Source organism: Lissotriton vulgaris, chromosome 3_1 (assembly GCF_964263255.1).
Source record: "Lissotriton vulgaris chromosome 3_1, aLisVul1.2, whole genome shotgun sequence".
NCBI lineage: Eukaryota > Metazoa > Chordata > Amphibia > Caudata > Salamandridae > Lissotriton > Lissotriton vulgaris.
The window spans coordinates 700,500,464-700,788,821 of record NC_141689.1 but is presented as its reverse complement, the minus strand read 5'-3'; the positions used below and the strand labels follow the sequence as shown (position 1 = coordinate 700,788,821).

General features: G+C 45.1%; 1 protein-coding gene and 1 pseudogene across 3 annotated transcripts; both read left to right on the top strand.

Moving 5' to 3' along the window:
- The first annotated feature begins 50,341 nt into the window (after window positions 1-50,341).
- PJA2 (praja ring finger ubiquitin ligase 2) lies at window positions 50,342-251,822 on the top strand. Of its 3 annotated transcripts, XM_086961005.1 has the most exons (10): window positions 50,342-50,386; window positions 72,498-72,709; window positions 126,641-126,844; window positions 141,980-143,063; window positions 164,049-164,228; window positions 178,809-178,994; window positions 190,681-190,792; window positions 203,743-203,857; window positions 228,249-228,370; window positions 251,179-251,822. In XM_086961005.1, exons 2-10 carry the CDS (start codon window positions 72,691-72,693, stop codon window positions 251,302-251,304), a joined length of 2,148 nt encoding a protein of 715 aa, XP_086817131.1. In that variant the 5' UTR covers window positions 50,342-50,386; window positions 72,498-72,690; the 3' UTR covers window positions 251,305-251,822. The 3 variants fall into 3 exon arrangements, with proteins under 3 accessions (XP_086817131.1, XP_086817132.1, XP_086817133.1); XM_086961006.1 differs by lacking the exon at window positions 72,498-72,709; XM_086961007.1 differs by lacking the exon at window positions 164,049-164,228.
- On the top strand, window positions 201,889-203,165 carry LOC147726935 (actin-related protein 2/3 complex subunit 1A-A pseudogene; annotated as a pseudogene).
- Window positions 251,823-288,358: the final 36,536 nt, after the last annotated feature.

The window sequence follows — 288,358 nt, the reverse complement described above, 5'->3', positions numbered from 1 at the left end:
TCCTAACTATAACAACCCTGTAACCCTTGTTTTTTTCAGTGAATTTCCTGATTTTTTAAAATATAAATTGTACTACGATTTGACCCAAAAGTTCAATTTACTAATATACATTTTCACAAGTTTATAAAGAAATTGTATTCACATATTAATTCTTATTATATTATTTACCATAAAAAATAAAAAAATGTATCTAAGACAGCATGTAGTCTTTCTATAAAAGCAATGCACCCAGTCTTTCTCTTCTTTAAGTTCATTTTATGTATCTGTGGATCTGTCGCAAGATCTAGCTTTCTGCCAAATTAGGTGGAATTCCGTTCAACAGTTCAGGCAGTAGCAGTGTCTAAAATCCCTCATGGAAATTGCATGGGGAAAGGGCGTTTTGTGAGCCCTGCCTTTTCCTTCCACCCCCTCACCATCTTGACAGATCAACCCAAACCTTTCTAGACAGCATCTGAAGTTACCGGCACACTAGTTTAATTTTTTTTTTTAAAGATTCGTCAAACTGCACCAAAGTTAGTAGCAAAACAAAACAATGCTTCTTCTATGGAAACTATGTCCTAACAAAAACTACCTACTGTTTACTACAAATAGGTAATATGTGTATATCCATATATATGTATACACACACATATATATGTTGTCGCGATTGCAAGCAGCGCTACTACTATTGCGCGCCACTAACCTGAGAACTCTCGATCAGCAGGAACGATGCGATGAATGTCCTTCTGACTTATCTAGACACCTCACCCAGTGGTGTCTTTGAGAACACCTTCTGAATGGGTATTTGCGAGAAGCCGGGAGGATAAGGCGCAGGGGGGCACACGGATCGATGGAAGGGTCCTCGGGGTCTGATACGGCAGAATCCGTAGAGAAGGGACGTACTGCAGCGTGGAGAAATAAAGGACAGGTATAAGTCCCTGTTCCACAAAAGTATACTTCCTTCCCCGACCCCAATCTCTGGCACTTACCAAGGAACACTTCAGATGTTCTATAAAGGAAATAACAATGTGTTCCTCCTTCCTCTGCGATAGGCAAGATGGTGAGAAAGTTATTCGTCACTTTCTCGTAAGGGTAGAATCCTCTTAGTCTCGGCTTTACCCCTGGGATAGCGGAAAAGTATTTTCAATCCGTATTTTTTGCTTCCTCAATACAGCTTGAGAAACAAAGGAATAAGTCTTAGCACACTCTACCAAGCTACACACTCAAACGCTTGGAATTACTGAATGCGCATCAGGATGCTAGCAGGAACTCGGACAAACAATAAACAGAGAGTAGAAGAACGATCCCGTTCTTCTAGGGTTATACTTGCAGTTGGTCGGAAGTTACTTCACTCCATTGACCACGCTGGCTTTTGATCGGAAAAGGGCTTGAACTAGGCTGGCCACGCAGGCTCTTGATCGGCGATGATTTCCTGAGACTGAACACGCAGGCTCTTGATCGGCGATGATTTCCTCTCGCGCACTCCGGCGGGGATCACCATCCGCCAAAACCAAAACCATGAAAACAATTGTCAAGCGCCGATCTGTTTCCAAGGCGGAGTTATATAGGCTCCGCCTTCTTTCCTTTTCTCTAGAGCCGCTTGGCCTTCTGGGACATGTAGTTTAAAGGGATCCCTCGCACTTGTTTCCCTTTCCTACTTTCCTTCGCTGCGGCTGTGTAAGCGATCATGACAGAACCCCCTCTCGAGGACTGCCGACTCGGCGGTCGACCCGGTTTCCCAGGGAACTGCTCATGAAATGCGGCTACCAAATCAGGGCAATGCAAATGATCCGCGGGTTCCCATGTTCTGTCCTCCGGACCATACCCTTTCCAATCTACCAGATACTGGATCCGGCCATGCAAAAGACGAGAGTCCAGAACTTGTTGTACTTCGTATTCCTCCTGGCCATCCACCTCTAGAGCAGGGGGCCGTACTGGCAATCGCATGTTCAAGGGACAAGGCCTGAGGAGGGACACATGGAACACCGGATGTATTGACCAGGAAGGTGGAAGAGACAATCTCATGGCCACTGAGTTCACCACCTCACTGATGCTGTAAGGCCCCACAAACTTAGGTTTAAGTTTATTTACTCCTTTTAGATGAATGTTCCTTGTGGAGAGCCACACCTTGTCCCCCACCTGATATGTCGGCTCCTCGGACCTCCTGCGGTCCGCAAATAGTTTATGAGCTGCTTGCGCCTTCTCCAAACAATGTCTTGCATCTATAAGGATGGCCCTCAGATGGGCATGATGTTCCTGAATGGAGGGAACCAAGGATTCCGCAGGCCAGTCGAACGGAAGCATATTTGGATGGAAACCATACAGGCAGAAAAAGGGGGAACACCCCAGGGTGGTATGAACTGCATTGTTATATGCGAACTCCGCCAACCACAGAAGGGTGGTCAAATCCGAAGCATTTTGCATGGTGAAACAGCGGAGGTACTGTTCAAGCGTTTGGTTAAGCCGTTCGGTTTTTACGTCCGTCTGCGGATGATAGCTCGAGGACAGTCGGGCATCGATTTGCAAGATGGCACAGAGAGCCTTCCAGAAATGTGACGTAAACTGCGTGCCACGATCAGTTATAATCACGCTGGGCAAACCGTGAGCACGCACAATGTGTTGCAGGAATACCTTGGCCAATTCCACAGAAGTAGGTAAACCCGGCAAAGTAATGAAATGCCCCATTTTCGTTAGATGATCTACTACCACCAGAACCACGGTTTGATGAGCGCAGAGAGGCATCTCCACTATAAAATCCATGGATAAGGTGTGCCAAGGTTTAGGAGGAATGGGCAACGGACGGAGGAGACCCGCTGGTTTGGTGTGAACTGATTTCCCCTGGGCACAAATAGCACAGGTTTGCACGTACTCTTTCACATCGGCTCGAACCTCTTTCCACCAGAAGGAACGTTCTACATTAGCCGTGGTCTTGAATATCCCCATATGTCCGCTTAATGCTGAGTCATGCGCCCACTTCAGGGCTTGTTGTTGCAACTGTTTCTGGGGGACATACAACGCATGGTAATGGTACGCCAAGTCATTCTCCACATGTCGATGGTCCGGGTCTTCCTGGATCCAAGAGACGATATCTTGATCGGCGATGGCTACTTTCAAATCCTCCAGAAAGTCCGCAGACGATACTAGAGCGAGGGATGCACTGTGGTTGTCAGCTTCCTGAAGGATGAAAGGGGGTTCTCCGAGTTCAACCGCATCCTCGACCCCCAGACGGGATAAGGCATCCGCCTTTCCATTGCGTGACCCTGGCCGGTACTTAATGACAAAATCATAATCGGAAAAAAACAAAGTCCATCGGAGCTGCCTCGGAGTCAAGGCTTTCGCCGTTTTGAGGAACAACAAGTTGCGATGATCAGTGATAATTTCCACCGTGTGACAAGCACCGAGGAGATAATGTCGCCACTCCTCGCAGGCTCTTTTGATCGCCAAGAGCTCTTTATCAGTGATAGTGTAATTTATCTCACAGGGTGTGAGTTTTCTCGAATAGTAGGCCACAGGGTGCAGCTGTCCTGTTTTGGGATGTCTTTGTGATAAGATGCCTCCGAGGGCGGATTGAGAGGCATCGGTCTCCAGGATGTATGGCAGCTGAGGATCCGGGTGCCGGAGAATGGGGGCTTGCGTAAATCTGCATTTGAGGAGTTGAAATGCCTGTTCTGCTTCGGTTCCCCATACAAACGGGACGTTTTTTCGCAGGAGGGATGTGATTGGATGAATAGTTTTAGAAAAGTCTTGAATAAAGCGCCGGTAGTAATTGGCAAAGCCAAGAAAGCTCTGGACTGCCTTAACATTGTGTGGAGTTTTCCAGTTAAGGATTACCTCGACTTTGCTGGTGTCCATCCGAAACCCTTGGGCGTCTATGATATATCCCAAGAAGGCGACCTCCTGCACATGGAAAAGACACTTCTCCAACTTGGCGTACAACGAATTCTGTTGTAACTTCCGTAGTACAGTCTTTACATGGACAATATGTTCTGCCATTGATGTTGAATAAATCAGGATGTCATCTATGTATACCACACAGTATGTTTTCAGACATCCTCGCAGAACTTCGTCCATGAAGAATTGGAAGGCAGCAGGGGCGTTGCAGAGACCAAAGGGCATTACACGGTATTCAAATAAACCAAATTTGGTTCGGAATGCCGTCTTCCATTCATCCCCCTTCTGTACGCGAACGAGGTGGTAGGCTCCCCGAAGATCGAGTTTCGTGAAGTATTTCGCACCCTTCAACTGGTCCATCAAAACCGGGATGAGGGGAAGAGGATAACGGTTTTTGATCGTCACTTTGTTAATCGCACGGTAGTCAATGCAGGGTCTCAACTCATCACAATCCTTCTTGGTAATGAAAAACATTGGTGACGATGCAGGGGATGTAGAGTGGCGGATAAACCCTGTAGCAAGGTTGTCATCTATATATGATTTCAAATACTGGGTTTCCTTCTCCGTTAAGGCATAAACCCTACTGCAAGGGATATCGGCCCCCGGAACGAGGTCAACACGACAGTCATAGACCCGATGAGGTGGTAATTGGGCAGCCTTTTGTTTGTCGAACAAGGCCTTATACTCCTGGTATTCGGCGGGCAGTACCGTAACGCAACAGAACCTTTCAAAGGTACAGGCGTTCGCCAGATAGGAGGCCGATGAGGGTACAGAGAGGGATGGTAAAGGTTCGTGGGTTCTGCAATGTTCCTTGCAAAAAGGAGAGGTCATGTTGACCGTACGAGCTGACCAACTGACAAAAGGATCATGTAGCGTAAGCCACGGCATTCCCAAGATGAGTCGGAACTGCGGGGCGTCTATCAGGTCGAACTGGATGTGTTCCCGATGATCCTCACCAAACTCCATCAATAAAGAAAGGGTGTTGTAAACCACCGGGCCTGAAGAAAGGATGGTTCCGTCGACTGCCTTTACCGTCTCGGGGCGTAGCTTTTTCTCGCACGGGATGCCCATCCTTAACGCGAAATCCTGGTCGATATAATTACCAGTGGCCCCGGAGTCGAGAAGGGCATCAACTTGCAAGGGATCGTTGGTAGCTATCCAGAGAGTCACACTTATATTTATATGGGCCACTGCGGGATGAAGGGTATTGGCAAGAACAGGGGAGATCATAGGGAACTGGTATCTCGAGTCGGAGACCTCCTTCGGACTCGAGATCTTCAGTTTTCCGACGGTTCAGCCTCCTTCTGTGTCGCCTGGACTCGGGGAAGAGTAGAGCGCCCGGGAACATAATTCCTGGCTCTGCATTCTTTGATAAAATGTCCTCCCTTCCCACAATATAGGCACAGTTTCAGGCGTCATCTTTTGTCCTTTTCTTCTGTAGTAAGGGGGCCTCGAACCCCTCCAATTTGCATGGGTTCAGTGTTGTCAGACACCTTCGGTTTGTCTTCTCCTCCGGATCTAGATCGAATGGGAGGATAGTAGAAGCGGTTCTCTCCCCTTGGTTTTTCCCCTCTTCTTTCCAGCAGACGATGATCTAACTGAACCGTCAGATCTATGAATTCAGATACCATGGTAGGTAGTTGCACCACCTGAGCTAGAACATCCTTCAATTCTCCTCGTAACCCTTGATAAAAGAGGGAAATCCGTTTTTCCGCTGGCCAATCAGTTTCCACCAGCAAGCGATTGAAGGTAGTGATATAGGTCAATAAATCCTGTGAACCTTGTTTGAGAGTCATGATTTCCCTGTCAAGGGTGAGCATATGGGATTTTCGATCGAAGAGTTTTCTCAACTCAATACAAAAATCAGAGAAATTATGCAATACAGGGTCGTTTCGCTCCAACAAGGGAATTGTCCAACTCGAGGCATTCCCACCCATGTAGGACATCATGAATGCAGTTTTCACTGCTTCCTCCTGAAAGACTACGGGTTTACACAGGAAATGAAGCCGGCATTGGTTCAAAAAAGTTTCGAACTTGCGAGGATCTCCGAAAAACCTCTCAGGGGGGGCTAATGGAATCCCTTGGTTCTGGATCACTTGAACCGTTGGTAGTGCTTCCGTGACTACCGCGGGAGTAGATAAGGGCAAAAAGTACCCCCCGGGTCGGGAAGAGGAAGGCGGTTGCAATGTGGCCGGTTTGAGTATGGGCCTGACTACTGGCTCCTTCTGTGCCAGATCAGACATATCTTTGCGCAGTTGTGCCACTTCTTGATATAATGCTTGGTTCTCAGCACGAGAGGTAATGACCTCCTGTCGTAGTTCCGAGAAGCTCTCCAACAGGGAAGCGAGAGTAGCGTCGGCGTCCATTGTCCGGGCTGAAACGTATTCTTGGGCTTGACAATCTGTCGCGATTGCAAGCAGCGCTACTACTATTGCGCGCCACTAACCTGAGAACTCTCGATCAGCAGGAACGATGCGATGAATGTCCTTCTGACTTATCTAGACACCTCACCCAGTGGTGTCTTTGAGAACACCTTCTGAATGGGTATTTGCGAGAAGCCGGGAGGATAAGGCGCAGGGGGGCACACGGATCGATGGAAGGGTCCTCGGGGTCTGATACGGCAGAATCCGTAGTGAAGGGACGTACTGCAGCGTGGAGAAATAAAGGACAGGTATAAGTCCCTGTTCCACAAAAGTATACTTCCTTCCCCGACCCCAATCTCTGGCACTTACCAAGGAACACTTCAGATGTTCTATAAAGGAAATAACAATGTGTTCCTCCTTCCTCTGCGATAGGCAAGATGGTGAGAAAGTTATTCGTCACTTTCTCGTAAGGGTAGAATCCTCTTAGTCTCGGCTTTACCCCTGGGATAGCGGAAAAGTATTTTCAATCCGTATTTTTTGCTTCCTCAATACAGCTTGAGAAACAAAGGAATAAGTCTTAGCACACTCTACCAAGCTACACACTCAAACGCTTGGAATTACTGAATGCGCATCAGGATGCTAGCAGGAACTCGGACAAACAATAAACAGAGAGTAGAAGAACGATCCCGTTCTTCTAGGGTTATACTTGCAGTTGGTCGGAAGTTACTTCACTCCATTGACCACGCTGGCTTTTGATCGGAAAAGGGCTTGAACTAGGCTGGCCACGCAGGCTCTTGATCGGCAATGATTTCCTGAGACTGAACACGCAGGCTCTTGATCGGCGATGATTTCCTCTTGCGCACTCTGGCGGGGATCACCATCCGCCACAACCAAAACCATGAAAACAATTGTCAAGCGCCGATCTGTTTCCAAGGCGGAGTTATATAGGCTCCGCCTTCTTTCCTTTTCTCCAGAGCCGCTTGGCCTTCTGGGACATGTAGTTTAAAGGGATCCCTCGCACTTGTTTCCCTTTCCTACTTTCCTTCGCTGCGGCTGTGTAAGCGATCATGACATATGTATACACACATATATATGTATATACACACACACATATAGTGATGTTATCAATGATGTCATTTGAGATGTCATAAGTAATGTCTTCAGTGATGTCACTGACCATATCATGAGTGATGTAATATGTGAGGTCATAAGTAGTGCACTCAGGGGCATACGCTATAGTTAGCTCAGGTAACTTAGACTGCTGAATTTATATGATTTATTAGTGAAATGTGAGCCTAACTATAACGTCCCTGTAACCTTTGATTTTTTCAGTGAATATATCCAAAAGGTTATTGAAAATTCTGCTTTCCAACTATAACATCCATACAACTTTTGAAGTTTTCTGTGATTTTGCAATTTTTTTGAATTGTGTTTTGTAACTACTTCCTTCTTTAAGTTTCACCAAACAACCACCACATCCAAGCAGTGCATATCTTCCTTCTTTTATATTTCAGTAGCATTATTTCTATATGTATAGTGCTGAAATATTTCATATAGGCACATGTTTTCAAGATGTGTACTTCTTCTTGTGTAGTGTGTATCTAGTATGTTGGTTTCTAGAATGTCTCTACTCTCAGGTTCAAATTGAGCAAGATATTGTATTTCTGGGAAAGGTTTTAATACTCTGTTAGTGTTTGCAAGCCCCAGCCTCACCCATACAATTCCTCTTCACTTAGAGAATAAACTATCTTAGCCTAACCTGTCTGAGCATTCATATGAACCCTTTTCTCTGCGGGAAAGCATTTTCAAACTAAACCTATATGATTTCTTTGTAAGACTTTTATAAGCTATAATCTCCTCCCACATCTTTTTCATTTCTGTCTTCTTTGACTTTGTTATATATGAAGTGACATAGCAAGCAACATCACTAGAGTTGTCTGCATCAATCTCTAAATCAATAGATACATTCTGCATCTTCAGAATCACAGGGTTGTAGTCATTAATGTACTTGGAGGCCTCTGTTCTTCTTCGGTTGTGTGTATTTTTTATTGATTTCTGTGTGATGGTATATCTGACTGCAGACAAAAAGCTGTTCACTATTTTTTCTGAGATGACAGGTTGTGGAAATCCAAACAGACATCTTGTATAAAATTGCCCTTTTTATCTGTATCTCCTACGACTGTATTTTCCTACATAGCTATGAGGTTGGATTAGTAGAACTTGTTGTCTTAAGATCTTGTCACCACTGTCCTCTGGGATTATGCACGTCACATACTGCTCTATAAAAGACAACACAGACTCATCAGTATTTGTTCCAAACTTTGGGGCATCTTTTACCCATAGCAGCATGTGAATATGTGGAACACCTCTAGCTTGGTACTCTTTGAGCCATAAGAAATCAGTCACTTCACCAAAGAATGATTCGTTTTGTTGAGGATAAAAGCCATCATGGCTTGAAATTGATGGTTAAAATATCTGCAAACATTGGCAGGGCCCAATGAGAAGAGTTTTCCTGGTGTCTTCAGATTGATGTTTTTCCCATTTGAATTTGCCTCTAACAAGAATTCAAGCAGGTCATCCCATGCATACTAAGCAAACTGAGTGTTAGAAACCATGTAGGTAATCCAAAATTTCTCAGCATGCCTTTCAGCTCACCATGACGACGATACCGATATTTGTTGGTCGCACTTTGACATGCCATTAGATTATTCAAGTTGCATTTCAGTTGTTCATTTTTCAGTGAACTTTTGCAACAAATTTACTTTCTGATATATTTTGCAAATTCCCACCTGTTTTTACAATGTGATTTGCAGCATAAGACACCCCAGACAAGTAACTTTTAAATAGTAGATAAAACATGTAAGGGATACATTGGCGAAATCTAGGGTCCTCTGAGTAAAGTCAAGTAGATCTGCACCTACCGCTGAAACTTGTTCAGACCGGTCATCGTATTTACCATCCAGTCCAGTAGGAAAGAGATGTGGGAAACAGCGAGCTTCTAAACTTTTTTACCATAAAATTAAAAGATCTCCTTTTGCTTTTTTCAATTGATACAGATCAACAGTATCACCAATAATTTCTTTAGAATGTAGAGGATGGATGTTATAATGTTCATAAATGTATTCTAATCTGGATCGATCCACTTTTTCCATCTGACCTGTCGATGGTGATGTGCTGTCCTTCAGATGTGTGATATTGTAAAGAACATCTTCGTTTCTATAATATATGTTATTTTGTACCGGATATGACATTCCCTTTTCAACTTTAGTAACATCTACTAACACTTGCCATATCTTCTTACTCTTGATGGAGACACCATTTACTAGAATAACAAGTCCCTCTTCCAAATGTCTCTGCACACCTATGGTTTCAATATTTTGCTTAAAATCTAATAGCAAGTATACAACTCTTCCACACACAGAACCCTAGAGCTTGCTAGTGAGGAAACTAGAGGATATGGGGTGTTCAGGGTGAGCTGGCCTCCAAACCTAATATGCACATACAAAAGAAGCTACCCTGAATAAATCTGTGATGTTATACACAAAGGGAAGCACTCTACACTTGATTAAGTGTTATGTTATGTTATGTTATAGATTATTTGTATAGCGCCTAACACAGCCGGTCTCTAAGCGCTTAAGTGGGGTGCTGGGCATCTCAAAAAATGCGAAGGAGTGTCCTAACACACCACCAGGTGTCATGCTTTATCATTGGCAGTCCTCACTCTCTAGAAACTGTGTTTGGTAGATAGCGTGCCTACACCTGGAGACAGGGAGGCACTTCTAAAAGCTCAGTGCAGGCCGGTGATAAAGTGAAAGGTTAATAATCAATGTAAGCACTAAATACATTTACTTGTTAGTGTTTATAAGATATTAAAAATCAAGGGTGGGGAGCTAGTACCCCTTCACCATCAGTGTCGTCAACATGTTTCTGCCACATTGGCCCAGAGGGCTATACAGTCAAAATATCGAGTTAAAAATATCGAATTGCATTAATATCGAATTAAAAATATAGAATGGACACAATATCGAATGGACAGAATATAGACAAAAAAAATATCGAATATAATAGCAGTAATACCGAATTCAAAATATCGAATGGACAAAATATCGAATGGACAGAATGTAGACAACAAAAATATTGAGTGGACAGAATATAGACAACAAAAATATTGAATGGACAGAATATAGACAACAAAAATATTGAATTTGAGGCAAGTAAGTTAATATCTATTTTTTAATAATATCCAATTTTTTAAAGTTTTTTTTAATGTTAGTATATGTGTGAAAAGTGTATCTTTATTTTATAATTTATTTTAATTAATTAATTTTATGGTATTTAATTTTTGCGTAATATAATTCTGTAGCGGGTTGTGGGTTTATAGGGGAATAGGATGGGAAGTAATTTAATTATAATTAATTAAATACTGTAATGTATTTATTGGTATGTATTTTGAATTAATTGTTAATTACATTTTTAATTGGTAATTAATTAAAATATAATTGGTAATTCATTTTTAATAATTGATTAATTTAATAATTATGTTATTTTATTAATTTATTTTCAGTAGCGGGTTGTGGGTTTATAGGGGAATAGGGTGGAAAGTAATTTAATTCTAATTATTAAATGTTTTAATTTATTTATTGGTATTTATCTAGAATTAATTGTTAATTAATGTTTAATTGGTAATAGATTAAAATATAATTGGTAATTAATTTTATTAATTGATTAATTGATAATTGTGTTAATTTTATTAATTTATTTCCTGTTGTGGGTTGTGGGTTTATGGGGTAATAGAGTGGGAAGTAATTTAATTGTAATTAATTTACTTTTCTAATTTATTTATAGTTTTTTGTTTTAATTTTTATTTCTTTTTAATTGTTAATTAATTAATTATTCATTGGTAAATAATTTGCATTAATAGGTAATTATTTTTAATAATTAATTTTTATTTGTATTTTTAGTTTAATAATTATTATAATATATTACATTTTTAATTACTTTTAATTAATTTGCAATTGGTATTAATATTTAATAGATTTGTATTCATATATGAAGTATTTACTTTCCCTACTGTTGCACTCTCTGGAGTGGGAATAGTAATTTTTACTCCTACGCTATCCAACACTTTCCCTACTGTTGCACTCACTAGAGTGGTAATAGTAATTTTTACTCCTACGCTATCCAACACTTTCCCTACTGTTGCACTCTCTGGAGTGGGAATAGTAATTTTTACTCCTTAGCTATCCAACGCTTTCCCTCCTGTTGCACTCTCTGGAATGGGAATAGTAATTTTTACCCTCCTGCTATCCAATGCTTTCCCTACTGGTGCACTCACTGGAGTGGGAATAGTAATTTTTACCCCTACGCTATCCAACGCTTTCCCTATTGTTGTACTCATTGGAGTGGGAATAGTAATTTTTACCCCTACGCTATCCAACGCTTTCCCTACTGTTGCACTCTCTGGAGTGGGAATAGTCATTCTTACTCCTACGCTATCCAACGCTTTCCCTACTGTTGCACTCTCTGGAGTGGAAATAGTAATTTTTACCATCCCACTATCCAACACTTTCCCTACTTTTGCACTCACTTTAGTGGGAATAGTAATTTTTACACCTACGCTATCCAACGCTTTCCCTACTGTTGCACTCACTGGAGTGGGAATAGAAATGTTTACCTCTATGCTATCCAACGCTTTCCCTACTGTTGCACTCTCTGGAGTGGGAATAGCAATGTTTACCCTCCCGCTATCCAATGCTTTCCCTACTGTTGCACTCACTGGAGTGGTAATAGTAATTTTTACTCCTACGCTATCCAAAACTTTCCCTACTCTTGCACTCTCTCGAGTGGGAATAGTAATTTTTACTCCTTAGCTATCCAACGCTTTCCCTACTGTTGCACTCTCTGGAATGGGAATAGTAATTTTTACCCTCCTGCTATCCAATGCTTTCCCTAGTGGTGCACTCACTGGAGTGGGAATAGTAATTTTTACCCCTACGCTATCCAACGCTTTCCCTACTGTTGCACTCACTGGAAGGGGAATAGTAATTTTTACCTCTACGCTATCCAACGCTTTCCCTACTGTTGCACTCTCAGGAGTGGGAATAGTCATTTTTACCCTCCTGCTATCCAACGCTTTCCCTACTGTTGCACTCTCTGGAGTGGGAATAGTAATTTTTACCCCTACGCTATCCAACGCTTTCCCTACTGTTGCACTCACTGGAGTGGGAATAGTAATTTTTACCCCTACGCTATCCAACGCCTTCCCTACTGTTGCACTCTCTGGAGTGAGAATAGTCATTCTTACTCCTACGCTATCCAACGTTTTCCCTACTGTTGCACTCTCTGGAGTGGAAATAGTAATTTTTACCCTCCCACTATCCAACACTTTTCCTACTTTTGCACTCACTTTAGTGGGAATAGTAATTTTTACCCCTACGCTATCCAACGCTTTCCCTACTGTTGCACTCACTGGAGTGGGAATAGTAATTTTTACCTCTATGCTATCCAACGCTTTCCCTACTGTTGCACTCTTAGGAGTGGGAATAGTAATTTTTACCCTCCCGCTATCCAATGCTTTCACTACTGTTGCACTCACTGGAGTGGGAATAGTGCATTTTATGCCTACGCTATCCAACGCTTTCCCTACTGTTGCACTCTCTGTAGTGGGAATAGCAATTTTTAGCCTCCCGCTATCCAACGCTTTCCCTACTGTTGCACTCACTGGAGTGGGAATAGTAATTTTTACCCCTACGCTATCCAACGCTTTCCCTACTGTTGCACTCACTGAAGTGGGAATAGCAATTTTTACCCTCCCGCTATCCAACGCTTTCCCTACTGTTGCACTCACTGGAGTGGGAATAGTGTATTTTATGCCTACGCTATCCAAGGCTTTCCCTACTGTTGCACTCTCTGGAGTGGGAATAGTAATTTTTACCCTCCCGCTATCCAACGCTTTCCCTACTGTTGCACTCACTGGAGCGGGAATAGTAATTTTTACCCCTACGCTATCCAACGCTTTCCCTACTGTTGCACTCACTGGAGTGGGAATAGTAATTTTTTTTTTTTGTGTAAGACGTTTATTGCACATTTCACAGGTGGAGTCACAACTTCGCGCCTACAACCATAACAGGCCGGCTACATTCGTATACAGTAAATGCATGATGGTGTTAGGTGTACACAGCCCATCAGCCGACATCCATAGGACCGGCGGCGTTGCCACAAACAGCATTTGCGTTGTAGTGCAGTGCATCACATTCATTATAGCATGTCCATACTCTTACATTTTGTATTTTATCTTTTCCTTAAACCTTGAAACAAAAAAAAGTAAGAACTATTTGAACCTTAATCACTGTGTCACAGCATTCTCCCTCCTCATTCTAAGGATGGCAAACGTTGCACCCCTATATCATCTATATGGCAATCCATCCTATTCGTATTATTCGTCTCGGGCTAGTCATTGAGCCTGCAGATATTCCCTCAAATACATCCAGCAATATTTAGGACGTGATCCGGCAGGCAATTCCTCCTCATACGTTGCCAGCGTATCTCTGCAATATGTTAAGCCTTCTAGCCAGTTTTTCAACTTCGGCCCCTTTGTACCGTTCCAATGCATTGAAACCCTCCTTTTAGCCATTAAAAGTGTGACCACACAAAACTTTCGTTTCTTCGCTCTGAGCTGCGGGACAAGGCCTAACAAACAGATTTGTTCAGCCTCACCCCAAGCATTTCACTGACAGCCTGCACCACCTGTACCCAGAACCTTGCCACTGAGTGACACTGCCATGCTAAATGTATGAAGTCCGCGTTATCTTGCTTGCATCGTACACATCTCGAGTCTTCTCGTAACCCATACCTGTGAAGCCTCTTAGGCGTGTAGTACATTTGGTGTATGTATTTATAATGAATAATCCTAAGGTTTCCACTGGGCGTTAGCATACTAGTGAGTAAGCATGTTGTTTCCCATTCTTCCTCTGACAACGTGTCGTCCAATATTGCGCACCATTTATCTCTCATCCCTTCAGTGTTCCCCCCAATGTCCCTCTGTATGCTTGTGTATAACCTTGATACTAGGTGCGCGGTGTGTGTCGTCAGGACCAGTTGCAGTGGGGCCAGGGTCTGGGGCTCCTCCGGAAAAGTGGCAAAGTGTTCTCTCACTGCTCTTTGCAGCCTGTAGTAGTTAAAGCCGAATAACAATGTTGGATGACTAATGTACCCCAACTTGTCTAGTGTTTGAAAAACCCCTTCTTTGTACAAATCGCCCATTGTGTCAATACCAGCATGTCGCAGCAAGTCCATCCCCACCTGTTCTTGAGTAACTGAAAGTGCTGGGTGATTTGCTGACGGGAGCGCTGGTGCATAAAGCTGTAATCTTCCAGCTTTCTTACCCATCAGCCTCCACGCATCGGTGGTGGTGTTCACTGGGTTTATGTCCCGCTCGTGTAGTCTAGTTCGCATATGTGGCAATATGTTAACTAATGGGATTAGGTCAGCATCGCCCGTTTCCACCGCTACATGCGTTAGGAAGGGAATCTCGTGGAAACAGTAATGCGCGAATTGCGCCTGGGCTCATAGATAATAAAGATACATGTCTGGGACCTTGAAACCCCCCTTTGCATATGGCAGCATCATCGTTTGTAATTCTAATCTAGCTTGCTTGCCCGCCCAGAGTAGACTCAGTACTAATTTGTTAATGTTACGGAACACCTCTGCTGGAGGGTTAATGGGGATGTTAGCAAACAAATAAAGGAACTTAGGTAGTAGCACCATCTTCACGATAGCAGCCCTGTCCGCTAGCGATAGTGGTAATTTATTCCACCGTTTGATTTTATCGTCTAGAGATGATATCACTTTTCCATAGTTGGTTCTGATGACTAGTTCTGAGTCCCTATGAAACCATACTCCCAAATTCCTGGTCGGTTCGTCCTGCCACTCTAGTGGGTAATCCAAGTTGGATGGGATAGTGCTATCTGTCAATGCCAGGATGAGAGATTTTGTCCAATTTATCTGCAGACCTGAGTATCGGCCACATTTTATGTATTCACGCAATAAAGGGTTGAGGTTCTGTTCTGGATTTTTTACATAAAGAACCATGTCATCTGCGTACAGTGAGATGTGTATAGGGCGTGTTGGGAGTTTTATGGCCGAATAGTGGTGATGTTGGCTTATTTATTAAGCTAATGGCTCTAGTACTAAATCAAAAAGCATCTGGGAGAGTGGGCAACCCTGTCTCGTCCCGCGACATATTGCAATCGGCTCTGAGACATGTTTGTTTACCCAGATACGTGCTGACAGGTTCGTGTAAAGCATGGAGATACACTGTGTGAATATCGGAGGAAATCCCATTCGTAACAGTACAGTGTGTAGAAAATTCCAGTCTATCGTGTCAAACGCGTTGGCAGCGTCTAAGAGTACCGCCACAGCTTTGATCTCTGTTGCTAGATAATGGGCTAGTGCAAAGAGCGTGCGTGTGTTATGTGTTGTCGATCTATCCAGGATGAAGCCGGACTGGTCAGGTCTCACCAGTAATGGCATTAGTGGTTTGAGTCTTGCCGCTAAGAGGCTCACTATTATTTTTGTGGCCACATTTATAAGGGATAAGGGGTGGTAAGAGTTGCATTGTTCCTCATCTTTTCCTGGTTTTAGCAATGCAATCAGCATGGCTTCCCTCATTGATGCCGGGAGAGTTTGTGCCTCGTGTGCCGCACCATAAAGTCTCACCAGGTGTGGAGCCAATAGATTTGCAAATGTCAACATTTCTTCCAGTGGCATCGAGGGACGTGCTTCATATAGTTGACCGTAAGTGGCCATGAATTCACCCATTATGACTTTAACGTCACGCGTGACTGTCCCCGCTTGAGTTTTGAGTGTAGCAATATGCTGAGGCGCTCGACCTGAGCATATTTTCTCAGCTAGTGCCCTGCCCGGCCTGCCTCCCTCACCATATACTCTGGCTGTTTTGCGCTTGGTTATGTATTTGAGCTCCTCTGTCGCAAATTGCTGGTGCTCCTTTAGGAGCAATTGTATTTCCCCCAGTAGTGCGATGTCCCTCGTTTACGTGTACCTTTGTTCTAATGTTTGTATTGCGTTTTCACGTGAATTTAATTGCTGCTGTATATCTTTCAACATGCCCGTGGTTGTGCTAATGCATACTCCCCGCAACGTAGCCTTAAAAGCGTCCGACAGGAGACAGGGGTCATCCGTCGTGGGGCAGTTGAGGTCAAAGTAGTCCACTATCGCCTTGTGTATGGTGTCAGTGTATAGCGGGTCCCGTAAGGCTCCAGCATTAAATCGCCATGTGAAAGGTGGGGGCTCGTAATGTGGTATGTGCACTGCTAAGAGCACAGGGCTGTGGTCTGATAGAGTTCTCGGCAACTGTTTTACAGAGACGATCTACGCTACCACTTACCGTGTGCCTAGCCAGTAATCCAGCCTAGACCAACTATTGTGTGCCGCAGTTATGTGCGTCGCCACGAGCTCCCCCGGACGATGGACCCTCCATATGTCAGTCATTTGTAAATCTGTCAGTGCATCGTGAAGTGTCGCTCTCGCACGTGTATGCAGCTTTAGTGCGTTTGGCGACCTATCTAACCCATCCCGTAAAGCTATGTTGAAATCACCTCCCCATATTATGTTCTCGACCTGGAAATTAGATATGGTTTGCCATAATTTCGCAAAGAACCCTGGGTCATCCGTGTTGGGGCCATATGTGTTCACCAAAGCAACTTGACAATGTCTCACCATGCCTATGACAATAACACTTCGCCCTTCGGTGTCCCTGTGCACGGTCGAGATCTCAAAGTGTACCCCCTTCCGTATTAAAATGCTGACCCCTCGGGAATAAGAGGAGTAATGTGAGCTGGTTACGGATTCTGACCATCTAGCGCCCAGTGTGGAGGTGGTGTTGGCAGCCAAGTGCGTTTCCTGTAGAAAAGCTATGTCTACATGCAATCTATCAAAGTAAGCAAATATCTGTTGAATCTTCTTCGGATTACCCAGCCCTCTAACGTTCCACGTGATGAATTTCAATGAGGTAGACTGTGTCATGTCAGTGAGGTGTGACGTCGTCTTGACATGATGTGACAAAGTGCTCCAGGCGCAATCATTTCGCAATGCCCAGGCCTGTGCTTCAGTATACAGTTTTTCGCAGTGCTTGTGGTGATAACAGAGGTCGCAATGCTTCTCAGACACAGTGAATCAGTTTGAAAATCCCCCAGATCCCAACCCCTCCCCCCGCCCACTTCAGCGCCCAAACTTTGCCAAATAATTTTAGATTTGACCTATATGAAAAAAACATAAAGGTCCATTTTTTAATTTACGTCACTAGTTTATTTATTTATTTGAACACTAGTGGAAAAATTTGTTTTCATTAGTAACCAACTTTTGGTGTATATACAAAAGACTAGTACAGTGAGCGTGTTGGGGAGGTGTACACACTCTGTTTGGAAACGGGTTGCAAATGCAAATCTTTATACATTTTTTACTCTCTCCACAGACAATGCCATTAAAAATTTTGGTCTAAGGTAAGCTTGTTTGCCTTTCTGGAATGACCTTAGTCTGAGCACATTAGTTGATACATTTAGAAAGTGTGATACATAAATGTATGTTATGTCTTCCTACTTACAGCTGTCTATCGTCTTAATACCATCTACTCTTGGAGTGCTTTATTCACAACATTAAGGTATGGGCAGAGCCAGTCATGGGAGTTGTGACTGTAATGTTGAGAATGGATTCCTAAGGTTATAAGTTCTAAAATATGTTTGTTTGTCATTGTAGATTGTTGGTCCTGAGGAGAACTCCGCATTGGGGAGTTCGAAACGCGTCGACCAGTTGTGTGGTCCTTTTGTCAAAAATTGAAATAATTTCTTTAAATAGGTCCAATTAAAAAAAAGGTTCAAATATCACATTTAGAAAAAAAACGTTGAAATGTTAAAATTGTATATATGTACATTTAAAGAAATCGATATATATATTTTGGTTTTTTTGACATTAGACCTTTAAGATTTGTACTGTTTGTGTTGGATGAGTGTAGATGGATGAATGGTTTGGTCAGTGTGGAAGTTTGGATGTGTTTAAAAATTGTTTGTAAATTGTCTTTGCATATTATGAATCACTTGTAAATATTATATTGTACTAGTCTTTTGTATATACACCAAAAGTTGGTTACTAATGAAAACACATTTTTCCACTAGTGTTCAAATAAATAAATAAATAAACTAGTGACGTAAATTAAAAAACGGACCTTTATGTTTTTTTCATATAGGTCAAATCTAAAATTGATTGAGTATATCTAGTATTGGCATTTGTTTCTTTGTTTAGAAGTCTTGGACTCAGCCTTACTGGTCAGGAGTCACGACCCTGTGTCGTTGTTACTGGTTTTGTAGCGGACGCTGGTTCGTAAGGTCGTTATAGGTTTAAGTGATCCTTTTCTTCTCTTCCTCATACTTTCTATAAAGTTAAGACATCTTTCTATAGGTGGTCTAGTGTGTATACGTGTATTAACATTGTCTTAAGTGTCGTATTTTGTGTTTTGTGTGTAAGTGTTATGTCTGAGAAAGATACATTCTCTTATAGCGAGGATCACATCCAAAAAACTAATCAGTGCACCTCCCATCTTTGCCTCTGCTACACTTTGGGCTCGATTCCGATCCGGTAAAATGCGCTCCGAATCGTCGTACGGAGCAATTTACCCCGTACGAATCGTACCCGTACACGTCCCCGTACGTACGACGAAGTACGATCCGTACCAGGAGCCAAAGACAGTACGAGTCGTACAGGACTCCGTACGACTAAAATATCCGTACGAGTCGCACTCGGAACCCGCTGTACGTGACATCGCAATGGTTCGCTGCTGGTTTTTACGACCCAGCAAGTACGATTCGTGTCGGGTACGCAACGTACGACCCTTTTTTATACGGGAGCTGGAAACAGCCGTAAACGCATAGTTCGGGCCGAAACAAGTACAGAAGGCCCCCCCGGGGACGCCACGTACCCCCCATGATCGCCGGGGTACGCGCCGTACCCCTGCGATCATGGGGGGTACGTGGCGTACACCCAGCGTACATGGGGTACGCACCGTACCCCATGTATGGTGGGTGTACGCCACATACCCTGTGTACGCTGGGTGTACGCCGCGTACCCCACATGATCGCAGGGGTACGGCGCGTACCCCGGCGATCATGGGGGGTACGCGGCGTACGGTGTGTATGTGATTGAGCGCTTTTCCGTACGAATCGCCCTTACCTGACGCAGACCGTACGAATGGCGTCCTGATCACCCGGTCCGGATCGTACTCGCCGGGTCGTACGGTGTGTTTACGAGTCGTACGGATTCGGCTACGAATACGATTCGAACGGGGGATTTTTTTTTTACCGGATCTGAATCGAGCCCCTAGTGTAACAGCAAAAACTCAAAATGAGTCTGATAAATTAATCAGATTACGAAAAAAACAAATAAGGACAGACCTTCATGGTCCCTTTTTACTTTTACATCTACGAGCTGGTACAATACCATGAGGTTTACAAATTAGAAACACCCCGATGGTGTTCACTGATGACCCTGAATATAAAAAGGGTTTCAATGGCATTGAGACGAAATGCAGTGGAGACTTAATGGTTCGCACCATTGAGACTGCGCAGAGGCTCTCTGTAAAAGAATTAGCTGAGATCTCAGCATTAGAGTCGGCAATCCAAAACAATCAATTAATTACGGATGCAAAGGGTCTTTTGGAAAAAATAGAAAAAGAAATATTGGAATTTAAGGATTACTCGGTAACACAAAAGGGAGCAAATTTGATCTAGATCAAAAGAATTTCTCATTAGAATCTGTCTACCCATATTTACAACCGGATTTCTATTCTAGACCAAACCAACGTCGATTATTTCAGGATAATCAGGGTAGATCAGGAAATAAGTTTTTGACTTTTTCGGATACTTCATCCTCCTCCACAGGGGGTGAATCTGATGCGAGTGACACAAGAGGGAATCAAAATCAGAACCCTAGAGGTAACCAACAGAATCAACCACATACATCTCAACCTTTTTTATCAAGAGGCCAACGGAGAGGCAGAGGCCGCAACCGCCAAAACTACCAGCCATGGGAAATGCGGACGTAACATCACTATTACAGGAATTAGACCAATCACCTGTATTCAATTTATCTAACCGGAATTTAACATCAACGGAAATGTCGATCCTAAGGAAGGGACTATCATATGTCCCGGTTCGCCCCACGGACTTCCCAAAAATTTAATTAGAAGCTCTGGAATTTTGTAGAAAAATCAGGCTAAAAACATTCTTTGCGGACACAACTTTCCAAACATCTACAGAGGTAACGGGCCTCCGTAATAAATCTTCATTCATTCCACCAGGTTCCAAAATCCCAAAGGAGGTTATTGCGTTTGAAAAAACATTATTATCAGGAATATCATCCTTAGAAAACAAAAAACATTATGTTAAATATAACATATCCAAAAAGGAGAAGGATGCCATCTTTTCACTAAAAAATGATCATTCTCTGGTGATTAAGGAGGCTGTTAAAGGCGGCGCAATAGTCCTTTGAGACATAAATAAATACAAGGATGAGGTGAAACGTCAACTGAGTGATCCCAGATGCTATAGGTGGATCAATAAAAATCCAGTGGATGACTTGCAAAAGGAACTCTTTTCTTTTATTCAGGAAGGATTTGACAGTGGCATTCTTGGTCCTAAGGAATTTTCATTCCTGCAAAACAAATATCCAAGCACACCTTTATTTTATGTTCTACCCAAACTTCATAAAGATCCAAATAATCCACCAGGCCGCCCAATAATATTGGGGTGTGCATCCTTGATTGAGCCAGTCTCAAAATACATTGATTTGTTTCTTAAACCATAGGTGGCAAGTGTCCCGGCACATCTGAGGGACACTACAGATTTTTTGAATCAGATAACATCGGTTCCATTTGAGGAAACAACACAGCTTTTGGTAACTATGGATGTAACTTCGTTATATACCCAAATACCCCAAGACCAAGCCTTGGAAACCCTTACCTATTTCCTTGACCAAAGGGAGCAACCTACACAAGTACCTACTTCGTTTATTACAGATTTTTTGAATCAGATAACATCGGTTCCATTTGAGGAAACAACACAGCTTTTGGTAACTGTGGATGTAACTTTGTTATATACCCAAATACCCCAAGACCAAGCCTTGGAAACCCTTACCTATTTCCTTGACCAAAGGGAACAACCTACACAAGTACCTACTTCGTTTATTATACAGCTTGCTAAGTTGTCTTTACAAAGAAACTATTTTTTGTTTGACAAGGATTTTTATTTCCAGACAAAGGGAGTGGCCATGGGCTGCCACTTTGCGCCGCAATTGGCGATATTGTTTATGGGTCTGTATGAAAAGAAATGTATTTACAATGACAATCCATATTCTGAATATATCACAAAATATCTTTGATTTATCAATGATGTTTTCATCATCTGGTCAGGAACACAAGAAAAATTGGAGGAATTCATGATTTGGATTAACAACAGGACGGAGGATATAAAATTCAGTCATTGCTCATCCAATAAGACCATTACATTTTTGGATATAAAAGTATATGCGTCAGAGGGCACATTGGGAACAACATTATTCAGGAAATCCACAGACCGGAATAAGGCTTTACATTATACTAGCCATCATCCCAGAAGCCTGAAGGATAACCTCCCTTTTGGGCAATTTCTTCGGATCAGGAGAAATTGTTCCAATAGGGAGGAATACTTTCACCATGCAAATGAACTGGTACTGAAATTATCATCCAGAGGTTACCCAAAGAAATTGTTAAAGCACACGTTAAAACGTGTGTGGTGGATACCACAGGAGACTTTGCTGCAGAAGAAGATACATTCAGAACAAAACAGAATTGTTTGTGTGTCTACCTTCAGTCCCCATGCAATTTATTGCGGAGATTGGTAACCCAAAACTGGCATTTAGTTAAGGACCTCAATGGTGAACTCAATGAAATCCCACTCTTCGCTTTTAAGAAAGAAAGAAGTATTGCACAACATATTGTTAGGGCATCATTGCCCCAAGCAGAAAAAACATCACTCAGAGGAATGTTGGGGCTTCCCCCAATTCAGGGACATCATAAGTGTGGCAACTGCTTATGTTGTTCACAAACTAAGGAAGGGTCAGTGTTCACTTTCAATGGGATATATTGGAAGCACAATACATTTACCAATTGTCTCACCAAAAATGTGGTCTATGGGGTCACATGTCCTTGTCCTAAGTTGTACATAGGGAAGACAACTCAGGTGATCTGGCATCGGATCACGCAACACAAATCCAGACTCAGAAAGGAGACACCAAATGCACCTTTGGTGCATCATTGGATCACTTATCATCAGAAGGAGGAAGATTTGCAATGGACTGTAATTTCTAAAATTGAGAGTGACACTCGCGGAGGAAACATAGAGGAAAGATTGAATCAACGAGAGGCCATGCTTATAATGAAATTTAATACCGACATTACAGGACTCAATGAAATCTCGGAAATTATGAGGGTGGATGTATAAATTTTCTATACACCAATATATCCTCAGCGTTATCTGTTGGGGGTGTTTTTCAATTTGAATCTGTAAATGTGCAACAATATTGTATATATACTGTTCGAAGGTGGACCAATTTACAGAGTATGGAGTCACCTGTTCAATCAATACAAACAACTCTGGCAATGGTCTAGATAACAACTCTGGCTAGTGTTTATGTGTTATAATGATATACAATTGCCATCAATATATTGGTCCTTGCAAGCTTCATGCCCCATATTGGCGTAGTAACTTTGTAAGCACAAACAGTTTTTGCCTTAAATTTACGGAGCATGTGACTACGTCATGTTCCGATTTGATTAAAACACAGTGTTGTCTGATTAAATATGTTTATTAGATATCATGCAACTCTGTTACAAGCATACGATCAATAAAGCATTTGTTGAAACCACCCCTTTGCGGTCAGTAAAACTCCTCCAAGAACACTACGGAGATTGCGACAACGTGACCGCACGTATGGCCAATAATAGCGCTGGTTATTCAAGACCGTCTCTGTACACCAGGCAACTTGATTTTTGGATGCGGGTTTCTGCAATCCTTGGTAAGTGAACACCTTGTTGTTTGAAATGAGGGGTTACCACCCGGTCAGGAACATTAGTAATTTCGGAACCTCGATTCTTTTTCCTGTATGCCTCGGGTGATTGAATCATACGTACGCCGAAAATTGAATAGGATTGAACACCTCTAATTAACGGTGAGCGTGTTGGGGAGGTGTACACACTCTGTTTGGAAACGGGTTGCAAATACAAATATTTATACATTTTTTACTCTCTCCACAGACAATGCCATTAAAAATTTTGGTCTAAGGTAAGCTTGTTTGCCTTTCTGGAATGACCTTAGTCTGAGCACATTAGTTGATACATTTAGAAAGTGTGATACATAAATGTATGTTATGTCTTCCTACTTACTCCTATTTACAGCTGTCTATCGTCTTAATACCATCTACTCTTGGAGTGCTTTATTCACAACATTAAGGTATGGGCAGAGCCAGTCATGGGAGTTGTGACTGTAATGTTGAGAATGGATTCCTAAGGGTATAAGTTCTAAAATATGTTTGTTTGTCATTGTAGATTGTTGGTCCTGAGGAGAACTCCGCATTGGGGAGTTCGAAACGCGTCGACCAGTTGTGTGGTCCTTTTGTCAAAAATTGAAATAATTTCTTTAAATAGGTCCATTTAAAAAAAAGGTTCAAATATCACATTTAGAAAAAAAACGTTGAAATGTGAAAATTCTATATATGTACATTTAAAGAAATCGATATATATATATATTTTTTTTTTTACATTAGACCTTTAGGATTTGTACTGTTGTGTTGGATGAGTGTAGATGGATGAATGGTTTGGCTAGTGTGGAAGTTTGGATGTGTTTAAAAATTCAAACCGAATGTGGTCCATCACCTGTTTTGTTTGCAAATGCCGCCATAAGTGCGCTGGGGATGCTCAGACGTGGGTCCCAGGCACTCCACACCACTGGAGTCAAGCTAGCCGGGCTGATGAGAGGTGTTACCTCGAAACCGGTCCGGTCCTCGGATGCTTGATTCCGTTCTGGGAAGGACATGGCTTTTGTAGTTCGGACTGGACTGTTCCCATGGGGCACAGGGTCAGAGCTGATTTGCATATCGCCATTGTCTAACCCAGGGTGGTGTGAAGTGCAAACAAACGATGGATTTGGGCCCAGATCTTTGGACTGGGTTGAATGTGTGACATTGATCCACATTCGGTCCATCACCTGTTTTGTTTGCAAATGCCGCCATAAGTGCGCTGGGGATGCTCAGACGTGGGTCCCAGGCACTCCACACCACTGGAGTCAAGCTAGCCGGGCTGATGAGGGGTGTTACCTCGAAACCGGTCCGGTCCTCGAATGCTTGATTCCGTTCTGGGAAGGACATGGCTTTTGTAGTTCGGACTGGACTGTTCCCATGGGGCACAGGGTCAGAGCTGATTTGCATATCGCCATTGTCTAACCCAGGGTGGTGTGGAGTGCAAAAAACCGATGGATTTGGGCCCAGATCTTTGGACTGGGTTGAATGTGTGACATTGATCTACATTCGGTCCATCACCTGTTGTGTTTGCATATTCCGCCCTAAGTGCGCTGGGGATGCTCAGACGTGGGTCCCAGGCACTCCACACCACTAGAGTCAAGCTAGCCGGGCTGATGAGAGGTGTTACCTCGGAACCGGTCCGGTCCTCGGATGCTTGATTCCGTTCTGGGAAGGACATGGCTTTTGTAGTTCGGACTGGACTGTTCCCATGGGGCACAGGGTCAGAGCTGATTTGCATATCGCCATTGTCTAACCCAGGGTGGTGTGGAGTGCAAAAAAACGATGGATTTTTGGCCCAGATCTTTGGACTGGGTTGAATGTGTGACATTGATCCACATTCGGTCCATCACCTGTTTTGTTTGCAGATAGTCTTTGGGCGGCATGTTCCGATTGTTGGTTTTGTCAGTTTCGTTCTCCTAGCAGTACTTTTCGTGGGTTTAGGCCGCTTTTCCCTGCACCCGTCCAGAAGAGCTGACTCACGAGCCAACCATCCTGCAGTGCGCCCTCTAGCGCCCCCGGGAATAGTAATTTTTACTCCTACGCTATCCAACACTTTCCCTACTGTTACAGTCTCTGGAGTGGGAATAGTAATTTTTACTTCTACACTATCCAACGCTTTCCCTACTGTTGCACTCTCTGGAGTGGAAATAGTAATTTTTACCCTCCCGCTATCCAACGCTTTCCCTACTGTTGAACTCACTGGAGTGGGAATAGTAATTTTTACCCCTAAGCTATCCAACGCTTTCCCTACTGTTGCACTCACTGGAGTGGGAATAGTAATTTTTACCTCTATGCTATCCAACGCTTTCCCTACTGTTCCACTCTCAGGAGTGGGAATAGTAATTTTTACCCTCCCACTATCCAATGCTTTCCCTACTGTTGCAGGGCTAGACGCGGTCCCCGGAGCTCCTCCGCGGCCACCCTCCGTTTCCAGTAATCCGTCCCCAGTAATCCTGTTTTCCCGGGCCCCAGACACCGCATTCAGTTGCGGAACAGCCGGAGCCCACTTGTGAGCGAGATCGGGGCTGTAGCGAGATCGGCACGGAAGAAAAGTGCATTTTCTCGCCCGCAGCAGCCCGTCTGACCGAGACTTTAAAATGGCGGCCCTGCACGGACGAACAGACGCCTGGTGAAGGAGGCAGATTCGGGAGCATCTCAAAGGTACTGCGGCAGATCCTGCGGAGGGAGCCGGACGGAGACGGCAGGAAGCGGGGCAGAAGGTGCCCTCGCACAGTCCGCTGAAAACTAATGGATGCTTCCTACTCCACTCCCCTGATGAAACAACAGCCCGACCAGGATCCCCCTGCAGCACGCCTGGAACGTCCTCTGCAGCCCCACAAGAAACCACCAAGTGAGACCCCAGTCCGACCTAAGACTCAGCCATGTGCACGGACTGCTGATCTGCTGATCTTATTTTTGGAAGGTTTTAAGTCCAACTCTCCACCGGAGCAGCGCCTGAGGTAGGACGCCTGACCCCAAAATGGCCGCCGCGCGCGACCTCACCATCAACAAATGAAGCCCGCCGACTCCCAATGCCCCCAATTTGATTAAGTGGAGCACATGCTCCCTGGGGAGAACAAAGGGGAACCATAAAAAACATAATCGATCTTGCCACTGTCCCGTCAGCAAGTATGGACGCACGAAGAGCAATCTGACTTTAAAATGGCCGCCACTCACGACCTCCCCAACAACAAATGAAGCTCGCTGACTCCCAATGCCCCTAATTTGACTAAGCGGAGCACAGACACCCATGAGAGCACAAAGGGAACCCTTTGGAAAAACTAATCGCTCTGGCCATCGCCCCGGCAGCAAGTCTGTACGCATGAAGAGCATTCTGACTTCAAAACCCTCCTCTGGTCTCCGGATTGTTCTCCTCTGCCCCAGCTCCTCATGAACGATGAGGCTGCGACTTTGCTACGGACTGCTTTTCTCCCCCTGGACCTGCTGGCTATGCCAGCCCTCTTCCGGAACTGTCGGACTTGGACCTTCTTGCTCCCCGCCATTTTCTCCGTATGACTTGCCTCTTCTTCTAACGTTCTCTTCCGGCATTTTAGTGATCTCTCACTGTCCTTTCGACTTTCCGATTGTCTCTCCTGTTGCCTCTGACACACTCCTCACTTTCATTTTCACCACTTTCTGCTTCCATCTCTCGTTTATCTCACATGCTTGCCTTCTCTGTGACTCTTAGAGTATATCCAGTCCTTTCCCTTCCCTATGTATATAGAGATAGCTCTAATCACTAGTATATGCTGTAGAACATTTCGAACGTTGTTTCCTATGTTGATAGAGATATTACTAGTATAGGCCTAGAGTATATCCATTTGTATTCCTTTTTGTTACACTTGTAATCCCTGGTCCGCATGCTTTTAACTGGTTCTTTTGTAATGCAAAAATTTGCAATCATTTTACGCATGTAACCGTCAGTCCTTATGTTTTCCACTGGATCCTATGTAAAGCGCTCTGACACCTTCGGGAAAGTTCGTTATCTCTCGTGCCTGCCCTCTTTGTGACTCTTAGAGTATGTATCATATGCCAACTGCCTGAGATCTACAATGAGCAAATCCCTACTAGCTTTCCTCTGAACATTCGTAATAAACAGGGGCAGCTGAAATTCCAGGAGCCTAGTCCCGACAGCTCGACGACTTCGGAGGGCTGGAAGAGGTCCCCCGCTACACGGCGGAGGAGGGCACTGGACATCGAATGCTGTCTCATACTTTGCGACCTATTGTTCCACTACACCTCCCCGCCCGAACTCTCTCACTCAACCTTTCAGTACTGTTATTAATTGCACACCACAGGGACAGTTGAAATTCCAGGAGCCTAGTCCCGACAGCTCGACGACTTCGGAGGGCTGGAAGAGGTCCCCCGCTACACGGCGGAGGAGGGCACTGGACATCGAATGCTGTCTCATACTATGTGACCTATTGTTCCACCTGTCTGTCTATGCTCCCCCAGGTACTTCTCTTGTAAAGCGCTCTGATATCCGCAAGGATCTTGTCCGCGCTATATAAAACTTTCTAAATAAAGTGGGAATAGTGCATTTTATGCCTACGCTATCCATCGCTTTCCCTACTGTTGCACTCACTGGAGTGGGAATAGTAATTTTTACCCCTCCGCTATCCAACGCTTTCCCTACTGTTGCACTCACTGGAGTGGGAATAGTAATTTTTACCCTCCCGCTTTCCCTATTGTTGCACTCACTGGAGTGGGAATAGTGTATTTTATGCCTACGCTATCCAACGCTTTCCCTACTGTTGCACTCTCTGGAGTGGGAATAGTAATTGTTACCCTCCCGCAATCCAACGCTTTACCTACTGTTGCACTCACTGGAGTGGGAATAGTAATTTTTACCCCTACGCTATCCAACGCTTTCCCTACTGTTGCACTCACTGGAGTGGGAATAGTACGTTTTTACTCCCACGCTATCCAACACTTTCCCTACTGTTGGACTCTCTGGAGTGGGAATAGTTATTTTTACTTCTAAGCTATCCAACGCTTTCCCTACTGTTGCACTCTCTGGAGTGGAAATAGTAATTTTTACCCTCCTGCTATCCAACGCTTTCCCTACTGTTGAACTCACTGGAGTGGTAATAGTAATTTTTACCCCTACGCTATCCAACGCTTTCCCTACTGTTGCACTCACTGGAGTGGGAATAGTAATTTGTACCCCTACGTTATCCAAGGCTTTCCCTACTGTTGCACTCTCTGGAGTGGGAATAGTCATTCTTACTCCTACGCTATCCAACGTTTTCCCTACTGTAGCGCTCTCTGGAGTGGAAATAGTAATTTTTACCCTCCCACTATCCAACACTTTCCCTACTTTTGCAGTCACTTTAGTGGGAATAGTAATTTTTACCCCTACGCTATCCAATGCTTTCCCTACTGTTGCACTCACTGGAGTGGGAATAGTAATTTTTACCTCTATGCTATCCAACGCTTTCCCTACTGTTGCACTCTCAGGAGTGGGAATAGTCATTTTTACCCTCCCGCTATCCAATGCTTTTCCTACTGTTGCACTCACTGGAGTGAGAATAGTGCATTTTATGCCTACGCTATCCAACGCTTTCCCTACTGTTGCACTCTCTGTAGCGGGAATAGCAATTTTTACCCTCCCGCTATGCAACGCTTTCCCTACTGTTGCCCTCACTGGAGTGGGAATAGTAATTTTTACCCCTACGCTATCCAACGCTTTCCCTACTGTTGCACTCACTGGAGTGGGAATAGTAATTCTTACCCTCCCGCTATCCAACTCTTTCCCTACTGTTGCACTCACTGGAGTGGGAATAGTGTATTTTATGCCTACGCTATCCAACGCTTTCCCTACTGTTGCACTCTCTGGAGTGGGAATAGTAATTTTTACCCTCCGGCTATCCAACGCTTTCCCTACTGTTGCACTCACTAGAGTGGGAATAGTAATTTTTACCCCTACGCTATCCAACGCTTTCCCTACTGTTGCACTCACTGGAGTGGGAATAGTAAGTTTTTACTCCCACGCTATCCAACACTTTCCCTACTGTTGCACTCTCTGGAGTGGGAATAGTAATTTTTACCCTCCCGCTATCCAACGCTTTCCCTACTGTTGAACTCACTGGAGTGGTAATAGCAATTTTTACCCCTACGCTATCCAACGCTTTCCCTACTGTTGCACTCCCTGGAGTGGGAATAGTAATTTTTACCCCTACGCTATCCAACGCTTTCCCTACTGTTGCACTCACTGGAGTAGGAATAGTAATTTTTACCCCTACGCTATCCAACGCTCTCCCTACTGTTGCAGGTACTGGAGTGGGAATAGTAATTTTTACCGCTACGCTATCCAACGTTTTCTCTACTGTTGCACTCACTGGAGTAGTAATAGTAAGTGTAACCCTCCCGCTATCCTACGGTAAAAATATTGTATATTTTTTATTATTATTATGTTCATATATATATATATATGTATTAAAAAATGTAATTGTATTTTTTTAACTTACATTTTTATGCATTAATTTTAAAGTTATTTAAGTATTTTAAGTATGTTTAAGTTAATTATATTTATTATTTCATTAATTTTCAATTACCTTTTAAGACATTTTAAAAAATTCGATATTTTGACTAACTATATTTTTTACAACTGTATTTTTGATTCGATATTTTTGTACTTACCTGTTTGGAGATAGGCATTCAATATTTTCCATTCTATATCTTTTCCTCGATATTTTGGTAAGTCTATATTTTTTTGTCATCGATATTCTTTCAGTGATCCGCCTAGAGGGTCTGTTGCATATAGCTAGGGTTCCTATCTAATCTCGTCTGGTACCAACAATTACATCATGCATATTAACAAAATTACTCATCGGATGTGGAACAAGTGTCACTGTGAACGTGGCGTACATACATCGTTGAAATCCGTAAGTATTATGAGACCAGATCACATTCTTACCCCAAGTCAGGGTCTAAGTTGCCTCATGGGAAGGGGGACTGAGGGACCCCTGTAGTCACACTCTAAGGTTAGAATAAAAAAATAATGGAAGGTAAAATACGAATGCACTATGTACACTTACTCTAACCAGGGGCTCAGAAATACGAAGTCTCTGGTTTCTCAAACATACACCATGCACACTCTTACTGCCTCAAGGTGCATCCCCCACCGTTCTCCCCTGCGTCCTCTTGTCTACTCTTACAGACCTCCGGTCCTCACCCTGAATCCGCATCATTGAGACAGTGAAACTGTTACGTAGAATTACTTTGGTTAAGAGATAAATTATGATGAATAAACAACTTTTGACAAAATTTTCTGTCCACCCTGCACTTTATCATATAGAATGTATACAGATATAGATATATTCTATATCAATGATGCAGGGAGCTGCACTATTATCGTGAAATGATAAAGTGCAGGGTGGACAGAATATTTTGTCAAAACTTGTTTATTCATATATGTTTCAATGCCTAACTGTAACCGAAGAACAAAATAAATGCAGGACCTTAGCGGCACATTGCAGTGTATGCCCACCTCTTTCAGTATGCAGTGGTTACTACCTATTTAAAATGTCCATCTGGCGTACACCAGGCGGATACTATTGCGCTGGGATGCGCACACTTTCATGGCATTCCTGCCTCTCTCACTAGCTGGCATTAATTATTTCATATCAGCTCCCAGGAAAGAAGTGGGAAACGTGCTTGCACACACATCCCCTTCAAGACTGCGAAACATTCCAGAAGGTGCCTCAATGCCACCCAAGGACTTCCTGCATCACCTAGGGAATTCAATGGTTGGTCTGTGGTGGACCTTGTCCTTTTTGCAGGGTTATACTAAAATGTTTTGCCTTCCTCCTGTATTTTTTCTGACCTGTTTATGTTGGTTTTACGACTCTGGGCACTTTACCGCTGCTCACCAGTGGTAAAGTGCATGTGTTCTCTCCTGTAAACTTGGTATAAGTCGGCTACACCTGTTTGGCATATTTAACTTACCTGTAAGTCCCTAGTACAGTGGTATCCCATATACCCAGGGCCTATAATTTAAATGGTACTAGTGGGCCTGCAGCACTGCAGCACTGCTTGCGCCACCCACAGAAGTAGCCTTTCAAAACTGTCTCAGGCCTCTGACAGTGCAGGGCCTGCGTGCGGAGTTTACTGCCACAGTGACTTGCCATTTAAAGTGCTTGCCAAGTCTGAAACTCCAATTTTACTACATATAGGTCACCCCTAAGGTAGGCCCTTGATAGCCCTATGGGCACAGTGATGTGTAGGTAAAAGGTATGACATATGCCTTTCTTGTGTGGCATATCCTGGTAGTGACAAACATCCTATTTGGTTTCTCACTACTGTGAGGTGCTCCTCTCATAGGCTTGCATTGGGAATTCTCTGAAATGTTTTTCAGTGGTAATTTCTATTTTCATATCCTGTTGAGTCTTCCTGGGCTAGAGTGGTGGGAGAAGTTGTCACTTGCACCTGAATAAGGCTGTGCATGCCTTTCACAATGCTGTCTCTGCCCCCCTGTAGTGTGTCTGGAGCCAATGGCTTGGGATTGAAGGGGGGTGTTGTGTACTGCTAAAGTTCTTCAAAGTTACCTTCAGAGCAAAGACAGTTGGAGTATATGTACACGGGCTGTGACCCCATGGTTTTAAACACTGAGTGGGACTTGTACCCAGACACTGCTGGCTCGACAGACTGCACCAGAGGATTGCTGTGCTGTCAGGACAAACCACCACTTGGACTTGGCTCAGTTGTGCTGACCTGCTGCGAAGGACTGCTGCTTCACCTCCCAAGAAACCTGTGTGTTGGCCTGTCTGCATTCTCACCTGAATGCCCCAGTGACCTCCCAGAGCTTGGTGGCCTGCCCTGTGCTATTTGGAAACCCAGTGCCTGGTAAATGTGTGACTCTTTGGTCCTTGTCTTTGAAAGTGGTTGTGGAGTGCTTCAGTCTTTGCTATAAGGACAGAATGTGGTTGTTTTGGCTGTCAAGAGGTGAGCAGCGCCTGGTAAATGTGTCACTCTTTGGTCCTTGTCTTTGAAAGTGATTGTAGATTGCTTCAGTCTTTGCTATAATGACAGTGTGCAGTTGTTTTGGCTGTCAAAAGGCGAGCAGTATTCCAGGCTCCCCAGACAGCATGGCAGAACATTTTTCCCCCTTCAAGTACTGAGAGCTAAGGAGCGCTTAGGGAGCGCACTCGAACATAAAAAGAGACAGCATGTGTTTACTCTCTGGGTCTCCCTGGCTAGAGCGGTGTTCCAATACGAATTGCCTCGCCCTATCTGATGAAACTTGTCCGACTGCTTTTATCAGTTCCAACGTGCTGAGCGTGCCTGCCTCGGGCTCTATGGACATGGCTGACAGAGGTGCCCTGTCCGGCTGCCGAAGCAACTACAACAAGCTGGACGCGTGTGCAGTGCTTAATTTGTAAAATATGAAGTCCAGGTTCTCAAATGTTTGTGGGAGGCCACACCCACTTATTCAATTAGCTAAGCCTACATCCCCAACTGGCACTGAAAGCGAGATGTAATAGCAACTGAATTCCTACCTTGGTAAAATGATGGATGACTTGAAACAAGTATTGGTTTTCCAGCTCCTTGGGAGAGATATCTTAATAAAAAAGGCAACACCGCAAAAGAGACTAGATGTCATGACTTTTGGAACCGAGCATAATGAACCTTTCCGACCACAAAAGTCCTGACTCTAAGGTTGCGCTGAAATGACCATCTACTTCTGTTGGATTTTGTGTCTCCCCAGGTTGGATTTTCAAATAACACTCCAAACTGCCCGGGCCAGTCTAGTAGTAATGTTGCAGGGATTCTGCTCCTACAGAGAACTGTGCACAGAGAACCAGGACATCAGTGTGGACCAAAAAACTCACCTCAGTACCTAGAACACCTAACCGACTAGCATAAGTGTCACATTAGCTCTTCGTCCTATAGCAAAGTTAACAATGATTAGACAACCCAGAACATGCAACTTAGGTTACTCTCAGGAATGGTGGGAATCAAGAACACTCTTTCGTTATATTCTCATACCAGTCCACAACATGGGTAAAGAAAGAGACACAATAAAGTTTAAAATATTTATTTTAACGCCGTGCTCTAAGATGCAGTATTTTTGCGAGCATAAGCAGACATATAATTAAAAATATTACGATCAGCATTGTTATAACTCCATAAAACACAAAAGGAGAAATCATATTATAATGATGGTGGGAACAGGTTATATAGCACCTAGTATGCCACCCTCCCTAGCTAGGAACTATGTTTTATAAAATATAGAGGGTCTCTTAGCCTTGAATAGGGGACCCCATACCTACAAGATCAGCAGAAGTGAATCACATCAGGATCTGCAATCGCGCTCGCCAGGATTTCAGTTAGCTGCAGCTGCGTGCATGAGACGATCAACCTGAACAACACCGAACATTGTTTTGATAACCTTGGAGGCTTCAGCACTCACTGTGCAGACTAAGGTTGAGCTGTAAGTCTAGGGACGTTGAAATCAAGCCATTTTCATGTGAAGCAATTCATGCAGCCTAACTTACAACAACAGTTACATATAGGGGTCGATTCCGATTCAGAAAAAAACGTCCGTACGATTTGTATCCGGAGCCCTCTCCGTACGAATCGTACCCGTCCGTCCGAACCGCGTAGTACGATCCGTATTCCGTGAATCGGTCCGAATCGTCGCGATCCGTACGTATTGCAAGGCTGAAACCGTGAACCGTACGACTCGTACACATGCCGTACATGGGGTACGGCTCGTATACCCATCGTACATGGGGTACGGCTCGTACACCCATCGTACATGGGGTACGGCTCATACACCTCATGATCGCAGGGGTACGGGGAGTACCCCTGCGATCATGGGGGGCGTTCCGTACCTCTTTCGGTGCGAACTCTGCTTTTACGGCTGTTTTCAGCTCCCGTAGAAAAAGGGTCGTACGGTGCGTACCCGACACGTATCGTACTTGCTGGGTCGTAAAAACCAGCCGCGAACCATACAGATGTCACGTACAGCGGATTCCGAGGGAGAATCGTATGGAGATTAGAGTCGTACGGTCTCTGTACGACTCGTACGGAGTACGGCTCCTGGTACGAATCGTACTTTGTCTTAAGCATGGGGGACGTTGCAGGGTACGATTCGTACAGGAAAAACGCTCCGAGCAGCTATTCGGAGCGGTTTTTCCCGAATCAGCCCCAATGTGTTGTGTGTAAAAGCAGCAAAAAGGTAAAATGGCATTTAAAATTGTAATAAGCCTATGCTACCATAGCAATGTGCGCAAGTAAGGCCCAGCCCTCACTACACCCTCCCTTGATCGGAACACGCACAGAACGGGGGCAATTTGAAACTCAGAGTTCAAGTTCTGTGAGACAGAACCAAGTTCAAATTTTGCCAAACAGTAGAATTGAGAGTAATATTCCCAATCAGATATATAAAAAAAGTTTTCAGTCTACACGATGCAGGGGCCATATAGTGTTCAAGGCGCAGAATGTGAACTGAGAAAAAAAATAGAAAAAATCATGTGTCACAAATGTGTTTGAAGTTGAAACCACTTCAATCCAAAAAAGTATAAGCACAGTACGTTGCAACTGCTTCCAAGAGGAAGTCATTGTTCTCATCCGAAAACATTTCAGCCATCCAATTCAATAAAGGGAAAGAACACACATGTTCTTCGACAACTGGAACCTCTAGGACCATCAGAGGACAACTTGGGTGTACTTCAAGTTAACTGCGTGCTAGAAAATCATGGGCTGCAGACCATATGTTGCAATTACCTAGGGCTCCATGTGCCGCTGCGCAGGTCATTATTCCAATACCAGAACAGTCTAACTCATGAGCAACTAAGGGTCTCATTAGTAGATCATAATCTGGGTTAGGAAACACTGTGTTGCAGAGACTCAAATCCGGATGTACGTTGTTACGACACATGCTTTTACCACGCATGCCTTTACAACACAGGTTTTTCAATGCAAGTCGTTACAACGACTTGCGTTGGGGGGTGCTGGATAGTGAATAGTTTAATTTACTATTCCAACTCCAGTCCCCGTGGATAGTAGGGAAGGTGTTGGATAGTAAATTAAACTATTACCTATCCTACAGTGCCCCAGCGCAATTCGTTGTAATGACTTGCGTTGAAAAACCTGCGTTGTAAAGGCACTGCGTGGTAAAAGTTGCATCGTAAAGGATGTTTCCTCTCAAATCCAGATCCCATTTGAAACCGCAATCCAGGCAATGGAAGACAGGCTGCACGCATGTAAAATGCGAGAACTGGAAAGATAATTCATACGCCACACTTAATGTAGCCAGCCGGAGCGCTCCATAGTAATCAAGCATCCGGTTACTAAGATGGGGCAGCCGGGGCATGTTGTCGTGGGGCACAGACTGGTCAGCCATTTTTTAGTAAGAAATCAACAGCAGTATACCAGTAGCCAAGGTGAGAATTAATGGTAATCCGTCGAAGACGCTGGAAAAAATAGAATGAAAAAATGCAGGTATCACACCAAATATAGTTTGGAATGAAGTCACAAAGCCAGAACTTACAATTTTAAAAAAGTGTGCAAAGCCTGTGGTCGATGAGGCATTAAAGACAGTGTGAATCAAAGCCCCAAAATGCAGGGAGAGATCAGCATTTAACAGGGCATGTACCTCGGTGCGAGTGTTTGCCACTTGAAGGACGGATGTTTCACGGGAAGATGTAAGGGCGACTTCTTTGTGAGACAAAAGAGCCCTTATGCGACTCATCTTGTTGAACTCTGCTTTCAAGGTCAGAATGGAAGGCCAGATGGATACATCGAGCTTCCCATGTGGAGGAGGAAACAGCACATTTTTGCAGCAGACTACATGTTGGGAACTGTCACAATGTACGGTATTCCTGCCAGCATACCACAGCAGTTTTCATTATTTAAAAGCAAATAACTACAGTTTGCTAGCAACGTGAAAGTCGGGGTTATTGCTGGGACAGGATTTCCTTTTAAAATGCACGCTAAATTTGGGGCGTTTGAATTACAAGAGCCGTGCAATTGGATATTCTTGCAAACTAATAAGTGGCACCTATAGGTAAAAGGCAGAGACCAAGCATCATGGAGATAAGCGCTACCTAAAGGTTCAAACCTGCCTATGGCATAGTACTTCATACATGAATCAAATCTAAATAGCGGAAAATTCAATGTTATTAAACCATGAATGAGCCATACAGCTGAATTAGATTCGGCAACCGAAAAGGGCAACATTTCTAACTTTTCAATTTGCAAAAGTGAATAGGCTGCATCCTTCATCGACATGATTAGTTGCTTTACAGTCAAATTAAATTATAAAAATAGAAAAGAAGTATTCATGTAGTCCCAAAGCATTTTACCAGCCTTCAACATTTGTAATTTCCAAGCAACTTGCATAATGGAACGTAATTGATTTTGACCATGATACAAAACAGACACTTCAACCTGGACGATATCTACAACATAAGAAACGATATTGTCCAATGTGAAAATTCGGGAAGAAAGGGTTTTAATGCTGTTATTAATAAATGCAAGCACTTTTTCTAAATGTGCTTGGTCTATTTCACGCAATCTAGAAGCCGCTTCAATTTGAGACAGTTTCCAAACCTCATTGTAAACAGCATATACCCATCCTTTCGTTCTGCCTCCCACAGGGTCCTTAACAAAGTCATTCAGATCACCATCTTCAGTTAATTTGGAAAGATTGTGTTTGACTGACACTAAGGTTGAATGTTTGAGCCAGTTCTGACATAACTTGCCTACCGAATAGGCGAATAGGTAGTAACAGAATTATCACTTTGAAAACGGGGATCTACTCTCACCTGTGTATAGCCAGGGGTCAGACCCAGAAAATGATGTTGGAATAAATCAGAACTTTTTTGCCATAATAACCAACATCGGGAATCGAAACTGGAAATGTTAAAATAAGAATTCAGCAAAAGAGACTGTAAGTCACCAAGTGCCAAATCTGTATGATTGTACCATGTCAGGTATTCTCCTAAATCAGGAAGAGAAAGAGCATTTAATTTTTTAGAGGTAGCCAATCCAAAGCAGGTTGTCTGAGAAATTGTTGAATTCAAAAACAACATATGGTTCAGGATGAGACACCCACGATGCAAAGCCTCAGTGCCTTTTACTTGCCAATCTTTAGAACCCCAAAAAGATTTAAGATTGATAGTATCTTTCCACAGTTCATAGCCCCCAACTGCCAATTGGTCAAGAAAGGACTTAGAATATAATAATTTAGTGTGGGTAAGTCTAACTTTGGAAGAGGACTCGCCAGTCACCTTAAAATAAAAAGTGTCAGGATTTGATTGATTAAAATCAGTAAAATATGTACATTTTTTCAAAAGAGTTTTTGAGCTGCCCTCAATGGGAGCTGGACAATGCTCTCATTCCGTGTAATTAACCACATTCCTATATGTGTTAGCTTTGTGCAGAAAATGGTTGCCATAGTGCTGGAAACAAAATAAATCAGCATAATTTGCTGAGTCCAAATACAAATCTTCAGCATCAAAACAGCATAATATTTCAAATCAGAAAACCGAGCCTGTATGGGCTGGACATCTCAATCATCAGAGTGTATATTTTGTTTAACCACATCCCCCATTGAAACATGTAGTACATTTGGAACATTAATAACCTCTTTGGGGCCATGGATTTGAAATCTAACCGCATCCCATACAATCCCATCTAAAACAGGCTAAGCAGTGATATTAACAAAAGTCTGGTTCCTCTTCATGATGTGAGAAAAGGAGTGGGGTGCCAATGTTCCATCAATTAACCAAATTGAAGTTCTTTCTTTTACTAAGGGGCCCATTCGGATGTCGGGCAGTGGCACCACTGCGGTGGTGGTGGGGTGGAAAAACAGCTTTTTCCGCCCGCGAGCGCGGCACTCACGTCCGCAACATTAGGATAGCAGAACATAGGTCATATACCATCCGCCGAGGAGCGCCGCGCACTGCCATCAAAGTGCGCCCACCACCGCGGCGGTGGGAGCCAATTGAGACTCTCCGCCGTGCGGAATGACGTCCGCCCGCTCAATAAATTAGGATGGCCCAAACAAGTCTACGCACCGCAGCGGAGACACTGCCCAGTTTAAGCAGGCAGAAACTCAACAGCGGAGCGAGATAGCCGAGACCCGGACCCGAACGCCATGAACCCAGCCCTCCATATGCACCTGGGATGTTCCTCCTACAACACTATCATCAGATGGGCCACCGCGGACACCGCAGCAGGTACGCAACTACACAAATGCAACACACAACACACAGACACCCTGCTGGGGGTCACAACACATCCACAAGGGCACCCACATATCACCCACCTGACAACATGGCACCCCTCAGCATCCGGGACACACATTGTCCGCCAACCAGCAGCAACATCCCGCTCCCGGTCACGTCACCGCCGCAGTTGACACATGCGCACCATGCATAAGGCAGGGCCACTCCAAGGCATGGGCAGGGCACAAACACCACAGGTCCACACCACCACAAACCACACTGCAACACACCCCATCAAGTCACGGGCCAGATGCCCATCCCATGCACACCAACAAGCACTGCAACAAGCAAGCACAATACACACCCTGCACCACACAACAAACAACCAGGGAGACAGCCACTGCAGCAGTGGCTGACAAGGAACACACAACACCAGTACCACACACACTGAAGGCTCACAATCCTTGCCAGCACATACACACACAAACAAACACACACCCTGGGTGTAGCCACAAACACAACACACACACAGGGATGCCTCAACAAATGCCTGCACAAGAACAACACACAAACACTACAGGAACACATACTGAACTCCAACAGAAACAGCAATACCCTGTACTCCCAACTGGGGAAAAGCAATGGGAGCACAGACACAACAGGAGTACACAACATCATCACTCAGGAACAAAACACACACACCATAACACAAATCACACAAGAAGTGCATCTGGACAAACACACATTGCCACATCAAACCTGCCACAGATGCACATCAAACACCAATCAACAAACACCACAAGGCATCAGGGGATGCACATCAGGCAATGCCCAGGCCACATACACACAGCACTGCAGTGCGTACAGAACAAGCACAACAGCCACACACACACATGATCAACACAACCACATCACACACATTACAATTCAGCATTGCACAAATACTACAGCACACCCAGGAACTGAACCAATACCACAGCCAACACCAACACAACAACTACACATGCACCACTCCGTGACTCAAGAGCCAATCCACCTCCACCAGAGCACTGGACAGCACACACAGCTGAAGTGCACATGACCACCACAGAATGACTAATAGCACAATGACAGCACACATACACCATTGTGGCAATGTCTAGAGTGGAACAACACTTATGTCCCAAGAACTGCACCACAAAGCACAAGCTCACAAATGAAATGATGGGGAGGCACACACACATGGAAACCATGGGGACAGCTGACATCAAAGTGAAATACCCTGCATGCCAGTAGCAGACATGTAATGGATGTTCCACACACAAATAGAGGGAGGGAAGACACACAATGGCAATAGCGTAACACCACACACACCATGCCATACAGGAGGAGAAAAACCACCATGTGCCTGCAATGCATCACAAACACAATGCCAGTGTGGAGCAGCAGGGCGACACAGTCTACACAAACACACCTAAGACACATTGAGAATCACCCAAACACAACACTGATGTGCAACTCACGCACTTTGCACACTTCAAACTTACAAAAACAACTAGGAGGAGTCACACACAACTGCATGGACACACCAACACACGGCACAGTGCACTACAAACAGCTCACACAAGTGCATACAATCTTCTACACAGGGCAAGACAAAACAAACAACAGGCATACAACTCCTGGGTGACACATGTGTGTCTCTCACAATACAGGGGCACACATACATCCACTACAAACCGACACCCTTCACACTGCACACCTCTGCTATACCCAAGACCACGCATCTCATGTAGGCCTTGGTACCAGGACTAAGGGCCAACACAGGATGACAATACACATACACGGCTGGGCACACATAAAGGAATCCACACACATACATCATGACATATCCCAACCTGCTCCAAAACTTTAGCACAGCATCACACCCTGTGCTGGCAGTGTCCCACAACCTGACATGTGAACAGTGTATCCAACAATAGCAAATCAATAAGAAGATAACTGCATGGCAGGTAAAATAGCCATCACAGATTACACCATAATCAGGGTCAGAATGGACTGAAGACCCTGTCACCCCTGTCTTAAAATCTGATGCCTGCAAAGAGCCTTGCAATGTTGAAGTGATACATAGAGCATGGGGCACAGCCAATCAAATGCAAACACAAAAAGACCTTTAATCAGCAAGGACACTGACAAAACACACAACACAAGTAACTGTATTTATTCATATATTGCACAGATGTAGCAGTAGAACAATAGTAGACAACAGCAAGGCACAAAATGATGTACACAGTCAAGATAATATGCACAGGTGAAACACAAACAGGAAGGCCAGTGTCCATAGCACAGGTGAGAAGCCAACACAGCAGAGCATCAGGGCCAGCGTCCATGGCAGGTGAGAGGCCAACACAGCAGAGCAACAGGGCCAGTGTCCATGGCAGGTGAGCCAGCAAGTAGATGAGAGGCTGCATAGGGGAGCGTACAGCACAGCAGAGCAACAGGCCAGTGTCCATGGCAGGTGAGCCAGCAAGTACATGAGAGGCTGCATAGGGGAGAGTACAGCACAGCAGAGCAACAGGGCCAGTGAGTTCAATAGTAGTACAAAGCTTTATTTCGATATAGAAATATCTTAAAAGCATATAACACTTAATAAATAGTTTAAAAGACGAGTTAAAACAGTATTAAACCATTTACAGCTTTGGGTTAGATGAAAAAAGAAAAACAACGGATTGCCTAAGAAAGGGTTCATCACATAGCTTTAAATCTGATCACCCACGCCCAGCTAAGAAATTTGGCTACCCAACACACCAGTACTGTATTAGGGTTAGATTGTAAAATTCTTAGTGCTGGGGCATAGCCTCTGGTCTCAAGTAGGCGACAGACAGGTTTTAGCCATTTGGATCTAGGCTTATTGTAGGCAATGCAGACAAAAAAACATGTGGGATAGTTTTCAGTTCAGTGCTGCAGTGCGGGCAGGTGGCAAGCGTCTGATAGGGGGGTTTCCATTTAGAGGTGCGTTCACGGACTGGTAGGGTTCCCATTCTAAACTGAACATATAAGGCCCTATCTTTGGGTTTTCTAATAAAGTCCATGTAGGGTTCAAGCAAGGGTACGGTCTTATGCAGTCGAAACTCATCAGTGGGTCTGCCCAAGTTATCCGCTCTAGATTCTTGGGCGTCGACCCACCGCCAGTAAGCCCGCTTGACTTCCAGTTTAGATAATGAAACACCGGACTCCCACGCCACCCATAGGCCAATGGCCGTCAGAAGTTCCTTCATTTTAGAAAGCCAGACTATTCTGTGTGACCCCTGCAAGCTCATGACTTCTTTAAGGCCGTCTGCGTAGCTCTCTAGCTCTGGTGTGCGCCACAGGCGAGCCCAATAAAGAAGCGGACGCAGAATTATAAGATCTTTAATAGATCTGCGTCCAAGGTCGTATTGAACGGGCTTGCTAAGGGTACTCCTGGGGACGGACAATAGCTCCTTGTAAAATTTGTTTTCGGCCATTACGAGGGGGTCAACATTATTTAAACTCCAGAGCTCTGCCCCGTACAGTGCACTGCCTGCAGCTTTTGCAGAATAGATCTCTAAAGCAGGAGCTGTGGGTCTTGATACTGAGGATCTGTGCTCTCTGCTTATGGCGCCCACAACCCGTTTATGGTTTAAAGCCATTTTTTCAATGTGGGGGTTCCACTTGAGTTGGTCGGATATCCTAATCCCAAGATAATCGAACATTTTAACCCGCTCTAGTGGCTCTTCGTTAAGAGTGAGCGTACAATTGGCTTTTCTACTGGGATTAAAATGGAGGAGCTTGGTTTTAGAAGTGTTAATAGCCAAGCCCCTTAAGTTACAGAAAACACAAAACCGATCCAGCAATTTTTGAAACCCTGTGGGCGTTTTAGAGACTAGTAACGTATCATCGGCAAAGAGCATGGCAGGGACTTTCACACCGGCCAAACTAGGGGCATCAGCATCAATGTCAGATAAGAAAGAAACCAACCCGTTAACAAATAAGGAAAAGAGGGTCGGCGCCAGAACACATCCTTGGCGGACGCCTCTGTTCACCGGGATTCTTTCTGTTATCTGCTTCTTCGTGCCCCACCGAATGCGTGCATAAGTTCCATCATGCATGCGGGCCAACAAGTGCAGAATGGGCAGAGGGAACCCCATCTCATGGAGAACCGCCCACAGGCGGCCTCGGGGGACCAGGTTGAACGCGGTCTTCAGATCGATGAAGGCCAAGTACAAACCACCCTTGCTAATCAAGACTGTCTTCCAATGAAGTAATAACAGCCTGAAAGCCTGATCTACGGTGCTTGTACAGGCCCTGAAGCCCGCCTGGAAGGGGGAGATACAATTGTTCTCCTCTGCCCAGGAGAGGATTCTTTCAAGAAGGACTCTGCCAACCACCTTCTGACCAGCATCAATCAAGCTGATCGGACGATAGTTGGCAGGGTCGCCCCTTGGCCCCTTCTTATAAATAGGGATCACTTCTGCTCCCCTCCATGAGTTTGGGACTGGAGACCCAAGGAGGAGGGCGTTAGTCAGAAAGGAGAAGAATATGGCCCATTGCTTAGGGCTGGCACGGAACAGATCGGCAGGAATGCCATCCTGGCACGGTGCCTTGCCTTGGACAATTTTACTGATTGCAGACTCTACCTCCCTCTGCCCTATAGGATCAATAGGTGGGGGTGCATCGTGTTGGGGTAGTATGCATTCTGCTGTCGCTTCGATGTTCTCGGGGACCCCTACCCCTGCGTACAGTTTCCTAAAGTGATCGAACCATTCTCTGTCCGTGATATGGTTAGGTAATAAATCTGTTCCATTTTCATTATTTTTTCTTACTAGAGCCCAGAATCGTTTCCCGTTCCTATTCTGACTGGCCAGTTTTAGCTCTTCCCAGTGGGAATCATCCCAAGCCCTCTTTGCCACTGATAGTGCACGCCTGTTCGCGGCTCGGGCTAGGCGAACCTCGGTTGGATCTCGGGTTTTGATGGCGCAGATCAATTTAGACTTAGCCCCTCGACATTCATGGTTATACCACCTGGCTGTGGGCTTCCTACGCTTCTGCTGGCTTACCCCACATCTATCAAGGAAGAGAGCGGCCATCCTGTCTATTGTCTCCTCGTAGACCGTGTTGGGCTGGGCTGAGCCGGGATCATCAGAACAGAGTGTAGAAAGCTTCTCCGTCTGATCTCTTACAATTTCCCCCAAGACGTTTGTCTTTTGCTCGTTGATGGCAAATTTATGCCATTTGATGAACCTTTTGCAATTCGAGGGTACTATTTCTCTAGTCGCCATTGTTAATCTATTACTAGACAGGGAGGTCCCCACAGTTATGACGTTGCACAGGCTAAGGGATAGAGGGTTATGGTCGCTATGGATAGATGGAATAACTGCCATATCTGACACATATCGCCACAGTCTCTTATCAACCAGAATGTAGTCTATTCTACTGGGGCAACTAACCCTATTATAGGTACACGCACCGGAAAAATCAGAAGGCGTGCGCTCATTCACTGCGACCAGAGCATGCTCCAACACCAAGGCATTCATTTGGATAATGACCGGTGTCCACTTTTTAATCGGCACCGTCGTCAATTGCGGAATTCCCCATCTCGCATCTTCCTCCAGTAGACCTACCGAGCCGTCGGCAGCCAACGGCTCATATGTGCAGTTGAAGTCGCCAGCAATTAACGGCAGAGTATCTGGGGGGCAGTTACAGAGTGAATCTGCAAGTAAGGCTATGGTTGGGGATTTACCACCCCCTGGTATACCTCTAGCATAGATGTTAAAAACTTCCAGGATCTCTGGGGCTTGGGGAACCCAAATCGTTAGCCTCATCATGTCATGGGAGATGTTAGGGGAGTAGGAGATCTTACAGTTTAGTGATATTTTGACCCAAACAAGCAAGCCACCAGACGGTCGACCCCTTCTAGAAGAAATTGCTGGGACATGGAAAGTGGAATAGCCAGGCTTATACACTGGTTCCAAGCACCATGTTTCTTGGAAGATGCACAGGTCATACCTTCCTATAAGTTTATTCTAATCGGGAAGAGCTATTTTGTTCCCAAGACCTGCGACATTCCAAGAAACAACGCTCAAATCTCTACTCTTACCATTGATGTATAGTGTGACAGGTTCAATCCCATGATCATCGGTGGAGATCGGGGTGTTGAGGCCGGCGAAAACTATAAGCTCCTCAGGCCCAGCGTTACCAGTATCCAGCGGTGTGAAATAATCCACCTCGGTTCTTCTCTCACATAAGGTACGATTGATGCCCTGGGCCTTGTGGTTGTCATCCCCGGTTACCAAAAGGGAGAGCATTGGGAGTGGGTTGCCACAGTCTACATTTGCCCTCTCTGGACTGCTGGTTTGGTTTTCTGCAGTCTCAGTTGGAACTATAGAAGGGCAAGACAATCCTGGAAATTCCATGAGTCAATCGACAGCCTCCAGTGCGCTGTACCGATTGTAACAGGAAATGGGGGGTTGGGTAAACTGGGGGTCATACCATTCATCGCTGCACTGACTACCGCCATGGTTAGGCCACCCTCCTCTACGCTTTATTTATTTATTTATAACAACATTTGTAAAGCGCGAACGTAGGCCCTCGGGATCTCGGCGCTAGGTAACTGCAATGTTAGCCAACAAGGGGAGCTGAAGTTCATTATTTATTTATTTATAACAACATTTGTAAAGCGCGAACGAAGGCCCTCGGGCATCTCGGCGCTAGGTAACTGCAATTCTCGGCGCTAGGTAACTGCAAGGGATTCCATCCCTTCACTCCCCCGCCACCTGGGATGAAGCAGTTCAAGTCCCTACGCACCTCATGCCTCCTCCCTCCCCGGGTGTGGTTGGTATCCCTCAGCCAACTCCAGCCGTTATCCTGCTGTTCCCCAGGCATATAAAAATAGGACAGTGGTCTGGCCACAATCGCAGTACCATTATTTCCTGGTTTCCCCAAACAAATGTGCTCTACAGTACAAAGGATCCTCAAAGGTCACTACTACACAATCTCCCTGCATGACTTTCCTATTGGGGCCCACCCAGGGGGCTCTCTCAACCATCAAGATGTTACTGCGGGTGTTGGGTGGTAGTGGGTGGATGTTTGCTAGCCAGTGGCATACCTTATTTTTGAGCGCCCAGAAAGGTTCTAAATTTGTCGGGGCCAGTTCGGGTACACCTGTCAAAACGATTACAAAGCGACAGGCTTCTGGAGGTAAATTAATATTTCGACGCTTCTGGCTCTTAGCGAGATGGAATAAGTCCGATTTTGGAGTGGGGGCAGCGTGACTAATTATCTTAGTTTGATTAGTGGGCTCAGCTAATACGTGGGACCGGGCATCCCCTTTGTTGGACTCAGGATTGGGGCAGGTCGGCAGTGGGGTCTTAGGTATGTTATTTTTTGCTACTGCTGGGCGTTTGTTGACTTGTTGGGTATTACTAGCTGGGGCAGTTGCATTGGTTGCCCTATTCGCTCGGTGTGATACCTGGGGTCTTAGATCCTTTTTTAATTCCTGGAGCAATGTTTCTATTCCAAGAAGCCTAGCTTCTAGGGGAGCAAGTAGGGTTTTAATGACATTGGTCAGGGCCTGGGCTAAGGGCTCATCCCCTCCAGCTGAACCTCTTAGTCTATCAGCTCCTGATCTATCAGCTATAGGGCTGTCTTCAAGGATAACAGCCATGGTGTTATCCAGGATGGTATCATCGAGTATGCTCAATGGTAAGCGTAGGGCCTCATTTCGAGGCTCTTCGATCCCCATGTTGGTCCCATTGGCTACTCTATTGGGTTCCCTCACCTCTTCTATGCTGTCTCTCTCACTATTGGGAATGCCAGTGCTTCCGAGTTTTGTTCCACTGGCTTTCTTGGTGATGGGGATAGTGGGCTTGTGTTGCCTACATTTAGGGATAGCCCCCTCCCGCTTCCCCCTCTTACGAATAGTTGAGTTATTGTTTTTGGGGTCAGCCAAAATGGCTGTTGGACTAGAGTCAGGTTGGGTTTGGGACAGGGACTGAGCATCAGGAGGTGTAAGGTCTAGTGCTGCTACTGCTGACTGGCTGTTGGTAACATTATGAAGCTCAGCATGAATCAGTACAGTATTGCTTATAGAGGTGTTGGGGGTACGTACAGAACTGATATGGCCCAGGGATGACCTTTTAGCTGCTATTAGTTCTTGGGAGACCCTTCTTTCCATCAATACAATTCCTTGATCTATTAAAGAGTTAGTGCGGACGATAAAATCGTCAAGAGTTCCAGTCAGTTTTTTCCTAGCGCCCGCCGCAGCCATGCTTCTAGTTTCCCGGCATTCCATAGGCTATACCAAATACTGGAAGCGGTAAATCTAAGAATGGGAAAAGGAAAAAAAAAGTCCCACTTTCAGTACCCAACAACGTTTGTAATTAGCGCCAATAAGGGCCCAAGCAGAAACCACCATAGGAGGATAGATATAACCAGTGGGGGCTTACAGTTCTGATGGATGAGAGTTGCTTATCGGATATGAAAGGGCAATTATTGATAGCATTACAGCAACCTTTTCTTCCAGTGACTCCGGCCACTTTGGCAAGATGGGCGCATTGGTTTATGAGTGAAGAAGTATTGATGTCTCCATGTGTGAGGCCCACTCGGCTCCAGGAGCTATGGCTTCCAAGTTTTTTGCGTTAGGACCCAGCCATTGGAGGAGAGGGGCGTCACTGCCACAACTCCGACAATGCCATTTATTTAATGATTAAGCTATTGGCAATGTAAATGACAATGTTATTTATTTATGATTAAAAAAAATCAAATCATGAGCAATGCCAATAGCTCTACCTTTAATAATGCCGAGACCATTGCATTGTAAATGCTTGTTTGTAAAAGGGGCTGAATTTCAGAGGAGATAATGCTTTGATCTTGATGGGAAAAAGACATTGTTGGAGGGGGAGGGACATTGCCTGGAGGAGCTATCCAGTTCTAATTTGTATCCCTGCACTGTCTCCAGTACCCATGCATCCTGCGAGATCATATGCCAAACATGAAGGAAGGAGTAAATTCTGCTCCCCAACACTACTTCTGAACACAGAATGAGTCTCACCTGTGTTCCCTGAATCCTGGGGCCCTCCTTGATTTCCTCCCTATCTACCTTTTAGGAGGCGATTGCTGTTGGAGCATCGGGTTGGGTAGAAAGTGGGGTTGTTAGGATTCTGATAACCCAGACGTTGTTGCTGGTAATAACCTTGTGGGGGCCTTGCTGGCAACTCCGGCCAAACTAACACCCTCTAAATTGCCCGGACCTGTCGGAAACCGGTCGGAAGGCTTCACGGAGGGATCCTTGTGCCTTGTCTAGGCCGCTGAAGGTGGCAGCGACTTTAGTCCATTTCTTGAGGAATGGTTGACCAAAAAGGAGGCCTTGGGCCGGGGGGGCGGCCTCAGAAGTGGAAAGTTTGGAGAGTTTGGGGTCTAATTTCAAGAGGATGGATTGTTTCCTTTCACTGGACATAGCGCAGTTAGCATTTCCCAGTCGGCATATGGCCCATTGCACCCAACCGATTAGCTCTTCAGGGTCTTTTGACATGGCCGACTCCTTTGCCCTGTAACCTAATTGTAGTATTTTAGTTAAGGGGCCTGTCATGTCAAGGAGTTTCTCCTGGCAGGAGTGCCAGGCCATATCTATCCCTTTCTTAGGGTCTTTAGAATATTTTTTGAGGTAGGCAACCATTGTGGGGTCCACTTCTGGGGTGTCCGCTACCTTAACCTGGAGGTCCGGTCTGGGGCATTCCGAGCGTAATCTAGCCCATACCTCCTTAACAAAAGCTTGACGCAGGTGAGCCTGCACATATTTGGCTACTTCCTGAGGGGCTGTGGGGGGGGGGCAACCAGGCTGTGGACTTGGGATGAACTTTCAGAGGCACAAAAGTGAGTAATTTAGGTTACATGGGAAGGTCCACATGGTGCTCCTTTTGTGAGCGTTTGCTAGGTCTGGGGGCATCTTCCTGGTCCGAGCTGTGGTGGGAAGAGGAACCTTCGTCGACGTCTTGGAATGGGTTGGGGACCGCAGCTGCCAAAGAGGTGCTACAGTCACATTCCCTCATCATGCCACTGGCAAGTTTGGCAAAATCCAGTGCATGGTGCCCCTTGGGGGACTTCCCACTGGGTCTGGCCTGCACTGGATGGATAGGTAACCAACCTTGTTGTTCTGGATAGCCACATCGGTGGCGCTTCAAAGGTTCAATCGCCCAAACCAAGGACTTTTTTACTGAATGCTGCACCCCCACATCCAACACATTTACTAGGTCTTGCTAATATTCTTCTTCATAAAATTCTGCCATCTTTCTGTGAAAAGATCAAGGGCCACCACACTGGATACTTAGGGTGCTTTCACCTTGAATCAGGAGCTATAAACCTGCATGGGGCCCCTTGGGGAACTTCCCACTGGGTCTGGCCTGCACTGGATGGGTAGGTAACCAACCTTGTTGTTCTGGATAGCCACATCGGTGGTGCTTCAAAGGTTCAATCGCCCAAACCAAGGCCCTGTTTACTGAATGCTGCACCCCCACATCCAATGCATTTACTAGGTCTTGCTCCAGGGACTCCGAGGGTTCCTCGTAAAAATATTCTTCTTCATAAAATGTTGCCATCTTTCTGGGAAAACACCATGGGCCACCACTGGATAAGGTGAGTTTACCCTGAATCAGGAGCAACAAAACGGGGAGTAGAACCAACCCCAACCAAGCCAAAATACAGAATCGCTGTATAAAAATATATATCTATGGTGGAGGGAGGGCTTGTCTGCTACTCTAGGCAGAGCCTATGCTAAAATATCCAACCCTGCTCAGCCTCTTCTGCATGGTGTCAATAGAGAGCAGCCACAAGAGTTTTTCATTAAAGGAGCAGTTATATGCAGCTCTCCGCGTTCTATTAAAGCCTTCTGATCACTGAAGGCTGTTAAAATGGCTGCAGCGCATGTGCAGTGCCCGCAACTCGAGGAAATAAAAAGAGAACCGAGAGTCAGTAAGATTTGCGTTCTTGCTCCCGTCTCCCAGTCCACACCAATTAGGATGCAGGCGCCGGAAGGGAGGCGGGAGGCAAGGTGCTCCTTGCACACACAGAAAGACTTGCCGGCCACGCGAAGCGAAGAGCACAAGTGTCCTGACAAACCAAATATAAATAAAAACAATATCACAAAATATAATTAGAGCGAATTGCGCTATTATCCTTAACACAATGTATCACTACAATATCGTCAATAAAGGCATAATTAACCACATCTCAAGAGATAACATTAGACGTGTACTTAACGGTCTGTGAAGCTGCCAAGAAAGAGGACACTGAAACGCTATGAAGGGCTTATATAGGGCACTGGCTCTATAGTTGATCACATGATATTAGGGTATCATGGGAAATGTAGTATGTTCAAACTTTATTTTAATAGGCTGCTATATAAAGTAGTAAAGGAATGAGAAGTATAATCGAAGCCTCCGGTCCTGACATAGAATTCTAACACCTCACCTTAATATAAATGCACAATTTACGGGTGCGTCCTACTCGTGGTTATTATGCAACCCGACAAATGAAATGAGATTTCGGCTTTATCAGTTGCAAGACTGAAATTAAAATAGTAAATAAGCCTTCAGGGCTGTTATCGGGGGACGGGCTTTCTCCAAATAGCTACGCCTGGTGTTTCCGCACATAGTCTTCTAGACCTGGAGTTTCTATAGCAGTAAAATTGCCTTCCGAAAGTCCACAAACCCACTGCTGCTACCTTTGTTATATGGGTTGAGCTAGTTTCGAGACGTTTTTGCAAGCGATTGTGCTTGTTCTTTAATCCCGCCTGGCAACACTGGTGACGCTCCCGGTGACGTCGGGTGTGGTGAGCAGCAGCAGGCCGGAGTGGCGGTAGAGGTAGGTGTTCGAGGGGAAGGAGAGGGCATCTAGATCGGTCGCCGATGAGGGTTGTTTGTGTTCACGCGGACCTAGGGGGGTCGGTAATCATCACCGAGGGCACTAGAGAAGGAGGGTTTTTACAGGTCTGCGTAAGCTCCGCCCCCTCCGACCACAACACAGGCCTAGAGCGGACCAGGAGCTCCGTAGAGACTCCCGATATCCAGGAGTGTAAACCTTCTCCACCCCTGCCTATACCTGTAGATGCTGGACCAAGGTCGTACCAGCGCAGTACCTACATAAGCCATTATACAATAACACCTCTGAGCTACACACAATAAAAGGCGACCCCCGCCGCCCAAGTTTCCTATATCAGTCAGTGTGTATGTGTAAGCTGCACAATGACGACTTCCATATGCATACTCTTGTCACCTACAGACCCGAAGTTCACATGACAATGGGCCCGATTTAGGCTGGAGAGTCCAGATGTATTAAGACACAGTCGGCTTTGTTAGCTGTCTCCCGCCTGAAATTGCCCCTTCTTCAACAGAAATCAATGGGAATAAACCATTTTCGCATTTATTTTCTCAAATGTTCCCACTTTTCTGTTCAAAAACTTGGGCATGTATGCATAAGAGCTGCTCATCTGGGCACATCGTCTCCCTTCCCCGACAAAACCCGCCCACCCAAAAATATAAACCAGCTTCTATAGATTTCGGTAGAAAAATACATTAGAATCTGTTTAGCAAAGTTATTTGAGGACCGCAACTTTGTTTTGTCAATTCTCGGAGAATCCTCAGAAAGACGCCCCACACCTTTTTATTGATCAAAGAAAGTATGTGTTTAGTCTGCGCTTGGGTGTCGGTGCCGATGGCTGTTTGAGGACGCATGCGTGAACAGGTTTTTAAAACATTGAGCTGAGTGGGTAACACACCTTATGTTGGGGTGTGTAATTGACAAGCAATGTGTTTGATTCCGGTTTCATCTTTCTTCTCCCTGAGGGTTTGTAATCTTTCTGCTTGTTAATTGCTCTTCCAGGATTATTCGTGATGGTAAATATAAACAAAATCGTTATTATGACCTTGTAATGAGCCATTGTTATATGGGGTATGTAATTGAGCTAATTCCATGCAGATATGTTTACGTCTGCTACCCAGGATGTCGCAGACAATAGGCATGTACAGGTTTTAAACAATTGAGCTAAGTGTGTTAGTACACATGACGTTGTCGTAAGTGACAGACAATCCACATGTTTGATTAATGTTTGATCTTTCCTTTCTTTTGAGATTAAGTGTCTGTCAGTTCGCAATATTGCCACTTGTTAATTGCTCTACTACGACTATCCAGTTTATTAAATAGAAAATAACATAATTGTTGTTAGCACCACATATTGCGCCTCTCCCTTATGCAGTGTATATTTGAGCTGAATCCATACTAGAAGCCACTAGGCTAAAGAGCTGGCAAAAAAAGTAGTTGTCTTACAATTTTATATGGAAAAACTGGTGTTCTTATGTGCAAAGGGTACTCTTATTATTCCTTTAGCTCTAGGATACATCAAATGTACAGTGCGTGGGATGTGAGCAAATTGTATGAACAAGTCGCTCAAACAGAAATAGTGCCTTTTAACAACATACCTTTTAACAATAATGTTGTTTTAAATTGTCTTCCAAAACCCACTTCACAGCAAGTGTTAAATATTTAACAACGACACTGTCTTTAAATCATGTAGAAGTATGTACTTAAATTGTTCAACACTGCTTTGGCGAGAATGGCCATATTCTCTGTTATGGCTATTCCTAAATATCTATAGTAATTATAGGAAAAAGGAACTTGCGCAATTGTTGGTGGAACGTGTTGTGCACAAAGCAGCATATTTTCTTTGCTCAAATATTTTGCACTGGTAACCTATTATTCTTAATTACAATGTAAGTTAACCCCTTCCACGCTGATGATGAGCTGGGCACGTCATGACGTAGCCTCCTCGCACGCTGATGACGAGCCCAGCTCGTCACGTAACATGCAATTTACAAAATCTCAGCGTGCAAGCGGAATTCCGCTAGCGCGCAAGAGGTTAAGCTATTATTGACCAACCCAAACTTATTGATAGCAGATTAAGGCTTTACACGTTTTTGCTGTCATATTACAGTAGTTTGAAAAGACAGGACACATTGAGGCATTATCTATGCCACACAAAATTGCTGGTGTTCAGGGGAACTACCGCTGCATAGGCACAATTTTAGTGAAAACACAAGACCCTCCTTATAGCAAAATCTACATATGTCTTATGCTGCACAAATGATAAAGGTAACTGTGGGAAGCCATTTAGGCTTGTCTGCCCCCCCCTCCCCCTTGCACTAGTTGATAAAGGAACGCCGGGTATGCAACATATCCCTGAATGTTTCAGGTGACTAGTTCAGTAGATGATGTGACTCCAACAGAAGGATTCAGGCCTCTCCCTTCTCTGCCTCAATGGTTTGTGCACGTTTGCAGCCAGTTTGGTAGCTCATTGTCTGCCCCCATAGGATGGTTTTCATGACCTCACTCAAGGTTCCAGAGGAGGAGACCCTGCCCTTGGCTGCAAAATAATCCCTTTCCCTATGTGTGTTCTACCATCATCCTCTTTCAGAGTCCAAGTGCTCAGTCGCCACCTCCGTGTGAGGTGTAGTCCACCAATCCCAATGCACAATTCCACAGGGGAATGGCCAGATAGATTCCGAGCCAGGATCCTTATCCCAAAACCTCCATGTTTCTCTGGCAGAGGCAGTAGGAAATGGTCATGGCATGAAAATGATCTGTGGGCCCTGAAATAAAAGATGGATCACTGTTCCTGTGTCCATATATTGATGAGGCCTAAATCAGCAATAAACTGCGCCATCAAGGTAGTGTGTCTAAGTCACACTAGGTCTACCCCTTCTATCTTAAGCTTCGTCCACCATACCAAACCAATCCCCTCCCAGCAAAATGGGCCTCAACCACAAGTCGCCCAAAAGCCATATTAGCAGTTTCAGAAAGGTTGTCATCAGAGGTGGTGGGCTGTAAATATTTATCAGGATCAGTGGTCTGTCGCTCAGGAGGCCTGAAATACCCAAATATCTCCCCAACTTGTCCACCCATTCTGGTTGCACCACAAAGGGGACGTGTTGTCTATCAATTGTTATCTTGGTGTCAGTCTCTTGCAAACCATGTACATTCTGTTTTTGGCCCTCAGTGCGAGATGCCTGTTCAGGGCGGTTTGATCGTGATTTAGTCCTGTAGCGTTGACTGGTGCATTGCGGCCACATTGACTTGTTGATGTCAGTTTTCATAGGGGAGTCTCCTTCCATGAGCGGGGGTGTATGGGTGTAAAGCAGCCTCCTCTCCTCCACCCATTCTCGTACCTGCTCCGGGGTATTGAAGAAAAATATACAGGACTGGAAAAGAACTTTAAATTTAGCCGGATATATTAACATGCATTGGATGTTAAGACTGTGCAGTTTTCGTTTTGCTTTCACAAATGACTTTCTCTGCTTTTGTACTAGCTGTGTACAGTCGGGGGAGAAAAAATTATTTTGGATGGTTCGAACAACAGGGAATCTTGAGTGCGGGCATAACGCAGGACTGCATCACTGTCATGGTAGTTTAACATCTGAGCTATCATGGGACTCCAGACCGAGCCTGTTCGCTAGCACTATATGCGTTCGACTATGAAGCATGGGGACATTGATTTTGGAGTAAAGATCTGTTTCAAACAGCGTTCCAGAAACGGTCCCGTGGCAACCCATCGCATCCTTCCAGGAAAACCAAAAAATGTAATTGTTTTCTTGCACTTGTCCCTTTGCATTGACCACCCTTGCCCCCAACTCTTCAGAGGTGCTTGTCAAGTGGGCAACCAAATGCTGCAAGGTTTCCACTGTATTCTCCAACCCAGATACTCTGGCTTCTGGCTTGGTGATCTTGTTGACTACTTTCCTTAAATCCTGCCGTAGTAGCATGACATCAGCCCCCCCTGCACCCGCTGTTGTGTGTATATTTGTCTATAGTACTTTACCTCCCTTTGCCATGGGGTTTGTCTCTCACCATGATGTATTTTGCTTGAAGGCCTCAATAGGTGCAGAGTTACTCAACCTGCCCCCTACCCCCTTCCCCCAATCCGTCTGGTTGATGTCTTAACCCCCAAGCCCTCCAAGGCACCATCCCACAGGCGACATAGTGACCGTGCCTAGGAAGGGCTCAACGTGAACCAAGTGAGAGGGTTCCGAAGCAGCTGTCATTTTCTCCGCCAAGTCTTGTCTCTTTTTGACCCGCTAGCCCTCCCTGACACACAGCCAGCAGAAGTGTTACAAGTGGTCACCAGGCTCTGTATGCCAGCAAAAATGCTGGGAGGGAGAAGGGACTGAGTAGGGCAAGCAAGGGAGAAGTCAACCAAAGCAGTGACTCCACGAAGGGTGCACCAACCAGAGTTTAGCGCCGCCCGGGAGTCCAGGCGCCTCATCGCTGGCGCGAGTGTATGGGTCGCTGCCCCTCCTCTCCCGTTGTGCAACTTTCGTAGTGGAGGCCTCACTGGTCTGTGCAGGGGTTCCACCCATATTGTTCGGTTCCCAACTGCAGGTGCTGTTCCCTTGTTCGGAGAGAGTGGTGCTCTCACCTCTCTCTCACTGCCACTTGATCAGGGCAGGACCAGCAGACCCTCTGACATCTCATTTGACATTACTGATGACATCACTGATGACATCATCCAGTGACTGTGTGTTTCTGTAAAGTTTAAATATGTTTTATATATTGAAGAATGAGTGGATGTATAAGTGTCTGGATGAAGGATTTAGTAGGTGCGTGACTGACTGTATGAGTGAGTGATTAAATGTGTCTTACTAAATGCTTGGGTTAGTGACTAAACTGTCTGAATGTGTGCATCAGTATGTCTGTTGTTGTGTAAGCTGCTGCATGTGTTGATCATTAGCTATATGAGTGGCTATATGGGTTATTGATTGGTTGCCCAAGTATTTGAATGGGAGACTGAATGTGTGTGTGGGTGGCTGGGAGGTGTGTGACTCTGTGCATAGATGTGTGAGCAGTTGATTCACTAGGTGTATGAGTTCAAGAGTGCATGTGGAAACAGCTATATGGGCGGTTGACTGTGTGCATGGGTGTGTCGGTGAGTGAATGGATATCTTAGTGCTACATGTCCAAGTAAGTACATATGTAAAACACAGTGCATGTGAGAGTTGCCATACATAAATGACTATACATGAGAGCCAGTGAATGTGCGAGTGGCTGTATGGATCATTGTGTACTTGTATCAGTGATTGTATAAGAGAGTAAGTATGTGTTAGTATATGTTTGAATAAGTAAGGTGTTGTGTGTATAACTGTATAGTTGAGGAAATGGAAGTGTGATTGATTCTTTGCATGACTGACTAGGTGTGTGAGTAACTCCATGGATGAGTGGCAGTGTGTGAGTGTCTGTATAGGTGTATGAGTGCATAATGATAGTGTTGTATTGATGAGTGACTGTATGTATGAGTGATTCTATGGGTGAATGAGTGAATGTGTGTGTAGACCTAGGAATCAGTAAGTGCGTATGTAGTAACTGGTATTGGTGTGTCAATAGTTTCAAGAATGGTAGTCTGTATTTAACACTGGGTGTATCAAAGGTTATATTAGAGTGTGAGGAGGTGCATCGTATTATCACATGAATGATATCATCAGTGATGTGATCAGTGATGTCAAATGAGATGTCATTTGAGATGTCATCAGTGATGTCATTTGAGATGTCATCAGTGATGTCACTGATCATGTCATGAATGATGTAATATGTGACATCATCAGCAGTGGATTGCGGTACACGAAATATAGTTAGTACAACTAACTATATAGGAGCAATTTCAATGGTTTTTTAAATGCTAATTCCTAACTATATAAGGCTTGAAGCCTATGGTTTTTTAAGTGAATTTGCAAGGTTTTTAAAATGCAAATTCCTAACTATATAAGGCCTGAAACCTATGGTTTTTAAGTGAATTTGCAAGGTTTTTTAAATGCTAATTCCTAACTATATAAGACTTGAAACCTATGGTTTTTTCAGTGAATTTACAAGTTTTTTTAAATGCTAATTCCTAACTATATCAGGCGTGAAACCTATATTTTTTTTCAATAAATTTCAAAGGTTTTGTAAATGCTAATTCTATTAGCGGATAACGTTTATATATGTTATTATCCTTCTGGGACCACCTGAGCAGCCATCTTGTTTCTCAGGAGAAGTGAGGCACAAGAGAGCACAAAACAAGAGTGGAAAATGCGAAAAGGGGGCAGGGTTGAGACCCCCTAGCCCTTCTCAGGGGGACGGTGCGCGTACCCCGTGATTTTTTTTTTCTGCCCTTGGGGATCCTTTTGGGACCCTCTGAGAAGGGCTAGAGGGTTGGGGGTTCTCTACCCTGCCCCCTTTTTCTTGTTTTCCACTCTTGTTTTGAGGTCTCTTGTGCATCAGTTCTCCTGAAAAACAAGATGGTGGCCAACACTTCCTGGTTTGGAATGTTGACAGTCGACTGCCAGCCAATCAGAAACTTGCTCGCGCACGTAAGGGTATGCGCACGTACCCGTACGGTACGCGTACCGTACCCTTACGGTGCGCGTACGGTGAGCGCATATAGATATATAATTTGCTCAAATTCAATTTTCTCAACAACTACTGGAGGGATTTTCACCAAATATAGAAAAGGCACTACTGCATACCTGTCCCTACCATTTTGCCAAGTTTGGTGTAATTCCGTTTAGCAGTTCGGGCTGTAGCCGTGTCTAAAGGTCCCATAGAAAATGGCATTTGAAAAATTTCAAATTCAATTTTCTCAAAAACTACTTGAGGGATTTACACCAAACATACAAAAGGCACTGCTGCATACCAGTCCCTACTATTTTGCCAAATCTGGTGTAATTCCGTTCAGCCGTTCAATCTGTAGCCTTGTCAGAATGTCCCTATCCTATGGAAATTAACATGGGGGAAAACAGGTTTTGTGACCCCCCTTTTTTCTCGGCCCCCACTTGACGAATCCCCCGAAACTTTCAGGGAAGGACCGGAGCGCAGCGAGGCAAATTTAAAGAAAATTCCAGGCAGATCCCTCAATCGGCGCTAACGTTATTCCCAATAGAATTTTTTTTTTGTTTTTTTTTTTTTTTTGGGTGTTCAAACTGCTTTATTTCGCATTAGATATAGTACACTGCTTCAGTCGCCTACAACCCGGAGGCCGGCAGCGTTAAATACAAACTCATAGAGCACATAACACTTATGTAAACACAGCCAAGTAACCGGCATCCCGGGGGCCCGGTGGCGTAGTATCGCCCTATATTGTGGTCATCCGACACCCAGTGCAGTGTAAAAGACCATACATAAGGATGTGGTGCAGTAGAACAGATTTTTTGTGTAGTTTTCTCCCTTCCCAGTTCCCAACAGTAAACAAAACCAGAGAGGCATCGTAGGCCTTTTCAGATAAAGGATCCTGAGTCAATACATGTTATAACAGTTCATTGATCGTTCCGTGCTACACTTTAAGCTGTCTGTAATATCGATATCAAGTGTGCGTCTGTTCGGTAAAGGTCCCGCGTACCGTTCCAAGGGGGGCACCCAGTGCGGTGATAAGGGAGCATGGAGTGAGCAGGGCAGCGAGCACTATTTAGGGGGGCAGGGGCTCTGTGGTTCTGTCAGCATGTACAGTGTCATGATGGTAGTAGGCAAGTAGCAGAACGGGTCTGGCATATGGCACAGTGAGGCTGCGCCCAATCTAGAAGTAAGCAAAACAATTTGCCAGTACTGTGCAATGATTTACGACAAATTTATATTTGAAGAGCTATTAATTGCTCTATCAAACTGACCACTTCTTCAGTCAATGAAGATTTTGAAAAAGAGACTTTTGGTAAATCTTTGTTTATTAAATTATGTTTTGACTTTAAATAAACTTGTTTTTTTGTGTTATTTTTTCAAGGATGCATTAGCTATATACAATAATATACAATGAATTGGAGGAGAAACAATTTCATAGACGAGAGGATAGGTCAATAAAACATATTGGACAACATTTAGACACTAGACACACAACAAACATTAGACACCAGTGAACACTGAATAGTACATAACAAAGTTTAGCCTATTTAGAAATAGGCTAAACTTCACATAGGACAAAGAATGATTATTTTTCCTTGATAAACAGTTTGAAATAACGCCAACAACTTCCACCGCCCCCACTTTGTTATGTACTATTCAGTGTTCACTGGTGTCTAATGTTTGTTGTGTGTCTAGTGTCTAAATGTTGTCCAATATGTTTTATTGACCTATCCCCTCGTCTATGAAATTGTTTCTCCTCCAATTCATTGTATATTATTGTATATAGCTAATGCATCCTTGAAAAAATAACACAAAAAAACTTAGAAAACAAGTTTATTTAAAGTCAAAACATAATTTAATAAACAAAGATTTACCAAAAGTCTCTTTTTCAAAATCTTCATTGACTGAAGGAGTGGTCAGTTTGATAGAGCAATTAATAGCTCTTCAAATATAAATTTGTCGTAAATCATTGCACAGTACTGGCAAATTGTTATGATGGTAGTAGGCGGCACAGTGTTATGTAAGGTGGAGAGCTGTAGAGGATAGTGTAGAGTATGTCGGCAAGGTGGGAGAAGTATGTCCCTTGTGCATCAGCGCGTAAAGCTCCTAGCTTCAAGTGTCATCAAGGAAGCTGAAACCTGCCTGGGCCAGCAAATAGTCAGTCAGCGGGCTCCAGATATCCTTCGGGCGACTAAGGATCGGCAGTAATTCAGCAAAGGTAACGTGCTGCTCCTGACAGTGGCTAATTAATAAAAGGGATGCCAACGGTATTTTGTTAAGGAAGGTTATTTGTCAAGACAAATACTACTAGTCTCATCATATAGTATATTGTATAGTAAATATCTCATCTACTACAACGTTCATCTACTAGCCATTACCAACAATTAATACTAAAAAGAAAAAAACATACGACAAAAGATTATTTAACGTATTCCTTTAGAAATCCTTTTTCATGTTTTTACATCATACATACAATTCAAACAATATTTAATCTTGTGTGGAAAAGCTAATCAAGATTCAAAAGCAATATATCTTGTACAGAATCCAAGAAATCAAATATCATATTATTGTGGATCCTTAATCCAAGGGTTATATGGGTGGCCCAATAATTTGTGTACAAGGAAAATCTGGCAATGTCTTTTCTTGGCCTTATTTCCTTTTTCGAACACCCAAAGAACAAGGGGCATGAAGAAGCCAAAACAATGTCTTTGTGGCTTCCAGTCAAAATAATGCTCCAAGTGAATATATCCAAATGGTTTCCAAATGAACAGAAGGTGTCAAAATAAATAGTAACTGTCGACGCGTTTCAGCCTGTCAAGCAGTTTCAGGCTTCATCAGGACAAAGGGCAACAATAATCTTAAAAGAAATCCACAAAATAGTCTAATCAATTGCCAGCTGATATCAACTAGGGAGGTCTGTGACTTCAAAAGTAATCCAGGAAATCAATCATAGCAAGTAGGAAGAACTTCCTTTACTCGGTACGTCAGTGCTCATCCGAATGACAGATGTCTCCGAGTTTCATGTTTCTCACCATTTCAGTAGTTTCAAAACAACCTGCTTTCGTCCGGAGATTCAGCCTACACAAATCCTCCAAACCGCGCCCGAGTCATCTACTCCTTGGCGCTGTTCCCAACTTCCGGACAACGGATGCCCGATTAGGACAATTCAAACATGTGGGTCATATCTACCAGCCACTCCTTAAATTTAGGTGCTCTGCCTCGGCCCCAGCGACACGCCACCCGGCGCTTCGCCAAGAGCAGCGCGTTGTCAATAAACTTCCTACAAGTTTTCGGGATGTGCGGCGTGTGCCCAAGCAGCATAAGTGGGTCCTCCGTAATGGGTTCCTTAGTCATCGCCGTGAGAGCGTCAGTTAACTGTTGCCAAAAATGCGGACAGGTGGGCACTCCCAGGCCAAGTGCAAAAAAACCTGCGTGTTCGGCGTTACAGCGTTCGCATCTGTCAGTGTCTATCAGGTGAAATCTGTGCTTTTTAACCGGTGTGTAATATAACCTGTGCAAGAATTTGTAGTGTATCATTTTAAACCTACTGCTGGTCGATATCCAAGCAGTAATGCGCAACAGTAGTGCCATTGGTCATCAGTGAGCGCGGTGGTCAGATCAGCGCTCCAATGCCCTCGCCGGCGGCGGCACGCCAGCCAATCTGAGTTGACGATACAAGCCGGAGACTATGTGCTTCCCTTCCTGTGAGCACAGCAGAAACTGAAGTGGAAGAAGGGTCTCGGGTTCATCCGGGGATTCAGGTAGGATATCCTTCATCCCTTGTCGTAGACGCAGGTAGTAGAATACGTCGAGCGGCGTGCGGCTCTGGGAAGCAAAGAACTCATCTGCAGCCTTAAATTTCCCGTTGGCGAAGAGATCGCCCCAGGAGGTAATCTGCAGTCGGCTGCAAAGCAGCTCAAAGCCTCGTTCCTGCAATAGTGCTAGGGCAGGATGGAATGTCAGTGGTAGTTTAGGAGAATATAGAAAACCGCAGGATAGCCTCTTAGTTATGCGGCGCCACGCGTCCAGAGTACAGGAGACGGAGGTATTGGACGTTTGGATCAGCGCCTCCGGGCAGTGGAGCAGGCCATTGAGCGGCACGGGATGCACAATCCAATCCTCCACCGCTAATTGTGGCATGAAGGGCGTGGGGGGCCATCCAATGATAAGCAAAATGTGAATGTGCGCACAGGTAATATGCCTCAAGGTCAGGCACATCAAAGCCTCCTGAGTCATATGCTGGGTCAACATGGTCCATTTCAACCGTGGACTCTTACCTCCCCAGACGAGCCGACAGAGTTCTGATTTCAAGGTTTTAAAGAAAAAAGCACCCGGATAGTATGGGATATTGAGGAAGAGGTAGAGAAATCGGGGCAGTACCACCATTTTAATGAGGGATGCTCTGCCAGCCATGGAAAGCGGAAGGGTGATCCAGCGATCCACTGCAGCAGTGAGTTTTGTAATCGCCACTCCGTAGTTGGAGCGGATCGTCTCATCTTTATCACACGATATCTGTATGCCAAGGTATCGGAGCTCCGTCCAACGCCACTCGAGTGGGTAGTCAAGGGGGAAGGCAGTGACCGCTTCCGTAAGAGGGAAAAACTGCGACTTAGACCAATTTATGTGTACCCCCGACATACCTTCAAAGCTTACGAATTCTCTCAATAGCGGATTGAGGTGTACCTCAGGGTGCTTGACGTAGAGTGTAATGTCATCAGCATATAATGACACGTCTATCTGCCTCTGGAGGCATTGCACCGCGCCCTCTCTATGCAGCTGGCGAAGCCTACAAGCTAGCGGTTCAACCGCTATCGCAAAAAGTAAAGGGGATAGGGGACATCCCTGACGCGTTCCCCTGGTAATGGCAATGGAATGTGATAGCTGTCCGTTGATGAGGACCCTCGCCATAGGCTGAGTGTAGAGGAGCTGTATCCAGGAGATGAAAAGTCTAGGAAAACCCATGGCGGACAGGACAGAAAACAAGTAGGGCCACTCTACGGAGTCGAATGCCTTGGTGGCATCGAGGAAAACAGCAGCTACAGGCAGTTCAGGGTGGACGGTACGAAGCAGAGAGAACAGTGTACGCAAGTTGTGGGAGGTAGACCGGCCGGGGACAAATCCGGATTGATCAGGTAATACAATTCTAGACATGAGTAGGGAAAGTCTGGTGGCCAGGACCTTCGCTAGGATTTTAACGTCGCAGTTTAGGAGGGAAAGTGGGCGATAGGAACCACATGAGCTAGGCGTCTTGCCCGGTTTCAGAAGCGAGTGTATGACAACTTCCCGCATGGATCTAGGGAGGACGCCGTCAGCGAGTGATTCTTTATACACCTCTCGGAGAACCGGGGCCATAATGTCGATGTAGGCTTTATAAAATTCGGCGGGTATGCCGTCCAGCCCTTTCCATTCCCAAGTGACATGATGGCCTCACCGATTTCATCGAACTCAAAGGGGGCTGCTAGCAAGGCCCTGTCTACGTCGCTGAGCCAACAAAGTGCAACGTCTCCTAGAAATGCCGTGTAGGACGTATCCGCTGCTGCAGCAGTGGTGTACAGAGTTATGGTGAGATGTGAAGGCTTCTAACAGTGCATCTGAGTCTCTGATCGTGTGCCCTTGTTAATCAGTTAGTTCAAGTATGGTGTGATGATCTCGTGGGGGGCGCGTTAACACCGCTAGAGCTCTCCCGGGCCTATCCCCCTCGCAATATTTTCTGGCTTGTCAGTGTTTCCCCCTGAATTTTGCCTCCCTGTTAGCCTCCTCCTCGTATTTTGATAACTCGTCCCGGAATTCTGCATGTACTTCTGGGCTGTCAGTCTCTACCATCCTAAGTTCTAGTGCCCTCAAATCCCCGTGCAGTGTACGAATAGTGGTCTGTATGTCCCGCAGGACCCCAAAGCTCTTAGATATGCAATAGCCTCTAATGGTGACCTTGAAGGCTTCCCAGATGTGTTCCACCGATTCTACTGACCCCTTGTTCCTAGGAAAGAAATCAGCTATCTCTTCACCCAGTTCGGTACGAAATAAACTATCCAATAGTGACGCCGGTTGGAGCCTCCATTGTGATCTAGGATTATCCCACCCCGGGATCTGCGTGTGCATTAAGACAGGGCTGTGATCCGAGTATGTTCTCGGTAGGTGTCTAACCCCAAGCACCTCTGGAGTGATTTCTTTGTTGGTAAGGAAGTAGTCCAACCGTGCCCATGCGCCCGTCTGTGGTGTGAAATGCCTACCCTCTCTCTTAGTCGGGTGAAGGTGTCGCCATGTGTCTACCAGTGCGCCCTCAGCAATGATGCCTCCCAACGCCTCCCGCGCTCTGGGTTTGTAATGAGTTGCCCTGTCCGCCCTATCTAGGTGAGGCACTGGCGCCAAATTGAAGTCCCCTCCCCAAATAATGTGCCGGAACCCCACATTCACTATCTTGCCCCAAAGTACAGTAAAGAATGCAGGTACGTCTGTGTTAGGCACATAACAATTAACAAACGTGACTGTGTCGCGGTCTAGCCGCCCCTATAATAAGGCGTAACGGCCTTCGCCATCGGTCAGGTCTCTGCATTTCTGAAATTATACATTGCATCTTAGAAGAATGGCAACCCCTCTCGCGTAGGTGGAATAAGAGGAGAATGTACGAATTCCTGCCCATTTGCTGGCAAAGGTGGCTCTCGTCTGCGGTGACAAGTGAGTTTCCTGCAGCATGGCAATGTGAACATTATGTCTGTTAAGATATGCTATCACATTGCGACATTTTTTGGCATCGTTAAGCCCTCTAACATTCCATGACATACAGTTAAATTGAGCAGCAGTTCCTAAGTGTGCCTTAGCCAATGTATTTTCGACATTGCGTCCCCCAAGGGTCATCTCTGAGCCCCACCCTCTTCAACGTCTACATGAGCCCCCTCGCGGCCATCGTACGCAAACACAACCTCAACATAATCTCCTACGCCGACGACACCCAGCTGATCCTCTCCCTGACCAACGACCCCGCCTCCGCCAGAGCCAACCTGCACGAAGGGATGAAAGAGGTAGCCGAGTGGATGACAACCAGCCGCCTGAAACTGAACTCTGACAAGACGGAGGCCCTCATCCTGGGCTCTTCACCCTCCGCCTGGGACGACTCCTGGTGGCCTCCCGCCCTGGGCACCGCACCCAAACCGACAGACCATGCACGCAACCTGGGCTTCATCCTGGACTCCTCCCTCTCCATGACCAGGCAAGTCAACAACGTCTCCTCGGCGTGCTTCAACATCCTACGCATGCTACGGAAGATCTTCTTGTGGATCCCCACCGAGACCAGGAAGACCGTCACCCAGGCCCTCGTCACCAGCCGACTGGACTACGGCAACGCCCTCTACGCCGGTACCACCGCCAAGCTCCAGAAGAGACTCCAGCGGATCCAGAACGCCTCAGCCAGACTCATCCTCGACATCCCACGAACCAGCCACATCACCGGACATCTGAGAGACCTTCACTGGCTCCCCGTCAACAAAAGAATCACCTTCCGCCTCCTCACCCACGCACACAAAGCCCTACACGACCAAGGCCCGAGCTACCTCAACAGCCGAATCAACTTCTACGCTCCCAAACGCCACCTCCGATCAGCCAACCACGCCCTCGCCGCCGTCCCCCGCATCCGAAGAGCGACTACGGGAGGAAGGTCCTTCTCCTACCTGGCCGCCAAGACCTGGAACTCCCTCCCGACCGACCTGCGCCTGACCCAAGACCACCTCTCCTTCAGGAAGAAGCTGAAGACCTGGCTGTTCGAGCAGTAGCGGCACCCCCCCCCCCCAGCGCCTTGAGACCCTACGGGTATGTAGCGCGCTATATAAGTGTCACTGATTGATTGATTGATTGATTGATTGACATGTTCCCTCCTGGAGGTCTGGGATCCGCAGCGACCAAAACGTTGAGACGAGTCAATGTAGTATAGCATTTTATGTCACGATCAAACAGTCTACGTGTGCCTCTCAGTTCCCCAAAACATTCCGCCCCCCCACCCACTACTGCATCCCAATCATGCAAGCAGCCATCAGTACCCCCTCATCTCCCCCTTCCCCCCCCCCCTCCCCCTCAACTTCAACAACATAAAGGTTTGCATGGGGAACACCCTGTAGGGATACAACATAGAGTTCGCACAGCCACTTCAGCCGCTCATGACCTCCGAATCTGTACCGCCCTTAGTGGAGGCCAGGGTCAGGAGAGTGGTCCTTGGATTACGTTACCACAGGAGTGATGAGTCGGCGTGGGTCCGTCGTGCGTGGTCGCCTCTCTTCATGCACTCGAAGCAAGAGTCAGTGTATGACAGTGCAGATGAAGCAAAAGTTCAGTAGATGCAAGCGATCATTGTTCATCCGCTGCCGAGGATAGGTCTTCGTCCTCCTAGATCCGCTGCAGCATTGCGCTCCTCCCTACGGGCCTTACGGATCGACTTTAAGAAATCTTCTACTTTTTGAGGGTTCGTAAAGAAGCGCTGTTTCCCCTGGTGTGTGATCCGCAGCTTCGCCGGGTAGAGTAGAGCATAGTCCAATTGAGACTCTCGCAGCTTCTTTTTCACAGGGATGAACTTGCGTCTCTCTTCCTGTACCAGAGGGGTGAAGTCCGGATATATGGAGAAGCTAACGCCCTTGTATTGTATGGTTTGCTGAGATCGGGCCGCCCGCAGCGCGACATCGCGATCTCGATAGTTTAACAGTTTAGCAATGATTGGTCTAGGCGGCAGTCACAGGTGCCAATGATCGGTGTGCTCTCTCGATTATAAATTGAGGTGAGAAAGCGTCCTCTCCGATCGAGCCTTTGAGTAGTTTTTCAACATAGAGCTCCATCCTGCCCGTGTCCGAGGATTCCGGGATGCCCGTGACGTGTATGTTGTTGCGTCGGCTACGGGCTTCCAAATCCTCGTTCTTGGCTGCTATGACTCTGAGCAGGTTGTCCATCCTGGCCAATTGTGTGGTGTGGGTCGAGGTGATATAGTCCTTATCGGATATGCGCTGTTCCGTAGCCGTTAGTTGCTCTTCGTGGCGATCCACTTTATGAACCAGGGCATCCAGCCTGGCGGTGATGCCGTCAACCTTTTCCACCGCAGTGGCAAACCCCTGCCTCATCTCCTGGAACAGACTATGCAAGTCAAGGTCTTTAGTGGGAGTAGCAACGGCCTTCGAGGTCTCATCACTTGGCCCGGGGTCGGCTGGCACCGATTTCGTGCCTCTTTTGGCGCCATCAAAACTCAGTTTCGTTTGGCGATTTTCGGGTCGCACCATGTTGGTGACAGGACGCGGCCTCTCCGCCGCCTCGTGTCCGACCGCTGCCGTGTGCCCAGGTGCCCGCTGAGGGGGTGGTGATGCAATCCCCAACAGGGGGCGCGTCTGTGTGCAGGTACAACTCCGTGCGCACCCCCCAGTCACTCTTCGCGCCCTCAGTCTCTCCGGAGGAGATAGTTTACAGGGCCCGGTGGCAGCAATGTTACAGCTACAGTCGCCTTGTGGGAAAGTAGGCCCAAAAAATCAGCCCCACTTTGTGAGGGTTGGTACACAGGCCAGCAGTCCGTGGTAATTGTTTAAGGCAGCGTCCAATGCGGTTATGACAGTGGCAGAAACCCCCCTGCAGCCTAAGCGTGGGCTACGACCAGTCTCTGCAATCCTCCGGCGGGGGGTGATGCAGACAATGAGGTCTCTGGGGGTCAGTGTCACCTCCGACGCGGGCAGGCAGGGAGCATGTAAACACAGGATCATCGGGGGGGGCATCCCGCAGCCCAGCGGGCTGGTTAACACGACAACGCTCGGCCGCTTGGTTCGGGCGTCTCTCACCGCGCGCAGCCCCATGGAGGGTGCTGCTTAAGTCCGGCTCCTCACCGCAACTCCAGTAGTCACCACGCAGCCCTGAGCTGTCCCGCACTGTTCAGTGTTCCGCTACCACAGCCAGGCAGTCCCGAGTCAGTCCCCCATGGGAGAAGGATACTGCCGCACTCCAGCCTCAAGATCCCACGCAGATGTCTCTCGGGCTCCAAGCACTCATTCGCGACCCGGGCCTAACTCCTCGTGGCCAGCCTCGGGGTCGCGCAGTCTGCCACAGCCGCTCTCCTCCGCTTGTGGTCTCCGCGTGTGCTAGCGGTCGAACTGCAATCGGCGCATTCCGCTTGTGCGCCCTCTAGCGCCCCCCCATTCCCAATAGAATGTTCGAAATTTCCTATGGTAAGTAGGTCCTAACTATATATACCTACTGGCTATATATATATATATATATATATATATATATATATAACACATACCTACACACCTCTGTGTGCAATTGTATACGTGCTGGGGATAGGGTATTGGAATCGGGTGGACTTCAGCGAGTTTCTTAGCCAGTATTCATTTAATTTCCCTAATAAATGAGTAATTTCTGGTTATTTTACCCTACTCAATAGATGTGTGGTTTCCTTCCAGTTGTCATATTAGCGTATTCATACTCTGTATTTCCTTACTGCATTTTGAGGTTGATGCTGTATATCTATTCATATACAGTTATTTTTGCACTTTATTATAGATTATGCTGCTGTGTGTATAACAGTGTTATTATTTTCCGGTTTGTCACTTTTTGCACTTTTTAAGCACATTGCACTTTATTCTAACCAGTGTCCGCTATTTATACCATATGTTTTTCATAGGTATTTTAGCTCTCTTCATATTATGATTTTAATATGGATTGTATTGCACTTTAATTTTGTAATTCCTATTTACTGTTATTTATTCCTTTCATGCCCCCATAACTATCCTTAATAGAGAATCATGTATTAGGACTTAGATTCAATTGGTATACATATTCGGGCACTTGCCCTGTATTAGCCCTATACCCTCATGATTTTGTTATTGCCTTTATTCTAGGATTTGAATATCTTGGCGTAATCATTAGTTTACATTGTGTAAATTGATTATTCAGACAGTTCATGATGGTTATACTGGAGATTGTATTATTACCCTTCTCTTGTATTTAATTGAATGTTTACCTTTTTTTGTCCTACTATTCATTTACACTCCTAAATGTTATAATGGAGCATTTTCTCTGTTTATGGTGAGAAGGAGGTGGGGCATGAAGGGACCTATCAACAGTATTTAAACCTTGGTCTCTTTGAGCATGTCATGTGATCAAGTCTGGGTTCTCCGGACGAAACGCGTCATGCTGCTGCTGCCTATTATGGAATAAAAGCACTTATTTGCACTGTCTACGCTTGTGGTCTGTACCGGATTTCTGCACATCTCTTCGTGCCTCAGGATTGTGGATTTTACATATATATATATATATATATATATATTTACACACATACATATACCTACACACCTCTGTGTGCAATTGTAGTATCATGAGTGTTGGGGTATTGGAACCTTTGAGGTTACAGCAGGTAGAAAAATGGACAAAATAGGTAGGCTTATTAACCCAAACTGAGCCTTATAAATACTTAGCTATGTACATGTATGAATATCTATATAATATAAAGACTGGGGAAATAGAGTCCTGATTCTGTGTTGTGCAGCATTGGGGTGATAATTATAGCATCTTTATAATTACTACTCCACTAGCCTGTAATCTATTCTGGGTGACTGATTACCTTCTCCTCCGTGTTCCCCACTGCAGAAGGAGCTCTAACGTGTGAAATCAGTGTTTGTACACTGGTTGTCTCATGTTTTTCTTTTATATTCTCCTGACCAATTTTGCCAGGTCTTTCCTGGTTTATCTGTTATGGGAAAATGATGGTGTGTAGTAAGTGCTTCACAACTCGCATACCCGATCCAAGGGACAGAGGCCAAAATGAACACTGGTTCCTCAGTTCTAACGTTGGCAGCTCTAGCGCTGGGCCACATTGCCTCCCTAATATATGGATCAAAGATGCCAACTTTGGATCCCAGTTAAGCACTTGACTCCACATTGTGTGAATCTGGGCAAATCACTTAATCTCTGTGTGCCTAAATAGTGTGACATGTAAGGTTTGATTTGTATAATTCCCACTTGATGTACTTGTTTTTGTAGACCGTTTCCCAATCCCCCAATTAATGTACACTGTTCCATTGCTTTCTAGCTAGGTTTCTGCTTAATAAATAACAATATGTGAATAGTAGCCTGTGAGTGCATTGTGGCCTACGTTTGGTGCTTGTGTGTGGCGGAATCTGTTCAAACTGAAGTGTGCTAAGGCACCTGTTCATGGATCTGGAAGAAAAGCAGGATAAAGTTGTGCATGCCAATGCCTAAATTTTGGGAATACTTTTGGGAGTATTCGTAGACTAAGGGACATGGGAAATGCTCAAAGATGATGGATGGGTGCTACCTTTATTCATGCAGTTAAAAGGCACAAGAGTTCACCCACTTGCCCTCAAAACAGGCTGTGGAAGGAAAGTGTTGCATGCACTTCAGTATAACAGGGCCTACAGCACCCATAATACAGTTTGCTTAAGATAACGATTACCTGGGATGATGGAAGAAGACTGACTTGGCGAGCTAGAGTATAAATTAGAATTATTGATAGAAACTAGTCTCAATATACCTTTTTCCACTTCAGTTTTTGTTTGAGTAGTCTCGGTTATGAAGAAAAGTTTCAAGGTGCTAAGAAAATGAGACAAACCTGACAATGAAAACAATACGTATTTTCTAATTCCAATCCGTTTTAATGTTTGGGAAGGTGAAGATTATAAAACGCTCTCTCCGTTACATTCTGAATTCCTCTTGTTTTGTCTATCTTTTGTGCAATATGAGAGTATGACAAGGCACGTCCGCTGACTATTCTTTCGTGGGCGTTGTGTGATAATTGAATCTTTCATCCCAGATGATCTATCCTCCAGCACCTTGCAAATGGGCTACTTAGCTAGAGAACTGAGATTGCAGGAGGCAATAAAAAACACAAAGCCTCCTGTAGCTATAAATGGGTTTTGGACGACCCGCGAAAAGCTTAGGGTGAAGCTGAGTTTGAGGTCCCAGCCCAGTCACACATCCGGTAAAAAAGTGCGTGTCCTGGAAGCTGGAGCAGCCTGATCCAGGGCACCTGATTTGTGAGTTCCTTTTATTCTCGTGGCGTGCTCCCCTATAGACTGAGACACGCATTGTTATTCCCCCCGTAACGCTCAAGACTTACAACTATCAAGGGGGATAATACCCACTTTCGTACACTCAAACTTCACTAGTAAACAAATGGTTCCAGTATTTTTAGGTTTCGCCTTTCGCACAGGCGAAATCTTATGTCTTACACTGTGTGGCTTTGTTCCGCCTCTCTGTTCCATTGGCTAGCTCCATAAATGGAGGCTAGCCATTGGAACAGACATCTGTCCGTCATTGCCGGAGCAGATTCGTGGGCGTTCCCGCGATTTTTACTCATCCCGCCCCTTTGCGATCATCATGCGGCGGTGGTTTATTTTTATTTTCTTTAAAGTTTTTTTGGGGTCATTCCTCCAGGCCGACCGCCGCCGGAAGAAGTCCTGGTGAGTGCTCCCCTCCCCTCCCGCTGTCTGTGTGCCCGTTCCCGCCCCCCCTCCTGCTGTCCGTATGCCCGATCCCGCCCCCCTCCCGCTGTCCGTATGCCCGTTCCCGCTCCCCCCTCCACCTCCTCCCGCTGTCCGTGTCTCCGGCCCCCTTGTAAATGCTTGTTCTTTCAGTGCGCGCGTGGGGCAGGTTTACCCAGAGAGCAGCCGAGGATTACATGAACACGCTGCAAACAAACGTCTGAAGTTTGAGACTTTCCGACCTCCGCCCTTGCAAAAGCAGTCTTGAGTGAGTGTGCCCCGTCCCACTCGTCAGAGCGGATGCACCTTTTAGTGAAATGTTTGTGTCCAGTTCACAGTAAAGCTCACTGTGGGCGAAACGTGCCTACGTTTTATTTATAGGACCGCTTTGATGTTAAATAGATGTCAGCTGAAGAGAAATGTTAACCTTTTCAAGTACAGGTCTAAGGCTTGAAGGCCCGGACTCGGGCTATCTCCGTACGATGTCGAGCTTGCCCTGTGTATGTGGGTGTCAGGTCCGCTCGGGTGGCCGCTGTCCAGTCCCCCTGGGGTACATCTTGCGTTTGCAAAAGTCTGTCTCCGGCTACTATAGCGCTTCCTGCAGATCTTCTATTGGAGGGGAGGAGGGCAGCGGGCAGGCCTGTAGATAACAGCCGTTCTCTAAACACCCATTAACATAAACGGGCATTTGGCCCACGGAAGCGCGAGGCGCTACAGATAAACTTGAGACGGCCATTCGGTCAAAACTTGTGTGTGTTCTAAAGGGATGGGGGTGTTGTGTCGCCCTTTAGCAAACGAGTGTTCACACCCGACCAGAGCACGGTTCACCGGCACTACAGTGCGGTTGAATTTAATGTTGCTTCTTTGAGCTCCCTCCCCACCCCAGGAACACGGACACGTGTTTCGTGGGTGCTCCGCCATTTTGTCACTGTCTGGGGGCTCAGACACACGAGTGGTATGTATGTGCCTCCAGGCCCTCTAACCTGAGCGCCAAGAGTTGAACTTGCGCCTCAGTTCCCTCTTCTTGCCGTATCTACGATTGGTGCAGCAGGTGCAGTGTCACCGGGGCTCAGAGCCCTTGGAGGCCCACCACTGAACTCCTCGCTATTGTTCCTCATGCGTGAGGGACGGCCGGTGTTGTGGGTGGGCTCACATTAGTTCAAACACTTGTGGGAAATACTTTGCTTCCTTATTGGGCTTCAAACCGCATTGATGCCGTTTCTAAGCGCTGCAAAAAATAATAAAGTGTAAGAGTACATAACAATTAACCTTTACGACTTGACGACGTCCTAAATTCGCCGCCATAATAGACAATGCTGACGTGGTTCAACATAGCAAGCCCACACTGGGCTCCTCGCCCTGCTGCATTTAAACAGTTCAATGGCGCCCACTGCACACTCCCGTGGTTTCCGAGGCCATTCTCCGGCGCAGAATCTTCTTTTCATTTATAGATGAATACTTGTTTTTTTTCAACACAGCGTAGCCCGAGGAGTATCATTAAAAGTAATTTCAACTAGCGTGCACCTCATTAACATAAGCATGCTCGGTTCGTATTGAAAACAAAAAAAAAATATAATTTCTGACTATGGAGAAAGTCCACTTAATTTGTTTTCGGAATAATACCCAGAAAAATAATTCTTAGTTATGTTATAGAAATATGTGTACTTATATATATGTATTATTTGTCATTTTCGAAAAAATGAAAATGTTTTGGGTGTTGAAATATTCGTACCTGTATGGTATTGGTATGAGTATGTGCGCGGTTGTTTGTGTGTGGAGGAAGTGTGTGTGCGCGCATGCTTGCCTTTGCCTTACAAGTGTGTTGAAACCGGATGCCAGTGTCCTCGAGCAAGAGACATTTTAGGGCCAGGGCAAAGTGGGCTCTGGCCCAGGGCCACAGCCTTTCAGGGGCTCCCTGGTAGACCCACCTCTGCTCAGCATAGTCTTGCCCCGATGGCACTGAATACTTCTTAAACAGATTGTTTTAAATACTACTTTACTTTATTGTCATACAGGGTGATATGTGTGTCTGTTCCATTTTGTAGAGAAATGTTGTGTTTATATTTCATGCAACATCCAATGAAATGGATTCTTTTATATCAAATCAGGACCTCGTATATGAGAGATGGGAGGGGGTCACACAGATTATACTGGTGACACCACCAAACTGTGGCTCCAGCCTGTTTACTAGCAGTCGGTGAGGGACCTCCGAGTTATGTTGGGGAGACCGAAGAACATGTAAGCCCGTTGAGCCCCCCCATTCCAATGAAGAACTCCATGCAAGACTCACTATTGTAGGATATGAGAATCAAATTCTCAGGTAAGATTTATTTACAAACAAGATTAAATCAGTCATTGAAATCTAAGGTTCTAAACATTTTACACAACAATTAGTGAAAGAAAAGCTAGGCATTTGATCTCTGAACTAGCAGATTCTCCAAAGTCGACCACCTAGTTTGCCCTTCTAATATCCGCTAATTGACTTCAGGTCCCTGTCGCTACTCCTCGGACCCCAGTAACTGTTTGATGTAATCCATGTCATCATGTTATATGATTCACAAATTAATTTCCTAGTCTCTCGTCATCAACAGGCAAGCGTATAATGTGGAGCTCTGTGTGGGTGTGGGTGTGGGGCTCTGTGTGGGGCTCTGTTTGGGTGTGGGGCTCGGTGTGGGGCTCTGTGTGGCTCTCTGTATATATGTGTGTGTGTGTGTGTGGCTGTGGCTCTCTGTATGTGTGTGTGGCTGTGTGTGTGGCTCTCTGTATGTGTGTGTGTGTGTGGCTCTCTGTATGTGTGTGTGTGGCTGTGTGTGTGTCGCTCTCTGCATGTGTGTGTGTGTGGGAGCGACAGCAGTGTGAGAGCGACAGCAGTGTGAGAGAGACAGCAGTGTGAGAGAGACAGCAGTGTGAGAGACCTTTTATTTATGTTTTGGTTTTTGAAACATAAATAAAACGCATTATCTGCAATATCATTAGCTCAAACTCGCGTAAATACGCGACCTATTGCATTGCAAATGCTATAGGTCTCGCATTTGCGAGAGATTAAGCTATTGGCATTGTAAATGACAATGCCATTTATTTATTTATTTTCAAAACCAACACATAAATAAAAATTTTGTCATTTACAATGCCAATAGCTCAAACTTTTCAAAAGGCGAAACCATTGCATTGTAAATGCTTGTTATTTGTGTCTTTAATATTTTTGTAGGCCCTATATTTTCAGAAAAGCTGAAGTTTAACGATCCGGTACACCGTGTTAAAGGTGGGTGAGCCAACAACTTAACAGGGAGAGCTGAACGAATGGTCGGTCTTGGTTCTAAGAGCCCGTGCACCTGAAAAGGTTTATATAAATTGTGCAACAAATCTCATGAAAAAAGCGTGTTTCTTTAACATGCATAAGCGTTTCGTGTTAGCATATCAGATTATATCACTGCACTGAGAGGCATTTATTAAGTGATCGCTTTTAAACATGAACTTGTAAACATTCATGCCCCTTCCCCGACAACAATGCCATTAGTGAACTAAAAGGAAAACCAATTGTCCAGTGTAGGTTGCTTACATTCTATGTTGTATAACATGGAGCAACATTATTGTCTATAGATTCAAAGCCAACAGAGGTTCTTGTAAAGAGTACATACTGAACTTCGATATTTGCAGGTGCCCATCAATGCGACAGTGAAGAACAAGTATTTTCAATGCAATAGGTCATGCATTTACGAGCGCTGGAGCTATTAGCATTGTAAATTACAATGCCTTTTATTTGTGTTTTTTTAAAAACAGATAAAAAGCATTGTCATTTACAATGCCAATACCTTAAACTCTTGCAAATGCGAAACCTATTGCATTGCAAATTCATGTGGCGCCCATGCTATAAAGATTTTTTTTTTTTTTAAAGCATTGGAAGAATGTGTGTGCTGCCTGTAACAGGAGTCAGGACAAAGCTATTTGAGAAAATAGTGCTCTGAGGCTGTAATTAAAGCCTACAGAGTAACAACACACGTAACAGGGTGTTTCATCCTGGGAGGTTATAAAATAAGACAAGGCAGTACTATTAACCCCTTAGCTGCGGCGGCTATTCCGCCGCAGTGCTAAGGGGGAGGGAGGCCGCGCGGCGCTCCCGTACTCGTGACGGAACCGCTCCGTCACGAGCCTCGGGTGGGCTGTGCTTGTGACGGAATGGTTCCGTCACGGCCCGCCCGCTTAATAGAACGCGCCGCGCAGGCGCGAAATCAGCGCGGCAAGCGGGCCGTGATGGAACCGTTCAGTCACCAGCACAGCCCACCAGAGGCTCGTGACGGAGCGGTTCCGTAACGAGCACGCAACGGGTTAAGGGACTCCTAAGCCTATTGTCTAATGAAAAGACACAGTTTACAGTGGACAATGACACATGCAAATGAAAAATGTGAGCGAGTCCATACTTGAACACAGCATGCTTCACAGAGAGGCACATGCTCTTCCCAGGCTTGACCTAAAGAGGATGTGCAATTAAATGCATTATTTGACTGGGATGTCTGTTTGGTGAAGCTGCAATTGATCCCAGGATTTCTAGTTTCACATTCATTAATACAGCTTAGGTATCTCTTGATCTTTCCCGTTGTATTCCAGAGTAATAATTTGCCTTTAATGCTTGGCGCATGACATTACATTTTGGGTGGCTGGCCGTGCCACATGAAAGCCTGGTTCGAGCTTGAGGGTCCATGCAGAGCTAAACTGAGCCAGAGCCAGACATCTGGCTCAAGCCTGCACTACACCCTGTAATGTAGGAACATTTATAAAATCCATCTTCTATGCTTGAACCGTACCCCCACTCATTCTTCTGTCACAAACTACCTACTATCACTTCAATCCTTGAATATTCTTTTACTTTTTTGGTTAGTGGGCGCGGGCATGAATATTGCCCACTTCCAAACCCTCTCCATTTGGCAATTACTTTTACTACTCAGTTGCAGGAAATCGCTCAAATCTAATGTTTGTGCAACCCAATCCTAACCCTTCTCAAGTAGGTTTTACATATAAAACTGTCAATATTCCAAAATGTGCAAATCTGAAGTAAAAGAGGCAACAAAAACAGTGATTGCTGAAAATGCTAAATCCATGTAATCCTGTAATAAAAAATTGAAAGATACAGCTATTTCCTTCATAGTGCGAATTCATGGTCTATGGGCCTGAATTTGAACCACACACTAAACCTTTATAAATGCATAGGATAAAGAACATGGTAATAAGTGAAATGCAATAATTAAACAAACAAAATTTAAACGAAACAACTTACTACTTTTTTTGAAATAGGTATGCTTACTGTACAAACGTATAATTGTATCAAGATCACTATTTCTTTTGGCATTGACGTACCATTATGATTGGTTAGGATTATTTTTTCTTGCCGTTGTTTTTTAAAAAACCACCCCACATATACAAAGGCAGTTCCCCATTGCAGAGGAAGGGATCCTTTGGCACATATGTTTTGTGAAGATTGAGGGCCTGATTTGGAATTTGGCAAACTTTACTCGTGTCTGTCAGAGTGGTGGAGGACATTAAGTCTGCCACCCTGACAGACAGAAGACTGTCATATTTCGAGATCACAGGTGGCCTAGTGGTTCTCTGTATCTTCAGAGGAAAGTCCGCCCTGAACCGGTATATAAGCAATCCAAGACCAATTTTGCCATTATTGGGGCCCTTCCATCAGGTGTTGCTTGGTTCCAGTGGCATAGTGAGCAAGGGACTGACATCTGGACATACCCATGGCCACTTAGGGCATTACATCATACACACAATAGGAAATTGGAGGAGTTGCAATATCTCCACCCAAAGCGGGTGGAAAGCAGAAACTCTGGCAGGGTGCTGATGCAACACAGAAAAGCTGGTGAGGGAGAAGATCGCAGGCAGACGGCAAAGGGTGTGGAGGGAAACAGGCTAGGGGGGGGGGACGCGGAAGCAACACTTGGGGTTGATGCAATACAGGAGTCCAAAAGCAACCTGGAGGGTACCTGTCGGGAGGGAAGCAACACGGCAGGCATGGGGGGAAGCAAACAGGTGATCGGTAGAGTAAGATGTAGCACAGAGAGTGGGATAAAAAAGCAAATGCTTGAGAGAGCATTTGGAACTGGGAGAGGGTAGAAGCACACTGGCAAGAAAACAACATGGGCGGGAGGAGCACGCAAAGGCATGTGCATCAAGGGTAGTGACTGCGGAGAAGCACACAAACGAAAGAACATACGAAAGAGAAGCACTCTAGGGAGACTGCTGGAAAAGCATGCCCTGTTTGAGTGCTTACAAAAGCAAAAAAAAATCCCCTGAAAATCAAGCAGTGTAAGGTCACATTAACATGTCCATTCTCCAGTGGAGGGACAGACACAAGAAGTGGAAGGCAATAATAAGTAAGCATATGAGGGTGATAATGAAGCCAACAAATAGTAAGCAACTGATGGGCTCTAAACCCCCTATAAGCTAACAATATGCTTTGCAACAGACTGGGCATGCGCTGTCTAGTAGGTGATACTTAAAGAGTAATGACGTCAGAAGCTGGGGTATTAGTTGATGGGGTAGGTACCCACCTCAAGCAATACCCACAATCCTTCTTTTGGTGAACCACTTCAGCCACTCAGTTACACTGAGCTCCACTCCCTGGCAGCTATAACACAGGCTTCTTAAAGGCAATGTGTTAAGTTAATTACTATTGTGACTCTTCTGTGTACAAGCTAATTGGGATATCAAACACAATTTAGACGCCCAAAAACTTGAGCAGCTGTGTTGCATGGGTTCAGCCTCAACCTGTTCAAAGCCTTCATTAGAAAGCATTTCTTTTCTCTTGATATACCTGCGTCAAGGTCAACATGCTGGAGCAGCTATAGGACTTGATTTTAAAATCTTAAGATTTTACTTCAACAAGGACTATGAGCTACATCCACATCAAGTAAAACATGTTTTCAGTGTCGATTAGGACAGAGTCCTAATTTGAGATAGCACATTCACAGAATGAATTCATTTTAAGAGATATTTGGAACAGTGCGACAGATGAGAGGTTGAGTTCTGAACGAATCATCGAAGGAGTTGTCGAAATGAGACTGTTGACTAGCCGCTTTGCTGCAGCACACATTCACCCGCTGTGCTGGCAAATTTCACGCGTGCCCAAATCGGACGGCCCCCAGCCATCCGACGCACGGAATAGGTTAAAGGTCTCACATCTTGTATACAGATGGTTTGCATTTCATCCAGATTCTTTTTACTAGAGCGAATTAAAACTAGGATAAGTTTTGATCTCAGAGTGTGGATTAATGGGCTAATTGCTTGTCGGCCATATATTATGCAAACATTTTTATGTCTTTAGTTACTGTGGATGATTTAGACCACGTATACTCATTGTATGGCCCGGTGGCAACATGCGGCCCGCCAGGCCCTTTCTTGAGGCCCTGCTTGTGACACAAAAAAAGTAGGGTTTTCTGCAAGTAGACAGTGGATATACAAGTATTGTTTTGGAATCCTGTTTCCCTCCTTTGAAAGTGTTCTGTAGGTCTTATATGTGAACCCAGCAGACCTGTTAATCAGGTTTTGTCACTGTAATACCAAAAAGAGGTTGACTGTGATTGGAGCCTGCCAGATAGGGGGAACAAAGGAAGGGGCCTGTCCAGGTGTCGGCTAACATTTGCCTGTCACAAGGGAAGCCTCTTTGTGTGAACCCAAGTGTCTACTTGCAGACCTGTCGAGCAAGGTTGGGCATTCAAACAGAAGTTGACACTTTAATGTAAAAAAAGATGCTCGCCCCGCATATTCTATCAGGTACAAAAGGGTCATTTTTGTTGATTCAGGTAAGCATTTGTTTGCTCCTGAGAGGCATTCCATGCCTATTCAGATGCTAAGTACTGGCTCACAGAAGTGGGAGGGGTAAATGCAGATTGACCTCTGTGAAAGACAGGAGAGGAAAAGTAGCGTTCTAAAAGTTACTTTTACTTAATTTTTTGTAAAAAGTTGACTTAACCATTTAATTGGATTCTAATAACTAGTAAAAATAGCGTAATTATTTTTTAAGCTAGGCCCATTCCTGAGATAAAGTATTAGAAGTTAATGTTGTTTTCCATGGATTTTCTATAGATCAGCCAGCTCTGCTACAGTGAAAATAGCTTTTGGGGCATTTTCACTGTAAGGGCATGTGTAACATTACATTTCTACATGTCCTACTTGTAAATACCTTGCACTCAGCCTTATGGGCAATAAAACTACTAAGTGGTGACTTATAAATATTTAAACATATTTAAAAACAAGGTTTAAGCCTGTCAAAAGGAGTTATTTTGATAGATTTGAATTTGCAATGTAAACCTACACAGCCAGGCCATAGAGGGTAGGTCTGAATTTGTAGTTTAAACCTGCACAGCCAGTCTACAGAGAGTAGGTCAGTGATCATGTTTACATAGTCCATGTAGTGGATGGTACAGTGAGTGCTACAGTTCACTTGTGACATTTAACTTCCAGGCCCCAGGATATACTCTGGTATCATATGCTAGGAACTCATCAGTAAGTTAAATATGGCAATTAGGAGTATCCCGATTTGACCATGTTGAAATGAGGAGCACAATCACTGTCTATAGTTAGCGGGGGCTAAAGTTGTCTGGGTTATACAGCCGGCAAAAATATAGGGTTCAGTTAAAGGTAAAAAATCCAGGGTGATGACGCAAGGAAAGGTGAATATCCTATACATGTAAATCTGTGCATCACATCAACCGTAATCATTGGCACATATTATTTTTTTATTTGTAGTTATGTTTATTGACATTTTCAGCTTCCCTGTCTGCATCTTGACCCGCTGACTGTGTGCAAAGCCTGCATACTGCATACTAATCACCTGGCTTACGAGAACCTCAGACCCTCCCGCCTGCCTCCCGCCGCCCAGCCGCTCTATTACGATCTTGAGCGGGGCCGCCGAGTGGAGTGTGGCGGGGGGCTGCCTACAACTCCCGGCAGCCCTTGAGGTCTCAGCGTCACTACTCTGCGCCAGGAGGCGCATAAAAAGGACACTAGCTCTGGGGAGCGGGGCTTCCCTGTCTGCATCTTGACCCGCTGACCGTGTGCAAAGCCTGCATACTGCATACTAATCACCTGGCTTACGAGAACCTCAGACCCTCCCGCCTGCCTCCCGCCGCCCAGCCGCTCTATTACGATCTTAAGCGGGGCCGCCGAGTGGAGTGTGGCGAGGGGCTGCCTACAACTCCCGGCAGCCCTTGAGGTCTCAGCGTCACTACTCTGCGCCAGGAGGCGCATAAAAAGGACACTAGCTCCGACTCGCGGGACGCCGGGCGAAGCCCGGGCCAAGGGCGGGCCCGTTGTTGCCCGTTAGGGACCGGTAAGACTGGACCGGGCCACCCCCCTTTTCTCCATCATAAGGTAAATTGGTTTTCCTGTTCGAGGTTTATCCTCCTTTCAGCCAACAAAAACTGTATGAATTTAGCTGATCTTATATTTAAGAACTGCCTCCAAAGTTCCTTCAGAAAATCTTGGAAAATACTGTAATCCTTTGGCTAGGTCATCATGTCGAAAGGCACCAGGAGCAAAACTGTAACGAGCGTCGCCCAGATTACAGGTCCAATTGACCAATTCATTTCTCGAACTAATGAGGCCATTGATCAGAGTATATCTCTGCTGGAGCGCAGAGTATCCCAAGACCTTGCGAATGCACGACGCTCATCCATGGGCCTTCTGGCTTCAGCGATATCACCCATTCAGCAAGGCACTAACCTACCATTGTTGATTCCACCACAAACTATAGCAGTAATTCATACCGTCCCCTCTACGGTGGACCTTTCAGCCACGCAACCCTCACTAGATTCCCACGTGCTAGAGGACCTTGAAACTACCCCAGACTTAGAGTTATGTCAATCGCAGGACACTGAATCAGTCAAACAGTCCCGTGCGGCTAGGGAGGGTGCTGTTCCAAAACGGGGGAAAGGCAAGAAAAATGCTTGCCCAGCTAGATCTGGAGCCCCACCTGCGACAGAGGGGGGGGGGAAATTGTTCAATTTTGACTGTCCGATCCCAATGCTATTAATCCTCCTACTATTGACTTAGTTGATCCGCCCGATAATCTTTCCATCACGGGCCAGGCGGAGGGTTTCTGTAGGACCTGCAACACTACCCCTCACCTATTAGCTAGCATCAGGGAACTTCTTATCCACCATTTAAAACCATTGGAATCTAGTCTAAGGCTCCTTGAAAAACAGTTTGCGAAGCTTTCTGCCACTCCACCCACTCAGTCTAGCTTAGTACAAACAAAACAGGGGGGGGGAAATCTAAACCTCCAAATACAGTTCCCCAACCGGTCCAATCAGATCACCGAGGGTTGCAGACCAAAGCCATTAAGGCTCCTACTATGCAACCTAAGCCTAATACTCCATCTGCTTCCTCCCAATTACTACCTGACGCAGGCTCGGACTCGCATAGCACGACCATTGCTGCATCACAGACCCCCTCAGGACAGGTGAAAGGTTCCGTCCAAATAGTTAACAAAAACCAGACATCTCTTACACCTAAAACGCCGGGATTAAAATCCTCGGGGGAAGACACAAAGGGAGCGCGGCCTAGGCGCCCTATACATCTTCCTCCGGAGGCGTCTCCCACCTGACTGAAGGCCATACTATTTCCCAAACAATTCTGACTACTTCAAATGCTAATAAGGTTAGAACTATATTAGAAACCTCCCCTGACTATTCCTATACAATGGTGGATAGATCCCCGGCGGTTTCTATCTGTTTAAACTCTCCAAGCCATCATCAATTTCAGCTTAAGGACACACCTGAGAGGTTAGAGACTATGGTCTCTCCGGCGTGTTCGAGTTTGTGTGCACCCGACCCCTCTACAGCTAAAAATTTAACTCCCCAGCCAAGTGAATTTCTGCTTACCACAAACCTGACCTTTTCAATCTTGTACTGGAACGTTGCAGGTTTACGTAATAAAATGACTCTGCAGCCATGGTTAGACACGGTAAATGATCACCAGGTAGTCTGCCTCCAAGAAACGTGGTTAACTACCCCCCAACATCTAGTGGGTTTAGGGTTACAAAACATTCCACATACCAGCCAGACAGGGGGTTATGGGTAGACCAAAGGGTGGACTGGCAGTTTATGTTGCCAACACTCTACCACTCATAACGTTATGTAGATCCAAAGAAGAGTCAAGCTATCAAATTTTACAATTAACTTTTAACAAAAATAGTACTTACTTTTTGGTTAACTTCTACAATAATCTTGAAACAATTGATTGTATAAATACCCTTAACAAGATTACCACTTTTTAAATAATTCAGCGTAATAAGCTTTCATCAATCCCAGTATATGTGGTCTGGGGAGGTGATTTTAATCTTCCATTATGCACCTATTATAAAAATGGAAACTGTGGCCTGCTGGACGAGCACGGTAGTCCTTTGTCTCATTTTGCACATACTATCTGTGGAAATAGACTAAATGAATGCCTCTTCTCACTAGAGCTTGACTTTGTCAATGACCTTGTAGAGCCCCCAATTGACTTTTCACCAGCTTTTCATGGTAGGGGCCTCTCAAGTACCATTGATTACATCATGTCTTCCCAGAGCTTGAAGGGACAAGTGGCAAATTATCAAACTGGGACTGATGTCAGTAGTGACCATTTCCCCATCAGTGTCAAAGTTATACCCAAAAATGTTTCTTTACTATCTAACGTCACCAGCTTGTTAACTCAAAATTCCTTAACTATGAACAAGAAGAATGGTTACTCTGTTAAATGGGCAATGATAGACCCAGTTGTAATCACTGAGAGGGTTCTTGAAAAAGCCAGGCCCCTGGCCCTGGATGGTACAGTGAGTGCTACAGTTCACTTGTGACATTTAACTTCCAGGCCTCAGGATATTCGCTGGTATCATATGCTAGGAACTCATCAGTAAGTTAAATATGGCAATTAGGAGTATCCCGATTTGACCATGTTGAAATGAGGAGCACAATCACTGTCTATAGTTAGCGGGGGCTAAAGTTGTCTGAGTTATACAGCCGGCAAAAATATAGGGTTCAGTTAAAGGTAAAAAATCCAGGGTGATGACGCAAGGAAAGGTGAATATCCTATACATGTAAATCTGTGTATCACATCAACCGTAATCATTGGCACATATTATTTTTTTATTTGTAGTTATGTTTATTGACATTTTCAGTAAAACATTACAAGAACATAAATCACTACTTCATATGTAACCAAACTGCAATGTTCAGCTGGTCAATCATTTTGGGTCACAATAGTTATTAAGCAGCTTTTTCTCTTAAATATTACTTATGACATTCAACTATAAATTTATCTCTGCCAGTTTCCCAACAATTTCTCTCTGTCGTCGTTCAGGGAGGCCTGTTTTTTGGCGGCTTCATTATATTGCAAAAATTAGCCCCTCTTCCCCCCCCCCCCTCCCAAAGCCCCGGGTCACCGAATCATCTACCACCCTGCCATTTCTATGGGTGAGTTTAATATTTTGTTTGTCCGCAAGTGCCCACTCTAGTAAGTTTTTCTTCTTCCATAGTCTCACCTCTAGGGCTAGGGTGCAGTTGTCTATGGAGTCTGTGGAGAAGCGTGGCTCAGTGGTTAGAGGCGGCAGACCCGGAAGCTGAGATCGACCGTGGACCAGGGTTCGATTCCCCGCCTCAGCGGGTCTCGGGCTCAAAATTCCACGGACTCGACAATTCTCGCTCTGGTGCCTACTCAAATCACGGGGTCACACTCTGCGACTCTGGGCAATAGCTTGCTTAATCTCCACTACGGCCCCTCGCGGCGGGATGCCTGGCTTTCACCTTGTGGACACCCTGCCGTGGTTTCTCACAGGGGAATACCAGGACGGGTTCCCTAAGCAAGCGCCGGGACGCTTACGGGCAGCTGTGCGCTTTACAAGTCCAGCACATTTACATTTACATTTACATTTATGGCAGTCCCGCGTCTTGCCGGGCCTATGTCATGTTCCACCAGTCCTGTATCCTTGGTTCATATTCAGACATAAAGTGAACTCACAAATAAGTACATTTTCTGTTAAGTACACTGCATTCACATCTGATCTTGATGTGTACTATAAGCGTGAACATATTCTTTCAGGTATGTTTCACAAATGGCTTTGTTACTGCCAGAAGGGCAGTCTTTGCACCATGTAAACACCCAGATGGTTAAGGTGCTTGCATCTTACAGGCCTAAATCGCAGCACGACAGGCTCACATCTTTGCCCTTCTAAGATTGGTAAATTGAGCGTCATTGATTGGATAGTATTGTCTATTGTTTATAGTTCCATGAAACCACAAGATTGGCAGCAAGTATTCATGCATATGTGACAGAAACTTGATTTCCCTTTTAGTAGACAACCTCATGGAGTGTACATCTGTACTGTGTAGATAATTAATGCGTCCTTCCTCGGCTCTGCTACTACCTGGTGCTGTTGGACAGATTTGTTTTTCTGTGTAGCGGCTATTGACTTATTCTATGTGTACATCTTTTGCAGATGTCCCTGTTCAACTCTCAGGCTTCTTCTCTTAGTAAACTCAGAGAAGCTTGAAATAGTGGCCCCAAACACTCACAAAAGGTAAATTTGTTTTTTTTAATTGACCATCTCTGAGCTGCAGATTCCTTGGTCATTAATCAAGAAAGTAAGAATATGAAACCATAACCCAGTGCCTCTGAGTTCTGTGTTCTGCTTCAAAGCTTAGTAAAAGCATCCCTAGGGGTTGGTGGAAACGCCCATTTGTTCTGTGAACTGAGATTTCACTGGGGTTGCTTGCAGCTTTTCCCTTTGGTGGACAGACACCCTCATTGAGAAATTAATGCTTTCCTGTACACACAAACAAGATCTCCATTTTTAGTTCTCACCTTCCGGATCACTTTTAGCTCTTGTCAACATATCAAAAACATACGCTTTGCTTAGAGCCCACCCATTGCTCATCATTTCTTTGACTTAGTCACTCTTTTGCTTGCCTCTTATTCAGTGGATTGCCTTCATATTCTAGTGCTTGTTCCTCCCACGGAGCATAGTCTCTGTAGCATTCGTTTGATTGAATGACATATTATTTCCCTGTTCATAGTTGGAGAACTACTAATTTATTCTTTTTTCGGCATTCCATTAAATTGTATGTTGTTTTTCTAGTTCTCTCCCTCCTGTCTGTTGGATTAGTCAATGTTAGGTCTGAATGCTAAGCTCAATTTGAGCTTCCAGACATTTTGCACAGCCACAAATGCTTTACCACTTCTCCAACTCTCTCTTGAAGACCCATGTGCCACAAGAAGCTAATAAATCTTAAGTGACTAAAAGGATTGCTATTTGCCAGGATGTAGGCGATAACCCTGTTTATAAAAATGCGCTCATAACTAAAAGTGTTAGACTGCAGCTCTTCTCTAGGGGTATGTGAAGGAACAATCTCTGAAACACATGTCCTGACAATAAGTGTCTGAACACCATATCAACATCCTACTGTTGCGGCGTCCACAGGTTCTAGACCAAAGGTATTGACGAAGGTTATGAAATATCAAAGTAGTGCCAAGCCTTGCTGTGCTATTATAGGCTGCATTATAGAAATCCATGTTAGGCATTCAGGGTTCTTGGATCAAAAACCAAGAAATTTCTACCTCCTTTCACTTACTATTACTCTTCATTAGGTGGAGTATCAGCGTTTCATATTCTGAAGTATCTGGGGATCTTCGAAAACTACATCCTCCATTAGCAAAATGTAATCCACCCCCTCACACACGTCTATAAGGCACGTCGAACTCGTAAGCATTGCAGTTGGTCCAGCTGCTCCCATCCACGTAGAATGACAAAGACTTCTACAGCTCAGAACCGGCTGTACCCCGAGAGATTTATTCCTGACATTCTGCAGCTATTCTGTTGTGCTTCTGCACTGATGGGTCTACGAAGTGCTCCAGCAACCGTGATTGCTTTTGGCAGTCACCCACGGGGCGTATTTATCTACTATGTTTCTTAATCTATAGTTGGTGGCAAAACGCTAGGATATGTTTCTTCTCCCTTGCCTCGTTCCTCTGCAGTTATGTATAGGAAAGCTGTCTACTGCCTTATGCCTTCTTGTACAGCGTGTCAAGGCTTGCTGTTTAACCATGTTTTAGTTGACAACAAAACGTTAATTTTCTCTTCTTCGAATGTATGCTGCTTACACGTTGCATTCTAATCTCATTTTAAGATGTGTTTTTGTGACATGACATTGAGTCTTCTATGCCCGCTGTTTCAAGTTACTCTGTGTGTAAATTGTTTGTGGGCATATAAGTTTACCGTGGGCTTTGATCTTCAAATGTGAGGGGGTGGGTGCTTGCCCCTTTCAGACATAAATTGCACGTTATCTGAAACAGCGAAGGACATGTTTTGTGATAACATTTATTTTGTACGCAAAAACAGGTCGATGGTGTTTAATTAAAGTTCAGTATTAGATGCCTGGTTACGTTAGCATTTGATTCTTACGTTTAATATCACCAGATCAATACCATATGCCAACATCTTAAAGTAGTTGTATTTATTTCAGTCTGTGGGGTCATGGCCATTGGAGTACACCTCGAGTGAGTCCCTGAATGATAGTATATAAACTATGTTATAGTTAAGCATTGGCACTTTTGATTAACAACAATAATGTAATACTATGTGAAAGGGAATTGTTACTCGTGTACCATATGTTTTTGCATACACACTTAGTTGCTGGTTTATGCTTTTATGCTTTCATCCTTTGTATTTTAAACCATTGTCATTGCTTCTTTTTACTGTGTTCTTTTTATTGCTGCTGCACCTTATATTGCATATGTATTGATTGTTTTATTGTGGTTGTATGAATTGTTATTCGAAATAAGCTGTTAATGAGTATTTATTTCAATTTGTAGCTTGAAATTCCACAAAGTGAGCAACCTTTAACTGTTTTCCACTTTTTTAGGTCTGGCTTGACAGCTTGGTGCCTTAAAATGTTCATAGGGTGGGGCTTTGGCTTCTCCCACAGTAGTATTTCTCTCTCACCTCATGCTATATATTGTGTGTTTGGTGTAAAATTCCAACATTTGGCAATGCATCATGGACCGTTTTATTTCTCAAATGTACACGGAATCAGCATATTTAAATCTTTTTATCATACTTTCATTGTATATTGAAAGCTATAGTGTTTTGTTTTGTTTTTCTCACCGCATCCGGTATTTTGAAATACTTTAGTTTCTAAATGCAGATCAGGCCTATTGGCTTTGCCACTGCTTGTTTTAGGTTTGTGTGCCGTTTGGGAACATTGTTGGAAGGTATATTACTGGAAATGGACGACGTGGTAAGAAGAATCTGGATGCCCCATACTCTTGCTTTACCAAAGTAGGGCTTCCTTTGGTCTGCTAGAACAGCGAAGCATCTATTTAGTTTGATGGTGACCAGTTGATCCTACTTTAGCAAATAATGCTTCACCAGTGTTGAACCGCATTCTCTCCATTTTCTAACAAATTATCGGCCAGATTCATCAAGCTTAATTGCGCTCGCAAAGGGCCAGATTCTGAGAATCTGGCCCTTTGCGAGTGCAATTTTTGCATTTGGGATTCATCATCCCAAATGCAAAATTCTCTAATAAAGAATTCGCACATTTGCGAGGAATTGCATTTGAGGAATCTCTATTTGTGATTCCTTAAATACAATTCATGAACCATTTTTAAATTGCGAAATCGCAATTTTGGGCCGCTATTTACCGCGAGGTCAAACCTTGTGGTAATTAGCAAAAACTTAGAAAAATGCATTTAAATGCATTTTTCGAAGTTGCATGTTACACACACACATGTCCTTTGTACATGTGTGTGCGCAACACCAATGTAGATTACATTTCAAGGGTGCTACAGGGTGTCCTTTGGACACCCCTGGCACCCTTGAAATCGCATCCTTATTTGCGATTAGCAAATTGCTAATCGCAAATAAGGAATAACTCCCCATTCATTTCTATGGGCCTTTAGGAATCGCTATTAAGGACTTGCCTTTAGGCCCATAGGAATGAATGGGGAGTTATTCCTTATTTGCGATTAGCAATTTGCTAATCGCAAATAAGGAATGTGTAGGAATCGCAATTTATTTAGCGATTCCTACATGAATCCCGTTTTGCAAGTCCTTAATAGTGATTCCTTAATAATCGCCATTAAGGACTCGCAAAACGGCACTATGATGAATCTAGCTGTATATTCAGTATTTGCTCTCACCTTACTTTTTTTCCTCATTAGTTTTCTGGATGTGGATTAAAATGATGTTCAGAGTGGCTGATGTTACATTTTAACAGTTTTGTTGGGCCAAGAGACATTTTGCAGGTCACTCAGCTGTAGTTCAGACAATATTTTAAACCACTAGACTAGGGCTTTCTCAGAGCTTCACCTCTCTGTTGCCCTCTCTGCTGATTGCGCTGCCTCCCTCCTCTGACCTGTTTCTTTGGCTGCCCCTCCCTTTGCTGCATTTTCCACCACCCCCATAATACCCAATCCCTGTCTGTGTACTGTTTGCTCCTGCAACTCATTCTCAGGCCCATAGTAATCAGTACCAAGTCCTCCTGGACTTCCTATGTCTGTACTAGTTTGAAAGAGAGAGGGAACCAAGACTGGCACAGTCCTGCTGCAACTGTTATACAAGAAGGCAAACCTTGAATTACTGCTGGACGATCTGTACCTGCTCTTTGAGAAATAGGTGCATATATAGTGCCTTTTCTGTGAGAGAGGTAAGCTGATACTGCTTGTGGCACCTGTCTCCCCACACTGTTCTCATTTGCTCCTCTTGTTCAGTCCATCTGTGTCTGCCTCCCCTTGGGTGTGTTCCCCTGTTACCTGTTGAGCTGTGCCCTGTGCTGCCCCATCTGCATCCTTCTCCCTTTGGAATGAACTTATGTGGCCCACTTACATGTATCCTGACACAACTTCGCCCATTGTGTACCTCCCCTCTACCTGAGGTGTAAGTTTCTGTGAGGAAGGGCAGGTTGCAGTAAGGCTGCAGGATTCGTGCATATTCTTATAAAATGACACTTTTGCACTGCACTTTTTTTGCAAGGAAGGAAGCTTTGCTCTTTTGGTGGTCGTGCTGTGCCTCTTCTGTGAGGGAAGGTAACTTGCACTGATTGGTTTTTGTTTACTTGCCCATATTTAATTGAGTATAAAGATAGTGGCTGGAATTAGATTGCTTATGGTGAGTATGTCTCTTTTGCTTTGTAGGGTCTGACTTGACTGTTGTTAGGTTGGGTGTTTCGGATGGACTTGACCTATATTCTTTGGACTTGCTATATTCGCCTTTCAACTACGAAATGTTGACATACATTGTCGTAATATATTCCCATATTTGGGATAAGATCAAATGGAATTCATTGTGACTAATTAAGGGTGTGCAATAACGGTATTCTTTGTATATTCTTTAAGGTGTTAGGGTGCCTGATTACAAGTAATTTTATGCATTGTATTGAAACCCACTAATGTTCAAAGGCGTCTTTGTAATTTGTTTGCTAAATTCGAGGAACACAGTAGGAACTTTAGAAGGACCGTCTGCCTTACTGTTGGCTTCTTTCCATGCGAAAACAATGGTTTCTTTCTAAATTCCAACATTAAGGTGTTGTGTAGTCTTTAACAGCTGAAATCTTTTGAAGTTAACCAGGACTGCATATTCCAGAACACATTGGTTTATTATTAAATAACACCTGCAATATGTAGTTCCATAGATTTGCAGCAAGCCCTAATACTTACTGTGGCAGAGCAGGTGAATGGTGTCCATGGCAAGGATATCTTCAACAATTAAAAATAAGTTACATGTGGGCATCCTGGCCTGTTCTTTATGCATGCCTCAGTTTGCCAAGAGCCAGTACTGGGGAACTAAACAGAGTGAGATACTTCTTTTCAGTTCTATACTACAAACGCCATTGTGTGTACAGACGGAGAAATCAACAGGTCCTTACTTCGTAAAATATGTGCACTTTAAATTAAAAAGAAACTCCTTACACATTCAGGTTGTTGGCTGAGCTGTTTTAGTGGCACCTCAGGGGGGTAAGAGAAGCGCATGAAGAAGCAAACCACAGTTAAAAAAACAAGCGACATGAAAAGGGGTGGGGAAGGATACATCAACATGAACAACAGATGAGTGGTGGGGGAAAAGAAACACGAACAACAGGTGGGTGGAGGTGATAAAGAAACATGGACAACGGGCGGGTGGTGAGGAGAAAGGAATATGAACAACAATAAAGCACAAACAACAATAAATGACCTCGAATGACTCACGATAGAAGAACAACAGGGAGATAAGGAGGGGGGGCTAAAGAAAGACAGACAACAGAAACAGGACCCGAATCACAGCCTGATAAGAAGAAGGACGCTAATGAATATGAATAAATCTGAGCTTGGTCTTTTCTCAAAAGAAGAAACAGGAAGTGGTGACAAGGCACATGCTGGGAAATTAGGAGGAAGTAAAGAAGAGTGATAATTAAGCCAATGAGTTGTAAGCACAGGACGGTCTGGAAGCACCTTATTGTACACATTAGTGCCTCGTAAGCGAGAGCTCATTCGCCAATGTCTGTTACTTACACAGGCTTGACCCTAGAAAAGAATATCCCAAAATATTTTAAATCTTCTGTCTGAGATCGTGCAAACAGTATTGCAAGAATTGTGTGGAGGGGAGAACTACAGCGTCATTTTGCAGATATTGCAGTAAATGTAGGCATTGCATATTTATTAAAGTACTATATGCCACCTAACCGAGCCATCTTAGTGCTTTAAAACTTTGCAGGAGAATTTACACAGCTAACCGTACAATTGGACAGTACCAGTATCAATGCAACAAATTAAACCAGTTATGTCTTCTCTGGACTACCCTCCGGGCAGGAGGTGGAGACAGCATTGTCCAAGGCAGACCAGGCCCATTCAGGTGCAAGGAAATCTCCTCCCACTACTCTAACTGCAACCCTGGTCTATTCAGCCCTGCCCTGATTTATCCAGGAGAGGAAGGTAAAACTTCAACCCTCCCAGTGGGTGTTCTGAAAGAGAATGCACATTACCAGCTCCTGTCACTCTAAAGCCAGGCAGACTATCCACAACCCAGCAGAGGCGCACCAGACGACTCATCAAGATAATACCTACTTTCTATAAGTGATATTTTCAAACACAGAACAAAAATCATCCTTACTAAAAGATGCATTTCTACATTCTGAGATTAGACCTACTAAACTCAATTTCTCTATATTGTCCCAATAGGAAGATGTACTCATAAAATGTTATAAGTAAACTCCCATTCTATCCTATGGGACAGATAGCCTTTCAATAGTGAAAAACGAGATACACTGTATTTCACTTTCAGGACATGCCACCTATACGAGTACATGTCCTACTTTTCACATACACTACACCCTGCCCATAAGGGTACTGTGGGCCTACCTTAGGGGTGACTTACATGTAATAAAAGGGAAGGTTAGGGCTTGTCAAGTGTGCGCACTGGCCAACTCAATATGGCAGCACAAACCGCACGCAGACCCTTCAGTGGCAGGCCTGAGAGTCCTTTGAAAGGCTGCTCTTGTGGGTGGCACAATAAGTGCTGCATGCCCACTAGCAGTATTTGCTTTACAGGCCCTGGCACTCTAAGTGCACTTTACTAGGGACTTACCAGTAAATCAAAAATGCCAATCATGGAAACACCAATCTATAATACAATTTACAATAGGAGAACTTGTACTTTTAACACTGGACAGCAGTGAGAAAGTACGCAAAGACACTACACGAGCAAAAACGGAGACAAAGCCAGGAGGTCAGAAAGCAATAAGACAGCGGCAACACGTCAAAAGATGCTAGATCTAACCTTTGACTTCTAACAAGTTTAGAATAGACCAAGGGCTTCATGTGTTTTGATTAATGAAACAAGTTATATAACAATACTGCATCTCACTTTTTAAACATAAAAAAGTACAACATTCTTAAAAACTAAAATGGCGCAGTTGGTTCCCATTTTGAAGTATTGACTGAAATGGAAGCAAGACCATTGAGATTTGGTGTTACCATGTAATTAGCGTTCCTATACCTTGAAGTCAAGATCACCTTCCCAATAGCCGATGCTCCACATGGATCAGAAAATGGAAGATGTGGCTCAATATGAAAATGCTTAAGGCAGCTTTAGCAATTTTTTGAGTCAGTCTAAAAGTTGCTTAATATAATTTGTTTTGATGAGGCGAGACTGTGCTTTAAATATCCATCAGAGAGTCCATTTCATCCATCTTGAAGCCAATGTAGAACTCTCAGCCGCCTGCAATACTGGTTCGACTGCTTTCCAGTTAGGAGCTCAACAATTTAATGTAAAGCAACACAGTCACAACACCCTTTCTTTAGAGGTGACTGTGGCGGAACCGAGGAATCAAGCTTCATCAGTACTAAACACTTACAATAACAAATGCATAAGAAACATTGCTGGTTACAGGAAAATCTGTAAACGATCAATCACAAATCTGTAACCAAAGGAAAAAGTAGATTGAGAATATTAAAGAAAACCAGAAATTCGAAAAATTGGAGTGTGTGGGTGCTAGTCTACTTGCAACAAATGTGGCCTGCAGTTCTTTATTCCAAGGTTGAGGAATAGTGTCCATGTCAAGAAGTGCCCAAGTGCTTTGGGATGATGTTAAGCCTGTCCTGGTTTAGCAGCCCTCACCTACAAGCATGCTGGGACTTTACCCACCGTGCGTGTGGCTTACAAGCCCAAGGATGCTATTTTTGCTGGTTTAAAAGCCCAAACAGGCTGAAAGTCAAAAGTCATTTCCTTCAATACCTCTATGGCATTTTGCAAACGTGAAAGTGACTGTTGGTCCTGCCCATGAGTATTCCACTGAACACAGTCTTCGCACAGCACAAAATGCCCATGCAATCTCAGTGTATGGCAGTGCAATGCATGACAGCTGGAAAGACTACGTGGATCCTTTCACATCATCTCATGCTCCCACTGAGCCATGTGACAGTAATAATATTAATACAGACACTTATCGAGCGCGACAGCTACCTCAAACAGCGGTGTACTGGCGCTAAAGCGATCGGCAGTGCGTAAATGGCGAGCCCGGCAGCCACACCCCCCGGCCCACTTACTCTGCCCTAAAGAGCCAGGTCTTAACCAATTTTTGAAACAGGGGTTCTGCATCTATATTGTGGAGATCACAATTTTTTCCTGCACCAACCGTAAAGGATCTGCCCCCATGCCGGTCTCTTGAAACGAGGCGTGCAGAGTAGCTTTAGAGAATTGGACCTTAAAGATCTAGACTGCTTATATCTGGGTAGTCTATGTTTTAGGTATTTGGGACAATTACCATGAGTGGCTCTAAATGCAAGCGCCAGGGCCTTGAACTCAATTCTTTTAGCCACTGGAATCCAGTGGAGTTCTTTTAAATGCGGAGAGACATGCTCGCGGAAAGGGACACACCTAATCAGCCTGGCAGCCGCATATTGTACTGTCTGCAGACATCAAACTAAGTACTTTGGCAAGCCCAGATAAAGGCCATTCGCATAGTCTAATCTAGATGTTCCTAATGCATGGACTATGGTTTTCCAGCAATCTTCTGGCAGCAAGTGCAGGAATTTCTTCAAGTTTTTTCAGTTTACAGAAGCAAGTGGCTGACACCTGCCAAATATGTGCTGAGAAGTCAGCCTCCCACCTAACATCCAGATATTTTTATGCAATTAGCAGGTGAGGGGGGAGGACCCCTTTCCCTAGGTCACCATAGAACCGATGCTGGAGGTGGCTCTTTCCCGAAGAACATCACCTCTGTCTTTTCTGCGCTTAAGTTTGTTGTTGTTCATCCACAACGCTATATCTCTCAGGCAGCCCTTGAAACTCTTGAAGGCATCCTCATGCTCTTTAAAAGTGAAGACCAACTGGGTGTTGTCGGCGTACGAAATCGCTTTGACTACCCATTTGGCTATCAAGAGAACAGTGGAGATTAAACAGGAGTGGACTCAGCGCTGACCCCCGAGGAACTCCACACCAGAGCTGTTTCGGCCTAGTCTGCAGCTCGACCTTCTGCGAACGAATGGTCAGGTAGATGTTGAGCCAGGCCAGTGCCTTTCCCCCAATGCCTATTTTCTGAAGTCTCCTAGACAGCAAAGTGTAGTCAAATGTGTCGAATGCCGCAGATGGATCCAGAAGCACCAGCATCGCAGCTGCCCCTGAATCCACCGACTCTGTCACCTCCAAAAGGGCCGTCTCGGTACTAAAGCCGGAACGGAAGCCCGATTGGGTGTCGCGAAGGATGCCCCATCTCTTAGCACAGCCTGTCAGATGTCCCTGCACCAGTTTTTCCAGCATCTTGGCTGGTGCTGGTAGCAGAGAGAGAGGCCTGTAGTTGTTCCAGTCTCCTGGTTTCCCGTTTGTTTTTTTCCTCAAAGGGACGAGTGTGGCATGTTTCCAGATATCTGGGAAGGTGCCAGACGCAAGGGTTGAATTCTATAAGTGCGTCAGGACGTGCTTTCCACAGCTTGGGGGGCAGGGGTCATCCGGTGCCCCAAACTTACACCTCAAAATCTCTGCCAGTGCATCCTCCTGGGAAATAGGGGTAACGTCCGTCAATGGCGGCTCTTGACTACTGCTTTCTTTACAGTCGACTCTTGAATACTGCTTTCTCTACAGTCCAATTTCTCTGTCTCCAGAGTTGCTGAGAATGACTTGTACACTTTCTTAATTTTTTTGTAAAAAAAGACGGAGATGCTTTCGCACAGAGAGAGGGAGGGTTGCATATCTATCTCTACTGCTTTAGGTTTGAGAAAGGAGTTGACTACCCTAAGTACCTCCTTGGTTGAGTTGTCAGCCTTGTAAATGCAGCTAGCTAGGTAGTCCCTCCTAGCTACCTTTATCAGATTGTGTATTTCTTTCAGTGCGTTTCTATATATGATCTTGGCCGCCTCACAATAATTACCCTCCAATGCCGTTCGTCGTTTACAACTGCTCTTGGCAGACCTCCGAGATTCCGAGAACCAATGGGCAATGGGGGAAATCCTCGCAGATCTGGTTGTCAAGATCCACTGATTTAAAGCGAGGGAATCCATATTAGGATCGGATGATATTCTGGGTTGGCTGGCCTGTAAGATAGGATCCAAGGCTGGTGCTGTTAGGTTTTCCACCTTCTTTTAATATAGGCTTGGTTACCCTTCCTCTGACGGGGCTTGTCCATCCTAAAAAAAAAAAAGGAATTAGATCGAGGTCCACCCAGACCAGTCTGATAGGGGTCATTGTGCGAAGAAAAGCTAAGTTGGAGATTACGAGGTCCAGGGTTTGACATGTTGCGTTAGATTGGCACCCCCGAGGTAGAGCACTAACTGAGTTGCCAGCATGCAGGTAGGGTCATTTACATGTACATTAAAATACCTTAAAACAGTCAAATTTGAGTATAATAGCGATTTCTGGGCAATATAATTGCAAAGCTCTTGGAATATGTTGGGTGCACAATCTGGAGGTCTATAACCACATCGCTGCTGTGGTTATTTTTCCCCTGTGCTGGAAATTGCCATTTTGCTGGTGTCATGACGAGCTCAGCTCGTCATCAGCACAGCTCAACTGTGCCTCATGACGAGCTGAGCTCGTCATGAGCATGGAAGGGGTTAAATAAGGATGCCTGAGAAGGAGGATGAGCAAGCAAAAGTTAAGACCCTCTAGCCCTTCAGGTCAAGGGTAGCTGAAGATGCTAGGAACCAGGAGTCTTTAAATATCAGGGCTACCCCTCCCTCTGTTTTCCCACTCTCCCTATAGGCGCAACACAATTTAAAACCGAGGGGGGGGAGGGCAGGACCACTGTTGCGACAGTGTCGGCGTTCAGCCATGTTTCAGTTAAAAACATGGCATCCCAAGCGTTATTTGTTAGCGACAGCCAAATATCCTCGGCATGTTTACGCAAAGACCTGCAATTTATCAGGCATACCTTAATCCTAGCCGGGTGGACGCCATGCCCTTGGATAGTTCCCACCTCGTTATTACTCCTAGCCTGCCCAGTGTACTCCCTAGGCTCCCAGGTGCAGTTGGTACGTGTGCTTGTAAGCATATCTGTTGCTAAGTTAATGGCGTGGACCCTAGGACACATCTTACCCCTGTGGGACAGTAGGTCCTCCCTGGACCAGCAGATCACCCGACCCCTGGGCAATTGAACATTATGACTGGTGCTGGCGGCGGTCTGGATGCGGACGGGCGCAGATGTGCTTGCTTCTGGGCGCCTTGTGGTGGTGGTAAAAATGCAATTTGGCCCATGTCTTGAGAAAGTCTATTTATTGAAGCCATTATGCAAAGGGCACTAGAATCCACATCTTTCAACAACACTTACAAGGAGGAAGCATGGTTACCAATCAGTAATCAAGCAGATTACATTTCGATTGACTTTTATTGCGAAGAAAGAAAACTCAAAACTGTGTTATGTAAACTGCACAAAAAAAAACCACAAACAATATAAACACGAATAACTTTAAGAAACACTATTAACTGGCAGGTGAGGAGGGGGATAAAGAAAGACGTACAAACAGTACCTGAATCCTAGCAGAATTAGCAGGGGACAATAATTAAGATGAATAAATCTGTCTTTGGTTCATGCTCCCCAGATGACACAGGAAGTGCCGCCAAGACACATGCTAGCAAAGTAGGAGACGGTAGAGAAGAATGACAACACTGCAAGCAGACAAAAGTCTTCAGTGCAATAAAACGCAGTAAAGCACCGCTCCTAGGCACAGAATCAGATGACGCAACACTCAACAGCACGACGGAAGGACACCTGGGGTCAGAAATGAGACAAACTTGACATTGCCATAGGATAATGGCCCAAGGATTGGTCGCTTGATGTCATCGACTGAAATCTGGTGGCGAAAATCAGGCCCTCATCTCAGCCGCCCATCTTTCCGAGGTCAGCAACTCGAGTACAATTCGACGGGATAATTGTAACACTTGTTATTTACCGTCAAAACTGTAAATGGCCAATTGTGGTACAAAGCGCTGCATAACAGTATTATTAGTGAAATGACCGACCCAAACACGCATACAGGTTTAACAGGCACGAAAGTGAAAGCTCATTGAGGCACGTAAGGCTTAATGAGCCTTGACAGAAACCCACATGGCTGCTGCGTGTGTGCACTCTCGCTTAAACGCAAGTGACAGGCCACCAAAAGCCTGTGGCAGCACTTTGAAAACCCCCACACTAAATGTCTCGCACAGCAGCGCATGCGCTTTCTCAGCAAGACCTAAACACAATGTTACCCAGAAACCCTGAGCATAGAGCTACCAACATGACATAATAATAGTATAACCAATACCTCAATAATTATCTTGACTGGGAGCAACAAATCCTCTTTTCTTGCCAAGAGTCAATAAAGACGAGTCACAGAGATCAATAAAAGCACAGAACCAAATGTCAGCAGGAAAGTCAACAGGTCCTTAAGGAAATCCATTAAGAGTAGAGGAACAACATTCTGAATGGGTGGAAAAGAAGTGCAAAGCCACCAATGGAGTTCTAATGGATATGTGGATCCAACATTATTAAGTTGACACAGTAGTACTAGTTGATAGTACTGGGAATGCAGAAGAAAGAAATCAGGGAGGGTTCATAAAATAATGGTGGGATAATGCTCGCCTACATTTCTTTAGTAAAATCTAGACTTTCTGACACCAAGGCTAGTAAAATCTGAATTTTATTACATGAATGTGGGATATTATGCTTTCTCAAAGCATTGAAATTACAGATAAGACACTTGAGCAATTGGTGTACATTAAAACGTTCCCGACGTATTAACCGTTGACTAGTCTGCAGATTTGAGCATGTCCTGCACACCTGCTCTTGCCTAAAAAGCCCTACAGGCCATTGTTCCTCTGGGTGAATAAGCACCAAAGGAAATATTGTTAATGCCAGCTAAAGATAACCCATTCAACCCAGATGGCCAAAGTTGAAGCAAAGACTGGTTTGTGGGGTTTCTGAAAAGAAATGAGCAATTGAGAAGACTGAATTCCCAGAGACCTTCGGCAAGGTTTGAAAGAAGTTTGAATTTTGTACCACCGAGATGGTTTATATGTCTGACCACTAACGGATTGTCCCTCCGTAAGAGAATTGTGTAGCTTACACTGTCTTTTGCAAAGGTCTGGATGGCAAAGAAACCTGCATGCATCTCTAAACAATTGATGTGCAAGTTTGACTCCTGAAGAGACCATGTACCTCCAGGCGAGAATTGACCACATCTTGCACCCCAGCCAGGTGCATTGGATTTTAAGACCATATCTGCGACGGCAGAGAAAAATTGTTCCCCCATTCGAGGCATGTAAGTGACTTGGCCACCAAAAGAGCTCTGCCATGGAATCTGGATCTAGGGTTACTGGATCTGAGAATGCCAAACCTTTGCGAAGATGACTTATCTTTAACCTTTGCAAGGCTCAATAGTGAAGAACGGCTAGTATAAAAAGCTGGAATTGAAGATGCAAAAAGCCCCGCAGACAAGCCAGAGATCTGAGAGAAAAATTAAACCTGGTTAGAGGGTGATAGATTTCCTACCTAATTAATTAAACCTTTTGTGGAGGGGTTTGGAGGACAGACAGAGAAGTGTCTATTAGAAAACCCAGAAATTGTAGACATTATGAAGGAATGAGATTAGGTTTATACATTTTGATGAGGAAGCCTAGACTTAAAAGACACAAATGAGAGCGAGAACACAATTTTTGTCCTGATCCATTATCAGAAAGTGATCAAGATATACAATGAGCCTTACACTCTGGGTTTTGAGGGAGTCTACTACCAGTTTTGAGTATCTTGGTAAAACACCAAGAGACCGAGAAGAGCCCGAAAGGGACAGCTTTGAAGCAAAAGAAGGATTGGCCCCATTGAAACCGTAGATATTTGTGGTGAACTGGAACCCTCAGGTACGCAACTTGAAGATCAAATCTTACCAATCAATCATCCTGAGGGAGAATCTCTCTGAGATGGAAAATAGTCTACATCTTGAATTGATGATGCACAGTAAAGTTCTTGAAAGTTTACATTGATTACTGGCCGAAACTTCTTTTCTTTTTCTGAACCAAGAAGATGGTACTGAGGAAACCTGTGGGATCAAAAGAGGTTTGTTCGATAGCTTGTTTTGATAGACTTCTACGTGGACCTGAGCAAACTGCTCCTGTGAAAAATGCAGAGAACTGGTAGGTGAAGTTATATAGGAGTCTGGTACAAATGTATATAATAATCTTGAATTGTCTAAATCACCCAGAGATCTGTTGTGAGAGAAAACCAAGCATTTAGATAGAGAGCTAATCTGCCCCCTAACAGAGGAAAGCCAAAATTGAAAATTCTTAACTTATTGTGTTGATCTCCCCTAATTCTGTGCCCCCCAAGCCCAGGGTTAGAAGTGAGGCTTGTGGTCCTGGTACTAATCCTGCTGGGAACCCTTGGTTGAAGGACCCTCTGTTAAAGGAATGTCCCCTTGTGGGATAAAGGTTGGCAAAGTGACTTCCTTTGCTGGCCCTGCCAAATACCCAGAAAGAAAAAATCTTCTTTAGAGAAAAATGGGCCTTAACAATTGTGGTGAAAGTGGAAACATGTTTGCCCATTTCCGTAATGAAGGTGATTTGTAGAATCGGCCCGTTTGCGATTTGTAAAATATGTATTTCTGATGCAGCAAACCCAATTTTGCAATTCGATAACCTGTTACAGAATTGCACAATGGGTTTGCTAGTCGCTATTTGAAAGGGGCGTGTTTAGGGTGTCCCTTCCAAACAGCGAATCCTAATGGTATGCAATAATGTTTTGTGACCGTGAATGCTGTCGTAAAACATTCGTATATTACCACCTACTTCAAGTAGATGGTAACCCATTCGCAAATGGGAAGGGGCCTCACGGGACCCCTTCCCTTTGTGAATGTTAGTAAAATAATTTTTCAGGAGCAGGCAGTGGTCCCACGGACCATTGCCTGCTCTCAAAAAATGAAAATTAAATTGAAAAGTAGAAGAGTTGTTTTATTAAAAAGCAATCACAGACATGGTGGTCTGCTGAGCCCAGCAGGCCACAATCCTTGTGATTTCTGCAATTCTTAGAGGGTCGAAAATTGCGACCTACCTCATTAATATTCAAGAGGTCGGTCATTTGCAATCCCCTAGGAATCGCTAAAAGTGTTAAACAATTTCATACATTCCGTTATGCGATTTCCTAATTGCGAACCACAAAGATTCACAATTAGGAAATCGCAAAACAGGGCCTTCATACATCTGGCCCATAGCCTGTTGAGCCAAGTTGGATAGTATCCGGATCAATTTGTGTTCCCTCAATTTTTTGCCTCTGACTAAATCCAGCAACCAAGTTAGGGGGCAACAAGGTCTGATATCCTGTCCTGACAATTTGACTAGGCCCTGTCCACCCCTTTTTTCGGATTTATGCAGAGTCTAGTGAAAAACAGCATGTTAGGGGGTCTATGACAGGGGTAGCAGCAACGTTGTTGGGAAGGGAAGTGCAGTGACCTTCAAATTTAAATTTATTTCTAGAGTCCTGATCAAGGAAATGCCTTAGGTAAAAGGAATCCTAGTCCAAAAAATGTTCAAATGGGAACCACTCAGTAGAGTTAGGGTGGTGTATTAAAGAAGGGTTGAACATAGGTTCCCCTAAATGATCAAACAGATCATCAGACACTGGGTGAGAATCACCACCAACATGAAGAGAAGTATTACACATTTTTTTCTGGAGGCCAATTTGTAAAAGAATCAGAGGATTTGTTAAAACTGTTCTCGTCACCCTGGGCATCATCACCATCATCCTCAATGTCATGTAAATGGGTAATATTAAGTGGGGAAGATAGAAGACTCAAAAAAGAAATCTCTCTCTTCGGAGGACCAGTTTTTTGAAAAACAACATAAAGAATCACATTTTGTGATGCTGCACGATACTTTTCCTTCTTGGAGGGAACCTCAGGAGGGATAAGCAAGCAGTTTTGAATTGGAAGCCGCTAAGTTGTTGGAAACATGCAACATTGAAACAGATATGGCATGCTGTACTGAGTCCTTGATAAAGACTTGGGCTTCCTCCTCCTCAGACATTGTAAATTATTAGTAGGGCCAAAAAACACTGATAACAGTTAAATAATAATAAAGAAAAACCAGAATGTGATGTAAAGAAAACAGCTTGAAAGGGTTAAGCCTAATAAATTAAAGGGGCAGGAGCCTTTATGGGTAACGACTGAGGAAAATATGGGCGTGGTAAAAGGATAGTTACCAGCCAGTGGTTGGTAAAGCTCAGCTATTCACCTGTGAGGGTCACGAGGCACTTGGGGGTGGTGTGGTGATGGTGGGGGGGAGGAGGTTGGGTGGGGGAGGCTGGGTGGGCGTCAGCTCTGTTAAGTGCCTCCTTCGCCCCTAAGCCTGCTTAGCTGCGCAGCACTTAGTGCCAGCTGCAACGTTTAGGCCTTCATTGAGATTCCCAGCTGCCCAGCAAGTAGTGGGCAGCTGCCACGTTTAGGTTTGAGCCAAGCGCGCCCCGTGACTTTCGCTGCTTAGGCAGCAGCCCTGACTTTGTGGACAGAGGGCATTTGAGCCCCTTCGAGATGGCCAGTTGGCCCAGGGGACTCTTAGGTTTATAGGGCGCAAGGCCCTAATGTCATTTCTATATAGGTGCTAGGAAATGTAATGTTTGTAGTATGATTTATGCACCTTGATTTATGCTATAGATTTGCTTTTACGCTTATTAGGTTTTACCTATTGTTTTATTTCTCTACTGTGGTCTAGGTTTGATTTATTCCCTACTGCAGGTGATGTTATTAAGTTTATTCCCAAATATGTTCAGGAGTTGTGGTCTATTATATTTAGACTTATGAGGTTGGCGCAGAATAGAGTTCTCGCCTTATGTGATACAGTACCTGTTCTGATTTATGTTACAGGTTAACACTGAGTATAGTGTCTGCCAGTGATTACTGGCTGTGTTCTGAGTTCATATATATTCTTACTTTTACTATTTCTTTACCAAGTGCTAATTCTGACAGTGGCCCACGTGGCCCTGTCATGTGTAAATAATCCCTTGTAAATATTGCCCATGCCAGTTGGCACAGTGTATATTGTGTGATTACTATCTGATATTTTTTTATTATAATCCAAAGGCTATTTTTATATTATCTTGTGTGGAGTTCCTTTTGTGGTGTGCCTAGTTTGTTGTTACTGTGTGTGTTGTGAAAATGCTTTACACATCGCCACCGAGATAAGCCTAACTGCTCGTGCTGAGCTACCAAGGGGGTGAGCAGGGGTTATCTTTGGCGTGTAACTCCCTTTCCCTGACTAGAGTGGTGGTCTCTGCCTGGCTTTGGCGCAAGCCTTACTCAACCAGAGATCCCCATTTGTAACAGGGCCCTTGCATAGTAACTGCGTCATCTTTATGAAATTGGGTTCAATACCGATTCTGGCCATGGTCCAAAATAAGTACCCCCACCCAACCCTATAATAGGCCTTTACTGCATTGAGGAAGAGGACCACTTCTTGGTCCAGGTTGTTCCAGCTTTGCCGCATTGCCGTAGGGTTCGCAGACGGATCCTGGGGCAGCGGCTGTGAACAAAGCCTACCTCATTTCTGTGAATAAAGGCAGGAATGAATTCATTTAGGCTGGAGGCAAGCACCTTAGGTAGGATTTTCATGTCTCTTTTGATCAATGATGTAAGACTGTTGTGCTCACATTCCATTGAGCCTTTTCCTCGTTAAGGTATCCAAGTGATTAGTGCTTTGTTGGATTCTGTTGGTAAACTTCTTGATTCTTTCGTGTCTCTAAAGACTTGTTTGAGAAGTTAAATAGAGACAGGATCCATTATCTTATAATACGTGAAAGTAAAATCCATATGCTCCGGGTGCCTTGCCAGTGGGGATCAACCTGATAGCTTCTAGAAACTTGCTGTCTGAAATAGGTCTGTCAAGGTCGTCTGGTATGGGATCTAGCTCATTGCAGGACACTGATGGATGCTGTAAAGACGTTCTTGCTGGTATTGTCTGGTGGTGCTTCAGGCAGAGAATGAGACTAATTAATATGCAACGTCAAAGTGAAGGGTAAGCGGATCTTTCTGCCGGTTATTAAACGCAACAGTAGTTGAACTGATTTTGCACTGTTTACGTTGAAATACCAAGAGCCTGCCTGCTTTCTCTCCATGCTCGTAGTGTCTGCCTTGTGGAAGGTGCAAAACTTTTTCTGCTTGTGTAAAGAGTTTATTGAGCTCAAATTTCTTGGAGAGTAGTTGTCCGAGGGTGAAGGTATTCGTGAAAGCGCGGTATTAACATTGTAGTTCTGTTTGTTCTAGAGGTGCTTGTCTTTCTCTCATGTTTTTTTGGACACTGTAGAATTGAAATTAAATTAAATTAAATTAAATGAAAAATGTACTTATATAGCGAGATTGCTGCCCTGGGGCGTCCAAGCGCTACAAGAGAGAGACACCACTAGTCAACGACGGTCACCTTGGTGAACTAATTGTGAGCTTTGAAAAGAAAAGTCTTTAATTGCTTGCGAAAAGAGAGTAGGTTAGGATTGGCCCTAAGCTGAAGGGGAAGCGACTTCCACAGTCTAGCGACGTTATAAGAAAACATCCTGCTTCTAGCTCTCTTAATTCTGAGAACTGTGGCCAAAAAGGCCTGACTAGAACGAAGGTGTTTTCTGGGGTGGTACTCTGTAATTAGCTCACGGCTAATTACCGGGCCCTTTTGCCAGAAGGCTTGATGGGATATACACATTGCCTTAAAGGAGATTCTTTGCCGCACTAGCAGCCAGTGTAGGCTCCTCAGCCCAGGTTTAGCTGACAATCTGCGTGGCAGCTGAAGCAGTGTATGAGCTGCGTAGTTTTGGATAATCTGCAGCTTGTGCAATGTGCAATCGGGGGCGCCTAGATACAGGGCGTTGCTAAAATCCAGTCGAGACTGGATCAGGCCTTGAACGGCTATTTGTTTGGCTTCCATGGGTAAAAGTGGGAGAACCTTTTTCAGCATCCTAAACAAGTTGCAGAAAGCTTAGTAGCCTGGGTGTTGAAGGTCAAGGCTTTATCCAGCCATACACCCAGGCTTTTCATGTTATCCTTAGGTACAGGTGGTGTGCCTAGGCTTGAGGGCCATAAGGAGTCGATGTTCGTTACAGCAGGAGCATCAGCTCAGTTTTATCCCCGTTAAGCTTAAGGGAAGATGTTGTCATCCAGCTTTTTACTTCCTCCAAACATTTCAATAAACCCATTTGTCCTGATTGGCCGTCCTCCTGCGCAAGGGAGATCACTAGCTGAGTGTCGTCCGCATATGACATGATCTTAATACCGAACGGACGGACAACCTCAGCCAGTGGTCTCATGTAAACGTTAAATAACGCAGGGCTCAGAGATGAGCCCTGCGGTACCCCACAGCTTAGAGGTTTACTAGAGGAGACCGTATCTCCCTCAAAAATCTGAAAAGTCCTATTGCTTAGGAAGGATTTAAGCCAGAGTATTGCTCTACCTGATATTCCCACATCAGAGAGGCGGTGCAGCAGCATATCATGACTAACCGTGTCGAAAGCTGCGCTTAGATCAAGCAGGACCACTGCCACTGATCCCCCTTGTTCCAAAATCCTTCTGGTTTCCTCGGTGACTGCCAGTAAGGCAGTCTCCGTCCCATGTCTAGGTCGAAAACCCATCTGGGTGGCATCAAGCAGCTGATTATTCTCGAGGAAATCCATCAGATGTCTGTTGATATGCTTTTCGAGAATTTTGCTCACCCAGGGGAGCAAGGAAATGGGGCTTTAGCTGTTAGTCACCAGGATCCAGATTCGGTTTCTTCAAATGCGCACGCACCATGGCCCGCTTCCAAGGAGGCGGGACTGTGCCAGAGGTGATGGAGGCATTAAGAAGGTTCATAATAGTGGGGAGAACAACATGGATTACTGAAACCAGTATATCAGGTGGAGCTGGATCACATGTAAATGTAAATGTAAATGTATAGGCATTTATATAGCGCACTACTTACCCGTAGGGTCCCAAGGCGCTTCGACCGCTGCGAAACCCTTCCTGGCTTCCCTGAGAGATGGTCCCTTAATGGGTATCTCCAGGGTGAGACCAGGCATCCCCGGCGGTCTGGTGGGGCCGTTAGTGAAGATGAGGCAAGCTAATGCCCAGAGTTGCCGAGTGTGATCGCTGGTCAAAGTGGGCACCGAGGCGAGAGAATTATCAAGTCCGCTGACCCTGGTCCAGAAACCTGCCGCGCCGGGATTCGAACCCTGGTCCCAGGCCGTCCTCTGCTCTCGGGTCTGCCGCCTCTAACCAGTGAACCTGACTTTATTTGACGAGCTACAGATTCCAGGGATTCCAGATCTAGCAGTGGGAAATGATCTAAAATTGCAGGGGCCTTAGGGGAAGCTTCCGCCGGCCTTGACCGTACCAGAGCACAGGGATCTAGGTCCGTGGCAGGAAAGGAAGCGTAGATTTGGTATACTTTTTGATGAATGAGCCATTGTTTTACACGTGGGCATGGAGGAAGGGCGAAGTTTAGTGAGGCTCTTTACTATCTGAAAGATTTCTTTAGGTTTGGATTTTGCCTACGTAATTTGTTTTGAGAAGTAGGTCGATTGAACAGTTTTTATCTCAAATTTGTAGGCTCTAATCGCCTCTCTATATAAGATTTTATCATCAGGGGAATGGTCCAAGCGCCACCTTCTTTCCAATTTCCTTCAGTGCCGTTTTTTAGTTCCCCGGAATACCAGGGGGCAGTTTTTCGTGGGCGCTTCATAAGTTTTGCGAAGGGGGAGTGTGGCCTCAAGAGAGTTCAGGAGCCACTCTTCGTATTCCTGATTGGCTACACAAGGATCCCCGTTAAAAAGGGGTCTGTAGACCATAAGACTGTTGGACCAATGCTCTACTGGAAGTCTAGACCAATTTCTAGAGTTCCTCACGATGGGGGTTGAGTGGGGTACCTTGCATGTGGACCACGTAAGAGGGACAAGTGAGTGGTCGGTCCAAGGAAGACAAATGGGCTGCCCGACCTTAAGCTCGCTACAGTTACTAAAAACTGGGTCCAAGAGGTGGCTCTTGATATGAGTGGATGAGTCGACCAATTGTTCCAGTTGTAAGGCCGCTAAGTCATCCGTCCACTCCATAGCAGTGTGGTCGTAGGCGACATCGAAATGAAAATTAAGATCGCCTAGCAGTGTATAATTGGAAGAAATTGTGACAGACTCAGCCATAATCGATGGAAGAGCCTTGTGAAACTGCTTTTGGGGGCCCGGCGGCCGATATATGAGTGCCTGAAAAACAGTTGTTGTGGGAGAATTCAATGCTAAATGCGAGACCTTCGCAATCTGGTATAGAGTCAAAGGTACATCGACACAGATACTGCTCTTTATATATTATTGCCACGCCTCCTCCTTTCCCCACGGCTCGGTATTTCCGCATAATTTGGAAGCCCGGGGGCAGTACTGATACTATGTCTGGATCGGAATCTGGTGTTAGCCAGATTTCTGTTAAGAAACTGCATCTGGCATGTAATCCTCCAACATGAGGGCAACTTCCGACCTATGTTTGGGTAAGGAACTACAGTTTATGAGTAGCATATTATAGTCCCGCTTCCCGTCCTGAGGCTGGATAGTATTCAGCTTCTGTTTACAGAAAGGACAGATCACGGGCCACTCGAGGGCTTGGAATGAGTGCATACAACCTAATTCTCCCATAGTCCTCATGCTAAGGAGGGATTTAGAGCTGTAATACCTTTTCTGTAAGGAGAGAGATGTTGGGGTTGTGGCCCCTGGACTCCGTCGGTCGCGGACGGGCGCAGACGGCTTGCCTTTGGCGCGCAGCCGGCGCTTGCTGCGCTCGTCCGCTGCGCTTCCTAGGTGGAGGGATCATTTTATGGGAGCGCGGGCGGGAGGGGCCGAGCACTAGACCGCTCGCCTGCTCCTCACCCAAGATGGTGAATTCAAAGCTAGACCCCGGCAGCGCCTGATCGGCTGCGGTGGGGACAGGCGGGACAAGGTAAGAGCAAGGTGGCCAGAGACTATTATTCAGTACAATGGCAGAATAATCCCAGTAAGTCAATTAAAAACGAACAAAGTGCAAAAAGAGAAACACGAGTGCAATTTAAAAATGCAATTAATGCTACTTCCTCGCACATAATCAGTCCCAGCTTTCCGCCTCAGGACACTCACACCCGCGTGCACACTCTGTCGGTGCTCGCGGGCAAAATTGGTGTTTTTATGGGAGCGCGGGCAGGAGGGGCCGAGCACTAGACCGCTCACCTGCTCCTCACCCAAGATGGTGAATTCAAAGCTAGACCCCGGCAGCACCTGATCGGTTGCGGTGTGGACAGGCGGGACAAGGTAAGAGCAAGGTGGCCAGAGACTATTATTCAGTACAATGGCCGAATAAGCCCAGTAAGGTAATTAACAAGCATTTGCAATGCAATTGGTCTTGCAGCATTAAAGTTTGAGTTATTGGCATTGTGTATGACAATGCGTTGCAATTTTTTTTAGCAAACTTTGAATTGGTGAGCAGTGAGAGTGTGTGCAAGAGTATGCTGTTGCTCACAGCTGTTAATATTCACACAGTTTGCTGGGTGGTCGGGTGATCGGACCTCCCATCCTACTATGACAGCCTCTTCCTATGCATCGGACTACCTCAAAACAATGACTGCTGGCAATAGCGATAAGTGGCTGGATACCAATACTGACGTAACAGTAACAGTACTTTGTCTTCGGTTCCTCTTTGAGAATGATCGGGTACCCATACCTGTGTGAAAGAGATCTCAAATGCTCTGCCTTGGGCATCCCAAGATTTTGGCGACCCAGTTCGTTTGACTTCATGATTGAGCTACTTTTTTCTCTAAGCTTCATATTTTTCCGCTGCTTTTCTTCACAGGAGAGGGCTGGTTTCGTTGATTTCTGTGCTCTGCCGTTGCGTATTTACCTGCTTCTGTAGTGAGTAGGGTGAAGAATGGTGTGCACATGGCAGGGTCAGCACTGCGGTGGCATTTGGGCAAAGGAACTAACTATTGTGATGCGGCCAGAATAATTACCAGTGACTGAGATTAATGCAAGCATTCCATCCATCAGGAGCTAGGCGGGTGGGTGGGGGGGTGGGGACACCATCACATGGGGTGACACCGGCAGTCTAACATGCTATACAAACTCATTCAAATCGTGGTAAAACTAAGGAGTATCGCTTCTCAATTATTCCAATAAAACATAAATGTATTTCACAGTCAGGGATACTTCGGTGCACAATTCAGGGTTATAGTCGCTTCCACAACAATTGCTTCACTGTACGATTGGTATGAGTCTGTGCACTTCTAGTCCATCCTCGTTCTGAACTTAATGCCCTTTTAAGAGGAGAACCAGCATGGAGGTGGACGCAAGATTCGCGTCCAAGCGGCACCCGGCAGTGAATTATGCGGCAGGAGCGTTCTCGCTTGCAATAGGTGAATTTGGAACGGCAGAGCAGAAACTTCAGTGTTTCAAGGTGTTGTGCGCACCTTCTCTGCCGAGCAGAAAATGTGCAGTGCTGCACGTTACCGAGACACTAATAGGTGCGCCAGCATTTTGGCAGGTAAGGGAACTGTGAAGCCACCAGAGATAGTGACCTGCACAAAGTCATACAATTTGTGCACGTAGAGGAGGCACGATTCTTACTCGGGTCTCCGGGTTCACTTAAGAAGGGCAAAAACCGAAACAGTGCTACAGAGTCAATTGGGGGTAACACTGAAAATACGTATGCTCAGGCATAATGCAGCTAATTACGATTTTTCAATGTGGATTTTATAAAAACCCATTTCTACCCCAGCGTCCTCTTGCATTTTTAAACAGATGAGTGTTACCTACCGAAATTTGTTTTATCGACCTTAGAAGGATAAAAGACAAAGTGTACTGCCGGGGTGAAATCTGTGAACAGGTGAATTGGTTTGCGAGTCATATTCCGCATAGTTGGGTTGAAACAATGCACCTGGCACCTTGCAATGAACATCAAAATAAGGGCGACATAAAATGGTGAAAAAAACGGGACGATAACTGAGGGGGCATATAGATGTGCGCAATAAGACAAATCAGAAATTCGCTGACTGTAGCATTCAGAAATACTGGGTTAGTTCCTAAGAAGACAAGGGGCAGCCGCAGCACGCACGTACACATACATGGCAATAGTATCTCCAGGAAGTAGCTAAAGAAACTTTCGTAGGCAAACATGTTCCTATCTCACCTTCTTCCGCGTAAAATCTCGCCTTTTCCAATATCGCTTAAAGAGCAAATATAATGTTTGTTTCTGTTGCAAAAGCGGTCTCTTGGAGGGAGTGAATAGCGTTGTAAAACGTATGAGATGCTAGCAGACATGCCAACATTGACTAGGACTGGGACGTGGGAGATTTAAAAACAAAAAAAAACAAGACGTACGCGCGCAGTCATGAAAAAGAAACCTAGCGTGGGGGCGGGACTTCTGTCTTGTGCGCAAAGCAGCGCCCACGGAATGCCTGGCCCGAGGAGCAGTGGTAACGCGGGGCTCCCATGCCCGAAGGAGAGCCCAGCGGAGGCTACAGAACACCGGCTTGGCGGTAAGTGGGACTGTATTCGGGAGCGGGGGCGCTCGTGTGTGTATGTGTGCACGCACATGTGTGTGTGTATGTGTGCGACGGCGGGGGTGTCTCTGTATGTGGCGTGCGTGTATGTGCGCTCGTGTGTGTGTCTCTGTGTGTGCGCATGCGTGTGTGGTGTTGGAGCTTCCCAGAGACAGCAGCTGGCCACAGCGAGCGCGTTTGCGCGCTCGTGTCCTGCACCGATCGCCTTTTTGGAGATGCGCGTGGCCAGGTGCTGTCTCCTGGAAAGCAGACCCAGCAACAATAGATCTCTGGCGGAGACAGCGCTTACGCACTGTTCAACTCCACGAGACCTAAAAACGAACAAAGTGCAAAAAGAGAAACACAACTGCAATTTAAAAATGCAATTAATGCTACTTCCTCGCACACAATCAGTCCCGGCTCTCCGCCTCAGGATACTCACATCTTCGTGCACACTCTCAATCGCGCCCGGATTGTCCCTTAACATGATGCCTGAAAGATTTGCCTTACATACTGCCCATAATGAGTGATAAGATTAGACATTGTGTTTTAATTTGAGGCCATTAAGTGTTTAAAGTGGGACAGTAATTGGTTTTTGCCTAAGGCAGCTTACAGTGTAGCTTATTCATCCTCCAATCTTTGTTTTCAAAGTTTGAAAGTGGAGTTTCAATTATAGGAAAATCGATGCTTGATCAGAGTTTCCACCAGATTCGACAGTGCACCAAAGAATGTCATGGAGCAGGGCAGAGTGTGTTAGAAAGTAGTCCATCTTGGTTTCAGTGTCATGAGGGCACGGCAAGAACGTGCACTCATGATCTTTGGGGTGGAAAAGCCTCCATGTTTCGGCCAATGAGAATGGTCTTGCAGCAGATTTTTTAGGAGGGATCTGCAAAGTTTCGGTTTGCCAGATCTGTCCAGTAGCTGGTTCGGTGCCAGATTTCATTTCCTTTTATTACCACCTGATGTAGGTAGACTCCACCAACAATGTGAGTTTTGAAAAGGAAGAGGATTTGGTCTGCCTTGTAACGGTATTGTAATGAATGCTTATCAACCAAGGGTGTCTGACCACGTAGTTTGTGTTTTCACTGGTAGTTTGTGAAAATTTGCAGCACCACTTTTTTTTTATGGTGTAGCGTTCCATGAAGTTGTATACATGATTTGATCAAAGTGGTTGGCAAATAGGATGTCTGACCAAATCCTGTTTAGGATTCCTCGGGGTATAGAAGTGTCTCCTGAAAAGGGTATGTCTGTTTTGTTTTGGCAATGAGGTAGGTTGGTCCTTTTTTCTGCAAGTGTAGTTTGTCATGCCTTTAACATTCAGTGACTGTATGGATAACACCATGAAAGAGGACATGAGGGAGACTAATGTTAAGGTGGCTGTGTTCTAAGATTAGGATTATTGGTGGGATGGCTCCAGGGGTCGTAGCAGGAGTGGCTAAAACTAATGAGAATAAATGAAGATAAGCCAGTACTCCGAAATTGAAAGTACATTTTGTGCGAGTGTGTTGACTCTATCAGATGTCTGGGAGACTGTTATGGGAACTATGTGGAGTATAGCGTCCTAGGGTCAGGCAAATGAGAACTGTAGTTTGTATGTAAGCGAGATTGAATATGATCATGGTTTGAGGGGGGACCTGGATTTCTCTCTGTTCCGAGACGAGTCTTCAGCCTTGTCACAATCTCTGCCCTGGGATCACTATTTCTAACTTTGAATAGGCTGAGATACCTAGGTAGGCGCAGGTGTATCCCAGTGGTAAGATGACTAGATCCTCGTTAATTTATTCAGTGATGATGCAGTTTGAATGAGACCTTGGTTTAGAGTATCAAGAAGGGACTCTGGTTCCTGAGGATGTACAAATGTTCTTGCTTTTCTGTTTATAGTCCTTAGCATTAAAGCAGGGTCGAGTAGGCCATATCTCAAGTCATGATGTTTCAGTATTGGTCTTAGGGCAAGGAACTTTCTCTGAACAATGCTGGTCTCAAAAGAGAAATCTGCTGCTACAGTGATATATGGTCCTTGTTTGTGTATAAGATTCATGTCGCTTCTCTGCCTAGATGATTAAGCAGGCTCGAATGAATTTGTCAAAATCTCATCATATGTGATTTCCAAATTGTAGATATGAATATGATTGTATTTTAATTAAGCCATACACATTTTTTGTATCTGAGAAGGATCTTTGTCATGCATTAAATGTAAAGAATAACAAACACAAATTATAATGAATATGAAAAGCATACAATGAAAAAAATGAAATAAACTATGTAATGAGAAATAATCCTTTTTCTGTGTAATTAAATGTTCACGATGCCCCATTTCTGAGCTACCTTTAGCCAGCATCCAAAGTATTTTTAGGTCTGGAGGGAATTCTACTGTTGTAGTTTATAGTCTGATATACCAGGGTGCTCCTTCCCTTAGGATGCCCCTGCAGTCACCAGATTGCTGTCAGCGCATGTAGCTTGCAGACTGGTGCTGCAATGATGTGCTCAATTAGGCTTTTCTCCTGATGGGGAGGTGAAAGGATCTTGTGGATTCCTGACAGAGGTTTTTTGGGTGGACTGCATGTGGCCCTCTGGTCAAGGCTGAGAAGGACATTCTTTCAAGTCTATAGACTCCTAGATGCCGCAGTCGGGATGTGTTTCACAGTGCAATGGTATAGTTGCCTCAGGGCGCAGACCCAGAGACGGCCAGCAGAATTCTGGTTCTGCAGCCGATGACGCCTCTTCGTCAGCGGCATAGGTATGTTCCTCATCTCCCAAAGTAGTGGGTGATTCTTCGCCCAACATATGTGAGGACCCTGTTGACCCATTATAATAAGAATGAAAGGCCCGTCGCACAGAGCCAATCTAAAAAGTGGCCTCCATAAATGCTGCCAAGTCACACATCCTGCAAATGGCATGTTGATCTCAAGTGAGAAGGATATGCCTAAAATGAGATGAACATGGACTTCTGTATGGCTTGGACAAAGATTCTGATTTCTAAGTTTGAACTAGTGCGATATTTCTTATAAGTATTGAGCACTCAAAGTCTTGGATTTTTGTAAACATTTATAAAGAATTTAAAGAACTCTGAGGGGAGATCAGTCTTAATTTTGCAATGATAAATGCATTGGAGTCACAAAAGCTTGTCAAGTCAATAGGGAAACATGGCGGCAGCTAGTTGAGCTGCTGCGGCGCTCCGAACTGTATTCCCGTTCGTCTTTCGTTTACTGGCATTAGCACGCTCTCATACCGTCCCAATATGCGGCGGATTTGATTGCAAGCTAAGCTCTCCCCAATTTATGAACTTGTGAGGCTTTTTTGGAGGCTCTCTTTGCTTCGTGTAATTACACGGCGAAGCTCGCGAGTACAGAGGGTCATGTGCGTTGATGGGGCGTGCCGGTCCTGCTCGGAGTTTTACGGTGTTTCAGCCGCGCCTCTTCCACTCCCTCAGCCCGAACAGCGGTTCCAGACTAGATTCAAGCCGCCCACAACTCGGAGCCTGCTGCCGATTTCACCGGTATTGCGAGCACCGATATTTGCACAAAGTACGCAAGGTACGCGGCAGGCTGCTTCTGGCTTGCAGCATTGGCACTCTGCAGCGCTGGAGCTCTGTCGTGGGAGAAGGACCCGCAGCCTCCTCCCAGGACCCCGAGGCGGCTCAGGGCAGTCTGGTTCTGGCTCCAGCTCCAGATCCAGTTTCTTTTCACGCATCGGTAAGGGGCGGCTGAGGAGGGTGGAGGAAGAGGAAGATATCGAGACAGATCTTGAGAAGGTGGCAGGCACGACTAGAGCTGCACTACCTGCACTACTTGAGGCTCAGAGTCAGCAGGTGGGTCAAGTTGTTAAAAGCTGTGAGTCATCATGCAGAGAGTTGGAGGATCCTGGTCTGTTGCTAGTCTCAGAAAACTCTCTCAAATTTAATCTAAAGCAGGTAGACACAAAGGGGACAGGGGGTCCCAGTAGAGAAGAGACTAAAAACACTGGGAGAATAGGCTTCGAGACTAGCATAAGCCCTGACCCCTGTAGTAGCAATAGTAGTCACCAGTCTCAAGCTTCATGTCAGATAGCATTGGGCGCCCTCTCAAAGAAGAAACTGTCCTCATATTTATCCAGAGAAGTTAAGGCTAAGCGAGCCTTCACCTCCAAACCAGCAAAGAGTGCTAAAAAGAGCCCTAAAAACATCAAATCAGCAGCCAACTCTCGATCCAAAATAACACAGTTGTTGCGGTCCTATTTTAAGGCGGTCCCAATGATTTTGCGCCTCCCTGACCAACCGCTTTCCGAGGATATTCCTCTTCTAATGGCTTCATCAGAGTCTCCGGGGCTTATTGTACCAACTACTTAAGAAATTACTCCTGCAACTGAAGAAATAGCTTCCTCTACAGTAAACGAGATGCAGGATATAATGGTTAATGCAGAGGGAGGTGCCCTTAGTAACAATGGGTCTGAAGATGGAGATGGAGCAGCGATTATGGCTGAAACCGAGGGGGGGTCTGTCAACATTAAGGTTGGCACCTTAGCCCCAACTTTGATTACTACTCAGGTGATGGAGCCCTCGCCTCCCTCTGGGTCACTGACTCTTACACCTCTTTCACCTTCCCCAGTATTATATTCAGCTACACCACTGCTTGAATCTCATTTGGAACCTCACCTAGCTTCACAGCAACTTGGGCTCTCAAATAACAATGCGCCTATAGAAGAAGATGGGCAGCGGGGGGCAACAGCCCTTCCAGATTTTAACATCGGTAGTGGGGATGATCCGGCTTTGACCTCCTATTTGCAATCAATGTTTTCATCTTTGTCAGTAGACATTAAGAAAGGCTTTGAGGACTCCGCTTCCATTCAATCGGACATTCGGAATTTTTGCGAGTCCTTGGATAGAAAAGTGGGCACTCTTGCATCAAGAACAGAAGGTCTGGAAGACACAGTGTTGGGTCTCTCATTGCATCTGGATGAAGCCAAGACAGATATTGTAAAGCTTAAGAAGGAGGATCAGATTTTGTCAGGAAGATTGGAGTCACTGGAGAACAACGCACGTCGAAGCAACCTCCGTATTCTTAACGTACCAGAGGGCAGTGAGGGGTCCGACATAAAGCAATATATCATTCATTTGTTAAAAGACTGTTTGAAACTAGATCAATCTGTGGAAGAATTGTCTGTGGATATTAAACGTATCCACAGAGATCCCTTCAGGAGGAACCCTCAAAGAACCAAGCCGAGGAAAATATGAATACATTTCCACACCTATACTCTCAAAGAATCTATATTAGGTCTGGCACTAAAGCAGAAATCCTTAAGCGGGAAGGGATTCAACTTTCAAATTAGGTCCGACCTTTCGAGGGCAACGCTAGACAAACAATGGGAGTTTGGTAGAAGGTTTGAAGCTTTCAGGAGCCTAGGGGCAATAGCCCATCTGGTCTTTCCGGCGGCCTTGAAAGTCATGCATAATAACACAATGCATAACATCAGGTCAGTGCAGGCAGCTGATGAACTCCTGCGGTCCTTGGGCAGAGAAAAAGATAAAGATAAAAACAAGGGTTCTTCAAGTTAATCTATTAGTCCCCCGGAGATTAGTATACTTGGGATAGGTAAGATCGCTTAAACCATGAGTTGGTGAAGGAGGTTTAGAAAAGGAGAAAAGAAAAGAAAAAGGGGAGAGGAAAGGATTAACAGAAAGGATAAAGAAAAAGAAAAAAAAAGATACAAATCAGGAGATATAGAGAGGGAGAGAGAAGGAGGGGAAAAAAAAAACAAATAAGGAAAAAAAAGAGAAGGGGAAAAAACTTTTGCACAATTGGTTATGTCAATATACTAATTAACAAACTTAATATAAAATGTGATATCTATAATCTTGATTCCCTTCCACTTGAAATAGCCCTGTGTTTTATTGTTTTTTCTTTATTTCCTCCTCTCTTTTTGGCCATGATTAAAGGTCTATCTACAGATAGGACGGGAACACAGAAGGGGTGCTATCTTCTGGTATATCCAGATAGAGTAGGGGTTTCCCACGGGTGGGGGGAGGGTTCTGGGGTGCTTACGGGAGGGGGGCAGCGGGGAAAATTTCTTTAAAAAGTCCTCATTTTTTGCTCAGTTCTACTTTTTATGTCCTTGTTGGGGAGAGCCATATATTTTATGGTAAACATTAGCTTTAATATTAAGGGTTCTTTTACTCTGGGTACTGGTTATGGGGTGATGGGGTGGATGTTCCCATGGAGAAGATAGGAATTCTCACCTGGAATATAAATGGCCAACGCTCTAGTCCCAGAAAATGGAAAATATTGCAGTATTTGCGAGACTCAGATGCTCAAATTTTTGTACTCCAAGAGACCCATCTTACAGAGACTGAGATCACCTCTGTTGTTAAAAAAAATAGATGGCTAGATTTTTGTGTGTCTACTACACAATCTCTAAACTCCAGAGGGGTGGCGATCTTCTTCAAAAAATCTTTAAAAGCAAGGTTAATTGATAAACTCGTAGATCCAGGAGGTAGATGGGTAATTGTCTCTGTGACGGTGGCGGGAGCTCCGATTACAATAGTAGGTTACTACGGGCCCAACCATGATGACCCCTCGGTATTGAGTATGGTATTTTCTCACCTGCTTGCGTATCCGGAGCCCACGATACTGGCTGGAGATTTCAATATAGTTTTGGACCCTATACTGGATAAATCCCCTACTAATAGATCAGTAATCCCCTCAAAAACAAGGGCCCTTTTACTTGACAAAATGAAGGAATTTGGCTATGTAGATATTTGGAGATTAAGATCTGGGCTTCAACAAGGTGTCTCATTTCACAACTATAAATACCACCACCAGTCGAGAATAGATTATATCTTAATCAGTCAGCAACTAGTTAAACAGGTACAAAACATCTCTCATCTCCCATTCCATTTTTCCGATCATGCGGCCATCTCTCTAGAACTGGGCGGGCTGCTGAAAAACACACCTAAAGTTTGGTCATTTGACCGTTCATTACTTACTGCTCCCGATGAAATTACTGCTTTAAAAATTGAAGCACAAAGTTTTTTTGATAACAACATTGGGTCCGCTTCCCCAGGGTGTGTTTGGGACACATTTAAAGCCTTCTTGCGAGGCATAATAACAAACAAGGTCTCACATAAAAACAAAATCTATAGAGAATCTGTCACCTTATAGGAATCTGATATGGCTAGGGTGCAAAAGAAAATCTTGTTACATCCGGCCGTTCCCCCGGAAACTATGAAACGTTGGCAAGATGAGTTATCTACCCTAAAAGGAGAACTGGGCTCAATTATAAATACTCGAGTCCTTCAGAGATGGGAGGCCAGTAAGCTAGCACATTTTCAATATGGAGAGGGGGCCGGCAAGCTTCTGGCCTGGAAAGCCAAAACTGATCGAGTTAGAAATAACATAGCTCAAATCAACGTAGATCAGGCGACTTACTCAGCAGATGCTGACATTAGAAGTGCCTTTTGTGATTTTTTTTTAAGAACATCTATCACGAGGACAAACATGTTGAGGCTTGTCAGGTTGACGACTGGTTAAATAGGGTGTCTCTCCCCTCTCTTTCACCTGAACAAAGAGCCACCTTAGATAGACCTATTACGCAGGAAGAGGTTAGCCGTGCCATCTTAGACAGCAAGAAGGGTAAGGCATCTGGTCCCGATGGCCTTCCTTCAGAGCCATATTTGACCTTGTTGACAATAATAGTTCCTCCTTTAACTTTGCTGTTTAATCAGATCTTTCAGGTAGGGCTGTCTCTCCCTAATTCGTGGAATGATGCTTCTATTACTTTGATTTTGAAACCAGGTAAACCAGCCTCAAGTTGTGGGTCTTATAGGCCTATTTCGATTTTAAATGCGGATTATAAGTTTTTCACATCTGTTCTTGCCAATAGACTAGGGGTAGTGGCACCTTCTATATTACATCAGGACCAGAGGGGCTTTGTGAGGGGTCGCCAACTCTTTGAATTGACCTATGATCTTATTGGGGCCATAGATATGGCGACGGCGGACTCTCTTCCCCTTGCTGTCATCACGTTGGACGCCACCAAGGCCTTCGACAGGGTCAATTGGATGTTCCTGTCGGGGGTCTTGGGTAAATTCAACATTGGGGGGGGCTTTCCGCAGAGCGGTGAGTCTACTCTATCAGAAGCCTATGGCCTCTTTACTGGTTAATGGCGAACTGTCAGCCCCATTTAATATTACTCGGGGTACGCGGCAGGGCTGCCCCCTCTCCCCTCTCCTATTTGACTTATATATAGAGCCCTTCGCCCAACGGTTAAGGGACGACTGTAACATTTTTTTTCATATATGGGTTGGGAGAGGAAAGTGGCCCTGTATGCCGATGACATTCTCATCTTCTCTTCAGACCTCCGTACCGCTCTTCCCTCTATAATTGCTCTGGCCTATGACTATGGTGAGGTATCCGGATACCAAATTAATGCATCCAAAACTGAGATGATGCAGTGGAACGACCCCGAGCCAGTGGCAGGGGTTCAATTGAGTCTTTCTATGCGTTATCTTGGCCTCACTATTATTAAAAACATAGACAAAATTGCAACGTTAAATTTTTCATTGATAGCAAGAGAATGTAGAAAACTTATGAGGTCTTGGTCTACACTCCCGCTTTCTATTCTGGGTAGGGTTAACCTTGTTAAAATGTCTATTTTGCCCAAAATTTCTTTTTTGTTTAACACTGTTCCGCTTTATTTTGAGCCTTCTATCATAGCAAAATTCCAAAGTGATATTAGCTCTTTTATTTGGAATGACCTCACAGCTCGGATTTCATGGAAAAAAATCAGGCGTAGGAGAGAAAAGGGGGGTCTTGCAGCTCCAGATTTACAACTATACGCGTGGGCTTTTCAATTCTCCCACGCCAGGATGCTGCTTAAGATGCCCACAGTGTGGGAATAGGCACTATGTTCTCCGCAATACTTAGAGGAGAGGGAGTTGGCCAACAGGGTTTTTTGTTTAAATTTGGGGACCCTAAGTTTTTTAAAAAGGTGAAGGTATTATTGGGATTGACAAAAACGTGGGTTAAGCTAAGAGGCTCCATAAAACTGGGATATTTTGCAGGCAGGTCTCCAATGTGGGATTCCCCGGGATGTCCAGGTTGGCTTCTCGATAGCCAGGCAACACCACTGAGGGAGGCCGGGTTGGGGGACCTGTTTATAAATGGGTCTCTCCTCCCTTGGGAGCTTTACTAGCTAGAGTAGGGCCGGGTCTTTCCAGATTCAAGTATATACAGATTGCGAGTTGGGCTCACTCACAGCGTTCAGCTAGGGGTAGATACCAACTGGGAGGAGACAGCAGCTTAGTGGCCCTGATGCTGGACAAACTTCCTGTGAGTAAGGAGATCTCAGTCTGGTATAACTTATTATTGGAAGAGGTTGACGGGGATTTCACCCTACCGGAGACACTGTGGAGCGCTTCCTTTATTGAGCAGGACACTGATAACATCTGGCACGCCTCTTTTAAAATCTTGTGGGATATAGTGAAACCAGCCTGGTTGCGTAGGAATCATCTTTTTACCCTACACAGGGCATATTATTCACCACAGCGGCTGTCGAAATTTTCAATAAACTCCCTAGGGCTTCTAGCAGCCTCTGACATACACATGTTTTTTGAATGCCCACTCTTGTTCTCCTACTGGGATTCAATTAGTAAACTATTGACTACATCTTTAGGGGTAGCAATCTCAATCAATGCAATGACCGTAATCTTCGGATTATTTTCGGGAGTTCTAGGCCCTGCTAAGAACCTTCTTTTTTACTGCATGTTATTGGCCAGAAGGGAAATCTGCAGGAAATGGAAAGACCCAGCACCTCATACGTTGTTATACTGGCGTATCTCAGTCCTGCAAACATCCAAAGTTGACCTCACAAGATCTGGCAATCCCGAAAAACGTAAATTTTGGCTTCTCCTAAATTTGAATTAGTTGGCTTTTGACAGTGGGGTTTTTTTGTTGTTTTTTTTCCCACTATCCTATGATTAAGCTGCTGGTCTATATTTTTCTTTTCGGTATACCCAATGGTTTCCCCAAACGGCAGTGGGTATCGAATTGCAGCAACATCTCCCTGCTACGGTTATATCGGGGTGCTTTATGGAGAGATGTGATAATGCTGAGTGTCAACATTGAATTATCGGTGAAAGCACTACCAGTATATCTGTGATGTATATTCCTCTCTCCCAGAGCCTGATGTGATATACCAAGGGCGAAAATGAGGACAAAAAAAAAAAAAGCTTGTCAAGTCATAAGGGGCTATGTCCTCCTTATGCCAGTGAAAGGTAAAATACATTGAAACTATCCACCATGTACTATTCTATGTAATACATTTTATTGAAGTAAACCAATGTAGCATTTCGAAATCATAAACTTATTTTTTGAGGTGTACTCTTTCTTTGTAAGTATTGTAACCTTTTAGTAGATGCTACTTTTCTACAAAGAAGTGGAAAGACAAGTTTGTTTTCAATTGTACAGTAGAATTTGAAAATATATAGACATTCTTATAATTACGAATTGTACACTACTAACACATTTTAAACCATTTGTGTATCTGGTATGCCCCTATACCTTCAGAAATGAGGTTTCCTACAGCATTAGAAAGAAGACTCTACTGAAGTCGGCCACTGGATTTTAGTAACAATTGAGGAGTTTGTCAGTCTGAACCAACCTAGTATTAAACTCAATCAGGTTTGGAAATCCCAATCCAAACAAGCATTGGCATAGCCAATAGGTCTCGCCTTTGGGACCTTATAAGTGTTTAACCATGCAACAGTCTATGTTGTTGCACCAAGGATATTGTGCCGCATAATAAATACTTCTAAGATCCCAAAAGCGAGACCTATTTGGCTATGCCAATGCTTGTTTTATCGTGCCCAGGCTGATATTTAATCCCAATTCAACCCTGGTCACCAGTCAGGTGACCCTGCAAATAAAAGGGGCAGGCCGCACATGCCTAGGGCCAGTTACCAGTCCTTATATGACGGTGTCCGTGTGCATTATTTCTTAAGTATTTGGGCTTAGCGCTCAGCACTTTACACAGGCCAGTAAATATTTAGGGAGAAGCAGTGAAATCTGACTTTTTTTCCCCTTCTCACCCAAAAACAGGACACGCATGAAGAAATCCATAAACATGACAGCTGACTGCATCCTTTCAAATTAATTGTTAGAGTAGGAAAATTACTGTGTTGCAAATTATATATTTACACGTAATCTCCCCGTGGGTAGTAAAAATGAATGTGCTCTTCTGTAACGTTACTGGTGCTCATGTAAAAGCCTCCAGTACCTTAGTGTTGAGTACGCGCTATATAAAACAGCAAAAAAAAAAATCTTGCATTGTGTGTGATTTAAATCGTTCAGCACCCTGCAATTTATGTATCCTTCTAACTGCAAATTTCGAAGGTGCATTCATTATAGAGCACGGACCGGGCGGTACGTGAACTCACGTAATGAACGGAAGTGAACATCGTTTCTGTGCAGAATAGTTGCCATGGGGCGGCTTTGCTGCTGAGAGTAGACTCACTGCCCATGTGCTGCCTTCGGCTACTCCATCTGTCATGTAACGCTTCCTGTCACGAGAAGGGACTCTTCATCATGGATTTACAGTGTTGCTTTCTGACTGTGCTCTGGTCCAGGCTCTCCCTGACACGAGCGTGGCGACACTAGGAAAATACTCCATTCCGAAAAGAGATGTTGCTGGTGCTGACTGAGGAGCAGAAGCAGCACCTGAGCTTCCCTTGCCGGGTGGAGGCTGGGAGTGAGTGGGGCTGACCTGAGTCTCCCGGGGGGCTGGATTTGGTAGCAGAGGGCACAACCTACAGTAACTGAAGTGGTAGAATTCCTTGTTAACCTCAACGGCGTAGTTAGAAAGTTGGAAGCTTACATAGGATGTGTTTAATGACGTGCTCCTGGTCCATGCGTGACTAGATGGCTTAGGCCCATTTTTTACTTCGAATTCCGTTACTAGTAGTTTTATTGTCATAGTATTAATCCAGGTGTACAACTCCCAGCATTCTTATAACAAGCACAAGCGCTGCGTGTGCATCGCGCGGTAGCGAGGGGAGAGAAGAGGGTCCTGCGCGATTCCCTTGCGGGAGCGAGCAGAAAGCCGTGATAGTTGATTACATATGGCGCTAAACTGCTTGCTCCTGCAAGGGAATCGCCAAATGTGCGCGCGTTGCCATTGAAGGCAATGGAACGCGTGAACGTTTTTGGCTGAAAAGCGGAAGGGATTGCTAAAGGTTTTATGCCTACCAGCTCATGCGCACTGTGTAGGTGAGACCTAAACAAGTGTGATGTCAGTTGTATTCAACATTCTCATTACAGGGGATCACCTATTTTATGAAGACCCATATTTTGCTTATTGTCAGCCGTACTAATTATCTTTGTTGGTGTAATGACTAAAAGATCATTTTCAGTGTAACAGATTATCTGAAGCTATTGGAAAGCTTGGATGGAACCAAATGCATATCTGGTTGAAAGCCTGTCCTTATTTATTAGTACATTTGAGTGTGTTTGCATGGTCTGGGATACCTAGTGTAGAGAGGACAGAAACTTGCTTTATCATGATGATTTTTTTTCATATCATTCTTGATTAGAAAACAATTATAATGCACAATGACATTGCCATGCGATTAAGAGTATCAGTTTAGGGTAGATCTCTTGTTCATTGTTCTAGTACCTCCAAATTGGGTAATGAAGACTGTTGTTCTCCAGGATTTAGATAGTCTTCACTGCATCATATGTAAGGAGTATGTTTTGGATGTTGGACGGTATACAGTGCTTGACCTAAACAAACCTGAAGCAGGCCTTTCTTTAGTGATCACTTTACTTTTCAAATTGAGGGAGTGTATAGGATTTTGAGCTTACCATGCGATGTGTTGAACTTGTCTCTTTTTGCAAGGCCACCCTTAACCTTTCCCCTTGTGTTGCTGGGCCATTTTTTGTTGGCTTTTGGACTCTTTCCCAGCTAAACATTTGTAAAGTGTTTGCGCTTTCTCCCTAAAATGTGGTACAATTTGCATATACCTGATGGGTAACCTCAATTTACATTTAAGTCCCTAGTGAATGGTACTAAGTGTATCCAGAGCCTGTAAATGAAATGATGTTAGTGGACAGCGAGACTCATTATGCCATCCATTAGAGTAGCCTTTTCAGACATGTCTCTAGCCTGCCACTGCACCCTGTAGCGCAGTTTTAAACTGCCATTTCGACTGGCAAAATAAATGTTCTGGTAGCCCTTAACGTACTTTTTAATACTTACAAATCACCTGGAAGGTATGCCCTGAAGGGCAGGATGCATAGTATTTAAAACGTAGGACATGTGGTTTTATGTTTTACATGTCTAGCAAGTGAAAAACTCCTTAAGTCGTTTTTCTCTGTTGTAAAGTCATCTCTCCTGTTGACTAACACTGGGTTACCTTACTACATTTAATACGTGCGAACTTTAGATTGGCAACAGATAGATATGCTGTTTACACTCAAATAAATTGTAATTTGAAAAAGAAAGTTGGATTTTAAGTTGCGATTCTGAAAAAGTCACTTTTATAAAGTTGGTAAATTTTTGTTTTTTTACCTACCGTTTGTGCATTTTGCCAGTGTCCTGAGTGGCATCACTATGAATTGCTCTGCTTCTGGAGAGTGACAAGAAGGGGCTTTGGTGTGAACAGGATGGCCCGCCCTGGCAGGGTGGCTGAAGGAGAAACTGGGCTTTGTCTCTTGCGCAGAAAGAAATCTGAGATCAGGTCTTCCTGCCTTTAGTCACGTTCCAGGACCAGATGTGGGGTTATGACATAGAGTCCATACACACAAAGGTTGGCACCAAGTAAAAATATTGGACCTCCAGAGCCAGTCAGAGTACTACCAGATTTGTGGAAGTTAGAGAAGGACTACGCTGTTGCTTGAAGGACTGCTTTGCTGTTTGAGAAGGAAAACTGGACCCGATTGCATTCATCCCACGGTAACCAGAATGACTCCAAGGGTCAGACGTCTGACCTGTGTGAGCTACAGGGCACAACAAGCCTCAGAGGCCTCCCTGCAAGTGTTCAGCTGATATGCTACAACTGGACCTGCCTAAGCCCTGTTGACCTCTGCTTAAGTGAATCCATGGTGCCCCAGAGGTGCCTCCCCAGAGCCTAGTCCCTTGGCTGACATGAAACTGTACTCCTGAAAGCGCCAAGGCTGCTGTCCGCAACAACTGCCAGCACAAAGTCCAGTGAAACCTGCTACTTGCTTTGAGAAATACAGTCTGCAGTGACCGGCAGTGTGGGAGCTATATTTTGCGCTACAGCGCCAACAGCCCATGGTGACTGCCAGCGTGAAGCTCCAGTAAAAACTGGCCACGATGCCCAACCAGCTCTTTGCGCTACAGCAACAACCATCCACAATTCTCTCCTTACTCCACGCAACCTCTTCTAACGCGAACAGAACCCTTCATGCTGGACTTGGAAAGTAATGTTTCAGCAGGACTAACCTGGTACTGGTACCAGTCCATGCTCCATCATGGTTGGCCTGAACTTGTTTTGTGACTTCCCCCTAGTCTAGCACGAACAGAGATGACGGTTAGTGGCACTTTGTGCTTTTAAACACAATTTTTTACTACAAACTTTAAAATGTAATTCTCTAGTTCTACTAGGTAGATTGTTGTTCTTGTAATATTTTCTGTTTTCTTTTTATAAATTGGTTTGGGATTTTTCTTGTGTTGTGTTTTTCACTTTATTACGGTTTGTGTGCTGCATACATACTTTACCCATTGCTTCTAAGTTATGGCAGACTGTATTTGTGCCACTCTACCAGAAGGTTAAGCACAGGTTAATTTAGTGCATTTTGTGGTTCACCCTGACCTGGATTATGGTTTTTGCCTGAGTTGCCTGTTGCCTGAGTGCCCCTCAACAAATAACCCGATTTCTTACACTATAACATCTCAGACACTAAACACTTGAGAATAGACTTAAGCTCTTATTTGTCAGTTATTTTTTCCATTCTGCTGATCTGATCAGTTCTTCACTTCTGCAGAATCTGCTATTGAAAAGATGTCAAGGTCTGTCAAATCTGTGTTAGCCTCCTACACAATGGTATGGTGAATTCTTAATACTTCCCCCCTCCATATTGGTTAAACTGTTGTGTTTAAATGGTGCGAAAGATTCTCTTTAGTTCAAGGTAAGAGGAGTGCAATTATTCGCTGAATGGCAACCTCACTGACTGCTATAATGCAGTTTTGTCATCAGTTCTCGCCATCCCTTGCAGAGGAGGCGGGATGAGGAGGCAATTTGAATCCAGCCTTTCACAAGAACTATCACAAGAGGGTCAGGTTGATGGAATAGTTTCTTATCATACTGCAAGTGGTGCATATACTTGGTAGAAAATATAGGGAACGTCTTTCCATGATTCCAGTTAAGCCGGGGCAAAGTTTTTTCTGTTGATGTGTATTTCTTTATAGTGTTTGCAGTAAATGTGGGCTAACCTTTTGAGTTTGGTACGATTGAACATTGTGTCTGTTAAATAGAGATGTCTGCAAGTTTTTGACGTTTCTCATCTCATGGACTTGCCACAAGGATTTGGATTCAGCTAGTTAACGTAGTAAGACAGGATTGCCTTTTGCTGTTACCGTTACACACAGCCATTGTGTCTCTTGAATGTGAGTTGTAGCATTTTGCTTGTGCACATGACCATTCACCTAAATATAATCCGCTTGGTCAGGGGTGAAAGGCCAATCTATAATTGTCTTTGATTTTAAAACCATTGAAAAATGTGTGCTTTCTCAACTAAACACCCACATTAAAAAGTACAACCTGCTTGACACCTTCTAATCTGAGTTCAGGAAAGGCTTCCGTCCACAGACTGCTATACTAAACATCATCGTTGACCTACACAGATCTTTGGACGAAGTCCGGACCTGCCTCCTAGACCTCTTGGCTGCCTTAAACACTGTCAACCATGACATCCTCTTCAACACCCTCTCAGCGTGTAGGCATCAAGGGGACTGTCCTTCAGTGGTTCACCTCCTTTCTAAGCTAGCGCTCTCAGCTAATCCAGTTCAACCGCTTCACTTCAAAAACAGCACCAGGAATCCCCCAAGTGTCAGTCCTAACTCCTACACAATTCAACCTCTATTTAGAAATTCCTTGCAATGATCCTGAAGCAAGCTAGAATAGCCTACCATCTGTATACAGATGACACCCAACTCTACGTGAAAATCTGGTCAGTCAGACATCCAGTACCTAAATAACATACTCCTCACAGTTCAAACTTGGCAGACCAGCATCTACCTGAAACACAACCCCAACAAAGCTGAACTCCTTCTCATTCATCCTAAAGAAAAAACCTTTCCACGTAGACAGCTGGCTCGGCAACCTCACGGTATTAAACTTTAAACTGTCCGTCTCCAACTCTGTTAAATTCCTGGGGATTCCACTTGACCGCTACAGAAGCATGAAAGACCATATTAATGCCTCAGCCAAAAGGACATTTTTCATGCTGACAAACCCTAAAATGAAACCCTTCATCCCGATTGAAGACCTAAATACTGTGGTGCAGGCCTTAGTCCTACCCAAGCTGGATTATGGCAAAGCAATGGTGGTGGTTGCCCCCAAATCCTGCCTAGCCCCATTGACAGCTACACTCGACTAGCTAGACTTATATCTGGGTAAAGGCTCTTTGACCACATCACCCCCACCCTCAAGCAACTGAACTGGCTTCCAGTCGAGGCAAAGGCCATTCTAAAAACTCCCTGCATAACTCACAAAGCACGCTACACTGCAAAACCAATCTACCTCACAATTGAATTTTCAAAAGCCTGTCAAAAGAGACCTCTCGAAAGCTCTAACAATCTACTCTGATTCTTCCAAAATTTAAGAGCGAAATCTCTCACCCTCTCTTTCTCTGGGACTGCTCGTAGAATCTGGAACTGCGTGAAAATCAATTCTTCCCTCACTTCAAACAGAAATTGAAGCTTCTACTCTTCAACAAATAACTAAACTCACCCCCTTATAAAGCACTTGACAAGCCTGCGGGCAGCCTCCCCGCACTCTCTGAAAAAATCTGTGCAGCACCACCCTGAGGAAAACTGTGCCTCCAAGTCCCCCCGTCCTCATGAGGCCTTACCCCAGCTACCTCAGAATTACAAAGTCCATTTGTACTACTATCCATCTTGTTATTACCGTTTTACTTTTACTATGTATTCTTCGATGTACCCCTCCTTTAATCTCGTACAATTGTCACTGTGCTCTGTAAAGCACTACGTATGCATGTGTAACGTAACTACCTCAACATTGTATCTGCACCTTTCCGAAATGTTTTTGTATACCTAGTCACTGTCACCATGTATCATTATTTACTCCAAATGTATCTTATTGAGTTGCTGCTTATGCAATTCCTTGTATACCTCATCAGATCCTGTCACTATGTATCAGTACTTGCTCCAAATGCATCTCAAGTAGTCGCTGATTGAGCTCACTATATGAAGTGCTCTTATGCCCTCTGGTCAGGTTTGCACTTTTCAAAACTCAATAAATAAAAAAGTAATTGAATAAATAAAGTAAAAATAAAAAATACGTTTCTTATTTTTAAAAAAAATATATTGTACTTAATTTTTTTAAAAACTTATTTTGGTTTTTGCAAACATGCATGCCACATTTAGACAGCACCATTTTCAAATTCTGGTTTTACTTTGAGGTTTATTGCATATGTTTGTGAAAAATAAAAATACAGTTAAAAAAAATCATTGGCTGCCCATGCCATTTCCATTAATTTTGTGAATGCTTGTTTGCTTTGAAACACTGTTCGTTTTTCATCCGATCCTCTTTTTTCTCTTTCTCCTCAGCCATGGGTCAGGAAGCAGGCAAGCAGGCGGCCTGGCCCAAACCAGCAGGATGCTACCAGACCATTACTGGGCGCAGGTATGGAAGAAGACATGCCTATGTCAGCTTTCGACCTTCTTTGGCCAATCCAGAGAGGACATCGAGCCCGCAGAGCAGAGAATGTGAAGGACTTGAACTTGATGATGTTCGAAAGGAAACCCCCCTATGTGTGTGCCTTGTAATTCCGACTCTTGCTGCGATCTTTCGAATTTAATTTCAATCAACGAGGTTAAAAAGTGAAGAAAGAAAAGTCAGATTGGGAAACTTAAAGTTGACACTTACTTGGTGATAATAGTCGTTGAGGCATGGGGAATGCAACAGCAGCGAGGCAGTGGCCTTGGAAAAAAAATGCCAGCCACTGAAACTTAGTATAAAGATACTTAAGTTGCCCGCAGGCAGATATTGATTACTAGCTTTACTTATGTATGTGTCTTTGATTGGCATGGGCTCATCCTTTAACTTGAAATTTGAATAGTGTGTTCCATCATATTATACCATAATTATGGTATTCCTGATATGTTGTGGATTTATTTAGCACCTATGTTTAACCTTTTGCTGCCTTACCCAAGGACATGTTGTGACCAGCGTGGTTCGTTACAGTTTGGAAGCTTCTCCCGTGACTTAAATATATCGCTTTGCAGTAGTATGTTCTTTTCTCATCTTTGTTGGTGTGTGAGTGTGTATTGAGAAGAGTAATTAGCGCACCATAGAGAATACAGCTAATTTACGGTTTCACAAAAGATACACAATTGATGAAGCGTTTTACTTTATTGCATTTCCCGCAATAAAGAAATGAAAACATTTGAAGAGGTGTGGCTGTAAAAATTACCAAGTAATTGCTCTGAAGGGTATGTCCAGCTGAGACTAGTTAATACAGGCATTTGAATATCCTTGATTAACCCATTTTGGGCATCTTGTGGCGCAGTGTCTTCTGACATGGATGAGAGTGTAGCTTGCTGATGTAAATTTGGATTCCTATGTGCTACTTCACTTGTTCGGGCACCACTAACTTTTTTTATTGCAGATGCATATATCACCAATTTGAATAGTTGATTTAAACAGCTTCTGATGTAGATTTCCCATGTTGGAGAAGAGACCAAAGTCAATAGACAGACACATCACTCTATTCTACCTATCCAATCCTAACATCTAACTGTTATTGTACAATTGACCTTAAAACCAAGTCTTATTATATAGCCAAATTCCTTTTTTGCCTAATCTAATGTTTCCAAATTGCAAAAGCCAATATTTGTCACTGTTGTGGAATAAGCTGTTGGTAAAGTTCTTCAAGGTTTACACTTATCTCTCAAATCATTAACACTTAACACGTATGGCTGTTAGCCCTGTCCTCTCTGCTTAACTGTTTAGAGTAGTTGCAGCAAAAACTGATCTGGAAACCATAACCTTGGTATGCAGGGGTGTGGCTAACCCCGGATGACTTATCAACGTAGCAGCTATGGGAGGGGTTTGTGGCTTCCACATATCCTAACAAAAGTGTTTCGCAGTGCTATGCAGAAATCCATAACAGTTTTTTTTCTTTCTCGTTTTCACAACATTAATTACCCTGTTGATTTTGCTCTGTTATGTGAAGTTAATGGTTCCTGGGTTCACTCTGACTGGCTTTCCTTCAAGATGTAAAACATACCTCCCCCACAACCAGGCTATTGTCCCTGCCCTGAAGCAGGTCTCATGCCTCATTATGGTCAAGCACTGGAATACCAACTGTCCCAACTGTCAATAGACTAATGCTAATTAAACTACTTGAGGTTCAGACAGGTAAAAGGTAATTTTCTAAGTTACTTTTACAAAATATTTAATAAAATCTCAACTCTATATTAAAACGGGTTTGTTAAATATCAAGAATAGTATGACTGACTTTTGTAGCTTTTTCCTGGCAAACGTTAAAGATTAAAGTCTATATTCTTTACTTTGACATTTTCTAGGATTCAGTAAACACTGACAGTAAAAATGGCTGGTTTGATAGGCTGTACCTGTTGTACTGTTTAAAGTGTGGCCATAAACTGTTGATTTGTGTTTTAACTGGAGAATTCGATTCACCAGCACATGCATTCGTGATAATTCCATTTGCATAAGAAATCTTTCTTTAGAAAGACAGTTGCCAAGAGCCTGAGTTATTCGTCCGCACACAAACTTTGGATCCTTTAGAATATTCTCTCACAGCTATTCTTAATCTTATGTCATTTCTACCACAAATGTAATTTTGATGGGGCATTTGTAGCTTTTCAAAATTTGGATTGATTTCTAAAAGAAGTGACACTCTAGCATATTACTTTGCCCTTCTTGCTCCTAATACATGCTCTCATTTCGTTGCAAACGTCAGTGCTTTAATTGAGGCTACCATCATCCATAATAGATACTGTTTGCTGTACTTGTGCTGCATGCACAAATCAATCCAAGGTTACCAACTTAATTTTTAGCTTCCAGTTTCAAATTCACACACATTTGTAGAGCATTTTAACATTTTAATTGAGCTTTTTAATGTATATATACTTAAGTAATCTATCAATATATATGTTTCTAAACAGTTGCATAACCCCTAAGTCAGTTAACAACTACTGATATATCAATGTGAAAGCAGCAGACAAAGGATCCCGTATACACTGGTTTGTGTCGAAAGTAAGAGACTATTTAAATTATATGCTAAGCCGCTGTCAGTTTACAAACCTAAGTGTGACGCTGACATGCTAATTATGCAAAAGTAAAAGTTGCGTCCATTTTAAATGCGACATGTGCTTGCACATGAATAGTCAAAAACAGCCTTGCGCAATTGAATGTCTGATGTATTCCTGCAGTTGACATTTGTGTGCATAAAAATACCTTTATCATTTTTTTCGAAAATTGTTTTTTATTCACTTTTAAAAAAGTGAAGTCAAAATAAATCTTGCATTATTGCTTAAAGTTCTGTGGTATAATGAAGTGATCTCCCATCTAGGCAAGGGTTAAAAAGTACCTTTGTTGATTGCTGTACCTAGGCCACCAGCCCTGCATCCCCTGTGTTGGTTAATTATTTATTTGATATCTGTAAACTGTACTGGTTTTGCAGATTATGCACAAGAGGGAGCTGGTTTTACCATCCCTTGAAGACATGAATGCATACTACGGTATGTTCCTTTTCCAAGTGATGAATATGTTCTCTCTCTGCATTGTTGATCGCAGTACCTAATGGGTTTCGGTGGGAGAGTGCTAGAAACAGAGGATTTCCCATAAAAGTAGCTTTTCATTATGTATGCATGCAACCAATGAGAGAATTGAGGGCAGTTTCTTAGTTCACACGTGCCGCAAAGTAAATTTGAATCCTGGGTGCTTATCTATTTACTGAAATTAAACTGATATTGCTGGAGAGGGCTGACTATAGATGGGCTCTATAGTCTTCAAAACCTCGTTGAAATCTCTGGATACCTATGACTCGCCGAAAGTAAATTGTAACAAATATTAAAATACTGGCATTCACACTTTTACAAATCTAGGTGCATGTACTGCACCAATTGAATTAGTTGTGCAATTGGCCTGCTAGCTAGACAAATGCATTCAGACTTGCGTCCAACAACAATTGCCAGACCAGAATAGTAAGTAGAGATCAAAATTACTGTTGCCTACATTCAGGGGATATTCCAGTGGTCCCCCTATGAGACAGGAGTTCTGAATCATGAGTCCCAAGAAGCCACTGCTACAGTGCAGAGAATCTACATGGCCTAATTTGGGAAGAGATGAATTCAACGTTATGCACTGCCTTTGAGGAGTTCAGCAGTGTCGCTCGAGAGCTATCCCTTCTTCTTTACATGGCTATCAAAATGCAAATACAGTCCAAGCATGATATAGAATTCATAGGCATAGGACACATAGGAAACTTTACACCTTCACAAAAATAGTGCTGTTAAAATGAATTAACAAAGTTGTTGCCATACATTTTTAGGAACGTTTATTTTGACATCTACAAAATGCATGACACCAAAGGAGTCTAATTGCTATGCAACATAGCCTATAAAGGAGGGGAGAAGTGTGATTTGGAAAACACTTGAAAGAGGTGGGTAAGCAGCATGAAATCGGTTGTAAATGCTTCTGATTCCCAGTGGAGTTTATTTAGTGTCTTTGCTCTGCTCACATGTTTGTATCTCCCTGTTACCAGTTCAGTACACCCGCTTTAAGACTGGTAAAGGTCTTTATTTATTTATTTATTTATTTATTTTTAAGGTTTTATATAGCGCGGACAAGATCTTTGCAGATATCAGAGCGCTTTACAGAAATAGGAGGTAGGGTAGACAAACTCTTGAAACAGTACAATATTCGGAAGTGAATGAGTTGCAAGGTGAGGTAGCAATCACAAAAGAGTATACATACTAATAACAATCAGGAAACAATAGTATAGAAGCCGTGCAATGTCGAATCGAATAAGATTATAGCACCCCAGAGGGTGAGTAAACACACTGCTGAAAACAGTATAGTAGTCAGTAGTAAGTGAATTGCAAGTTAGTAGAGCAATCAAATCATAGTATAAACCCTAATAAGCAATCTGGAAACCACTAGTATAACATCCGTGTAATGATTTTGATCCAGTAGCACTCAAAAAAAAAACATGAGTCTAACACAGATAAACATTCACGTAGCCGATAATGTAGGAGCCATGTAATGTTATTGTTCCAATAACAGTAGGGTTCAGGTGAACTTAGCCATAAGGATGGCTTTTACCTCTTTCTTGAAGAGTACAGTGGAGGGGATAAGCCTGGTTTCTGGCGGGAGTGCATTCCAGATCCTAGGTGCCATTCCTGAGAAGGAGCGTTTGTATGTTTTTTCCTTCCGGAATCTACGGGGTTTCAGGAGGAGATTTTTTGTGCTTCTGTTGGATCTTGAGCCTCCTGATATATTCAGCTTGTGAGTGAGGTAGTTGGGTGATTTGTGGTGTACGGCCGAGTGTGTCATACAGGCAATTGTCAGCTGAACTCTGGCTTCAAAAGGCAGCCAGTTTAGGGCTTTTAAGTCAGGGGATATATGCTAGTGTTTTCTTGAGCCAGTGATGAGTCTCGCTGCCGCGTTCAGAGAGGCTCTTAGTGGTGCCGTTGTTGTTAGGGGGAGCCCGCTGAGAGCCACAATTCCGTAGTCTATGCGAGGAATGACTAGTGCTTGTGCAACAGTTCGGAAGTCCTTGGGTGGTAGGAAGGGTTTGAGTTTTCTCAACGTGTTGATTTGGAAGTTGGCACCCTTAGTTGCTTTGCTAATATGCTGCTGCATGTCGAGATTGGAGTCAAGTGTGATGCCAAGAGATTTCGCAGAGTCCACGATGGTGGGCTGGACATTGAGTGCGGTTAGCTGATTGAGCCAGGTTTGGGTGATGGCCTTTTTCGCAGGAGGTGAGATCAGAAGGAACTCCGTTTTCAGAGCATTTAGTTTGAGGTGATTATCGGCCAGCCATGCTTGGGTGTTTCTTAGTGTGGCATTCAAAAGCTTGACGTCTTCAGGCGATTGTAACTTGAGGTAGAGTTGAGTGTCATCAGCATACATATGGAAGTGTACATTTGATGCTTGAAGCAAGGTAGTGAGTGGTTCCATGACGAGGTTGAACAATGTGGGGGATAGGGAGGAACCTTGAGGGACGCCTAGTGTTAGGGCACAGGTGCGGACAATGCGTTGTTGATCTTGAACTTCTGAGACCGGTTGTGTAGAAAGGACGTGAACCATTTGAGAACAGTCCCGGATATGCCCATTCTGGTATTTAACAGCTCCAGTAGATTCTCGTGTTTGATGGTATCAAATGCTGAGGAGAGATCAAGAAGGATGAGGAGGCAGGACTCATTGTGATCCAGGATTTGGAGGGCGTCATCAATTATGTGTGTCATAGCCGTTTCCGTGCTATGTTTTGCTCTGAATCCTGATTGGTGAGGGTTGAGGAGGTCAAACTGATCTGGTCTTTAGGAGCTCTTAAGTATAGGGAAGTGCAGCTGTCTAATTGTTATCCCATTGTGGTCTGGGTAGTGGTTTTAGATCCTCTTCAGGGCAGAAAAAAGCACATTTTTATTAATGTCTTACTGGATTAATTATTCATTAGTTATTTAGTAACTTTTCTTCATTGCAAGAATATCTTGGTTATTGGACTTGGCTTCATGTTCACTATAGTCTCCTCAATTGTGAAGGATGCATGCAGGGATATGTGGTAAAGTGCTGCAATGGTTTTAAACCAACTAACATGTCTGTTTTCGGCTGAGCTAAATGTTTTTCATCCTGCTTTTCACTATTTTGTAGGTTTGGTTTACTTGTGTGAGGTTGCAAAATGTTTTTCTGCCATCTTGATTTGCTACGTGTATGATTGAAAACATTGTTCTGGTTAATATAGGACATTGTGGAGATAATTTTACAACTTTTTTGTTAAAAACAAAAACTAAGTTTGGATCCTTTCAGGAAACCTAAGAAAGCTTGGGAAAGGCAATGCTGTGCTGACTGTTCTCATAATGCTTATGGATTTGAACCAATGCTTAGAATATGTGGACACCTTTACCACTTGTTTAGGAGGATTGATTGGTTGGGGATATACAAAATAGCAGATAGATCTAATAGTATGAGAAGCAGTAATTTCTATTAATCTTGATATTTTCTGTTGCTGTAATCCTTTTTGTCCATTAGATGTGAGAATTCATAGGATTATCTTGGAGGTGATGGATCGCACCATCTTTAGCATTAGCAAATAAGGGCTTCTTGAAAGCAGCCACAATACCAGCACCAGCCAGTCAATGAACGTGTATCCCTAGGGCATCCTTTTACTTTTCTTGTTCAACTGAGGTGTGTTTAAAAAAAATATATAACTATATAGTTTTGTCTCTTAAAACTTCCCCAGGTTTTAGTTCGGATAAAATACCTGCACATATGTATTTAGCTGATTTAAAAAATTTCAAAAACATACCTATATGCAGAATTATTTTGTTGGAAATCTATCCGTGATATTTCCTTTTCAAGTATGAATATGCCGCTCTTAAATGTTGTAAAATAGTGATCTGTGCCACTGTGATTAGTCGAGTAATCCTAAACTATTTTCCACACATTGATCTCTGCTATGCCCTCCGAGACTTAATATTGGCCTAGAACCTCTATTTAAGCAGCTTCTTAGTGCAATGACTCGGGTTAAAATATTCTTTCTTGATGATAACACACTATTTGTCCCTCCTAGAAGATGACAAAACTTCAGACCCTGCAAAATACAGCGGCCAGGCTAGTTCTCGATCTCCCCCTCCCCCCCCCCCCCCCCCCCCCCCCCCCCACTTCATCGGCCCCATGTCTCAGAAAACGACACTGGCTCCCCATAAAAAAACGCATCAAATTTAAAATATGCTGCCTAGTCCACAAAACTATCAATGGCCAAGGACCTAAATATTTGGAAAGAAAACTTTCTGATTACTGCCTGACTAGAACCCTCCGCTCCTCAGACAAGCACCTCCTAGCGGTCCCGAAAGTCCGCACGGTCAGAAATGGGGACAGATGTTTTTCTAAAATAACCCCAGAAACGTGGAACACTCTACCCCTTCAGATTAGAATAGACCCTAATCACAACACATTCCACAGAAACTTGAAAACCTGGCTCTTTTAGGTCCTCTAGGTCTGCCCTTCCCTCTGTTCTCTCAATGAATTTCTGCAAGCGCTATGAGAACTACGGGTGATATATGCGCTATATAAATTCAATTTCAAATTCAAATTACTCACCTACCTCCTATAGTAAATAACCATACAGTTAATTCATATACCATTAAAAGGAACTATACAATTAAGAGCTTTTAGCCATTATAAAGTGCATTTCCAAATCTTCCAAAGCAAAGTCCTGGTCGTATGATATGATACAGTACAATCACATGTTTAAAAAATGTAATTCATCAATAGATATTATTCATAAAACAATTAACATTGGAAGAATAAATACAAGGATAAAAAAAATGGAATCGTAAGTTGCTAGGACCGTGGTTGCTACTTTAAAAAGGTCCACTGTGCACGCCAAATTAAGATTAGGAAATGAGATACAGCGAAGACGATGGGGGCCTGGTTGTCATACTTTAGAACTCAAAGTTCCTCGGTACAATGTACGAAGCCTAGATTCTTGCAAAGTTTAATGAGACAGGGCTGCCGGGGTAATAAGTAGCCAGGGCAGAAAAAAAGAGCATGTATCTCTGTCTCTTCCTTATAACTACAGGCAGGACATCCACCAGGTTGAGTTTTGGACCATTTATTTGAAAAGGCACGGAGCGGTTGGATCCCAAGTTTAAACTGTACATACAATTTCCTTGCCAGAATTGGTTGGTTCTCATCCTGGAAAGATTCCATAGTATACTTGCTTTTAATTAATAAGAATTCAGCTGTCAAATTGCCGTAGGACAAGCTTTCCTGAATGTTTGCAAGTTTATATCTCCTAAAGGATTTGACCAATTCCATCCGCGAGATTAGCGGGCATGATACCTCAGAAGTGCACCATAGACCTGCTTTACCCAGGTTGTTACAGACAGCCTGTATATATACAAGCCAAGGTATTTTTTGGTGCCCGGGAGACAACAGTTCTTTGAGCTTAGATCGATAAGTGGCCAGTTGTGGGGTTGCCCACAATCTCCGCCAGAAAGTTACGGGTCTAAGGGCGATCTCTTCGCTAATGGGCCTAATGCCCAGATCCAGTCGTAATGGGGTGAGGGGGTACTGGGGGGAGACCTGGCAACTGCCTCATGAAATTATTCTCTAACTTGGTCAAACTGGTAGTGGAGCAATGCCCCCATAGTTCTGCCCCATATCGTGCAGCACCCCTTGCTTGTGCTTTGTAAATTTCAAGTATAGGCCCAGCTGGTTTGAATGTAGAAGTTCTATATAGTTTTGCAAGACATCCCACTGTCTGAGCTAGCTTAAGGTTTGCTTTAGTTATTTGTGGCCCCATTCCAGGTATTCTTTCAGGGTGACACCTAAATATTCAAAGACCAACACTCTTTCAAGCCTGGTGCCCTTCAGAAGGGGGTTAGTGCAATACGTATTGGTAGTATTGAAAACCATAAATTTGGTCTTCAATGTATTGATTTCCAACCCCGTAGTTTTACAGAAGGCAACAAAGCTATCAAGAATTCGCTGTATTCCCATAGGCGACTTAGAGTAGAAGGGTGTCATCAGCAAACATTATTGCTGGCACTTTGCCAGATGTTAATCTAGGGACATCATTGTCCTTGATTTTTTTAAGTTGGTTAACGAGTACATTAATAAATAAAATAAGGTAGGTGCAAGGACGCAACCCTGCCGTACCCCTTTGTTGACCAAAAAGCGGCGGGTTAATTCACTGTGTTTCCCATACCTTACTTGGGCAAACTAAACTACATGGAGCCTCATAAGAATACTAAGGAGGTAGGGTGGAATCCCCATATCTCTAAATACATCCCATAGTTTGCCCCTTGGTACGGGAGCAGTAGCAAACTTCAGATCTACAAATAGTAAATAAAGACTCGCAACCTCTATTGTCACCGTTTTCCAGAAAAAAGAAGTTGGAGTCTAAATATCTGGTCCAAGGCAAAGGTGTTTTTCCTGGCTTGATAGGGGCTTGGAGTCTAAATATCTGGTCCACGGCAAAGGTGTTTTTCCTGGCTTGATAGGGGCTCAGAATCTCTTGTTCTCCCATCCATGCCTGAAGGCGATCAAGAGGTACCCATGCACAGAGTTTCTGGGTATCGTCAGTCAAACTGATCGGCCTATAATTAGTAGTTAGAAGTGGTGAACCCTTTTTAAGGACTGGGACTATTTCTGCTCCAAGCCAGGTATTAGGGGGTCCATGCCATTCATAATGGCATTGAATAAGGCCCATAGGCACGGTCCCCAAATTTTTGGTTTCCCTTAGAAGAGATCCTCCTGTAGTTTATCTAAACCTTGCTCTTTATTGAAAGGGGGATTATTGATTGCATTTAGGACTTCGGACATGGTAATCCCCGTCACCTCCTGGGCGAGCTCAGATAATGCTATTAAAGGTTCAGCGCTAGCGGTCACAGCTTCCTTTAATACTGTATAGGGCGTGGCAGTGATTCTCCCATGCTTCAAATGCTGTGTTTGGCTCAAAGGCTGGCTTCCCTTCATTATCAACTGTGGTCCAAAAAGCCTTTGAGTCTTTAATAGATAAGGCAGATTTAAGGGCCTCCCATCTTTCCAATTCCCATTTTTTTTTTGCTTGGTGGTTGCTGTCTTTGTACAGCACCCAATTGAGATAGGTTAGATGTTTGTCCTTTGCTGGCTTCCAGCAGGCCCTGCTTGGCTTTCTGGCAATTAGCGTTATACCAGGAACGTTTAGGTCGATTTTCCGCCCTATGAGGTACCACTGGGTAAAGTATATCTGCCAATTTAGATGTTGGCCTAGTATTTAGTTTTGCATCCCTCTCAAAAATTTGGGGAGTACCCTCTGAAATTGTAGCCTCCCCAATGTTTGTGAATATTGGGATTGCTGACTGGGAAACTGTAGCCAGTTTGTGGGATGTCTGTTGGATTTGCCCACACCTGATTTTCCTTCTTTTATAGTAACGCCAATGAACTGGGTGAAAATACTTCGGCTCAAACCTGATACATTGTCACATCTCAAGGAGGGTTATAGGTTTTAAGATGTTTCATGTTTGCAACAAGGCTTTATTGTGCCTGCAGTTTCTCCAATGCTCTTTGGTCTGTCTCTTTCTTCACTAGTGTAGCATTGACCCAAGTTTTTGCTTAGTATTTTTCTGGTTCCTTTCACTCACAATCATAGACTAGTTCAGTATTCTGAATTACCAGGAAATGTGCATTTAGATATTTGACACGTATGGCTATGCTTCTGTAGATTTGTTTATTTTTCACCTACCTCCTATTGTAAATTGAGAAACCCATCAATGGGAGCACTGCATTTGCAAAATAAAACCAACACTGTTCCAAATGCCTGTAAGATCATGGAGAAACTTTTTGTTTGCCCCAGAAATATTCTTCACCATATTTCAAGTCTTTTAAGATACAGTCAGTCAGTCAAAAAATACTTTATTTCGGCTATACAGCCATAAAAGCACAATACATTTTACAATCTATAAAATAGAATAGAACATTACACTGAAAAGGGCGATTAGGGGTAAATATTCAAATAGCCATTCCTTAATAAACAGAGATAAATTACATCTTTACCACAACTTTGGCTGTCATTAAATAACTACCCGACCCCCGAGATAGTGGCCTGCAAGATGTCAGTAAAACCCAGGTCTCTTAGCTCCTAATAAAAAATATTTGAACACAAAAAAAAAAAAAAAAATTGTAAAACTATTAGAAAGCAGTATCAATACAATTTCAGACTTGATTAAACTACTCATTAGAAAAAAAAATTAAAAAGAAAAACATTAAAAGTTACATTCCTACACAAAAAAATGAACAACAATTATTGTGATCACGTTCTCTGGATGATACTATATAGCAGCAAAGGGTAGTAGAAATATCATATACAGGGCAGCATCAACTGTTGCCCATCTCTTTCCCCTTTAGGATTCCTATACGTATGCACCACATTGCAAAGAGGAATTTCAAGGTAGCGACTACAAATAATGGGAGTGTTTCGTATTTGAGTAGTCCGAAAACCTCAATATGGTTTCTGAGCCCCAAATTACTGCATAATTGGAAAACCCACTTCGATCTAGGCCTATGGTAAGCAGGACAGAAATTATGCAACTTCAAACAGACTCTGTTTGAAAAACCAAGGTGCACTGTTCACGAACCATATTAGGTGCTTCTAATCTTGAAAGAACGCAAAACATATTTATTGCTTCATGGCACCATTTATTTAAAATTGATTTGACTGATTGAAAACAAGTTCTTAACTATTACCGATATTCAGAAGTAAGATATTAAGGTGTGCAGGTTAGATACCCTTTTTGAAGCAGGACAGAAAAGCATTACATGGAGTTCTGTTTCTTCCGAAGCTGAGCAGCCAGGACAATCTAATTTGGCTGCTCCCTTCTATTTGTTCGTGAATGCACGTAATGGAAGTGTACCGTGTTTAAATTGTAGAAACAATTTTTGCCATGAATGGTTGAATACTGTCCAAGGTCAATTCCAGTTTATACTGCTGCTTGACATCCAGAATTGATGTCAAGGAGCATGAGATCGTACTATGAATCAATTGGGCAAGTTTAAATTCCTTCAGAGCTAGAACTAGGGTCTTTTTGGGAGTACTGGAACAGGTCTTCTCCGGATTTGACCACAAGTTACCACACCCCAATGAAAAACAAACACGCCTAACATAGGACAGCCATGATAGGTTAATAGCCCCCAGTTTGCGCATAACATCCCTCAATTCCTCCCTATAATTAATTAACTCTGGCATGCTCCAAATGCGACGCCAGAAATGGCGAGGACGGGAGGCAATTAAATCTGAGATAGGGCCGATACCAAAATCCATCCTGAGTGGAATTAAGGGCGTACTTTTTGGAAGACCCAACAATTGCCTAATGAATGTGTTCTCAGTCACCAATAAGGTGTGAGATGGGCAGTGGCCCCAAAGTTCGGCACCATAAAGGGATGCTCCCCTTGCTTGGATTTTGTAGATTTCAGCTGGGGGATCAATCACTTTTTGGAAACAGTTTTTGTGGACTTTAAGGATTCCTCCCATTGACTGCGTTAATTTCAAATTGGCCTTCATTATTTGTGTCCTCCAGTCCATTTTAATATTCAATGTAATGCCCAAATAGTCGAAGATGGGCACTCTCTCTAGGGGCCTACCATCCATTTGGGGGTGTGGGCAGTTGGTGGTTTTGGCGTGGAAGGCCATATATTTGTTTTTTTAACATTTATCACCAGATTCCTTTTCCTACAAAATGCACTAAACTCATCCAAAACACGCTGCATGCCCATAGGTTATTTAGATAAAAGTAGCGTGTCGTCAGCAAACATTAAAGCTGGTATTTTCCTATTTGCTAACCTTGGTGAGTCTATGTCCTTCACAGCTAAAAGAGTATCAATTAAGCCGTTCAGGAAGAGGGAGAAGAGGGTTGCCGCTAGCACGCATCCCTGCCTCACCCCTTTCTCCACAGGAAAAGGGACAGTCAATTTTCCATTCTTGCCAAATCTTACCCTTGCATAGGTGCCTTCATGTAGGCGCTTTAAAAGCTGGCAAAGGTAAACCAGCACCTCCAGGTCGTGTAGGAGTCCCCATAGCTGCTCACGATGGACCACATCAAAGGCGGACTTAAGGTCCACAAAAGTCAGATAAAGGCTACCCCCTTCAAGGTTACTGTTTTCCAGTAGATTTGTTGCAATCTAAAGATTTGGTCTATGGTCGAAATTTTAGAGCTAAATCCTGCTTGTAAAGGGTTTAGGACATTTGACTCGTCCATCCATGATTGCATTCGCCCCAGAAGAACACGAGCAAATATCTTTTTAGTGACATCAGTGAGACTAATAGTCCAATATTTTGCCGGATCTAATGGGGGCCCCAGCCCAAATCGCGGGGAACTCCATACCTTGGATAATAGCATTAAATAAGTTCTGCAGATAAGGTGCCCAGACAGCCTGTTCAGTTCTGAACAGGTCACCAGGGTTTCTATCCAGACCCGGTGCCTTATTAGGAAGTATCTTTCCCAATGCCAGAGTGACTTCCAGCAGTGTACAGGGTGGTGGATCCATATTTAGTGGATTTGGAGAACGTCTACTAACCCATGTGCTACAATATCATCCAGGGACCCAGACTATAACATTTTAAAATGCCATCTCTAGGCTTCTTCCGCTAGATTTGGAACAATAGCCGAGTTTCCTTCGGAGTGGCCAGTCTTCACTAGATTCCAAAAGCATCTCATATCTCTAGTGTCCAAAGCTTTCTTGATCGCTTCCCATTTTTCGTTCTCCCAGGCTGCTTTGACTTCTGCCATGGTGCTTTTATAATGAGACCTGGCTGCTCTGGTACCTAGGACATCCTTATTCTAAACTCTGTGTACCAGTGCGCTTTTAGCTTCCCTGCCGCCTTATTAAACCATGGGTGTTTCAGTTTGGGGTCGAGCTTGTTGTTATTTTCATGTTTATATTAAAAAAAGGCTGCCAGCTTTAAAAGCATATCCCAGTGGTTGTTTTTTATCAACAGCATAGATTCTTGGCCTTGGTAATTTTCAGTTGCGCAAAAAGCAAACTCTAAAAAAAGGATAATCTCAGTGTACAAAGAGGCCATTTTTTCGTCTGATGCAGCTAATGTACCCCAGCAAACTCTTCTGCCACCTTCCCTTACAATTAAATCTGGAGATGGGGGGTGGGGGGGGGGGGGGGGGGGGGTTTGCATTGGCTATCCCTGGTTTTTCCTGAGCTGGGGGAAAGACCTCTCAAGTATTAATGGGTTTTGATCGCTTTCACATCGTGGTTGGACTGTCAAATCCTTGATTTTGGACCAAAATCGATTGTGGAGGCCTGTCCTATTTTATTAAAAGTTGGGTTTCCCGGGCTATCTGAAGGGAATCGACCATTACAGACCCTAAGTGAATAAGTGAGTGTGAGTGAGGTCAACTGAAGAACAAGGGGGGACCACCCTCTTGTTGGATAAATATTACAATCCAGGATTGACCATACAGAGTCTTCTTCACTTGTAATATTGGAACTTATACCATTGAGAAGTTCAAAATGGCAATTGAAGTCCCCCCCAAACAACTAGATGGGCGGGAATATACATTTATGATAGCCAATTTAAATTGGTTATCAAGTGAGAGGAGAATGCAGAGTATATCCAAAGATCCAGTATCAAGGACTTTTAATTGTACACCCCAGATGGGTTGCAACCAAAATACATACGCCCCTTGAGGGTCTCCCCCTAAGGCTCTGCAGGGCTGGGAATGAGTAAGCTACATATCCTAGCCTATATAGTGGAACAAAAGACCATGTCTCTTGAAAGAGGCATAGCTCATGCGTGTCAATGTAGGCTCCCCAGTCAGGATGGTCCAGCTTAGAAGCAAGGCCTGCTATGTTCCATGAAAGAACCTTTGTGTTGTGTAAGTCTTTTGCTTTTTCAGTGAGAAGGTCGAGAGTTTCCACCTCCTACTGAAGTGTTAGGCAAAGTACCACCTCACAATCTTGTGTGTTTCCCGAAAGGTACCCCAATGTATTCAGGGCTGCTATAGCCTTAAGTGTTTTCCCGAAAGGGCGAACCCCAAACTCAGATCTTTCACAGTTTTGTAGCAATGGTGGGTGGATGAATATACCTTCTAATTCTACTAGGGGATCCAGTCAATCGACTAGGTCTAAGCTGCTAAATCTATTAAGATACACTATGTATACTTTTCCATTTAATAATTCTAATCCTTATTTTCTTGTTGCAGGGTCCTCAGAAAGTTCTTGTCCTGTGATTCCTAGTCCATATGCCTCATTCACAACTAGACCTTGTTTACAAAGTGTCAAACCTGAAGCGTCTGTCTGTGGAGGTGTGGCGAGCCCAACAAGGAGAAGTGATTCAATATATTCTGCAGTCCGACGGACTGGAACAGACCAGTGGACATTGAGCAGCAGTTACGAGCGAGTAAAGGTTTCACAAGACTTTCATGTACAAACTTTAGAGACCAATAGACCAAATGGGATTACTTTTGTAAACATGGACTCCTATGAGCCAGAGAGCAGTGAAGGAGAATTGGATGAGGAATTCACTGAGGATTGTTTGTATCTAACTGAGGAGGAAGGAAAATTACGTAAAACTCTTGACCACATGTTGTCCGAGCTGGAGAAAGATGTGGAGACTTTGAATGGTCTCCAGTCACAACTGCCTTCTTTAAATCATAGGGATCAAATGGAAGACTTGGGGGAACTGACCTCAAGTCAGTCCACACGTGGTATGGATTTCACTCTTCAGAATAATAAAAGGACACTACAGAGAAGAAGCTCAACTTTTGAAGCGAATGTCTCTCCCGATAGTGTGAACAGTATCACTTTGAAATGTGAAGTGCATCAGAACAACAAACCTGATTCCTCCGGCAGGAACACCTTGTCAATTTATAATGACTTAAATACCACTGACAAATCCTCATCATCAGATTCATCTGAGCTTGTGGTTAGGCCTAAAATTAGAAAACAGTCAAGTGGCAGCCAGATAGATAAGAAAAAGCAGCGGTCTTCTGAGGAAGAGCAGAAAGAGGAAGAAGATAAAAAAAAGTTAAGGAGTTGGGAAGACCGTGTGGAGGTCCCTCTTGGCAGACCCAAGGCTCCTGTGAGGACAGCCAAAGAAACAATTCAGAGCGATATGTTCTTTGACCCTCGAGACTACATAGGTGCTCAGGAGCAGCCAACTGATGTCCTGGAAAAGCAAGTTAAGGGGGCAGAGAAGGACAAAAATGGCGCTATGGATGAAGCCACATTTTGGGAGGATTTTGAATCTTACAGCAGGAATGTTTCTAGTTCAATCAAGGACGACAGGTAAATGTTAATTTCTTGTTTTTCATCTTTGATTCTTTTGCCTTGTTTTTTCCTAGCAATCCTTCTTTCACTAACTTAATTTTTTCAATGATGTTAGCACTATGTTGTGTGTTTAGAGTTTGAATAAAATCTGGCCTGTTAAGTCTGATGTATTTATAGTTCATTCAATTTGGGCATGGTTCAGACGGCTTTAGCTTTTCTGATTTAAAAAAAAACTAACACTTTGGCCTCAGTCTATGCTCTAGACCGCTCAATTGCTGTTCAGTGGCTCTTCTATTTAACATCTGAAAAAGTCTGTCTCGTTGCTTATAAAACGTTTGCTTGGAAAACTGTACCAAATTATTTTTCATGCGCCATTCAATGAGATAATGATGAAGGGTAATGCGTGGCAGAGAGAGGCTGACTCGGCCCACACCTCGTTTAGGTGAAGAGTTTCATTATTATAGAGCCTTCACTCCCTTCCTTCAATCTCTTGTTTACATAGATGAAAAAAATTACATGGAGTTCACAGGTCTCTGCTTGATTGTTGCTGATATGAGTACTTGGTTTTCCAATATTTGTATGCCACCAAGACCATTCTACGCATTACACCTATAGCAAAGTATTCTTTTATATATTTTTTTTCCTGTCTGATGCCAGTAAACTAGTGGACAGTGTAGAAGTGTCTCCGAATAAATCCCTTAAAAACCAAAGATCCATGCAATATTTAAGGAGTCGGCTGCTGTTCTGAATTCAGCCCTATCAGTTTTGCGACCTTAATCACAACAGCCAGCAGCTTGGGTGTTCTCCCTGACCAGAATTGTTAGTGATTGCCACCAACTGACCAAGTTGTAAAAACTGTCTTTATTCATCTCAAAACAAGTGTCATTTCCTTACCTGGCTTCTCCTTATAAAGTTCAAACACGATTACTTTGATCTCTTAATGAAACTTGTTTTGTTGTAGCTATTTTCTATAGCACTCATTCTGGCATTAATATAGTCTGGTGGTGCACTCAGGAGGTCAGTAATGTTCCACAGTGTTTCAATGTTATTATACAAATCCATTGTAATTAGCAACGTTTCAATACTAGATTAAAAGAGTACATATGTACAAAACACTGCCAACAAGGTATTGGAGAGCTAGGATAATGAACCTCCGTACTCTGGACACAGATACACACCAGGATAGGCACAGTGTGTTGCTGACTTCGTACATCTTTTAATTTCAATCCACCAGGAATATACATCTTGTAGCATTGTTCTACATCCAAGCATTTACCCTTTAACCAGCCCCTGCAAGTGATCATATTCATTGGGAGTACCTTAAATTTGGTGTATTATTAGAGCAGGTACACACGCTGTCTGTGTTGCAGACAGCAGAATGCCTGCACAACTGTTGAGCAGTCACCCAAATGCTGATTGCTACCTAATATTTTTAGACTGGGTTGACCATGAGTCAAAAAGACTGGGCTCTCTGGACAGAAGAGCCAAACCTGCTCATAGATAGAGGTCTCTTGAGTCTGCAACATCCTGCATCTAAAAGAAACCCTTCTAACTCCTTGCTCTGTTATTGCCGAAGGACTGCACTACCAGAGATGGACACAGGCTAGAGAGGTGATGCTGCTGGATTTGGCTGTTGAAACATGTGAAGAGGAACACAAATTTACAACTACTAGCCAGGATGAAACTGACCGAAAGCAGCTGGGATCTGCAGTTTGCCAGTGCAATTCTTTATTGGGTGGCTACAACTACACAATGAGAGTAGGGCCTGTGACCTGTAGCCCTGGGCGACAGTCACACCATGAACATTCTCAGTCACTCCATACTGCTCAAACGAATGAGCTAGGTCAGGAGCTGGCAAGGGGAGTGGGTAGGTGACAGCCACGCAGAAGACCAGGATGATGAGCCTGTTTGCGTGTTGGTTTAAAAAACGGTCTACAGACTAGTGGTGAGCCTAGACTAATTGAGGCTTCATAGACACTGAAACAGTTTTCTTGGAGAGGAACAAGATAATGTGGTCGTAGCTGGGGTTCGAGATCTGCCTGTGGACTTGTACCGCTGTGTCTCCTGTTTTCCTGGATGAGTTGGAGGGCCTGGTGGGTCATAAATTGAAATCTTATGGTGTTTTGGGGCTAGCAGTGGGCTCATTGTGTAGCATGACAAACCCATAGAAGGGCTTTTGTCTCAGTGTGAATACTCAATCGCTGCCCCCCTTTCAATTTCCCCTTCCTTCCATACCCATCCTTACCACTCTCACCTTAAGGGATAGGGGGGTTTCAGATCCTGCTGGATCCCTTTGGAGTGTCGAGGTACCATGCTTGCCGTCATCCTGGGCACAAAGAGAGGGACAAGACTAAGCACCCTGGATATGTATGATTTCTTAAGGCCCCCACAAGTAGGCCGAACTGACACGTCTCAAAATATGCACCAACACTACCCTGTCTCATTAAACCGAGCTATCTCTTATGTGAACAAAAATGGCTCATGAAGATAGCAGTTATCACTCTCTGCATTTATTTATTCATTTATTGTTATTGTTGTTGATAGAATTGCTTTCCTGAATGGTCTTAAGGACCCTGAATTGAGTTGGTAATCAAATGGTATTCAGATATTCCTGAAGAGGAAAACTCTGTTTGCTTTCTTTCAGATGAGCTTGCACCTCCCCCACTGAAGCTTCCCTAATTTTTAAGCTATTTTGACTTTAAAGCTAAGCTAGTTGGTCTAGAATGCTATCTTACAGGCATCTAAGAGAGTGGGTCCCAGCCTTCCTATGAAAATAGGGTGCAGTACTTCATCCTAGATTTTACTCTGGCTGTCCTGAATCTGGCTTGAGAATGTCACACCTGAGAGGAGATGTGAGGCTTCTCTACAAATTTAGGTATCAGATGGAAGTCAGACCAGGGAGATATTAGTATTTTGCAGAATTTCTAGTTGGCTACCTCAGACATGTCTGTACCTGGTGAGGTCTGATGGACAGCTTGCTCGTGGTGTGAACCAAATGTGAAGGACTCAGAACACGGACATCCCGTAACCATGGTCTGTGCTGATATGTGATTGTAATAGATGAAGGGCAGTGGGATAAGACATACTATCATGTCTTCATGGCCCACCATGAAGTGTGCTGCCTTTTTAAATGCTGCACGCAGTCACTCTAATCAAGGGTGCTTCAGTTTTCTTCCTAACTGCATTATGAGAAAGGAAAGCAACTATAAATAGATGATTTTTTTTTTTGATGTAATCAACTGTTGCAGAATTGGTTCAGAGCTCCGGGTGCCCACTACTGTAGATCATCGAATAGTGACTGAGATCCCTTCATCCATTGCTGATTTACTACCTAATTTCCCTTGACATTTTGTATTGTCTATTTTGATGGGGGGAAATGGACCTTATTTGTGCCTGTCCTGAAGAAGGTAAGGATTGAGCTCACCATTTTTGGTGATACCAAATGTCAGAGGCCCTGATTTCCAGAAAATACCTCGTTTGGAACGTGTGCTGGTTAGAAGACCAAATGAAACGTGGTATTGCCACCAAGTGTTGCAGAGATATCGACTAGATCTGGTTTCACTCCAGGAGACAAACATTTTAGGAAACAAATGTTAGTTTTAGGGTTGAAGATTCCGTCACTATACCTGATGTTCTGTGAAGTGGCTTGTTTAAAAAAAAAAAAAATTTTTGAAGGCATAACAGTGGTGTTAGGGCAATTGCTGGATACCGACCGTTGATGAATGTGTGACTGTAGAGGGCATCATGATCACCATTACTTAGGAACTACTACCCCATAATGCAGGGTTTTTCCTCATACAAACAAACTGTGAGTATTGACCGTTATTTACAATCTAAATGTATACATCTACACAGATGGCACCCTTTCCAGAAAACTGGGATAGTGATAGAAGATCATTTTTAGGTCCTAAAGAAAGCCACAGACCTGTTGTGGGCTATAAGGGGTGGCTGAAACATATTGACCAATTGATGCCGTCCGTCCTACTAGTGACTTGAGTTGCATTGAACTTGGTTTTCAAATTTGCCAAAGAAACCGGCTATAAAATAGGCTAGGATTTATGTAGGCAATTTAAATCTCTTAATAATGGACATGAATCATCACTTCAAGGTCTTAGTTCTAATTCATCGAGCCTATTTTTAAGTTCTTGAAGAGCTCTGAAAACATTTGAGCTTTTCCAATTGAACTATATGTCCGCTCTGGAAGAGGTGGGAACCCACCCATGAAGCATGACAGCTTTGGCATGTGATTTTCACACCTTAAACGAACACAGTTAGTGTTACATTCATGATTATGCTACTGTTGTCTTTTAGTTATTGATTTTGGAGAGTAGTGAATCCATCCCTCTATTCTCCCATCTAGTGTTTTATGTTATCTACCATAAAGCCATGGTCACCTGCAGGTAAGAAGACGTGTATATTCAGCATAGGACATTCTATAATAATATAGAAGGTACAATGTTTCTGCTTGTCTGAGATCCTGGAGTATATATTTTTTTAAATTTCATGATTGCTTATGAAATACTCTAACAAGTAAAAGAAACATGTCTAACATCAATCCAAAATAAAAGTTAAACGGATTGCTTTACTGAAAACACCAACTAAAAAGAATGAAACGAAACCCATTAAATGGTGCCATAATGAAAGCATTACACACGCAAAAATTTACCCGTCTCCATTAAGAGCCTTGGAAGAGTGCACTGTTCCACAGTGCCAAGCAGGAAGGCTGGAGGTTTTTTTTTTTTCTGCTCTGTGGGGAATATCTAGAACAATATTGTGCTTTATTTAAAGCTGGTTTTGGCTTTATATGTCCATTGCAGATTTCGACTTCTGGCTGTGGATTGGTGAATCTGCTTCAAACTCATAATTTTGCTGTCACAAAATTTGTTTTGCGACTGCTGCCATTACAGAGCACGGCGTTGTGAAGCATTAACATAAAAATTGCATAAGGGCTTATGATGAGATTACTTGACCCCCAGGCCTATGTATTAAAATTAATATAAAAATAAGATTTTTAACGCTGGAGTCACAAATCCAAAGCAGGATTTGCAAATCTGCAAGAAAGTAAAAACAAAAAAAATGTGATGCACTGCAGCTGCACTTGGCCAACCCCCTCTGTACATAGACTTTGGCTGTGCACAGCAGCGATTGGCCTCTCGCAGAGGTTTGAGTGCAAGGCCTTACTGAAAGCCAACCCTGGAGGCCATCTCTACTGTGCACAGCATTTGTCACTGTGCAACAGTGATTGGCCATTAACAGAAGGTTGGGCACATGGCTTGATCTTAGGTCTGGCCCTGCAGCCAACCCCTGGGGTACACGACGTTTGCCCTTGCACTGCAGGGTTTAGCTGGCCCTATAGGGTTTGGCACTGGTCGCTCCGACACACATGGCAGAAGGGATGCACTGCAGATTTTGGCCCCAGGGGTGGGTTGGGCACACGTTCTGCAGATGAGGTACTGTGGGCCTGTGGCCAGTACCAGTTGAATGCAGCTGAAGCCTGTGTGCAGCAAGGGTTAGCCATAAGAAGAAGGTGAGGTCCAACTTAAAGCTTCATGCGGGGTATAATTTAAAAATAAATACATTTCCCTGAGCAAAGCAACGGTTAGAGTGAAGTTATGGTTATCTTAGCTTATAACAACTGATGAACGAAGCCATGTGTGAGTGCCACTTGTGCGCGGACACTAGTTCCTTTCTTTCTGTTCCATCAAATGTGGATCAAAAACCTGCTACACTTTTTTTTTTTCTTTCTCCCCTTCACTTGTGAAGATAATTTTTTTTTCCTTCCAACAAAATAATTTCCTATTTGCAAGGGTTGTCACCTCAAAGTTTACGCTTTGTACATATTGTCGTGAACAGGTCTGTGACGGTTCCAGAGGCAGTTTGCCCTTGGTGCTTGGGTTAGTCACACGTCTCCAAGCCCTGCAACCGCTGCACCCAGGAGCACTAAAAAGCCATCTTAGATCCCAAGGCACAGCTCTAAGTGGCAAAGCACCAGAAGACTACTCGCAGGTCCCACTCCAAATTGAAGTCAAGAGTGGGGACCCGATCCTGCTGCTCCTTGAGTCATTCCCGAAGCCGATCTTCCTTGCGGTCAAAGTATTCTGGTAAGTTAAGGAAGAAACACAAAAATATCCAGACAGGACTCTGGCCTCTTCTCACCATTCTTAGGAGAAGGCGCAAGTGCAGTTCTGTGCCCCTCTGTCTCTCTCCTGATTTGCCGAGGAGCAGATTTTTCTCTAGTCCCAATGCACCCTGGGTTCCCGGGCCCTTCAACGAAGCTGCAGCAATTTGAAGCCTTTCTAAAAGCCATCTAGTGCTACTTAGGTAAATTTCCGGTTCCCCATGGCAAAACTATGGACCTCAAGGATCGCTGGACACTCCAGTCGAGTTACCGCTGGTGGGTTTGCTCTTGGCAGCACTTGACGCTGGCACTGGAGGAGGACCTATCATTGTGTCTGAGCTGGCTTCAGTACATCTTCAACCGAATCCATGACTAGAGCTTGACGTGCCATAGCCTATATTGAAACTATCGAACTAAGACATAATCCCACTGACACGTGGTTGCACAAATACATTGAAACAGCATTTTGGCTCTAAACAGAGCTAGCCTTTTAGAGCCAACATTAGACTGGACAGAGAAGAATTTGCCCCTCCTTATGTAGATGACTGGTACATGGAATGGACACCTCCTCCGAAACTGGGTTACCCCCTCCCCAACTCTAATCCCCCCCAACAAGAGTTCCTCCTTCACCACAGTAATCCCAAGGGCTGCTGAGGTCCTTAACCATCACCTCCACATTCTGGAAGTTGAAGTAAACCTCCTTGAAGAGGTTTTACTGCCTGGCCATGCACTGACTGAAACTCCTATAACCTTCAATTAAGCTTCTGCTGATACGCTGCTGGACACTTGAGCCAAGCCATGCCCTGACCCCAGGTCGCTGTCCACCATAAACCTACTCCAGATGACCCAGATTTTTTAATCCCAACATCTGACACCTGAGAGTTTGTGGTACAATGATCGAGCAGTAAGTTAAACCCTAGTGATTTTTCAACTCAGACCCGGGGGTATCAGAGCGCTTTACAGCAAACATAAAAGTGAAAACATAAGCAATAAAGTACAGTGAGAATCACGAGGATATTGGGCCCCAAGAGTAACAAAGTCATTGTCCGGAAGCATAGAGGTGGCGGTTGAGGAGAAATTCTTTTAGTTGTCTCTTGAAGATCGTGAAAGAGGGATTTGTCCTGATGTTGGTAGGGAGAGAGTTCCAGATTTTTGGGGCATTCCTAGAGAAAGAGCAGGAGAGGGCTTTTTGTTTGTCTTTTTGGGGGGATTAAGAGGAGTGAGTTGGAGCTTCTTAGGTTTCTTGTTTGACCAACTTTTGTGAGTTTGGCAGCGAGGTAATCCAGTTTGCCTGTGTGCAAGGCTTTATGTGTGAGGCAGGCCGTTTTGTAGGCGCAGCGTGCTTCGATGGGTAGCCATTTTAGAGCCTGTAGAGTAGGGGTGATGTGGTCAAATTTCCTGGACCCTGAGACCATTCTTGCTGCAGCGTTTAGGGTGGCTCTCAAGGGGGCTGTGTGTGTTCTTGCTGTCCCGGTTAGAGTGGCATTACCATAGTCAAGTCTGGAATGAACTAGAGATTGGGTTGCAGTTTTTAGGTCATTGGGGGGGTATGAAGGGTTTGATTTTGTTGAGGAGTTTTAGGTTGTAGAGGGCGCAGTGGATTTGATGTGGGAACTCATGTTGAGGCTTGGGTCTAGAGAGATCCCTAGTGATTTGACTGAGTTTGCTGGAGTGAGTTTGCAGTTTAGAGTGGTATGGTGGTTTAGCCATTCTTGGATCTGAGCGGGTTGCTCGTGATTTGAGAAGACAAGGATTTCGTTTTTTTCTTGGTTGAGTTTGAGGTGTTTGAGAGTTAGCCAATTTTCTAATTTTGAGAGAGTGGAGTTTAGGCGGAGGATGTGATTGATGGAAGAGACTTCGAGGTACAGCTGGGTGTCGTCAGCATAGAGATGGTAGTCGATGCTTGCTTGTTTTAGAATGGCAGTGAATGGTTCCATGTAAATGTTGAAGAGTGTGGGGGAGAGGACTGAGCTTTGAGGAACACCTCGAGTTGAGGGGGAGGTGTCGGACATTGAGTTTTTGATTTTTATAGTTGTGAGCGGTTATGTAGAAATGAGGAGAACCATTTTAGGACATTGCCATCAGCTCCTACGCGTTTTTGAAGGGCGTCTAAGAGTAGGTTGTGATCAACCGTGTCAAAAGCAGCTGATAGGTCGAGGAGGACAAGTAGGCAGCATTTGTTGGAGTCAAAAGAGTTGTCAATGTCGTCTGTAATGCTGAGTATAGCGGTTTCTGTGCTGCATCCTTTTCTGAACCCAGATTGGTGTGAGTCGAGTAGGTTATTAGATTCCAGGTGTTGGTTCAGTTGGGAGAGAACACATTTCTCCAGGATTTTGGCTAGGGAAGGGAGGTTGGTGATGGGTCTAAAATTTTTGAGGTCATTTGGGTTGGCCTCAGGTTTTTTTTAGGAGGGGGGTATCTTGGCCTAGTTTGAGGCAGTCGGGCATCAGTCCCTTGTATTGAGAGCTGTTGATAATCTTTGTCCACAGTGGGGTTAGGGTGAGGTTGAGGTTCTTGGCTAGGGGGCGGGTAGAGGGTCTGCGAACTATACCAGTTGTGAGGGTACAGGTGCATAAGCCCTGTACCCCTACAGCATATAAGCCAATTCTTCGACATTGTAAGTGCAGCAATGCCATTGAGACTGCTGGTAGTTAGTCATTACGAACGCCACAGCACCATAATGGGTTTACCGAAAACTGGGAAGTTTGGTATCAAACGTCTCAGCAAATTAAACCCGCACTGAGGCCAGTGTGGGATTTAATGAAAAATGCACTCGGAGGGCATTTTGGAGATGCCCCCTGAAAAACGACCAGCCTCTGGTGGATTACCAGACTGGTACACACCAGTCTGCCACCACAAGACATGTTTCTGGACCCCTAGGGTGGGAGCCCAGGAGACAACCATGAGAGCCACAATGCGACCCTGAACACCAACCACCCGCCTCTACAAAATTGCGGGTCTGTCTAGAGAGTTGACTCTGAGTCCCGTGGAACTTTGCCTGTGGAACTTTGCCCCCAATTATCCCTATAGTCCTCACTAAATCCCACACCCCGGATCGCCCAGAGCTGCTAGTCCTCTCCTGGAACTTAGCTTGGTTAAATTCTAAGATAGATACCCTTGAATGGGGTCAATTCAATGACCAACATGAGATCTGTCTGCTCCAGGAGACATGGGCAAGGGGGGACGTCCAAAACCCGGGTTTTGCCAGCTTTAACATTCCTGCAGTATCCGGTGGAAACGGTAAACCCTCAGGTGGACTAAGTACATGGGTGGGGGTTCACCTAGGCTGTTCAGCTAAAAAGATCAAAACATCCTCAAATGATATTTTGTGTGTCCTCCTTCACTTCCCGCCAGAGACCACTATAACCCTAATTAATGTGTATTCGAGACCAGTCAGCCAGGGCTAGAAGTCAAAAATACTTGAGGAACTAATGTCCTTTCTAACTACCATCTCTGATAACCATACAGTGATCATAGGAGGGGACTTTAATTTCCAGTTTGAGACATTAGGTGTGCCAAAGGATAGTCCCTGTGAAGAAGACCAACATTGGGCTAGCCCGGAGACTGCCTGTCCTTCAGTCAAAATGTGGTCCCCTCTGGTGATTCAGATGAATTGCCTTGCTCTAAAATATTCTCGAAGGGCATGCAATGGAAGAACAAAGTTTGACACATCCTGCAACTTCACTTTTATTAGAAACTGGAGAGGTTCTCTACTGGATTATATTTTAATTGATTCAAAATCTTGGCATAGGGTATCCAATTTTAAGTGTGACTGGTGGTGCAAAAAAATTTAAAAATTTCGACTAGGCAACCATATGTACAATTACACCGAAAAGTATATAATGGAAAACACAGGCAAAGGTGAATTAGGTGCAAAGAAAGAACGTTTTTTCTTAAAAGAACCCTCACTCACCAACCTGGTTGGTGACATGCTTCATCATTGGGTTCCCACTGGGGAGACCTAATGTCCCCCCAGTGTGCTTCGACGCCTGATTTACAGCGGAGCTGGTTTTTTCGTGATAATGTGGTGAGGTGGTGTTCAAAGTGTAGTATAAGTGATTTAAAAGATGACCAACTGTACCCCGTACTGACTTTAATAAAGGGCCAGCCGGCATTAATAAAAACAAGTGAGACGGACACTTGGGGGTTCATAAACTTGAAACCCTGTGTCCTACAAAGTAAAGGTCGACATGTTTCTGCTGTTATGTGCCTGTTTTGCTCAGCATTCTTCAGGACCAAGGATTATCCTCCGGTGGTGTACGCACGCTAAGGCGCACCCTATCCGTGGGGATATGCTTGTTTAAAATTAAAACAACTCACAGTTTTAGCCGTGTGGGCTCACCCAGACTTCACCAGGGCCCGCAATCTGCAAAACATAAAGATAATGCGAGGACAAACAACATGTAAAAAGAAATATATCACATGGTAGGGAAATTACCCAAATGTGCCACTCACTGTTGTCCCTTAGATGTTCATTACACCGTCTAAAATACCGCTATCACCCATCTGTGCTTCAAACACCAAATGAACGAATATAGTGTCAGAAATTCTCCTTCTTAAGAACTGGATCTAACCAGAAAAATATAAGGGTTAATGATTAAAGATAAACTGTATTCTCAGCCGGGTTAAATGTGCATATAGTTACCAAATTCGGTTATGTGCTCCCGAGTATTACCATGATTCATGGGTACTTGATCTACGATGAAATTAGATCAAAAGCGCATGCCCCGTAAAATGGTCATTCCCAAATGGAAAAGGTGGTAAATAACATTTAATAAGTAGAATCATTTGCTTACTTGGGCTCCCACGGCAGGGGTAGTCTTCATGCCGCGCTTAGCCTGAGGAAAACATCAGAGCAAGCACGTTAGTCACCTGCCCCAATCGCACTTAGAAGTCCCATAATCACCTAAGGTATTACGATTTCACTTACTTTAAAGTCGGCTACTCCCCATAGGCTACCTACTTCATAGCACATCCGCGGCCCGAAATACACAGAACGCCGGCGAGATGCAGAAGTAAATTGCATCTTGCCGCGGTCACGTGTGAGGCCGTCAGAACGACGTCTTGACGTCATAGGTGCTTAAAGTGAAAGGAGCCTTATTTCTCGAGTGCCGATAAGTTTCAATTACCAAACTATTAGATAAGGCCACAAAGCCTTGCCTATATTGTCAGCTTTTGTAAATAAAAGTTTACAAGAAGGCGCTGGTATTCGCTCTTCAAGGGAGGCATGATATTTGCGAATGCAAGTGCCGGGTGGGGCGGGTCAAACCAAAAGCCTTCTCCAGTGTGAAAAACTTAGGTATAAGAAACTTTATTGACAACGTGCCATTGAGTACAAGGGCAGGAGGTGTCAATGCTAAATTCTCCTTAGGGAGATGTAATTTTACAGTCATCCCAAAGGGGGAAAAAACAGACAAAGCGCCTAATTTCAGGGACACAAATGCTAAGCTCATATGATTGTAACTGCACAGAGCTTATTTCACTGATAGTCTCTGTAAGAGGCAGTGAAAAAAGGGGGGTGGTGAAAAAAAGGGGAGGGGTGGTTTTAAAGCCCCTTTATATCTTGGAGGAGGAACAAAAGATATGATTAGAGCCACACTCAAGTCAAATTGGATGCTAATTTTAAGGGATATTAACAGTATACCACGGGTTGACTTACTATATACTATAGTTTACTGGTAGATGGCAAAAAACCCGGGTCCTACACTGCCCCTCCGCTTTATGTTTCCCTTCTGCCAGAGTGTCATCGCCTCATCACTGTCCCCCCACGGAATATCGTCATTAAGACCTAACAGATGGCTGGACAGGTGGTAAATCCACCTTTGTTCTTTTTCAAACAGACCACTTTCAGTACCCTGATGGAGTTGTTCAATAATTGTCCATCTGATGTCGTTTGAGGTATGTTTCATTTCTAAAAAGTGGGTCGTTAATTTGGTGGTATTTCTCTGGCATCGGATGTTACTGTGATGTTCGCAGATGCGTAGTTTGATGCGTCTCTTCGTCATCCCCACATATTTTAGTCCAGTCCACAGGGGCAAACAATCAGATATACAACGTTGCATGAATTGCAATTAGTATGGTTTCGTTGTTGTCATTGTTTCCCTGGTTCTAGGTCTAAAGTCCTGGTATTTGTGGTCAAATGGCACACGCTACATCCACCACAGGGAAAATACCCTGTGACTGGAGTTAGCCCCCAAGCATTCATAACACTCTCCTCTCTACCCTTCCCTACCTAATATTTGTAGATCTGAAAACAGCGTTCAATCTGGTCCCAAGAGACAAGCTCTGGTCAGTCCTCCATGAGATGGGGGTTCCGCCATACCTGTGCCAAATCATGAAGCGGTTACATGAGGGTAACTATGTGCAAATCAGATTTGTCAAGGAAGGAAAATTCACGGCCCACATCCCTGTAAGTAGAGGTGTCTGCCAGGGATGTGTCCTTGCCCTGGCTCTTTTTAGCCTTATGTAAATGGGCTATTGATTTTTTACTTAGTAAGAAAGAGCTGGATATCCCTAAGTTGGCATCACGTAAAATTCCAGCCATGATCTTTGCCGATGACATGCTGTTATTGTCAAAATCGCCCATGGGAATACAGAGGGTACTAAATAGATTTGAGGCGTTTTGCAGAGAAAGAGTGCTTGAGATCAATCTCCAAATACAAAATGTATGGCATTCAACTCAGCCAAAAGTACCAGACCAAACCCAAGTTACCAAATTCGGTTATATGCTCCCAAGTATTACCATGATTCATGGGTACTTGATCTACGATGAAATTAGATCAAAAGTGCATGCCCCGTAAAATGGTCATTCCCAAATGGAAAAGGTGGGAAATAACATTTAATAAGTAGAATCATTTGCTACATGGGCTCCCACGGCAGGGGTAATCTTCATGCCGCGCTTAGCCTGAGGAAAACATCAGAGCAAGCACGTTAGTCACCTGCCCCAATCGCACTTAGAAGTCCCATAATCACCTAAGGTATTACGATTTCACTTACTTTAAAGTCGGCTACTCCCCATAGGCTACCTACTTCATAGCACATCCGCGGCCCGGAATACACAGAACGCCGGCCAGATGCAGAAGTAAATTGCATCTTGCCGCGGTCACGTGTGAGGCCGTCAGAACGACGTCTTGACGTCATAGGTGCTTAAAGTGAAAGGAGCCTTATTTCTCGAGTGCCGATAAGTTTCAATTACCAAACTATTAGATAAGGACACAAAGCCATGCCTATATTGTCAGCTTTTGTAAATAAAAGTTTACAAGAAGGCGCTGGTATTCGCTCTTCAAGGGAGGCATGGTATTTGCGAATGCAAGTGCCTGGTGGGGCGGGTCAAACCAAAAGCCTTCTCCAGTGTGGAAAACTTTGGTATAAGAAACTTTGACAACGTGCCATTGAGTACAAGGGCAGGAGGTGTCAATGCTAAATTCTCCTTAGGGAGATGTAATTTTACAGTCATCCCTAAGGGGAAAAACAGACAAAGCGCCTAATTTCAGGGACACAAATGCTAAGCTCATATGATTGTAACTGCACAGAGCTTATTTCACTGATAGTCTCTGTAAGAGGCAGTGAAAAAAGGGGGGTGGTGAAAAAAAGGGGGGGGGGTGGTTTTAAAGCCCCTTTATATCTTGGAGGAGGAACAAAAGATATGATCAGAGCCACACTCAAGTCAAATTGGATGCTAATTTTAAGGGATATTAACAGTATACCACGGGTTGACTTACTATATACTATAGTTTACTGGTAGATGGCAAAAAACCCGGGTCCTACACTGCCCCTCCGCTTTATGTTACCCTTCTGCCAGAGTGTCATCGCCTCATCACTGTCCACCACGGAATATCGTGATTAAGACCTAACAGATGGCTGGACAGGTGGTAAATCCACCTTTGTTCTTTTTCAAACAGACCACTTTCAGTACCCTGATGGAGTTGTTCAATAATTGTCCATCTGATGTCGTTTGAGGTATGTTTCATTTCTAAAAAGTGGGTCGTTAATTTGGTGGTATTTCTCTGGCATCGGATATTACTGTGATGTTCGCAGATGCGTAGTTTGTTGCGTCTCTTTGTCATCCCCACATATTTTAGTCCACAGGGGCAAACAATCAGATATATAACGTTGCATGAATTGCAATTAGTATGGTTTCGTTGTTGTCATTGTTTCCCTGGTTCTAGGTCTAAAGTCCTGGTATTTGTGGTCAAATGGCACATGCTACATCCACCACAGGGAAAATACCCTGTGACTGGAGTTAGCCCCCAAGCATTCATAACACTCTCCTCTCTACCCTTCCCTACCTAATATTTGTAGATCTGAAAACAGCGTTCGATCTGGTCCCAAGAGACAAGCTCTGGTCAGTCCTCCATGAGATGGGGGTTCCGCCATACCTGTGCCAAATCATGAAGCGGTTACATGAGGGTAACTGTACAAATCAGATTTGTCAAGGAAGGAAAATTCACGGCCCACATCCCTGTAAGTAGAGGTGTCTGCCAGGGATGTGTCCTTGCCCTGGCTCTTTTTAGCCTTATGTAAATGGGCTATTGATTTTTTACTTAGTGAGAAAGAGCTGGATATCCCTAAGTTGGCACCATGTAAAATTCCAGACATGATCTTTGCCGATGACCTGCTGTTATTGTCAAAATCGCCCAAGGGAATACAGAAGGTACTAAATAGATTTGAGGCGTTTTGCAGAGAAAGAGTGCTTGAGATCAATCTCCAAATACAAAATGTATGGCATTCAACTCAGCCAAAAGTACCAGACCAAACCCAAGTCTAAATCGTAAACCCTTAGAGAGAGTATCTGCCTTTGATTATCTCGGCATAACTATCTCAGAAACAATGGAATGGGGGGCGCAAATTAAAAAATCAACCTTGAAACTGGCCCAAAAATCGGGGGGCTTGCAAACATTTTCAGAAAATCCAGCTACAAACCTGTGAGCCCAGCAATAGAAATATACTGGGTTCAAGCTAGGGCAGCAGCGCTCTACGGAGCAGAATTATGGGGCCACCATAGTTCCGAGAGTCTCACACAGACAGAAAATACCTTCCTCGGGTAACTGTTTGGTCTCCCACAAAGCACCCCACTAGCACCGCTCCAAATGGACTTGGGGGTTATTGCTGAAGAAGTTAACCTCAGAACCCTTTTAGTTTGGCGACGTCTGTGGGTCAACCCAGAACTTTTACATTATAGGGAAGAACTAAGAGAGGTGATGAGTCTACCGGGGGCTGGCAAATTACCCTGGCTCTCCTACATCTGTCAAATTTCAGGGCATTTGGGACAGGACAATCTCTGGGCTGACCCAGAAGAGGCATGTGCCACCGTGTCTAGGAAAGATCTGAAGGATTGTAACTGGGAGTCCAAACTGGCCCAACTCCAGAGCAATCCTTCAGTAGGCAAGCTTACTGCAGCTTTCTTGGAAATCAAGGACTGGTACAGCCTAGAGCTGGCACTAAATGATATTACGCCAGCAACTGCCATATTTGCAGTTCAGACACTGGGCTTTGCCCCTCCGCTCCTTTACAAACAGATGGTCGGGCTCTCAATCATTGGGCTGGCTAGCTTGTGACCGCGCCATCAAATCAGAAACCCATGTTTTCTTATGTTGCCCCGGATACCATAAAACGAGAAAATGATTGTTGTTCCAAATCTGCAAAAACGTAGGTACCAGGCTCTGTGACGAGGCTTTTAGAATACTGAAACGTGACACTAGCCTCCCAATTGCATACTCTGTAGCAGACTTTTTATTCTCTATGTGGTGCACTCGTAGAGCGTTTATAAAAAAAACAACCCTATAAATAAGACCTATATTCTCCTATATTAATTGCCTAAATAAGATTTTCCGAGGGATTACCAGTTTTATCGCATATCAGAGAATGATTTTAATGATCTACCATATTTATATTCTGTATTTTTTAATAACTGGGCTGCTATTTGATAGCTTTGGCCACCTCTAGTGACGAAACCAAAGCTCTTAACTCTTAAATCTGGACCGATGACCTCCTCAATCGCATTGTACATGTACACTGAATTGTCATTCATGTTTCTGCCTTTGATTGACATTGCGATCCATATGACCAGCTCCTCTTCCTATTGAGCCGCAGACTGACTGTACTTTACTTATACTGCCCTAGGTTGTACCCGGCTATGTTTTATCTAATTGTTTTTAGGTCTCGGCCTGCGTAGGCTGCGCTTGCGCAGTCTCGCTGGCGAAAATGTTTGTTTTTCAGTAGGGGGGCTTGAACCCGCCCCTCTTCTCCATTGGCTGGCTTCCTAAATGGAGGCCAGCCATTGGAGGAGAGGGGCCTCACTCCGTTCAAGCCCTGATTCGGAGGGGTGTTTTTTACGTTCTTTCTCTTTTCTTTCTCTCCTCTTCCCGCTGGCTGGAATTGTACCTTCCAGCCAACGGGGAGAGGAGAGAAAGAAAACCACGCCCTCGAATCCCAAAATGACCGTGCGTTTCTCCAAGGCATTTCTGCCTCGCCTCGGAGGAACATGGTGGTGTTTCCAGAGCTGCTCGGCTCGCCTCCCCCACTTCCCTCTGCCCGCAGCCCTCCTCCGTCCCGCTCTCGCCTCCAAATTGCTTCTGTGCTGGTTGTATGTTCATGGAAAGACACCCACGTGCAGGGGCCGAAACTTTACTTTTCACTGTAACGTGAGTATGCAGCAATAACCAATGCAGCAAACACAAACTACATCTGCGGAGGACACAGCCCTCTGCGCAGCCATTAAAAGTTTGACCCATATCAGCACTTGCTCCCTACAACTCTCCAGAAACTGTTGCGTCGGAGGCAGGCCCACAGATGCCAGTGGTAGGGTCCCGGGATTAACAACAATCGGTACCTGGCAGTTTCCCCGCCAAGTGCTTGCCGCGCCCCGGCCCCGGAGCAGCTGCAGCAGGAGGCGGGTGCTGAGGATCCTGCAGCTGCCGGACATGCCCAGGAGCAGGGGACCATAAAACGAGCCTACTCCTCTGCGTCGGCAGGAAGTGGAGGGAAGGGAGCTCAGGCGGGTCCGCCTCCTATCGCCGCCCACTGTAGGCAGAGGGACTCGCACAGCAGTACCCCCCGGGGTCGAGGTGGCTGCGCCTGCTTTCCCCACACGAAGGGCAGCGGAGGAGAGGCGGTGCCAGGCTCCGCGGTCGTCCGAGGGGAGGGTGGCTGAGGGCCGGGTTACGGCTTCTCCCAGTGTCGCCATCTTGGGCTGGGAAGCTCACTTGTTTCTCTTAGTGTACCTGCCAGCTGACGGAGAATGTTTCCAAATGAGAGTAGTGACTGTCTTCGACAATTTTCTTGCCAAGCGCTTCATCATGTGAGCAAAGGAGATCTGGATGTTTGTTTATCCTTTACAAATAAGTTGGTTGGCGACTGCAGCCTCCGCGCCCCGTCCCCGGCGCCTTCCACCTCCTTCTCCACAGCCTCCTGCTCGTCGTTTGCCTCCTCGCACTACTCGTCGTCCTCGTCCGACGAGGAGCTGGAAGACAAGCTGCTGGAGCTGAACCCGCGCCCGGGCTTCGAGAGCATGTGCCTGGGCTCCTCGGCGCTCGACCGGGACCTGAACTTTAGCCTGGAGGCGGGCGCTGGCTCGCACTTCGAGTTCCCAGACTACTGCACGCCCGAGGTGTGCGAGATGATCTCCGGGGACTGGCTGGAGTCAAGCATCTCCAACCTGGTGTTCACCTACTGAGGGGCAGGCGGGACAGGGCCCAGCTGTGCGCACACCACAGCCAGGAACCCACCTGGGGTCAGGGGGCGACACTACACCCCAGCACGGTCTGCTTTCCTGCCGGAGCTGCCAAGGGTAAGTGCTTGTGCTAGATCTTCTTGCCTCTGTTCCCTGTTTCTTGCCTCTGTTCCCTGCTTGTTGCCTCTGTTCCCTGCTTTTGCTCGATTTTCTTGCCTCTGTTCCCTGCTTGTGCCTCTGTTCCCTGCTTGTGCCTCTGTTCCCTGCTTGTGCCTCTGTTCCCTGCTTGTGATCCGGTTTTCGTGCCTCTATTCTCTGTTCGTGCCTCTATTCTCTGTTCGTGCCTCTGTTCCCTGTTCGTGCCTCTGTTCCCCTTTCGTGCCTCTGTTCCCCTTTCGTGCCTCTGTTCCCCTTTCGTGCCTCTGTTCCCCTTTCGTGCCTCTGTTCCCCTTTCATGCCTCTGTTCCCCTTTCGTGCCTCTGTTCCCCTTTCGTGCCTCTGTTCCCCTTTCGTGCCTCTGTTCCCTGCTTGTGCCTCTGTTCCCTGCTCGTGCCTCTGTTCCCCTTTCGTGCCTCTGTTCCCTGCTCGTGGCTCTGTTCCCTGCTCGTGGCTCTGTTCCCTGCTCGTGCCTCTGTTCCCCTTTCGTGCCTCTGTTCCCCTTTCGTGCCTCTGTTCCCCTTTCGTGCCTCTGTTCCCCTTTCGTGCCTCTGTTCCCCTTTCGTGCCTCTGTTCCCCTTTCGTGCCTCTGTTCCCCTTTCGTGCCTCTGTTCCCCTTTCGTGCCTCTGTTCCCCTTTCGTGCCTCTGTTCCCTGCTTGTGCCTCTGTTCCCTGCTCGTGCCTCTGTTCCCCTTTCGTGCCTCTGTTCCCCTTTCGTGCCTCTGTTCCCTGCTCGTGCCTCTGTTCCCTGCTCGTGCCTCTGTTCCCCTTTCGTGCCTCTGTTACCCGTTCGTGCCTCTGTTACCTGTTCGTGCCTCTGTTACCTGTTCGTGCCTCTGTTACCTGTTCGTGCCTCTGTTACCTGTTCGTGCCTCTGTTACCTGTTCGTGCCTCTGTTACCTGTTCGTGCCTCTGTTACCTGTTCGTGCCTCTGTTCCCTGCTTGTGCCTCTGTTCCCTGCTTGTGCCTCTGCCTCTGTTCCCTGCTTGTGCCTCTGTTCCTGCTTGTGCCTCTGCCTCTGTTCTTGTGATCCGGTTGCTCGTGCCTCTGCTCCCTAGGGCGTTACTGGCAGAGAGCTGTGTGTGTGTGTGTGGCTCTGTCTGTGTGTGGCTCTGTCTGTGTGTGGCTCTGTCTGTGTGTGGCTCTGTCTGTGTGGCTCTGTCTGTGTGTGTGAATGTAAATGTACATGTATTTATATAGCGCAAATCACTGACCGAGGTCGGTATATAAGCGCTTGCTTAGGGAACCCGTCCTAGTATTCCCCTGTGAGATAACCCAGGCAGGGTATCCACAAGGTGAAAGCCAGTCATCCCGCTGCGAGGGGCCGTTGTGGAGATTAAGCAAGCTATTGCCCAGAGTCGCAGAGTGTGAACCCGTGAGTCGAGAAGGCACCGGAGCGAGAATTATCGAGTCCGTGGAATTGTTTTTTTTAGCCCAAGACCCGCCGAGGCGGGGAATTGAACCCTGGTCCAGGGCCAATCTCAGCTTCCGGGTCTGCCGCCTCTAACCCCTGAGCCACACTTCTCCACTCTGGCTCTGTCTGTGTGTGTGGCTCTCTGTGTGTGTGGCTCTGTGTGTGTGGCTCTGTGTCCGCTAATACTCTACTACTCTCTAATGCTCACCTATTGCCATTGTAAATGACAATACCATTTATTTCTGTTTGAAAGAAAAAATGAAAAAAATGCCTATAACAAAGCCGAGACCATTGCATTGTAAACGCTTGTTATTATATGTACCCGGTTCTGTTTCTCTCGTCTACTTTTATCTGATCTTAAAGCAAACGAATTGTATGTTATTTTACATGTGCTTTTGTGGCCAAATTGACTAAAATAAAGATTTGATTGACTGATTGAATATCCCCAGGTGCTAGACTGAATCAGGAATATTCAAAGCAGTCCGTGCTGGCAAGGGCACTGTGAGACCGTGTGTCAATGCTCTTCTGCTGCAAAAGTGACAGACCTAGCCTCACGTAGTTGCAACTAATGCGTAGTGACATCAGTTTCATACATTTATCTGACTTCACGCTCAAATGCCAAGCCAACTGAAAAACCAATGTGCAGAGTCCTAAACGGACCTTTTTTTGGATGAAAGAGACCCCTACCACAGATCCAGGAGGCAGGAGGGTGGGGAGGAAATCTGTGGTTAGACAGAGTATCCATAACAAAGAGCGTTACCGAAAGTAAGTGACTTTTAATGAGCACTCCTAACTGCAGATTCCTCAACTTGTGAATGGATACCAAATCAGTAACACCCAGGTAAGCATGTCGAATGCCTAAAACTGAAACGTCCTGCTGGACATATGAAATGATTGTCGTTCTGTTTGCTTTGAGGAATATTCAAGGCTAGGCCCTGCAGGGAAGGGCATAGTTCGAGGATGGGATCTATGGGATGACCTTGTTAATGTCACACAGGAAGTGTTACCAACCAGCTTTGTAGGTCTTCATTGTGCAATATGTTGCAGTTAGTGGGTTTGACACCCTACCGCCACCCTCTAGGTATGTGGATGGGGTTTGTGGGACAGAATACAGGAGTAACTTTGCTCAAGAAGATGCCCCAAAGTAGTTCCTTTTATTCTGCAGCAGGCAGAGGTTATTGCCTCTCATTTCTGTGCACCTTTGAGTCAGTAATTCGGATGTAAATGTGCTCTAGGCCCAGGCAGGTAAGGCAGATAATAGAGTAATGTCACAATTGGTACAAAGATGTAGCTGATGGAATTGAGAAATTCCTTATGCAGACACTTAAGTTGCTTAGGTTGAGAGGTCCAACTAAAACTTCAAATAGTCCGTAGCGGCAGACAAGAGCGCTAACATACAGCTCCTATTTGTCTCCTCGCCAGTGGGATCTTAACTATGGTCTGAGGTCCAATCAACCCAATTATAATTTGTAAAAAGCTGCTTAATGGTGAAATCTGATTGTTTTGCTCTTGCCAATATTGCCTTGGCCATGGAGAACAGTTTATTTATAGTTACTTTATTCGCAGTTAAAGAAAAAATGGTTCCAGTGTTAACATTGATTAAACACTTATGATATAAATGCTTATAATTTTTTTTTATTTTAGCTCTGACTTAAGTGAAGGAGAGTGGTCTACCTGTTTGCCTTCTTATTTTACTGCCGAAAACTGCCACTCCTCCAGTGATGACAGCTGGGAGACTCTTCCCAGCAAAGATCAAGAACGTGAACTGCAGAGCAACAGCAGTGGCTTGGAGGAAGGACAGGTCCCCTTCTGTTTCCAGGCAGAGTATGCATTCTTTAATACTTCTTTGCAGAATACTTCCTTATGCCTGAGGAACGTATTTGCAACGTTCTGAATGCTTTAAGGAATCACCATCCTTTGGTACCAGTGTTAAAAAAGAAACATCATCATCCCGGTTTCATTATATACATATCGCGACAGGGAACCAATTTGTTCAGTTTCGATTTGCAAGAATCAAAAGCCTGTATGCTTGACTTCACACCAAACTATTTTTGTGTATTACATCGTAGGGTGTTGCAGCTCTATAGCTTGATTGTGTCTCATTTTGTTTACATTACTACGGCAGAGGATTCCCTTCTGCTACTGTTCAAAAGGAATTATTTCATTAAGAGACATGAGTTAGACATGTTCCTTGTTTTAAAAAATTTCGACATGATTATTAATCTATGAAACAAAACAAAGAGCGTTTCGTACCATGTTTTGTTACTATTAGAGATTGTTACAGAAGCATTTATCCAACTGAACAAACACATATTCTGATTTCAAACAAGGTAAGATCGCCTCTGACATGCACACTCCTTTACTGTGAACCAAGAACAACGCACAAGGTGAGTTAACTCGTATTACGATAATGCAATTTCTTAAAATGATTCTTAGGAATGTGATGTAGGCCAGTAGTAAGACGACAAGTGTAGGGAGTGGACCTAATTAGCATAGCCCCTTTTAATTAGTTGTTGAACTCTGGAGAGGACTGCTGTAGATGGAAGTTAAACAGTAAGGAAGTCCAGACAGGTCATCTCTGATAGCAATGGGGTCAAATGTGTATGAACGTGTATCGTGATGGTTCGTTGCTGCTCTCAAGATTTCACTTTTATGTATTACACTGTCCCCTCTGGTGGAGTAATGTAATTTGCCAGCAGTTAGTATGTATGTGTGCTGTGTTTACGTAGCACAGACGTAGCTGAAAACCAACAGAGAGCTCCTCATGGTCAAAGGCAAGTTTTAGTCTTTGGGTGATAGGAGAGGAAGCAGCCTTATCTATCATGTATATTGTCCTACCTAGCTCAAACAACCTGGAAGGGGGGCTCCCCATTGTATCCCTTCCCCTATATTTTGTTTGTCATTGTCACATTGTTAAAAACATTTTGTTTTTAGAGGTTGCATAATCGATGTATGTTTTTGCTTGTTCTTGATTGACGATGGAATTAAGGTTATCACAATCTGTATTTTATTGTGTTTGAAATTCGAAAACATTCTTGTTTCTTTGGATACATGTAATTGTTATAATCTCTGCTCATAATAGTACATAGTAAGAAATGCACTGCTCATAATAGTACATAGTAAGAAATGCACTATGTCTTGTTTACATTTTTAAAAAGAGCAATAATTATGGTTATATTTGAAACCAGGAGCATGACTAACTTGAGTCTCCAATAGAATTTCTTGGGGTTCTCTGTCACAGTTTTCATTTAGCAGGCCATATCCCCAGCTGTTTTACCAGGCGTAGCCCCACATCGTTTTACTGTTTTTTAAACCACTTTATTGAATTACTTCATATAAAGTTCTGAAATTCACATACAAACATTGTATTATGTTGCATTAGCACTTTAACATTATTTAGATGACAAGACTTATTCGAGTAGAGGTGATTTATTAGCCCTACTTAGAATCCTATACCCTTATTCTTTGAAGGGAACACAGGAGGGGGGTATAAAAAATAAAGCATAATGAATATAACATATACATTGAACGCACGTTGTTTACAGTAATTGGATCGATTCTGCTGCGTAATTTGTTTAGATTTTATTAGTGGAAATCCCAAACTCTGCAGATTAGCCCAACACCATGTGACTCTGGGCAAAAGCTTGCTTAATCTTCCTGACGGCCCCCAGTGCCTTGAGACCCTTAGGGTGATTGTTAGCACTTTACAAATGCGTATTATTATTATTATTATTAAAGTTCACAGTCCTATATTTGGGCCCACACTTTTATCAGTCTTGACCCTGTACCTCATGGGAACAGTCCAGCCTGAACTGCCAAGCCAGGTCCTCCCTGGACCAGAAACAAGCATCCTGGGATCGGTTCGGGGCAACACCCCATATCAGCCAGGCTAGCTTAAATCCAATGGCACATTGAGCCCGGGGGCCCACATCTGGGCATGCCCGGCGCACTTTGGGGCGAGGAAGCAAAACACACACAGATGATGGATGGAATGCAGATCAAATCAAACATTCACCCCAGTCAAGAGATCTGGGTTAAATCCATTGTTCTTTTGCTCACCATGCTACCCTAGTTTAGACCCAGCCATATGCAAATCAGTCCAGGGAGGACCTGACCTGGCAGTTCGGTCTGGACTGTTTCCATTGGGTGCAGGGTCAAGACTGATATACCTATGGTGGGTTCAAACTAGAATGTCATGGGGAGCAAAAAACGATGGATTTAGGCCCAGATCTCTGTACTTGGTTGAATGTATGACATTGTTCTGCATTCTGTCCATCAATTGTTCTTTTTGCATGTGTCACCCAGAGTGGAACGGGTATGTCCAGACGTGGGTCCCGTCCTCTCCAGGCCCCTGGAGTTAAGCTATCCTGGCCTATAAGGGGGAATCCCCGAAACCGGTCCTAGGATGCTTGTTTCCAGTGCAGTGGGGACCTGGCCTGGCAGTTCGGGCTGGACTGTTCCTATTGGGCACAGGGTCAAGACTGATTTGCATATGGCTGGGTTCACACTGGAATGGCATGGGGAGCACAAAAACGATGGATGTAGGCCCAGATCTCTGTACGGGGTAGAATGTCTGCCGTTGTACTGCATTCGGTCCATTAATTGTTCTTTTTTGCAGTTGCTTTTTTCCAGGCATCATCTATAGCCTCCACCCATTTGTATGGAACCTATTATGGGGCATGCCAGTGACTTCTAATTGAGTTCCATTTAAAGTTGAAACTGTTCACTTCTCACCCTCTACCGTTAACAATGATTGCACTACCTTGTTGATATCTGGATTGACCACTCCTTCATGCCTGGTCAGGTTTGGCCGCCTCGATAAGGCAACTGTTTCCCAAGAATTGTTCAGTCGTACCCCTAATCTGTCTTTATTTTTCCAAAGGTGCAAAGAGTTCTCGAGCATTGCATATCTCCCATCATTACAAATGATTCTCACAACCACCTGTCCGCATCTCTGGTAGGCAGTAGCCCTACGAAACTAGTTTAACATGTCCAGGGGAGCTTGTCGTCCTAAGACACAGCCAACCTATTTCTTTTCAGGTATTGATTCCAGACGGATCTAGGAACCTCAATAAACCCGAAAGGATGGTAGATTCCACTTAATAGTACCTCCATACTGTATTTGAACATAAGCACCACTTTCCATCAAAATTGTTCCCCCAGAAACGAATAGGTGGTGCATTGTATCCATTGTGAATTATCCTATGTCATGGTATCCTTCATTCCTTTGCTCAACCTGCCAACTCCTTAAATAACATTTGCGGTACGATCATCACTATTTTATTGACAAAATATGATATATGGGAAAGTATCGCAATTTTAGCGAGTGAGACCCTAATCATCGCAGAACAGTGAACATTGTAGGCACTCTTTAAAAACCTAATCACGCTCAAGACTGTATAGACTTTAGCCAAAATCAAGACTGAATCCATATGGAATACTTGAACCCCTCACATGTTTGACTTGCAATGACCTGTGACTACGGGGATCGGACCAATATCATAAGCATGTTTTTTTTGTCCAACCTCAATGGAATAGGCTTGATTTCATCCATTTAACACGAAGTCCAGATAATCTACTAACATATCCATTATAACCGACAACTGTGATACAGGATCTCAACAATATATCACTGGCATACAAAAAATTAAATGTTAAATACTATTGCCATATCTTTATCAGTTACATTATTTCTGAAATGTCACGCAGTGAGTGGGCTCTCTGTTCAATGCAAGTAATATGGCGGGAGGAGGGAACCAGGAGGTACTGTCCAGTCCCGGGTTTCAAGTCAAACTGTTAGGAGTAAATCAGATGTGATTGCAGAGCCAAACCCATTTTTTTAACACAGCATATAAACAAGGCCACCCAAAAGTAATGTATGCTTTGTCCATAGGTACACGGCCTGAACCCCGTCCCCATAACATGGCAGACCAGGCGTCTCAGTGTAATTGAGTGTGTAGGGCCTGATAGTACACCCTGCACCATCAATCTCTCATCTCTTTGTAACCCCTCTCTTACTTTTTCAGTAGTGTCTTTCACTTGTGTATTTCACTTAGCTTAACACTTTCGTTTGATTGTGTCTCTGTCATCTCTTGCACTCAACTCTTTAGCTCACCTACCTTTGTATAATCTGTTACTGCAAGAGACTATTAGTTATAGATTCCTTACCTTAGAATTACCCCCAGGCGTCAGACTGGATCCGGAGAATTTTTTCTTCAGCAGTACCCTTGCCCGTCGGTAGGTGGCGTCTGTCTACTTCACGTACGTCGTTGGTGTTGTGATTGCCAGAATGATGACGCAGTATCTACTTAGACACTGGCCCTGCATGCTGACGTCAGTTCTTTCTTTTTCTGCACCAGCCAGCCCAGACTCTGAAGAGAGAGGTACCCTTAGTCATTTTTTGACTAGTGTTATTCGACTTTTGTCGACATCTTTTTTTGAGTCCTTCGACTCCTGGTGCAACCAGGGATGTCACATCCGCGGATTAGCTTGAAGCATTGTGACTCTTGTCACAGGCTGATGTCGGTCATGGATCCGCACCTCTTGTGCTCTTTTGGTGCCTGGAGCGCGACCACGACCCGAAGTTGTGCTCTGATTGTCAGGCCATGAACCCGAAGTCTTTGCGGGAGCGGTCCCGAAAGCTTCTGGAGGCCCGGTAGTCAGCTCCGTGCCGCCCAAGGTCCAGGTTATGAGGGAGGTTACCACCATCACTCCTCATCAAAGTCTTTGTTTTCAGGTGCATATAAGCACAAGAAGAAGGTAAAGAACCACAGTCGCTCTTCGCCGTCTCCCTATCCGATGGCCGACGTGACATGGGACGCGGAAGGTCATCGTCCTTCGGCTACCCCCGCGGATCCTACAGGGACGGCTCTGAGCTACCCTCCCTTCCCGGGAGCCAGAGCGTCCCCCTCCCAGCTTCGTGCATTTTATGAATCCCTCCGCTACAACTTTGGGCAGCCTCACTCCACCAGCGTGCCTTCGGGTCCTATGGACTCGGCTGGGGGCTCTAGGCCTTCAATGCCGGCGGCACCGGCCTCGGTGCCGCAGGGCCCCCAGGGATCCAGGCCAGTCGACCTCACGACTCATCCTCTTGTACTGATTCCTCTGACGGCACCTCTGCCACCTCTGATGCTGGTCTTGTCCCTGGCCGGCGTCTACCCCGGCCTCCCCCTCGTCTTGGACACAGAACCGGACTGGCGCCGACCGGTACTTTTGTACCACTGTTCTCTCCTGGCATTTCCTATTGCCCTGAGTGGCAGCCAGAGGAAGGTGTGGAGGGCTGAGAGGCGTTTGTTGACCCTTTGGGAGACCAGCTGGAGGAGCCGGACTGGAGAGAGAAGTGGGGTCAAGCCAGTGGTCTGGATACCTCTTCAGACCTTGACATGCTTTCTCCCCGTACCGTGGCCACTAAGGAGGGAGTCTCCTATGCTGTGGTGTTGCGTAGGGTGACAGAGGTCTTGGGCCTTGAGCTTCCTAGGGTGGCAGTCCGGACAAATAACCTGACTGAGGTGCTTCAGCCGGAAGCGTGCCTCTTCGACGCTGCGGCTGCCGTTCAAGGAGGCCCTCACAGACATCCGACTAGGCACTTGTTCCAGGCCTAGCACAGGGGCTCCTGTGGGTAGGATGATTGCCTGACCCCACTGCCAGGCCCCATGCGCCCCCGTTTTCCTCTCCCAACACCCTACTCAGTGTGGGATACATTTACGCAGGTGCTGCCACAGTGCCCGGAGGAGGCCTGGGTTTGCAGTTGGGAGAGTTGCTGCAAAGTTTGCCGTCCGCTGTGGGCTGGACACCGCTGGGGAGAACGATTCCTACGTCAGTAGTCCTAAGAAGCTTTGCCTGGCTGAGAGCCACTGGCTTTTCTGGGGATGTCCAATCGATACTTTTGGACATGCAATTTGATGGCCGTCGTCTGTTTGGTGACAAGGCGACATGCGCTTGATCGCTTCAAGGATTCTAGAGCTACGGCCAGATTCTTGGGCCTCACTGCCCCTTTTGTAGCTACTGAAGGGGTGCCCCACCACGTTCAATCCAGCATAACAGGCGGTGCAAGCTACCCAGCCTCTGCTGGGCCGTGGACGTGGGACCCAATGCAGTGGGTCTGGGGGCCAGTGGGTGGGCCAGTCCACCTGTGCCCCCTCTGCAGCATCCTCTAAGCCTTCCTAGTACGACATATCAGGGCCACCAGTTGCCAGTGGGCAGCAAGGTCCACATTCACCATCCCCACTGGCACAACACCAGGTCGGACAGGTGGGTTTTGCAGATTTTACGAATGGGCTACTCCCTCTTCTTCGAGACTGCCCCCTCCCACCATGCAACCAACACTCCATCGCATGTCCGAGGATCACTTGGCCCTTCTCTGTCAGAAAGTTAAGTCTCTCTTGGCCAAGGGAGCTATTGAGCGAGTCCCTGTCCCAGAAGTAGGTAGTCGCTGTTACTCCCACTACTTCCTGGTGCCCAAGTAGAACAAAGGCCTGCGTCTTGGTTTTCAGGACGCAACCGCTTCCTCCGGAAGGAGAAGTTCAAAATGTTGACATTTGCTCATGTCCTGTCTGCCCTCGACCCTGGAGACTGGATGGTAGCGTTGGACTTGCAGGATGCTTATTTCCACATTTGGGACTTGAAGTACCAGTGGGTACAGCATCAGGGGATGGGGTTCTTTCCAATGTCATCCAGATCCCGGAGGGCACTGCACACCAATTGCAGTGGTGGCTAACAAACCAGGATTGGGTCAACAGCAGATCCCTTCCCTTCCCCAACCAGACTCAGATGTGTCACTTCTGGGATGGGGCGGCCACATGGGAGAAGTGGAGATCAGAGGCCTCTGGTCTCCGGCGGAGTCCGGGCTCCACATCAACCTTCTGGAGCTCTGGGCGATCCTTCTTGCACTAAAAGCATTCCTTCCTTCTGGGAAGAGTAGTTCAGGTGTTCACAGACGCCACCGCCATGTGGTACTGCAACAAACACAGCGGGTGGGGTCGTGGACCCTATGTCAAGAGGTTCTCCACCTCTATATGTGGCTGGTACATCAGGTCACGTCCCTGGTGGTTCAACACCTAGCAGGTTCCTTGATCGATGGGGTGGACAAACTCAGCCAACAGCGCATGATGGATCACGATGGCGTCTTCACTCCGACGTGGTGCAAGGTCTCTTTTGGCAGTTGGGAGAGCCTTGGTTAGATCTGTGCAATGTCAGCAGTTCTACGCGTTGGAATTTCCAAGGCAGCACTCGCTCTGCGGCGCTTTTGGTTGCGAGTTGAATTGAGGTCTCCTATGCTCCTTTCTGCCGATACCACTTCTGCCCAGAGTGCTGAAGAAAATCAAGCACGACTGGCCCCAAGTCATTCTAGCGGCTCTGGATTGGTCACGAAGAATCTGGTGTCCCGAGCCCTAGAACATGGCCATCGATCCTTCAATCAGACTGCCTCTTCGGGAGGATCTTCTGTCGCAGCAGCAGGGGATGGTCCTCTGTTCAAAGCTGTCCAGCCTCCACCTCCTTCTGTGAAGATTGAGCGGCAATAGTTGACAGATTTTGACCTTCCTACCGAAGTCGGTAATATCATCTTGGCAGCTAGGCATCCATCCACTAAAACGGTATAAGCCTGTAGATGGAACAAGTTTGTGGCATGGTGTGCAGCACAGGCTGAGGATCCCCTTTTTGCCTCTTTCAGAGGTTCCTCTCTTCATTCTTTCTTTGGCCCAGCAGGTCTCTGCTCTGGGCACCCTTAAATGCTATCTTTCAGCCATTTCGGCTTTTTTGGCCTTCTGATCAGCCTTCTGTTTTCAAGTCCCCTATTGTAAATAGATTTCTTAAGGGCATTACTCACCTCTTTCCTCCTATTCCTTTTGTAGTTCCCCAGTGGGGCTTGAATCTGGTCTTAACTTACCTTATGTGTGCTCCTTTTAAACCACTACATCATTGTCCTTTCAGACACTTGACCTTTGCCAAAAGAAAAAACAAGGACATTTTTGAAAATTAAGTGTATTTAAAATAAAATAAAAATATTGGCTTAATTTTTCCAATCACTATGAGTGTCATGAGTGATTGCGTTTGAGTGAATTTTAGAATAATATATCAGTACTGGCAATGCTTTTTGTTATTGTGCTTATAGTTTGGTCCAGCCTTACTGATTAAGGACCAGAATCCTTTATTGATTTTTGCATTGATATAGCCACTACCAGCTTTAGGCAACTAGCTTGTGCAGCGGTCTTACGGAGACCTCATTAGGACCTGAAGTCCAATCTAAGATCCTGGACTAGGCTTATGATGGCGATACTTTGTTCAGAAAGCATATTGATGACTCCTTGCTCGCCATCCAGATAGGAACTGATACCGCCAGATCTCTTGGCATCCTGGTATCGGAAGTTGCCCTTTCGCGGAGCACGTAGACATATTCTTGTAAGTGGTATAGGTGCATACCAACGCTTCGAGCAGTTCCAGCCATATCAGCCACAGTATAGACAGGATTATCAGCAGCCATTATATTGGCAACCATCTACAGCGAGTTTCTCCAGACAGGGCTCCAGCAGAAGACCACTGTCTCAGAGCCGCAACACAAGTCGCAAGCAGTGACCTCAGTCAGGTATCGCTTATTACCACCTCCCGTCCAGTTGGTGTGAAAATCTCTTACCATGTCCTTCAGTGACAGAACACCACAACGAACAGATGAGTATTTGATTTATTCACCTATGGCCATACCCTGGAGTTTACAGAACAACCGCCAAACACTCCGCCCAGGGGAGCTTAACCCCCCTTGTCTTCACTTACTGGAATGAGAGAGAGAGAACCTTCTCTATTGCTCCAAAGGAGCAATAGAGAAGGTTCCTGTGGCTCAAAGGGAGGAGGATTGTGCTCCCTTTTTTCTTCGTATGCAAGAAATCAGGGTGAGAAGAGACCTATTTTAGATCTCAAGAAACTCAACAAATTCCTTAGGAATACCTTCAGGATGATTACACTCTCAAACCTCCTTCAGCGCCTCAACAGTGGAGATTATAGGACCTCTCTAGCTGGAAGATGCTTATTTTCATATACCCATCCACCCCAAGCATCGAAGATACCTCAGATTCACCATTGCTGGAGCCCATTACCAATTCAAGGCCCTCCCCTTCGGCCTGAAATCCGCTTCTTGGATATTCACCAAGTGCATGGCCCCAGTAGATGGAGCCAGTGCTGGTTTGTATGGACAACCCGACCAGCATTTCTTACATCAACAAACCGGGAGAAACAAAATCTCTTGACTCCCAAGCAGCCCACTAGCTTTGGCTCATGGATCACAGGAGATCCCTAAGAGCTGAACATGTTCCGGGACTGCACAGTACTCTTGCAGATGCTCTCAGTAGGACAAAGGACAGTTGCCACGAGTGGGAACTGGCTAGATGAGGCGTTCTTGAGATTGGGGCTGGGGGAAACAAGCGCTGGACCTCTTCGCTATGGACAGAAATACCAGATGCCCGTTTTATGCCAGCAGATTCCCTTTCCCAAGATCGTGAGGTGATGCCGGGATATATATATATATATGCATATGCTTTTTCCCCCATCCCACTGATTCCCAAGGTCCTCGTCAAGTTGAAGGCTGAACACTGTCATCTCCTGCTGATTACCCCTAAGTGGCCCAGGCACCACTGGTTTTTGGAGCTTCACCTCTTGGAGGACAAACCCATTCGCTTTCCACCAACACCATCTCTTCTGACTATGAACAGGCCGGATGTGTCACCCGGAGCCAGCATCTCTTCAATTGCTTGCGTGGCTCTGGAATTCTATGATTTTTAGGACCTAAAGATCGTTCAGGAATGCAGAGATATTCTCTCTTGGACGAGAGCAGTCGGCATCAACAAGACATACAAGTTAAAATGGAAATGATTCTGCATTTGGTGGCAAGAGAACAATCTGCATCCATGCCGCTCTTCTCAAGAATAGATCTTACCTTATCTCCGCTCCCTGGCTAAGTCAAGCCTGGTCTATGCATCTGTTAAGGTCCACCTCTCTGCAATCTCTCGATATAGACATTCTTCTATGGCTTTGTCTCTCTGTTCTACAAGATCTGTTAAGCAATCCATGAAAGTGTTATTCCAAACATTCCCTTCAGTGAGAGCACCTCTGCCAGAATGACATCTTAATGTGGTTGTCTCGCAACCTTTCGAGCCCATTCATCGAACTGACCTTATATTTCTCTTGTGGAAAGTTGTTCTTCTCCTCTCTCTCTCACATCTACCAGAAGGGTTAGTGAGATGCAGGCTTTTACCACTAAAGAAACGTTGCTTCGCTTCACAAATGACTCTGTGGTTCTCGGGGCAAATCCTAAAATCATCCCAAAAGTTCCTTCACAATTTCACCTCAATAAGCCTGTTGTCCTTTGGTCTTTCTGCCCAATTCGTTAATGCCGGCTGAAAAGGTTCTGAACTCTTTGGACATTAAACAATGTCTCCAATTCTATCTACAAAGAACCAGGAGCATCTGCAAAACTGACCAGCTATTTGTGGCCTCGTCAGGTCACCGCAGTGACAAAACCAACAATTGTTAGATGGATCTTGGCAGCAATTCAAATTTGCCCCGTCAAAGCAGGCAAACGTTTAGCGAGAAGGGCTTAAGCTCATTCGACAAGAGCAGTCCCCACTTCGGCTGCTCTGCTTGTAGGCATTCCACTAGAGAAAATCTGCTGCGCTGCGCTGCGATGTGAAGCAAACCCACACGTTCACATAGCACTACTGCCTGAAATCCGCGCAGCATACTGCCCAGATGTGGGCCAGGGGGTTTACGGCATCTATTCCAATAAGTGGAGCCTCTTTAAGTAGGTTTTTCTTCATTATGTTCAAGATGTTAAATGTTTCCTGACATTGGTGTGTATATATATATAATTTTACGAAGGACAATGTTTATACATAAACCTTTTTAATCTCAATGTCGATAATGAAGATGTTTGTATGTTTATTTATGTGGATATGTGTATTCCACCACCTCTAAGGGTAATTACATTTATCATAATACAGCTTGCTACTGTTATTCAAGCATGCAAATCAATGAAAGATACCCCAATACTAAATAAGTAAATAAGTTACTTATCTGTAACTGCAATTATCCGTTATTAGTATCTTACATAGATCCGCATGCAACCCACCCCACCCTCCTCTCCTGAGTGGCTTCCCTTATGACTGGAATATTACTCACACTTGTGCTGGAAAATCTAAGGGACTCAGTCTCTCTTGGGAGTGTTCTGAAGGGTGCTAGCAGTTGATTGGTTATATTTTAAATTGTGGTCCTTTTTTAAAAAGTACATAGGTTATTAATCTGATGGTCTAGGGCCATTGTAGCCTATAATACTTTTATCATTGACTTGATTATGGTACCCTGGGACTCCCAGGCTTGTTTATGGTACCATGGGACTCCCACTTTGTCAACGGGGAATGATTCAAGCATGTACATCTATGAAAGATACCAATACTAGATAACTGCAGTTGCAGGTAAGTAACTTATTTTCTTTTCCTCTTGATTTCTCGCTCATTTTTCTTCAAGCTGTCGCTTTGGGAATTGCCTCGTCTTAGCCTGTTTTTCTCTCTCTCTCTCTCTCTCGCTCTCTCTCTCTCTCTCTCGCTCTCTCTCGCTCTCTCTCGCTCTCTCTCGCTCTCTCTCGCTCTCTCTCGCTCTCTCTCGCTCTCTCGCACTCGCGCTCTCTCGCTCTCTCGCTCTCTCGCTCTCTCGCTCTCTCGCTCTCTCGCTCTCTTTCTCTTTCTCTTTCGCTCTTTCTCTCGCTCTCTCTTTCTCTCTTTCTGTCTCTCTCTTTATCTCGCTCTCTCTTTCTCTCTTTCTGTCTCTCTCTTTATCTCGCTCTCTCTTTCTCTCTTTCTCTCTTTCTCTTTCTCTCTTTCTCTCTTTCTCTTTCTCTCTTTCTCTTTCTCTCTCTCTTTCTCTCTCTCTTTCTCTCTCTCTTCCTCTCTCTCTTTCTCTCTCTCTTTCTCTCTCTCTCTCTCCCCTCCTTTATCTTTTTTTTCATAGTGAGTTTTTTTTCCTCACCTTTCTCTCTCTCTTTGGTCTTACTGTACTGTCATGTCCCTGTCCTTTTGCCATTTCTCTTAATCTTTAGTTGTTTCTCTCTCTTTCGCACTTTTCTCCCCATACCTTGCATAGCGACGGACATACTGCATGCCTTTTCACAGGGACACCTGTTTATCAGCAGTAATTAATCAAGTATATTGCAACTTTCTTCGTCACCGCCTTGCACGTCCCCCAAAAACAGGCTGTAATCAGTGGACCGTAATTATCATTCATTGTTTGTCCTGCTTGCACTGACACCATAAGTGAGTGGACCCTGCCAGCATGGGAATGCATATGCCCCACCCTTGCACTATAGGGCCTGCGGGTAGTGATAGGGGCTTTTATGCCTGCCCTCAGATACATTCCACAGAGGTGGAAGCACATATGCACATGGCATGAATAGCACTTTAAGGTCATTGTAAGCATTAATTGACCCCATGGTCATTACAACTCCTGCTGCACACTGTCATGCGGTTTTCAGACACAAATCAGTGGTGTGTTCTTTATAACGACAAATGCATGCAAGCCTTTAATGCAGCAGAAGTTATATAGGCAGACCACGTTTGTCTTTGCTACATTCGATGCAAGCCTTCTTGTAATGCATGTTTATTCCATTCACATACCAGGTAGTGGAAATCGCATTGTGACTCGTGCAGGCCCTACTTGCATCTGTAAAAGATAAAGGAGCATACTGTGCCTATTTCTTAAACCTTACTCCTGCGGTAGTGCTATGAGCAACTCGTGAACGAAGAGAATCGCATTAGGGGCCAAATGCTCAATGTTTGACATTTCTTGTGCAATTGTACACTTTCCTCCCAGAAAACCTTGGCGCATCACTACAAGTAGACCAGCTGTAAAGCACAGCGTGAAAAGGGAACTCCTTTTCTTGTAATGGACTACACGTTTAAATGAAAATGTAATGAAATAAAGACAGTGAAATTAGCTGTTCAGACATTCCCTTTAAAACGAGCGCTAATATAATGTCTTCGTAATTAGGACGAATACCTTCTAGAGCCATCAGTAAAGTAATTGAAATTCAGGTCCAGTTGTACAGGTTCCTTGCTGGGTTAAGGAACCGATTACAATGACCAACACTTGCACTCGTTCGTATGCTTCCCCTCACCCACAAACACCATCACACACACAAGCCTTCACATCAGAACTCCTGCTTTTCCAGCACTCTTCGTACTACTCATGTCTTATTGTGTGGAAATCAAAGCTCCTGGGTACTTCTAGCCAACTGGCATTAAATCCACCAGTATACCTATGACAGATAAGTGCATCTAAATGTTTGTCACCATCATCATCTTCATCAGTGGACTGCCACAGTCGTCCAAGCACAGAAGCACAGTGCCTATTTTAAGCTGGGCCTATGTTGATTTTATTTTCTTCACACATTCCTACATAAACTCCCGTCCGGGAATGGCTCACTGATAGGTACCTCAAAGGATTCACATCACATCCCTGGATTCCATCATCATTAGCAACATCTAGTGCAGAGCATTCATAGCTATATAAACTCAGACTGCATGGTAGCTCCTTCAGAACATAAAGGCTTACTTTTACACAGAATTCAGGACCGCCATGTAAGCCTTGATTCTTCACTGGGTGGAAGCGCCTTGCTTGCTAGTCCCAATGTTTCCACCAAAGAACACCCTGAAAACTGCCATCCAAATTATCAAAGGTATACCCAGGCACTCCTCTGACAGACCGGGACTGACTCATCCTATGGAGGTTACATCTTCTTTATTATTCGCTGTACACTTCTGGAAGGCATTCTCCTACTGTACACTGTCATACCCATCTGAGAAAATAAGTATTACAGGTGGCCAACTAATTGAACTGAGCATTGACACTGTCTGACAGAATGAATGGAACCAACTATCTGGCATTCTGTGACTTGGCAAAAGGGGAGCCTTTGGACAAGCAGACTGTTATCTTTATTCTGCATTTTTTGCTCAGTTATTGAAGTTCTAGTTTTAAGTGGTGCCAAATGGGTTGTCTTCCAGCCAGTTCATTGCTTTTGGTTATACAAATGAATATTTAAAGTGTTAGTAAGTCTGCCCTGCACACTGGCTATAGTTCTGGGAACTAATTGCGCCTTCAGGGCTACAGACCATGATGGTTTTGCAAGTGAATTATTTTTTATTCACATGCTGTGCATTAGTCTGCTAATACTGAAATCAGTGTGTGACCTGTTTTTTGTTTCCCTCGCTTCTTCTCCCATTGTCTTATTGAGTTCTATTTCTTACACCAAAATCCTCTTGCAGGTAACTTTGACTTGTCGAGTGGCTAAAAATCTAGTCTGTAAGGTGCTTCAGGTCTCTTAACAAGCCTTGTATGTGCCACTTATGCTGAAATATTTTTCTGTCATAGAGAGCAGCCATCCTTAGAAGCAGGGGAGATTCCATGGCTTCGTTATCATGAAGAAATTGAAAGCAGCAGTGATGAGGAGAATGAGCCTGTCAGCCAGTTTGTCCACCCAGGATTTTTCATGTTGGATGGAAACAACAATCTAGAGGATGACTCCAGCATGAGTGAAGATTTAGATGTAGAGTGGAGGTATGCAACTTTATTTGGAAAAACAGTCTTTTGACTCGTGGTGGATCAATGGCAATATTTTATGATGGTTCATGCATTTCTTGAAAACTCATAGATAAGACATTGTGGGGTAGGTTACTTGCCATGGCAACAATTTCTATGGCATTTATTTATGTTTGCAACATGGCCTTCGCCCCCGCAAAGTAGATCCACTTTTCTATTAAATTAAAGATTGATTTTGCATTCATTATAAATGTGTGTATACAGATCTCTTTTAGAGGATATTAATCACTAGTCATATCTACTGAATATTCTCGCCCATGTACAGGGACCCCGGAGTACATAATATGGGGTAGAAAAGTGTGTGGCTCCTCTGCTTCTTTCTTAAAGGTGTCCAGTGCATCAGCCTCTTGGGGTGCTACGATAGGTCCATATGGAACTCGCTTGAAAGGTTCAAAGACAAATTGTCCAAGGAAGATCGGCAGGATTTTGAGGAAGTGCTCCAGAAAGGAGGCCTAGTAGCGAACCAGATGATTAGTGCAGCAGCAGATAGTGCAACCCTCACAGCACATGCTTATGCCCATGGAATATGTCTTAGCTCAGACTTACTGCACTTAAGCCAGAAGCCCAATAATACATTTTGAATTTGCCCTTTACAGGTAATTCACTCTTTGGATCCCATACAGATGACAAAATAGCCAAGATGAAGGCGGAACTCGACACTCTGAAGGTGATGGGTCTGGAAAAGAGAAAAGATTTCCATTGTAGGTACAGGCCAAACGATCGCAGGCCCGATCATCTGAGGATCAAGTCCCTCAATGGTCTTAATTTTAGCAGCAACATCAACCCAAAGTGATCTACCAAGGTCGCCGCTCTACACGTGGCCATGCCAGACCTCTACCTCTACAAAGACACCTGCGCAGCAATGAACAATTGCTTCCTCAGTCACCGTTCTTCACTCCAGTGGGGGCGGGGGGGGGGGGGGGGGGGGGGGAAGTGTGCCAATCATCTTCAAGAGTGGCGCAACATTACAAAAGATCGGTGGGTTTTGAATACGCTGCAAAACGAGTACTCTCTGCAGTTTCGTCATCCACCCCAGCAATTCCTCCAGTAAAATCTGTCTGCCACCAGTTAAAACTACTGTAACAAGAAATTTCTACTCTACTACAAAATTCTGCTAAAGTGGAAATTCCCCCCTTAACACAGAGGAAAGGGAGTGCACTCTCAATATTTTATGGTGCTAAAGAAAGGTCCCAAAGTAGAATTCAGACCGATATTGGACTTGCATCTTCTGAACAAAGCCACCTGCAGAGAGAAATTATGCATGCTGGCTCTCCATCAAATATATCCTCACCTCCACCAGGGAGACTGGATGTGCTCGATAGACCTGCAGGATGTGTATTTCCACGTGCCAATCAACCCAAAACTTCAGACGTTTCTACTCTTCATGGTAGGAGCCAAGTATTACCAATACGAAGTGATACCTTTTGAACTAAAGTAGGCCCCACGAGCCTATACCAAATGCATGGCCATGGTAGCAGTGGCCTTTCATCGCCAAGGGCTGTTCATCTATCCTTACTTGGACGACTGGCTGCAAAAGAGTTATTCTCCTCAGTGCTCATGAGACCATTATCAGATATCTCTAGACTTGCTTCAGCAACTGGGTCTCCACGTCAACTTTGCCAAGTCGGTTCATCAGCTGACCCAAAGCATACAATATCTGGACGTGTTACTGGACTCCAAGGTAGGAAGAGTGTGTCCTTCTGAAGAGAGGCTATCATTATCACCATGAAGTGCAGCCATCTTCCTCTCACCCCTTCAGCCGCCATTCTGGCAGATTACCTCTCTCCTGGGGTTGATGCCAAATTGCATCATCATAATTCCCAATGCCAGATTGAAATTGCGACCCTTGCAGAAGGATCTCGAAGACCAATGTGATCATCGTATGTGGGAAGCTGCCTCTGAATAGGCTATACCAAAGTAAGGTATAATGTAGGCAGAGGTAAAAGTAGATAACACCTTAATCTCTATTTGTGGTAGTGTGGGAGAGCAGTAAGGCTTTATCAGAGGGTAGTGCTAAGCATTTATTGTACACACTCAGGCAAGAAATGACGTCACACATTCATAGACTGAACTCGGACCACCTTGTTTGTATAAAAATATTATTTCGTGTTATTTTATTTCTAGAACCAAATCATAGGCACAATCTTACTCTCAGAAGCATAGTATCACGAATATGCATTTGACATTAACTTGGTTTTGTTACAGGTTTGTAAACTTTGGCAATAAACAGTAAAAATTACTTATCTGATAGACATTTAGCTGCAGATTCCTTAACGTAGAATATCCTTCGGGCGCCAGACTGGTTCCCTAGATTTTTCAGCAGTACCTTTGCCGCCGGGGGATGGCATCGCATGGGTCCGCCCTGACGTCGTCCACAGATATGACATCAGTGGAGCCATATAAGTCCCTCCCAGTACGCTGAAGTCAGTTTCTCTTCATTTCCGCGCCTGCTGCGCAGATCCGATAGAAGCGGTTCCTCTGGCCTGTTTCTGTTTCTTAGGCCTTACTGATGCCTTTTCATGTCTGGGAACAGTGTTCCGATGCCTTCAGGCTTTAAGTCCTATGAGACCTGTACGCGGCAGATTTCAGCGGATACACAGGTGATTTGTATGTGGTGCTTTGATGAGCACCAGGACTCTGTGGAGTGTGACTTCTGTCGGAAGCTGAAGCGGAAGTCCCTGTGGGAACGTAAGATGAAATTGCTGTCTGCCCAGATGTCCCGTTTGGAGTCCAAGCGTTGCCAGTCTCCATCTCGAGCTGAGGCTCCTGTTTAGGGAAGGTCACTCAGTCGTTCCAGAGGCTGTCGCTCGCCTTCCTCAGGTAAGCACAAGAAGTAGTCATGGAGGCCGTTGGCCTCAGGTAGTCGTGACGTTGGTGGCCTCTGCTCCAAGTCGACCCCCTCTACCCCCCATTTCCTGGGGTTGGGGTGACTAGGACCCAGAAGGAAGCCTATTACAAGGCTTTTCAGGCCATCTTTGGGTCTATCCCTCTCCCTGGTGTGCCTTCAGACCCCACAGAGATGGTAGGGACTCAGACTGGGAGCTCGCTAGCGTGTTTGCCCTCTGCACCACTAGAGTACCCTGACTCAGGTTCAGGAGTCGCCCCGAAGTCTGGAGTCGGCCCGGTGGGGCTTCCCATTCAAACATTGGACTGCAGTCCACATACGGCGTAATGGCACAGCCCTGTGGGGCTCTCTGCGATGACGTCTGTGTCAGCAGTAATGGACTTGTCTCGGAGTTGACGCCGTCCCGCACCGCAGTGTCCCATGGCGGTGGATGTTGAGTCGACGCCGTCCCGACACCAGTCAACTTGGTCTCCTTTGGTGCTCGTCAATGTCGATGCGGCACCATCTCGACGTCATTGACGTCATTTCCTCATTTGCTGATGGTGGATGATACCCCGGGTTATTCCTCCCCACCAACCCCAGTGCGGAATCGACCTTAACAACGCGGTCAAAACACCACAATACATTTACATTGCTGCTTTTACAACACATGTCGTTACCACGACTTGCACTGGAGGGCGCTCTAGACCAAGGAATAGTGTGATATACTATTCTAACACCTTCCCTACTGTACGTAGGCTGGAGTTGGAATAGTAAATCATACTATTCCTAAGTCCAGCACCCTACAGCGCAAGTCGTTGTAGCGACTTGAGTTGTAAAAACAGCGATGTAATGTACCTCGATCTAAATGATTGCATAGTAACATCATACAATTCCCCAGTGTTGCTTACGCGTTCTTCAGATCATGTTGATGTGGAGCAATTGCAGGCCCTTGGCCCTCCTTGGGCTACAGAGCCTGTGGCCTTTGGTGGATGTGTTAGCCTGCAACCGTCCCCTAATTATGTTCTGCAGTTGCCACCTAGAATGGCCATGGAGGCTAGTCAGCGTTTGCACGAGTTGTTCATATAGCTGCAGACATATTAGAGTTCCAGTCTTCTTCTGTGTCTCTACCTTCCAGTCCCTTGTTGGATCTGCTCCACCAGGGCAATGCGGATGTCAATCCCTTGCTGCCTTTTGTTACATCATTGTACGACATTCTTCTGGGGACCTAGGCAAGGCCCTCCTCTGGAGAGCCTGTGGAACGTGCTATCGCACATAGTCAACGCCCTGCTCCAGATGACCCCGTCTGTCTGTCCCTACACCCTAGGGCTCAAGGGCTTGTAGTCCTGGCAGCTTCAGCTTTGCTGCCGTCGTCTTTTCCTCTGATACTTCCACCAGCTAGGGAGTTGGATACATGTGGTAGACAAATGTTTGCATCTGCGAGCTCTGGCCTTCAGTCCTTGAACACATCCTGTGTGTTTGCATGGGCTACTTTCGCCCTCTGGGACTTGGTTGAGCGCCTCTTTCCCTCTCTTCCGGAAGGCCCTCTGGCTGACCTGACTCTGATACTCCACAGATACTCCACGATGGTCGTGAGCTGATAAAAGTTTTGATTCGATCAGCCATGGACACAGCTGTCTCTGTGGCTATGACCAGGTCAGTTGCTCTGCTTTGCCATGCTTGGCTGCGGGATCGCAGTTTTCCTGAGAATGTTCAGCAGCGTCTCCGAGATTTTCCCTTTGATGTTATGTTATTTTAATTTATAGTGCGCATTAATACTCACGAGTGTCCCGGCGTGATGCCTAAGAAAAGAGAACGGAGAGAAAGTCTGTTTATGCGAAAAGATGGGTTTTCAAGGTTTTTGTTTTAAATATTGCTGGATCTTGAATGTTACGTAAGGCAAAAGGTAGTGCGTTCCAAGCAACAGTGGCCTTCCTTGCCATTGAACTGCCACCAAGCCTCTGGTATTTAAATCGGGGAACCTGAACAAGGCGATGGGAGGAAGAGCCCAGGTTTCTAGATAGTACATAGAAAGAGAACCGTTTTTGTAGGTAGGATGGACCGAGACCGTGCAAAGCTCGGTGGGCCAAAGCCAGTGATTTGAACTTCACCCGTTCTGCCACAGGCAGCCAATGCAGGGATCGCAGATGATGACGCACACTGATCCTGGTGGAGATGCCCAAAAAGTCTAGCAGCCGGGTTTTGGACCACCTGTAGCTTTTTCAACAAATATCCCGGAATGCCTATGTAAACAGCATTTGCATAGCCTGGGCAAAATAATTGCACTGGTGACCGTTTCTCTTGCTGCCTGGGGAAGGAGAGGAAAATACTTCCTCAGAGTCTTTAGAAGACCAAAGCAGTTGCCGGCCAATTTCTTGATATGGTATGAGAAAGAAAGACTCTCGTCAAACCAAACCCCCTAGTTCCTGGCCGGCTTCCCAGCAGAAGTGGGCAAGGGAAACTCATGAGGCCTGAGAGATTCCCGGAAATTGAGAGGAAATTTTCTGTAAAGAAAGAAGGTACATCAAAAGGATTATAAAGCGCTTGCTTTACCCATAGGTATCAGAGCGCTAGAACAGAGGAAACATTGCATTATAAATTGCAACAGTTAAAATAGCGTAGTAAAGTAAAGTAAAACAAACAACGAGGTTGAGAGAATTTGGTGTAAAACCTTCAACAGAAGAGATTTTGTAGGCATACTAAATGTTCACTGATATGTAATGACAAGCATTTACCCTAACATCATAATCGTTTAGGACCTGTTTGACAAGGGTCAGACAAAGTTGTGTTAATGGCTTGGCAAGTACAATATTCACATTTCCTGCACTTCCTAAAATGTCCTATGGATTTATATTTCGGCAGATGGGATATCCGTTATTGTTGTGACTGAGTAACCCATCTGCTGAAATCTAAGTCAGGCCTAAAATATTAGGCCTATGGTGTCATTAACTAGGCAGGAGATGTATATATATATATATATATATATATATGTATGTGTATGTGTATATGTGTATGTGTATATGTGTATGTATATGTATATGTATGTGTATGTATGTATGTATGTGTGTATATATATATATATATGTGTATATGTATATATATGTATATATATATATATATGTATGTATGTATGTATGTATATATATATGTATGTATGTATATATATATGTGTGTATGTATGTATATATATATATGTATGTATGTATATATATATATGTATGTATGTATATATATATATGTATGTATGTATGTATATATATATGTATGTATGTATGTATATATATATATATGTATGTATATATATATATGTGTATATATATATGTATATATATATATATGTATATGTATATATATATATGTATATGTATATATATATATATATATATGTATATATGTATATATATATATATATATATATATATCCACCCACCCACCCACCCAGTGGAAGGCAACTCCCCGAAAAGCATAGGTCCTTACGTCAGAGGATAATGAGGACTGTGAAACTTTGAGACCGTATGCTTTGAAATAAAGTAAGAACTTTAACTCACCGAAGCTGTGCCTGATGATGAGAGACGTGTGCCGGTGCAGCCGACATCCATGAGGAGGACACCAGAAGTGAAACAAATATGTTTGGGTGTGTGTATGTATATTTGTGGGTGTGTGTATGTATATGTATAATTATATATCTATACTACTATTATGAAGCAAGAACTTTTGAGGTGGGTAAACTCGGGAACCACAGCGCCAATCCACACACCCGATACATCATTGTAATCGTCAGGGTGTGCAGATGAACATAGGCTATATAAACTATAAAAATATGCGTTATTTAAAAAATGTACCTTAAAAAAAAAAGTAGTCCCTTCGAAGTAGCGCCGTCCGCGACCTGCATGCTGACGTCAGAAGCGCGGGGAGAAGCGGCGTCCAGGAGCGCGAGGAGGAGCGGCGGACATGGCACGGGGGAGGAGCGGTGACCAGCGGCGGACAGGCGGTGAGGACCGGCGGACAGGCGGGAGGAGCGGTGACAAGCGGAGGAGCGGTAAACTGAGGAGCGCAGGGGAGGAGCGGCGGCTGAGTTAAGGCTCCGGGGGACCCACGGACAATGTCGGGGCAGGCGGGGGACTGGGCGGACGGGGGCCCGGGCTGCTGGACAATGTTGGGGCGGGCGGGGTCCCGGGCTGCTGGACAATGTCGGGGCGGGCGGGGGTCGGGGAAGCCTGATTGCTCCCGGACAAGGTCGGGACGGGCTGCTAGTATATATAAATATATAACTACGGGAGAGCACTCATACTATGTTTTTCCTTGTTGCAGTATCTTGGGTTTCTCTCTTTTCCTCTCTTAATTTTGAGTATGACTACCTGGTGATTTGTTCTGTGTCTTTTTGCCGACGTATATGTGCTGTCGTTGCTGCATTTCATGGGCTTTTGCATGTGCGTGGTGTTGCTTGCATGGTCCACACGTTCTGCATATGTATATCCCTATTATCCACATCCTGTATCTCCTTGTAGTCATGGTTTAGTATATCTCTACATGGGTGACATCTTACATGTTATTCTTGGCATCCACTGTTGTGCATGCTGACTCTGTCGTGCTGTTTTGTCTGGGACTTTAATTTTTTGCAGATCCATTGGATCCTGCACACAATTCTGCTTCTTATTCTTTTTTTTAAACTATTTTTTATTGAGTTTCCATGAAACAGCCGAATTGGCTAAGGCAGTGTAACATAGCATGGTGTTCAGCATTAAAATACATTTTACATTACATTATATTGTCTGTATCAGCTCTAATATATTTGTCATGCATAAACCAAGAATTGTACTTCCTTAAGTGACCTTACAGTAGAAAAAACAAACTGATGAACATGATTATTTGTTAACTCACCCCATCCATCGCCCTCCCCGCTCTTGTTCCGGTGTTACCATGATTTATGTGCGTATTCTTGTGGCCTACTTTATGGTTGTGCATCTATAACTTAATAGTTTGAATCAATTAACTGAATCTGTCCTTCACTGTATCTCACTCTTGTTGTAAACATTCTGCTGTTTGTTACGTGTTCGGGGTGCTATCTCCAGATTTCAAATCCACTCCTTTAAGGGCTGCTAGCATCGCATCTCATTCCAAAGATATCAGATTTTTTCGTAGACCCTTAGCTTACTCCCACCGTATTGCGGCGCTCTCAGCTCCACCCCAGTGGAGCATTTGACTATGCCAAATGTGCACGGTAGGAGGTTGCATTGACTTCCATCACATAGCGATATCCCTTTTGGTTATTATTAGGGTGAGGTCCATGAATCTAATCTGCACCTTTTGTTTCGTCGAGTGCTTATATAGGCCTAGGATACATTCCTCAACTGTAGTGCCCACATTTAGCTGTGTGACTGCCACTATGTGAAGTCTAACTGGCTCCCAAAAATTTCTTAAGCAAAGACATGCCCATATCATGTGAACTAAGTCAGCCACATCCAGATGACATTGAGGGCATTGGTGTTGTGTTTGTGGGAACACTCATTGTAGCCTACGTGTAAGGTAGACTCTATAGAGCAGCATAGTTTGTATAAATGTAAACTTTGCATTTCTGGACACATGTTTTGGGTATTCTAAAAGACCACCCCATTCCTTGCCTGAGAGCTCCCGCCCTATATCCTCCATGCACATATCAGGCAGTTCTGTAAGCTCTATTGCAGCGTGTCCCCATATTCCCACGTATCGCCATGTTATAAGATCTCTCCTGCTTCTCATGTAATATAGGGCCTTAACCAATCGTGGGTTGGAGGTTCTTGTCCCTGTGGGGCCCAATGCTTTTTGATGTATTGGGTATAACCAATCGTGGGTTGGAGGTTCTTGACCCTGTGGGGCCCAATGCTTTTTGATGTATTGCGTAGTGCGGCATGTATCAAGTATAGGTGATCTGGCACCCCGGTTTCTCTTACAAAGTTCTCGTGGTCAATCAGAAGCCCATTATTGAATAAGTCACCCACTGTGCTGACTCCTTCCTCCAACCAGCACTGGAGTGCTGAACGCATTAGGGTTGGTATATTCTGGGGAATTTTACTTTGTGGTAGTGACAATGCGTGTAAGGTACCCTGGTCAATGTCACATAATGTGTAACCTATCTCCTGCAGATTGTGGCCAGCTGTCCAGTAGGACTGCCACTGCAAGTGGCTCGCCTAATAATACGCTCTAGGTCGGATACTCCCCATCCTCCTCTATTGGTCTCCAGTTGTAGCTTCTTGAGACCTAGTCTGCACCTTCCGGTTCTCCATATAAGGTCTGAGAGCATAGTGTCTAGAGTTTTGAATGTGGCTGATGGTACCATTATCGGTACATTAGAGAAGTAGTACAAGTCATGGTAGAACCACCATTTTTGATATGGCCGCTTGGCCCGTTGCAGAAAGTGGTAGCGTGATCCAAAAGGCAACACATGGACGTATGGATCGGATCGCTTTGGTAAGGTTGCCCTCTAGCATATCTGTGTGACCAATATGTTTGTATACTGAGGTATTTGAAGTGGACTGCGCCCCTGGGAGGCAACATGACCCAAAATCAATGACCTCTGGATGTGTATCCTCCTGAAAGAAGGCAGCATTGGATTTTGCTGCACTAATGGCAAGGCCTGATATCTGCTCAAACCTTTTGAAGATGTCAGGGATAGGATCTAGGACACCTATAAGGTCTTACAAGTATATCGTTATGTCATCTGCATAAGCAGTGATCAGATGTGTTACGTCACCTATCCGGACTCCAAGGTGTTAGGCAACTAGGCGCAACCTAAGTGCTAGGGGCTCAAGCTCTAGCATAAATAACAGTGGCGACAGTGGGCATCCCTGTACTGGAACTGCTGGCAGTGCATCTAGCCCTCAAGGCATTCTACACCTCCATTCAGGCCAGCTCCCTATTGGTCCAAACGGACATTATGACTGCTATGTACTACCTTAACAAGTAGAGAGGGACCTGATCTCTCCCCGTATCCCTGGAGGCTAAAGCGATTTGGCATTGGCCCCTGGCCAGACAACTCACCAGTACAGCAGTTCGCCTGCTAGGGGAGCAAAACATTCAAGCAGACTTCCTGAGCCGTCATTTCGCAGACCATCAAGACTGGGTGCTGCACAATGACATAGTGGCAGATCTTCTCAGGGACTGGGACCAGCAGCGCATAGATCTCTTTGCGGACTAAAGCCGACAAAAAATGCCAAGACTTCACGTCAAGATCTTACTGTCCAGGAAATGCCCTTTGGATCTATTGTTCTGCGCCTTTGTTTACGCTTTTCCACCACTTACTCTCATCCCGAAAGTGATAGCCAAGCCGTACCACTCCAGAGCAAGGATGATTCTGATAGCTCAGCACTGGCCATGGCAGTGGTGGTATTTGAAACTCCTACACCTCTCAGAGGGTCCACACAGAAGGCTTTCATGCTAGCGGGATCTCTTCTCCAAACTGAATTGGATCATTCATCACCCCAACCTAGCAGCATGGCTCCTGAGTTCCTAGAATATGGCCATCTAGGACTTCCTCAGGCGTGCATGAATATTTTGAAATAATCAAAAAATACCTTCCACTCTAAGCTCCTAGGTGTTTTAATCGAAAAGATGCAATAGGTGGTGTGTACTAAAAGGGTTCCATCCGATCCAAGGGCAAGAGGAGGTAATATTACCATATCTGTTCTAGTTGGCCAATACAGGTTTACAGTTTGCTTCCATCAAAGTTCACCTTTCAGCCAACACGGCATATAGAAAGTTGCCTTCCCAACCATTGTTCTTCCAGCTTCTGGTGGATCAGGTGATCTTGCCTCCAGTTCGTCAATCCCCACTGACCACTGACCACACACCCCTCTCCTTCTGGGAACTCAATCTGTCCTATCTAAACTCGTGGGTCCACATTTTGGACGGATTCACAGAGCAACCCTACAACGTTTTTACATGGAAAGCTGCTTTCTTAGTAGCGTTCACCTCGGCTCGCAGAGTGAGCAAAATGCAAGCCCTCTGTTCGTCAATCCCCCCCTGACCCCACATCCCCCCCTCCTTCTGGGAACTCAATCTGTCCTATCTAAACTCGTGGGTCCACAATTTGGACGGATTCACATAGCGACCCTACAACGGTTTTTACATGGAAATCTGCTTTCTTAGTAGCGTTCACCTCGGCTCGCAGAGTGAGCAAAATGCAAGCCCTCTGCTCTAAAGAGACATACACAGTCTTTCACAGCAACTGAATAGTGATGAGAACTCGCACTGCTTTTTTGCTTAAGGAACTGTCTGACTTTCACATTAATCAGACCATTTTACTACCCACTTTTTTTTCCCTAATCCCACCAAACCAGCTGAAGGGTCTCTCCATTCTTTACACCTTAAAAGAGTTGTGAAATTCTACTTCGAAAAGTCTAGGGCCACTAGCAAATCTGATCATTTGTTAATTATGGTCCAATTAGGACAGGTTTTCCAGCCTCCAAACGGACCCTTTCCAGGTAAATAGTTTGGTGTATCAAACTGGCTTACCAGTTATCCAACAAACTCCAACAACAATTATATATATTTTTCTTTTATGTACCATGGGGTCCGTACACATGGGCGGGAATATTCAGTGCTTATGAGGATAGCCCTGGAAGAGAACTAGGATTACAGGTAAGTAATTTATCCTTCCTCATTTTTGGACATCTATCAGATTGTTAGATAGTCGTCATGTTTAAAGATGGTAGTGTAGAAGACATGGCGTTAAAAAATGTAAACAAAGAGACAAAGTTTTAGTTTCACAGTGATATGATTTAAAGCGTCATGGAAAATATCATTTTCATAGGAAATGCCCTAACACCAACAGTTTTTTTGCAGGCTCCTAGATGAATTTGGTGACGGAATAGGTGTTGCTCAAGCTATCTCTTATGTGGATCCCCAATTTCTGACATACATGGCTCTCGAAGAACGGTTGGCTCAAGCCATGGAGGTATGACTTTTGTGCAGGTCTATGAAACTGATTTGCCGGATTACTCATAATCTCTGTAGGTCATGTGTCATAAGTATTATTGCTTTATTAGAATTAAAGGAGTAGCCCAAGACATGATTCTACATCTCTGTTTAGGTAGATTCCAATTCTTTAAATCGCTCGTCAAATGCATGTTTAATTCAGACTGTAGGCAAAATGTCTTATTCCACTACCAGCTCAATTAGCCATTTAGTGCTAATGTTTCATTCTCTAGTATAAATTTAGGGGTAAGATCCATGAATACTTTTAATGTTACGTTTTTTAACTTGTCAACTATAGAAAACATAAATACGTTAGTTTGGTTCCCAATGACGTCCTGAAGCTCACATCATACTGTTATGTTTATTTCTAGTGTTCTTTTTATTTGACAGTTTTTGATTCTTTAACTCTTCCATGCACATTTTTGATGTGTCGAACATCCTACTCCTACTACAGTGCTGTAAATGCCATTGACAAACAAGACTCAATGAATTGGTACAAAAATGACAGTTGCTTAGAACAAAGTTGCAAGACTAACACGAGTCCCCCAGGCCATCTAATACAGAGGTGTTCGGGTAAATAAGTGGCAAGATCTAGGAGGTGAGGAGCCTGATGCCCTGGTGGAGTTGCCAAAGTAGTTTATTACTATAATTGAGTGACAACCTGGCCTGTGCTATAGCGTAGCAGTTAGCAATGGTCAGGAAGTTATTTTCAATCTTGAAGGGTGTAGTGGAGAGCCCACGAACTAGATAATAGACCAGTTTACTGAACTTTGCAGAGAGGAAAGCATTGAGTTATTTAGAGAATAAAAGTAACTTGACTACATGCAGAAGAATATGTAGTAATCTCTGGGGAACTCTCAACACAAAACATTCATTCTTGGTGGTTAAGAGTAATGCCTCACTGCCTCCTTTTAACTTTTTTGCTTCCTTATTTCATTTGAAGATTATAATTTACTTTGTGCGTTCTTACATCTTGCCGTAGTTGTCACGCAAATCTTATGGTCGATGAAGGAAAAGTACTTTATAGGTTCTGCAGTAGGGGTTGGGTGGGTTGGGGTAATTGGATTTGAGTGGATTGGATTGGAGTGGGGTAGTTTGGATTGGGATGATGTGGTTTGGAATGTGGTGGATTGAAGTGGGGCATATTGTTTTCGATTGGAGGGGCGCATTCTTTTGGATTGGAGTGTGGTTCATTGCTTGTGGGTTGGAGTGGGGCAGATCGTTTTAGAATGGAGTAGGGCAGATAGCTTTGGATTGGAGTAGGGGCAGATAGCTTTGGATTGGAGTTGGGGCAGATAGCTTTGGATTGGAGTAGGGGCAGATAGCTTTGGATTGGAGTAGGGGCAGATAGCTTTGGATTGGAGTAGGGGCAGATAGCTTTGGATTGGAGTAGGGGCAGATAGCTTTGGATTGGAGTAGGGGCAGATAGCTTTGGATTGGAGTAGGGGCAGATAGCTTTGGATTGGAGATGGGGCAGATAGCTTTGGATTGGAGATGGGGCAGATAGTTTTGGATTGGAGTATTCCAAAAAGTATTTGAAACAAATCCTAAACTGTGCGCTCCAGACATCCGAAATATGCTACTCTATCTGGCCAAGTTGATGATTGCCAATGATAGCAAGACATCATTTGTAATGAAGCCAGATGAGGTGTTAGAGTAGCTGGAGCTGGGTGACAGGATAAAGCAGGCAACATGAAGGAGAGACACACAGTTGATTGGGGAAGTAGACCTAAGATGTGACTATGCTGCAAGCCAGAAAACGAAAGAGGATGCGAAAGGCCAATGATCCCAGTAAAACAGTCAAAGGATTTGGGATGCTGGACATGAAGGAGATACAAACCCCACACACACCTGGTGTCCTGACACCACACAATTGTGATCAGGGCCTCCGTGAGGAACACCTGATGGAGACATGAGCAGTAGTGAACCTGGTAGGGTAGATGGCCAAGGCAAGTCATATATCTGCTGGTAACTGAATCAAAAGGGCAGGTATTGCTACTGTGAAAAACGCCAACGCTGATAGGCAAGGCTAAGACCATGTAGATAAGAGATCATAACTGGGGCACACACTCAACAGTTAAATGTTATAATTAGGGGATTGGCAACAGATCGGTAGGAGGCTGGCTTAGTATATGGTGCACACTTATTTAAGTGAAGCACCTTGCACTAATCCAGACAACCCTTATGGTGATTTTAGTGGGCTTAGACAACCATAGGAAGCTCTCTAAGTGAAAGTTGTGTAGAGACATATGCAAAGGGTGAAGTAGTCAGCCAGAGACCTATCTGACTACTCCTCACTTCTTTTGACCTTGAGGTCTATCATTCGACCAGGAGGTTAAATGTATTGGCATTGTGCGACAGAGTGGACAGGTCGTCTGTAGTGCTTATGAGAAGCCTACAAGACCATGTCTTGAGGAAGTGATGAGGCAGTGGTTAGCACTAAGAAGTAGTTGGGATTGCACAAAATCACGAGAGAAGTAACGGTCTAAGAAAGGGACTGGGTGTTATGAAACTCTAAACTGCAATAGAAATAGGTCTACCTGAATTTAAATGTTTAGAGTACTATGGCTAGGCGAGAGAGTGCAAAAAAATAGTACGTTTGCATTCAAAGGAGACAATAAGAAACTGGTTAAGCATATGGGATGAAGCATGTAGATAGGTTGGAGTTATAAAAAAACAGAGTAGGAGGGGAGATTGCTCAAGCCTTTCCTACTACCTGGATTTATTCAGCGCCTTTCCTACTACCTGGATTTATTCAGCGCAAGGGAGGGCAGGTCAGTGGAGGAAATGCACATTTTCCTTTAGGGGCTGGATAGCCCTAGATTAACTGAGTACTGGTACTCTCCCATTAGAAATGTTTGTCCACTTAAAGCTCGGCTGGCATTGTCAAAAAGTGTCTAGGCACTTCCTGAAAGACTGAGGAGGTCATGCTATACACCCTATAGGATAGAAGCCTGGAATATCTGAGGGCGCTGCTTCTACCAATAAACGTTCTTCTCTGTCCAAAGGCTCTTATTGGAGAAGTGCCAAGGTGCCAATCCAAGAAAACACATTGTTCACACTTAATATCAAGGGTCACCGCTACCTAATAGTTTAAATTTATGACTCCTACTCTAGTCTACGCCCAACAGAGAAGAGAATTTTCCGGACCCGCCCATTAGATGGCAAAATAGTGCACTCCATGTAAATCTGAAAGAGCTTGAAGCCGCACAACTATAAAGGTAAGTTACTTGTTACTTCTCCAGCATTTGATCTTTCATAGTTTTGTATGCTTGAATTATTTCCCATTGTCATGCCGGCATCCTAGTTACTTTAAAATAACAATAAGCATAGTTAAAATGGTCATATGCGTAACAGTGTTGCACAGATAAATCTCATTCAGCAACTCCCAAACTTAAACCAGTCTGATGAATGCACCAAGAGTGCAAGAGAGATACCCCAAATACTGGAGATGCCCCCTCCTCTGGGGATAATGTTCCGAGAAGTGCTGTTCCTGCATTTTTCACATGCATGGAAATATTTGGAGTATCCTGAGGTATTCCCTAAAGAAGCACCTGTAAAATCAGTATCTGTTTAAGAAAATCAGTGCCCCTCTCTTGCAGTAGATACACACCACTCTGACTCTTTGTTTGTAATATTGGCATATGGTCTGGGGTTTACCTTTTGCACCAAGGCAGTTATTTAAGAACAGAATCCTATCTGCTGTGGAGCTACCGTTGACCATCTCCTTGCCAACTGTCACTGCATCATCAGTGGTCATCTCATCGACTGTCACCTCATCAGTTGTTGAATTGTCCACCACAGTTTGTCTCATCAACAGGTCCACTGTTACTTAGCAATCCAGAGCACTACACAAATAAAGTATTTTTGATTTGTCAATGTTGCCGATCCAATTTTAGTTTGTTAAGCACTTCAAAACAGCACACATTCATACAAAGTCCATATTTATAAAGTATTCACAGCCAGAATACTGTTGACACGCAGGTCAAAAGATGATGCACACAGCCGACACGTGTTTCGTCATGTTGACGACATTTTCATAGCTTGAAAGCAGTAAAAACCACGTATGATCTTCTCCAATTGAAGATTTCAGTGTCAACACTTCCCTTGTGTTAAAAGGGTAAATGAAGGGTCCAATCCTTTGAAGTCACAAGACTTGGATGGACCGGATATGAAATCTACTTAAGACCTCAGGTACGGTATTTAGTACTCTCATACCTCTGTATTTGCACCACTCAGTTAGAGTGGGAAAGGTATAAACCGGCCTGGGCTGTTTTTGGCCTGCTATCCAGAAATGAAACAGCCGTAGTGGCTCTGTAGGAAGTATCACAAGATTTTGTCCTAACAAATCAAGATTGGATCTGCAACATTGACGGATCAAAAATACTTATTTGTGTAGTGCTTGTATATATGCAGAAATTATTTTTCCATATATGAACGTACAATAGTATGATGGTATAGTGTTTTATTCATTTGAGCACACCATACTTAATCCTTTATTGTACCTACCAAGAAATTTGACAGCGGGAATGGCAGTCTGTAATTTCCACTGCCATCTTGTACTTCCCTTAGGTCCCCTTTCACCCATCATTATCGTAGGTTTTGGCTAATCCAGCTGCACCCTGAATGCACTCCATGCCATCTGTCAAGCTTGTTTACTAGTTAAACATCCTTTCATAAATAGATTTCCATCTGAGCAGTCTCCACTACCATCTCAACAACCTCTGCCACAGCAAACTATGCCGCTCTGTTTACTTGCAGCCCCACAGGCATTTGTCCCTCTCACTCCACATGGGTGGTCTCACTGTGAGCGAGCTTGAAGAGGAACCTAATGATATGAAATATGGAAGTCCACCAAAACAATTCCTGTTCTTTGTTTTGTGAGAGGAGTTAAAAACGTAGTTGAGCTGCCATTCTGTCTTTAGCTCCACATTTGGTGGGAAATATCACTCCCTGTATACTGCTTCAGCCTTCAACAGAAATCATCCTTGCCCAAATTAATTTATTGCAGCAGCTGCCCTGTGAAAATCCTACAACATAATCATGCATCCCTCCACTTCTATAGATAGGGAGGAGATGCAGATGCAGATCATTACCTTTTGAAAAAGTATTCGCTTCATGGCCGCAGTGCCTATCAAGGTGGCCAGTGCCCTCACCATCCTAAGCTGTTGTGACTGACGGAGATGGTATGACATTTCCACACTCCCAGGGTCTATTGCTGTCAGTCCATAAGACAAATGAGACTTTGAGAGCCATAATAAGGGACAGAGTGAATACCTCAGTTGCTGTTATTGAGGCCGTCATGGATGTACTCAATGTGGCGTTATATCAGCTAGCGAGAGCGGCACTTCTCTCCCAACAATAGCTTAAAACGCGCTTGATGTCATGTAGACTGCAGGCAAAAATTTGATTACCAGACTCTTTAGCAAGCAGCCAGATGATGCAGTTCAGAGTATCCAGTTTCATACTGACACTTAGATTTCACAAGCCCTCTAGATTTTGATGCCCTAGGAGAGCACATTTGTACAGGTGAGGCTTCTCACAATACTATCAATATTGTTGATTCTACAATGACTGTGGGAATTCCAGACAAGAGCGATAAAAATACAAGGAGCAGTCACAAAGTAAGCCCATCTTCGATCTTGAGATATTAATAAAGTGTCTCAGATCTCTATCGGTAGTGGATACCCACTCTTCAGAAGGTCCTATCAGAAGCAGGAAGGGGGTTCCTGATGTCCTTAGACCTCCAAAATGCTTACATTCATATTCCGGTCCATCAGAAACACAAGTAGTATTAAGATGGATACTACCTGAATGGATTGCACAATTAAGTCTTAGCCCTTCCATTTAGCCTTAAGCTGGCCTCAAAAAATTTCACGAACAGCCTACTACTGGTTGTAGCACACCTAAGCAAGATGGGCTGCCCAGTGTAGCCATATCGAGAACTGGATTATGTCCAGGCCAATAGCAAAGGAGAGAGTAGACTCCATGACCACTTTTGCCATTATTCTATTCCTATGAACGAGGCCCAATCATCCCTGTCACCAGAAACTATCTGGACTTGCCTTGGAGAACAACTCAATCTTTCACAATGGAATACATTTCCTTCACCAAATGGAATGACCAAGCTAGTGGCTCTCGCCACAACTATTTCAACTCTATCTGTTTAGGAAAGTGTCCCTTTTTTGAATGGTTACCCACACTTTTTGCCTGACACATGATGAACATTTGACGTGGTGTGCCCTGGGTTCCTGCCAATCACGTTCCCAGGGCCTGTTGTCTTTCCCAAAGCTGTACCTCTGTACTCACAATTGTCACATCTCTGGCCACAGGTAAGCCTCTTGTAAAAGGTACCATGGGTACCAAGGACACTGTGACCAGGGAAGCCCTCTAAGGGCTGCAGCACCTATTGTGCCACCCTTAGGAGCGCTGGACCTTAACACCTAAACACTGCCATTGTAGGCCCCGTGTTTTGGTGCAGAGAGAATTGAAGAGTCGACATGGCACACATCCCTGTGTGTCATGCCTGCAACCCACGTCATTGGGGCCTAGGTAAGTCACCCTTCTAGCAGAGTGCACTAGCCCCAGGTGAGGGTAGAGTGGCATGAGCCCTGTACCCCAATAGTGTCTGATTCAATTTGTAGACATTGTTAGAGTAGGAAAGCCATAAAGAGTCTGTAGTCTGGGAGTTTGTCATTACGAACGAAACAGCTCCATAATGGCTTTACTAAAACCTGGGAAGTTTGGTAGCAAACTTCTCAGCACATTACACACACACTTATGTCAGTGCGGGATATAATGTAAGATGCACACAGATGGCATCTTAGAGATTCCCCCTGAAAAGCGATCAGACCTGGTATGGTTCCTGAATGTCTGCCCATCATTTGCCACCACCAGACAGGTTTCTGGACCCCTGTGTAGAAAGCCTCCGCTTTCTGGGTCCAGAAACAAAGCGCATCCTGTCATGCTTCCTCCTCCAGGATGGGTTGGGTCCACGAAAGGGGAAGCTTCAAAGGCCTGCCGCCTTTCTGAGCTGACCTTGCCTTTCACTGACCCAGCAACAAGCCCCCATCGGCTCTGACCCCCACTCGAGGCGGGAGAATCAGCGGGAAAAGCAAGCTAGGAGGAGGGGTGTGCCTGACTTTTGCCGACCCTGCCCCTCAGGTGGAGACCGGGAAGTGAAGCACTCATCCCCTTCTCCTCCATTTTGGAGATGAGGGGACCCATCCAATCAGTAAGAGGTTCATACTCGCCTCCCACAGGAGAGTGGTATAATAGGGGCTGTACTCACCCCAAGGAAGGGACCCATTGGTCCAGACCTATTTAGGGGCAACCCTGAACCTTGCCTCCTCAGATTCGAGAAAGAAAGAAGAAACGAAGAGCTGTGCTGACCCAGGAAGAAGACACCTAGTGCATTGACCCCAGCCCTACTGGCCTGTCCCTACTCTGACCTGCCTACAGTGGAAAAAACCTATGGGCTCAGGGGCGCTGCCACGCCCCTGAGTCCATAGGACCTGCCCTGCACTCACATTACAGACTCTGTCTCCTGTGAGCTCTGGGTTTGCTCAACAAGGACTCCAAGACCAGATCCGGGACCCAGGCGACTCCGCAATGCTACACAACTCTGCACCAGATGCCCACGGCCTGAGTGGCCCAACACCACGAGGGGGTCTCCCAGCGATCCTGACTTGGTGATCCATCCCTGACCTACCTCAATCTTCAAGACTAAGCCTGCACCTGAAGGGTCCCCCCGACCGCAACCACAGCTGGTAAGAAAACTCTACGCCAGAAGACACCCCTGCACCTGGCGGCCCACGGCCTTGGGAGGCCCAACCGACGGTGTTGGGTATCCCCCCAAGAATGCAGTTTACCTCTCCAGCTGGTGGTTGCCTTCAGGAAGTCTCCCTGCCCGAGCCTGCAGCCTCTTTGCCGACCTCCTTTGAAATCCATAGGGTCCACATAGGGTCCCCAACTTCTCTTTGGCACACTACACCTGTTCACCCCTGTGCCGCTGGTGGTGCAGCTGCTGTGCTGTTTGTTGGCCCCTGCAGTGCTGACCTTAACTGCAGGAGCTTTGCTCCCACACCTTAGTGGCCTGCTCCTAAGCAGTCCCTGACCGAAGGCCCCCCTAGCCCCATTGGCTAATGTTGGGACGCTGCCCCAGTGCCTGCTGGTGGTGCAATTTGAGTGCCTCCTTAGACCGTAGGGAACCTTGGTTCTAACTGTCAAAACTCCCACTTTTAAGTTGTTTACTTACCTGAGAAATTGCTTACACTTTTTCCCCATAGGAACCAATGTTGTGATGTTTTGTTCCTGAATATGTTGCATTAAGCTGAACTTTATATGAAAGGAAAAGTAACTAAACTGCAAACCTTAAATAGTCTTACTTACCTTGTATTGTGAGATTCCTGGTGTGGTATCTAGGTATGCCACCCCTAGTAGTCAATGTAATCCATAAGTAATCTAAAAATATCCCAAAAGTAAATACTGTGTTATTGAAACAGTTTCGAAAGCCAATTCAAACCTGTAACAACTGCAAATTCAACCACAACTGCACTTCCTTGTAAAGTCTTGCATTTGATAGAATATTTTACTTGCCTCTGCAAAGTCCTGCTTGGTTCTAAATATACCTTTTTTATACTTACTTAATTGGGCTGGAGTCAGTCTCTGAGTATGTGCTATCAGTCTTGAGTGAGTTAATACTATGAACGCTTAAAACACCCTCTGGGTAAGCCTAACTGCTCACACCGCCCACTCTACCACGAAGAGCTGTTGGTACTTACCTAACTTAGCCTTTGCTTTACCTCTGGGGACTTCCTGGACTCTGTGCACACTATACCGTACTGTGGTATATTATATACAGAGCCAGGTTCAAGTCTGCAGCACCTAATAGTAATGACAAAAAATGCTTTGATGAAATGATGGGGCACACATATGCAGAAGGGACGCAAAGGAAATGGTCGGCGATCAAGGAGTGTTAAGACATAAAGGTCCTCAATCTTTGAGCAATTTGTTTGATTCTTTAAGTGTTCCTTCCTTGCCTTCTGAATACCATGATCCATATTGTAACAGACAATGCATCTTCAATGCATTGTATATTGAAGTAAGACCGAACAAATGCTTCACTCTCATCAGAAGAGGCCCTGCAGCTGTGGGACTGCACGGTAAGCAACAATTATTAGCTAAAAGCAGAAAACTTACTGTATCTGCAGGACAGCTGACCAGTGGCTTTCAGCAGGTCTTTCTCGAATTAGACCGAATGAGAGCTGCACTTTGACCAGTCGTTGCAGCTGTTCAAAGGCTGAGTTTATACCTCCGATCTGTTCATGACCAGAGATAAGTGCCATCTCTTCTCCAGCAGGCATTACCAATGTGGGACTTAGGAAGAAGTTTTTGTTTTTTGATGAGCTGGTTCAACATCTTTGCATATGTTTTCCGGCCGGTTCTCCCGGTGCATAGTGTTCTCAGCAAAGCCAAGAAGGATCCATGCAAATTGATAGTGATCACTCCTAGCTGGCTAAAATCGTATCAGGACACTGATCGTCCGCATCTCTCAAATGCTTCTGCTGTTTTACTGAAGATCCACCTGGAGCTTCTATACAGGCAAGGGGGACAACAACTTTACCATGACCTGAAGTCCTTACACCTCATGGCCTGGCTCCCAATGACCTAGAGTTTGGTCATCTGGTCAGGGACTGTAGGTTTAAAAAAAATATATATTTTAAGCACTATACACTTTCAAGACATACAAGTCAAAATGGATAATATTCTGCATGTGGTGTGCTGGTGATACTCTAAATGAAATGGCAGTTTAGCCTCGTCATATATTGCCTTCTTTATTACATCTTGCCAAATCACTCCTCAGAGTCCATCTGGCTGCATTTTGCGAATAGATGATGTTCTCCATTTTTGTTTATATGGGGAGTGTAAAGCAATTTATGTAACTGTGTTTTCAAGTCTGTCATCCACTGAGACGGCAACCAGAACCTTGGGACCTCAACACTGTTCTTGAATGTATTAGAGCACATAATTTGAGCCTTTTCATATAGCGGAGTTGAAGTTTCTCTCCTGTTCATGAAGAGCGAGTGAGATGCTTGCACTGTCAAGGAACCTCTCCCCCATTATTACTCAAAGGATTAGGTGTTTTTGCATCCAAATCCTTTTGTTAAGGCCCATCTACCTGCATAATCAGTAAGCCAGACATTTTCAGTTCCTTCTTTATGACCCCCATTTCCAATGGCCAGAAGTCCCAGCACTCTCTGGATGTACGCTGGGGCCTCTGATTTTTCTCAGCAAAGTAAAGATCTAAGATCAACTGACCATATATTTGTGTCCATCTAGCCTGGAAGGGACTGTCGCCTCTCTAAACGAGGACTCGAGAAATGGCTCTCAACACAATCCTGTTAGGTCACAAAAAGAAAAGGTGAATGTGCCTCTAACAAGAAAAGTGATGGCGCACTCAATGAAAGGCATTTGTCAATGACTGCCTTGTGTATGCATGTCCGCCTCTGCACAATGTCTGCGCAGCTGCAACTGAAATAACATGCATACATTCACCAAGCACTACTGCCTCACTACAGATGCAGCAGCAGATTCTTCGGTTGGATAAGCAGGTCTTTGCAACCTCCTTAGATAAGTTGAGCCTGCATCGTAATGTATTGCAGGCTGTTAACTATTCTAATTCAAGCATGTGGATCTGTCATAGATCCGATGCTAGAGAAGAAACAAGTTACTTACCTGTATCATTAGTTCTCTAACTTTGGTATTGTTCATAGACTCACATGCCACCCACATTCCTTGCTCTATTAGAGGCCCACTGGTTGCTGCCGATCTTGTGGTTGGAAAATCTGAGCTATGGTGACCTCTAGCGAAAGTTGAAGTGCTGGTGCAGTCAGCTGATTTGCTGGAGTTTTTATGCTTTTCAGTAACATGAGCAAACTAATTAACAGACAATGTTGTTAGACCTCTGGCCATTGAAACAGTTGTTATTTCTATTTATCACTGCCTCCCTCCCGCCCCCGCCCGGAACGAATTTGCGTCGACTGACAAGAGTCTGCGAATTCAGGTCCACAGCCGCTACTCCTGCCGCAGCCTTCTCCCTTCTGAAAACCCTAAGCAAGTTCATCGCCCACCATGTTCCTGCATACGTTTTTACTGGAGCCAATCACCTGCCATGCCTGGAACAAGTATCACACTCAGATTGCCATCAGTCCCAACAATCACGAAGTTCACATCTATAAGAAGAGTACAAACCAGTGGGTGAAGGCTCATGGGCTAAATAATGGCCACATTACAGCAATTGACTGGGCGCCCAAAAGTGAAAGAATTGTGACATGTGGATCAGACCTGACCGCCTATGTCTGGAGTCAAAAAGATGGCATGTGGAAGCCGGCCTTGGTGATTCTGAGAATAAACTGTGCTGCTACCTTTGTGCCATGGTCACCTCTGGAAAACAAGTTTGCCGTTGGCAGTGGGGCCAGACTTATATCTGTGTGCTACTTTGAGTCAGAAAATGATTGGGTGGTGAGCAAACACATTAAGAAGCCCATTCGTTCCACTGTGCTTAGTTTAGACTGGCATCCCAACAACGTTTTGCTGGCAGCTGGATCCTGTGATTTCAAAAGCTGGGTTTTTTCTGCTTACATTAAAGAAGTGGATGAAAAGCCAGCCAGCACACCATGGGGATCAAACCTGCCTTTTGGCCAGTTGATGACAGAGTTTGGAGGTGCCGGAAGTGGAGGATGGGTGCATAGTGTCAGTTTCTCTGCCAGCGGAAACCGCCTTGCATGGGTCAGCCATGACAGCACCCTGTCTGTTGCTGATGCTTCAAAAAATATTATCCTTTCACAGTTGAAGACGGAGTACCTCCCTCTCCTGAGTGTGACATTTATCCCCGAGAACAGCGTGATGGCAGCTGGCCATGACTGCTGCCCTATGCTGTTCAGCTGTGATGGTCATGGCTCACTAACCTTCATTTCCAAGCTAGACATTCCAAAAACAGAGCATTCTGCTAAACATTTCTGCGATTGAGCGTTTCAGAAATATGGACAAGAGGGCCACAACTGAGGACCACAGCACGAACCTGTAGACATTGCATCAAAACAGCATCACCCAAGTGTCCATCTTTGAAGGCGATAAAAGGGATTGTCAGAAGTTCTGTACAACCGGAATTGATGGGGCAGTGACTATCTGGGACTTTAAGAACCTTGAGTCCACCATCCAGGTGCTACAGATCATGTGAAGAGTAAATTGTGGTATCTAGCAAGACAAGACACTCATAAAAAATGTACTTCTTGCACTGCATCCTATTGGGAGGGGATTAATGAAACCGAGAATCCTCTTTTTTTGCCCATGCTATAAGAATCTTAGACAGCAATGGCTCATTCAATTATGTAGAAATTTGGCACTCAAGCAGAATCATCAGGCACCCAGGATCTTAAAATGTGATACTTCCCAGCCAGTTGTATTCTCTGTTTCTTGTTATTTATATACCATGTGGCGGAGGCGCTGCTCATTTATTAACAACTACTCCCGTGGCCAAGGTTCTGTCTAGTTCTGCCTGTTGTGTGATATTCGTGCTCTGATTGTACAGTATTTTTTTTTAACATGTACATATCCTTTTTACCTTTTTAAACCTCTTTTTATCTTTCTAGTTTTTATGAAATGTAACCTGTATATTTTTGTAATCAAGGGAGTTGCATGATGCTTTTATTGTGTGTATTTTGTACTCAGCATCTTTTTAAGGTCTTTGACCGAAAATAAAGATTACTTGACTTGACTTGCTATTTATACTATGAGGGATCCCCAGCCAAGTCAAGTAGGTTAATGTATGAAAGATACAATGCTGAAGAATTTAGCAAAATTTAATAGTGAAACAGAGATGTTGTATGTCGTTTTGTGTTGAACTTTATTATAACTTTTTTTTTCCAGACTGCTCTGGCACATTTAGAATCCCTGTCAGTTGATGTTGAACAAGCCCACCCTCCAGCCAGTAAAGAAAGCATTGATTGTCTCCCTCAGGTTATTATCACAGAGGACCACAATGGTAAGAGCAAAACAGATTTATAGTGAACAGATGTGCATGGAGTCCTTGTGTGTTTTCTTTTTTCTTTTATGCTGGGTTATGGAGGTAACATATTATACAATAAAACATGGCTATAAAAGCTACATCTTCCTTTTACTCACAGTTTTTACGTGGTGTAATATATTACTCCAATTAGTTGATCTTGCATGTGGAGCTTTAGTGAAAAGACCTCTCTCACCTAGCAATTTTATTTGGTTTTGACATCAGAATTTTTGCAGTGCAGATAAACCAAATTTCACACCCAGAAGATTTAAGCAAACACATGATGATGATGATGGACCGAGCCCTGAAACTTTTCAGATTCTCACCCCCAGCCACTATTCGATCTGGATTTAATCCATCATTGTTATTTAGCTCACTTCCCCACCCCAGTACAGACCCAGCCCTATGCAAATCAGTCTTGACCCTTTTCCTCATGGGAACAGTCCAGCCCAAACTGCCAAGCCAGGTCTTCCCTGGATCGTAAAGAAGCATCCTGGGATCAGATGTTCTAATCTTAACCAATCAGGCGATAGCACCCTCTAAAACACCCAAGAAAAGCTGAGTCCCGTCGGGTGTGAAGGAGTCTCCCTGAGCTCTGCTCATTTTTCTAATTTCAGATCTTGGCAAACTACTTGTACTTCTCCTACAGTGTCTGATACAGTGAAGAAAGCCCTTTTCAGACACTGTAAGACCTGCAAAACAGAAAAGGGTACACGCAGATGATCTGCATAAGAACTGTCTCTTCTGCCTCTACCGTAAACGTATGGTACAGGTGTGTAAAATGTGTTGCACTGTTTCCGCCAAAACCTTGAAGGACAAAGATGAGAGGCTTATTCTGTGGCTTCAGAAGTCAAAACTCAGAGATCATCTTCTGAGGAGGACAGTGAAGTAGTGTGGCTCGCTGGTTAGAGGCGGCAGACCCGAGAGCAGAGGACGGCCCGGGCCCGGGACCAGGGTTCGATTCCCGGCGCGGCAGGTTTCTGGACCAGGGTCAGCGGACTCGATAATTCTCTCGCCTCGGTGCCCACTCTGATCAGCGATCACACTCAGCAACTCTGGGCATTAGCTTGCCTCATCTTCACTAACGGCCCCACCAGACCGCCGGGGATGCCTGGTCTCACCCTGGAGATACCCATTAAGGGACCATCTCTCAGGGAAGCCAGGAAGGGTTTCGCAGCGGTCGAAGCGCCTTGGGACCCTACGGGTAAGTAGTGCGCTATATAAATGCCAATACATTTACATTTACATGACACCTCGGAAGGGTCTCACAAAAGATCCCGATCCCAGGACCAAGGGACCTCTGAAGAAAGCAGAATGGTCCTTAAGACGTCCCACCTCACAAAATCTCTGAAAAAGGAGAAACCCAAACTAATCTCAGAGGCAGCATCATCAGCACCCAGTACTCCATCTGCAGGGGCTGGGGATCGCCCACAAAATTCCTCTTCTTAACCGTTGATGTTCAAAACTTACCTCAAAGCCTCGTCAACAGCAATCTCGTTGACAAAGACCATCACCTCTGGTCGAGACCATCGACGGTGAAAACAAAGATGACTTAATCCATTGATGCCGCGATTCCGTAAAGGAGAATTTCATTGTCGACGAAGACTCCGTTTAAGACCGCATCGACAATAGCATCAACGTTGACACAATTGTTAACACAATCGGCAATGACCCCATCAGTGTATCAATGACGCCAAAAGCCTCAAGTCAATTGAATGCTTTGCCCATGACCATTAGAAGGATCATGAAAATGTCCTTGCGACCTGAGGTGATCTTCCCCAGCTAGGTTTAAGAGGAAGGTGAAATTCCAGAACCTCAGCCTCCCCTTGATGAATGGGAAGATTATCTAGCCCCCACTCCACCAAATCCAGCAGACTGTCCTCCGGAGGACATGGAAGGCTTTCACAACATAATACCCTGCACTGCCACATGATTTCACCCATTGATCTCAATCAAGCAGTCCGACTTCTTTCTATATGATTTCAAAGAGCAGTCAAGAAAATCAAGTCCGAGCCATCCCTATCATTGATTATATTTGGGGGAAGATATAAAAATACTGAAAAGCCAGGCACCGGTGGCAGCAGTACTGCCTCGTATTGATAAAAAATACAAGGCTCCAGAAGATTCTACCTCCTGCCTCACAGGACATCCCAAACAGGACTCAGAATCCTTCAACTCCTATGTTTATGCCACCAGATAAAGAGAGCAGGTTGTTAGACAACATAGGTAAGAGGTTCTCTGCCATGTCTGCCATCACAGTTTGTGTGGCCAATTCGCTAGCAGTCCTGGGCCACTTTGATAGGCAGATGTGCTCCGACATTGGGGACCTGATTGACTTAGTGCCTGAAGATAGAAAATCGGAGGCAATTAAAATACTACAAGAGGGTGAGCGCATGACAGCCGAATTCATAGACTGCGCAATGGATGTAGCATCCACTGGTTTTCATCAAATAGATGATGCAGAAGTCTTAAGGCGACAGGGCTGTCTAAAAGCAAACAAGTTCAGACCAGAAGTCCAGTCAAAAATTCCCAATATGGCCTACAATGGAGAGTCACTATTTGGGAAGCTCATAGATGATGCTTTATTGGGCATCGAAATAGACACAGACACATCTAGATCACTTAGTACGCTGTAATTCAGGAAAATGCCCTTTCAAGGGGCACGTGAAAGAGCTTTTTCAACCTGTAGAGAAGGATACCAGTGCTCCCAACAGTATCAGCCCTTTCACTTTGAATACAGAGCTCCTTATCAACAGTAGCCATATCGCCCACCACCCACGGCCACATATACAAAACAAGGACCACGACTGAAGAACTTTCCCCAGAGTTGTGGCACAGGTCATGAACCATGACCTAAAATGGGGACCGTCCACTTCCTCCAGTCCCGTGGGTGCAAACGTTACCAGTTATCTCCATCATTGGCGTCCGATCACCTCAGACAGATTGGAGAGGTGTTGTCCAGTGGCCAGGGCAGCTGACATCGAAGCACAGGGTTCACGGTTCGATCTCTGGCGGCAGCCCAGCTCAGCACCATGTGACTCTTGGCATTAGCTCACTTAATTTCCACGAAGGCCCCCAGCGCCTTGAGACCCGTAAGGGTGAGTAGTTCGCGCTTTACAAATGCGGATTTACATTTACATTTTTCATTTACATTGGTATTGGAACTTGTCATCTATGTCATACGTTGGAGTTTATCCGAAGACCACCCAACAATCCACAGCGGGGAGCACACCCCGCATCTTCACTTACTGAAGAAGGAAGCCCTCCTTATGCTTGCCAGGGCAGCATTTGAAAAAGTTCCTTTCACTCAGAAGGGTATGGGTTTTTACTTCTGTTTTTCTTAATCAAAAAAGAAATCAAGGAAATGGAGAGCCATTCTAGATCTTAGGAAGTTTTACAAATTGTTGCAGAAACCGTTATTCTGTATGTTCAGTGTCTGACATCCTGCATTTCCTAAACCAAGGAGATTTTATGACAACTCTGGACTTGCAGCATGCATACTTACCTATTCAGATACATCCTAAACAGAAATAGCTTTGTTTTACAGTAGTCGGTACCAGTTACCAGTTCAGAGTCCTCCCATTCGGCCTCAAGTCACCTTCCAGCATTTTTACCAAATCCTTTGCTCTGGTAGCAGTAACATGCTGAAAGCAATGTCATCTGGTATCTCCCTATCTGGAACAATGATTATGACTAATATATTTTCACTTACAGGTACTACCGCTATGTGTCTAAGCAGCTCTAGAGCAGAATGGGTCTATCCTCAACCTACTAAAGTTGGGTAGGAAAGGAGGGTAATATAAAGGGGATCCCAGGTCCTGACGAAATCAGTATAGACCAGTGAAGAGCTACATTGAAACCTGCTTAAACATGTTGACCGAGATGCAGTTAGGAGGGGCCGAAGGGCTACTAAAAATCCCAGTAACCACCATATTATATTGTTTTTCATCCTGAACGGGAAGTCAGGAATAAAGTATTTAGGTTGATATTCCAGAGCTAGTTTTAAATTCTACTTTCTACACTTATATATTTTTTCTATCCCTCTTTTTTTTTTATCCCTATAATTTTATGTTTGTATTGTCTGCCCTCTACCTTTTGCTCTAACCCAGGCGTTGGTCTGTGCGGGGGTGTTGTTTAACAATGCCTGTGATGAAGCATGCCACAAATTTGTGGGTGAGGGAAGTTTTCAAACAAACAACGTATGCCACAGAACATAATAGCGGGATTGCAAATACTCCTACCTCTTTTTGTGTGTTTAGATGCATAGATATAGACAAAAAAACAGAGCTGCAGAACCCCTCTTGAAAGCCCAGGGCTGGATTTGCAACTCACAGTTTGCAGAGTCCAGCAGCTGAAACCGAGTGAAGGAAGTCTTTGATGTCCCTGAGACGTCAGAACAGGAGACATGGCAGCAAGCCCTTGGAGTCACTTGGTTCTGGGGATGTAGAGATTCAGGTCTAGTCCTTCGCACCACCAGGCAAGGGACAGCATGCAGCAGGGCTGTTACAATGAGGGCTTCGTGCAGGAAGGGAGGCAGGACCCCAGAGGAGAGAGATCCTACATACATGGCAAGCAGATAAGGGACAAGTAGTGGGGCATATTCTTTATAGAAAGCAGCGGTGAGGCCATTTAGGCCAGATGCTGTATCTGCAGGCGTAGCACTGATAACCCGGATTATTTTTTTGGGTGTGGAAGGCTCGTTCAGATATCTTCCGTGACTATAAAAGTTGGATTGAGTCAAGGTAGGTTGTAGGAACGGGGCCTTGGCGAGTTAGATACAGGGATGAGAAAAAATCCAAACATGAATTGTTGTACAGCCTCTGAACCAGCATGTATGTGTGACCAATCATCATCATGTATTTCAGTCATTTATTCACTCGCCCATGGCTTGTGAAGCAATTGGAAGAGAGACTTGCCCGGTCTGTTACCCTCCCTGGATCGTCTGGCTCGTGCTTTGCTACCGAGGTAGTGCATTTCACGCTGTGCAGCCTCCTCGTATTCAGATATCTTGCTCCGAATGGATGTAAGTTTATAAACATGTTGATTGTCAAAAAACATATGTTCCAATTCCCTGATTTCTTTCACTAGACTTGTAAGGTCGCCTCATAAGGCGCGGAGGAGGCCTGTCTACTTAGCGATGCATGCTCCTCTAATGACCACTTTGAAAGCTTCCCTAAGGGAAGATCTCAATGTTTTGGCATTATTGTGTTCAAAATATTCCACTACTGTTGCCCAGATATTTTCCTGGAACACCTGATATCGCAATGCTTCATTTGGAAGTTTCCACATGAAGCCACTGGAGAGGAATGTACAAAAGTAACAACTCCAGTAAAACAGGAGCATGAACAGAGAGCAACCTCGATAAATGGAAAATCTGTACCGCCTAGGCCAGCACATCCTGCAGCGCCAACCAATAATCTATTTATGACCACGAAGCCTGAGCCATTGTTATAAGAGTACCCTCCATTTGGTTGGTGTTACATAAGTGGCAAAGGTCGGTCAGGCAATAATCATCCATGAGTCGTAACTGAGCCATGCACAAGGGTGGGAACATTTAGTGTCGCTAGATCTGTCCTTCTCCAGGTTAAGCAATACTTTACAATCCCCTCCCGGACCTAACTTCCCAGCCAGCTGCCATACTTCAGCAAAAAACTGGGGGGTCATCGGTGTTGGGGCCGTAGACTGAGAGAAGTTTGACTGGGTGGTCTTGTAGAGTACCAGAAAGGTGAGATCTCTGCCCTAAGTATCAAATATGACACTACGCATGTGCAATGGTGGCCCTTTCCTAATGAGAATTACCACTTCACGGCCACAGCTGGAGTAAGTGGCTACATGCCGTTCCCCAACCCATCCAGATCGCAGTCGTGCAAGAGTCCCCTCAGTTAGGTGTAGCAGATATCTGTAGAGTATCTCTGTAAATGTGCAAAGACATGGCACACCTTGCGACGGTCATTAAGGCCCCAGATATTCCAGGTTGCATCTGTAATTGACGGCATGATGGTGCAGTACTGGGATAAAGAAGTGATGAGCATCAATCTTTAAATTTTATGTGATGGGGTTAAGGGGTATAGACTCAGTGACATTAAAAAAGAAAGCAACACAAATGTTTAGCAGTCGCAGTGGCTAAATCTAACACCCATAATAAACAGGCCCACCACCCACTCACTTTGGCCCCCCAAATGGACTAAATGCACCATCCCCACTGTAGGAGACTGGATTAGTATATGGTGCACACATTTAAGTGAAGCACCTTATACTAATCCCGACAACCCTTATGGTGATTTTAGTGGTCTTAGACAAAAATAGAAAGCTCTAAGTTATAGCTGTGTAGAGCAGCCTTCTGGCTTAGTCCAGGAGTGTTAAGCAGATTGTTTTACCAGATTTAATCATGCAGTGTAGGTTAAACTAAGAGAATCACACAGTGTAGTGATAAATATGGGTATTTATTACACAACACTCACTAACACATTGGTATATCTCCTACCTGGATATATCAACACAAATACACAAGAATAATTCAATTACAAGAGGTAAGTAAGCACAATACGCAGTGATCTCCAGGGGTAGACCAAACCATATACTAAGAAAGTGGAAAGCGAACTGCGACTGAAGTCGGGACTTGGACCATGAGACTCAGAAGAACTGCGGACACAAGGAACCACCCAAGGTAAGTGCCCAGGAACCCGACGGAGGCTGTGTGCACATGGGAAACAGCTGCGTACTCAATACAAGTCATCTGGAAAGTCACGGATGCAGTTTTGAAGAAGGACCCTTCCCAGTGGACCCTGAAGAAACCCTGTGGAAGATAGAAGGTTGGAGAGTCACTTCACTCATGGATACCCCAGGTACCAAGATACTTACACCAGGAAAGCCATGTCCATGGGTGCGAAGTGGCAACAAAAAACAGCTGTTGACCACAGTTAAGGACTTCACAAAAGATGCCGCCGGCGAAGACTGTGCAAGAGTCTGGTGAAATCCAAAAGTGGATCCTTGACCAGAAGAACCTGTAAGCAGAGGGGACAGAGTCTATGCCATTCGGAGGTGACCAGGAGGCACGGAAGAGCAATGCCCACTGATGAGTGAAGATGTAGGACTGCTGACGGTGATCTTGTTGCTGAGCTGTGTGGACCAGGCTACACTGAGGAAGACCAGGAGCAGTGCACAAGCTGTCATACATCGGAAGTCGAGAACCAAGAGATCAGTGTCTGGCAAGAGCGCCAACGAGCCTTAGTAACGGACATGGCAATTGATGAAGGAGCAACGTGGGGACCAGCAAGGTCCAAAGGACTCACCAAATACAGGAGAGTCGGAGCAGCCCCCGAGGAGCTCACTGCAGCAAGAGAAGACCCTTGAGAGGATCCCCCGGCCAAAGGCACAAGTTGCAAGAGGACCTCAAGCAGCTCACCAAAGATGAAGGTCTACGGTGCAGAGGATGCAGTGAGGATGAAGATCTTGGCAGGAAGGGAGGCTGGAGCTTCCTGAAGCCTGAAGATCTCTGGAGTGTAGAGCCGACAAACCTTGGCAACTACAATTTGACGCAGAGCATAGGGGTTCGGTCCCAGCTGAGAGGACAGATCAAGCAGTGAGGGTGTTGCAAAACTACCACCTGTGCTTCTGAGCCTTACGTGGGACGTCGGGAGTAGCAGAATGGTCAGCTTACTTGCGGTGCCTGCAGATGCAGGGTAATGACTCATTCACGCCAACTGGACAAAGTATGTAAGAGGGCACCAAATGTGCCATTCAAAGCAGTCTGGTGGTACTGGAAAGTGCCCTCACCCCAGCCCAATACACTAACTCCTGTCTGGGAGGTGGACCCTCCTCCCTGTGACAGGAAATCTATTGTTCTACCTTTCCTTGCTCGAGCTCAGGAACGGAAGGACAGAATCGCATCTGTGGTCAGCAGCAGCACTAGCTTGCTAGCAGACCCTGAAAGGCTGCTACCTGGAGTTTGGGGGCTTCGCGGAGGAGCCTGCCAGTGCTTGGAATCATACCTCCAACACTGTTAACGGTGTTGGAGTAGGATTCCTGCATGTTTCATACCAAACATGCCCAGGTTCGGCACAGCCACTATATAGTTACCCATTGCGTAATGAGGCATGGCACTATATGTATCAAAATGGCTGACCACACTTACAAAGACTGGAGAATCCACTCCGGGGCTTGTAGGGGTGTCCTGCTCATGTAGGGGCACCCTCAGAATTATAACCCAGCACCCTGCCTTCAGGGTGACTTATAGGTTTTAAATGTAGTGACCTAAGATATAAGAGAACTTACATCTGTCGTAAGTGGTGCTAGCACCAGCCTACACAGGCTGCTGGGGCAGGCCTGTAGTCACTGTTTTAGGGGTCTGTAATGGGTGGCCTAATACATGCTCCACCCCAGGGGAGACCCCTGGCGCACCTATGCCCTGGGTACCTTAGTACCATATACGATGAGCTTACAAGGGTACACCATTAGCCAATTGTGGCAGTACTAAAATGCTTACTGTGTCAAATTTAAGGAGGAAGCACAGTGACTGGGATTCTGATTAGTAGGATTCCAGACAGACTACTCAAAAAAACATACTGACACCAGGAAAAAGTGAGTGTAACCTTGAAAGCAGATCCTACTTTCCTACACCCACCCTTCCAGGAAACACCAAGAACAGTGAGATTGTACATTTCTGGGACTCATTCCTTAGAGGCGAACTAGGAGACCAGCACCCTACTGAACTACAAGTAGATGATGTGAAACTTCCTGCTAGGTAGCATTCGCGGCTGAAATTAAAAGTCCTGGCAGCAGCCTAGTGCATTGTCTACAGGCAAGGCCTCTGTATGATCGACTGACTTAGTTCCGCGGTCCAGGAGGGGGGCTCCCACTTCCAATTCCAGGCACTGTGGTCTGTTGCATGCGTAGAACTGGGGCGGATTGTTTTCCCGTATCTCCTCAGCCCATAAGGTAATCAGGGCTTAATCAGTTCAGTTGAGACGTGCCTCATCCTGCTCGCTGTGTCTCGTGGGAGTAGCAAATGCCTTCAGAGGGATGGTTTTAGTGGATTACTTTTTTTTTTTTTTACTTTATGGATTTTCCACAAAGTAATTACATTACATTCCGAAACACATGCCCAAAACAATCAGTGCAGCTTTGTCCATTTATATACTTAGCAACATTTTCCAATATAACATAATTTGTCCTTGCCTGGTTTAGGAGGAACCCAACCCCTCGAATCTAACTCCAGGTCGCAATCCCTTCAGAAAGCCAATATAACTCTAATGGTCATACTTCAAGTTGGGAGTCTGATTCGATCTGGGAGCTTGCAGATGTCTGATCCAACAGATATGACTGGTAAGGCTGCCAAATGTCCAGTGGCATGGGCGCTGGGTGTTGCAATTGAGCATATAGCTCCTTGGTAGTGTTGCATTATGACATGCTAAACATCCAGCCTTTTAATGTTGGAGGGTGTTTACCCCCACCACCCCCTCCAGTGTACTGCGACCTCTCTTTTGGAAAACATTAACGCTAGTGCACAAAAGCACAGGGATTATTTAGTAATTTCCTGCACATATCCCAACCACACCTGCATAGGAGATGGGGAGAGGCTCAAACCGGTAATGCAGGACAACTCCCCAAATACCTAAATCCAATATTGAGCCACTTTAGTCCACGCCATATGGGCGAAATCCGTCATCAGGGTACCCCCATCTGGTACAAGTGTGCGGACGTGCGCGGTCCATAGGGTGGATCTTTTTATTTTTTTATTTTACAGAGTTTTATATAGCGCAAACTTGACCCGAATCGGGTATCAGAGCGCTTTACATAGCACTAGTTGCATTACATGAGTACCCAATCATTTTTTGTTAGGCACCGGGAGATTAGGTGAATTGTCCAGAATCACAGGATGTTCAGAGTCATTGCCAAGATTCTAACCCAGTTCCCCAGATTCAAGGACAACCTCCCTAGCCATTAGCCAACTCTTTCAAGGGGAGAGGAGACATAGGCTCGCCAAAAGAACTTAAAATTTAGTATCTTGTGTTTGTGGTTAAAGGATACTGTGCATGTTTGCTCGCAGCAGGCATACCACTGAGCATCTGTGAGATGTCTATGCAGATCCCGCTCCCATACCAGTCATATCCCTTCGACCCTAGCTGGGAGCATGGCCAGAGTCACCTTGTACATTCTCTGCTTATATCCTTAATAAGTAATGTCAGTGGGGGAAAGTCAGGCGGTTCTAAAGGGTAGCTTGGGACCTTCGATCTGAACACCCTTTGGAAGTAGCCCATGAATGTGGCTTCCTGAAATCGGGCATCTTCAACACTAGAAAATATGTGTCCACTGGGAAATACATCCACAAACGTAGCCAAGTTAAATTTAGTTAAGGTTCGCTGTACCGTTACCTCCTGAGTGATAGGTAGCCATAGGTTCCCAGCAAGAGGGCGTGCCGGTGGGTAAAGAAGTTGTGCCCCAGTCACCCAGACTAGTTGCATCCAGGCCCAGCTAGCCGTGGATAGCGTTTGTATGTCCAGTGGGTCACGTTTTAGAATGACCGGTAGTAGTGCCGATAGGGGTGAGATAAATCCATCTCAGGGCGCCGATAGGGAACCCAGGAGTCAAAGTGAAACCAGTGCTGTTTGAAGCTGCACTGTGCAACCAAATAATAAACACGAAAGTTTGGGATTCCAAACCCACCCCACTCGTAAGGCAGTGTTGAGGTGTCCCAGCGAATCCTTGGTTGTTTGGCACCCCACACCAGTCATATTAAATGGGAACGGACCTTAGCAAAGAAGCCCTTGAATATTCTGAAATAAATAGTAAAACTTCGGTAAAACAACCATTTTAATCAGAGCTATTCAACCCGCCATTGTTATTGGCAATTTCAGCCACCTCCAAACTTTTGACACCCAATTTCCCCATTTGGGCCGTAATTAGGTTGGAGTATTTGTGCCTGGTTTTTTGTATACATATCCCCAAATATTCCACCAACTCATCACACCACTTTAATGGGAGCTCGGCTTTCCGATTACAGGTTGCTTTGGTCAGCAGAAAAACTTTCAACTTGCCCCAGTTAATGTGCAGGTCAGAAAGTGCACTAAAACGAGTGATCTCCCGGAGAATGGGCCCCAGGTTTTCATCAGGGTGTCTCACATATAAAATTATATCTGCATATAGTGTGATCAATAGCGGGCCTGTCTTAAACTGTATGCCCCTGTGAAAATGATTGTCTTGTAGATGGCGTACCAAACAGTCCATTGCTATAACAAATAAAAGTGGGAGAGCGGACATCCCTGCTGTGCCCCCCTCAAGAGTGTAAAAGAGGCTGTCAATGATCCATTCGGTGTGTGTGTATAGTAATGAAACGACTGCTCTGAACCTCGGCTGCATCCCCAGCCTAATTATTGTGGCCATAAGAAAGGGCTACTCTAATGAGTCAAAAGCCTTTTTGGCATCTAAAAGGACTGCCACCGCCGGCAGTGTAGGTGCAATCCTGTGTTAAGTGATAAAACGCAAGGTCGGCGGTAGTTCACCAGTTTCTATTTCCTCCTGGTAAATGTCAATAAGATGGGGGGGGCAGTGTTTTCTTAAATGCTTTGTAAAAGCAGCCAGAGAAGCCATCATGACCCGGCACTTTCGAACCGTCCATTGCCTCTATGGCCTGGACCACATTGTTCACGGTTAATGGCTCTGCTAAAAATTCCCTATGGGGATTCTCCAACCACACCATGGCTATTTCGTCCAGGTAACTATTACTGGCTTCAGCATCCGGGGAGACCTTGGTAGTGTATAAGTCTTTGTAATATGAGAATATTTTGTTCTCTATACCCTCAGTCTGTTATGAGCCCACCGTTGTCCCCAATCAAGGTAGTGATGTATGTGAAGCCCCTATTGGATTGTATCAATCTAGCTAGTGTGCGTCCTGAGCGCTCCTCCTCCCCGTATCTCCTGGCTATCGCGCATATCCCCAGATAGTGTGCTTCCCTTTCTGCTGCCTCGTGAAATTCAGTTAGGAGTGCCGCCCGTCGCCGCAACCCTGTCTGGGACGTCCCCCATTCCGCATCCATTGCAATCTGTTGGACTTCGATCCCAGATAGGATGTTTGGCATATATTTGAGAATCCCGGCCCCTTTTGAGATACACCCCACCCCCATTATGTACGCTTCCCATAGCATTGCTTTAGTTCCCACTGTGTCTGTGTTGATCTTGAAGCATTCTTCTTTGGCCTGACATAACTCTGCCTAAAACACTGGGTCGCAAAGAGCCATCTCGAGGAATCTCCACCACCCGGTCCTCCTTCGCCGCACCTCGACCATTAGCCCAATCACAACCTGGGCATGATCGGAAAATGCGTGGGGAGGCGGCGTGCCTAACCCAACGAAGTAGTCACTTTTGGGGTAATTAACCAGTAGTCCAGTCTGGTTCACGTGTTGTGAGGGGCATCATAGCGTGTGAACATTGGTGTATCCGAATATGAATGACGCCAAGAGTCTGTCAACTGGTACGTCTCAGTCAAGCTGGATAATATGCGTCTAGCCCTGGGCTTTACGTTAGGTGTTGTGGCTGTGCTATTCAGTCATGGATTCAATAACATTTTCGAATCCCCTCCCAAGCATATCTGTTCTGCCCCCATCCTGTCAATGCTGGCATGTAGCTTTGTGAAGAACTCCGGGTCATCTGTATTTGAAGGCGTATACATTAACCAAAGTATGGTGTTCCCCAATAGCCATCCCTTCACCAGCAGAAACCTACCCGCTTGGTCAGAGTAAGTCTCCACTACCCTTAATGGAACTCGCTTGTGTATTAAAATAGAGATTCCCCTCGCATATGTGCTATAGCACGCAAAATATCAGTTTGGGCCCCAATTGGCGGCAAAGCTAGGGGGATTGTATGGAGACAAGTGTGTCTCCTGGAGAAGGCGATGTCCACACTATGGCTCTGTAAGTAATGCAGGACTTGTTTGTGTTTACGGGCGTCATTGTGTCCTCGCACATTCCAAGACATCAGTTTAATATTGTCAACCTGACTATTACTATGTACCATCGTCCAAGTTTGTAGCAAATTCACTGTATGAACCTTCTTCGACATTAAACACCTTGAGCATTAGTCCTCAGTTATTACATGGAAGCAAATCTGTAAACAACATTCTCCCATCCCCTCATCCTCATCAAGGGGAACATTCCAAATAGCGAAATAATCATGATACTTAGAACTTCCAGTTATCATTCAAAGTAAGGGTGCCTAAGCCCTGGGAGTAGCAATGCTATGCCTAATCCCAGATTGCATAATGTCTATTAATGAAACTATTGGTTTGGCCGCTTCCATGGCAGCAGGCGCATTATAATGACCAAAATAATACTAAGCACAGGCAATACTTATCAGTATGGAATATAACAATTAGTCTAGCGGCTGTCAGAAAATAGGTTAGCACTGGTACCAGAGTCCGGTAGTCCAGGGGCCCACCATCGACGTCAATTCTCAGTCTTGCTGGATATAGCATTTCATATTTCAAACCTGCCTGGCGCAGAGCAAGTACTGGCATCTTGCATCATTGATGTGAAATATAGAGCAATCGATGATCCTTGCCGCTCCAGGGTTCCCTTTTCCCAGGCCATACGAAGGGCAGTGTCCAGATCCTTAAAATTTAGGAGCTGTGCCATTATTGGATGAGGAGGAAATCCAGGGTTAGGCTGGGGCCCAAGGGTGCGGTATGCTCTTTTAACAACCGATGTGGTAGTGAAGGACTCGCAAGCGAATAAGTCAACCAGAAACCCCTCCACAAATCCATCCCAACGGCCAGTATTTGTAGTCTCCGGTACCCCCATAATGTGAATATTGTTGCGTCTTCCCCTGGCCTCCATGTCCTCATTCTTGATGGCTATTGTTTTGAGGACCCTTTCCATCCTCTTTATCCTTTTAGTGGCCTTCACGGCCATCTTCTAGATCTGAAATCCTGCCTTCAGCGGTTTCCAGTCTCCCTTCCTGCTGGTCCAGCCTGGCCCCCATTTTATCCAGTTGTTTGCCAAGTGCATCGAAGCGCGTATCTACTGCTTTGAATCGTGCCCTGAGGTCTGTCATTAGCGCTTCATTACCTTGAGGGTTGGCCTGCGGTGGGGCAGCAGTGTCGCCTCCCTTCACCATGGGTGTACCGGTCGTCTATCCCTCCTCCAGCCTTCTCAAAGTTGAGTTTCCTTTGTTTGGGATGCCCTTTGCCCATAGCAAGCCTCGATCAGATCCGCCGTGTGGTCAATGGCACCTGTTCGTCCCCTCCTGTTTCTAAGCCAACAACGCACTTCGAGGGGCAAGCGAATAAACTACTGGTTCCACCCCTCCTCAATTGCTTATCCCCCGCACAACGGGGAGCTTCAACTCTCCGTATGTCGTGGGCCAGTTCTTACGCCCGGTTAAGTCCGGCCTCTTCTGTTGTCACAGCCCTGCCGGTGACTTTTTAGTCTGCCCCCTGAAAATCCGGGCCGTGGGACAAAAAAGAACGTGTGCCAGTGTTGGTTAGTGCTGCAATTAATGGTGGTTATGTTTCCCCCATTGGGGCTTTAACAGGCAATCTGAGAGCAGCTTGTGAATGTGGAACCAGGAGGGCGACTAGGAGGCAGATTTTACCACTTTGGCCCAGCCCCCAGGCTCACCCGCAGTCCCTGTCACCGCAGGGCCTCCAAGGGGTGAGGGGGAAGGGTGTTGTCGGTTAGGCTTACTTGTGCTCTGATGGATGCCTCCAGATCTGCCTACCACCGCCTGCTCATTGTTCCTCCTGCTTGGTCATCTTGATCCCATTAGTGTGGAGGACTCCAGGCATCGGTGTGCCCAACTGCAGTGTGTACGTTCTCCCAGCGCCGGCCTGGCTTGGTAATTGAGCTCCCAGCATCTCATCAGCCACGCCTTCTCAGGGCCCACACTGATGATGCACACAGCTCCGGTTCACACTGTCAGGAGCGGCCCGCACCGGGATCCCGGCATAGCTAGCTGCAACGGACGCTTGCCTGTGCCCCAGCAATTGTGTGTGCGCCGCAACCGCACGGCGGCCAATTGTACTGGGGTTGTTTGGCAGAGCTTATAAGCTACTCAGCCATTTTGGTTCGCTCCTTGGCCACACCCCCTGTTTTGGCAGACTTCTTAGGGTCCGTGATAATGAGAGTTTTGCCAGCATGAGATATTCGGCGCTTTGCAGGCTATAGAAGTGAGTAGCTAGTGTGAGTGTGTTAAAGAGCGCGTTTATTTGGCATGAAGCCTATAGGCGCAGTCTGCACTGACATTCTGAAATCCTGGAAATAGAAATCTCGGTTCCTTTGTGATGCAAAGGTCTCCTCCGCTCCTTCGCAAGATGCAGGGCTGAGTCCCAGTCTTGATAATTTAATACTCGGGCAATGTGGCACAAAGCAGAATACCTGGAAGTCATCTAGTGCCAAGAGACCTTTGAACTCCTTCGACTATAAGCACTAGAGAAAGATCAGTACCAAAGAGTGTGAGTAGCATGTCATCCAATATTTCCTCCATTTCCGTTGTCTCCGGCACTTCAATAATGTGCAAATTGTTCCATCTGGATTAAGCTTCTAAGTCTGCTTTCTTATTACATGTCGTCTCAAGTACCTTTTTCATGTGCAGGATCTTTTCCCTGTCTATGGAGCGTTTGTCTTTTGCATCTGACATGCGTCCTTCCAGTTGGTCAATGTGATCGACGTTTTTCTCAACCTTCTCTTTCAGCTGATCAAGCTTGTCAGCAAGATGATCTATTTTGGTGTTGATTGCTGTTAAGCTCTACTTCAAGTCTAAGAACATTGTACAGATGTCAAGGTCCAGGGACAAAGCTTTTGCACCCAGTGGCACCCCCTGAGCGCCCACAGCGAGCAATTCTATTGCATGTGTCTGTCGTTTGTCAAAAGAGAGTTTGGATGGTTTAATATCACCTTTTCCCATCCTCTCAGTTGGAACGCACAAGATGTGTAGAAATGCGGCCACCCACTTGGGTGCAAGTTCACGGGTACAGAACCAGCGTCAGTGGGTGTCTAGTGGTGGTAACGGAGCATAGGCTTATATTATGGAACAAGGGTATATCCACCCGCAGTTTCTAGTGGGGTCGGGCCGACCACTTATTGATAGCTCACCTACAGCAGCTTATCTTGTCCGACAGTTTAGACAGTTCCTTATTGGGCAGAGCAGGTGGGATACGAGCTGATAATAGTCTTATGGTGTGACACGCCTGGTCTGCCTAGACACTGCCACACCCCACGAGTGCCATACAGTTGAATCAGGATCAGGCCAGAAGTTGGCATAGTACACTCTAAATTATGAAAACCACTGCCAAGTGGAGGGGGGCACGTGCATTAGACTGTTTTCAAGCCTCGATGGAGGAGAAAGGTTGGGACAGGTGCCACTGTCTATGACCACTGTGGAGCCAGCAACCGGCGCTCACCTCGACTATTTGATCGCTTTAGCCCATCCAATAGTCTGTGCACTTTCCTCGGGGCACAGCTTGCCAAGAAGTGCAAATTCCCACTACTTGACGCTAGCCTCCATATAGTGCTGCTCTCTCCTATTGGAAGCCACTTTGCCAGGAATGTTACGGCAGCCAGAGCATCCCAGCAGTGTGGGACACACGCCTCGGAACAACCCATCTAATCCTGAGAGTGCCTGCAGTCACTCACCGGTGATTCGGCGCAGATCGGTTTGTCTGCAGGTTCTGGAAGGGAAATCGGAGGTGAGGAACCGTAAGGAGCAGACTTACCTCAGCGTATCAGTGCCTTTGTGAATTCCCTGCAGGTCTCAGTGGGCTGTGTCCCGTCCCTGGCACGTACCGCCAAGCATCGGTGGATCTAACTGAAAAATGGCGGCCACGGGCGGCATCCACAGAAGACCAGTGTAAACCTAGTCCTCTGCAGGTCGAGCTGCTCAGGCCATCTCTCATTCAGGTTCAATGGAGAAAGGCAGCCGATCAAGCTGCTTCAGAGTCACAGCCACTGTGGACTCCGATCCGGCAGGGTGGCGGCAGCAGAGAGGGCCTGGCATGAGCCAATTCAACAGCTGCCGCTATTATCAGACGCAGCACACAAGTGGCTGAGATGTGAGTTTGGGTGTGCCCTGATGCCCCTAGTTTGGCTGGTTAATTAGTGGATTGTGGTCTCCGGCTGACGGAGCCTCAGATTACTGCTGCCATCTTGCGGCCGGGCTCTCTCTCTAGTGCCCCCAGAATAATAATGCCAAAGGAATAATAATCAAGAAATTATAAAGTAGGGTGTAACATCATTGTTGTCTCAGGCTGAGGCACTGTTCAACTTTGTCATAGGTAACGTGTGACCATTAGATGAAACTGCACTCCTGACTGTTTATTCAAACAACCACCAATCTAAACTGCACCTTCATATCCCTACCGAAGCAAACCACAGACAGAGGAAACCATAAATCCCTTTCAAACATAACTGTCATTGTGCCCTAACCTTAAAGTATCCTGGTGTGATTCAACTTACTATAGTATGGCAGAGAGTAACACGCAACACAGTGATGCTAGATACTGTGCAGAATGGGTACATCACACTTTTTTCCTCACACAGTGCATTCAAAAGTTAGGAGTGGTGCTAGATACATAGAAGTACTTCCTTTTCAGCACAGACTGTTTTCTATGCAGCACAAGTGTATAGTTTCCAAATGTTTTACCCAATGGGCTAGACAAATCTGCCGCCTTCTAGACGTTCTGGAATTGAATTTTTTCTCCCAGGCACCACAAGTTTACTGCTTTAACTGGAGGATCGAGCATCGGTATTGGGTGTTTGAGGACTGAAATAAAAAGATTTGAATTTCAATAGCAGTGCAATCCCTGACATGGTTGTCTCAAAATGGGGACCCGCTGAAGGGGGTTCCCTTCCAATAATCACACAATAAACAGCCATAAATCTGTCATTGGAGGGTTTGGGTTCTATATTTATGATCTGACAGCACAGGACAAATGTGTCCCAATGGACGGTGCTGTCATATAACTATGCTGGAGTTGAAGCCCTGAAATGCATGCTTCTGGCAGTTCTTCTCCTTACAAGCACCACCACACATCTATACAACGGGGGAGAACAGACCCTAGATTCCTTTCCAGGAAAGCTCAATCTATTTACCACTGGTTTCTATCAGGCAAAGCATTTCCATCACAGAGCACCTTGTAGAATTTCATAATTTAAAGGTGAATAATCTAAGTGCAAACCTCCTAGAATAGTACTAGTAATTGTTAATGTTAATGTTAAAAGATTTTATATAGCGCACGGCTACTCCGGGGAGTGTCCCGGCGCTTTAATAAAAACTAGGAGATAGACAACGAGGCGAAAGGGGATCAGACATGCAGGCCTACTGGACAAAAAGCCAAGACTTTAGCTCCCTCCTAAAACCTAAGAGACTTGCGTTAAGTCTCATGGACACTGGCAGAGAGTTCCAGAGCTTGGGCGCCAGATAGCGGAAAGAGCGTCCACCAATTCTGGCCCGTCTGATTGATGGAACTTGAGCCAGAGCCAGGGAAGCTGACCTTAACGTCCTCGTAGGCAGATAAAATGGCAAACGATTCCTGATGTATTTAGCTCCTGTGCCATGAAGCGCCTTAAAAGTCAGTGAGAGAGCCTTGAAAATCACTCGTTTTTTAATGGGGAGCCAGTGGAGATTTTTTAATAGAGTAGTCGCTTGCAAAGACAAAATCTTTGATGTGTACTTGGAGGAGGAAGGACATGCAGTATGCCTCCTCTATGCCCCCGTGTTCCCAGAGCCTTTTTTCCCAAACAATAATTACGTGTTGGCAATCTCGAAAACTGCTGCAACGAATCCCATCATGTTTGGTATCAAACATGTTGGAATTATACCCCTACAGCCTAAAGGGTGTGGAAGTTATGATTCCTAGCACTGGAAGAGCCTTCTGTTAAGCTCTGTGTTCCAGGTGCCACCCTTCTAGACCCAGACAGCACAAAAAAGTTGCTGCCGACCAGAGAAACATTTATGCCCTCCTGCTGCTGAGCCTAGCTGGAGCAGGGGAAGGCAGAACAATAGGCATCCTTTCACTGGGAGGTGTGACCACCTCCCAGACAGGATTTACTATATTGGGACCAGGTGGGTGCGCTTACCAGTGCCACTAAGTCTGCACGAGGGGCACATTTGGTGTCCCCGTGCATAGTCCAGTTCAAACCAGTCCTGGGAGCCATTCGCTCCCGCTCTGGCGCAAAACTGGACAAAGGGTCCCCTGAATCATCTCAACCCTTTCCCTAGGGAACTGAAGGGCTTAACTGGGTGTAGATCCCTGGATTTGTCGTGGGATAAGATTTAGATCAGAAACCACATCTTCTTCTACCGTCTGGGCACCCTTGACTTCGCTGGACTTCTTTTGGGCTCGACTTTGTCTCCCTTCCAGTCTGCTGCATTGTATGTGCCTGCGTACAATTCAGGAACCTTCCAAGGCCTGTGGGCATCAAAGACACCTGAAGGAATTTGCCTTGGAGTGAAGGAGTCACTTCCCTGCATTTGCAGGCACCGCAACTAAGTCGACCGGTCTGCTGAACCTGCGATCCTCCAGACTCCGTTAGGTTCTGCAACTCAGGGGGTGGTTTTCCACCGCTCCTGAGGCCTGCCCTGCCTTCTCACCAAGTTTGAGGCCAGATTCCCCCCGTGGGGGTTTCAATAAACAAACCCCTATGCACTGCGACAACTTGAAGTTGTAAAGGCTTGTTGGCTTTCTTCCAAGAAGATCTTTGGGCTCCAAGTAGCCCTAACCTCTAGTATCTCCAGTGACCAGAAACTTAAGCCAAACTGCATCGTGGTCTGCATCTTTTGATGAGCTGCTTGAGGTCCTCTCAAGACTCCAGTGCTTCTGGCCTGTGGGTCCATTTGAGTGTCACCTTAGTTTCTTTTGGACTCCCTGATTGCTCAATCCTGCCCTGACTTCCCTGCTTGTGGTGAGTCCCCTGGACCATTTATTGGTTGCATTTTCCAAGGCTTGTTGGTGCTCCGGCCGGACCCTGACCCCTCACCACTCAACATACTTTGTGGGACAGCTCGTGCATGGGTCCTGGTCTTCCTCAGCGTTGCCTGGTCCTCACAGCTGCAGAGTCAAGGTCATTGTCACCCATCCTTAAACACCCGACATCAGAGGGCGTTCGTCTTCCTAGTCTCCTGGTCACTCCCGAGTGACATAGACTCTATCCCCTCTGCTTGCAGGTACCTTTCATCTAGAATCCACCTTCGTATTCCACTGGACACTTTTTCCTTCAGCAGCAGACCTTTCCTGAAGTCCTCCATTGGGTTCGGCAGCAGTTTCTGACACCGCTTCACACGTATGCACCGGGCTTCCTCGATGTAGGTAACATAGGTACTAGGGTATCCACAGGTGGGCTGGCCATCTAACCTTCTGTATTCAACGGGGTTTCTTCAGGGCCCACTGGGAAGGGTCCTTAATCTTTAAAAATCCAACTGCGACTTACACAAAGAGTTGTATGGAGTACACAGTCATGTTCCCACGCTGCACACACTCTCCTTGGGGTTCCTATCTACCTTCTACTTCCTCTTCACCTTGTCTTGACCCGAGTTGTGTTTCTTAGTTAAGTGTGAAAGTTGTCATGTACACTACCGAGGATTAGGCATGTAAAGTGCTTTTTTATTTAACTCTATATGGTGTGTGGTCTTCTGCCAGCGCAATCCTACAAATTTGAAACTCGGAGCGGTGTTGAAGGTTGCCACTTAACAATGTGTTTCTAGACTTAGCCTAACTAAATCAACTGTTAACAGTTAAAGCTAGCTGCCATGTGATAACCCCTCGGCAACATTAAGTTTGACATGATTGTAAGAAATTAATACAGGGTTGCAGTCGTGCCCTGCCATCTATATTCAGACTCTTCCCACATACATTTTATGGACAATATCTTCAGAAGGCACTTTAACAAATGTAAAAAAATAAAAAGATTCTCTTGCTCTATGTTTCAACATTTGTGATTATTTTGACTGTTTTTATGCGAGTGTGTTGTTTACCTCTACAGAAACCAACGTTTTTTGGTTTATAATGTTTTGCAAGAGTCTATCCAATTAATTTGGTCACTCCATCCGCCCTTCTCTAACGCCATTCAGATTATTTCAACAGGAAGGTCTTTGAAATTGTTTTCAAAGAACAGCTATTTCTCTGTCATTGGATTCTCACTGATATCTAGAAACAGTAGACTATTTAGTAGACTATCACCATGCATATGCAGATCCCTGGAATTAAAAAAATTATTCAGAGAAAATCTTTTCAACAGAGGCAATATTTTCTACATTATTTTGATTTCAAAAAGCCAATTAATTTAGTCAATTTACCATTACTGTACATTTGACTGAAAATACCACTGTACTAGACCCGTTTTAGAATCCACAAACAAAATGGAAAATGGGGCATCTAATAAACTGCACACACCCTCTGGTAATTTGACACTGCATCTTCAAGGAATTCCTGAAGCTGCCAGCCTTCAAATCATGAAGTGTAGCGTCAGAGAAGCACCCTGTAATGGAGAACAATTGGACTTGCTGTCACCACTGTTAATATCGTTTTTATTATGTGTTAAAAACCAATAAAAAGATTTTTTTAATTGATTGTGCACACAGTGGAGAGAATATAATCAATGAGAACCACAGTAGACACAATGCAATCGCAAGTGTCTCTTTGGGGGCGAAACCCAGTCCTCTGTATAGCCGAAATTTGTTTCACTGAAATAGAATGTCCATCTGTTAAGCAAGTAGCGTCCCTCCAGGACTGCATGCATTTTTCTAATTCCCATTACCAGACTGCATAAGCGCCTACTATGAGAATGTTTAGAAGATGAGTGGTTTCAGTAGATGGGATTTTTGGAAAATACAATAATATTGATGCGCTGCCAGTCATTCTCTTGGGTGGTGCAGCAAGAATGATGTTGGGAATCCCATTCCAGAAACCTTCCACTCCTGTCTCGATTGCCATAGGTGCATCACTGGAAGGCTGGTAATCCCACGTGGAAGATCTATCTGGTCAAGGCAGGGTCAGGTTACCAATAAAAAGGCAACTTGCTGGAGGTAAGGGCAGTTCATCTGCGAAAACACTTTTCACTCACTGCTCATATGCTTTGAAGTGGAAGAGGTTCCAAGCATGATTGCTTCAGAGGCAGGTAGACTTAAGAACTTTTTAAGAAAAGAGAATATTATCTTCTTTAGTTTGTAAAATTTGCCCAACAAATATCATCTGTTAAAATTTATTTTACTGACATCACTGCTCATAGGAAGAGTCCCTCGCAGACATCTTTTTTTACCATGCCAATAATTAAGGATCATTCTTGAGGGCCTGAGGAAAGTTACCCCCCAGACAGGAGGCCTTCCTCTCTTAAATAACTTAATACTGTCCTTTCCAGGTGAATGGATCCCACTGCAAATGTATGCACAAGACACACCTACACCACATTTTGTTTAAGGTGGCTGTTATTTTGGCTATTTCATTGGGAGAAGGGTGAGGAAGCTTCACGCTGTGTGGTTTAGAAACTGTATTTGGTTTTCATTGCACCAAAGTTTCCTTAGGAACTCATCTTTCCTTTCTGCCCAAACAATTTTGGAATTTCTTATTTATCAATCTCGCTCCCAACCTCCCTTCTAGATCGTTCATACCATAGATATAAAATATATGTAAATTACTACCTGGATAAGATCAAGGTCATTAAACATGCTAAACAGATATTTGTAAAATATGGTGCAGTCTACATGAGATGGATAATTTGTATTATTGATGGCTCGCAAGATGCTAGCAGACCCCTTCTAGTTAAGCCTAAAGACTTATTATGAGTTTGGCAGTGCGGGAGCCAGACCGACCTGCTTTTGCATCACCAAACCCGTGTAGGAACCACTCGCCAGATCAGTAGTTTTCTCCAGCAGGTAGTTCTTTGACATTCCTAAGGCGGTGCCTATGAAATAGGCACCGCAATGGGAGCGTCAATGGCATTACCTGCTTGGCATGGACTGCTGCAGTCCATGCCGTGCAGCTACTGGTGTGTATCCACATGGTGTGAGGCACCATGGGGCCCTGTAGGCCCCCCTTTGTTTCCTCACCGCCACACTTTTCATGGCAGTCGTGCCGCCATGAAAAGTGTGGCAGTGAGGAAACTCGTAGTATGCTTGGCAGGGCCGCAGCGGCCCGAGCTAGCATATCGCGGCCTCAAGACAGCCACGTCGCGAGGGATCTGTGATCCCTGGTGGTCGCGGTGGTCCCAGAGCAGCATTACAACCGCCCTGGTCATAGTAGGGTGGTCGGAAGACCACCACCACCACTGGCGCAAGTCCAGCAGTCCGTGGACCTCAAGACTCTTAATAAGCCGCTAAGGCTCATTTGGCAAAGCAGATACGGCTTTCCTAATCCTGGATGTTACAATTTGAGATATTTGCAAAGTGGTAACCTGCATGTCTGTGCCCTTGCTACTCTGTTCTACTCTTTGTGGAAATGTGAGGGAAGGAAAATTTACTGACCTGCAGTTCTAGTTCTCCGGTGTGAGTATTTTCTCTGAATCTATAAACAACCCTCCTGCCTCCCCATTTTCCAAATGATTTGGTGAGAAAGTGATAATTGCTGTGATCCTTCCACTGTATTGCATTCAAAGTGAACTGCCTCACTGTCCCTACACCCTGTGATGGAAAAGCAGGAAAACGTTGCAGGTTCTGTTTTTCCTTAAAGGTACAGCTCTAATTAGCACAGTATATCAACCTGCTAGCGGCTACACATTCACATTGAGTTAGTGGGGGTAGGTGTGGGGGTGGAGGTTAGTTAAAGAGGGATTTATGCAGTGGTATTATCAGTCAATGTATCGTGATGTTATTTTGGGTAACTGGATTAGCATTTTTAAAAACAATAAAAATACAGAAATGGCTACTTCTCGGATATTCTACTGTTCATGAATTAATCAAGAATATCGATGACAGTAGAACAAGGATTGCTGGTTAGTAACATTTCAATCTAAAGAATTATTAATGTCGCAAATGGAAATAAGCAATTCCGTGGTGTAATGATGGAGGATTGTCAGAGGGGCTTTTTTGTTTTTTGGATAGATGCTTTAGCACTGAAATAAAGTACTTTTTTCCCATGAGGTAAACAGGCTGGCTTTTATACTCCTATGCTTATTTGATGCTGCCAAAATATTTTCTGAATCGCTATAAACATTTTTGTAAGAAAATATTTTTTGTATGAAACTTCCATTTTTATGTTGCTAACATTCGATGCTGCATCGTACCACAGTCCTTAATACCTTATTAACGGTACTAAATTATGAGAAATATTCATTTTATTTTAGAATTCGTGTAGCCTTGATACGCAATTTGCATTGTGTTCTATGAAAATGACTTAACCCAAGTTGCTCCTGAAAGACTTGAAAGATTTGTTTTGTCTTTTTTTTGTTAGCTGTAGGTCAAGAGCAGTGCTGTGCCATCTGCTGCAGTGAATATATCAAGGAAGAAGTACTAACGGAGCTTCCCTGTCGGCATTTCTTCCATAAGCCTTGTGTTACAGTCTGGTTACAGAAGGTGCGTTTTTGTTCAATTTCCCTTTGGGCTTGGGGTGTTAATGGGTATCTGAAATCAGACCAGATTGTGAAAGCTAAAAGTTTTCGTACAAGTGTATTTTCAGCTGCCCTATTTTTGGTTAAATACTTATTTAGCAGATATCGTGAAACAATTTAAGAGCTACAAGTGCACAAACTTATCCAAGGTATCGATTACTAAAACTGAAACAAATTACGAATATGGTAAACGTAATATAGTACATTTGCAGGTACTACCACAGTTCAATAAAAAATAGTTGATCATGTCAAAAGATGAATATTGATCAAGTAGCTCCTGGAAATGAAATCCCATCAATGCTTGCAGGAAAAACTATCAGTCATCTATAGGTCTAAGTATTCCTTACAATAAGCAAAATCACAAATTGTTTTGGTTTTGAAGTTATGCCCTCCAACGAGCCACTATACTTGGAACATCCTGTCTTTTCCATTGTAAATGGCTTTCCCCATCAACTAGGATCAACAAACCCAAGCCAGTGATCTCATGTCGGGGCACACTTGCAATGAGTCAAAGATGATACGTTATATGTCCATACTGACAGAGTAACTAGCCTGCAAGTATATCCTTACAGTAACATCTACCCCAAAACCTACTACCTTACAACAATCTGGGACTACTGCTAGTAACTTCTGGGTGTGCCATTTTTTCCAACAAATATTGGAATTGGTCAATCCTAATTTAAGAGGTTTCACAGAGTACTAGAAGTAATATATTATCATACGCTTTTGCTGTATATAAGTCAACTGTGTATCGTTGGTCCTCATTAATCAAAGATTATCCCAAATGTCATTAGGTATTTGTACATTTAATTCCTCAGCCCACCTGCCCTTTACTGTGTGCATGCAATCTGTACTTTGTATTTAAAGATCTTTATAAATCTTAGAAGCTCCCCCATTATTTTACGTTAATGGTGTGCAATGTATAATTAGAATGGAATTAGCAAAGAAACGTTTTCAAGTTAATCTCTGCAAAGCTAATGTAAACTTGAAAGGTTTTTAGTGAGGAGTAACAGGTGAATGATGCATGTTCTTGAATAAAAAAGGTAATTAACTTTTTATGAAAGAGTAGAAAGTGAAACGTAGCATAAGATTAAATAGTGCCTAATTTTGATTTCCCCTGTGCTTATCTCCCGTTTCTGTGTACATAATAATTGTAAATGTAAATGTATAGGCATTTATATAGCGCACTACTTACCCGTAGGGTCCCAAGGCGCTTCGACCGCTGCGAAACCCTTCCTGGCTTCCCTGAGAGATGGTCCCTTAATGGGTATCTCCAGGGTGAGACCAGGCATCCCCGGCGGTCTGGTGGGGCCGTTAGTGAAGATGAGGCAAGCTAATGCCCAGAGTTGCCGAGTGTGATCGCTGATCAGAGTGGGCACCGAGGCGAGAGAATTATCGAGTCCGCTGAGCCTGGTCCAGAAACCTGCCGCGCCGGGAATCGAACCCTGGTCCCGGGCCGTCCTCTGCTCTCGGGTCTGCCGCCTCTAACCAGTGAGCCACACTACTTCTGTTACATTTAAGTCCTTTAAGATTGCCGACACTTGATTTCTGGTGCCCATTTTTTCTATCTGAAAAGTATTAAAAATTGCAGGTTTTTGGCTTGCATACTAACCACAATATGCTGTTTTCTACTTCAGTTAAATAGTTCTTGTTTTCATCTCAAATAATATCAACTAAGTGATTTTCCTTTAGGTTGGTTCAAAAACCCAAGATGGAAAAGATCAATCATTTAGTGTAATAAAAAAACAATTGACCCCAGATTAGTGGCAGCTGCTGTTAGTAACTAATGCAGAATGTTAGTATTGTGTTTTAGTTTTTAGGTCTCCCCTAGCGTCTCAGCGCATGCATTGCTCGCTCGGCGAGACATATTGTGAAAGAGGAGATTTCAGAAGGGAACTTGAAGCCCCACCCATCATTTTCAATGGTTGCGTCAGCGTTTATGCTAAACGCTGGCTTCCCATTGAAAAGATGATTTTGGCCACTGCCCCTTCTCCCTTTCCTCCGGCCAATCCGGACTGGGTCGTCAGCTTCACGGCTGTCGTGAAGCAATTTCTTATCTTTATGGGGCTATCTGTTTCTAATTAGCGTGGAGGAGCGCACTACCCCCGACCTCTCAAAGGAAAAAAATCTTTGTTTCGTCAATATTTTTTTTATTTGAGAGGTCTGGGGCAGTGCGCTCCTCCACTCTAATTAGAAACAGATGGCCCCCTAAAGATAAGAGATCGAAGACAAAACCAACATTTTTCTTGAACACTTCATCCGTTCAGTCGGTGCCCACGGCATGTCGCCTGTGTATGATCTCAAAGTGCTGCTTAGCTTTCAGGTGTTTTTTCATTAAGAGCAGGGGCAAAGTGTTATAATGGCGTGTTATTGACATACCGTGTGACAGACTTTTGGGATCTGCACATGCCTGTCGAGGATCCTCCGTCTGTCACGGTCACGCAGCACTCCATGCTCTTCCAGTGGAGGCGGATCCTTTCATTTCCGTGCTGATAGGGAGCGCACTTTATCTTGGAATAAAACAATACGAAGAATGAGGCGCCGCTAAAGCCGAACCTGAGAGGGAAACCTATACCGGCCCATCCGGCGGGGCAGCAACCCGATCACTGTGAGTACCCGCCTGGCTGCAGCGCAAAGAGGGCTGACAGCAGTGCTGCGGGGCCGCCGCTGCTAGGGGCCCTCGCATTCTTTCATGGGGGTTTGCAGCTCTAAGAGGCTCCTTTTCGTTCACTTTGAGGCTTTCTGATGCTGCAACAAACAACTAAGGAGTGACTTATTGGCGCTGTGGGCAAAGAAATAAAGCCAGGAACACCAAAGGAAAAAACCTCCCACCAGTAGTGACAAGGCGATATTTGAACCAAAATTGGGAAAAAGGGTGAAAACACATATAAAGGGAAAAACAATAGCTCATATTTATTTAAGAAGAACCCTCACTCACCCTAGTGGTGACATGCTTCATCATGGGGTTCCCACTGGAGGAACCGAATGTCCCTCCAGTGTGCTTCAACGCCTGATTTACAGCGGAGCAGGTTATTGTGAAGTGAACTTGATAGGTATGTATTTAAGTGCAGGTGATTGTGAGATGTTAAAAAATATTAGTTTTACCAAAAACAACTTTATTTGGTGGTCAGCTAATATTATTAAAAGCAGGGTGTGAGATATTAGTAGTGGTAATATTCTTGACCACTTATATCCCTTCAAAAGCAGGTCGACATGTTTCATTTGTCTATATTAATTCATGCAGCTTTCTTCAGGACCATTAAAGTGAGTATCCCTGGTGGTCCGCGCTCGCTAAGGCGTGTCCAACCAGTGGATATATAATATGTGAAAAATTGTATTATAAAAATACCGGAAATATTCGGTTTCTGCACCCTAGTATTTCCAGGGGCCCAAAATATAGCACGATATTATGGTGCTATCATCAGCAGGCTAAGCGGGGGAGGCTCTCTTCACGCTACAGCCATTTGCTAGTAGCGACTCGCTGCCAGGAACCTACTTGGTTCACTGCCGCCGCCCGAAGAGTACTGGTGGGAGGTTTTTAGGTCTCGTAGAGAGACCTATAGTGGTGAAACCACAAAGTTAAACCATCCGGATTGCAATGCGGTTTTTAACAGTTCACGTGAAATCACATGACCACAAGCACAAGCATTTCCCCACCTCAAAGCCATCAGCCTCCCTCCCACAGCTTCCCCCAGCTCCCTTCTCCTCCCCCCTAATTGCTTTTTTTTTTTCACGGTCGCCAGGCCGTGAGCTGCTTCAAAGTGATCCGCTCCGCCCCCTGCTGCACCCAGCGCTGGCCTCACTTCTCCCCCCTAATTGCTTACCAGCCATGTCACACACCACCATTTGCTGTGCCTTGCATCGGAGCATCAGACCTTCTCTTTCCCCTCATTAACAGGCTTCCCCGCCCCTAAAAGCTTCCTTCAGCGATGTTCTTGTTAATTTGTTTACTTCTGTGGTGAATCATCAGGAAGTGCTTGCCAGATATCGAACCAGTCTTGGTTTCTGAATTTTTTGGTGTTGTTTCCGGTTTCAGTAAGCCCATCAAGGCACAGATTTTTCATGTTTATCACTTTCTAGGCTCAGAGACGTGGGACCACTCTTTTGTTCTTGTTTTAAAGGCTGTTATTTTCCAAAACCATATTTGTACATAGTGTACAAATCCATATTGTGGAAAGGCCGCCCTATGAGCAATTGTACATATTTTTTTCCCCAACGCTTGCATTTCCCGTACTTGATTTTTAATCCACGCTTCGCCGCTCCCTCCCCCCCCCCCACTCAGAATGCAGAGAGCTTGTTGGATTTGGTCTTAAATGATGTTGTTACGGTCAGCCCACCTCCATCTCCACGTCTTTAGCTCAGCCACAGTTGCCTCTGCAGCATTGTAACTCCAGCGCTTAGTGGCGCACAAGGCACTAGGATGCAGCCTGTTCAGTGGCTGATGCCTAAACGGAGTACGCCTGGTGCTGGTACGAAGAGCGATCGAAAATCCTGCTGCTCAGTAACTGGCCAGCGCCAGGGTGCTGTGGAGTTGCTGGGCAGCGCCAGGGTGCCGTGCAGTTGTTAGGCTGAAGGTCTTCTCAGGTTGCTGCACTTTGGATAGGCAATACGGCACTTAAAGAGCGGCACTTCTTAGCTGAGATGCTTGACAGCACCAGGGTGCGCATCCTGCTGGCCTGGCGCAGAGCATAACACCAGTTTTCTTACGTTTGAGTTGTCTGAAGTTCAAACATATAACTGGGAACTTCTGCTAGTTAATGCACGAATGCCAGACAAAAGGCGGAAACAGAGAGGGAATCTCTGCTCACTGTTTCCTGCTTGTTAAGTACAAAGTCTGTGCATAACCCAGAGATGTATGTTTGTTCGATCCTTAGACAACTCAAGCGCAAGCAAGGGCTCCTAAATGTTTATTGGGTTGCTATTATGTTCTGCAGAACTGCCATTCTCTCAATTAAAAGTGACTTCATTCTTTTAAAAAAACTTCTTCCACTATATTTCACCGTTCTATTTTTTTAGGGTGAGGCATTTATATTGTGTTAGCTCAACTTTATATTTAACCATATTCATTAATGTACGCAATATATCATCAGTCATTTCCATACTGCATCTGAATGAATGGCCTTTTTTCACCCACCCTGTTACATTACTACTTTAACAATTAAAGACTTGCTTGATGAATTAGAATTAACTGTCCAGCGAGTACGGGCATATGGCTATGCTGTGTGCAGGAGTTCTCTCCGCTCACGTTTGTAGCTGATTGAAACCCCTGCCCTCCCACTGCTCTGCTATTGGTAGAGCAAGCAGTTTTTCAATACGTTGCAATCAAAGCCTTACTCGCGCATTTCAGAAATGGAGTATGGCCAGAAACCACAGTCAGCGCCAGCTGCAGACGGATAAAAAAAAAAAGACACAGAAGCAAAAAAGTGAGTCTGCCACATTTTTTAATCCATAACCTGAAATGCGAACACCCATATCATCTTATTTTGCGTATATCCAATGATTTCTAAAACTTACATTGGATACCTTGCGCCTGAACATTTTTAATTCATTCTCTTTTCCACCATATGCCTGCTCCCCCTGCCCCGCCCCCCACGCCTCACACCAGACTCCCCTTCCCTCCCACTGGCAGCCTGCGGCCCCTGATCACGGTAGAGGCTTTGATCTATCTCACACCCCTCTCCCACTCCCTCCTCCCACTTGCTCCTACTGACCATGTAAAGGGGACGACACCAGAACAATGGCTGCCTGGCCAGGAATGGCCTTCTGTCGACCCCTTCTTACATCCTCCAGACATAGCTGAGGCAGCTTCTTCCTGCAGTTTGTTCTTTGGGCGAGGGTATTCCTGGGTGTGGCAGAGCTGCATGCAGTGTAGGTCCATGCACACCACAACTTCGCCTTGCTTTGTTATATTTTTGCATTGTTAATGTTCACATTTGTTCGCAATTCCCCATGTGCCTTTCGTTTCTGTCTCACTCTCTCCTACCCCTTGACTGTCTTGGCCTCTCCAATCTTCCTCTGTTTCCGTCTGCTACTTCATTGTCGTGGCCTCTCCACTCTTCCTCTATTTCTGTCTCACTCTCTCCTGCCTCTTCACTGTCTTGGCCTCTCCACTCTTCCTCTATTTCCGTCTCACTCTCTCCTGCTCCTTCACTGTCTTGGCCTCTCCACTCTTCCTCTATTTCCGTTTCACTCCCTCCTGCCCCTTCATTGTCTTGGCCTCTCCACTCTTCCTCTATTTCTGTCTCACTCCTCCTGCCCCTTCCCTGCCTTGGCCTCTCCACTCTTCGTTTGTATCTATCTATCTATCTATCTATCTATCTATCTATCTATCTATCTATCTACCTTTGTATCTATCTATCTATCTATCTATCTATCTATCGCCCTCACTCTATCTATCGCCCTCACTCTATCTATCTATCACCCTCACTCTGTCTATCTATCTATCTATCGCCCTCTATCTATCTATCTATCTATCTATCCATCTATTGCCTACACTCTATCTATTCATCTATTGCCCTCACTATCTATCGCCCTCACTCTATCTATCTATCTATCGCCCTCACTCTATCTATCTATCTATCGCCCTCACTCTATCTATCTATCTATCGCCCTCACTCTATCTTCACCCTCACTCTGTCTATCTATCTATCCATCTATCTATCTATCTATCTATTGCCCTCACTCTATCTATCTATCGCCCTCACTCTATCTATCTATCGCCCTCACTCTATCTATCTATCGCCCTCACTCTATCTATCTATCGCCCTCACTCTATCTTCACCCTCACTCTGTCTATCTATCTATCCATCTATCTATCTATCTATCTATCTATCTATCTATCTATCTATCTATTGCCCTCACTCTATCTATCGCCCTCACTCTATCTATCTATCTATCTATCTATCTATCTATCTATCGCTCTCACTCTATCTATCTATCGCCCTCACTCTATCTATCTATCTATCTCTATCTATCTATCTATCGCCCTCACTCTATCCATCTATCACCCTCACTCTACCTATCTATCGCCCTCACTCTATCTATCGCCCTCACTCTATCTATCGCCCTCACTCTATATATCTATCGCCCTCACTCTATATATCTATCGCCCTCACTCTATATATCTATTGCCCTCACTCTATCTATCGCCCTCACTCTATCTATCGCCCTCACTCTATCTATCTATCTATCTTTCTTTCTATCTATCACCCTCTGTCGCCCTCACTCTATCTATCTGTCGCCCTCACTCTATCTATCTGTCGCCCTCACTCTATCTATCTGTCGCCCTCACTCTATCTATCTGTCGCCCTCACTCTATCTATCGCCCTCACTCTATCTATCTATCTATCGCCCTCCTATCTATCGCCCTCACTCTATCTATGTATCGCCCTCTCTCTATCTATCGCCCTCACTCTATCTGTCGCCCTCACTCTATCTGTCGCCCTCTATCTATCTGTCGCCCTCTATCTATCTGTCGCCCTCTATCTATCTATCGCCCTCCTATCTATCTATCGCCCTCACTCTATCTATCTATCTATCTATCTATCTATCTATCTATCTATCTATCTATCTATCTATCTATCTATCTATCTATCTATGTATCGCCCTCTCTCTATCTATCTATCGCCCTCTCTCTATCTATCTATAGACCTCACTCTATCTATCTATCTGTCGCCCTCTCTCTATCTATCTATCGCCCTCACTCTATCTATCGCATCACCACAGCATCACTCAGGGGCACCACAACATCACTCAGGGGCACCACAACATCACTATGTACTACTACAGGATCACTGAACGCCACAGCATCACTCGTCGCCACCACAACATCACTCAGCGCCACCACAGCATCAATCTGTGCAACTATTTAACAACAACTGGTTCAAATATGTTCTCTCAATGTTTAAAGCTTTATTACAAATGTCACAAAAAGATGTTAATATTTCACTTCTGTTCTTGGATTTTCGCCACAATAAAATACACTGAACATAATCTTCAGAAAAGTTATTTATTAAAGTTTAGGCTATTGCCATTATAAATTACAATAACTTTTATTTAAGTATTAATTATTTTAAAAAAAAGAAGACATTGTTATTTGTAATATCAATACATCTAAGTCAGGTAAATGCAAAACATGTTGCATTACAAATGCCAAAGGTGTCACATTTGGAAAAGTTAAAAGTATTGGCATTATAAATGACAAAGCTATTAATTTCGCTATGTTCAAAACAAACACATAAACGGAGCACCACCACAGCATCACTCACAACCACGCAAAACAAGCACTGGCGTTGCCAATAGCACTTGCAGTAGGAAATTTGGAGCTATTGCAATTGCAAATAGCATTAACTTTTATTTTTGTTTTCTTTTTCAAAACATAAAGGGCTTTGTCATTTACAGAACCAATAGTTCCAACTTTCCTACTGCGAGACCTATTGGCAACGCCAGTGCTTGTTTTCTTTGGTGTTCCTGGCTTTATTTCTTTGCCCACAGAGCCAATAAGTCACTCCTTAGTTGTTTGTTGCATTTATGATTGGGGATACAGGAGTGGTCTCTTGTGTATCCTCCCTCTTCTGTTGTTAATATATATGCTTTTTCATGCTGGCCCAGTTACGGCTGCGTATCAACAATGCTGCAGGACACACCACATGGTGCATGTGTACTCTGCTGCAGGATAGATCGCATGTGTGTTGTCCTACAGGGCACACCCCATGGTGCACGTGTACCGTGCTGCAGGACACCCCATGTGCTGCATGCGTGCTGTGCTGCATTGTAGACCGCATGTGTATTGTGTTGCAGGTCACTCCACGTGCTGCATCTGTACTGTGCTGCAAGGAAGCTCGTCTGGGCACTGTCCTGCTGCAGGTCACACCACCTGTTACATGCATACTGTGCTGCCTGGTAGATCGCATGTGTGCTGTTCTGCTCTGCTGCAGGGCAGATCACATGTGCATTGTGCTGCAGGACAGATGTGTATGCATACTGTGCTGCAGGGCAGATGTGTATTGTGCTGCAGGGAACACCATATGCTGCATGCATACTGTGCTAAAGGGCAGATGTGTATTGTACTGCATGGCACACCATATGCTGCATGTGTACTGTGCTGCAGGACAGCGCACAAGCTGCAGGTCTAGCATACCATCATCCCAGACAGGGTATCTGCTGCACGTGCAGGGTGCTAAATTTGCATTTGCAGAGCGCGTGCGATGCTTTGTAGGTAGGAGTGGTTTTCTTTGACTGACAGGATACGCACGAAGCTGGAATAGCGCGTTAGTTTTTGATTCTTCGCATGGCTCTTCTTTTGATACATATAGTGACTGTATGGACTCTAAGCTCAGCCTCATTTTCGATAACCCAGTAATGTTTACACTTGTCAAACCAGCACCTAGAGGTGTATTCATGGACCGAGCGCTATACACTTGTTCTTTTGGCCCGGTGAAAGGTATCACAGACCACCTCATAGAAAGGGCTACACCTAAAGCTTTCACACAAAGCTGACACATATACAATCCCGGGGGGCTGTATCTCTCTCCTGCTCTGGCCCACCACATGGCACTCTGCAAAGAGGCCTTCTGTGACCCCTGTGAGGCCGACCCCTCCACACCCTGGAGCCCTCTGGAAGTCCTGTGTCTGGCTTCCTGCTCTTATCTATACCTCCTGCTCTGATGTCCCTCAAGGGGTCTGAAGCATTGGAAGAGCTTCATGTCCTTCTCACACCCTTCCACCACCCCACTGACGGTCTTGGTCTTACGGTCCTACCGTCCATTTCCCAGCACTCCCTCTCTCTCTCTCTCGCTCTACCTCCTCTCTCTCTCTATTCCCTTTGCCTCTCTCTCTTCCCTCGATTATTGCGGTTCTCCCATTCTCCTCTGCCCCTTAATCTACCCTCGAGGGTGGAGGAATCCTCGATCTTTCCAAGTGTTCTTAGTCATGGCCTCTAGGGGGCACCTGTCTCGGGATTGCCTCGAGTGACCACAGATTTTGCTTGAGTGTGCTGGCTGCTCGCTGATATACCCGATGTTCCGTGGCTTCTGGTTGCGCTCCTCGGGTGGTCTGCTGCGCACACGTACCCTCTAGGGCCAGTGTTCAAGTTCCCTGTGTAGTTCCAGGCTGTTAGCTGCTCAGTGATCTCCTGAGGGGAGGCCTGGTTTCCCTAAGTTCTTGTGGTTCAGTTCTTGTGGTTCAGTTCTTGTGGTTCAGTTCTTGTGGTTCAGTTCTTGTGGTTCAGTTCTTGTGGTTCAGTTCTTGTGGTTCAGTTCTTGTGGTTCAGTTCTTGTGGTTCAGTTCTTGTGGTTCAGTTCTTGTGGTTCAGTTCTTGTGGTTCAGTTCTTGTGGTTCAGTTCTTGTGGTTCAGTTCTTGTGGTTCAGTTCTTGTGGTTCAGTTCTTGTGGTTCAGTTCTTGTGGTTCAGTTCTTGTGGTTCAGTTCTTGTGGTTCAGTTCTTGCGGTTCAGTTCTTGCGGTTCAGTTCTTGCGGTTCAGTTCTTGCGGTTCAGTTCTTGCGGTTCAGTTCTTGCGGTTCAGTTCTTGCGGTTCAGTTCTTGCGGTTCAGTTCTTGCGGTTCAGTTCTTGCGGTTCAGTTCTTGCGGTTCAGTTCTTGCGGTTCAGTTCTCGATTCCTTCCCGATCCGAAGTGCAACTTTTGGTTAATCGCAGGTCTGTGGAGGTGTCCTGAGAGTTCATAGACACGCCCCCCCTCCCCCCCCCCTCCCCACTTTGCAGGAATTTGTTTGCTCGCTGGTTTCGCCTGTCAAGCACCTTGACTTCTCATAGATCTCGAAGGAAGCAACCTTAGGGCGAACAAAGCAAACACAAGGAGATGGTGGACGGAGTGCTGAAACTTTTCAAACACTCACCCCAGTCACAGATCTGGGTTGAATCCATCATCATTCTTTAGCTCACTTTGCCACCCCAGTTAAGACACAGCTATATGTAAATCAGTCTTGACCCTGTGCCTCATGGGAACAGTCCAGCCTGAACTGCCAAGCCATGTCTTCCCTGGACCGGAAATAAGCATCCTGGGACCGGTCCAAACTGTAATGGCATGGTGAGCAAAACAACAATGGATTTAGGCTCAGATCTCTGTACTGGGGTGAACGTATGACATTGTTCTGCATTCTATCCATCAATTGTTCTTTTTGCATAGATCTCGAAGGGGTGCTCTGGCTGCTCACTGATCTGCTGCTGAGTCTGCTTGCCTGCCAATAGTAAGTAAACCCTGGGGTGTATGGTTATCCATGGGGGCATCTGGCTGCTCCGATTTCTTGGTGCCCACAGCTCTAGTCGCTGTGCACAGCTTTCTGTCCAGGGGTGCTCACATCTCCTTTGGGACCCCACCTCTGTCTCTGTTCGTCCCTGCTGGGGTTTTCGTCTTCCTGGGCCATTCCCAGCCCTGCCTCTCAGCTGATCACACTGGCGTCCGCAGCGTAGAGCGGTCTCTGGGACCCCGCCGCCCACACACACACACCTGCAGGAACTCTCTCTACCCTCACCTTTCAAGCAAACTCCTGGGTGGGGTCGCGGGTGATCCAGGCGCAAGGAAAACACTTACAAGGAGTGCCCGAGCACCATAGTGTCACAGCCTGTTATTCAACCCACTGCCCTAGTCCCTCTAGCAATCTGTGGAACCCCAATACCCATGCAGTAGTACACACATGAACACTCATGCACGAGTACACTGTTTGTCGGCCTGTTTTATGGTTTGGTGTGCCTTTTTTCGTGCTGATTTCCCTGAGATTACCACAAACATTGCCCGCAGCAAGCTCAAATGCATGAAACTTACTGTACTTTGTAGAACACCTACACCGTATTTGCATAAGTTCAAAACCACCCCAATTTGATAACGTGGGTCTCTATTTGAGATATGTGATTCGCAGATGGGGCCTCTTTTATTTTTGGTGCCTGGACCTATTTTCGGTCACAGTCCGATTCTGACCATGGAATATGCATGTATCCAACCTGTGTGTTGCTCTGTTATAACGTATGCCAACCTTATCCCATCCCCGAAACCAGTGTCCTTTAGGAATCAATGCTGTGTATAGCTCTGTTGCCCAGCTTTTTAGAACCCCGTATTTAACTTATCACATGGTAATTTGGATAGAATCTAAATGTTCAACCTTTAATGTTTCCCCCACCTCTCATACTTATGATATCCAGTCCATTTCATTATTACATCATATCTTCCAGTGCCATTTTCACACCCTAGAACCCCCCCCCCCCCCGCCCCCCCCCCCCCGCAGTTCACTCGGAAACCCTATTGTACCATCTCCACTCGACACATACACTGCATTTGCCACAAGAGGCCTGCCCCCCTCACTACACACAAGTTCCATCTCCTCATAATGTCCTATGAAGAGGGAGCTCCCCTCCATAGCCCCCGCCCCAATTACAATTTCTCAAACTACCCTCGAAAGACTTCTCACGCTGCCCACAGAATCCACCATTTTATTCTGACCCCTTGTTCCAACTTCACGTGGGACCCCATTGGACCAAGTGCCAGCTTCTCACAGTACCCATGAGGCAGCTTATAAATCTGCTAGGAGTATTAGCTTCTTACGATGCCACGACTGCAAGCCAATTGATGCTCACGCATGCTATCACTGTGCCCTTCAGGGTCAGGTCTCTCAGTGCCCAACAGTGTGTCCTTCGTGCATTACCTCCATGGTGGTTTCCTCACACTTCTCAGCAAAGACGGGCACATGCTGATAAGCTTTGCGGGAATCAATAGGGGGTAAAATGCATTGTTATTTACTACGCCATTACTTGATTAATGCTTCACGAAGGGGAAAAAACAATAACATTTTCAATGCCAATAGCTCAAAACAATGTCATTGTGAGACCTATTGCATTGTAAATGCTTGTTTTACAACTATATTTTTGCGAACAATATTCTTTAAAAACGATATTACTTAAAAAAAAAAACTACATCCTTGACAACAATACTTTTGTGTCAGAATATTTGTGTCTCCCGAGATTTATAACTCGGTATTTTGTCCAACACCCCTAGACTACAACTGATTTTATAGCAGCTTGTTCTATTTGCAGTGTTGTCATGCAGCTTGACTGAGCAGTTCCAAAGTGAATGGAACATTTTAGGGGATATTGGAAGTGTGAAACTGTATAGGGGCACAATAAGAGCCTAGAAGGCCAATAGATGTTTGCTGAGGGCAGTTTTTGAAGGTGTGTTCAGGCTACCTATGTCCTGGGGACACGATGAGTGTTATTGTTGCTTGAGTATGTGAAATGTGTGCCCGACAGCTTTCTAAACACCAGAACGATAGTTGATGGCTGCCTTTCCAAAGGTATTGGAGGGGCTTTTTTCTGAATGACAACTCTGCACCTACCCTTGACTGGCTCAAACAACTTACTGCTCTTAACTGCACCCCTCATGTTGTTTACTGTGCTAAATCTTTAGGTATACCCTTGGACAAATACCTAAATATGCCCGATATTCAGCTTAATACCCTTAGGAAAATCAAGCCATTCCTTCCGCCCGAGGACATCCAGCCAGCAGTACCATCCCTAGTTATCTCACTGTTGGAATATGGATTGATAACCCTTGCTGGGGTACCTAAAGCTAGTTTAGCTCCGCTTAGAGCCACTCTGAACTCTTCGGCCCGACTCCTCACAGGCTCCAGAAAACATGACCACATCACACCAGACCTAATTCAGCAAAACTGGCTGAATATTGAAGCTAGGATCCGTTTCAAGATAGCTTGCCTGACGCACAAAACTATTCATTACAACACCCTCGTTTACTTGGTAAAAAACTTGAGCTATCGTCTCGAGTTGGAACTTAAGAATCTCGAACACCCTACTATTGAAACCTCCCAAATTCAATAAGAAAAGAACTTACAATCGTGCTTTCTCTGGTATTGCTCCCAGAATATTGAAAGCTCTTCCTACCGAGATCAGATCCAACCCATCTACTGCCTCTTTCAAAAAACATGTCAAATGGATAATCCTGAATGACCATCAACAGCATTAACCTAGATATTAGTCCTCTCAACACCTTTCTGCGCAAGGACAGATGCAAAAAAGTCACTCTGGCCCAGGTTCTCTCTGCTGTGGATCCTGGGATCTTGAGACTAGGTGTTTAACGTGCAATATGTGTATTTGCACATTCCAATCCTGCAGGCTCACAGATACTGCCTGGGGTTCACGGTGAGCCGCAAGCACTTTCCGTTTTCTGTGATCTCTTTCAGCCTCACCAGTTCCCCTTGGTTGGTTACGACCCACCGAACCTGCCCACCTGATTGCTGCCCATCTTTGAAGGTCACGCCACCAGTCTTCCCCTACCTCGACAACTGACTACTGAAGGCATGCTTGCCACAGTTAGTTGCAGACCACTCCCAGACAGTTGCAAACCTCTTTACATCTTTAGGGTTCTCAGTCAAACTTTCAAACTCACCTAACCCCTTTGTAGAGGCTCCATTTCACCGAATCCATACTGGATATGGTGCAGTTTCGAGTCTTTCCTCTGGACCAACGAGTCTAGGAACATTATGGCTCTGATCCTGATGTTTCGGCCTCTGCCCTGAGTCTTTGAGAATGCCTCTAAGGCTTTTTGAGCTGCTAGCATCCTACTCGCTGACCATACAAAATAGCACGTGAGCTGTGCAGTCAGACCTGAAGTCTCAGTGCGGCCAACACCAGGGGTACCTATTTGATTCCACCCAGTTGTCAGAGGGGACTGCAAAAGATCTGTTTTTTAATTTCAGATATTCAACCTTCTGCAGAAGACCTAGGGGCAGAAGAGATACACTTCTCCTTCTCTATTCTGATACTTCAGACTCATTTAGATGCTCTGACTTCACTTAAATATTCATCTTCTAGGTCATCATAATAGATGGCATCACTATCTCACGATTTTCAGTTTGTGTGATCAGCAAAATTAAACGCCGTAATAGAAATCCTGCAGAATTTGTTGTCTGTCCTCATTAACACACTGCAACATTAATCTAGGCCTTGCAGCGTAGGAGAAGGCAAGTTCATCTCTTCTGCTACTATAAAAATTGCACCCCAAGGCTCGATTTGAAGCAGTGAGTACCATAGCAAGGTCTGGCATACTTTTGGAAGGAACCAAAGCCAAACTTGTATTGCCTCTGCTGTTAGGAAAAGACATGTATCTGCTACTGTAGGTACAACTTTTCTGTTAGGTAGCTTAACAACCTATTAGGCGTTGTAGAAAACACTGCAGAGTTTTGCATCTGACCTCCCAACAGAACACAAGCAATATTTCTTGGAAGATGTACCAAAGGTTTGTTACTATCCACCAAAGTCATAAGCATTATAATTAGGGCTCCCAGTTTTATGGTATTTTTTTTTTTTAATTTCCGCCTGTATTTATCCATATTTATTTTTGCCCATCTTGTCAGTATTTAGCCACATTTGTTTTCTCTGAATAGATAAAGTTGTAATATGGTATATATTCAAAATTATTTAGCTAATAAATATGTACAAATACTTTGACACCTATCGTGTTTTAGCAAGTTAAGCAGCCAAATATAACATAACAATACACCCACAGGTAAATATTGACATTGTGCTGCAAACGAATGTGGACATATGTCGTTATTTAATAAAACTTCACCCTGCCTATTAACTTCCCATGCCATCTGTCTGCTCAGCTGTTGGCTTTGAGTTAATGAAAGACAGTATGGAAAAGCACTCAAAAGAAGCCCAATTTTCTTCATTTTTCCATAAAAAAAATGCAGACATGAAGCACATTGTTTTCTGCCTGTATTTATCTGTGAAAACAGAAAACTGGGAGACCAAATTATTTTTGTTTCTACAGAGTTCGGTCACACCATCTCCATATAAAGGGTTTCATACCTGCACCTGAACACTCAAATCTGACGTTCATCTAAAGATAATGAACCTGCTATTCAAGGGTCAGTTCTCTTTAGGTCTTTGAAGAGAAGAAGAAATTAAAAATATAATTCCAATACTGGGACTGCTATTACTATTCAAGGCAACACAATTCTAGATCGACAACCCAATCACAATGCACTATCTCAATTGACAGGGTGGCAACCGAACCAAGACTCGCTCTAGAAGCTCAATTTGGAAATGATTCTTCCTTAAAAGCAGATTTTCTCAAAATATTCTTCATAGAAAGTCACAAATGCATTCTCAACACCAATATGGGAAGAGGATTTTTCGCAGGTTGAGGTTTTCCTGAAGTAGACATTGACAGTATCAGCCTCCTGTTACTTTTATATCTATCAGCAGCTTTTGAGATTGTCAACAATGATCTGGTCCTAAATCAGATTGATTACGCTGCTCCTCTCTTTTGACAGTCATTGATCCATTGCCTCAGTCATTGATCCTTTGGCTCATGCCTTGATTACTGCTACTGAGTTTATTTGGATATTAAATCCATGCTGCTTTCCTGTCTTCAGTTAGTCCAAAATTGGCCCGCTCCCTTCGTTCTTGATGCCACTTGCTTTCCTTCTGACGGACCCCTCATTCGCAAGCTGCTCTGGTTACCTATCAAATCCAGTATTTCATTTAAAACTATTTGTATAGTTCGCCATGCAGGTGCAGATTCTATTGCACTCTTCATCTCACAAAGGCTTATTCCATTGATCCCTCGGAGGATTTTTTGTTCTTCCAAATCTGTGCATGTAAGTATCCACAGACACTGAAAATCCAAAGCTGACAGATGCTCCTTTCAGTCGTGGCACATTCCTTGTTGAACACTCTCCTTTTCAGTCTCCATTGAATTACATCCCATCTCACCTTTATAAATCTTCCGTTTTTGGAGTACATTTTTGGTAAATGCCTAGAGAATTTTGTGCAAGAATGCTTCACAAAACCTTCCTAACATTACCTAACATTAAACTTGTTTGCAACCTCTCTACAAACCTAGACTTTAGCATGAGAACCTGACTCACTGGACAATGCCCTTTTGAGGGATTTGTCAGGGAATTTTCTGTATGCTTTTTCACCAGTCTCTTTGACTCCTAAAGTTTCACTGGAACTGTGATACTCCAAGATGGTTCTAATTGTCTGTAAGTGGCCAATACAATTGTGGTTTTCAGATTTACTTCATTTATTCATGCAAACCGACTTTGGGTATCCAGAATGCAATATCAACTGTACCAATCCAAATGTGACATCCTTAAACATGTAAAACTAGCTCAAGTTTATATGGATACTTTAGAGACTCAAAAAACGACCCTCCACAAAATCTTCTCATGACTATAAGTGGGAAACATTCTATTTATACTGTCTTCTTCATAATTATGTCACCTGCCAGAAAGGCATAATCATTGACTATCTTCACCATGAACAATCAAACCTACTACTTTTCTATCAGCGTTTATTTTGCAAGCATTAAAGATTACACTTGCCCTCCTCAATTTTAGCCTTCTCCAAGGAAGCACTCTGTGGATTTACCTAAATAAACAGTTCCTCCTTTTGAGTCTGTATATTAAAGCGGCATTGTCACTTCTCTCATGGGAGATGGCTTTTGTAGTAGCTGTTACATTGACCAACAGAGGAAGCATGCTTTAAGGTTCATCAGAAGTGAATCCTTCTATAGTATTTCATTCTGATAGCTGTAATGAGAAGACCTCTCTCTTATTGAAGGTAGTTTGATTTCTATATAAATCAGTTTGTCTCGTTACAGAGATCCTTTCATTCCTCTGAGTTGAGAAGAGCCCTAAAGGACTACCTACACAAAAAAAAAGATAATTCCACAACTTTGCAATTTCATTCTGCTTTACCTACGTCTAAGAAATCCATCTGCAGATGGATAGTTCAATGTTTTTCATTGTTTGCTAAGCTGTTGAAAAAGCCTCCACCTGGTAAATCTACAGCACATTCTACATGAGGGAAACTGCGACCACTGCTTTGTTGAGAAATATTCCAGTGTTAGTCATATGTGAGCAGAAACATGGAAGTATAGTTATCCTTTTACCAAGTACCACTGTCTAGACTCCAACTAGATTAAGTCTCTAGAGCGGACACAGTACCTGGTGAGGGTGTCCTTGGGAAAATCTTTTGGGTTAAAGGTTTTTTTTTCTGTTTTCTTATCGGTTAACAAATATTGATTGTCTATAGGAAATTATGTTGGTAGTCTAATGTACATCTACGACCATCACTGAAGAACCTATGGTACAGAAGGAACTGTTTATTGCGTACTTGTAATTTGAGTCTCCCTTTTTAATGGCAGGAACATCTATAGTTCATGCTACATTTATTTACACTTCTCAATAACAACTAAGTGCCTAATTACGACTTTGACAGTACTGCGCCTGCTGTCAGCCAACACAGCACCGCCAAAGCCGAGCAAAGACCGCCTGCCTGATTACGAGTTTTTCTCGTGCAGGCGGTTGGTCCTTTTGCTGTTACCATGGCAGTACTAGAAAAACAAAAACAACAAGTGATGGACTGAATGTGGATCAATGTCACACACTCCCCCAGTCAAAAGATCTGGGCCCAAATCCATCGTTTTTTTGCACTCCACACCACCCTGGGTTAGACAATGGCGATATGCAAATCAGCTCTGACCCTGTTGCCCCATGGGAACAGTCCAGTCCGAACTACAAAAGCCATGTCCTTCCCAGAACGGAATCAAGCATCCGAGGACCGGACCGGTTTCGAGGTAACACCTCTCATCAGCCCGGCTAGCTTGACTCCAGTGGTGTGGAGTGCCTGGGACCCACGTCTGGGCATCCCCAGCGCACTTAGGGCGGCAATTGCAAAAACAACAAGTGATGGACTGAATGTGGATCAATGTCACACACTCCCCCAGTCAAAAGATCTGGGCCCAAATCCATCGTTTTTTTGCACTCCACACCACCCTGGGTTAGACAATGGCGATATGCAAATCAGCTCTGACCCTGTTGCCCCATGGGAACAGTCCAGTCCGAACTACAAAAGCCATGTCCTTCCCAGAACGGAATCAAGCATCCGAGGACCGGACCGGTTTCGAGGTAACACCTCTCATCAGCCCGGCTAGCTTGACTCCAGTGGTGTGGAGTGCCTGGGACCCACGTCTGGGCATCCCCAGCGCACTTAGGGCGGCAATTGCAAAAACAACAAGTGATGGACTGAATGTGGATCAATGTCACACACTCCCCCAGTCAAAAGATCTGGGCCCAAATCCATCGTTTTTTTGCACTCCACACCACCCTGGGTTAGACAATGGCGATATGCAAATCAGCTCTGACCCTGTTGCCCCATGGGAACAGTCCAGTCCGAACTACAAAAGCCATGTCCTTCCCAGAACGGAATCAAGCATCCGAGGACCGGACCGGTTTCGAGGTAACACCTCTCATCAGCCCGGCTAGCTTGACTCCAGTGGTGTGGAGTGCCTGGGACCCACGTCTGGGCATCCCCAGCGCACTTAGGGCGGCAATTGCAAAAACAACAAGTGATGGACTGAATGTGGATCAATGTCACACACTCCCCCAGTCAAAAGATCTGGGCCCAAATCCATCGTTTTTTTGCACTCCACACCACCCTGGGTTAGACAATGGCGATATGCAAATCAGCTCTGACCCTGTTGCCCCATGGGAACAGTCCAGTCCGAACTACAAAAGCCATGTCCTTCCCAGAACGGAATCAAGCATCCGAGGACCGGACCGGTTTCGAGGTAACACCTCTCATCAGCCCGGCTAGCTTGACTCCAGTGGTGTGGAGTGCCTGGGACCCACGTCTGGGCATCCCCAGCACACTTAGGGCGGCAATTGCAAAAACAACAAGTGATGGACTGAATGTGGATCAATGTCACACACTCCCCCAGTCAAAAGATCTGGGCCCAAATCCATCGTTTTTTTGCACTCCACACCACCCTGGGTTAGACAATGGCGATATGCAAATCAGCTCTGACCCTGTTGCCCCATGGGAACAGTCCAGTCCGAACTACAAAAGCCATGTCCTTCCCAGAACGGAATCAAGCATCCGAGGACCGGACCGGTTTCGAGGTAACACCTCTCATCAGCCCGGCTAGCTTGACTCCAGTGGTGTGGAGTGCCTGGGACCCACGTCTGGGCATCCCCAGCGCACTTAGGGCGGCAATTGCAAAAACAACAAGTGATGGACTGAATGTGGATCAATGTCACACACTCCCCCAGTCAAAAGATCTGGGCCCAAATCCATCGTTTTTTTGCACTCCACACCACCCTGGGTTAGACAATGGCGATATGCAAATCAGCTCTGACCCTGTTGCCCCATGGGAACAGTCCAGTCCGAACTACAAAAGCCATGTCCTTCCCAGAACGGAATCAAGCATCCGAGGACCGGACCGGTTTCGAGGTAACACCTCTGATCAGCCCGGCTAGCTTGACTCCAGTGGTGTGGAGTGCCTGGGACCCACGTCTGGGCATCCCCAGCGCACTTAGGGCGGCAATTGCAAAAACAACAAGTGATGGACTGAATGTGGATCAATGTCACACACTCCCCCAGTCAAAAGATCTGGGCCCAAATCCATCGTTTTTTTGCACTCCACACCACCCTGGGTTAGACAATGGCGATATGCAAATCAGCTCTGACCCTGTTGCCCCATGGGAACAGTCCAGTCCGAACTACAAAAGCCATGTCCTTCCCAGAACGGAATCAAGCATCCGAGGACCGGACCGGTTTCGAGGTAACACCTCTCATCAGCCCGGCTAGCTTGACTCCAGTGGTGTGGAGTGCCTGGGACCCACGTCTGGGCATCCCCAGCGCACTTAGGGCGGCAATTGCAAAAACAACAAGTGATGGACTGAATGTGGATCAATGTCACACACTCCCCCAGTCAAAAGATCTGGGCCCAAATCCATCGTTTTTTTGCACTCCACACCACCCTGGGTTAGACAATGGCGATATGCAAATCAGCTCTGACCCTGTTGCCCCATGGGAACAGTCCAGTCTGAACTACAAAAGCCATGTCCTTCCCAGAACGGAATCAAGCATCCGAGGACCGGACCGGTTTCGAGGTAACACCTCTCATCAGCCCGGCTAGCTTGACTCCAGTGGTGTGGAGTGCCTGGGACCCACGTCTGGGCATCCCCAGCGCACTTAGGGCGGCAATTGCAAAAACAACAAGTGATGGACTGAATGTGGATCAATGTCACACACTCCCCCAGTCAAAAGATCTGGGCCCAAATCCATCGTTTTTTTGCACTCCACACCACCCTGGGTTAGACAATGGCGATATGCAAATCAGCTCTGACCCTGTTGCCCCATGGGAACAGTCCAGTCCGAACTACAAAAGCCATGTCCTTCCCAGAACGGAATCAAGCATCCGAGGACCGGACCGGTTTCGAGGTAACACCTCTCATCAGCCCGGCTAGCTTGACTCCAGTGGTGTGGAGTGCCTGGGACCCACGTCTGGGCATCCCCAGCGCACTTAGGGCGGCAATTGCAAAAACAACAAGTGATGGACTGAATGTGGATCAATGTCACACACTCCCCCAGTCAAAAGATCTGGGCCCAAATCCATCGTTTTTTTGCACTTCACACCACCCTGGGTTAGACAATGGCGATATGCGGACTGGACTGTTCCCATGGGGCACAGGGTCAGAGCTGATTTGCATATCGCCATTGTCTAACCCAGGGTGGTGTGGAGTGCAAAAAAACGATGGATTAGGACCCAGATCTTTTGACTGGGTTGAATGTGTGACATTGATCCTCATTCGGTCCATCACCTGTTGTTTTTGCAAACTCGCTATAAGTGTACTGGGGATGCCCAGACGTGGGTCCCAGGCACTCCACACCACTGGAGTCAAGCTAGCCGGGCTGATGAGAGGTGTTACCTCGAAACCGGTCCGGTCCTCGGATGCTTGATTCCGTTCTGGGAAGGACATGGCTTTTGTAGTTCGGACTGGACTGTTCCCATGGGGCACAGGGTCAGAGCTGATTTGCATATCGCCATTGTCTAACCCAGGGTGGTGTGGAGTGCAAAAAAACGATGGATTAGGACCCAGATCTTTTGACTGGGTTGAATGTGTGACATTGATCCTCATTCGGTCCATCACCTGTTGTTTTTGCAAAAGTACTAGAAAAACAGGCACCGAAATGGGAACAGCAAAAACGCGCTCACGTGGCATGGGTTCTGAGGTCTATTCCCCCCATTGCGGGGCATTAGAGCACTGTAGGGCCCTTTTGTTCCTCCGCCGCCAGCCTTTTCAAGGTGGGGAGGCTGCCAAGGAATGGCTGGAGGTGGATGGGGGCTCATATTATCCTCAGCTGGGCTGTGCCAGTCCTACTCAGCATGTTAAATTGGGCCTCCTCCTTGCCAGTGCATAGTGGTTCCCTGGCGCAGGTTGCGATCCACCAATGGTACAACTTTGAAAGCCGTAATCCAGCAGCTGGGGACCGCCACTGCTGGGCCACCGCAGCAGTCAGAAGACCACCACACTTGTAATCAGGCCCTAAGCCTGTGAGGTATCTGACAATAAAATGCATGCTGGGAAATGGCAACTTGCTGGCTCCTTAAACAAACAGTTCACATTTTTAGCTTCTCCTTGCATGTAGAGTATTGGACCATTGTTGCTTTCCAATGTATCCATACTTTCTATGGTTCCAGTTGTCAGCGGGAGAAATGTTTCTCTTACACAGTAGCCAATATAAGACCTATTTGTCAAAATAGTAATCTGTAATTCTTTTATTCATGGTCTAAGAATCTTCAGGGGTATTATAAACAAATGTTTAGTGAAGTTAGGCTGTTGCTTTAAACATTTTAACTGTTTCGCAACATGCATTTGCGGATATTAATTCAAAACTTTAGAGAAAATCCTTTTAACTATGTATTTACTGTTGTTTTTTTTTTATTTGTTGAAGTCTGGAACATGCCCCGTCTGTCGACATGTGCTCACACCTGTGGTTCCTGAAGCTGCTGCTGCCACTTCCTTCCTCTCCGATCATGAGAGTCCTCCTTCAATCCACAGTGCTGCAGGAACACGATGAATCGAAATAGTGTTTTACTGGATTCAATATGTAATATAATGTGTATCCTGATTAAAAGCTAAATTGCAGCAACTTTATGCATACATACATATACAAATATATGTATATACAATGCTCTATATATATATAGTATATAACAGCTTAGAAAGATGATATCGCAAACATTTCTAAACAAAGTTCAGGTTTTCAAAGCTGAACTTTTTAAAGTGAAAGTGAACTAAATTCTGCACTGGTTTTCTGCAATAGATTTTGTTGCTGTAATCTGTCATGCATCTAGAGCTTGTTCTTAGTAAAGTTTCCTTTATAATTTTCTGTGGCACCATATGTGTTCAAGTTCTTGCAACTGCAGTGCAGTTAGAGCTTCTAATCCATACCATAACTGAAACGTGTTTGTCAAAGACAGTGCCACTAAGTGACTTTGTAACTGATCTTTCATATTTGCATCAAATGTGAAGATGTTCTGTGATGACAACAGTAGTAAAAATGGTTTCACTGGAAATAAAGCATATAAAGAATGACTCATTTTATGTATGTTGTTTCCTAGGCCCACAAATCCATGGTGGTGTTACGTTTTAATGTGTAGCTACTCAGTTGTTTGATTCCTTCACAAGCTCAGTGTAGTTGGACCCGATGCTGGTCTGGTGAAGACTGAAAACTGCACTCATCAATAAAATCTTACACTTTTAGGGTCTTCCACTGCGAATGGTTTATATATCCTTTCATCAGGGATACACACAGTATGCTTTGCAATATACTCATTCTCTTGTGCACCCTCTCCACCATAACTCGTAGGAATTTATATGTTCGAGGCATGTGCGCTGTAGATCACTTGCTTTGCATACTCCTGCCATCTAGTGTTGGGTCTGGATGTTTGCAAGTTTTTATTCTTCGAAGAAGTCTTTACAGTCACAAGGTAAGTTGACGCCTCCTTTTGGTGATAGTGCCCATGGGCATCCACTCCATTGTTAGATTGCTTTTTTCTGACATCGGGTTCGGCGTGTATTGCTGCGCTGTATTTCGGGGCCGTTCCCCGGCTCTCTGTGGTGGTTGGGCTCGACATCGAGAGATGCAGCGACAGCAGTCATACGACACACCGTATTACTTTGGCAAAGACTCCGAGCAAGGGGAGGTTTCAGAGGCCAAAGCAGATCAGGCTTCAGCGGCATCTGACTCCGAATCAGAGTTGCACATTGTCCTAGATGATGTGCTGCAGGGACAAGGGTAGGATAGTACAGAAGACCCCACTGTACCTAAAAAAGTTAAGGCTTTGGCTCCACCTCTGCCTCCAGTCCATGGTCAGCACCGAGAAGAGGTTTCTGACGGTCCGCCTTCCGGCTCGGCACCAAAACATTCTGACAAGCCTTCCAGCTGAGGACCGAGTCGGTCTAAACCTAAGCCTAAACCGTTGGGCTCTAAGCACAAAATAATCTCTGAGCCGAAAGCTTCGAAAACCAAAGAAACATTCCTCGAAGCTGAAATTTTTAGCAGCCAAATGACATCTTGCCTCCGAAAGCTTTAGTGCCGAAAACTAAAGAGTTGTCCGTAACGCAACCAGATCCAAACATGGATGTTCCACCACTAAATCAAATTCGAAACAGAAGAAACTCTATATAAATCCTGACACTGGGCATATTCACACTAAACCGCCATCCAAAGACAAGCTTCCTGATGATGGCCGCTATTGTAAGATTCTATTGAAGAGGAAAAATGTGGGTACCAGTCCTTTCCACACACTACCATGTCCTCCTCCTCCCTCTCCATCTCAGCTTGGTCCTTTACACATCCCACCTCATCAGTCTCCTCTACCTCACCTTGATGCAGATGATACTGATGATGAAGAAACACAGTTACCAGTAGATCCTTGGATGGATTATACAGTTGATCCTCCACAGGATACAGACCCAGATCTTTTCCCTGCCAGACCATCTCCACCTGATGACAATCTGCCATATCAGGAACTTCTTGGTAGAGCTGCACAGTACCATGGGGGGAGCTCCATAAAGAATCCTTAGAGGAGGATTTTCTCTTTGAGACTCTAGGAACACATAAGTCCAGTCAGACACTGCCTATGCTTCAGGCTATGTTGAGGCACACAGGCGACATTTTTAAAGATTCTGTGCGTGCTAGAATCCTCAATCCTAGAGTAGATAAAACATGCAGACCTTCTGAGGAAATAGAAAAATGTTATGTTGCCAGTGTGTCCCCCCCACTCGTACCCTATCCAGGTACCTATGCCCCATGTATGTCCATGTTATCATGTAATTCCCTTCCCGTGCCTGTAATAATAATGCCTCTGCATTTCCGTCCAATATTAACATGTCAGTTATTCGGCCTCCCATGAATGAAAGGTCAATTCCGCACTGAGGCCTACGTTGCCAATGCATTTACATGGTACACGTTAAAAAGTCGAGAAACACACGTTTTTGTGGCCCAGCCGAGCCAGGCCCTGAATTCAGGCTCTGAGCCTCTTCTGACTCTGAAAGCTGCAGTTTAGGTATGCATCCCTGACCTCTCCCTTACTCCCTGCTCAGCCGAGAGGTGCCCGGCCTGGCCTGCCTGCCAAGACGGTATTTTGCCTACAGTTATCTGCTCAGCTCCGCAAAAAACACATTCCAGTCTAGTGAAAGGGGTAAACATGTTCCGCCTGCAGAGCATAGGGCCTAGCCTTCCTGTCTCCATTCAAGTGATTTACTGAACCCGTTGCCATAGAGGGCCCATGTCCCCACGCAATGCACGAAGAAATATACGACACACTAGCATTTAGTGATGAACAGCTTTTGCTCGAGAGACCTTTACTTCAGACAATACATCCTCCAAACACAAGATATCAGATATGCCAAAGGTGCAGGTCGTTCTGACATCCCAGACTCCTCTACTAGTGCTAAAGTCAGCTCCCCCCCAGTTCTCCCCAGTTACACGTCAATTTCACGTCATGACCAGTTTTGCGCGCACAAGTAGGGTAAAGGTTTCTGCTGACCCTGCAGACCTTCTCTATGTATCCACCCACTTATGACACACTTATGACTTATCTAGTGCACACCCACGTGCACGCCTTCTTTCACGCCCATGTGTTCTTATCTCTCTCTCTTTCACTTGCTCCGCCTGGAGCGTTCCGCCTTCTCTATTCAATACAGTTGTATGGTTTTACTATATATAATGTGTTATGAGAATAAAACGTTAGATGACGACCCTTCCTGAACCTTAGTGGTGATGGAACCCGATTCTCCAGTGACTCGAGTCATTGTATTAAAGCCCTTTTGACTCGGACACCACGGACTCTGCCTCTCATTTTATGAGCTATTCTTAATCCTTATTAATGTATAGAAATTATGACAGGGTAATGTTTTATTTACCACATTAATCTGGCGCCCGAACAGGGACTGTCCCTTTCCCCACGCGCCGGCGATGTAAGCGCAGCCCCCTGACCCCTTCTATAGCCGTGACGGACTTCAAGTGTACACGTCAGCGGGATTTCCTGCCAACTCCCTCAGGCCCACGGAGGAGACGGAGACTGCGACCAGGCATCCACACGAGGCGGTGAGGATTGCGGACCATCCCGACCAGAGCCCAAGCCGAGAGAGCAAGGTCCGAGGTATCCCGAGGCCCACCTGTTCCAAGGCGCATGCGCAGTAAGCAGCAGTATCAGTACCAGAAGCCGTAGCAGTGCAGTCCAGTCCAGTATCGAGTTTCCGAGGCCTTCAGTTTTGCTTCCCGGTGAGTACCGTTGTTGGGAACGCATAGAGACGGGTTCATTTATTTGAGCCCGGTCAAGACGGGTCTGGGTACACAGATCCGGTAAGGACGTGTCCATTTAGGTGGATGCGGTAAAGACGTGTCTCTATGAGACCGGTATGACTGTAATGTTCTAGCAGTGCATACAGTAAACGAGGTTTATTTTAGGATTGTGGTTTTTCTATGTACTAGTTAGTATCTGTTTCTAATGTTTTAATGTGGTGGTATGAATGATTGTTTTCAGTCTATTATTGTGCTTATTGTGTTTTCGATCAAGTTAGTTCAAACATGGCGCTGTTTCCGAAATTACGTCCGATAGGAACCAGGAAAGGGATACTCGAAGAGGCAGTTCCCGTCCCGCCTAGGGACACTCCTGGACATTTTATGTACCAGAAGCATGGCCTAGATGCCATACTGTACTTAGATTTATGGGTAGATTACACGAAGGATCTGGAAGAGAAATATAGATGGCCTGTCTCAGGGACATGGGATGCTGATTGCATCATGAGAGTAGAGGAAGCACTGTGGAAAAAGAAAGCTAGACAATCCCAGAAAGATGCCATAGAGTTGTGGCGTAAAGAAGCGCATAGAAGAACAGAGAAAGAAATCCACAAAGCAGAGAGAAGTAGAGAAGCATCAGAAAAAGCCAAAGAAGAAAAAGAGCTAAAGGAAGAAGGTGAACGGGTTAAAGCAGAACAAATTGATAGACAAAGAAATGCCCTTATTAAAGGCATGTATCCAAGCCTCGCTGAGGGCCTACCTAAAGTGACCCCAGAAGTACCCAGTAACTTGCCGCCACCACTGATCCCGACTAAACTCCATAGTCATAAACAGACAGCAACGGACATTTTTCTTTCCTCCTATTTAGACGACGCTGCTCCAGAGTATGTAAATGAAGATTTTCCTCCTCCTCCCAACCCTACCAATTCTTCTGTCAACATCCCTACCAATCCTTTTCGCCAACCACCCGTAGCACAAGATCAACCCGCATTAGCAGCAGCACTTACAGTGAAAGACAACTCAAGCCCAGGCGACTCAAGTCTAGGGGCATCGGGAGGGGGGCCCACTAGAGACATACCACACACACCGCACACCCCACCACCACTATCACGAACACTATGAGAATTAGCACTACAACGCACGCCAAAACCAATGACACCAGCATCTCTTAGACAATCACTTTCCGATTGTATATATGATCCAGTACCAGGTGAGGGCGTAATGCTCATATACTCAGTACGTTTAAGACGCGTTGCAGATTATTTGATCACTTTACCAGACATGAAGGAACATTTAGACAGAATATACCACTTCATTAGAACGGGGGAGGGACCAGAAAGTATACACGAGGCCATGGCAAATAGAAAGGTGGAGCTTCAAAGCATGCTATTACGATTTTTGATTAATTGTTTGATCAGGGAACAAGACCAGCCAGATAAAGAAGTAACTAAAGGTATGAGGACTTGGAGTGACAATATAGCTGTTGGTAAACATGATACACAGAACAGAATAGAATGCATGTACAGGAAAATCCGTAAAGAAATTCTTGATATACACAAGAAAGAACAAGCCAAGAAAGGGGACGACGAAGTCTCAGATGAGGATGATACAGTAACAGAGGAAATAAATAAAATGAATTACGTAGGTAGGGCAAGACCGTTTGACAGACCCATAGGCCTAGACTACAATAAACGTTCCCTCTCTCCAATATCAGAAAGATATTCCCTCGAACGCCTATTCCAAGCTACTGAACATGCACTGAAAAAACGAGTAGGGAGTAGTGAACTTTGCACTATGCATGAACAGGAACTAGCCCGGTCAGCAGTTCAATGGGCTTGTAATTCTAACATATATAAGGATGACATAGTAGCGCAAACATTTTTAAGTCTTCCTCCGGAAGAACAGCGTTTAGCTGGTATTTACATGATTCAACATCTCATCACATTGTACGAGAGTCAGCATTCTGATCCAGGTCCCTTGTATAAATTATTGGACGACTTACTCTTAGCAAGATAGAGAGGCCTAGGTACCGAATTAATTAATGTCATTCTAGATCAACGACATAAGTATTTGACTTTTCTGACCCCGCACTTGATTCCTGCCCCACATCGAGAAAGAAAGACCTTTCACATAGACAGACAGAACCCCCTACGAGAGGTTCATCCCGTTAGAATTGCAGGGGGTGCGCTTCAACGAGTATACGTTTACACGCCCTTGACGAAAATGGAATTATTGGAAATGAAAAAATTACTGCCCTGTCATGATAAAGACCCAGGGGGGTTCCACCGTGAATTAAGACATGCTCCGCATGGGGGATTACACATACGCTGATACAATTAAATTATTGAAAGTACTGTTACCAGCAGGCATTTATGAAAAGCTTAAAGAAAAAGATTGGGAGGTGGGAGAGAAAAAGATCAGTTGGACAGAATTGGAAGACGAGGATAAACTCCGAGGCCCGGGTGTTGGTCTTGGGGACAGAGCTAAAGAACTACCCGAATTATTAATACAGGTTTTGCCTAGATTATTGACTACTAAAAAGGAAGATTGGGATGCTATTTCAGCCTGCAAACAGAAACAAGATGAGGACACTAGTGACTTTTATTCTAGATTCGAAAAATGTTTTATTATTAACAGTGGCCTGAAGACAAGTAGTGAATCGTAACCACATCTTTTTGTGAGCAAATTAGTAGAGAATTCCTTACCCCAGATCAAAAATAGAGTACTGAAGGTTGAGAGTACCTGGCAAGCAAATAGCCCTTCCCAAATGTTGCAAATGTTACAGTATCACCAGAACCGAATTAGAGATGAACAAGAACACGAAAAGAGACGCATGAAAGATACGAAAATGAAAGTACTAGTTGCTCAATCAGTTCCAGCTGATGGCCAGAAAAAGGGCGCGGCACCTGTCAAAGGGAACTGTAACTACTGCAAACAGCCAGGTCACTATATAAATGAATGTGCTGTCCTGAAACACAATATAGCTACAGGCAAGACGAAAGAAAGACAGCGTCCTCCTAGACAGGATAACATCCCGCAGAACACACAAACGCCACAGATCACGCAGCAGACAGTAGCTGTACCCCAACCCATTGCTGCCACACAACATGTCACGCAACAGATGTACCAGTATGCACAGTCAGACTATCCAGACTATCAACAGTATTCATGAAACAGCCTAGAGAGGGAGGTCGGCTTGCCCCATATTGAGGTTCCTGTAGATCAAGAGGGTCCCTATGTACATAGTCATGTATTGGGGAAAGACAGAAAATTTCTGATTGACACAGGGGCGAGCAGAACTACAATCAGTCATGACGAGGTTTCAGGGGCACCCCTCTCAGGCTCACAGAATATTTCCCTGGGATTTTCAGGAAAGCCTATTGTTAACGAAGTGTCAAAGCCAGTTTCCCTAGGAGTTGGTCCATTGTCCCGCACTACAGACTTGTTGCTTACTAAATCATGTCCAGAAAACTTGCTTGGTATAAAGACATTGAAAGAACTAGGAGCAGTGATTTGTTGTTCTCCGGAAGGAGTGAGATTGTTTTTACGTGATTTTAAAGGACATTATGTGTTGAGAGATTTTGACCCTAGACTCCAGAATGTACCACAGCATTTATGGGCGCGAGGTCCGACTGATGTAGGTTACATGCACATTACCCCATACCGTGTCACACTCAAACAAGGAGTTGTACTGCCACGAATCCGACAATACAAGTTACCACCTGATGCTGTAGTTGCATTACTGAAAATTGTTGACGAACTCATTGCACCGGGAGTGGTTGTAGAAACTGACTCCAGTGTATGTAATCCTCCTATCATTCCGATTCTTAAACGAACTGACCCAAATGCACCACCGGTCTACAGACTAGTGGACCTCCGTGAACTGAACAAATTCATAATACCCCAGTACCCAGTGGTCCCAGACATTTCTTCACTATTGACTGCAATTGATTCCGAAGCAACGTTCTTCACTGTGATAGATCTCAAGAACGCCTTCTTTAGTGTCCCGATCCATCCAGAGAGCCAATACCTCTTCGGATTCTGTTTAAATGGACGAAGCTTCAAATTTACGAGGGCTCCTCAAGGGTTCACAGAAAGTCCTAGTATTTACAGTCAAGCATTGAAAAGACAACTAGACAGTATTCACATGCCTACTGACACTGCATTACTACAATACGTTGACGATCTTTTGATCACAGCCCGAACAGAACGAGACTGCGAACGTGCATCACTGACAGTCTTATACTTCCTGGCAGAAAAGGGGCACAAAGTGTCCCCTTCAAAGCTACAATTCTGTGCCCAGCAAGTGGTGTACCTTGGACACTTGCTGTCCAAGAGGGGTAGACAGTTGACACCCGACCGCATCCAGTTAATTGCACATCTTCCACAGCCCAAGACACAAAAGGAAGTACGGGCCTTCATTGGCCTCACATCTTACTGCAGACAATGGATCCCCCAGTACGCATATCTAGCCAAACCACTCATACAGTTGACAACACAGGAGGCAGCGACTTCGACTGTCCTCCCTTGGACTCAGGAACATACACTTGCATTTGATGAATTAAAGAAAGCCCTATGTCAAGCACCAGTTTTAGCGACTCCATGTTACAGCAAACCTTTTACACTTTTTGTCACTGAACGCGAAGGCACAGCATTATCTGTCCTTACACAAGATCAGGCAGGAAAACACAAGCCTTGTGCTTACTTTTCTAGTACATTGGATCCAGTGGCCCAGGCTCTGCCTGCGTGCCTAAAGTCAGTTGCAGCAACAGCTCTAGCAATCAGACAAAGCGATTCCATAGTGTTAGGACATCCTCTGACAGTACAGGTTCCACACTCAGTGGAAGGTCTCTTGAACAGGACCCAGACACAGCACCTGACTATTGCAAGACTGACAGGATATGAACTGACACTGTTCCAGCCACACATAGAGATCAGACGATGCAATACTCTGAACCCTGCTACACTTTTACCCTCGGGTACAGCAGACCCTGCACCACATGACTGTGTGGAAGTTATTAACACAGTGACGAAGACAAGACAAGACTTGACAGACATTGCACTCCCAGACCTGACACTTTATGTGGATGGTTCATGCATGAGAACAAGCACAGGAGAGTTAGTGGCCGCATATGCAGTGACCACTGATACTGAAGTCATAGAGACACATCGAATTGATACACTGTCAGCCCAAGCAGCAGAGCTCGTCGCTCTGACCCAAGCCTGCATAAGAGCCAAGAACTTGAAAGTAAACATATACACAGATTCACAGTATGCATTCGGAGTCGTACACGACTTTGGAGTCCTCTGGCAGGAGAGAGGTTTTCTGACCTCTCATGGGGTCAAAATACAGCATGGTCCCCTCATTCAAGCTCTGTTAGATGCCATACACTTACCTACAGCCATAGCCATCATGAAGTGCAAAGCACATACGAAAGTCACTGACACCATTTCCCAGGGTAACGACCTGGCAGATCGAACAGCTAAACTTACAGCTCAGACTCAAGCAGACATTCCAACTGACACGACAAAGACAGAAGTACCATCACTGACAAATTGCATGACAGTCAGGGATCCCTCACAAGATGTACTCGACATACAGACACATGCCACTCCAGACGAAATAAAGAAATGGACCGAACAAGGAGGGGTCCAGACAGATCAGGGATGGATGACAAAAGGCAAAGCCATGTGGTTCCTCCCTGACTCCATGGTTCAAGCTATCATTAATACAGCACATAGTCCAGCACACTTAGGAGAAAAGGCCATGTTAGACAGTTTACAGAACATCTGGTTCAACAAGCATTTACGTGCAGCAGCAAAACAGAAAGTGCGTACCTGCATGATCTGTTGTCAGTTCAATCCAGGCAAAGGCATTCCCGTGGAACAAGGTGGATTTCATCCTCCTGACCACCCTTTTGAAGTCCTCCAGATGGATTATATTCAGATGGACAGATGTCGAGGATTCAAGTATGTCCTCGTAGTCGTATGTGCCCTATCTAGATGGACAGAAGCGTACCCAGTCCCAGATTACACTGCTGTGACCACTGCCAAGCAGTTGGTCCGAGAATTCTTCCCGCGATACGGCTTGCCCCGTGTTGTGTACTCAGATAATGGGCAGCCATTCTCTTCTGAACTGATGAAACAAGTATCTCTTCTGTTAGGGTACCAGTGGAAATTCCATTGCGTACGACACCCAGAGGCAGCAGGTCTCGTAGAGAGACACAATCAGACACTCAAAACAAAGTTAGCGAAGGTCTGTGCAGAAAAAGGCGTGGATTGGATGGTAGCCTTGCCGGTTGCCCTCTTTTACATGCGTATGGTAGCTCATTCCAGAACCGGACTATCCCCGTACGAGGTGGTTTTGGTAGACTGCCGAATATGTGGGGTACACCTATGCCGAGAAAGATAACAGATGTCGACAGTACTATGCTGACAGATTACCTGGCTTCCTTGATGTCTGCACTCCTTTCTTGTCGTTCACAGGTTGCAGCTGCCTTCCCCGACAACACCCAGGTGAAGACTCATACAATTGTTCCGGGAGACCTGGTGTTTGTCCGCAACTTCGACCGCTCAAGCCCTCTGGAGCCCCGCTGGCGCGCACCCAAGTTGGTCCTGCTAACAACGAGGACCGCCGTCAAGGTCGAAGGGAGGAAGGGCTGGCTCCATTCCCACCACGTGAAACGCTTCCATGGACTTGGTTCAGTAAAAGACTCTAAGGACTGTCCCGAAAACATTGACTCTAAACTCCCTTTGTTAGAAAAGACTCCGCAACAAGAGTATAGACTGAAACTACGGTCTAGTAAGTCAGACAGCGTTTAATTGTTTAAGTCCCCCTCGGGTGAAGCGGTTAGACAGGTTCCTGACATGTATAAGATCGTAGACCCAAATAGCCAGAGAGATAGGCAGAAAGAGATGAAAAAGAAGTACTGCAAAACCTTACGCAGCAGATGCATAGTAACTCTGATCATTATGTTTTTTCTAAGTATATCGATTATATGTATAAGCTTGACACTACATGTTTTCTTTCCTCCTCTTGGTTCACATATACATTCTTCCTTCAATGACACTGTAGAGCACACATTCAGTGAACTGCCACCCCATGAATTGTCATATTGACTAGCACTACGCAACAACACTTTTATTCGTATGTTGCACCATTCCCACCAGACCAGCAATGTAACGAGTTGCTGGGTATGTGGCCGACTCCCACCTTATCAGAAGATGAAGGGAGTTCTGCCCCTCTTTCCTTATCCGTTTTCGCACAATGGTTCGTGCGGAGCCTGGTTTGCTTTAATGTCATCAACACAAGACAGACAGTTCACAAATTACCAGAGTGAATGGATTTGGGGGGACCTGAATACAGTCATGAATAAGGCATGTTTTCCCGATAAAGATGGTTTTCCCCAAAGGAGAGGAACAGATCTAGAAAATGAAGTGTACGAATTAGGGAATGTTTCCCTTAGCCTCATGATTCTGAATGTCCAGTCCGAGACAAATACAGGTTCACCGTTTATAACAGTCTTACCAGTAAAAGGTGAATTATGCGTTAGGAAAAATGGTTCAGTGCACTTAGGACACAGTGATTGTAATACTGTGGTCGAATTCAATGATAAAGGAAAGTCTACGCCATTCCTATTTCATTTGCGGTCAGACAGCCTATGTACGTCTGCCCTTAGACTGGGGTGGAACGTGTTATATTGCGTTCCTACTGCCACCTGTTTTTCTAGCCCCATCCCATTATCATCGAGATTCCCGACTCATACATGTAAGACACAAGAGGGAGACCGAGTCCCCAGTTATCGGTCAGACTGAGTCAGCGTGGGACCAGTATAAGGATTATATTAAAGGATATTTCTGGTTCATAGGTCCCGTCCAAAACAGTAAATTAATACGCAGATTGACCAGAACTTTGGAAGCAGTAGTGAATGAGACTACGTCTGCCTTAGGTAACTTGACCGAGGAACAGTCTGCTATGAGACTTGTTCTTCAGAACCGCCTTGTTCTTGATGTCATCCTGGCCGATAGGGGTAGAGCTTGTAGAGTGATCTGCTCCAGTTGTTGTGTGTTTATTCCAAATAACGCACCATCAGTGTATGCAGCAATAACAAGGCTCCATAAGATAGCTCACGAGATACACCAGAATCCAGGCACCTGGACCTGGTCTGGTTGGCTCTGGAGTGTGATATCAGCCTGGGGATGTAAAGTACTGTCATTCCTAGGAATAATACTGCTCATAGTATTTAGTTGCTGTCTCTGTCTGCAATGTGGCCCAGCGATTTGCGGCTTGTGTGCCACTGCCTGTATTCCCCGTTCACGTCCACGTTCCCGTGCACAAATGAAAAAGGACGAGCAAATGATGCTATATGAACAAATAGATGGTCTTATGAAAATAGATGTATCCTGAAGGGCAGAGTAGGGGACAAGGAGGGAATGAGGAAATAGAAAAATTTTATGTGGCCAGTGTGTCCCCCCACTCGTACCCTATCCATGTACCCATGCCCCATGTATGTCCATGTTATCATGTAATTCCCTTCCCGTGCCTGTAATAATAATGCCTCTGCATTTCCGTCCAATATTAACATGTCAGTTATTCGGCCTCCCATGAATGAAAGGTCAATTCCGCACTGAGGCCTACGTTGCCAATGCATTTACATGGTACACGTTAAAAAGTCGAGAAACGCACGTTTTTGTGGCCCAGCCGAGCCAGGCCCTGAATTCAGTCTCCGAGCCTCTTCTGACTCTGAAAGCTGCAGTTTAGGTATGCATCCCTGACCTCTCCCTTACTCCCTGCTCAGCCGAGAGGTGCCCGGCCTGGCCTGCCTGCCAAGACGGTATTTTGCCTACAGTTATCTGCTCAGCTCCGCAAAAAACACATTCCAGTCTAGTGAAAGGGGTAAACATGTTCCGCCTGCAGAGCATAGGGCTTAGCCTTCCTGTCTCCATTCAAGTGATTTACTGAACTCGTTGCCATAGAGGGCCTATGGCCCCACGCAATGCACGAAGAAATATACGACACACTAGAATTTAGTGATGAACAGCTTTTGCTCGAGAGACCTTTACTTCAGACAATACATCCTCCAAACACAAGATATCAGATATGCCAAAGGTGCAGGTCGTTCTGACATCCCAGACTCCTCTACTAGTGCTAAAGTCAGCCCCCCCCCCAGTTCTCCCCAGTTACACGTCAATTTCACGTCATGACCAGTTTTGGCGCGCACAAGTAGGGTAAAGGTTCCTGCTGACCCTGCAGACCTTCTCTATGTATCCACCCACTTATGACACACTTATGACTTATCTAGTGCACACCCACGTGCACGCCTTCTTTCACGCCCATGTGTTCTTATCTCTCTCTCTTTCACTTGCTCCGCCTGGAGCGTTCCGCCTTCTCTATTCAATAGAGTTGTATGGTTTTACTATATATAATGTGTTATGTGAATAAAACGTTAGATGACAATCCTTCCTGAACCTTAGTGGTGATGGAACCCGATTCTCCAGTGACTCGAGTCATTGTATTAAAGCCCTTTTGACTCGGACACCACGGACTCTGCCTCTCATTTTATGAGCTATTCTTAATCCTTATTAATGTATAGAAATTATGACAGGGTAATGTTTTATTTACCACACTTCCCCAACAGACCCTAGTTTCATTAAAGGTCAGTTACCACTTGACTCTTTAGTAGTATATAATGCCCGAAAGCGAGCTAATTCTCAAGCATCTGGGGATGATCCTCCCCTAGATAAATAGACAAAACTGATTGATGCTTCGGGCAAACGTATAGCTGTGCAAGCAGCTGTTCATTGGCATATTTCTAAAACCCAAGGTCTCTGAGCAAGATACAATAGGGCCCAAAGGGGCAAAGTAGAGCAATTACTACAGTTTCTCCCAGATGAGTATAATGCCAGAGGTCCGGATTTTATTCAAGAAGGTAAATAATTTCCAGCACTTCCATTAGATGCGCTTTAGACGTGGCCAGCACTGCAGCTAGAGAGGTGAATACTAGCATACTACTAACATGTACAGAGTGCGGGATGTTGCCGCACTCTGTACATGTTTGGCAGCGTCGTATTGGATTTATTGAGGCGAGAGAAGAAGCGTTGGGAATACTGACTATACTGAGAAGTCTTGAGAGAATAATAGGATCGTTTGCGAGTGACGCCGTCTTCACAGAAAACCTCTGTGGTCCGGAAGTATCACCACAGATTAAAGGATTTTACGCAGAAGAATTAGCCTTGAGGAAGTCGCGGGACATCAGCCCTTTGCGCGACGAAACACGTGTTGGCGGTTGAAGCTGTTGTGAAGGCCTACGTGAATAAACACTAAAAAAGAAAGGATCATATTTGTGTATTATTTTACATTGTAAACTGGGAAACCTTATCTATATTATACGTGTGCTGGGGAGTGAATTCTATTTCATGTAAGCTGAGGCTTTTTTCTGTGGAGGTTGGTGGTTCTCCACACCCTACAGCACCGTAAATTTGAATTAGTGAGATTTGCTGTGTGATTCTTCTTAGTGGTGCCATAACACCTATACATAATGCCACTGTTCTAAGGTCTGAACAAATCCCAAAGAACTCAACCTAGCGAATGTGCTCCTGAAGTCATAGTTTGATTATTTACAACTACCACCAGACTGTCTGAATATTCTCAAAGAGGCTAGTAAGCCTACTATATGCAATGTTTAGCATGTTATACTGCAAAATGGAAACGGTTTGTTATCTATTGTAACAACAATAATAACAATCCACTTGATGCTTCTGAACAGAACATGATTTGTTATCTGTTGCATGTACAGCAATCTGGATTGGCTTACACATCCATTTGTTTTTACATAGCAGCAGTAGCTGCATACTTGCAAAATATAGGACACCTTTTCAGAGTACCAGTGATTAAAGCCTTCATGGAAGGAGGGGAATTTAAACATAGTCCTTACAAGGCTATTGGTTCCATATTTTGAACCAATTCACAAATGTCAGTTACAATTACTCTCATAGAAGGTTTCTTTCCTCATAGCAATAACCTCACTAAGGAGAGTTGGTGAACTTCAGCTTTGACTATACAAAAACCTTTCTTTCAACTTTACAAAGATAGGGTGGTTCTTCGAACCAATCCGAAACTTCTCCCTAATGTAGTTTCTGCCTTTCATATCAATCAATCAGTTGAGTAACCTGTGTTCTCTCCTCAACCTGATTCTGTAGCAGAGAGCACTCTACACACACTTGATGTTAGAAGAGCTAAACTATATTATGTAGAAAGAACCAAAGAATTTCAGAAAACAAAGCAGCTATTTGTTGCTTTTTCTTTACCAAACAAAAGCAATCCCATATCTAAGTTGGGTATTGCTAGATGGATTGTAAAATGTATCCAAACATGTTATGCCAAAGCAAAAAGAACTTTAATAATGCCTCCTAGAGCGCATTCCACTCGCAAAATAGGGGCTAATATGGCCTACTTGGGGAATATGCCCATAGCCGACATCTGTAAGGCAGCAACATGATCTACACATTCACGAAACACTACTGTGTAGATGTGTCAGCGAGACAACAAGCAAATGTAGGCCATGCAGTACTAAAAACACTGTTTCAAACAACTATAACCGCTACAGGTTAGCCACCGCTTTGGGAGCATACCGCTATAGAAGTCTATGCAAAACATGTGATTTAAAACTCACATGACTCGAACGGATAATGTAAATTACCCAGTAAGCAACTGTTCTTGGCATGTAGAGCTGGAGAGTCACATGCGCCCAACCGCCTCCCCGGTCTCCTGTAGTTGTTATAGTTCTTAATTTACATTCATATGGATGGACATCTCTATTCTACACTTACTAACTCCATTCTCACCCTCTGCGGGAAAATAATCTAACAATGCAGTCTATGCCCATGCGCACTATCACCGAAAGGAGGAGTCACCTTACCTTGTGACTGGGAAGACTTCTTCGAAGAAAAAACAACTTGCAAACATCCGGACCCAATACTAGATGGCAGGAGTATGCAAAGCATGTGAATCTACAGCTCTGCATGCCAAGAACAGATGCTTACTGGGTAAGTAACATCATGCTTACAGGCTGTAAAAGAACATCAAGACTACTTTAAAAACTTAAAAGCCCTTATTGCGCAGGTGTCCCTCTGCACATTTGGTCCCCTCCACTAATGTATGTTGCCTTCCAGCTTTTCATTAAAAAAAAAAAAGTTGTCCTTAAATTGGGAGAGGGGGACGCCTCACCAACTTGATAAATGCAATCCGGTTAGGTCATAGCAGAGTAAAATGTGGATATGTGCACAAACCCTGGTACCAATGACACCTGCAGATTGTAGTTCCACAGATAAATGTGTTCTTAGTCACACCGGTAGCGAACCACATTGAAATTACTCGTGCAATACAATAACTTTCTGAAACCAATTTAGAAAAATTCAGAAAAATATATTTAATAAAACGCAAACATTTGTACAAATAGATCAGCTGAACTAGAGATATGAAATGTTATACTTTTAAGCCGAAAAGCACCAAGAAACAATGCACCCACAAATGTTAACTTGAGTCTGTGTGTGTTTCCAGGCTAAGTGTTGTATCCTATGGGTCCACGAGAGCAACCCTATGTTGGTTGTGACTGGCGAACGTGATTGGTCGCCCTCCCATGATCCCGCTTACTGAAGTGACGCAGCAGTGACCCTTGGAGGAAACAGTTCAGACGTCATGAAGCCCCGGTCTTTTTGCCCCTTGGCCTGTGGTCTGCATTATTCAGGTGTGAACCTCCATTCCTTTTACCTGCTGGCTCTTGTGTCATCACGTTGGTAACAAGCACCAGATTACAGGATGTTGACCCGCACTTCACTGAAGACTAGTTGCTTTACGTCATTTTTGTTTCCTGATTCTCCCAGCAAGCATAGCTTTCCTTAAAACAAGGGCAACTGAATATAAAACTGACCTCCATTTTCTACAAAACAATGCTTTTGCAACAAGGGCAATTGAAACTAAATAGGCCTTAATAATCTTTTTTCAACAAAACACTGATAATTGAGCATGTAATTGTGACACACACACCTTGTCAGATATTTCTGTTAATTTTCTTTCTGCCAATTTACTCATTTGTGATGTGCACACCTTCTATTTAATTATTATTAGATCTGTTTACGTCAAATTGATCTTTTGCCTTCTGCTTGGGTCTCAGTAATTATCTGATTGCACAGGCAGTTGATTACTTAATAAAATGTGATGGAGATGCCTGAGTTTTACATGGTGCAATCACATTTTGTTTAAAAGCAAGTAAAGCCATGAAAGAAGCATATACTACTTAGAGTGGCTGTGAACTTGATCAAGATGAGCCTTTAGCTTGCACTCACCGAATGGTATTTATTGATAAGCACAATTAAAGTTATCTCCTAAAATTGTTTCACAGAAAGTTCATCACAGTGACACATCACAGTGACATTCACACCTTTATCCAAGGACCTTTATCTGCTGGGTATGTATTTTTTCACTTTTAAAACATTGCTATTTGTAGCATTTGTTGGCTGCAGATACACGTTATGCATACTCCTGCCATCTGGACGTTGCAAATTGTTTTTCTCAAGAAGGTTGTATGATCAGGGTCTCTACTGTCCCTATAGGTATTGCACAGGTCAACCGCTTTGTTACTTGGAGAGTTTTTTACTTTCATCGCGCTCCGATTGATCTCGTTGAGGCTCTGCAGAATTTGACACCACACGGCCTGACGGAGAAACAACAAGGATTTGAAGATTAGCTATTACACTGGAAAAGACCTCCCAGCATCAAGACAACAGTCCACCATCTAGAATGACAGTCTCCGGTTGATGGAGACAAATAATTATTCCGACGGTCCCCTCTGTGTGGAGACAAGTATGTCTGCTCCAATAGACACAATTGTGCACTTCTCCAGAGCATAAGGAAGAGCGGTGCACCTAGTTCACCATGTTCAAAAATAAGAAAACTTCAGTAACAACAAGATCGCACATACTATGAAGCATGCATCTGAGGCAGAATTTAGCCATGACGCGGACTGCGAAACCAGTGCCCTAACAGGAGGCAGGATGATTATAGTCAGCCCACACTACACCGCGTCCAATGCATCTTTAGGGGACGTACGACCCACATCGCCAACTTAACTTCAGCCTCAGGTCAAAGCCCAAGACGACGCAGTGTATCGTGACTACTGCTACCCTTCATGCGAAGAAAATACCCCGCCATGGTATGCCACAACCTGCAGGTTCAGGTCTACACCGTGACCAGGCCTTGGAGCCAAGAAGGGATGAGAATATTCTCATTCCCAATCAGGGAACCTGGCACCTACAAGGGGTTGGTTCCAGCGCGCTGTCGGCACCTAAAAGTAAATATGCATGATCGAGCCTTCGACACCAAGGCATCACTCGAATCTGACAAAAACGTTGGAACCAAGAGTTCTAAAAATTAGACATCGGAAATGAAGAAAAGCTCGGAATAGAGCGGAGCGGAATTAAAACACACTTGGGAATCGAGGTCTGAGAAACACGAACAACACTCTTCTAAGCAGAAGGAAGACCATGGCTCTGCTTTTCAAAATGGCAAACATTTTCTAAAGACACACCACTGGTACCAAAGAAACAGAAAACACAAACTACCACACCCACTCAAGACCAAGGAGAAGTTTTTGAGGGACTGCAGCATTTTATGCAGGAAAAACACAGCGGCTGAAAAGAGAAAGGCAGAGGAGGACCATTTTCCACAGCCTCCAACAAAAAATTAACCTAAGGAACACTCTCCTCAAGAGAACTCGCACTCTCCTCAAGAAGAAGAAGAGGGAGAAATACAAGATACAGATTTGTAGGGCACACAAGTTACTTCTCACACTCCTGACCTGTGGAAAGACTATGATCTAGTCCTACAAGATGCAGATATGAAACCACCTGTACCTACAAAACCTTCTCCCTCCGTCTTACTATGGTGTCATACAGAGAGCTGCTGAGTATCATAAGCTCCCAATGCACTCTACGGAGGAGGAAAGTGGCTTTGTCGTTGAAACACTTTCATGCACAGAAAGAACAGTCCAATAACCATGATTGGATCTATTCTGAATGTTTCCAAAGAAGTGTTGAAAGGCCCAGCACAATCACTAGTCCTAACACCATTAATTGAGAAAAAATATAGACCCTCAACAAACGACCCCGTCTACATTCGAGGGTTTCCCAGAGCAGACTCCCTTGTCATCAAGGATAGGACAATGGCAGCTGCACAAGGGACTGGAGAGGCACTGCCTCCTGATAAAGCGTGTAAAAGGATCGATGCAGCTGCAAAAAGGTTGCCACTGGACACACTAATCATTGGGGGATTGCTTATTCTAAGGGCCTGCTCTCACGCTACAATAGAGCCACGTGGGATGATACAGGAGCTCATGCAACATCTTCCAGAGGAATATAAAAAGAGGGGACAAGATTTAGTCAATGAGGGAAAGATCATTTCTAATAATACCATCAAATATTCTTTAGATGGCGCAGACACAGCTGCTAGGGTATAGACGCATCTATCATGCACAGAATACATGTCTGGCTGCGCATTTTAGGGTTCAAACCCGAAGTACAACATATTTCAAATGTCCCTTTCGATAGTGAAGATCGTTTTGAACCAGCTGTAGATGCTTTGCTTTAAAAGGGGAAAAAAGGACACAGACACTTCGAAATCAATGGGTGTCGTACAAACCACACAACAGCCCTTTTGGAGGTATCATGCTGGCGGAGCTGCAAAAGCCTCTACCACAGAAAATTGCACCTATCCGTGTCCACAGCAGCAATACCACCAGCAGGGTGTGGTTACTATCATGGAGACTACAAAAATAAGAAAAGCAAAGGGAGAGGCAACCTCCATAAAGACACCTCCACCCATCCACCAAAATGCCCCCTCCTTCCTCAAACACAAAACACAATTCGGGGGAAAGGCTACATCAATTCCATCAGTTGGGACAAAATATTACATCAGACCTGTGGATCTTAGAAATTGTCAGGCAAGGATATTGTCCAGAACTAGTACAACAACTACATTATATTCCACCAAAAATGCAAATATTCAGGGTGTGGCCAAGCGCTCTGACATGGCAGACGCTCTCTAGATTAGCTCCCGTAGCCCATACTAAGCTATACATAGTCCTGCCAGCATAATACAACCCCAAATAACCGAACTACGTTGAGACGCGCTACAGCATAATGAGACCACCTGAGGCATTTTCTGGTACGATTCGACCTCTGAAGCGCCAGCAGATAGCGGAGCCCCTAGTGTGCAGGGAAACTTCTGGTGCGTGGGCCGCAACCCATCTGCCCCCTGGTGGTGAACTCGACCAGCAGCAACCAAGATTACGCGTTGAGGGTGAGTGGTAGTTGTGGAACCATCTAAGGGCCAAAAAGGACAGAAGACTGATGAAGGTACTGTGCGCCGATCGGGAAGGAGGGCCTGCGCTGTTCGCACAGGAACCCGAAGAAGCAGGAGGGAGCCGCCCGCTTGGAGCCAGGCAGGTGATAGGCCCTCCTGGTTGCATGTATCGCTCCCAGGGACACAGAAGGGATTGGGGGCGGTGCTGCTCCCCGGCAGCCGTCGGAGCGGCCATGAGGCGGGGTAATTGATCTAGACAGAGAACCCATACTCCCTGGTTCGAGGTGTGGCCTAGCCCGGCATGTGGAGTGTGACTTGGGTGGGTGGCGGGTCCCTCTCCCCGCCAATGACATTAAACGAGGCATCCACCGAGCTTGGTAGTGGGCTGGAGAGACTGGCCCCTGCCCACGGTGGTCTTATGCCAGCAGCGAGACCACACATTAGGACGGCATAGAGAGGAAGAGCTCCAAATGGCCTGTCGGCCAACAAAAGGTCTACGAGTAGACAATTCCAGGTGGGCATGGGGAGGAACGCGGACACAGCCCACACAAATGAACCCCGCCACGGACCACAAATTCAGGGGTGCCTTCGGATTCAAATACAGTGGAGGTGCTCAGGCAGAAGAAATAAACACTAGTGTTGGGAATCCGGAGGCAGTAGGATGGCACCTATTGGAGTGGGGGCGTGCTTCTGCGGAAGCTGCCAGACTAGGATCTGGTGTGATTTGTGGGTTGAGAGGCCCCCCTTACGCCTACAGAATTCCAGACTTTTAATGGTCTCTATCTGACATAAATTGGAACTCAGCCTTAGCCCACAAACCCTCTGCTGTGTACCTGGTGGAGTCCAGGAGAGTAATTTGTGCAGGTAGTGAGGGGGACTGGGATCTATCCTGGTGGAAGAGAGTGAAGTGAAGAGCCCACGCACAGGTCTCAATTCACAGAGATAATCAGGCACAAGAATAAAATGCTTGGGCTTAGTTGTGCACATACAAACCAGCCAACTTGAGCAGGAGCTGGCAGGTGTCATACGTGTCCGGAATGGCGGCATGAGAGCACCCCCTGAAATACTTAATACTTCATCCTGGTGGGATAGTACATAAAGAGTGCTATACGCAAGACAATTCCTCCCTTGCCTGCGACGTAAGCCACCGAATCACTGTAACCATGTCAAAGGACAAATCAGCCGACATAGCGTCCAAGTAAAGTATAATGGGTACCGCCAAAAGCGGTACAAAAGGGGGTGGTGATGGACAGAGCATCTGAATCAATCAAACACTCACACCCAGTTAAAAGATCTGGGTTTAATCCATCACCGTTCTATAGCCCACTCTGCCACCCCAGTTCAGACATGGCTATATGCAAATCAGTCTGACCCTGTGCCTCATGGGAACAGTCCAGCCCGAACTGCCAGATCTTTTGACTGGGTGTGAGTGTTTGATTGATTCAGATGCTCCGTCCATCACCACCCCCTTTTGTACCGCTTTTGGCCGCCATAAGTGTGGCAGGGTATGCTCAGACGTGAGTCCCTTGCTCACTTTGCCACTGGATTCAAGCAAGCCGGGCTGAAGACGGCTGGAATGCCAGAATCCGGTCCTGGGAAGCTTGTTTCCGGTCCAGGGAAGACATGGCTTGGCAGTTCGGGCTGGACTGTTCCCATGAGGCACAGGGTCAGACTGATTTGCATATAGCCATGTCTGAACTGGGGTGGCAGAGTGGGCTGAGGAACGGTGATGGATTCAACCCAGATCTTTTGACTGGGCGTGAGTGTTTGATTCAGATGCTCCGTTTATCACCCCCCCCCCTTTTGTACCGCTTTTGGCCACCATAAGTGTGGCAGGGTATGCTCAGACTTTCGACTGGGTGTGAGTGTTTGATTGATTCAGATGCTCTGTCCATCACCACCCCTTTTTGTACTTTTGGTGGCCATAAGTGTGGCAGGGTATGCTCCGACGTGAGTCCCTTGCTCACTTTACCACTGGATTCAAGCAAGCCGGGCTGAAGACTGCTGGAATGCCAGAAACCGGTCCTCAGAAGCTTGTTTCCAGTCCAGGGAAGACATGGCTTGGCAGTTCGGGCTGGACTGTTCACATGAGGCACAGGGTCAGACTGATTTGCATATAGCCATGTCTGAACTGGGGTGGCAGAGTGGGCTAAAGAACGGTGATGGATTCAACCCAGATCTTTTGACTGGGTGTGAGTGTTTGATTGATTCAGATGCTCCGTCCATCACCACCCCCTTTTGTACCGCTTTTGGCCGCCATAAGTGTGGCAGGGTATGCTCAGACGTGAGTCCCTTGCTCACTTTGCCACTGGATTCAATGAAGCCGGGCTGAAGACGGCTGGAATGCCAGAAACTGGTCCTCCGAAGCTTGTTCCCGGTCCAGGGAAGACATGGCTTGGCAGTTCGGGCTGGAATGTTCCCATGAGGCACAGGGTCAGACTGATTTGCATATAGCCATGTCTGAACTGGGGTGGCAGAGTGGGCTAAAGAACGGTGATGGCTTCAACCCAGATCTTTTGACTGGGTGTGAGTGTTTGATTCATTCAGATGCTCCGTCCATCACCACCCCTTTTTGTACCGCTCTAATCATTGAGCCACACATCTTCACTAGATTAGATTACATATTTATAACTAGTGAATATATGTACAGAATACATACAGTTGAAACTCTGCACAGAGGTCTGTCCGACCACTCCCCAGTGAGAGTACAATTACTAATTAGTCCAAAACAACTGCCCTTCCGGTGGCTCTTATCACCACGGCTCCTGCAAAATCCTAATTATAAATCTAATATGCATAAGGGCGTACTAGAATATTTCTCAGTAAATGAGGAAACCGCTTCCTCCAGTACGCTCCTATGGGAGGGAATGAAGCAAACAATATGCACTGTTGATATTAGCTATTGTACCGCTGAGTGGCGTCGTAAAAAACAAACACTGGTTCGAATAGAGGCACACATGTTGGAGTTGGAGCAACAAAGCAGAGATTGCAGTGGCAGTAGTGCTCATAGACAATTAAGCATAATTCAACAAAGATACCATGGACAGCTGATAGACAAAGCAAAGATCGCCTGGCATGTCATACAGAGCAGAATATATCAATGGGGGGACAAGCGCGTTAAGCTCCTACACAGACTGTGTCAACATTCCATGAGACCAATTCATATTCAAAACACGAGATAATGACTTAATAACAGACCAAGTTCAGGTGGCACACTGTTTCGCTGACTTCCACAGTTTCCTTTATACTGACACGAAATACTCACAAACTCAGATTGAGGACTTCCATGATATCCCACCCAGGGCACTCTCAGACGAGGCACGGGAAATCATTGGAGGAGCTGATCTCTTTGGAAGAACTAACCAGTGCTATTCTGGGTATGCATTCGGGAAAAGCACCAGGGCACAATGGATTTCCATGTGAATTCTTCTAAGCGTTCATGTCTGAGTTGGGTCCTAGATACTCGGTCTCTCTCAACCCAGCTTTAAACGATGGGAGCATGCCCCCCGATTGGAGGCATGCAGCAATAGTAATCTTTCTGAAGGCAGGCCGCCCCCCTTGAATCATGTTCATCATACACACCAATATTGCTTCTTAATATTGAAGGTGAAGTGTTGGATGAAGTGTTGGCAAATAAATTGATTCCTGATTTGACTGACTTAATTCATCCTGATCAATCAGGCTTTATACCAAAGAGAACGATGCGTCGTTTACATAAGGCAATCGTGGCTGCGGATCGGATTGGCAGACCCACTGCGCTATTACTTGCAGATATGGATAAAGCGTTCAATTCCGTTAGCTCGATGTATATGTTTATACTACTGGAGCAACTAAACATGGGCCCCAAATTCATAGCTCATGTATGTTTATTATACACAGCTCTTATGGCCTCTCTTAGAGAGGCAGGTGCGGTGTCTGGACAATTCCCGAGGGACACGAAATGGGTGCCCTCTCTCCCCTATCCTATTTGCCATGGTCATTGAACCATTAGCTGCGAGGGTGAGGCGAGATTCCCTAGTTCAGGGTTTCGAGTGGACGTCGGAGATATTGGATCATATTGGGTTAAACGCAGATGATGTCCTCTTCTTTATGACATACCCCCACAGAACTGGCTCAAAATTGCTTCAGATAATGCGTATATTTGGGGAAACTGGACATGAATAAATTGAAATCTTCCATATGGGCAGTTAGGGGATCCTTCGGACACGGTCGCTGGTTGGAAGAACTAACTAGCGATTGAAAGCATACAATATCTTGGAGTATACTTGTCGGAGGTGCAATCACAGAAACCTTAGAGTCCTGACGGAGAGGATTAGTGCAGAGGTGCGTTTCTGGTCCAATCTTCCTCTAACATCGTACTGCAGATCTGCCATCTTTAAGATGGTATCCCTTCCTCATGTACTTTACCAACTACAATCCGACCCATATCAGATTCCACAGGCATGGTTCCAGCAAATAAACACGATACTGGGCCATTTTTTGTTGCTGGGAGATACGACACAAGTTGCACTGCGTACATGTTTCAAGTCTACGTTCTGCAGCAGTATAGCTGCTGCTGATATACAGTCCTATTATTCGGCAGTTCATCTGCAGGTCATAAATGAGTGGTGGTATGGCTCTAGGCAGGATCCAGCATAAAGGGTAGAACAATGGATTATAAATGACTTTCGCTCTATACATATCTGTACAACAGATCAGACCCTAAAACCCTAGCCCCTGCGACTAGAGTAGCAATCATGATCTGGCGAAGTTCTGTCCGTCAGATGGGAGGTGGGACCGTATTTTTTTATAAATATCTCCAACTGAGACATTCTTTCCACCCATATATAAAAGACATAACCTCACTCCCCGAGTTTAGCCTACTGTAAGGCAAAATATTTATGGGAGACTTGGGAGATCATAACATTTTTCTTCTGATTCTGATTACTGTATTTTTTGTGTATTGCTGCGTCAGTATTGTCCCCCTAATTTCTGCTGCCTTGTACCCTCATTGTGTGCATTTTCGCCCATTTTCCTGCCACTGCGGCCCCGCCCCCTGGCCCAGCCGTTCCAGCCTCCCTGCCTCTGCTCCCGTCCCCCTCCGAAGATGCGCCTAAGGCAAGCCCGTCTGCGCCCAGCGCCAGAACCCCTGGCCCCCGCCAGAACCACAGCGCCAGACGCTGCTACGACGCCAACACCCTCCACGCGCTCAATGCCAGCCAATCCTCTACCTGCTTCCAGGCCACCCCGAAACTCACCCATGGACCCTTCACCTGCCACAACTGCAGTTACACCAGCCAGCGCACACCTGCACGACCTGCCCTTCCCACAAAAGCGGGCCACACCCACCTCAGTTGGATACTTCTCAACACCTGCTCAGTCCAAAAGCACGCTGTCAAACTTTGGGACCTCCTCGATTCATCCTCCCCGGACGTCTCCTTCCTGACAGAGACCTGGATGAACGCCTCATCAGCGCCCGACATAGCCATAGCCATCCCGGACGGCTACAAGATCACCTGCAGGGACCGCACCAACAAACCAGGAAGGGCAATCGCCATCGTCCACAGGAACACCATCAACATTTCAACCAACACCGGAGACTCCCTCAGCATGGCCGAACGCCTACACTTCCAGAGCCACACCGATCACACCACCACCTTCAGAGGAACCCTTGTCTACAGACCCCTGGGACCCGACCACAGTTCAGCGATCCATCGCGACCTCATCAGCACGCACGCCCTTGCCTCCACAGACTACATCCTCCTGGATGAACTGAACTTCCACCTCGAGAACGCCAACGACAGGAACTCCACAACCTTGATAGACAACCTCGCCAACCTCTGACTCAAACAGCTTGTCTCGACAACCACCCACTCTGCCGGACATACACTCAACCCCATCTTCTCCGCCAGCAACCACGCCACCTTCAGCTACACTACCGAACTCTACTGGACCGACCACCACTGCATCCTTTTCTCCTTCGAGAAACACACCGTGCACAATTAACCACAACGACTCCCACACCGCAGCTGGAAAAAGTCACCGAAGACCAGCTCCTCACCACCCTCACCCAAGACCCTCCATCCGAACCCTCAGACACCAACACAGCAGCCCACAACTTCAAACAGTGGATCGACGACTGCACCAACACCCTCGCCCCGACCAGGAAACCCTCAAACAGGTGCACCGACACAAGAGCCATCTGGTTCAACGCCGACCTCTAGATCTCCGAGCAGACCTGCCGAAAATTCAAGAAGCAGTGGCGCCAAGGCCAGACACCAGACAACCACGCAGCCCTTGTGAACGCCAGACGCAAGCACCACCAACTCATCTGATCTGCCAAAAGAACCTCCTTCAAGGAACGCATCGACAAAAACTCACCCAACAGCAAAAAGCTCTTCAACATCGTGAAAGAACTCGCCACCCCAAGCTCCAGCCCCAACGACATCCCGCCATCTCAAGAACTCTGCAACTCCCTGGCTACCTTCTTCCACCGCAAGATAGCAGACATCCACAACAGCTTCGACAACCAGACACCGACACTGCCGATCCACCATCTACCAAACACACCAACCTCCTGCCCTCCTGGAACAACGTTGACGACAAAGACACCATCAAAATCATGAACTCCATCTACTCCGGCTCACCGTCTGACCCCTGCTCCACCACATCTTCAAAAAAGCAAGCTCCATCATCGCACCCCAACTCCGAAAGATCATCAACACCTCCTTCGAGACCGCCACCTTTCCGGAGAGCTGGAAACACGCTGAGATCAACGCCCTACTTAAGATGCCTAAGCCAAAGGACCTCAGGAACTTTCGACCCATCTCCCTGCTCCCATTCCCAACGAAAGTCATTGAGAAGACCGCCAACAGACATCTGAGCCACTTCCTGGAGAAGAACAACATCCTGGACTCCTCCCAATCCGGATTCCGCAGCAATCACAGCACTGAAACTGCCCTCATCACTGCCACCAACGACATCAGGACCCTGCTGGACAACGGTGAAACCGGGGCCCTCATCCTCCTGGACCTCTCGGTCGCCTTCGACACCCTCTGCCATCACACCCTGTGCACAAGCCTCCACGACGCAGGGATCTGTGACAAAACCCTGAACTGGATCTCCTCCTTCCTCATCGACAGAACCCAGAGAGTCCAACTCCCCCCATTCCGATCCGAAGCCACCACAATCACCTGCGGCGTACACTAAGGATCATCCCTCAGCCCGACCCTTTTCAACATCCACATGGCACCTCTCGCCAACATCGTCCGTAGAAACACCACCTCAGCATCATCTCGTACGCTGACGACACCCAGCTGATCCTCTCCCTCACCAAGGACCCAGCCATCACCAAATCCAACCTCCAAGAGGGAATGAAGGCCATCGCAGACTGGATTAAGTCCAGCCGTCTGAAACTGAATTCTGACAAGTTGGACGTCCTCATCCTTGGTCCCACCCCCTCCGCATGGGATGACTCCTGGTGGCCGGCTACGTTGTGAGCCGCCCCGACATCCACCAACCACGCAAGCAACCTGGGTTTCATCCTGGACTCAACGCTCTCCATGACCCAACAAGTCAACGCTGTCTCTTCCTCCTGCTTTAACACCCTCCGCATGCTCCGCAAGATCTTCAGATGGATCCCCACCGAAAGCCGAAAAATATTCACCCAAGCCCTCGTCCGCAGCAGGCTGGACTATGGCCACGCCCTCTACGCTAGAACCACGGCCAAACTCCAGAAAAGACTCCAACGCATACAAAATGCCTCCGCACGCCACATCCTCGAAATCCCTCGCCACATCACTGCCCACCTAAGAGACCTGCACTGGCTCCCGGTAGACAAGAGGATCACCTTTAAGCTCCTCACCCATGCTCACAAAGCACTCCACGACGCCGGGCCAGCATACCTCAACAAATGGCTCACCTACAACCCGAACCGCCTGCTTCGCTCCGCTGACCTTGCCCTCGCCACCGTTCCACACATCCGCCGTTCGAACACCGGCGGCAGATCATTCTCCCACCTCGCCGCCAAGACATGGAACACCCTCCCCATCCACCTGCGTCAGACCCAGGACCTGCTGACCTTCAGGAGACTCCTCAAGACCTGGCTGTTCGATCAGTAGCTGCGACATTTCCCCACCCCCCCAGCACCTTGAGACCCTCACGGGTGAGTAGCGCGCTATACAAATGGTTGATTTATTGATTGATTGATTGAGTAGGTCCTGAGTAATTGCCACGGATCAACCTGACCAATAGGCATGAAACATGTTGACTTGCAGAGCTGAGCATAGCCTAATCTAAAACCTTTGAGTTAGATAGGCTGCCACTCTTTATTTTAATGAGGTGGATAGCCAGCCAGAATAAAAGCCTTATTTGGACTATCCTACTTCTTTTAAATCACCACTGCATGTTATCTACACTCTTTGGCCCACACATCCGTACCACATCTCATGGCAAGGAACAGAAGATCGCCGCTATAGAGCCCCTTCACTGGTGCCTGTTTGGTATTGCAGCGCCGACCCAACGGGGAGCAGCTCCATATGATGAAGCATGACACCTAGCTTGCTGGGTGTGGGAGGACCCTAGTTCCGAAAGAAGGAATTCCCCCACTGTCCTTCCCACACTTAACAACCACCGAGTTTGTAATTACAAACACGGGTGGTTTGGCTTACTTAGCCCCCTAGGCACTGCTATAAGAGGAACTTCATATCTTTAGATAACAGTATCTGACTGGGCATTTATGTTGGACCTCTATAAAAAGCCCTAAGTCCCCCTTTGGTTGATTGTTTAACACTGTTTGACAGAAGTACTGGTGTGGCAACTCACTAGATCCTCCAAATTTGCACTACTACACTGTGCAGAGGGAATAGGGCGAAATAGATATAAACTATACTTACTCTACCTGGGCTTAACACTTGCGAGACATAGCAAGACTGTGGAAAGCAGAGGAGCACCCCCAGTGTGGGCATATAAAAAAAGGTATGTATTTCAATATGGGCCTAGAGCCCCCCATTGTTAAGGCACATGGCTGTCTGCAAACCCACAGTAAAATATGGCATAGGTGGGCAGACTATCGAGGCTCAGCGCTGGAACCCCACACTTCATCAGATTAGAGGACGAAATTAGGTCCTTTGAGCATAATCAAAATACACACCATAGGTCAGGGTGACTTTAAAACAAAATAGAAGGGTGGGACAGGGGTCAAGAAAAATTGTCTTGATGTGATGTGCAATGTTAATTATAGTTGATCGGTTGTTTGTGTTTGTTTGCATATATATAACAGCCCTTTCCGGTGTGGAACCGAAACAATAAATGGTATTCTTAACAATTCATTGTATTTGTATGTCTCTGGTCCAAGCCGGCCAATAAGGTACCAAAATTCAACACATTTATTGTGAATAAAGGCAGGTATTTAATCCACATCATCTACACCTATTCAAAGAAGAAGTAAAAGAATTGCTACAGAAAGGAGCCATCGAAATGGTCACACACCAGTATCAAAACAAAGGAGTGTACTCCATTTACTTCCTAATACCAATGATGGAACCCTACAACCCTTTCTTGATCTGCAACTACATGCCATCAGAAAATGTTCACATGTGATGATACCACTTTTTTGAACAGGTAACTTAATTAGACCTGTAGGACGCTTACTTCCACATTCCAATCCATCAAGCACCCAGGAAATTCCCAAGGTTTGGGGTAAGTCAATGTCATTATCAATTTAAAGTACTACCCTTGGGGCAAGAGCACCAAGGGTCTTCACAAAAAGCCTAGCAGTATTGGCAACAAAACTAAGAAAACATTCATGTATTTCCCTACCTCGATGATTGGCTTTTCAAGAGTCCAAACAGAAACCAATGACAATTAGACACTCAAACACGATAAATCTATTGCGTCAATTGGGATTATCAATCAGTGTGACAAAATGACATCTTCAAACATCCCAAATTCAATTGTATCTGGGTTCAATACTCAATAGCATCTCAGGGACTGCTTATCCTGATTGCCAAAGGGTTATCAATCTCAAGAACCATCTGGACCTTTTTCAGCCACTTAATTACCTACCAGTCAAAACAATAATGCATGTACTAGGATTGATGGCATCTTGCATAGCAATAGTGCCTCATGCTTGCCTACACAACACCCCTCCAGGAGTGTTTAGCGTCTGAATGGTCACAAGCGGGAGGGAACATGAAAGCTCTATTGGTGGTTTCAACCAAGGTTCTACAGGCTCTATTGTGGTGGAACACTCCAAAGATATTAGCAGGGGGAGCCTTCACAGATCCAGTCTTATGGATAACAATAACAACCAATGCATCACTTCTGGGATAGGGAGCTCGTAAAAAGGTCATTTTGGTTCAGGACACTGGACAGCACAACAACCGGTTCTACACATCAGCATGTTAGAACTACTGGCCATTGCAATGGCTCTCAAGGCGTTCCTCAGAAACATAGCAGGGAAAAACGTCCTTATACGCACCAACATGACTGCAATTGATTGCATTCAGAAACAAAGGGGAACCCATTCCGTACAATTATCCCTATTGGCATAAAAGGTATGGAAATGGGCGAGCAGTCACATCTACCTCCTAGCACAATACATACCATGGGAGGACAACACAATTGTGAACCTCCCTGCAGAGCACACCTACAGGTTCAGGAGTGGGAAATACATAGTACGTTATTACAAACATACTTTCAATGGTGGAGAACCTCCACAAAAGATCTGTTAGCAACAAAAGAAAATGTCAAAGCTTCGCCTCCAGACATCCATACACACAATCCAAGGGCAATGCTCTATAGATGAATCAGTCAGAGATATTTGTGTACGCATTTCTGCCTCTCCCACTCATATCGTGTGTGGTCAGTAAACTCAGACTGAATTGCGGAAAGATCAAACAGTCTCTTAGGTGACACTGTTAGATTACCTTTAACAGTGTGGATGTTGGTAAGCGGTTTAAGACATGTTAACTTCATATCCTGCTACACCTCGCTTCAGTTGACTGCTTTTCATCTACCTATCTAGTTAGTGGATGTTATCCTGGCAGCCAGCCTACGCAGGATTCTGAGATGAGTTTGCGGCTTAGTTTGGTGCTGTGGTACGGACCCATTACAGGCCAAACTGTCGAATGTTCTACTTTTTGTTATGGCTGTCACCCAGCAAGAACTTGCAATAGGTACTATTGAAGGTTATTTGGCAGCCCTGTCTGATTTTTTACGTTTGACATACCATTCATTCCTCTTTAAATCACCCGTTGTGATGTGTTTCCTTCGGGGTTTTGTCTGCTTGTTTACCCCGAAAGCCTTAGCAACACTGGGACCCCAATTTGCTCCTTACTTTTCTGATGTGCACCCCTTTTGAGCTGTTGTACAGTTCTCTCCTTTACTTGCTGACCCAGAAAAACTGTTTTTCTCATTACAATAACACCAGCCTGTTGCATAAATGAGCTTCCACCTGTGTCTGTTCCGCCGCCACGCAGCACTTTCTTTCTGGATAAGCTGTAGGAAGGATCAGGGTAGCCTTTATTCCTAGCGTTATAGCAGCTTTCTATGTTGGATTATCCATCATTCCTGTGAAGAAGATGATGAACTCCACCCCTTGGAGCCCAAGAGAGCGCTCAGCTTCTTCATTGATCCTGTCAAAGAGCGCAGAGTGGACAATCGGCTCTTTGTCAGGTTCTCTGGGACAAAGAAAGGAAAAGTACTGCAGAAGCGCACCCTGTGCAGATGGCTAATGCTGAATTAGGATCTGCAGCACAGTGGTTAAGAAGCAGTTTCAGAAGAGGTTAAAAGCCCATTCTACTAGGGCGAAGGCTGCAAATGCAATACTTGCATGCTGAGTAAGCGTCCTGGACATCTATCGGCTGCAACCTGGTCATCTGTGCTCATGTTCACCAAGCTCTATTGCTTTGACAGCCAGATTCAACTGGATTTTGGTCCTGCTGAACTTTTTGGTCTGAGCTATAACACAGACCCCCCACTTAGGGAGGTACTGCTTCGGTATCTTTTCACAAGGTGCAGACAGAACCTGCAGTTAGAAGTATCCATCAAAATCTACCTTCCGTAATCCTCTATGTAAAATGCATATTCCTCACTGCCCTACCACCTCCCTGAAATGTGGAATGAACTCTATTCCGTCTAAAAATGTTGCCAATACTAGAAATCTACACACTGGTGTAATAAATTGAGGGCACAGACAATATTTAGAAGGAAACCGGCGTCTTTGCGCATTTGTTTCTCCTATGTATGACTCTGGTTCATCACTTCGCAGTTGGGTGTAACCAATTTCACTGCAGATATTTGGGAGTAAGGCACACACACAGTGTGCCTTAGTTCCAAGTCCCATGCCTTTTGTGGGTACTCCTGCTCTAGATCTTAATTTATGTATGTTACCAGATAATCTGAGGGTTGTCGGGTCAAATCTCTTAAAGGTACAAACTATTTCCTCATTTCTGACTTCTTACGAATAAACGTTTTTTGCACTTTGTGAAAAGGACATTAGAGGACTTTGCAAGGGGATTTGGCAAGATGACGGAGTAGCTGGATGTGCTTCCCTGCTGCATCCGCCTTTCCTTTTTACAACCTTTCTTCAGGCCAGCTCCACCTTCAGCGGGCCCTAGGGGAGCTGAAGAGCATGTTGTAACCATTTCAGTGGTTCTGATGTGCCAGTCCTTTTGCCCTGTGGGCGGTTATGTGACTTGAGGACTTGACCACGCCAAAGCCTACCATGGATGAGAATGACTTGAGGCGGGCTCTGGACTGTATGAGGCCTTGGGAGTGATGCTGTGGAGAGGTGCCGACTGGGGCGCCCAGAGCGCCTCCTGGGGCCGGAGAAGACCTCACCCCCTGGAGCCACTGTCCTGACCCGCAGTGAGGGAGCGGGCGGGTGTCTGGGGTGTGGTGCACTGGCTTGCGGCCCACGTGATTGTGGTGCTTCGCCAAACACACTTTGAGGGAAGGCCATGGCGAGACGACTGACGGCAATACTGCACATCTTGGGGGTCACTGGGCAAGGAGAGCCTTACTCATGATGGGTAAACACACCGCTGGAGCAAGTGCATTGCTGTGGGGACTGCTTTATGCTGCACCGATTGCTTTATACATCGGGTTATTCTGTCTTGAAACCTGAAGCCATGGATCTTGGGACTCTAGAAGGGGAGAGTACGGGGGTCCGGGCCTGAGCTTGGGAATCCTTCTGTTTCCCTGTTGTTTGCGATCTACTCAGCCCCTCACCTGCTGGGCTGGGCTGGGCTGCTTCTCCCACTGATATCTAGCTGTGGGGCATAGGACCCCTGCTTTAGGAACTTTATTGAACAGATAGGGGGGACCCTCATATGCCCACCAAAAAGAAATCGACTACTTGGACTAACCCCAACGTCATCTGGCATGTGACTGTGCCTCAGGTTTGTCTCACCCTATTTGTGACCAATCTGCTAGGTCCTTGACGAAGTTTAACTTTCTGGAGAGTCTCCAAGGGGCAAAACTACAGGAACTTTGTACACACGTTGACTCAGTGACCCAAAGGATTAGAGGTGAAATCCAGATTGGACTAATTTGGGATTACCAAGTGTGGCACGCTGAAGATGCAAGTAATCCGTGTTCTCAAAAAACTGGAAGATTTGGAGAACCACTCTAAAAAAGAATCTGAGGCTCCGGAGCCTCAGTGAGAAGGCCCTAGATGCCAAGCTCAACCCCTTCCTCACAGACATCCGCTCCTTCATCCTTGGCGGCGAACACTCACAAGTCGCATAGACAGATTTCGCAGGACGGACCACAGAAGGCAAACCCAACAGCAAAGGCCTAGGGATGTTCTGGTGAAATTTCATTATTACTCTGAAAAAAAAGACGTTATGGAAAGCAAGGAAAATTAGGAAATATCAGCTTCCTGAACCATTCCTGTACTGTGTTCAAGGAACTCGCACAAACAGTCTTCTGATGTCAAGCTGAGTTTAAAGTAATCACCAAAAAGAACTGTGATACCCCTTTGACCATTTATTCTGGTAAGGGTCTGATGGCAAGTGGTCATGGATGCCACACAAGCTGCCCACCTGCTGTGCCTGGCCGTCCTGGACACTGCTACCGATTCTCAACGCAGGAAAAACCTCAGTTCACAACCTGGTGGAATTGACTCAGTGGGTTGGAGCAGCCAAAGTTATCTAGGTGTTCCTCCACAGGACACAGAGGATGAAGAACGGCTTCTACTATGATTCGGACCTTCCCTGAATTTGCAATTGGATGACACCTATATGGACACTGACATATGACTGCCTGATGAACCCTTCCCAACTGCACCGTGGAACCTTTGCTGGGCACATGGATATGACCTCCAGAGACTAAATAGAGCACTACAACTGCATCTTAGCCCCAACGGCTGACTGTGGTGCGGAGGAGGACCTGAGTGGGGCCCGTGGTCACACTGGTGACACTGAGGAGGGGCGGGGGTCCAGGAAGGGGAATGTCTTCTACCCAGGGACCACCAAAGTTGGCTGGGGAGGGTCATCTAGACCAGTATCTAGAGACATTTTGTATTCTTCGTCGTCTCCAAATACTGTGATCTGGGGGCATCTCCTCTCTCCACTTTGTTTGTTATTCTTGCTTTGTTTTGCTGTTGATTTTATTTGTTTTTATGGTTTTGCTTTGGGGATTTGCCAACTCCTACAATTTCTAACCTTGCCACTCTCCACCCACCTCATTTGCCTTTATTCCCTACACGCTGTATGGTTAAAAAAGTCCCCCACAGTGCATAGGGCCTTAGCATGCCCAACAATCAGCGAGGCTGTTTGGAAGCACATTGGAGATATGGGCCTGGATATAATATATTTCCAAGAAACATATCTTTTATGGAGGGACAAGGTGAGATTAAGGCACAAGACATATCTTACTGCATACCACTTCTCAGCACTAACAGAACAGCGGGTGTAGTGATCTATATAAAACAGCAGACACCCTTTACCGCCTCCCTTATCACTGACAAAGATGGTCGGTTGTTATTCTGGTGGGGACACTGCAGGGGCAGCCACTAAATCTGGTCACAGTTAATTACCTCAATGCAGCACAGTATGCCTTCCTTTTGCTGGTTCTGGAGGGTTTGGCGGAGGCTGCATGCGCCAATATCATTCTGATGGCTGTTTGGGACCCTCACCAGCCATGGCTGAGGAGGCGTATCCCATACATTGGCTTTATCTAGGTGATTAAAGACGTCCCTATTGATTCTCTGCCTTAATGATGTGTAGAATGTATTACACTGTAAATAACACAAATAGGGAAGTAGAAGCAGACGGTGTATGAACCCCACTCGGCTACCAAATATATGTACTCAAAAATCAATAAGGAGTGGGATCATGTGCTCTGTGAGGATCCCTTACAGGAAAATGTGGAATCCTCAACATCTATTTTAGTTTGGTGGTATGTTCGGTGCCACTGACCAACTGGTAGCTGATAACGTCATCCTCAGGTCTTTTTCCTCAACAGGAAGTTTAATCTCTGAATGCGGAGATTGTCTGGGAATCCACATCAGGACAAAGATCTAAAATTACCTCTTATCTAGGAATAATTAATTTATTTTGAAGCTAGATAAGGATAAGATTAAAAAATGAATGTGGATGTGTGTTGGGATATGTAATGCATCCCCCAATTCACTACTAAAAAATGGTCTTCATGTTTCCGGCTATGTTTTGCCCAAACGGGTCGTTGGCTTTCGCCAGGACCATTAAGGATTATTGGATCCTTTTTTCTTCAAACCCATGGGAATGGTGTCTCCTGGATGTCGTACGGTCCATTTCACTTAATTCCGTTTTTTGAGAATACACTGTTCTCCCTCATCTTGATCGTCAGTGCCCAATAGGTGCCGGGGAGGGGCGGTGTGGCTATTCTTTTTTGTTGAAGCACGTTCATGGAAATGCAGTCCCTCCTGTCAATGTAATACCCTCCCTCTGATCCAGGTGACACTTTCTATTGCCACAGTCACTCTTGCATCGATTAAGTCTTATTGAACAATGCTGTCATGGCCAGTACTTTAAATGTCAGAGCGACAAGACTCTGATCATGCTTCTGTTATGGTTCAGGTGGACCTGGGCCCTAGGCGGCACCCGGTGGGTTGGCATACCCATCCATCATTACTGCGTGATCCCTCCCTGGTAGAAATTGGTAACCAAACGTATTAATACTTTGAAATGTATGTGGGCAGAATTTGGGATACCCTTAAGGCAGTGATTGGGGGACATTTTATAGCAGGTGCTGTGAAAAAGCAATGTATACATAAACTAGAATTAGAAAACTGGAAATTGAAATTAATGATTTGGAGCATGATAGAACATGTAATCCCTTTGCCAATCACACACAAATTTAATGCTGCCAGATGATAACTTTTCATGCATTGCACTAACATGGTGAAGCTTGCCTGTATCCACCTTAAAAAACAAATTCACACATCACTGAGTATGAAGTGGAGACTCAACTATCCAAAATACTGGAAGACAAGAGAAAGAAAGAATACGTAAAATAAATTTCTAATAGCGGTGGTGGTACACTTACTGATGATGCGGATGAATAAAATGAATTATATCGCTTTTACTTTCTTTCACACTGGAAAACAGACCTCCATAACAAGAGTTTTTGTGAATCGGGCTCCCCAAGATAGCACAAACATAACGGGAAGCTTTGGAATAGCCGATCCAGCTAGAGCAAGTAAAACAGGCTATAAAATCCTTAAACCTTACTAAGGCCCCTGGACTGGACGGGCTAGCGTCTCAATTCTATAAGGCATTCACATCTTGGCTATCCTCTGAACTGGTTTCTCTATTTAAATATTGTTCTAGAGTGGGCGCAAGTACATCTACTGTGAGGAAGCCATTATTGCAACCGCTCTGCAGGCAGGAATCACATTGCTTAACATACATGCTAAATAGTATACCAAAATTCTAGCTACTCACCTTGATGACATACTCCCATCCCTGGTCCACCCCAACCAAAGCAGATTTGTAAAGG

Excerpts from the sequence above, each read along its gene's own strand:
- PJA2 (XM_086961005.1), top strand. Across the intron at positions 164,229-178,808 it reads CCCTTCTGTTTCCAGGCAGA|AGAGCAGCCATCCTTAGAAG; the intron begins GTATGCATTCTT and ends TTTCTGTCATAG. Across the intron at positions 203,858-228,248 it reads TATCACAGAGGACCACAATG|CTGTAGGTCAAGAGCAGTGC; the intron begins GTAAGAGCAAAA and ends TTTTTTTGTTAG.